General features: G+C 51.2%; 7 protein-coding genes and 2 non-coding genes across 20 annotated transcripts; 5 read left to right on the forward strand and 4 right to left on the reverse strand.

The window, feature by feature from the left end:
- Window positions 1-7,979: 7,979 nt before the first annotated feature.
- Window positions 7,980-14,269, reverse strand: Rho (rhodopsin). Its single transcript, XM_047534807.1, has 5 exons — window positions 13,909-14,269; window positions 11,666-11,834; window positions 10,454-10,619; window positions 9,917-10,156; window positions 7,980-8,090 (listed from the first exon to the last, which is right to left on the reverse strand). Exons 1-5 carry the CDS (start codon window positions 14,267-14,269, stop codon window positions 7,980-7,982), a joined length of 1,047 nt encoding a protein of 348 aa, XP_047390763.1.
- A 4,594-nt stretch (window positions 14,270-18,863) lies between these two features.
- Ift122 (intraflagellar transport 122) lies at window positions 18,864-80,920 on the reverse strand. 10 transcript variants are annotated; one of them, XM_047534673.1, is made up of 31 exons: window positions 80,786-80,920; window positions 73,216-73,282; window positions 71,823-71,907; window positions 69,945-70,023; window positions 67,978-68,054; window positions 65,134-65,200; window positions 64,581-64,727; window positions 63,269-63,445; window positions 61,915-61,992; window positions 60,985-61,060; window positions 55,296-55,487; window positions 55,010-55,148; window positions 53,778-53,980; window positions 52,848-52,985; window positions 51,420-51,584; window positions 48,792-48,989; window positions 43,372-43,512; window positions 39,793-39,846; window positions 37,035-37,196; window positions 33,353-33,519; window positions 30,846-31,017; window positions 29,530-29,632; window positions 27,438-27,578; window positions 26,279-26,373; window positions 23,991-24,091; window positions 22,736-22,901; window positions 22,024-22,135; window positions 21,444-21,599; window positions 20,097-20,176; window positions 19,648-19,812; window positions 18,864-19,285 (listed from the first exon to the last, which is right to left on the reverse strand). In XM_047534673.1, exons 1-31 carry the CDS (start codon window positions 80,824-80,826, stop codon window positions 19,196-19,198), a joined length of 3,834 nt encoding a protein of 1,277 aa, XP_047390629.1. In that variant the 5' UTR covers window positions 80,827-80,920; the 3' UTR covers window positions 18,864-19,195. The 10 variants fall into 10 exon arrangements, 9 of the variants coding, with proteins under 9 accessions (XP_047390629.1, XP_047390630.1, XP_047390628.1 ...); XM_047534674.1 differs by having other exon boundaries at window positions 21,444-21,569; window positions 26,279-26,376; XM_047534672.1 differs by having other exon boundaries at window positions 26,279-26,376.
- A 253-nt stretch (window positions 80,921-81,173) lies between these two features.
- Mbd4 (methyl-CpG binding domain 4, DNA glycosylase) lies at window positions 81,174-90,938 on the forward strand. The gene is made up of 8 exons (XM_047534475.1): window positions 81,174-81,410; window positions 83,130-83,351; window positions 83,986-84,803; window positions 87,420-87,497; window positions 87,574-87,708; window positions 88,275-88,424; window positions 89,020-89,123; window positions 90,029-90,938. Exons 1-8 carry the CDS (start codon window positions 81,322-81,324, stop codon window positions 90,104-90,106), a joined length of 1,674 nt encoding a protein of 557 aa, XP_047390431.1. The 5' UTR covers window positions 81,174-81,321; the 3' UTR covers window positions 90,107-90,938.
- On the reverse strand, window positions 88,500-88,577 carry Trnav-uac (transfer RNA valine (anticodon UAC)). The gene has a single exon. It is a non-coding gene; the product is annotated as a tRNA-Val (tRNA).
- A 3,153-nt stretch (window positions 90,939-94,091) lies between the features above and the next one.
- On the forward strand, window positions 94,092-116,920 carry Efcab12 (EF-hand calcium binding domain 12). Its single transcript, XM_047534682.1, is given in 10 exon segments — window positions 94,092-94,252; window positions 97,121-97,563; window positions 99,590-99,775; window positions 102,449-102,605; window positions 104,717-104,881; window positions 104,884-104,897; window positions 107,464-107,677; window positions 112,475-112,646; window positions 114,229-114,282; window positions 114,994-116,920. Coding segments are annotated over 10 exon segments (1,752 nt in total). The 5' UTR covers window positions 94,092-94,161; the 3' UTR covers window positions 115,250-116,920.
- A 46-nt stretch (window positions 116,921-116,966) lies between these two features.
- On the forward strand, window positions 116,967-121,398 carry Rpl32 (ribosomal protein L32). Its single transcript, XM_047534683.1, has 4 exons — window positions 116,967-117,027; window positions 118,246-118,346; window positions 119,111-119,292; window positions 121,216-121,398. Exons 2-4 carry the CDS (start codon window positions 118,251-118,253, stop codon window positions 121,343-121,345), a joined length of 408 nt encoding a protein of 135 aa, XP_047390639.1. The 5' UTR covers window positions 116,967-117,027; window positions 118,246-118,250; the 3' UTR covers window positions 121,346-121,398.
- LOC124971255 (small nucleolar RNA SNORA7) lies at window positions 118,031-118,170 on the forward strand. The gene has a single exon (XR_007106310.1). It is a non-coding gene; the product is annotated as a small nucleolar RNA SNORA7 (small nucleolar RNA).
- A 754-nt stretch (window positions 121,399-122,152) lies between the features above and the next one.
- Window positions 122,153-149,852, reverse strand: Cand2 (cullin associated and neddylation dissociated 2 (putative)). The gene is made up of 15 exons (XM_047534681.1): window positions 149,697-149,852; window positions 144,496-144,639; window positions 143,375-143,529; window positions 142,548-142,671; window positions 140,368-140,633; window positions 138,863-138,968; window positions 138,541-138,683; window positions 137,366-137,658; window positions 135,679-135,820; window positions 133,822-135,330; window positions 130,950-131,045; window positions 129,938-130,107; window positions 127,572-127,736; window positions 125,859-125,966; window positions 122,153-123,362 (listed from the first exon to the last, which is right to left on the reverse strand). The coding sequence occupies exons 1-15, from the start codon at window positions 149,762-149,764 to the stop codon at window positions 123,138-123,140; spliced, it is 3,714 nt and encodes a 1,237-aa protein (XP_047390637.1). The 5' UTR covers window positions 149,765-149,852; the 3' UTR covers window positions 122,153-123,137.
- Window positions 149,853-152,747: 2,895 nt separating this feature from the next.
- On the forward strand, window positions 152,748-201,075 carry Tmem40 (transmembrane protein 40). Of its 3 annotated transcripts, none has more exons than XM_047535028.1 (12): window positions 152,748-152,770; window positions 188,377-188,457; window positions 189,094-189,246; window positions 192,127-192,216; window positions 193,588-193,641; window positions 195,004-195,033; window positions 195,355-195,387; window positions 195,759-195,809; window positions 199,329-199,400; window positions 199,499-199,573; window positions 200,051-200,107; window positions 200,921-201,075. In XM_047535028.1, the coding sequence occupies exons 2-12, from the start codon at window positions 188,385-188,387 to the stop codon at window positions 200,938-200,940; spliced, it is 708 nt and encodes a 235-aa protein (XP_047390984.1). In that variant the 5' UTR covers window positions 152,748-152,770; window positions 188,377-188,384; the 3' UTR covers window positions 200,941-201,075. The 3 variants fall into 3 exon arrangements, with proteins under 3 accessions (XP_047390984.1, XP_047390983.1, XP_047390985.1); XM_047535027.1 differs by lacking the exon at window positions 152,748-152,770 and adding an exon at window positions 168,884-169,087; XM_047535029.1 differs by lacking the exons at window positions 152,748-152,770; window positions 189,094-189,246 and adding an exon at window positions 168,886-169,087.
- The last annotated feature ends 8,674 nt before the right edge of the window (window positions 201,076-209,749 follow it).

The following is a 209,749-nucleotide window of genomic DNA, read 5'->3' on the forward strand; positions in this document are numbered from 1 at the left end:
CGGAGGGGTGCTAGAGGGGACGGGGGCGTCACTGGTGACCCATCTGGGAGCCATGGGGCAGGCGGCTGCGGGCTGAGGCTGAGGCCACTGCCGCCGCCTCCTCTTCTACACCTTCAACTCGCCCCGCCCCCCAATTAGCCCTGATGAGGCGCAGACCACCCTGAGCCGCGCCTGGGGCCGAGGTGGTGAACTGGGAGCACCTGAGTTAGCAAGGTGGCCGTTGGGTGATAAGCCTGTCCAGCCTCTGTTGCTGTCCCTGGGCCACCACCAGCCTCAGTTCTTCAAAAAGTCAGGCGAACGACCAGTGGGGTTCGCCCATACCAGACGCCCCCCGGGTCAGGACTCCTGAGGATAATAAAGCACTTGAAGCCAGTGCCCTTCTTTTCTTTTTGGGGAGGGGGTACTGAGGATTGAGCCTAGGGGTGCTTTACGGCTGAGCCACATCCCCAGCCCTTTGTATTTTTTTATTTTGAGACAGGATCTTGCTAAGTGACTGAAGCTGGCCTCCACTTTGCCATCCTCCTGCCTCAGCCTCCTGAGTCACTGAGATTACAGGCCTGACTTGCAGCGAGCGCCCAGCACCAATACCTCCCTTCTGTCTTGTCTTTTAGGAAAGACATCACGAAGGGGTGAAGAAGTTGCCCGGCAGAAATCTTCATCAATAAGGATCCTGTCCATTGAGAAAATGGATAAGCAATCGGAGTAGACCATTCACCAGAAAAGATGCCAGGAGGATATACGCTCTTCCTCCTTGGCATTCGAGGAAATTCAAATCGAGACAACTCTAAGATACTATGTTCCCCGTCAAAATGACAAAAGTTGAAATGTTGGCAAAGATGTGGGGAGACGGGTCCCGGCAGCCCCTGCTGGGGGTGTATGTTGGAGCCCAGCCACTGGGGCAGGCATCCCGGGAGCCCAGCAGCTGACTGCTCTCTCCTGGAAATTCTGCTGCAGTATTTGGGGGAAAAAATTTAGAAGTAACTTCCAAGTAGATCACAGGGGTCCTGGTGAGATTATTTCTTGTCTGTAGACTATGTTTGCAGCCATCCAAAAATGACTAGGTGGGTTAAAATGAGGGCGAGGTTATATTTCACACAGAGCAGATGACAAATATTTAAGTGTCTGTCAATGCTGACTGTCAAAAGATGTGTCAAAATGCACAGCAGCTGGGCGGGTGAATTGGCAGGCAGCTCAGGCAGCCGTTCAAGAACGTCTAATAGAACTCAAGATGGACATGTCCGACCGCCCACCCGTTCTATGTTAGGGAGAAAGTGTACACTGAGGGACACTTACCCTGTTGTGCAAGAATGTTCGCTGCTTTACTGCAATCTCAGCAGAAATTTAAAACCATCTAAATGCCCATTAAGAAGAGGGAGGAGAAATCAACTGTGGGAGAGCCACATGGTGGAATAGTATACAGCTGTGAAAATGGATGAGCAAGGATGTATACTAGGCTCCCACTTCTGAGAAGACAAAATGTGTGGTGTGTGCATGTGTGTGTGTGCATGTGTGTGTGTGCATGTGTGTGTGTGCATGTGAAGACACAGAAGGTCTGAAAAAGCTTCATACCATCATTATAGCAGTGATTACCTCTGAAGAAGCAATAAGATTTGGAAGGTGTGGGTTTAAGACAGACTTACATTTTTTCTTTTCATCTGTGGTCTCCCTATTGCTGAAATGTTCCCAGAGAACTCTCCATTACCAGAGGTTCACATTGAGCAGGCTGAGCCCCTCAAAATGCTCTGAAGTGAAATTGAACCTTGCTCTTCCCCCAGTACCTTCCATGGCTCCCTATTGCCCTTGGGTAAAAGTTGAGCTCTTCAGTCTGGCTTTTGGCACCCTCTTTTCGCTTGAATTCCACAATTCAAGCACACTGTGGGGTGTGGGATGTAGCTCAGTGGCAGTGTGTGCATAGTGTTTACCAGGCCCTGGGTTCAACAAAGGACAAAAGGAAGGGAGGGAGGGAGGGAGGGAGGAAGGGACCACAAGGTGGCTCTTGAAACGGGCATCACCCTTTGTGCTTCCTCTCTGTGTCACATTAATGCAAACATGGCCCCAGTTTTTCACCCCTGCCCACATCCATGCTGATCTGCAGTGGGACTTTCCTTAACTCTGAGCTGGTCTTGCAACTTGCTTTGATTAACAGAATATGGTGGAAGTGATGTCACGCAGGTCTCACTGCCATGTAAATGAGCCTGAGCTAGCCTGCTGGGTGCTGAGAGGCCCATTGCCCAGTCACCCCTGTTGTCTGGCCAATAGTTGGCTAACCAACTGGTCCCCAGCCAACTTTCCTGTTGACTGGATGCTTGAATGATCCCAATAGAGATCATCCAGGCTTGATCCAGATCAGCAGAACCATCCAGGTAATCCACAGAGTTGCGAGCAGTGCTGTGTGGTTCGCTGTTTCAAGTCACAAATTCTGGGACTGTTTGTCTTGCAGCACTAGCTAACTGAGACACCCTGAATCCTGGGACTGTTTGTCTTGCAGCACTAGCTAACTGAGACACCCTGAATCCTGGGACTGTTTGTCTTGCAGCACTAGCTAACTGATACGCTTGACCTAGAAAACCCACCTTCAGCCCTACCTACCTTCTCTGGAATATTTCCCACTCACCCTCTTGGCCTTGGAAAAGGCTTCCCTGACCCCTAGAGGGTCAGGATGCTGCCACTCCTGGAGTTACCTCCCAGGTGCTTCTAGCATTCCAAGTTACAATTCTGCTTTACCTGTCCCTCACCCTTGAGCTCTGGGGGTAAGGCGGGGCCTGTCTGTCCTGCTCCTGGTGGTATCCCCAGTGCCAGGCATGATGCCTGGCATACAGCAGGGGCCTAATACTCATCGCTACCCTGTGGAAGTTCCTGCACCAGAGTCCAGCTTGGCTGAGTGGAAGGAGATCCAACCCCAGCTCCTGGATCCACACCAGAGCCCGAGATGAGGCAGAGGGGCACACGGAAGCGGGCGGCTCGGGGGCAGCTGTGTCAGTCCCATTTGCGGGTCATCTCCAAGAATGCAGAAATACAGAAAAAGTGACATAAACATTCCCACGAGCTTCCGCCGAAACCCCGCTCCCGGGCTATGCCAAGAGAGAGGTTTGCATGCAGAGGGAAGACGTTCTAAAATGTGCTGCGTGATCTAAAAATTCCTCCAGGGGATTGCCATTTTCCAGGGAAATGGTAATCATGAGCCAGGCACCCGCCTGCTGCAAAGAGCTCGGGACTTGATGTCCTTTCCCCTTAATTTTTTTCCCCCTGAGGCCTGTGTGAGGTTGAACTTCTGCTAAAAACTTCGTTGCTGACTTGGAACAGTGAACTCCTACCTGTGGACCGTCCTACTGTTCTGCAGGTTGTACTTCTGAACTTTTTGAAGCAGTTATAAAGCGTTGCTCCAGCCCCTGTACCATCAGGACATTTGTGACATTTATGTCCTGATTTTAGGTCAATAAATGTACCAAAGGTAACAGCTGCCACATTTGGTATCCATGTAAATTTCTTATCTTTTTTCCCCCCCTGTCAGGTCAGACATCTTTACATATCTTTACTATTTTATTTATAGATGAAGAAGCTGACGGTCAGAGGGGACCTGAGTTCAGACCCTGGACTACAGTCAGGAAGTTAAGAAATCAGCTGTAACTCCAAAAGTAACAGCAGCTTAAGCGTGAAACCATTCCCTCATGAAGCTCTTCACGTGTGTCATCCAGAGTTGGTAAGGCAGCGTGGAAGAGCCACGCTCTTTCTCTTTATGCTTTGTCATTCTGTCCTCAGAGTCTATCTCATGGTCCAACATGCCTGCTGCAGCTCCGGTCATCACGACTACATTTCATCCAGCAGGAAGGAAAAAAGAAAAGAAGTGGAGGGTATACTTTCATTCTCTGAAATGTGCAACCCAGAGACTGTGCACGTCACTTCTGAGTAGACTCCAATGACCAGACCATCACAAGAGCGAGGGACTCTGGGACATGCTGTCTTGGGCTGAGTGCCCAGCTATAATGTAGAAGGATATTATTCATGGAAGGGAAGGGATGGGAATGAATATTGGGGGCAGTTAGCTCTTGCTCCCCTCCTTTCTGAGACTCTCCCCCTTTATATTAATCTCTCCTCCTGTCTCTCTCCCACCACTCTGGGGCTGTCTCTCTTAGTGTCACCTCTGGGGAGGAAACTCACATTTAACTGAACACCTACTTTGCACAGAATCCTTTATAGCAACAATCTCATTAGTCCCTTTAGAAAGTCCTACCAAGTGGAATGATTCTCCCCTGTTCGTATAAGGCGCCTTGTGCGTGTAGCGGTTCAGAGCCTTTCCCTGAGGCCACACAGCTGGGAAGGCCACACGCTGTCTTTTTGGGGACAACTTGGGTGGTCAGGGACGTGTGTCTCTATACTGGAGTGAGAGAGCTTGGTGGCACCTGCTTCCTGGAATCCATCTGAGTCCCTAAAACATTCTGGCCTGGGGCGGTTTCCTGGGATTTGGTTGAGTGAATTGTATACATTAGGTGCTCCATAAATGTCTTGGATGCCTGGAGCCTGGGTTCGAGGTGGGGACACCCTTCCTGCAACTTACACCCAGCAGCTCTTGCCTCCCTCTAAGAGGCTGCTGGATCCACTGTCCATTCGGGAGTGAAGGGGCCACTCTCTCCACCAGGAAGAAACAGAACATTCTCGTCTGTCAGGAAAATGTTTCCCCAGACATGATCCAAGACAAACGTACCGCTCCTCAAAATAAGCCGCCTGGGGTCAGGGAGCGCGGGGCTAGGACAAAACGGGGCAGTTAAAACGTGACTGTCCTGCTCACTGCCACCCCGGGCCCAGCACAGCCAGCGACCAGCCATAGGACTCAGCCCTGGTGTCCCAGGGAGGGAGGGAGGGAGGGAGGCCTGGTCTAACCACGTGCCGGGACATCACTGACTAGAGCCCGTCCCTCTGGGCTGATTGATGGTGGCTCTGTTTCCTCGGCCACCTAACCTCCTCCTTTGGGAAACAGCTCCCCTGGGCTTCTTTGGGGCGACCCACCTCTCCCACCCTCACGCTGCTGGGCTTAGGTCAGGTTGACTCCATCCTGGATGCCTAAGAATGATCAGGTGATCCAGGCCTGGCCAATCAGGGGATGAATTCCCACCCCGGCCACAGTGATTGGCTTAGGGGTGATCAGATGACCTGAGCCTGGCCAATCAGGGGATGAATTCCCACCCCGGCCACAGTGATTGGCTTAGAGGTGATCAGGTGACCTGGGTCTGGCCAATAAGCACCTTGCTTGGGACCTTAGTCATCCTAATGAGAATGGAGAAGCTCACTTTCTGCAGCACTTGCTGAGCTTGGAATTGCTGGGGCTCTTTCTGCTCCCTCTTGGGAACAGTTGGCCTCTGAATGAAACAGAGGGAAATGGAGGAAAAACAGAGGAAAAACAGAAGGAGAGACAGAGCTGATCACGTCATGGAGCCCCAGAATCCAGCTGTGCCTGAAGCCCTGGGCTTTTAATTGATGTAAGCCAATAACGTCTCCCTTTGGCTTCAGACCCATGGAGTTGGATTTCCCATCACGTGCAACCAAAGTCATCCTGGCTGACATCTCTAGGGACATAGCAAAGACTGGCCATGATCAACACCCCAGATGTCACTTGCCCCACTCCCATGGCACTGAGATTCTTCCATCTTGGGCTCCTGCACACTTTCCTGCCTTGGAACATGGAATTTCTCTTAGCAGGTGTTTCTCCATCCTGATCCTCCTGGGGTGGGGTCTTTGGGAAGGCCACCTCTGAGCCTGTTAGTGCCAAAGTGAGTGACCATCTGCAGCATAGAAGAGAGTATTTAACCAGATAAGGAAACTTAGAGAGCTGGGCACCATGGCACATGCCTGTCACCCCAGCATCTCAGGAGGCTGAGGCAGGAGGATCTCGAGTTCAAAGCCAGCCTCAGCAACTCAGTGAGGCCCTAAGCCACTTGGTGAGACCCTGGGGATGTGGCTCAGTGGTCAAGTGCCTCTTAGTGCAACCCCCAGTACAAAGAAGGGAGAGAGAGAGAGAGAGAGAGAGACAGAGAGAGAGAGAGAGAGAGAGGAAGAAGAAGAAGAAGAAGAAGAAGAAGAAGAAGAAGAAGAAGAAGAAGAAGAAAAGGAGGAGGAGGAAGAAAGAGAAGAGAAGAGAAAAAAGAAAAGAAAACTTAGATAATAAAATGTGCTCCTGGCTTCACAAGTCACCTGGGCCCCTTGGATTCCCAGGTTAGGTTTCCTCCATTCAGAGGCTGCTCCCTCCCCTCACCCCTGAGGGGCTGTGGGCCACTCGTCTCTGCCCCTTGGCCAATCCAGTCACCCAGGGCCAGGGATCAGGAGGAAGCTGCCATCCTGCTGGGAAATAGCTTTAGAGTAAAAAACCACCACTGCTCATGCCAAGTATAAGAGCTGAGCTTTTAATGCCTCAAGTTGTCTTGGTCCCCAGGCAGAGCTGGAGAGAGCTAGAACGTCCCGCTTTGGTGATGTGGAAATGGGGCCGGGGAGCAGCTTCTGAGGAAGCTCATTTCTGATGTCCCAGAGTCCCAGCTAGCCCACAGACTCTCCAGGACGGAGAATGGACCAGCAGCTGCTGGGACAGGCTCATCCATCCAGGGAGCTGGGAACGGGGACCTAGGAACATCCCCAGGGAAGGGGCGCCTGGCTATTTCCTAATTTTCATTTCTAAGGTCTTCAAGCTTAGAAAATGGTGCTGGGGACTCAGCACTTCCTTAAGTATGGCCAGGTTAATGTGGCTTCTAGAAGGTTCATACTGGTCCTGGGCTGAAGAGCAAAGTTTCCGGAAACCCAAAGCATGTCCATATTCTGCACTGGGAAGAGGAGGCTCTGGGCCAGGGGCTCCGCGCTGGAGGGGAGACCCCAGACCTTGACTCCAGCCCCCAGACTCAGTGTTGTTTTCTCAGGTCTAATGACAGTACTCTGCTTTCCTGTTATTGTCCCTTCCTGGCAGCCACCAGCCCGTCCCCAGTCCTTGTCTGGACTCAATGCCTGGCTAATTTTCAAAAACCTGCAGAGGGTGGGGAAAACCCCGTGGTCTGAATGCTTGGGGCCTTGCCCAGTTCCCAGATGGTCACTTGCAGAAATGACCATCGTCATTAATTAATTGTACTGGCTGATGTCATTGATAACGTTAACGTCCATCTGTATAGCTAGTCTATTTACAAAGTGCTTAAACACACACACACACACACACACACACACTCACACACACAATCACATTCGGTGTTTGCAGCAGCTGAGTGTTGGGAAGGAAGTGAGTCCCAGCTAGGGAGGAACAAGTCAAGGGCCACCATGTCACTTCTGCTGGGGACGGGGAGGTCTGAGAGGACGGATGTGTGTGTTCTCCTATTCTTGCTTTCATTCACTCCTTCATTCACTCCTTCACCCATTCCTTCCTTCATCCATCTAGCATTTATTAAGCACCTACTGTGTGCCTTATTCTGTGCTAGACACTTAACCCTAAGCTGGGACCCTTTTCCAGAGAGCGAGAGTTCTCGTGCTTCTGAGAGATGAGTTACAGGGAAATAGGGGACCCCTGGGAACCAAGGGACCTAAGATTGGGGGTGGTCTTGGTGGATGTCCCTTCTCAGGCTGTCCCTGAAATTAATGGGGATCCTCATTTTTTCCCTTCTCATTATTTTTTTTTTTAGTACTGGGGATTGAACCCAGGGGTGCTTAACCACTGAGCCACATCCCAGCCCTTTTTATTTTTTATTTAGAGACAGGATCTCACTGAGTCTCTTAGGGCCTCACTAAATTGCTGAGGCTGATTTTGAACCTGAGATCCTCCTGCCTCAGCCTCCCAAGCCGCTGGGATGACAGGCGTGCGCCAGGGCGCCTGGCTCTCCTGAATTCTTTAAAAGCAAACGAACCCGGGGAGTCTGTGTGACCTCCTTCCGACAGGCGCCGCTCCTGCCGGGGTGGCTGTGGCTGGGGATGGGTGCGGGGGATGGGAGACTCGGCCGTGGAGTCCTTGGCAGGGCTTAGGCCGGGGCCACCTGACTGGTCTCCGTCTTGGAAACGGTGGCAGAGGCCTCGTCGTCACCCAGTGGGTTCTTGCCGCAGCAGATGGTGGTGAGCATGCAGTTCCGGAACTGGAAGGCCAAGGGGACAGAGTCAGGGCCAGGTTGTCCCCAGAGTGCAGAAACCGGCATGGTCAGTGTGATCTGCCTCTGACCCCTGCATGCCCCTCTCAAATCCCGCTCTCTGAAGGGAACTTGCTGAGTGTACGTCCCCTGCGCCGCAGAGACACCAGGAACGCGACGCAAAGGACCTTGGTCACCAAGGTCATTCCACGGCATCCTCCATGTGCCAAGAGAATGAATTACCTCACTCAACTCAAGAGCATGGAATTTTGTCCTTTCTAGGGGGGAGGAAACTGAAGCCCAGAGAGGTGACTTGACCAGCCTGAGGTCACACAGCTAGGTAACAGCAGAGCCGGCATTTACAGTCAGTCACCTAACTGCAGAGATCAGTTCCCCACCAGGGATTCTGAGGAGAAACCCACGAATTTTGTTACTAGATCACTTGATCCTTTGGCCTTCAGAATACGCTTTGTTCAGCTGTATGGAGACCAGGACCGTCCCCTTCCCAGGCGTGGGATTGTTTGACTTTATTTATTTTGACCCCAGGGATGGAACCCAGGGGCACTTTACCACTGAGCCACATCCCCAGCCCTTTTTATTTTGTATTTTGAGACAGGGCCTCGCTAAGTTGCTGAGGCTGGCCTTGAACTTAAGATCCTCCTGCCTCAGCCTCCTGAGCCACTGGGATGACAGGTGCGTGCCACTGTGCCCAACAACCATCCACTTCTGAAGTGAAATTTAGGATTCTTGGCTCTATAGGATAACCATAATTACACGGGTCCTTCCTTTAACAGGTGTACTGGTTAACAGCACCAACCAAGGAAATCAAAGCATGCCTGTAGATCTCTGGTAAGTCTAGGAAACAGTGCTGGCAAGACTTATTGAATAGACTTATTACCTGATGTACAAGTGCATCTCAGATAAGTAACAAAAGGTTCATGTCTTATAAGGAGAGAGTGTACCAGTAACTTTCCACGTATTCAACTTAAATACCTTTAATGTTCTAAAACTTTACATCATGTTTATTTTTTTATTTTTGGTACTGGGGATTGAACCCAGAGGTACTCTACCACTGAGCTAATCCCAAGCCCTTTTTATTTTTTGAGACAGGATCTCCCTAAGTGGCTGGGACTAGCCTTGAACTTCCGATCCTCTTGCCTCAGTCTCCTGAATTACTGGGCTTATTAGGCAGGCGCCTAATTAGGTTATACTATTTGACTTTTAAATCAGGCTTCCAGAACCACTTGGACTGGAGCTTCTCACACTTGAGTGTCAGGGACACCCCTGGAGGGCTTGTTAGAGACGCAGGTTACGCAGATGGATGAATAAACTGTGGTACGCGTACACAATGGAATATTACTCAGCCTTAAAGAAGAATGAAATGATGGCATTTGCAGGTAAATGGACGGAACTGGAGAAGATCATGCTAAGTGAAAGAAGCCAATCCCCCAAAACCAAAGGCTGAATGTTTTCTCCAATAAGCGGAGGCTGATCCATAGTGGGGGGTGGGTAGGGAAGAATGAAGGGACTTTGGATTGTACGGAGGGGAGGGACAGTAGGTTGAGACAGGCATTATTACCCTATATACGTGTGAAAATTGTTTCAAATGTCTATCACTGTTCAAAAAAAAGATAATGAAATAAATAAATAGATGGAAGTTAAGAAATAAAAATAAATGAAAATAAAGAGATGCAGGTGGCGCGGCCACGGGGAGGGTGAGATCTGCACCCAGCCCGAGCTCCCAGGTGAGACCCCAGGGAGGTCCCTCCCCACTGTCCCCTGCCACCAGGCGCCTCTGGCCTGGGCGACCGGCCCCTCCCGCCCCCGGGACCTGCCTGCTTGTTCATCATGATGTAGATGACGGGGTTGTAGATGGCGGAGCTCTTGGCAAAGAAGGCCGGGATGGTCATGAAGATGGGGCCGAAGTCGGAGCCCTGGTGCGTGAAGATGTACACGGCCACGCTGGCGTAGGGCACCCAGCAGATGAGGAAGGCGATCACCATGATGATGACCATGCGGGTCACCTCCTTCTCTGCCTTCTGGGTGGTGGCCGACTCCTGCTGCTGGGCGGCAGCCTGCGGGGACACAGGGCCGGGTGTCCAGCGAGGGTCCCGGGCTGCCCAGGTGGAGGCCGGGCAAGTGGGCGGGGCCTCTACCTCCTTCCACAGGCCTCTACCTCCTTCCATGGGCCTCTACCTCCTTCCCCAGCCTCTACCTCCTTCCATGGGCCTCTACCTCCTTCCCCCGAGGCTCTACCTCCTTCCACGGGCCTCTACCTCCTTCCCCAGCCTCTACCGCCTTCCCTGAGCCTCTACCTCCTTCCCCGCCCTCTACCTCCTTTCCCGGCCTCTACCTCCTTTCCCGGCCTCTACCTCCTTGACCGTGAAGACCAGCTGCCCGTAGCAGAAGAAGATGATGATCAGCGGGATGGTGAAGTGCACCACGAACATGTAGATCACGAAGGACTCGTTGTTGAGCTCGGGCTTGGGCGTGTAGTAGTCGATCCCACACGAACACTGCATGCCCTCGGGGAGGTACCTGGGGACGGCGGGCGGGGGACACAGGGCCAGGGACGCCCCGCCTGTGAGCGGTGCTCGCGCCTGCAGCCTGGGCTGCACCCACACGGAGCCTCCCTGTCCCGTCACCCGACCCGCCGGAGGCCCCAGGTTCTGCAGGGCAGAGGTTTGGGGTGAGGGGGGAACATCTTTCCAATACTCTTGTGTCAGAGGCCGTCTGCAGAACTGAACTCTGCCTGAGGATTTTCTAGACCAAGGATGGACCCAGAAGCATGTAAGGGGTCTTTGTGCAGCAACGGAAATCAAGACGCGTGCTGGGCGAAGTGGGACGCCTGTCATCCCAGCAGCGCTGGAGGCTGAGGCAGGAGGATCCCACGTTGGAGGCCAGCCTCCACAACTTAAGCCCTAAAGCAACTCAGCAAGACCCTGTCTCTAATAAAATATTTTAAAAGGACTGGGGATGTGGCTCGGTGGTTAAGCAACCCTGGGTTCAACCCAGGTACTAAAAAGAAAAAAGAAAAGAAATCGAGAGGCCTTTGGGCATGTGGTTAGGGTGTTTCCGAGGTTTCTGAGGACGGTGACATGGGACTAACCTGAAAAAAATCCAGAGTGCCCATTGGGACACAATGTCCCTATCTGTACCAGGAAGGCTTGGCTTTTCTGGGTGCTGAGGTCCAAGGTCAGGGGGAGCCGCCTACGGGTCACTGGACCAAAGAGGATTGGAATTTGGCCTTGGCTTAGTTGAGGATTACGGGCTCAGCCAAGATGGAGGTTTGGCCTACATATGACCCAGTCATCCCGGTCCTCGGTTTATACCCGAAGGACCTAAAACCAGCACACTACAGTGACGCAGCCACATCCATGTTTATAGCGGCTCAGTTCACAGTAGCTAAGCTGTGGAACCAGCCTAGGCGTCCTTCCACAGATGAACGGAAACTGTGGCATATATACACAGTGGAATATTACTCAGCCTTAAAGAAGAATGAAATCGTGGCATTTGCAGGTACATGGAGGGAGCTGGAGACCATCGTGCCCCGCCGACCCCTCTCTGCTGCCCGGTGTCGTTACCTGGACCAGCCGAAGAGGGGCGGGACCGCGCAGGCCGAGGCCATGATCCAGGTGAAGATGACGCCTATAATGGCGTGGTTCTCCCCGAAGCGGAAGTTGCTCATGGGCTTACACACCACCACATAGCGCTCGATGGCCAGGACCACCAGGGACCACAGGGCCACTTCACCTGCAAGGCAGTCAGCCACGGTCAGCCCCCCGCCTGCCAGCCCCTCTGCCCGTCCAAAGACAGCATGCTCCCCAGACGGGGACACGGTGACGGGCAGGCCACCCGGCAGACCTCACGGGCAAGCGGAGCGGAGAGAAGTTGGATTCGGTTAGAGTTCTGGGTTGGTCAGGGAGTCCCGCGGGAGATTTTATAGGGCCACGGGCCGAGGTCTCCGCGGGAAGATGCACAGAGTCGATGAAAACCAGAGCTGGCTCCCTCCTGCCCCCTTTCCTGTGGGACAATGTCCGCAGGGTCACAGAGCCCTGGGTTATGCCTCATTCCAGAGAAGGAATGTCGGTGGGCCTCAGACATCAGCCCTACACATCACCCCTAACGGATCAATAGAGAGACTGGCCTTATGAATAATCCACCACGCCAGGATGATTTCTACGGGCAGAAGAGGACGCCATTAATAATGATTCCCGATGGGCACGGTGGCGCCGGCCTGTGACTTCAACAATTTGGGAGGCTAGGGAAGGAGGATTGAAAGCTGGAGGCCAGCCTCAGCAACTTAGTGAGGCCCTAAGCAACTTAGCAAGACCCTGTCTCAAAATAAAAATAGAAAAAGGGCTGGGGATGTGGCTCAGGGGTTAAGCACCCCTGGATTCGATCCCCAGTACCAAATAACAGTAGCTATTTTTATTCTAGAACTTGTCAACTGAGATCAACCCTGCAGAGAAGGTTCTGCCTCTGTGTGGCCCCCTCACCTTGTGGCCAGAGCCTGGGGGATCTGTGAACACTGACAGTAACTCACAGCTAGACAGAGAGTCCCTGGGAACCCCACCGAGGCAGCACACAGCCCAAGAAAGGAGGCCAAAGACAGGACTGAGCTCTTCCTGCAACCTGGCTTCGTCCCCTACCTCTCCAGCCTCCCTGTGGCCAGGGGAGACATTCCTGGTCTGAGTCAGGAGACCTCGGTTCTGGTCCCTGCCCTGTCATGTCCCTCAATTAGTCTCTTCCAGCCAGGTGCCGTGACACATCCTGTAATCCCAGCGGCTCGGAGGCTGAGGCAGGAGGATCGAGAGTTCAAAGCCAGCCTCAGCAACTTAGCGAGGCCCCAAGCAACTCAGTGAGACCCTGTCTCTAAATAAAATACAAAACATGGCTGCAGATGTGGCTCAGGGGTTAAGTGCCCCTGGATTCATTCCCTGGTACTTAAAAAAGAAAAAAATGAGTCTCTTCCCCTCTCCCTGCCTCAGTTTTCTCCTCTGCTCAATGGGCTCCACTCTCCCTGTGGCGTCTCCGTCCAGTCTCCAGTCAGACTGAAGGAAACACTTGAAAGCATCTTTAGAAGCTAGAAATCTCCACGCGGGTCTAAACGCCTCCCCACCCCAAGGCTCTCTGCTTCCCAAGGGGTGAGATCCCAGCACCAGAGTGTCCAAGCTCAGTAGAGGCTGGAGGCTGGTGAGCCCATTCCCCAAGACCCAGAGAACGAAGGACAAGACCATGCTCCTCGCCTGGGCCGGGGGACTTCCCTTGGAGGGTGGGGACTGGTCTTGTCCAGTTTTCTCCCTGTGCTCAGGAAGGGTCTGACCCAGCTCAGCGGCTGGGAGGGACACAAAGCTGAATGGCCGTAAAGATGCAGGCTGCAGACTCAGCTGGGCTCTCGTCCCTGTGTGACCCCCTCCCCAGCTGCAGTGAAGCCCTGGACTGCTTCAAACCCCATATTCCTTGCTGTACAATGTGACAAGAGCGCCACTTGAAATAAATGCAGCCTTCAGTGCCCGCCCCCGATAAACAGCAACTGCGCTCAGCTCCACTGTGTTTGGTGATTGAATAAACCCAGGGTTTCGGCTCGTGCCCGTGGGAAAGGAGGCTGAGGCAGGAGGACTGAGCCGCGGAGGCCAGCCTCAGTGCTCTCACAAGACTCCGAGTTAGTAAGACCCCTTTTTTAGAATGAAAGATAAAAAGGGCTGGGGATGCGGCTCAGTGGGGGAGGCCATCCCAGATCCCCCCCCAAAAAGAGAGAAAAAAACAAATGTCATCATCCCCAAGCCTGGCATTTGCCCCCAGGCCGGGGCGCCCCGGCTCCTACCGCCCAGGGTGGCGAAGAAGCCCTCCACGAAGCAGCCGGTGACGCCGAAGACGAAGTAGCCGTTGAGCGAGGTGTAGACGGTGGTGGTGAAGCCGCAGAGCACCATCATGAGGTCGGCCACGGCCAGGTTGAGCAGGATGTAGTTGAGCGGCGAGCGGAGCTTCTTGTGCTGCACGGTGACGTAGAGCGTGAGGAAGTTGATGGGGAAGCCGAGCAGGATGAGCAGGGACATGTAGGCGGCCAGCAGCGAGAACTGCCAGGGCGCGGCCAGGTAGTACTGCGGCGCCTCGAAGGGGCTGCGCACCACGCCCGAGGCGTTGGAGAAGGGGATGTAGAAGTCGGGGCCCTCCGTGCCGTTCATGGCTGCGCCCCGGCTGCGCCTCCGGCTCCGCGCTCCACGCCGGCCCGACCCCCCCCAGGCCCTTATGAAGTGACCTTCGGTCCCTAAGCTGCGCTGAGTCAGCACCGCGGAGATTGGGGTGCCCTAATCACCCTAATCCCCGCCGCCGCCGCCGAGGGGGCCTGGGGACCTGCAGGAGCGGCCAAGGTGACACGGGGCCGGGACGGCTCCTGGCCAGGGCCGCCTCTCCTGGACCTTGGGAGGCTGTGACCGGCCCCCGCTCAGCAGCAGCGACTTCCGTCTGGTTCTTACTTTCCTCCTTCTGGACGGGACTCTGAACCCCCAGATGACCAGGGCGCCCTCTGTCCCTCCCCAGGACACCTCCCGGCTCAGGCCGACGCGCGACCCTGACTCTGGGTCACGGTGGGCGCAGGGGCTGCCACCCGTGTGAGCTGGACGCGGGGCCTGGGGGACCCCGGAGCCAGGTGGGAGGGCGCGTCTCCGCGTCTCCAGGAAACGCGGATGAGCAGCGGCTGGGGACGCAAAGATGGGCAGGGACCGGGCGGCCCAGAGGAGCTTCTGGGCTGGGAAGGACTCAGGGAGGACAGTCTGGGAGGGGCGGCAGGACAGGGGACAGGCCACAGAGCCAGGGTGGGACAACACGGCCCCCGGCTGAGAGGACAGCGGGCACATCTCCAGCCCAGAAAGGTGACGCAGGGGACAGAGAGCCCGGGGCAGCTGTGTGCAGATGTGGTCCTGGCCTCCTGGGGGGTCCAGTCTGAAGGCAGCTGACCCTGACAGCAGGCCCAGCTGGACGTTGTGGCAGACCTGGGGACATAAGGTCAGCGAGTCTGCCAAGTGGACTCCATGCTGGTCCCAGGACAGCAGGGTGTCACCGTGGGGGTGAAAGAGAGCGGGCTTTGGGGGCAGATGACCAGGGGGCCAACAGGGACGCCACGCTGGCAGGTTCCCGGCTCATCCACCGGCTGGCGGAGTTTGATGCCACCCCCGGGCACGGTGTGCGGTGGCTGGAGGGAGCTGCGTGTGGCCCCGGCACCTGCTCTGACCTCATCTGCTGTATCTGTTTTACAGATGGAGAGGTGGAGGCCCAGAGTCTGTAGTGGGCCACCCGGGTCACGTGACAAACCAGTGACAGGTTGCGCTGCGACTGTGGTCGGTGCAGCTTCACGGGGTGTCTGTAGCCCTCACTGCTGGCGGCAGAGGACAGCTCTGGGGGAGACGTCAGCCCTTCACACCATAGTATGAACGACCAGAGGGCAGCGGAGCTGGACTGGGGGAAAGGCCCTGAGAGGAAGAGCTGGATTCTAGCCCGTGTCTCTGAGTCACCATGAGACCCTGGGAAGTCCCACTTCCCCCCTCTGGGCCTCGCTTTGCTGGGACTGGGACATGCCGGGGACCACACCCATCTATTTACAGGACAAACCTGGGCTGCTTTCCCCACCGTCCCGGATTCTGGAACTTCCAACTGTGACCCCTTTAGGTCCCCCCTGACCTCTGACATCCTGGGCAGCCAGCTTCCTTCCTTCCTTCCTGTGTCTCAGTTTCCTACTCTGTAAAATAGGGATGATAATATCTCTGAACCTTCGCGTCCAAGGAGAACTGCTTCTGACCACCCTATACTACAAGACCCCGACCACGCCAAGCTCATTTTGGGGGGAAGGGGTACTGGGGATTGAACCCAGAGGCAGTTAACCACTCAGCCGCACCCCCAGACCTTTCTCTATTTTATTTAGAGACAGGGTCTCACTGAGTTATTTAGGGCCTAAGTTGCTGAGGCTAGCCTCCAACTTGCAATCCTCCTGCCTCAGCCTCCAGAGGCTGGGATTGTAGGCGTGCACCACCGCGCCTGGCTCAGAGTCACTTTTTACACGATACTTAATCACTCACATCAGTGCTCTCATTCATCTTCTTAGTGACCCCCCTGCTCCTGTCACCCTAGAGCGCAGGCGCCGACACCCACGAGCTCAGCCCACGCTAGTAGGTGCTCGATAAATACTGGTGCAGTGAGTGAACAAGTCCCCCTGGTCCCCGTGGGAGGGTCCCACGCCGCTTTGATCACCGAGGCGCCTGGGGCTCAGAGGACTTAGGTGCCTTTGCAGAGCTGGCGTTTGAGCCCAGCCTGGGGAACCTGCAGCCTGAGTTCTTTCCCTGCGGTGTCGGGCAGTCCGAGGGGCCCCCTGAGCGTGCCAAGCCTGGGTGTGAGAGTGACCTTCCGAGCCGCTGCCCCTGGTTCAGGCTGGGGAAGAACCCTGAGGACCTGGGAGCGGCCGGGCCCTGGGTTGACTAAAGACAGTGGCAGCCGTTCAGGGACTTGGAGCCCCGGCCCCTCCGGAGTCCTGGAACGGGGCTCTGACTCTTGGGAAGGATTAGGGACTTCCACGGTCAGCGCACCGATGGCCCTTAAGCCTCTGCTGGAAAGTCTGGGTCAGCAGCCCCTCCTCCCAGCCTCCCCTCCATGGCCTAGCGTCACGGCCACCTGGCTGCGTCACCAATGAGCCCTTAGACTGAGCAGAGAATGTCAAGGGAAGGAGAGAAGGTGACAGGCCGCTCCTCCCTCCCCCTCCTCCCCTAACCTTGCCAAACCCCCTCCAGGGCCGGGTGCCTGCTGCGAGCTGGGGACCCGGGGTGCAGCCCCGCAGGACACCCCTCCCGGTCTCAGGGGCCAGCAGCTAAATGGAGAGATGGCCACTGGCCGCCAGTCCCAGCGTCTCTGAGGCCAGAGGAGCGAGAGGTGGGCCAGGAGGGCGGCCGTGGGCTCCCCAGAGTGGCCGCCTGGGTAAGAGCTCAGGGCAGGCGGCGGGCTGGGGGTGGGCAGGCTGGCCCCGGAGCCCGCAGGGTCCCAGCAGGGGCGGACAAGGCCACGTGCTCAATCGAGGGCGACGTCCTGAAGCCGGGGTGGAGGAATGTCAGGGGGTGAGCCCAGGTGGCTTTCTTGCTGGGCTTCCTGGGCCCAGCTGTCCTCTGTCCTGGCTGCACAGACCCTGTGCCGGGAAGAGACCCACAGCAACGCGGAAGAAGGGGCATCGGTCGCCCTGTGCCCGAGCCCCGGGGGCTGTTGCCGGCTTCAGCCAGGCACCCCCCGGTCCCTGTCCCCCTTCCTTTCTGCCATCAGTGTCAGGTCCTCAGGATCCTCGCTGGGCCCCGTCCGCACATGCGCACAGAGGCCGGCCCTCGTGCTCCGGGGCGGGAGAGGTCCTGGAGTTCTGGGCGGAGACTGGACCCGGCTCCAGGGAGGTGACAGAGCCAGACCTGGTGCTCAGGTGCCGGCGCTGCCCGAGTGCGCACCCAGCCTTGGTTCACCATGAACCACTCTGTTCCTGGAGGAAGAGCCGCCGAGCCTCCGTTTCCTCATCGGCGTCGTGGGCAGCCTTGGCGGTCACTGCGGGTTAGACGAGGCCACGCGTCTGGGAAGGTGCGGGACTGAGCGGCGGCCGTCAGACCCGGCTTCCGGCCCCCGTGGCTGCAGGACCGTCTCTCACCGGGCTGAGAGGATGCGAGCTGGAGTCCCAGGCGGCCCCCTCCCCCTGCCTCCAGCCAGAGACCATCTGATCTGTCACTGTGATTGACGCCTGTTGGGTAGCTTCTTTTTCCCAGCCATATGCAAATGACTGCAGTTCAAGTAACGCGCTAATGGAAATCCTAACACATTAATAAATGTTTAGCGAGAGAGAGGCATGCATGCTCGCGAGTAATTAGACGCTCGACGGAGGAGTTCTGTTGGCACAACTGTCTGGCTCCCATTCTTTGTTCCCCCCCATGGTTTCCAAAGAGAGATGCGGAGGGAGGGAGGAGGGGAGGGGGCTGGCGGGGTGGGGGCAGGGAGCCTGGGGAAGGGGCTTCAACTTGGGCATGGGTGACTTTCGCAATGACAGCTCTTTTCTACCCTGGGTCTCTTCATCCCTCCCGTGGGCACGTCTGCCCCGCCCCCTTCAAGATGACCCCTAAGGTGTCATGGAGATGGAGTCCTGAGGGGTGGGCTTCCACCTTGGGGACAGACAATCCCCTGGCTTCTTTCCCCCTGAGCTGCCCCTGGGCCTTGGCACCTCCCTTCCCCATTGGCTGCCAAATGCAAATCAGAACCCCTTGCAGGGCTGATGACAGCTAGGGTGTGGCCAGCACAGGAGAGGTCCCCAGGAAGCATGCCTGCTTTCCCAGCTTCTCACCTGCTCCCCGGCCATGCTCAGGGCCCTGGCTTGGACCTCAGCACTTGGGAATCTCAAAGGGAACCAACCCACTTGCTTGGGGACCAGGATGGCCCAGTGGTGCTGGAGACCCTCCCTGGGCAGGAAGCTGGCAGGGAGTGGAGGGAAGGTTCTAGAAGCTCTGGGGAGTAGCCTTTATTTCAACCTCTACCATCTTCTTTGGAGTCAGGTATCTCATTTTCTTGTCAAGACAGATCCCCATTAAACCAAAATAAACAAACAAAGAAGTCCCCGCTCCTCTACCCCTTCCCATATTGCCATTTCGATTAGATTAAATTTTAAGAGCACACAAATGCGATGTTCCTTTCGGATCAAATTAGAAACAGGTGCACTTTTGCATAAGGAAATTAAGTTGCAGACAATATGAAGATTTGCTAAAATGCAGACACTGATGAAAATAAGTAGCCCTTTTATTTGTCATTATTGAGGCAATCTGTTGGCGCGGTGCGCGTGTTCCTGGTCTGACAGATCCGTGGACTCGGGCAGGTTGCCTCCGCAGCTCCAGCCGCTCGCAAAGTAACAGATTTTTTTTTTTTTCTTAGAAAATATATGTACATTCTCTCCCATCTCCTGGTGCTATTTACAAGGCACGAAATGCCATAAATAGGAATTCTGTGGCAGCACAGGCCCCTCCCTGAAAGACAGCTTCAGCTGGGGACGCCTTCTGACCGGCACTCTTGCTTCCTTCGCGTCCCGGGCCTGGGGTCTGCAGGTGGTTCCGCGGTCAGGGGCCGGGGTCGTCGATGCGCCTGCGGCAGTAGGGGCAGCTGGTGTGCTGAAGCACCAGCAGCTCGTAGTCCTCGGAGTGGAACATCTGAGGAGGGGGCGACAGCCGGGTCACGGCCCTGAGCCCGTCCCACGGAGTCAAGGCCAGAAACAGCAGGCCTTTGGCCTTTGATCTTTGGCCGCAGGCTGGGGACTGAGGCTCTTTCTGAAGGGAGTTCACAGGTGCACCCACTCCCCGCAAAACACCCCTTCCATTCAGAGAGGTGCAGAGCGACAGGCCAGGTGGCCTCCGTGCAGATGGCAGCCAACCGCCAGTGAGGGAGGGGCTGGGGACACCCCTCTCCCCCCAGCTCAGAAGGTGCCCGCCCCATGCCCCGCCCCCAGGCGCCCCGCCTCCCCAGGGACCCTTTGGGAGATGGAGAAACGGCGCAGGCGCCCCGGAAGCCGCACCTGGAAGCAGGAGGGGCACATGGTGATGGAGGCGTCGGGCAGCAGCGAGCGGAAGTACTGCCACTGCAGGGGCCGCGGCCAGCGCTTGATGAGGACGTCCCGGCGGCTCATGGAGCGCAGCACTGACCGGTTCACCACCACCGGCACGAACTCCGAGCCGCCTTGCTGCAGCGGGGGATGCGGGGAGGTGCAGGTTTACCGCATCACGATCCCGACTCGGGTGGCCGCCAGGACCCGGATGCTTCCCGTCCCCAGGCGCGCGGACAGCCACACGTTCCTCCCCGGCCAGAGGGGCAGCCAGCCCACAGGAAGCAGTCCTGCCCCTCCCTCCGGCGCCATATCCGGACACTGTGACCATGTGCCCCAACTCAGGGTCCCCATGTGCCCAGGAGAAGGGACGCAAGGCGGCCTCCTGACGGGCCTGGGCACCCACGCAGGAGGCGCCTCACCTCGAAGCTGAGCTTGGCGGTGAACGGGTCTTCCTCTCCCATGGGCTCCATGCTCTCGTCCAGCCTAAGAGTCTGGGAGTCTGGAGGGTTCTGGTCAAGGACAGAACTGAGGCCGGTCAGGGGCAGGTGCCACCCTCCTTCCAGCTGGTTCTGATTCACAGGACCTCAGACGGCCTGAGAGTCTCCCATGGCTCCAGGGAGTGTGGGGAGGGAGCAAAGTGGTCCCAGCTGGAGGGATGGAGGGACATGGACCAGGAAGGAGCCAGGCCGGGCTGGCCTCTCAGGTGGCACTGCGTGGGCGGGGGAGGGCTCCCACAGACCCGCTGGGTCAGAGTAGCCTGAAGGTGTCTGGAGCCTCCCTCTGCTGAGGACGGGTGGCAGAGGCCGCAGGGGCTCTCAGGGGACGACCCCTGGGGGTGCTGGCAGGGAACTCGGGCCTGAGGACCTGCTGGCACCTGCACTGAGCCCGTGTGGCAGGCAGATGTCCTCTCCTTCAACAGACCACCCGGGGCCCCTCCCCTCTGCTGTCAACACGCGGCCTGAGGGGGTTTGCTGGAAGCGACACTGCGTGAGACGCCCTGCTCGGGGCCAGCCTAGGGGCAGGGCCAGCCTGGACAGTGAGCATCCCCCTGCCAGAGGACACGGTGGCCCTGGGTGTCCAGGAAGCTGCACACTGGGGTTCTGCGGACGTGGTGGGGAGGAGCACCGGCTCTCGGGGTGCTGGGCTGGCACTGTGGGCGGCTACCTCCGTCACCAAGCGCGGGATGGGCCGAGCTGCCTGGAGACGGCCACCCCAGGGCCAGCAGACGCCCACGGGAGGAGTTGCGCCTCTGCTCAGCCTGAGTGAGGTTCCTGTCACTTGCATGCAAGAGTGACCCGACTGCCTGGCGGGGCGCACGCCTGTCACCCTAGCTACGCAGGAGGGTGCCACTGAGGCCAGCCTGGGCGGCACGCGGAGACCCTGACTCAAAATAAAGCAAAGGGCCGGGGACGTAGCTGGGCTGGTCGAGGTGCCGGGCTCAGTCCCCAGCACCGCAAAAAAAAATAAAAGTAAAAGTGAGCGGGCGTCGCGCCCTCCGGCGCCCTGGCTTCCATCCCCAGAGCTGCCCCACAGAAGTAAGTGGACACGCACCTACGTCCCTGACCCTAAGGCTGGGGGCCGCTGACAGACACGAGTGGCCGGCAGGAGCCGGGGTGGGGAGAGGCCTTCGCAGGAAGACCCAGGTCCCCTCACCATGTCTGCCTGTGGACTGGCGGCTCTGTCCCCTGGTCCTCACTGCGGCGAGACTGCAGCCTTCCCGGGGCTGCGAGGCCGGGTCAGCGGGCCCTGACCGGCACACAGGATACTGCTGCTGGTCACCTCTTGCCACCTGTTCTCGCGCTTGTGTCTGGGTGCCTCCAGGTCGATGAGGGCCACGGCCTCCTCGTCCGTGATGCCCTCCTCCAGGTAGAACTCCACCAGGTGCAGCACCTCTGGGCACAGGGAGGGGTGGGGACAGGCTCCTGGGGACGGGCGGCCCATGCTCGAGGCCACACGCGAGGCGTGGGCAGCAGAGTGGCCCCAGCGGGCTTCCCCAGGGCCAGTGGGCCGCCGGGCCTGATTAGGACAGAGCTGGGCCTGAGCTGCTCCTGCCCCCGTAGTCGAGTGGGCTCCCCTGAGGGAAGGGGCTTCTGAGGGTGGCCCCCAGGAAGGAGCGGGGACTTGGGAGCCGCCTCGGCCTCCCAGGCTGAACGCAGGGCGCCAGCCGCCCCGGGCACCGCTAGGCCAGGCCTGAGCCAGGCGCCGGGCTCTGGTTTGGGCAGCCCTGGTCCTGCCTCGGTGACCCGATGGTGACTGTCAGGCAGGGTGGGGCGCTGTGCCCTGGTCACCAGCGAGGACCTCTGGGCCTTCAGGCCTCGCCCCGTGCCATGGCCAGACGGGACTCACCGTAGGAAGAGGCGGAGAAGACGAACGGCTGGCGGCAGTTGACGCAGACGTTGCCCAGGTTGTTCAGCAGGGGGTTGTTGGTGGAGCAGCGGTAGCACAGGGGCACCAGCTCCTGCCAAAGGACACAGGGTGGCCCAGGCCCCCGGGAGTGGGCACAGGGCCCAGACGCCAAGAGCGTGGGCAGGAGGGCAGCAGCTCCGGGCTGTGTGCTGCGGAGAAGTGGACGACATCCTACGGGGATGGTGGGCCTGCCGCCTGGGGACCAGTGCCCGGGCCACCTTCCCGGGCCACCTTCCCGGGCAGGGCTCAGCAAGACACTCTTGGCAGGAGTGAGAGAAACAGCCACCACTTCCTGCCTCCGCACCAGGCTGCGGGCACCGTGCTGCCACGATACCTGCACCGGCACGTCTATCCTCGCCACCACCCGTGGGGAAGGCGTCACACGCGTCCCCATCTGATAGTAGGAAACCGAGACTCAGGAAGCACACGTCCGATGCCCCACGGCTGCCCTGAGCTTGCAGCAGGGGCTGGGCAAGGGACACTGGCGGCTGCCTGGAGGGGGCAGGGCGGCAGGCCTGGGTGGTTTGGGCTCCAGCTGGGGCGGGGTGGAGCCTCCAGGTCAGGGAGGAGGGAGGGCAGGCCGCGGGGTGGGGAGGGGGCAGGGCTGCGGGGCAGAGGGAGGAGCCTCCCGCCCCAGGGGCAGCGCCCGTACCTCGCTGTCATGAAAGGGCTTGGAGCGGATGGTCAGGCTGCCCAGCTCGATGGACTTCTGGAACCTGGCGGGGCTCTGCAGGCCCTGGAGCTTGTCGTAGGCGTGTCGGGCCAGTTTGTAGGCGCCCAGGGCCCTGCTCTGCCTGGCCAGGGTGAAGAGGGTGTTCCTGGCAGTGGCCAGGTTAAGGCGGCAGAGGTGCTGGGCCGAGCTGCCACCCCCGGGAGGCGCTGGCCCTGGAAGGGGCAGAGGGCCTGGGAGCTTTGCTAGTCCCTAGTCGACACACAGGCCAGGCTCTGGTGGCCCTGAGAGAACTTGCTGGAAGGCCAGGTGCCAGTGCTGAGGCCACCCCACCCCTCGGCAGGGGTCTCGGTCGGAGAAGGCACCCCTGGATTTGGGGAGGGTCCCCTCAAAGGTGAACGGTACCCAGGCCCGTCACCCAGGCCCTCTGCCAGGAGGGTTCCTCAAAAACGCAGCAGGACTGGGTTGAGGCACCCGTGAGACTGAGGAGGGGACAGGGGACAGTTGTGGCTTTTATGACGCTCCAGCCTTAAAAGATGTGGTCGTTCCTGGCCACACAGGCCCATGAGGGCCCTCTCTGCTTACAGGTGCTCAGGGGTGCTCACTGGGCACAGGAGCAGACGCAAACCCATGGCAAGGGTCCCCCAGACCCTCCACCAGGCCAGCCTGTGGCCGTTCCCACGGCCACCTCCCCTGGCGTCCCTGCTTTTCCACGGGGTGTCCTCCTGGGAACGTCCACTCTGCCACCTACCCTGGCCACCTGAGGCTGCAAGGACGGATATAGCCTCCCCCAGGTAACCTCCCCTGGCAGGGCCCAGCCTCGGCTGAGGTCCACTCTTGAACTGGGCTTTGCTGCCTGCCGCCTCCCATACTAGCTGGCAGCTCTGTCCCCTGGTGCCGGGGGCCTTGTACACCCGACTGACAAACACGGAGCGTGGCAGGGCCTGAGCTGGAGGCTCGGTGCCGCCTCTGCTTCCCTCATGCGGGTTCTGGGAGGGCTGGGGACAGCTTGTTGGCCAGAGACCTAGGCTGGGCTCAGCCCAGAGGGCTCTGAAAACGAATCCTCTCTTGGCACCGGCCCTCAGCCTCCCTGGCTGAGCCTCTTCCACAGCAAAACAGCAGCAGGAGGGGGGCTCTTCCCCTGGGCTGGGGGACAGGGAGGCTCCGGCAGTAAAGGCCTGCAGGGAACTTCGGGCCATTGGAGCGGAGGGCGGGCGGAGGGGAAGAGGAAGGATACACTTTAGAGATGCCCAAGGGGGTGTCCTTGGTCAGGCTGTGCAGCAGGAACCGGGAGATGTTGAAGAGGGTTTCCGGAAGGTGGAAACTGAACGGCTCCTCCTGTGGGAGAGGACAAACCTGAACTTGATGCGCGGCGCAGGGCAGGCGGACGCGGCGTTCCGAGACTGCAGCACATGAGCGTCCTACTATGTGCTGCGCGCCACCGAGCCCCAGCCTCATGTGGTCTCTCACAAGGGGGATCTCTGGACTGAGCTGCCCAGAGAGGGGACCTGCCCCAGCTGCCGAGCAGAACGGCAGAGCTGGGGTTCAAGGCCAGGGCCAAGTCCTGACCAGGGTCTCACCAGCAGCGCTGCCCAGGGTGGTCCTGATTCCATTTCTCTGAGCTCAGCTCGCCTCCACTTAGCTCTAAAGAGAAGATCTTTCATGCAACCGAGGATGGGGCCCCTGAGGTGAGCAGGCCCCACAGCCAAGGCGGTCAACCCTCCCACACCTCCTCCTTGCCCTCTGACAGCCGCCTGAGCCACAGGCCACCAATAGGTCACCTGCACCCACATGGTGCCAGAAAAGCTCAGCAGGGACGTGGTGGATTCTCCACCAAGAGGGCCTAAGCAAGGTTAAGAACACGCTGTTTTGGAAGATTCTGGCACATCGCGTACTGACTGAGGCTGCAATTTCTAATCACGCTGTAGACGTGGGGGATTCAGGCTGGCCAGCTCCCCCTCCCTGTCCCGAGCACTTAAATGGTAATAAGCCGACACCTCCCCAAGGATCTGGCCAGGCCCTCCTCACCACCGAGCCACCAGGGCTTCGCCCCAATTGGTCTAAATTTGCAAGGGCTCTCTTTATGCTTCTTTGGTTGAGAGCCCAGCGTCTTCTCTCCAGTTCCGACTTCCATTTCTAGTCTCTGTTAGCTCCAAGAACCCAAGGAATCCTGAGCTGCATCCTGTCCTGGGTGGGAGCCAGGAAGAAGTCTGCCTCTGGTTCTGCCGCACTAGGTGAGGAAGCTTACAAAGTCCCGGGGAGAATGGGGGCGGCGGGAGCCTAAAGATTAGCAGCTCTCCTCTGGGAAAGAAGCCACCTACTCCGGGAAGGATCCGACGCTTCCCTCCCAGCTGCCCTGTCTGTGGCCCTGGTGCCAGACCCTAACCTACCACGGGCCCCAGGCCTGGCCCGGGCTGCACCACCACCCCCAGAGGGCTCCTCTTGGAAGACGAGGACCTGCTGGGGGAAGAGATGAAGGCAGGACTGTCGCAGAACTGGAGGCCCCGAGTCATCTCTCCTGCCTGACGTTCCCAAAGGCAGAGACTGCGAAGGGGTCTGAGCGGATGAGAGGGAGGGCGGGCAGCAGCCATGGAAGGCGGGGTGCGACCTCTGTAGCAGAGGAGCAGTGACCCAGGGCCACTCGGCACCAGGCACTCTTCCAAGTGCTTCCGCGACAGGAACCTCGCTGAGGCCTCACGACCACGCCCTCCAGCAGGTGCTGTCAGCGTCCTATTTCAGAGGCTGAAGCACGAGAGGGTTCGTGACTTGCCCGAGGTCACGTGGCGCAGCCGGGACCGGAGGCTTCCTGAGTTCACTTCAGAACCACACACCACCCTGCCCTCCGTGAGCTGGAGGGGAGCAGGGACAGAGGCTCAGGGCACGGGGACAAGGCGCATCGGGTGGCCGGGGTGAGGGATGAGCAGTCGCGACACACTGCCAACACAGAGCAGCCTCAACGAAGGCCGGCCGCCCGCGGGGCCCCTCATGGCCTCAGGTAAGCTCAGGTTGCAGAGGCTTCGTCAGCCCTGGAGGAGCGACTGAGGAGACGCACAGGACGAGGAGGCCGCTGCCGCCCGTCACCCGTTCCCCTCTGCCACCAGACAGCTTGGAAATGGCGTCATCGAAATAATCAGGGAAAGACGACAGAGGACTCTACTGGTCCCTGCAGGTGCAGCCACCTCTCGTTTTACAGAGAAGGAAACTGCTGGCCACGTGAAGACACAGGAAGTCGGGAGCGGAGCCGGGGTGGGGAGCACGAGCCCTCGTTCACCTAGAGAAGCCCGAGGCGCTGGGCCTCCATCATCTCCGCCTCGCCCGACTCATCGAAGCCCAAGACGATCAAGCAGAAGGGCCGGCTCCGGCCTTCAGAAGCCCTCACAGGCGCTCGGCCCACAGCAGCCCCAGGAAACCCAGCTCTTTCTCCCCAAGGGATCAGGACGTCTGAGGGTCGTCACGCCCCAGCGGGGGTCCCGTCAGAGACCTGTTGCTCCTAGGACACGATCAGTGAGCAGGCGGGCGCCTTACCGTGTACCGATGGATGGCGTGGTAGCCATGGTACAGCTCGGCCAGGTGCTGGAAGTAGTGGAACTTGGCCAGCATGGTGTCCTTCTGGACAGGATCTGCTGTGGGCAGGAGCGGGGAGCAGAGGGAGAGGAGCAGCTGTCAGTCGGCGTCTACGGCTGCCCGGCCACGGGAGGAAGGGCAGGGCCTGTGGCCAGCGTCAGTTCTTCTGAAACACTGGGTCTACACCAGGGAGAGGGACGGGCAGGGGACAGGAGCTCCGCTTGGGGGCCACTCCTAGACGGTGGCGTCTGGGCTGGAAGCAGCTGAGGCTGCTTCTCCGGGGTTCTCTCAGGCTCACACTGAGCCCTCCCAGGCCCTTCCCCTGGGTGATCACCGGCTGCAGCGGGAGGTGGGGACGGCGGGCACCCAGCCATGCCAGGGGAGCCTGGCGGGCGAGCTGGGTACGTGCCAACTCCATCCATTATTCACGTTCACCTCAAGCCTCCTCCCTCTGGACTGCTCTCCTCTGTGGCACTTGCCACTGGCCAGGAGAGAAAAATGCCACCTGCCACCAGGGCTTGCTGGTTCCCACTCCAGCAACCTCCTGAAGGAAGTGGGGCAGGGTCCCCTCCAGGGTACAGACGGGCACAGGGAGCTCAGGAGGGAACAGCGACTCGCTGCAGGTCCCTCCGTGGCCTCCTTTCCAGTGTTTTCCCCTCCTGCACGCAGCCTTGGTCTAGAGAGGCACACCCACCCCTGTCCCCCTGGCCGAACTCTCCCAGTGCATCATGGGAAGCCTTGTGAAAGACCGTCTTCCTGCCTGGGATGAGGGGATCTGGAGAGTGTTATTGTAAAGTGATCTCTTCTTCATCTTTTCATTTAATTAAATGTCTCGAAGCCAGTGCTCAGCTGGGGCCAGCTGCAGGCTCCCAGGCGGCAGGGGACAGAGAAGTGCTGAATTGGGAACGCAGGGCGGGACCTGCCAGCTGTAACCCCTGCGTGGCCCCCAGATCATCCTCCTTATGGGCCAACGCGAGAGATGACACAGGAGATTGTGCCAGTGCGAGACAGGCCCGGGGACAATGCACCCTGTAAACAAGCCCCGGGCTTTAATTAAAATGTCCCCGCTTGTTTGATGGTATCTCGGTACCAGACCGGGGCTGGGGAGCCGGGCACTCACCTTGCGCGATGTCGAGACACTGCATGGACAGCATCCAGTAGTAATAGGCGGCATCGTTGAACCTGCTCTCCACCACGGCGTTGTGCGTGAGCTGCTCCAGAACCTTGACCGCCTCCCGCTGCCTTCCGGCCTTGTGGAACGCTGGGGCCACAAGAGCACAGGTCACTTGGGGGCGGGCGGGAGGCAGGGCGGGGCCGCTCTGAAGTAGGGCGCCTGGCGCAGCATCTGCGGCTGCGTTGCTGGGATGCCGCCTCTCAGGCCGAGGGCTATAAATAACCGAGGCGACATCCTGAAAAAGCACAGTGAGATACGCTCCTTTTTGGCTGGCAAGTGGTGACAACCTACTTCAGAAAGGGATGGCGGGGAGAGAAACCCGGGGAGCCAAATCCCAGGGCAGTCTGGGCGGGAAAGCGGCTCCTCTCTCATTGCTCCACTCCAGCGCGAAGCTCCGTGACCGCGAGGTGACACCCCAGGTCCTGACACTTGAGGGAGCTCCGTGACGTCCACGGCACTTCTCACTGTGCATTAGCTCACTGGACCACCACATCAGACTCGTGAAGAAGGGACGCTGATTCCTTCATTGCAATGGACGACGAAAGGGGCTTTGCCGGGTAGAAGTGAAAGGGTCACCCCCAAGGTCAAAACACCGAGCCCAGTTCAAGTCCCAGCCCATCCTCGACAGGGTGTTTTCTGACATCAACCTTGAATGAGCTGGCTCCATTCTTGAAGCCAGACGTTTGGGATGACAAGCAAAATCTTTCTTAATCACCCTACGTCCACGTACTAGAAACTTCCCGGGCACCGACTGCACGGCCAACTGCTCAGGATGTTGGGCTGGCAGAGCGCTTACAGGTGTGACACCTGCCCACAGGTGGACACTCAGATGACCAGATCCTCTGCCTGCAGAGAGGGAAAGGTCTGGCCTTTGTTCCGTCTCAGCTCGGGCTCTTGTCTGCGTACCAAGTTACTATGGCGATGGATTCTTGGAAGGGCGAACAGACAGATGGATAGGTTGATGTGTTTTGCCCAAACATGCAGCTACTTCAGCAACTGGGTGCTCTGGAAGTGCTGAAGTGCTAGAGAACATGCTGTCCTTCCGGGAGCTCCTCGCGGAGAAGCTCCAACAGGGAGCCACTGATTCTGCACCGTGTCCAGAGGAGGCGACTGTCGCCATACAGAAGTGAGAGCGAGTCGCTGTGGAGCATGGCGCGCGCTTCAGCTAGAGGCGTCCTGACAGGCAGCAAAACAGCCGGAAGACTCAGCTTCCCCAGCTGGACAGGTCCCGGTCCAAGTCTGCCTCTGCCGCTTGCGAGCTCTGTGACTTTGCACGGCACATTTAGCCTCTGCATCTCTGCAGGGCTGTTGGCAAGATTCAAGGTTACGTAGGTTAAGTACCCAGCCAGCGCCTGCCAGAGAAGGCAGTCGGGTTTCTAAGTGACGATCAAGGTTACCAATTACAGCACGGCACTTGCTTTGGCTCTGAGTGCAGACTCCGCCGTGCCTCTGGGCAGCGCACTTCACCAGTGACGGTGTGGGGGGACGGAGGCCACCTGCTTCTCTGAGTCAGAGACGCAGCCTGAGCTTCTATTCGCAGTACAGGAGAGCGGGGTGAGACTGTTTTGGGGTGTCCTCCCTGCACCCCGCTCCCAGGGCCTCCTTGCCACTTGCCAGCTATGAGCCTTCCTTTGCCTCCTTCGACCTCAGTCTTCTGTGCAGAATAGGAATCAGCATCATGGCATCTACGCCACGGGGCTTTGTGAGGGACAACAGGGACGGAGCTTCGCTCAGGAACCACAGGTGTGTGTGGAGGGGACACAGGACCTGCCTAAGGCTCTGAGGCAGGCGAGTGACAGGCCCATGGCTCCAAAGCCACGTCCCGTCGACTGCTCCAGAGTGGTGCACCAGAGCTGGAGGTGGCTCAGTGGGACAGCACTTGCCCAGCATCCAAAAAAAAGCATTTCACCAGCAAATGCGTCCCATCCCAGATGACGCCGCCTGCCTGGGGACCACAGACAGGCCTGCCAGCCTCCCTGGAGCGTGTGTCTTGGCAGTGCCGTCCCTGCCCCTGCCCCAGGCCAGGTTGCGTGCCTACCTTTCTGGGCTTCCTCAAAGCGATCGTTCTCTGCCAGCCACTGAGCGTAGGGCACGTAGATGTCATCCTTAAACTCAGGGTGCTTCTCGCCCAAAGCGAAGGCCTGGAAGGAGGAGCAAACGCAGTCCTAATGAAGCAGTCCCTGCAGCCCCCAGGAAACGTGGCACTTGGCTGAATCAGGGATGTCATATTTTGCCAGCCTGACGACTCAGAGGGGGAGAGCGCCTCCCTCCCAACCACCCCCAGCAACACAAAAACATATCAGCTCTTTGAAAACAAAAGGCAATTAAGAGCAACACGCGAGCGACTGGATTCAGTGACAACACAGTCTGTCCCTGCACCACAGAGGCGGCACGGAATCGGAAACATTTTATTTTGAGGCTTTGCGTGGGCTCCTACAGCACTGCAAACAGATTTCTTTTAATTGCAGGCGACACCTAAGGAAACAGGATTGACATTATCCTCATCACCGCTCACTGGCTGTCTCAGATGACAGTGGCGGTGGTACTGCCTGGGTCCCAGCAGCTCCCGCGCCCCAGCCCCAGGCCACCTGTCAGGCCAGGGGACCCGGAAACAGGGAGCAGCGAGGACCAAGTGGCCCTGAGATGCTCTGACTCATGCTGCTAGTAACTCCATCTCAAGACGCCATCGCTGCCGGTCCCTGCCACCACCTTTTCTCACCAGGGTCCTCCGTCCCCTCCCAAAATGGAGTCACTCAAAGGGCAGACAAGGGGCAGACTGTCTCACTCAGAAGAGGCCCTGCTGGCACTGAGACGGCCCACGGCTGGGGCTCCCCTCCCCGCAGGGTGGAGTGTCTTGGGGCACGACAGCCGGTAAGTGGAGGCACAGAACCAGGCCTCGGCGGCAGCCTCCCTGCTCAGCCAGCCTCAGCCGGCGGTCTTGCCCTGGCCAGCGTGCCCCTCCCCACGTGTCCCGCATATGGGGGGAGAGGCTGGGGAGCGGGGAGCAGGAAGGAGAAGAGCTGGCCTGAGCCTGCAAAATACAGGTGGCATTTTCTGCCAAGAGGCCACCCAGAGGTTTTAAATGTCACACAGGTGCACCTCCAGTCAGCCTGGGTGCCGGTCAGTAGGCGCAGGGGCTGTCCTGCCAACAGTCCCAGCCCCAGACCTGCCTGCCACAGGGCGAGCCCAGAACCGGCCATCGAGAACGAGCTTTCCAACAAACGAACGAGCGGAAAACCACATGGAAAGGCCCTCGGAGCCACTCTGGCTCAGGGACCCCAAGGCTAAGCCTCCTGACTGCCAGGCAGGCACTGCTGCCCGAGGCCCAGGCCCTGGGGCACGTCTTCCCCTCACCTCCTCCCAGCGCTGGGTCTCCACGTGCAGCTGCACCAGGGCCTTGAGGTCGCCGATCTTCAGGTAGGTCTCGGCCGCGTAGCCGGGGTTGTTCAGCTTCTTGAAGTAGCGCGCGCACAGCAGCAGGGGCTCGCGCTCGGCCTTGTCGAGTTTGCGGGCGATGTCGATCAACCTGGGGAGGCGCACGGGAAGGCAGGGAGCCTGTGGGGGCTGTGGAGACGCAGCTCCGTGTCCCCCCATTCTGCTGTGCCCGGGCTGACACGGTGCCATGGGGTGATTAAACGAGCGAGTGCGTACTCCAGCCACACTGCCAGGACCGCGGGAGGCGCCCCGGGGGCTGTCGGCACCTCATGTGCCTGTCACAGGAATTACTCATCTACCCAGCAGGATCTGGTGACAGAACAAACGTCCACTGAGCCGCTACAGGCACCAAGATGGCGCCAAGCGCTTTCCTGAGTGTGGCCTCAATGAAGCGCCCTGAGAGGAAGGTGCTCCCGTTCCCACTTGATGGGTGAGAAGACCAAGCGTAGCATGGCAGGTGAGGCGCGGCCCAGGCTGGGCAGCAGGGAGCAGGAAGCGCTCTTCCTCCTGGCGTTTCTGGAAGCCGCTGCAGAGCGCAGGCCGCCCGAGAGCTCTCCAGGCCAAGGTGCTGGCCACAGGGAGGGGCTGCGGGAAGTGCCGCTCGCCGCATCTTCCCGTGACCGCCCTCCCGCTGCCTCCCGCGCGTGGGACCTGGGCTGGGGGGAACGTGGTTCTGGTCAGGCCGGGGTTTGGAGTCCGCCCAGCTCTCCCAGGGCAAGGGTTCTCCCCAGCCAGCTCTTTGTGGGAAGGAACAGGGGAAGCGGCTGTAACCAGCCCTGTGCTCAAAGACAGGCGAGCTGGAGGCCTGTCAGTCTGCACTTAGAATAATAATGGCGTCTAAAAATAACACTGCTCGAGGAGAAAGGACACGTTTTTTAGGGAAGGTGCCACAGGCAGCGGGAGAGCCTGAGGGCTCCCCACCCAGCACACCGATGTCCCTGGAGGAAAGGCACCTTTTACAGCCAGACCTGGAAAAGGGTCACAACAAGCTTAATGTCTCTTTCTTGAACTCATTAAGTGTCCCTAGGGTAAGGGATGCGCAGCACTTGCCAATGAAAGTAACATACGAAAAACAGAGGGGAGAGGCGGGTCCCAAAATCTGCCTGGCTTTTGTCTGTTCCACCCCCTTTGTGGAAAGAATAACTTGGGGAGCGAAGTCTGCGCCTCTATCTTCAAGACACTTTATTCTTAGGCAACGGAAGGATGGGGTGGTACGTCACCCGCCAAGGTCCCTTTGGGAGGGGCCCACACAGCAACCTCTTGGTGGGACTCAGGGGGCCACTTAACCGGCCTTCCCCCTCCCCAGGTCCTGCTGGCCACTGCCACCCTGTGGACCGCAGTGCAGCCTCCAGAACAACCGACAGTCTTCAGGGCCCAGACTCCATCGGCCTGAAGTGCCCCCGCCCGTCCTCTGCCAGCTCGGGTAGTGTACGCACGCACACCCACGCAGGAGCGTGAAGCCTGCGGACACCTGGACCTATGGTGTGCCGCGTCCCAAGACTGAACCCGTGGCCTCTGCAGCCCCACTGGGCCCACTTCCTGTCCTGGCTCTACCGTGGCGACTGGCGCTGGCACCCACGAGGGCCAGAGCTCAGAATGGGCCTGGCTCCCTCGCCCACGCTGGCGCCCCTCACCTCTCCTGGGCCCTTGGTCCCCACAGTCCCTCCTGGTCCACTAGTAACCTGGTCTCTCTTCTTCTACCCCCACGGCCCAGGGGCCTCGGGTAGTCTGGCCCTGACCGGGAGCCTCCCTACCTGCCAACACACACCTCGACTTGGTCCCAGGTCCCCGCTGACCCCTCCCTGCTGGCAGCCAACCCTCCCGCACACCATGGCCTCTCGTGGTCCTCGGCTGTTCCTTCCGCCTGCGCCCCTTCTGCCTCCTGCAGCTCTGCCTCTTGACCTCCTCAGGGCCCTTCCCGGGAAGAGCCTCCCAGGAGAACACCTCAGGGCTCCCTCCCGGGCTCTCCTCCCTGATGGCCTCAGAACGTGTCTTGGCTTCTCCCATGCTCTGTGTTCTGGCCACTGAAACCACCCGCTCGGAGCTCAGCCCCACGACGGCCCAGCGGTTTGGCCTGGGGCATCCCAGGTGTCCCGTGGCCTGCTCCCCCTTTGCTAGAAGGCTACAGAAACACCAGCTCGGGGGCCTGGGCGAGAACCAGATGCTTGGGAGGTGACTGTAGCCCCAGGTGACAGCGAGAACACAGGGAACAGTCGCTCTGATGCTGGGCATCTCACCCGCCTCAGTCCCTGTCACCGGTCACCTGTACCCTGTCCAAGGCTGCCTCAGTCCATCTCTGTGTCTCCCTAAGAACCGAGTCACTTTGGAGTTTAGTTTAGATATTTCGAAAAACACCGTCCGTGGAAACCCAGACCCACGCGGCACAGATGCTGCCGAATGCTTCCGGGGCCGGGGCTGGAACCTACGTGTCCGTCCAGCCGCGGTCGCCGCTGATCTCTATGGCCTTCACGTGCTCCCCTGCAGAGACGTACATCTCCACGGCGGCCTTGGGCTCGTTGATATTCCTGGCCCAGTCTGCCTGTTTGGTGATCAGCATCTTTGTTTCTTTGGGGTCTCCAGATCCAAGGAAATCCTGAGGAAGCACAACAAACACAAACACCCGGATTAGGACTTCCTGTGCCAGCATGACGTCAGGCTGCGGAAAGCCCGAGGGCTCTGCCTGGCGACACGGCTGTCAGGATGCAGGCAGCAGCCCAGCCCCGCATGGCCAGTGCTGGCCTCCCAGGTGGGTGGGAGAGGCGCTCCTGGGCTGCCCGGGTGTCCGGACGCTGACCCCCCGTGTTTCCTTCCCTTCGGGCGCATGGACTCTTATTCAGGCTCTTGGGGTACCGGAAACAAAGTGCAGGGAGGGGCGGGGCGCCCGGGTTGTCCCTCTCTGCTGTGCCCGTGCCTGCTCCCACAGAGGCCGGTCACCTGGCGGCACGATTTCAACTCCGCACTTCACTGACACACAGGGGTGACGCCCGCGCCTCGGGCTGGGGCTGAGCCGACCCGCCTGAAGGTAACCCAAACCAGGCACAGCGCAGGTCAGGCCTCGGTTCCTGACGTTTAGCTGAGATCAGGGAACTCTCTCCTCCTGGCTTTGCCCCCAGAGCTCTGCCCAGGACAGATAACAAGCCAAACAGCCCCGGGGGAATTCTTCCCAGCTCAAGGGCGGTGGCCCCGCTGAGATCAGGTCTGCAGCAGTGGGAACTTGATCCAAAGTGGACAGCTGGAGGCCACAGGTGATCTGAAGTAGGGGGCAGGGACCCTGGAGAGGACCAGCAAGGAAGAGGACCTGTGGTCCTAGTGACCCGGAGGTCAGGCTGCAGGGCCTGGGTTCCTGACACCCCATCAGGGGCCTCTGCAGGGCTGTGCCCGGTTCCCTGGGTGAGCTCCAGACTGAGAGAGAAATGGTGGCAGAAAGCCGCCTCTCTTCAGGATGCAGCTGCTGCCATCCAGGCGCCTGGGTGCTGTCATTTTTAAAGGTGCGGCTTTTCAAAAAGGGAGATGGAGAGGCTTCGGGCCAGATCTGCATCACCAGTAAGACTCGGTTTGGGATCCTGTACCCTGCACAGTGCCGTGTCGACCCCACCCGAGTACGGAAGCAGCACTCCTTCCCATGATCAACGCGTGTGCCAGGGAAGTGCAGTCAAGGTGTGCTAAGAACCACTCCAACATTAGCTTTCTTTTTTTTTCCATTTGCTTTCAGAGTAATTATGTAGCGCCTAAAATGATATATTAGGTCGGCCTAAGACAAGCGTGTTTCGGGGAGTGGGGGAAGGGCCTGCTTCACCCTGGTGCTGGGGTCCCAGTCTAAGACAGGGCCACTCGGCTGGCCTCTGGTTCCCTCTGCAGTACCCAGGGAGGGCTGGGGACCTGCCACTGGCTACAACTCGTCTGGGCCACAGAGGACACCCCGGGTTCTTGGTGTCTCCAACGTCTACTCCTCTGCCACAAACAGCTGGTAAATGTGCCCACCTGTGGGTAAATGCAGGAGGTGGGTAGGGGTGGTGACAGGCATCATGAGAGAACGGAAGTGTCCTTCAAGGGGGCTGCGGAGAGTGCGCAGTGATCTCAGGGTGACCGAGGGAAGAAGGTCAGAGGCTAAGAGGGAGCCATAAATTTGGGTTGTCTCCCTGAGACCACGCGGCCCGCAGCTCCCCGGCCTCTGCCAGGCCCAGCAGCCCAGCTCCGAGGGCTGTGGCTTAATTGAAGCTGAGTCTAAATGGCTCCTTCAAGGCCTGGCAAACTGGGTTTTCAAAGGCTCTTTGGTTCCATGAAGTTAATTTACACGTTATCTAGGGGCTTCGTCCATGGCTTTGTCCTGAAGTGGACAGAAAGGGGCCGTGCTGAGTGACGAATGGACTGCGCAGTGTTCTCATGCTTGGTGACTCTGATAAGGACATACTACATAAGAGTTAAGAGCATTATAATTCCCCTTATCACCACATAAACATGTCACTTATCCGGAAAGCATACAATTTATTTGTACGTGGGAATGTAATTTAAAAATTTTCCGAAAACCAGATTGAATCTTGGGAAGCAATTTTCAAGTAAACAAAAACATGCCAGGTTAATAAGCACCGTAGCCCCCACATAATGTCTATGTGCACATTTTCTCAAATTCAGACTCCCGGGCAGTGGGGGGCGGCGGCGGCGACTTGAAACAGAACCAACCTACTTGGAATTGTGACCAAAAACAACCCCAGAGTATTTACCTCCATAGAGACGGACCAGATGGAGTGCGGACATGGCTCCACCTCTGGGTGGGAGTCTATGGACGGACAGGAAGCCCACCAGGAGCCTGGGGAGGGCCCAGCGCAGGGGCAGCGGTGCAGCCCGCCAGCGAGAGGCCCAAAGGGGACCTCCTCTGGTCACGCGAGGCCCCTCTCGCTTTCCTCAGGCCTGGTGCTTGTCCAGGGCACCGTGCGTGACTCGGTACAGGTCTGGGGACGAAGTGGGCCTGCCCCTCTGCTGCCCCCTGAGGAGGAAGTGCAGGCCTCGCTCCAGGAGGGCCCCGCCCAGGCCCCACCACACACTGCTCTCTGGACACCCGATGACAAGCACCGCCTCTTTACGACACCAAGCTGCCAACTTGGGGAGGTGCTAACCTGGGGGCCCCCCTGCCTTGGCGGGTGCTGGCCCCGAGAACCACCAGGTCTGGCAGTTCCTGATGCCTAAATTCTACCTCAAGGGATTTGATCCATTAGTGGAAGTTTATGTCCCTAGCTAGAATTTTGTTAGCTCCAGGAGAGACGCGCTGATTTTGGCGTCCTCAGGGTGAGTGTTCTGGGGAATCCTGTGTCGCGCGTCTGGTGGGAGTGGACGCAGCAAGAAGATGAGGGAAGAGAGGGTCCCGAGGCCCCGGTGTCAGGTCTGAGTGAAGGGGTCACCAAGGTGCGGCCCAGGGGCTCGTCCAGGTCCAGAAGACACCTGGGCCATATCACAGGCAGCCAACAGAACCCTCAGCAATAAGGTCTGAGAGATCAACAGGTGGGCGGGAAGAGAACACAGCCGTCTTTGGGAAGAGACAAGCTCGTCCATCTTGCACTTGTGGGCTGCACAATCACCATCCCCAGCCGCGCGCTGGCGGTAGCTGAGGACTCACTGCCTAATGCCCCGGGAGCCTCTTCTGACCCTCGCTGGGAAGGCAGGTGAGCAAAAGCGCCTGGGGGGAGGAGAAGCCCAGCCCCTCCCATCCCCCAGGCTCCCGGCCTGCGCAGTGGGGGCCACTCTGGTCCTGGGGGACATTCTCATGCCGGCCATCAGGAGCCTGGGCCAGGAAGCTCTTCTCACACACGGGCCTTTTAAACCTAGACCTGCTGGGGACTCACCTTGATAGGGACCCCGCAAATGCCAAAGGGGCTCTCCACCCGCACCTGAGGTGATGGAGCGCCTGCAGCTGCCATGCACCATGAGGCACTATAAGGACGTGGGCCTTCAAGGTCGGCTCCCGTCCACTTCAGCCAGGGGCTGAAGGTGCATCCTCTGTCCCCCTTGAGGCCTTTACTCTTTCTGTCTGCGTCACCTCTTGGGGCACACAACTCGGACCTGCAGGTCCAGCCCTGGGGCTGGGGTGGCGCCCGTGCCCAGGCGGGTGGTTACCTTGGCATAGTCGAACATGCAGAGGTCGGTGTACATGTCGAGCGCGAGGTTCTCGTGCCCGCACCTCTTGTACAGTTTGGCGGCCTCGTGGAACTTCCCCTGGTAGGAAAAGACATCTGCCAGAAACAGGTCATTGTTGGTCTCTCCGCGCTTCTTCCTCTCCTGGAAAAATTAGAAGCACAGGAAATGGCCTCTGCAGCCCTGGGCAGGAAGCGCCTCACACACAGGCTCCGAGGTTGCTATTTCAAGGTGAGCCCCGGGCCTCCCGCTGGGACCCAGGCCTGGCGCTCAGGGCTGTTGTGTCTCTCACCTACGTTTCTGGTGGGAACACTTGACAACAAAAGCAGACTTTTTCCAGACCAGTGAAGATCAAAAAGGAGGCGAACCTTTGTTTGTTTAATGGGAAATTCCTCGGGGCTGCCTTCCTGAACATTCTTCCAAGGCAACAACTGGACAGTTGGGACAATGGGCACTGCTCCCTCATCGATGGCACCTAAGCTCCCGAGATCTCCCAAGGTCCAGAGCCTGGCTAGCAGAGTTGCCACCCAGGACGAGGACAGATCAGGGGAAATTTAGGGTTCCTATCCAAGATGGAAGCCATAACATAGGACAACGAGAGTCTTCCTCTGTTCTTGTTTCTGAAGGGAAACAAGCTGCCAGGTACAGGCTAGTCACACACGCTCTTTGTCGCTCTCAGTGGCCCTGAAGACGGGACAGGTCAAGGTCAAATGGAGCTGGCACATGGGCACAGTTCTGTTGAACTCCAGATGCTCTTTGTAGCCCATAATACTGCTTCTGAAGCAAGCGATGGTCCCCCAAACCACACCTGTGTGTGTGTGTGTGTCTGCAGACACACTCAGCAGTGCTGAGGACCAAGGGAAGCCCCATCAAGGGACAGTCCCCCTGCGTTAGGGAGCACTTATTGGCCCTCTGCTCAGGTATCTGGAAACACTCGAAAGCACCCGCCCCTCATCCCCACGTCTCCTTTTGCTTGCTTTCCAGTAAGTGCCTCCCGCTGGAGGAAGACGAGATGCGGAACCAAACTCCCAGACAAGCTGGTGGAAGTCTGAACAGCTGGAAGCAAAATGCTTCCCCAATGACAGAATCATTTTGGGGGGAAACCATCACGCAATTCAAGCTCCTCACCAAATAAGCCAACTCCTGATCTCTGGAAATGAATTGACACTGTGCAGCGAGGCTGAAAAGGAGGTTTTGGTAGACGTGCTGAATTTAGGCCACATCTATTCTAAGCCACAACCAACCGACTCACCCACCCACCCAGGGCCTCTGCACTGCCCCTTACTGCTAGGAACAGCTCATCTTTCCAAAAGCAACCTACTGAGGGAGCTCGGGGCTGTGGAATACTGGGGACACCCAGAAGCAGCAGTTCAGGCCTTGGAACAGTCAAAAAGGGTCCCTCTTTTTTACAGGAGACAATCTTCCAAGTCTCACCAGCTGCCCAGACCACCACACGCTAGAAGCAGCAGCCATTTTGAATTGAGTACAAGACCACCAGGGCTGGTTCTCCCGGAGGTCATGACTTTTGTGTAGAAAAAAGTAAGGTTCTGTGACTTCAGATTGAGACCCAGGCCAGTTGATTCCCAAGCGCCAGCCCTGAGAGTTGGCAGCCCTGCGCGGCACAGGGGGATGGCTTCCGGCCACCCCTCTGCCCCACAGGGACACATCCAGAGAATACACTGAGGCCCTCGTGCCACGCTGGGGTGGGGCGGGGACCTAGGGTGGAGATGGAACAAGCTTGGAAAAAAGGCAAAACGGGTTTGTCATCCAACCACGCTGTCGGCTAGTGCTCCTCAGGGAGGTGACACAGCCTCTCTGAGCTGTCCTTGTCCACCTCATAGGGATACCAGCGCCTGCCCTGTGAAGCTGTGTGGACTCCCTGGATTGTGCATGGGGATGGACAGCCTGGACACATGGCAGCTGACACTGGCTCCCCGGGCTGAGAGCTCCTGCGGGCCTCTCCGCTCCTCAGCTCTCTGCCCACTGGGCTCGCCGGTGACAAGAGTTTATTATGCTGAACTGAATTAGAGGGACAAGACATTTGCTGGTTTCCTCGCTGCTTCCATCTGGGAATTCAAATGTATCTCACATTCTCTTAGCCTCACAATAAATCTGTTCAGGAGAAAAAATATGTATGCCTTTTTACAGACAGTCAGACAGCACTGTGATACACAGAAATTAAGAATAGTGTCTACCGTCACCCAGCAAATGGTGCACTTAGAACCAGCTTTTCCAGTCCAGGCCAGGCGAGCCGAGTTTGATGGAGGAGCCAGTGTCCTCAGCAGGAGCGGCGGGGCTGGGACTCGGAGCCCAGGGGCACCAGTCCTGTGTGCAGGACTCTCCTTGGGTCTGTTTCTGGGGTGAGGCATAGATGGGGTGCCTTTGGGAACCGCCTCCTGTGCTAGCAGGTTACAGGAGGGTGGTAACCAGTCAACCACCACCATAGGGAAGCTAACCAGGCATGGGGAAACCATTTCATCTTGACGGCAGTCCTGTGAGGTCAGGCAGAGCCCATGTCACAGAGAGCTTAGGGACCTGTCCACCGCGTGCAGCTACCAAGCAACAGTCTGTATCCCCTTTCTGGGGTGCCTTGTCCCCTGCATGGCCGCTCTGCCCAGAGCAAGGTTGGGGCCCAGAACACCTGTGGTAGGCTCAGTCCCCATGTCCTCGGGGCTCCGCCTGCCAGGAGGGCTGGCAGAAGTCCCTGCTCTCTGGAGACGGAAGACGCCCCCTCCTTTACCTCAATGCTGCTGATGAGCTCTAGGTAGCGCAGGTCTTGTACCCTGGCGAAGGCCTGCAGGGAGGAAACAAAGATGGAAGTCAGCCTTCCCGGTTTCAAAAGTGGGGGTTGGCTGGGGGTGGGCAGTGGAGCGCTGGAAAGGGGGAAGAGGGGGAGTGAGCACGGATTCGTCCTGTCCTCTCGTGCGCTCAGGAGGCTTGCCACCCAGTGAGGCACGGCCTGATCCCGAGGATTAGTCCAAAGAACAGCAAAGAAGTCCTGGGGGCATCCATCATTTGGGGATTAGGTCAAGCAAAACTCTGAGCCTGCAGACAGTTGATGGAGCCCCTTGTCAGAAGGGAAGAGCGGGCAGGTCTGAAGCAGAGCCAGTCGCCCTGAACAGGGCGTGAGACGCAGCCCCCAGAGACTGCAGGCACCTCTTGGTGGCTGGGATGGGAAGCAGGAGGCAGCTCTGCTTACCCCAGGGTGCCATAAGCACAGGGCACCCAGAGCCCACAGCACGGCACAGAGGGAGAAGAGGAGGGAAAAGCTGAGAAGGAGGAAGATGGTTTCGGCAGGGAATGAATCACTCCGAGTGTCTTACGTAAATCCCGAAAGCACAGCCCTTGTTGTGGACTCACAATAAAGCTAGAGACTTTAACCCATGGGCTGCTAGAAGTTTCTGAGGAATAGGAGGACCGGCGGGGTCGGCGAGGCTGCTTCTGCTGCTTTCGGAATCTGCCAGGGGTTTTGAGGAAGGCGACCCTGCGTATCAGGCTGATCTGCACGTGGCTCTGTGGTCAGCATCTCCACCCAGCTTGCTTTTCTGCACTGTCCCACCTGAAGTGGGCTGATGCATGCCCAGAGGAGGCGGCAGCTCCAAGAGCCCTTTCAGCTGAGAATGCACAACAGCCCTGGCCACTGGTGAGGCCAGCCTCTACTTAGCCACAGGGCCTCCTGCTCCTAGAAAGACTCGGGGCAAGGAGCAAGTCATCGGCCTCTGGCTGCCAGTCACGATGTGACTTCATCTTTTCATTCCACGGGGCCTGGCATGCTCTCACAGACTGGGGACCCAGAGGTGACTATGCCTAGGCCTCTGTCCCCCTCCCAGGTTCAGGGGCCCACACTCAGGAGAGGCATGCAGGTTAAACAGATCACTCAGTCCCCGGAGCCCAAGGCTGTGTGAGTGAGAGCCACACACCCTGGAGAAAACAGTGCCTGGGCGTGGGCGGCGGCTGGATTCGGTGGGGCGTCGCGCGAGGAACTGGCGAGGGGGCTTTCTCTTGTTTGTTTTGTTTTGAGACAGGGCCTCACTCCGGACTCCCAGAACGGTCTTGAGCTCCCAGCCGCCAGAGATCCTCCCACATCAGCTTCCCGAGCAGCTGGGGCTACACGCGCACTGCCACGCCCAGCAAGAGGGTTTTCTAGCAGAGGGACTTGTAGGAAGGGTAAAGCAGGCATCGCACCAGCAAAGGGACCCAGGACCACACTGAAGGTCTTACAAGTTACCTTCTGGACTTGGGTCTCCTCAAAGCAAGGGAAGGGCCAGTGACTGGCAGAGAGGCAGAGGAAAAGCAGCAGCCGCAGGGGAGGTCTCTGTCAAGCTCTGAGGCTGTCCCTCCAGGGCCCTGAACCTATTTCTTCCCCGCCCCTGGGCTCCGCACAGCTTCTTTGTGGACCCGGCAAAACAGCAGCACCCTGTCCAAGGGTCTTTCTGGGTTCTGCTGTGTTCAATTCTCAGCTTTGAAAAATCCCTGTGAGAAATCTGTTTCCGAGTTCCTTCAGCCACGACACATGCTGCCGAGTCAGGGTGCCTGGTCGGCGCGGTCAGAGTCACAAGGCTGGTGAATAACCTCAGCAGAGGGAAGTGGGGACGGCAGCAGCTGCAGCTCCCGGCGGGCACTGAGCGGCTCTCCTCTGCCATCTAGCGGCCACGCTGGCCGACGGCAGGAACCACCCTCCAGAAGCCTGAGCCACTCCACAGCGGAGAGGAGGACCGCGGAGTCAGGCTTTGGATGAACCACCAAGTCCAAGTCGACCGCCCAAATCTTGCAGCTTTTCTAAACATCACTTTGCCCGCAGTAACTATATATATAATTTTTATTTGTCAATGAAAGTACCTAAACAAACAGTGTTCTAAAAACAATGGTGTGCTTTAAGACCATAACGTCTACTCCCAGGGAGTGTTTTTAGGAGAGGATGGGGGTGCAATAGATGAGGGTCACATTCCAGTTCTGCTGGTCATTCCAACATCTGCTGTGTGAGGACCTATCCCAGCTGGGGCACGGGCTGGGGTGGGGGACACTAAAATGAGGCAGTTCAGTTCCTAGGTGTGAGGAGGTGACAATCTAGAGGGCAGACTGGGGATGTCATCGCACTGAGGAAGCCACTGGTATTCCTCATCCTTCCTGGCATTTATGGGTGGGGCAGAAGGTAGCGCCCGCCCTCTAGGAGATGCCTTCGTCCCTCAGAATTCCTAAAGTCCCCCTCTATTCCCACTTTCCTGATACCAGGTCTAAAAATACAGTACAGAAAGTATTGTGTAATGATCACTTCCCTTTTTTTTGGTGGCACTGGGGATGGAACCCAGGGACTGGCCCGTGCTAGAAGGTGCCCGCTCTACCACTGAGCTGCAGCCCGGCCTCCCTTTTAGCATGGCTAGCACTGGCGGGGCGGGGCAGGGAGCCCTCTCGCCATGCCCATTTTAGAAACGAAGGAAGGACTGGCCTGGGGTCCAGTCAGGTTTCCGAATCCTGCTCTGGTCCAGGCTATCCTCTTTCCATGCCCAGAAGTCTTGGCTTCACAAGAAGTGGGCACCATGCCTTCTCCGTAGCTCCTTTAACACTGGCCCAGTAGCATGGTTAAGAGGAGTGTCTCCCACTGGACTGTGGGAGAGGAAGAGGGGAAGGAGCAGGAGGGCAGAGGTTGGAAGCCATCCCTTTCCCACCTCTTGTGGTAGATGGAAATCCAACTGGGAAACATACTTGTGCTTAGTGTCCACAAAGGGGTAAAATGGCTTCAGCCATTTCTCTAGTTGTAACTGACTAAAGCAGGAAATACACAATGAATCAAGTCCCTGAATCATGCCACGAAGGTGTGTGGGCAGTGGCCATATTGCTGTCAGAGTCAGAGTGTGACCACCCCCTCCACTGTACTTGGCAGAGAACTAAGAAAAACAGCGTTGGGTAAGAAATGGCCTAATGCCGATACTAATAATAAAAGCTACCATTTATTGAGTACCTAATATGTGCCAGGCTGTTAGTCAGATGCTTACATGAATAACAGTTAATAAGAGTGAAGCCAGAATCTGCCACTTGCTCCTGCGTGTGGCCTTACAGGCCTACCTATCCGTTTAGATCTTTACGACTTTTTGGGGCTGGGGCCTAGCACCACCAGAATCTTCCAGAGAAGCAAGCTTAGAAAGGCGCTTTCCTGCCCAGGCTCACTGTGAGGAAAAGGATGAGCTGAGACGCAACCCAAGTCAGCCTAACTTCAGAGTTCGCTATTGTCTGCTTTTGTCCCTCCATGTCACCTGGACCCCCGCCTCCTTAGGGGACCCTCCAGGGACCACATTCCGGCTCATACTGACTAGATGCTTACCTTCTTTGCAGTTTCAAACTCTAATCCCTCTAGGGCCTCCATAGCCAGCTCCCGCCAATCAGTGTCCGTCACGCCCAAGCAAGCAATCTGGTAGGCTTCTTTGAACAATTTTCTATCCAGGTACTGGTACATGGGAGCGGACTGCAGGATTTCATCAAAAGGAGAAAAGAAGATGATTTCAGAGCAATGGGAAGAGTCAGATTCCAATAAAGCCTCTTCCAGATGTGCACAGCTTTTACAAATTCCTACAGAGCAGCACTTCAGTGATCCATCAGGGCCCTCCCAGCCCCACCCCAGCCCACCTTACACGCTCTGCTTTCCATTCTGCACCCCCACAGCCCAGCCACAGGGCTCTGAGCACAAACTTCCTGCCCATCCTCCCCAGACCCCCAGCCCAGGCCTGCTTTCCCATACAATGTCACCATGCCTAGAAAGACTGCCCCTTCCCCGCCTACGGAAAATACTGACTTGGCTGTCAAGACCCTGTCTAAATGTCACCTCTTTGGGACTCTTACCTGACCCCTCCATCTCCCACCCCAAGGGAAGGAGTCTGAGCTTCCTGCGCCCTACGTCTGGATCTCGGGTCAGACCCTAATTACACACTTGTCTCCCTGACAGTCCTGCGCAATCTGTGGGCAGCAGAGGGGTTTGTATTGGCCCCTCTCTGAAGGCCTCCGTCTTGCTGAAGGATTGGCTGACATACTAAGAGGAAGGGGTCTTGATGGCCTCTTCTTAGAGGGACTGAGTCTGAGAAAGGCTGGTGATGTGCTCCAGGTTTCCCGAGGAAGATCTAAAGACCAGTCCCCTGGCCGTTGCCCTCCCTCCCTCCTTCGAGGTGGGCTGCCTCGTAGTGAACACCTGGGAACCAGTCCTGAGGACTTATGTTTTAGGTTGACAAAGAGCTTCTGCCTCTGTCTAGCAGCCCTGTGTCGGCGGGTGTCGTCACTTCCTGATGCAGCCCAGGAGACCAAGACATGTCCGAGGACAAGGACCTGGGAAGTGGAAAACCTGACGCTGGAGCAAGAGGCGACCTGCCTCCAGACCCTGTGACCCCTGGCCTCGGACACGCACACGCGCATGTGCACGTACACATCAGCACACGTCTGAGCCGGTCCTTCTTCAATGAAGGACCGTGTCCTTGTCTCAGGCCAGTCGATGTGCTTCAGGGAACTGCATCTCCCCTCTGGATTCCCGGTGGGCCGCGGAGATCAATCAGCCAGTACCTCTGTGCTAATGGTTCCCAAATGTGGGGCTGGGAGTGCTGTTTTCTCCATTTGGGGCCTTTATCTTTGAAATTTCCGGTCCTGATTTTTTGGCTTTAGAGTTGAAGGAAAATTTTTTCCTTTCAAGCCAGTCTGCCCTCTGACAGTAAGACAGGTTGTCCCCACGGGCTGACCCTTCCCACCGTGCCAGGCCACCCACCTCCCCTCCCTTGTGGGAGTCAGCTGGGCACAGGTTGGGGGCAGCTGAGCTGGAACCCAGGCCCGGCTCAGCCCCATCCGAGCTGGCTGCCTTCTGGGTAGATCTGTCACCTTTTGCTTGGATGCCTGGCCCACCGCAGGCTTCCATGGGGACACGAGAGGCTTTGAGAGTGACCAAGCCCTGGGTAAAGAGGGAGCATGTGCCTCACCTCTGTCTTTGCTAGCCTAGCTCCTCACCCTTTCTGGAACTCTCTGGACTTGCCCGCCCCTGCCTGCCTCTCCAGACCTCGCTGTGCTCAGGTTTCACGGCCTCCTGGAAGCTCCTCCAGCTCCCCACGCACAGTGAGCTCTCCTCTCTAACTCTCAGTGAGCACCCTCCGTTCTGCTCTGAGTTCTGTTCTGTGGTTTTTGCTGTTTTATGACTGTCTGTAATAAGAAGAAATAATCATAGGAATTGAGCCAGACAAAACCTGAAGATGGGTATAATTAAGCCCACACCAGGCCGGTCACGGCGGCGAGGCTGCAGTCCCCGCCACTCACGAGCCGAAGGCAGGGGACTCGCCCGAGTCCACAAATTTCAAGACCAGTCTGAGCGACGCGGCGAGAATCCATTTCAAAAAATGACAACAACAAAAACAAACCTCACTGCAGAGAAAAGAAAAATGAGGCCCCAGACCGTGAAATGACACAGTCAGTGGAGGTGACAGAGCCAGGATGCAAGGTCGGGGTGTTTCTTCCTCTAGACAGCAGGACGTTTTGATTTTTTTTTTGTACCAGGAATTGAACCCAGGGGTGCTTCACCACTGAGCCACCTCCCCAGTCCTTTTTATATTTTATTTAGAGATAGGGTCTCGCTGAGGTGCTTAAGGCCTCACTAAGTTGCAGAGGCTAGCTTTGAACTCACGATCCTCCTGCCTCAGCCTCCCAAGTCACTGGGATGACAGGGGTGCCAAGCAAGACAGCAGGACTTCTTGCCATGCTGAGTGCCCAGTGACACTGGGACAGGCGTAAGGACAGGAACATCAAAAGGGAGCTTACAAGGGACAGTGAACGTGTGCAGGCACAGTCTGAGTGGGAGTTTTAAAACCAGGCTAACTGAACGAGCACCCTCCAAGCCATACTTCATCTCGCTACTGTAGTCCAAGCATGAGGTCACGCCGCCCCGAGGAGCCCGGCTGGGGCTTGCTGCCCCACTTGGCAGCCCTGACCAGCCAGTTCTTGCACAAGATGATGTAAATTTCTAAAGGAAACCAAAAATCCCAAGAGCGGGCCTGGGGCTTTCTCCCCCATCTGGAGACCTAAGCCACAGGAGGGTGGGAGGCAGAGGCGACAGAGAGCCAGCCTTTGTGTTGAGAACCTCTGACGGTTCTGACCTGCAGCCAAGCAGGACGTTGGTCCAGGACGCTTAAGGTCCCAGCAGAGGAAGCCCCGGGTGGCCCCTTTGGCTCCTCTTGGCCGGCCAAAGTGCAAGAGCAGCAGACTGCATTTATTTTTGAGGTCAGAGTGGCAATCTGGGAAGAAAACCTTTCACTAAGCAGAGCCTGTTTGGCGCAGCTGAAGAAGAGTGGGTTCCTGGCGGATGTGGTACGCGGACTGGGGCCGCTGATGGAGAGCAGATGAGCGGCAATCGCGGGCCAGGGGGCGGGGCTGGTCCCTCCCCCACCGCTTCCAGCAGCCTCGCTTCCCAGTGGCTCCCTTCTCTCTCTTTCTCTTCCCATTTCCCCAGATCAGAATTCACTACCACTTCTCGAATAACTGCTCGGTGGCGGCCACCAAGAATAGACACTGCCCCAGTCATTCCTGCAGCAGCAAGTCACAAGGGCCTCGCTGGCTCAGAGGGAGAAGTGGGTCCTGCCTGAAGGCCAGCTGAGCAGAGGGCAGGCGCACCAACAGAACCCAGCAGAAGGGCCACTGGCACATGTCCCCACAGCCCTCAAATGCAGTCTTTGGTCTAGGAGTTCAGACCAGGGAACCAAGTTGGGAGAGAGCCAGAGACTTAGCTAGAGAGACGCCCACTATTTATAAGTGAAAAGAAGCTGCAAGCAGTGACAGGTGCTGGTCAAGTGAGCTGTGGAGCATCCATGTGACAGGATCACATGGAGCCTTCAGATACAAAGCTGGGAGCCGGGTGTGGTGGCGCACACCTGTGATCCCAGCTTCTCAGCTTCTCGGGAGGCTGAGGCAGGAGGATCCAAGTTTGATGGAGGTCAGCCTTGGCAATTTAGCAGGACTCGGTCTCAAAACAGAAAAATAAAAGGACTGAGGTAGCAGCTCAGTGGAAGAGCATCCCTGGGTCCGTGGGTTCAATCCCTACTATGGTCAAAAAAAAAAAAAAAAAAAAAATCCTAAAAGAAAAAATCAAAAATAACAAAAAATGAAAAATGAAGTTGGCGACAGGCAGGAGCAAGCGGAAGGTCACAGAAGGACAGCACAGCACCATGGATCCTGGGATCCTGACAGTGCTCAGAGCCAGCCCCGTGGTGCTGGATCACACAACTGTATGATAGTTTTGCAAACTGTCACGCTCGGGGGAAACTGGGCAAAATGTATAAGAATCCCTATTATTTCTTGCAAATATATGTGAGTCTATAATCATCTTAATATTGAAAATGCTGGAAAAGTATATTTATTGACATGGGGCCACGTTTCCAGTAGACTGCTGAGTGAAAAGGCCAGATAACCAGTTTAAAGCCAATAACTCACAAAAAAGCATCCCTGTGACATGTGCAATATCTAAACGTTAGGTTAAATGAGAACACTGGCACAGGGGAGGAGTTTTAATCCCCCCCGCTTTTTTTTGGTACAGGGGATTGAACTCAGGGGTGCTTAACCACGGAGCCACATCCCCAGCCCTTTTTTAAATTTTATTTTGACACAGGATCTCACTGAGTTGCTTAGCGCCTCGCTGTTGCCGAGGCTGGCTTTGAACTCATGATCCTCCTGCCTCAGTCTCCTGAGCCACTGGGATTACGGGTGTGCACCACCATGCCCAGCTAAAAGTTTCAATCTCTTTCTTGTTCACAGTCCACATTCAGTACACACATGAACTCTGAGGTTTCATCTTCAGGAAGCAATGCTTCTATGGATAAAAGTCACAAAACAGTCTTTACCACGTGATTCCACTTTTGCTTAAAAGCGTTCACATAAAATCATACCCTCGTAATCATACACTGTGCACATATTATATATACATTCAGAAGAGTCTGCATGTATACATTCCAAAATGTTACAAAGTGACTCTTGAGGACAGATGCTGGGGTTCAAGAGTCTCCTCAGGGTTCGTTTCTTTTCATGGCAGCTTTACAGCGAACACCACTCAATGGAGGCAGGTGCAACAGGCAGGCCACATGGGCAGTCAGTATGGGCTCTCCTGTCTGTCTCTGCCCTCCAGCTTCACCCTGCAGCTCCCACCATTCTTAGCTGGCCGATCCCAAGTTCAGGGTCCCATGCTCTCTCCTTTTTCTTTTCTTTTTTATAGCACAGGAGTGCCCTACTACTGAAGGGACATCCTCAGTCCTTTTTATGTTTTATTTTGAGATGGGGTCTTGCTGAATTGCCCAGGCTGGCTTCCAACTTGCGATCCTCCTGCCTCAGCCTGAACAGCTGGGATTACAGGGTGTACCCCTCCTGTCCCCACCCTGTCTTTCCGCTCAAAGACCGTGGCCCTGCCCCCTGGTCCCATCCTGCACTCTCTGCCTCACGGCCCCGCCTACCAGACTCCGTTTTGCTGACTAAGCAAAACACACTGGGTCTCCTGGCACATGTGTCCACCCCCACTTCCTTACCAGGAAGGGGACAGAAAAGAAATGAGACCAGTGAGGTCGAGCTCTTTGCCAGACACACACAGGTTGCACGAGTGCGGATGACTTTGGAGCTCAAGTTCAGGGTGCCTTCCCTGACATGGCAGCTGCTACTCTTCCCCCCACCCCCAAGCACCCAGCGCTGGGGCCAGGCCTTCCTGCCCTGTCTCGGCCGAGAGCCGACAGGCGCGCCCGTTACCTGCGGCACCTCCACGGCCGTCATGGAGAAGAGGTGGAGGCAGAAGATCTTGGAGCCGTTGTAGCCGACCACGAAGCCCTGCAGCCTCTGCTGGTGCACGGGGAAGGTGCTGGCCTTGATGTTGAGGTAGCCGCCTCCCGAGAAGCACAGCATATCCTCGCACTGGGTGTTCCAGGCCACGCTGTTGGCGTTGGGTTCCTGTGGGACAGGTAGGCAAGGGGCCTGTGTCAATCACCCTGGGCCTTGGCGCCTCGTTTCAATCAGAGCTGTCCTAAAGACCACTCATACAAAAATGCCAGCAGGGGGTGGAAGGAATAGGTGGGAGGGGGAGGCACACTTGCCTAGGCACTGGTATAGTGTTGGAATTTTCTTTTTCTCTTTTTTTTTTTTTGATGCTCGAGATTGAACCCAGGGGTGTTTAACCACTGAGCCACATCCCAGCCCTTTTTGCTTTTTGTATTTTTTTTTTATTTTGAGACAAGGTTTCATTGAGTTGCTTAGGGCCTAAGTTGCTGAGGTTGGCTTTGAACTTGCAATCCTCCGCTTCATCCTCCCAGCCTCGGGAGGGTCCCGCTGGGATTATGCGCATGCGTCAAACTGCATGGTGCTGGTATTATGCGCATGCGTCAACCTGCATGGTGCTAGGATTATGCGCATGCGTTCCCCTGCATGGTGCTGGTGTTGAAATTTTCAAAATAAGTGTTACTTTGGGGAATCTAACGTCATTCTCCCCATGTGGTAATCACTCCATAGTAAGTAGAAAATCAGCAAAGTGGGATTCTACCTCCTTTAAAGAACAAATATGCATCTCTATACCTGAGAGGGAAACACTGCAAAGGATCAGCACCGACTGCTCTGGGTGGGTGCCATCCTGGGTGCTTTTCATTTGCTTTGTTTTTTGTTTGCCTGAATTTTTTTTTTCCTTCCTGACTACCTATTGTTTCTTGCAACAAGAAAAGAACAGTGAGTTATTTTTAAAATTAGAAAATAATATATTGTCCCTGCATTTTTCAATTCACACGCTGTAAAAACAGTGGCCCCTATAGGTGCCACACCACGTTGGAGTTCTACCCCACCTGGAACGCTAAGGACCCGCAGCGGCTCATGCCTCTCTGCCTAGTACCTTTTTGGTGGGAGGTCTGGGGTGATACTGGACACTGTGCTACCACTGAGCTACACCCCAGCCCTTTTTATTTCAGACACGGTCTTGCCAAGTTGCCGAGGCTGGCCTTGACTTCATGATCCTCCTGACTCAGCCTCCGGAGTCACTGGGATTACAGGTGTGCACCTCTATACCTGGCTCTGCCTAGAATATTTTATGGCTACTTATGTACGATGAGCATAGATTACTTTTATAATGAAAAAATATATATAGCTGTTTTTATTTGAAATGGGGAAAAGGCAATGGAGAAAAGAGTGAGCCAATAGGCCAAAGCCACGGGCTGTGCAGGTCTCCTGGCAAGGCACAGGAACCACCTTCCCTAGCCCCCTGGCTTTTGTGGGGGCCTGTTAACCTCCCGAAAGGTGCAGGGGGCTAGCACTGAGGTTGGGGAGGAGGGAGATAACATTTAGGGCCTACTTTGTTCCAGGTGCTGAGCTGGGCACCGTAGTATCTTGTTTATTCCCGTAGTAATTCTGAAGGAGGGAATTTCTAGTTTCATTTTGGAGATAAAAAGAAATTGAGGCTCAGAAAGAGTTACTGCCTTGCTCAAGATCACACAGCAATTGCAGTGGGCAAGAGGCAGGCAAGCCCAGGTCAGTCTGAAGGCAATGGCTGTCCTCTTTGTCTCCTAAACCACTCTGCTCCATCTGTGATGTGAGTTGACATTAACTGGGAGTCACCTTGGGGCTAGTGGCAGCCAGGTAACCCTGTCCAACTGACCTACTCCAGGCAGCCCTCCTGGCTGTGATTCTGCTACCAAGGACAAGCAGGCACTCCAATTAGGGGACCCAACTCTCCCCATGGCGCTGGGAACACGTACAGTGGTGGAGGACACCGGTCAGGGGAAACTCACTTAAGGCAAAGCGTCCCTGACCACTTACAAAGCCCTAAGAGGCAACGAGTGGCCTGGCTCCAGCAGGAAGCCTGCCAGGCGCCGGGCATGCAGCGCCTGGGCTCTCTTCTGCAGTGACACACTTCTTCCAGCCACAGAATCACATGGTGTGTCAACAATGCCTCTGCCCCCAAAGAGCCACCAGCTCTCATTTTCCTTGGCTCCTTTGGCATCCTTGTGAAATACAGAGAAGGGTGGGCTCCCACTGCCCTCCCGTTCTTTCAGATGACAAAACCCATCCTGTTGCTTTACTGTGCCTTAGGTCACCCACAGAAGCAGGCCGGCCTCCAGGGTGAGCCGTAGGCTGCTGCAGGAGACTCACAGCTGCCACCTGGATGTGAACCCGGCCCCTGAGATGTTTTAGCATCGTTTCATTTTTCGCTCCCAGGAAACAGGCATGACTCAGCTGTCTCGCTGGCGAGGAAGCCGAAGGTGGAGAGGCAGTCCAGCCGCTGCATCCCGGGCCTCCCAGCCGTGCTGGGCCCCCAGCCTGGGCCAGAGGGGAGCACCTCCCCCAGGGACTGGGAAGCTGGAAGAGGGTCGCTCGTCAGAGACTGTGCCTTAGGGACTTCACCTGAAAAAGCAGCTCCTTGGTTTGGACGTCGTACACCAGGCACGTGTCGTTCTCGTCCACCACGGCCAGCTTGCTCCGGGACGCACTCATGTCCAAGCAGCGCACGGCGGTGGCCTGCTTCAGCAGGACGATGGCAAAGAGATTGTCCACGAAGATCTTCAGGATCTGGCAAAATTTCAGAAGGAAAGGGAGAGTCGCCATGGCAACCAGACCCTGGCCCTCCGCCAGGCTGCTGGAGTCCCATGTGTTCTCCAAGAACAACTCCCACTAACGCCAGCAGAAGCTCGCGCAGACAAGGACTCGTTAAAAGAAAGACGGGAGTGGGGGCTTATCCTCAGGAGACCAGAAGTGGGGTTCATCAGAGGTCACCCAAGTAATGAGGGGCCCCCGACACACCAAACTCACTTTGGTGTCTGCTTGGACTGGAGATCTCTCAATGGTATCACTCAAAGTGCAGGGTAAGGGGACACCGTGAGCAAAGATGTGAGTCACAAACTAACACAGGAAGAGGCTACTGTAAACACTGACAAGACATCTGGCGTGACATAGTGATGGTGATGCCGACGATGACAGCCACCATCTATCGGCATTCCTGTTTTTAACAGTCCGGTGAAAAATGCAGTGTTATCCTCATTTGTAAAATGCAGCCTCAGAGAGGTAAAGTGACCTGGCCAGGGTCACTAGCGAGCAGCCAAGGAAGAACACGATCCCAGCTGACCTGAACCCACAGTCCAGCCTCCCATGAGGCTCAGAGCAGGCTCGTCCCCCACTGTGGTCTGGCTGCTCAATGGCTCCCACCGATCTGGTGCTCTAACTTCCGTCCCCAGCAAAGACCTGACAAGCCTCAGTCACAAGCCATCTGCTACACAGCTTGGCTCTCAGGCTAATGCAGTTATATTTTCACTTTTAAATTGCTATGTAGCCCACACAGAACTTTTCTTATTTTGAGCACAGAACACACACACATGCACACACACACACAGAGAAATCTGTTTAACTTTGTGTGACCTGTATTTCCTACATCTATCTGCCCAAAGGGCCCAGCACTATCTAGGACACCAGCTAGAATACGCTGCGTAATCCACTCCCCGCCCTAATGGGGATCTGACCTGAGTACCAATCCCTGCCTCCCTCTCTGGCAATCCAGTAAAGCTGCATCTCCAACAAATCTCCCGCCTCCTGGGTGACCTTAAGCCCTCTAATCCATTCTACGTGCAATTCAAGGGCTATGCCAACTCTGCCAGAGAGTGGGCATGCCACATCTGAAGGCCACCGTGCCTTTTGCCTGAAGATATCCTCATCAAGGACTCCCCTCCAATGTGCCAGGCGCTTTCCTGTCCTTGGAGCCCATCTGGTGGTCCCCACCAGGGGAGCTGCCTGTGTCTGCGTGCAGATAAGGAGCCACTGGAGACCAGAAGGAGCGCTCACCTGCCCATTCTTCAGGCCCACTAACAGGCCTTCCCTTCCGGGAGGGCCACCGATCACCTTGATGTAGCGAATGAGAGACTCCATCTGCCACTCCCGCTCCTTGACTCCGGTGAAGGTCAGACACTGCAGCCGCTTCTCCTGCAAAGCAAACCCGGCTCAGAAGGAGAAGAGCGCCCAGCCCTCCCGAGGTCTTCCTGCAGCTGGGGGTGGAAGACAGCTGTGCATTCAGTGCCCGAGCACCCCGCCCAGTCCTCTGATTGGCATGGGTTAATCCTCCATGTGAGTCTCTGCCCCATCGTCAATCCGACCTCCATGGCCAGAGGCGACACCCCACGCACACCTGTTGCCTACCCTATCTTACTCATGCTCCTAAACGGCCTGTTCTAAATGCTTGAGACGGATTTCAAAGGATTTTACACTACAGAGATTCCTAAAGGATTTCTTCCTTTTTTTATGACTTCCAACATGCCTACGTGGAGGCCTAATCCACCTCGACTAGCCTTCTCTCAGAGGCTTTCCAGACTTGTCTTGGTATTGACCTAGACACTTTTTAGACGGGTTCAGAAAACTTTTTTGATGAAAAAAAAAAAAAAATCCCTCCGGAAGTAAAGCTTCCTTGACTGCTGAGTTGATATAAATTTTTATGCATAGGTGATAATAAAAAAAAAGTATCTTCATTTTCTGGGATACCAAGTTATATTTTAAGTCATTGAAATATATCTAATTCCAGTATCACAAAGTGGTCTACAATTGGAAAAAAGTGCTTTCTACTTCATGGTTTGTGTCTTTCTAGGAGAGGCTGATTCGTCTAAAAAAAAAGCCACTGAGTGTGATGGAAAGGGACCAGTTCCAAAACCATGAGGTGGCTACCCTAACTTTGGGGGAAGCACGAAGCAGATCAACCTGACCCCTCCTCAGCCTGCTACCCACCTGACAGAGGATGATGTGGTCCGTGCACACCACCAGGAGGTTACAGTCATACTTCCTGAGAATTTTCTCCTTCACCTGGTAATGCATGTCTGAAGAGTCATCTGAATACAACTCATAGATGAGGATTTTCTCTGGCAGTTGAATTGCTAAGCGACTTTTGTAGATGGCAATTTTCTTGACAAGCTCTTTGCATTTAATACGAACTGTCAGAGACCAAAAAAAAAAAATCAGGCTCTCGCAAAAGGCTGTTAAGTAAGGTAGAAGGCAGAGAAATTAAAAGCTATCATTTACTTAATGCTACTGGCAATTAAAGTGAGATGCTCTCATTAAAAATCTTTATGGAGTATCTGATACATACAATCAGCTCTGCTGAGCACTGGGATCGAAAGTTGTATATGATACAATTTTTGTGACCCAAAGCTTACAACTGAGACTAGAAAATAAAATATTTTGTGCTGCCCCTGCTACTTGCTAAATAATGAATCTCAAACTCCTCTGCACAACATTAATGGCCCCTGATGATCAGGAACCCACAGAAGTGATCAGACTCCCCTCTGGTCACCCCCCATCCACCTCCTTGACAACAGAGAACCGTATGTAGTTTCGGGGACACACTAGGCCCTGCTTCAGTTCAGGCCAAGTAGGAAAATGTCCCAGGAGGGACACCGCCCAAATGCCTGAGTGGCTACACTTCAACCATCACAGAATATTCCAACACAGGGGCTCCTGGACGGGGACTAAAGGAAGTCAACCCTGATCCGCATGAGGACAACCTGGATCGCTGCGTGAAGGAGCCCCGCACATCTGGATGTGAGTGCCGCTGCAGTAAGGGCACTGGCTGTTCACCTGGCATGGCTACCTGCGTGGGCCTGGGCACGTGCCCATCCACTGCCCCTGCTTATCTCTAGCAAGCGGAGGCAAGCAGAGGCTGGACTGAGAAGGAAGCAGAGTGACCTGGACCAGAGAGGGAAGATCCACAAAGCTCCATGCAGGTCAACCGCCCTGGCTCTGCCGGGTCATAAGTCACCCTCTTTTTTTTTTTTTTCCAAAAAATTTGCAAAAATTTTGTGAGTCAGTGCCCCCCCCAGCCCCTGCCTCCAAAAGCAAGAATCAGTGGTTGAAGATGACCTCGAGAGACATTTCCTTGTCACTTCGTGCCCCTGTCACCGGCTCTCTCAACCTGCCCCAGTCCCTGGTGTCTGCAGGCCAAGGAGGCCAGACCTGCCCCTTACCTTTCTGCTCGGTGATCAGGTGCTGTATCACCACGTCGGTCATGCTGTCCCTGTAGGCATACCGGTCCTTGTAGAGCCCGTGGACTGTGCTGAAAATAAGCTGGTAGAAGGCGATGGTGCCATCCTGGCAGCCGACCACCTGCAGAGAAAGACAGCAGTCCGCTCTGCGGGAGAACATCCACCCTCCCGCGGCGGGGACAGACACCCGCCATCTGACCGGCCGACGTGGCCGCCGGTCAGCGCCTCCTCAGGCGACGGCCCAGGAGAACGAACTTCCTCTTCTTACCACGTAGTTGGAATCGGGCTTCACTTTGCAGGTCCACACCCAGGAGTTCTGCTCCCCAACAGTGCCGAGCCGCACTCCGTCCCTGGTGAAAAGGGACACTTGCTTGTCTGACCCGCCCAGCAAAATGTACTCCCCTTTAGTAAAGTAGCTGAGGCAGCAGGGGTCAAAGTTCAGCGGCTGATCCTTCCCAATCTGAGGAAAGAAAACACACGCCACGGGAAGAAACAGTTGAGAACTCAGAATCATCACGCCACCATTCAGGGCTTTTCCACCAGCTCCAGCAGGGGCAGCTGGGAAGGCAGGGGAGGGCTGGCCGGCTCCTCTCCCGAGCGACTCCACCGTGGACACGGCCTCCAGGTCACCCCCCTGAACCCAGCCAAAGCCCTGATTCCTGGCGTCAACAGCATCTCCCTTAGGTGACCTAATCGTCCTGAAGCGTGTCTTAGCTTCTCAGCCAACCTGGAGGCTGGAGGTGGTCTTTCTCCCGTAGGTCCCTCTCCGTACACGGCCCTTGCCACATGTGACGGTTCCCCGCAGCCCCTGGACTTATCTTTTCTATTAGTTTTTTTTTTTTTTTTTTTTTTTTTTCAGGATTTCTCAAAGCTGAGAGCACATTTCTGTGGCTTCCTATAGTCATACAGCTGTGCAGTCATCATTGCCATCGAACCCCAGAACATTCCTGTCACCCCCAAAAGAAATCCCAGATCTGTGAGAAGTCGGTCCCCAGTGCCACCCTCTCTCCATCCCTGGCGACCTGTGACCGGCTCCGCATGTGTAGATTGGCCTGTTCTGGGCATTTGGTTCAAGCGGAATTGTGCACTCTGTGCCCCGGGTAGTGCGGAGCCGTAGTTCGCTCCGCTGTTATGAACTGCTGGGTCGCGCGGTAACTATGTCTAACCTTTTCAGGAAATGCCACGCTTCTCCCAAGTGACTGTGCTTTGAGGCTTCACGTGCAGGTCCTCAGGATTCTCATTTCTCATCCTCAGGGCATCAAGTGGCATCTCACTGTGGTTTTGACTTACGTCTCTGACAGCTAAGGATGCTGAGCATCATTTCCGATGCCTGCTGACCACAGATCCTTTACCCGTTTTTCAGCTGGGTTATTCGTCTTTTGATGATTGAGTTGTCATAGTTTTTTATCTATTCTAGATATGAGCCTCTACTTAAATAGATGATTTGCAAAAAAAAGATTTCTTGCTTTCTGTGGGTTATTTTTTCACTTTCTTTGATGGTGTTTGCCTCGGTTTTTAGTATGAAGGTCAAAGTCCTGAGTGCAGCCTTTGAGATCCTGTGCTCATCCAAATGAGCTTGCGATTGCCCACGGACTGTGCTCTGTCGGGTCCACACAGGTGGTATTCTTTACATCTCCCCCAGACCCAGCCAGGCACGGTCCCTCTGCCAGGTGTCATCTTCCCCAGACTTAGGCCCCTCCCCCACACCCACAGCCCCTGCGGCCCCTCCCCCAGCACTTCTGTCACTGATCTGTGGTCATGGATCTGAGTTCACGTCTCTCCCCTACAGCCCAAGCTCCTTACTGCCACTGGAGTTTCTTTTGCTGCCTCTGTGGGTAGCTTTTGTAGGTGGGAAAAAAGACTCCTTATTAACATTATTAAACTAATATTCAATTTATTAAAGAAAATTCTAGAAACCCAGTTTCCTTCTTAAACAAATACAAATATTTTCCTATCTATAACTCTAGTAAAAGTGAACAATCAGTGGACTTTGTTTAATGAATGCAATTTTGAACAGGTTATGTCCCTTAAGTAGCTATATCTGCAACTTAGTTAATCCCCATAAAAGAATTTAAACTGCAATTATAAGTCTAAAAAGTGCAATTTTCCTTCCTTTTCCAGAATTTCAAATGGCTGTCAATCAAAAGTTTTCTTCACACCTATATAATGTTGGTAAATCTAATAAGAAAACTCAAAAAAAAAAAAAAAACCAAAAAAAAACTCAGTGCTCCTGCAGGACTGACCTTCCCGTAACAGTCACGAACTCTGCACCAGAAATACAACAAACACCTGAAGACACTGGCGGGCAACCAAACGCAGGCGGAAACTGAAGAGGCATGCGCATGCAGAAGACAGGAACTGCATTCAGGGGAGCTTCTCCCCACTCCCCCTGGAGACTGCACCCAGGGGTGCTCTACCACTGAGCTACATCCCCAGCCCTTTTTATTTTGAGGTAGGGTCTCACTAAGTCGCCAAGGCTGGCCTCAAACTTGTGATCCTCCTGCCTCAGCCTCCTGAGTTTCTTGGATTAGGTGTGCACCACTGTGCCTAGCTGAGTTTCTTAAAAAAAAAAAAATTTTTTTTTTTTTCAAAAAGTCTTTTTGCTTAAGCACCAGCCTGTCAGCACCATGCTGGGTTAACACAACATTTGGAAAGACTATGGTGGATGAAAAATACGGTGGGATATCCCACAACAGAGAAGCACAAAAACTCAGCTGAGTATCTGGAAACCCCTGAGCTAGCCATGGTGATGCAGAGGTCAAGCAGCCCAGCTAAGGCTGAAGAATGCACGAGACTTCGGCTGCTTCCCACCTTTGAAGACAGGAAGTCTGAATTTTGAGTCAAGCAAAGTAAACTATTTGCTTAAACACACACACATGTGTGGTCATCATCATCATCATCATCATCAGAGAAAATTATCAAAATGAGAATCTAAGATCACTCACAATGTCCAGAATACCATCCAAAACTTCCAAAAGCAAGAAAATGTGAACCATATTTAAGAGACAAGTCAATCTACAAGGACTGACACAAAAGAACTCAGATGTTAGAATTACCAGTTGAGAATTTTCAAATAGCTATGATAACTACACTTAAGGATATAAAGGAAAATATGCCTGTAATGAATGCACAGACATGAAAAAAGAATCAGATGAAAATTCTAGAACTGAAAAATGCAATAACTGAAACAAAAATGCACTGGATGAGCTTAACAGAAATGTTAGAGATTACCAAAGGATCAATGAAGCTTACTTAATTGTAACTGGAGTCCCAGAAGTAAAGAGAGAAAGGAGAAAAATACATCTGATGAAACAGTGAACAGCATTTTTCCACATTTGATGAAAGACATAGATTCAAAAAGCTCAGTGAATCCCAAGTAGGAAAATGTAAGGAATCTCGTGAACATTCTAATATTGCTTAGAAATGTAATTTAAAAATTTTAAGTCCTTCTGTTTAAAATCAGAAAGTAAAAAAAATTCATTACTCCATCCCAGCTTTTAAAATCTCATCACAAGATTAATCTGATTGATATTCAAATATGGACTTTAATATGGACCAGTATGCTTGGGTTCCAAAACAGGCTTGATCACAAACTAAACTGTGTATCTTTGAACCAATTACAGAACTCCCTGTCTGTGCCTCAGTTTTCCTATATGTAAAATGGTGATAACAGTTAGTACCCATTCTCACAGGTTTGTTCTGAGAATTAGAATTACTCCTTATGAACAGCTTCCACAATGCCCGGAACGCAATAAGGTTAGCTATAATTATTAGTAAGCCACGTCCTCTTATGCACTTAAAATGCCAAAAATGCATAAATTTTACATAAACCTAACACAAAAGTTGGGTTTGATTTACTTCATCATCCCATATTTAATTGTAAAGCTTTCCAGACTTAAAAAACACTTAGCCCACCACTGTCCTGGACGAGTTGGAGTTACCATCTCAGCAGACTAAAGTTGTGCCCAGTGTCTGGTAGACAATGCCCACACCATTTATTGGTGCTAATAAGTGCAGCTGAGTGAAGATGCTCACACATGAAGTGGGTGGACTTTCAGGACCTGGCAAACCAGGTGCCAGATCATTAAGATGAGTGTTTTGGGAAACCAGCCACTGGACATCGGAAAAACACACACACGCACACACACACATTATCTACTACCTCAATCTCTTCCTTACCCAACTACAAAAGACGGGACCAACGGTAAGACAGGGGTAGAAGAAAGGGCCCAAAGCTGGGCTGGGCACACCTGGAACCTTCCGTCTAGCAGGACACTTGGAGGAGTAAGGGTGTCGTGAAATGGAAGGCCCCACGACTGTATTCCTCACTTACCGGCTGTAGTGTGCAGCCCACAGTGCCCGCCTTCATGCTAGCCCTTGACACTTTTATCCATGTCATCCTGTCAACAGGTTCTCTATATCTTAATCCAGAAGTGAGGAATTCTTCTGAAACCAGACTCTGATCATGCCGCTCCCTGCCATTTGGGGCTCCTGAACACTTACGGTCCTCCACAACCATGTCCCCATCTGCCTCTCCAGCTCCATCTTCGGGCCACTAACTCTGGGACCCAGCTGCCCCTAACACCTCGCTGCTCTCACCCCCTGCCTGGGTACAGGTTAACCTGTTGCCTGAAGCCATTCCCAGCATCCTTGCGACTTCCTGCTCCTCCTGCTCAGAGGTCTACGGGGTCTCCCATCTACTCCAAGCAGACGCTGTTCTCTGTGTCCCTGCGGCTGTCTGCGCAGCTCTCTGTGATGGAATGTCATGTGCCCCATCACCTGGGACTCTTTGCTGTCAGGTGTGTCCCCGCCAGCCCGTGAGCCCTCATAAGGCGCAGGCTAGCACGTACACTCCTCTGTGTTGGGGCCCATCAGAGGGTGCCGCGGACATCGGTAGGACGGATGAAAGCAAACAGGAGGAGGCAAGGTCATGACTAAGAGCTGAACTTGTTTTCTTGTTATAAATAGAAGAACGCAAGGTCATGACTAAGAGCTGAACTTTTTTTCTTGTTGTTACTGCTGGAGATGGAAGCCGGGGCCTCATGCATTTTAGGCGAGCACTCTACCACTGAGTCCCAAGAGATAGACTTTAAATTCAAACCAATCTAAGTTTCAGTGTCAGGCTCCACTACTTTCCAGCTGTGTGGGATCTTGGGCATAATATTTCACTGCTCTGGTCTTGGTCTACTTATTTCTAAAAAGTAGATCTTAATGCAGCCACATCCATGTTTATAGCAGCTCAACTCAAAATAGCCAAGCTATGGAAACAACCTAGGTGTCCCTCAATGGATGAATGGATAAAGAAAATGTGACACATATACACAATGGAATATTACTCAGTCTTAAAGAAGAATGAAATTATGGCATTTGCCAGTAAAAGGATGGAACTAGAGAATGTCATGCTAAGTGAAATAAGCCAATCCCAAAAAACCATGGCTGAATGCTCTCTCTGATTTGTGCATGCTAACCCAAAACAAGGGAGGGTAGGGAGGGGAGAATAGAAATCCATTGGATAAGACAAAGGGAAACAAAGGGAAGGGAGGCGGGAGGGGAATAGGAAAGAAAGTAGAATTAATCGGTCATTACTTCCCTAGCCTGTGTGTGTATATACAATCGGGGTAACTCCACATCATGTACAACCACAAGAGTGGGATCCTAAATAGAATAAGTTATATTCTATGTATGAATAGCAGGCAAAATACATTCTACTGTCATGTGCAACTAAAAAGAACAAATTAAAAAGAAATTGCATGCAACAACAACAGAAAAAAGGAGTTGGATAAGAATTAAGCGAGATAAGGTCAGCAAAGCACTAAGTATAACACCTGGTATCACAGTGGTGCTTAATAAGCAGAAGCTAATGACAGTCATGCATAATTAATGATAATGCAATCACAGAAAGTGCAAATATACTAGAATGGGCGTGCCCATGGCTGGGTTTGCAGAGACCTACATACCTGTTTTCCACTCAGTTGGTAGAAGGAAAGTTTCTGTCCCCAGTCAGCTACAGCCAGGATGTCATTATGTTCCTCTCTAATCAACAGAAGACAAAAGAGGTTATGAGGGGTCATGGACTGCTGACGAGTGCAGCCCTGAGAGCTTAGCAAACAACAGGAAGAAGAAAGCCCCGGCCAGGCTGTCAGGGCGCCAGCGCCATTACGGTTTCACTGAGGCCCACGGTTGTGATCGGGCTCAGTCCATTCATCAGCTGGTTGGCCCTCCTGGGGTCTGCTATCACTGCTGATGGGGCTGGGACACTGCCACAGTGGCAGAAGAGCGTCTCGGGGAGCAACACTAAGAAAGAGCAAGGTTACAGATCCAAGAGCACTTTTCTCATATGTGCTATAAAATAGGGGGAGAGAGCTGGCCATCTTTGGCCATGAGAAGGCACAGACTACCTGATTTTTAATAAACAGAAGCAAAACTGACTTGCACTTCCTGAAGAGAGAAAATTAATACCTAAAACCAGGTTCTCTTGCACCTTACACAGATGCAATGACTTCTTACTGGATTTTATTTCTTCTTTTTTGAGACAGGGTCTCAACTCTGTTGCTCAGGCTGGCCTTCAATTCACGATCCTCCTGCCTTGGCCTCCATAATTGCTAGGATTACAGGTGTGCACCACCATATCTGGCTTAGGATCTAATTATAAAAAGGGTAGTAGACTTTCTGAGACCAAGAACTGTTTTGTGACTGAGCTCTTTGGGGATCAGTGCCAGGGGACTGGGGCTGCAGGACTAGCCTCTGCTGAGCTGGGGAGTGGGCTGCCTGGGAATCCAATTCGAGAGAGAGGAGTTACAGTCTTTAAGGCTGGGTGGGTCTTAATCCAGCGAAAGTTACCACCTGTACTAATTCCAGTTTTTCTGAGCCCAGGGCCTGACAGTCACCTGGCAGTGTTATGAGATCTGCAGGCCTTGTTTGAAAAAATCCAGCCCAAAGTGACAGAGTGGAAAACGTCATGGGTACTAATTCAGAACAAAAGGGAAAAAAAGAGAAGTGGAGAGGGGTGTTAGCAGGAAGGGATTTGCAGGTGAACTCTGTGTGGCCAGCACTGAAATTCAAACACAACCCAGGAGCCCAACCCACGGGGAAGGTCCCATATGGCTGCGGGCTGGGCTCTGTCCCTGTGAGTGGGTACATTTCAAACCTTCCCTGACCGAAACACACCCTCAACTTCAACTATAAAAGGGGCTGCTCGGGCTGAGGCACGGATGGCGACCTGAAGCCCACCCTCGCTCCTTTCTTTGTTCCATGACCCTGGGATTCTTTCGAAGAACCTCAAGCACCTCAGATGCGGTGTGGCAAGTCTCGATCTAGACCAGCACTGCCCAAGCAGAACATCTGGCTGCCCGCTACTCTGCTGCCCCTGCTTTCCCCACAGGGAATTCCCATGGACCAGAAGAAAAAATGCCAGACTGCCAGGATTGGTGGGTGAGGACTTCGGGAAGTTAAGGGTGAGGACTTCGGGAAGTTAAGGGCTTCCTCTCTGATGGGTGTCTTAGCCAATGCAAGGTGAGGTACAGTGTGGGAACAGGCCAAGAAATGTGTCCAGTAATGGAAGAAGTATTAAACAAATTATGAGACATCCACACAGGGATACTACGCAGATATTAAAAATGATATTTTTCAAAGGATTCTTTTTTCCAGTACTGAAGCCTGAACCCAGAGGTGCTTAGCCACTGAGCCACGTCCCTAGCCCTTTTTATTTTTTACTTGGAGATGGGGTCTCACTAAGTTGCTTAGGTCCTAACTAAGTTGCTGAAGCTGGCCTCAAACTCGCAATCGTCCTGCCTCAGCCTCCTGAGCCACTGAGAATACAGGCAAGCGCCAACCTACCAGGCTCAAAGGATTTTTAATGTCATTAGAAAGTGTTCCTTCTATGATGTTAAGAAAAATGAGAAGCAGGATATGACTTTGCTAATTATATGAACACATAACGACTAAAGGGAAATTCACTAAAATGCTAATGGAGGTTTCTTCAAGGCATGGGGTTTTACCGAAAGGTTGAAATCTCTGCTCTGCATTTTTCTATATTTCCTAGTTTCTTAAAGGATCACGTTATAACTCACATACGAGTTCTCTGTGTGTGTTCCCCTTGCTGGTGAAGCTTGCCCAAAAGACTCCCCCTGGCCTCTGCTCTGCTCCCTCGGCCGAGGAGCGCAACCGCAGCATCGCCCCGGCTGGACTGCCCGAGGCCTGGGCCCTTCCAAGGAGGGTTGTTGCTTCTTGGGACACACTCACGGCTTGGCGTCCCTGTGACTGTTGTCCTCTTCCTCTGGCTCCTCCTCCTCTGCCTCACTACCCTGACTACTGTACACTGTTGACTTCAGAGTGGAAGGAATTTCCTGAAAATATCTGCTGACAATGACATCCTCAGGGTCCTCGTCCTCTTTGTTCATCCAGAAATTCTCCCACCGGCTGCAGACAGTAAGTGGTTGCTCACAGTCACATGGCCCAGGACTGCACTAAAGCCATCATTCCCAAACCTGTCAAGGAGCCCCTGGACCCTACCCGGAAAAGGACGGCCACCAGGTACCCTGGGCATCCTGCTGCTCATGAATTAAAAATGCGAGGTGGAAGCCACAAAGTCATCTGTGGCCACAAAATCAAACAGCAGGAACTCTGGGGTAGGCTAATGGCCTCTGACGGCATTCAACACACCTCGTACAGCCCGGGCTGGACAAGACCATTCAGGAAGAGGCAGAGTAAGCTGTGTACACAGGCAACAGAATTCAAGAGCCTCCTGAATCAAGCAGGTACCCACCTGTAAAATGACACTCAGCTGCTAAACAATCAAGTTCTTTAATTTACCTTCGAGGACTCTGGGGGGGTCTTGATGGTTTAACAACATTCTGGGTTTATACCAAGAGCCTCTAAAGCTATTAGTCCACCCTCCATGTCACATCGGCATGGAAAGGAAGTGTGTGTAAGGCTTGATAAGGTAGATGCCAATGGTCTGCAGATCTCTAGGTTTTAGGGACACATTTAGACTTAATCTAGGTTTTAGGGACACATCAGCTTGGAAAGGAAGTGTATGTAAGGTTTGATAAGGTAGATACCAATGGTCTACAGATGTCTAGGTTTTAGGGACACATTTAGGTCGAAAAAAAAACCTAGGCTCATGAAAAGGCTATTAATCAACAGGTGGGCACATACTCTGCCCAAAGTTGGAGAGAAGAATGGCAAAAGGGAAAAGAGAAAAACAGCCACAGCAACGATCTCAGCAATCAGCTCATAAGGAAGTGGCCTTCCTGGGTTGCTCACACACCAGGCACACACTCGGGCATGCGTGTGTACACACACACAAACACGCACACACACTCTGGGCTGGCCTGCGTCGCTCATCTGCTTAGCTTCATCTCTGGGATCCTTTCCCAAACTCAAGCCAGGTGCTTTGAAAATTCTAGGTAAATGGAATTGGTTCCAAACCACTCAGCCTACTGGGCTAAGACCTTCGCTCTATGGAGAGGTCAGAAGACAAGGCACTCAGCCTGCTGGGAAAGCATCCTTCCCAGTGCCGTCTGTCCTGGAAGGGGGGCAGCCGTGAGGGTACCTTGAAGGGTTCCAGCAAATAGACCAAACTGGGGAGAGGGAGCCCCCTGGCCGCTGGATCTTCACTTTCTCCTCGCCGTTTTTGTTCCGGATGCTGATGACGCCGTTGAACATCCCCAGAGCCAGGTACTGACCATCATTTGTCCAGCTGTGGACACAATCGACAAAGGACTCAGGGAGAGGGACAGGAACACACAGAAGGTAAGCCCAGGGAGGAGGGGGCCTTGGTTTGAAATCAGGCATGAGGAGGTGCCGCAGCTGGGCCCTTGTCCTGCCATTCCTGCTTATTCCCAATAGAAAATCTGAGGACCAGGCTGCAGCTCCCACTTGTTTCTGGGATCGGCGGTGACACGTGAAGGCAATGGCATCTCTTCCTGAGTCCCCACAGCTCTTTGAACAGACCTCAGCTCGTGCCTGTATTCCTGCGCAGACCCCCACGTTCTGCTCCCCATTTCCATCCCCTCCCACACCAAGAGCACCCTACAAACCAACCCCGTGTCTTGATTTGAGAGATGAAGGGACATAGTCTTATCTTTCAGTCGCCCTTGACGTACCTGCAGCAGGTGACCCTGTTGCTTGATTTGTGCTTGGAGACAGACTTCTGTTCAGGAGACCACAGCCCTGTGATGTGCGGTAGGAGAAAAGACCCATTGGTCAGAACACTACCCAGCAATGAAAAGGAATAAACTGTTGACCCACAAGACAATTGAGAGGCTCTCCAGCGTTTTATGCCAAGTGAAAAAAGCCAACCTCAACAGGTCAGAGACCACATGATTCCATTTATTTCTTTAAAGTTTTTTTTTTTTTACTTGTAGATGGACACAATAACTTTATTTTGGTTATTTTTATGTGGTGCTGAGGATCGAATCCAGGGCCTCACGTGTGCTAGGCAAGTGCTCTACCACTGAGCTACAACCCCAGCCCCACATGATTCCACTTATGTAACATTCATGAATGCAAAATTATAGAACTGGGAATAGATGCGTGGCTACAAAAGCTTGGGAGCAACAGGAGGTAAGAAGGGGGAGTCGGTGATATGGGGTATCTGTGTGGTGATGGAATCGTTCTGTGTCACAGTGATGGGTATCAAAATGTGATAAAAATGACAGAGCTAGCTGGGCAAGGTGGTCTGTAATCCCAGCAACTCGGGGGGCTGAGGCAAGAGGATCACAAGTTCAAGTCCAGCCTGGGCAACTTAGCGAGACTCCCAGCAGCTTGGCGAGACCTTGTCTCCAAATAAAAAATAGGAAGGACGAGGGGTGAAGCTGGGTGGTAAAGGGACCCTGGGTTCAGTTCACAGTAGCCCACCCCACAAAGACAGCTATATATACACATTATGCCTGTCCCAGTTTCCTGGTTTTGGTACAAAAGTTACATAAGATGTGTCCACTGGAGAAATGGGATGAAGCATGCGTGAGACCACCTGATACTATCTTTGCAACTTACTGAGAATCTATAATTATTTCAAAAGAAAAAAAGAAGATGCATTAGTGAAGTTCTAGCCAATTTGTCTGTGACTAAAGTCTCAAAGGAACGAACTAGGACACTGCCACCAGAGCACAGCTTAGCATTTCAAGTGATGAATGCTGGTGAGGGGCACACGCCTGTCATTCTAGCTGCTGGAGGCCCAAGGCAGGAGGATCACAAGTCAGGTCAGCCTGGGCAACTTATCAAGACCCTGTCTTGATATAAAAAATAAAGAGGGATGGGGAGATAGCTCAGTTGGTAGAGTGCTTGCCTCCGCAAGCACAAGGCGCTGGGTTCAAACCCCAGCACTGCAAAATAAATAAAGAAAGAAAGAAAGAAAGAAAGAAAGAAAGAAAGAAAGAGCTGGAGATGTAGCTCTGTGGCAGAGCAATCCCTGGGTTCAATCCCCAGTGCTGCAAAAATTAGGTAAATAAAGTGGTGATTGACGCTGAGAATCCGTTTTCTCTCCCAGGCCTCCGCCATAGCACGAGGCCTCATTCTTGGGACCCTCAACACCTTGGGCTTGCTCGCCTCTGGCCTCAAATGCCCTGGCTCAGTGCCCCACAACAGGGCCATCTTCAGACAACATAAGCAAATTCTACTCCCAGCCTGAGCCGTGAAGCGTGATCAAAAGGGAAATTGAGTGCCCAGATGTGTGTACGCTACGCAGCCAGGTGCAAAGCTCAACATGTTATTTTTACCCGCTTCCCCCTAGTCCAGGATGCCCCCCGCCACACTCCCACCTGTGCAGGTTCTAGCTGCTCCACTGAGCCTGTGTGGGGCCTCCAGCTGGAGGGAACCTGCCCTCAAGCGCTCACCAGAGCAGGTTCTAGATGCGTCCATTATCCTGGTCCACGCCCTGGCTCCTCCACTTACCCCTGAGTGACCTCCAGCGACCACAGAACCACCCTAAGCCCCAGTTCCTTTTCATCAGCAGAATGGGAATGAGAATAAAACCTGGCCTTGGGGATCGTCACACAGCCCAACCTGGAATTCGCCCTTAACCTGCAGGCAGTGCCTGGCACGTAGCAAGCGTTCAGCAAATATTATTTTTACTAATAAGATTTTTTTTTTTTTCACAAATTCTACCTTCCTCCAAGACCACAAGCTTGAGGAGAGGGATTCTAGTTTACCTTTTTAATCTGCTCAAAGTAAGCCCAGAGACCAGTGCCTCACAGGAAGAACAGGCTTCACCATTCAAATGTCCCTCCCCTGCTTATTTATACAAGTGCTCAGCCACACTCTCTCTTTTGAACCTCAGAACTCTATCAGTGAGACAGACAGGGTGGGTCACATGTTCCTTTAAGATAAAGGCCCTGAAATGCTGAGAGGGATTGGGCCTCTGGCTCCCTGTCCCCTGGCTGTTCCACTGTCCCACTATCTCTCGGCACAGAGACGCTGAGGAGCGGAAACCCAGAATCGACCTTTAATGGAGATAGCTCATGGGCCCCCTCCCTCCTTGCACGTAACACTGACACCTCCTCTGTGCCACTGCCACCCCAGTCCCCGCGTGATGTCCCCAGGGCCTTCAGCCCTCAGGAAGCACAGTCACGCGGACAGTCACGATGGCACCACCCTTGACACAGTGAAGAGCTTTCTACCTACAAGGTGAGCACAAAGGAGGGTGGGCAGGACTGTCCCTGCCAGGGCGGCCACAGCAAGTCGTGCTGTGCCTTCAGCAGGCCCTTGCCTGGGGCCTTTCTCGCCATCTCTGAAGTCTCACCAGGCTCAAGGTCGTCCTCATCCTCGGCCTTGGTTTTGACACAGCTTAAACAATAACTGCCAGCCTCCCCCCCGCTGCCCAAGTTGGAGAAGTGGTACTGACGCTCAGTCACAGTCACGGATGACCGTGAGAGTGATGGACGGATTTCAGCACGTGGGGCTCAGAGTCCCAGTTATTCCAGGACAAGACACTGGAAATCAGAACCTACCAAAGTCGTTGGAGGAGCAAGACGCCAGCTGGTGTGTGATGGGGTTGTAGGAGACGCACTGCACAGAATCATTGTGCCTGGAAAGGAAACAGCTGGAGGTTGATATACAGCAAGCCACGGACGCCTTGGGTGACCACGAAGGATGGGAACCACGAGCCCGAAGCCTCAGACCGCATGTCACAAGCTCCGCTGCAAATGATCCACCAACAGCACAGGGACTGGTGCCCCTTCTCGGAACGCCCCTCACCGCCTCCCCCAGGACTACTGGGTTGATGAGATGAGGACATAAAGCACCAGCCTGGGGGCAGGAAAACGAAGGAAGGGCTTCACCTGTGACTGTCCCTCTTAGCATTCTGTGGTGGCCTGCAAGCACAGGACAGAGATGCAATGAAGACCTTGCCGACCAAGGTCTGGCAACATGGCAAGGCCTGAGAGGACCAGGAAAATGGAGGGCGCCCCGTACCACACAAGGCATCTCGGCCCCAGACTTGTTCCGTCCGCGTGACATTGGACTTCCACCCTCGGCTCAGGTTCTCATCTGAAAATTGTCCATTTGTGCACCCATGTCGAGAGCAGCAGCGCTCACAAGAGCCAAGAGCTGGGTGCGATCCGAGTGTCCGCCAACAGATGGACAAAACAAAATAGCAAAATGGCGCACGCGCACATGCGCACACACAGAACAGCATGTTACTCACCCTTAAAAAGGAAGGAAATTCTGACACGTGCTACCACATAGATGAAGCTTGAGGACATTACGCTAAGTGAAATAACTCAATTATAATAGGCCAAATCCTGTGTGACCCCACTCACACAGGGTACCCGCCTAGCCAAATTCACAGACACAAAAAGTAGAAAGGTGCCTTCTGAGGCCGAGGGAAGGGCAAAGGTATAGAGTTCAGGTTTTCCAACAAGAAAAGACTTTTGGAGATTGGTTGCGTAACAAGGTGAATGTGCTGCACACGCCGCCCAGCTGTACACTGCACCCAGGGTGAAGAGGGTACACTTTCCTGGGCACAGTGATGCACACCTGTCATCCCAGCAGCTCAGGAGGCTGAGGCAGGAGGATCGCGAGTTCAAAGCCAGCCTCAGCAACTTAGAGAGGCCCTAAGCAACTCGGCGAGACCCTGTCTCTAAATAACATACAAAAAAGGGGAGCTGGCGCTGTGGCTCAGTGGTAGAGCACTTGCCTAGCATATGTGAGGCACTGGATTTGATTCTCAGCACTGCATATAAATAAAGAAAATAAAGGTCCATCAACAACTAAAAAATATATTAAAAAAAAAAAGCAGCTCAGTGTATGGGGATGTGGTTCAGTGTAAGCGCCCCTGGGTTCAATTCCCAATAGCAGAAAAAAAAAAGATGGTACCATGATTAAAAAAAGAAAATTGCTTGAGTACTTATTGTGGACCAGGTACTGTACTAGGCACCAGAAAGATAAGAGTGAGCAAAACCAGAGTCTGTGCCCTCCTGGAGCTCATAGGCTGACGGGTGACATCATAAAACTACATTGGCATGAAATGCCACTGGGGAGACCTGCCTGAGTCTAGACAAGCAGGAAAGAGTTTGCCGGGGCAGTGCCACCTGAGCCTTAGACCTGCGGGCTAAGAAGGGGCTACCGAGCGAGGCAATGGGGCAGGAGGCCTGGAGCACACTGGCCCCAAGTCTCTGGCTTGTGGCGCTGGGGGGATGAGAAGCCATTCCCTGAGGTGGGGCACTGGAAGAGGACAGGCTGGGGCTGAGGTGGCATCTGTGATGATGGATTAAGTGAACATGTCATATGTAAACACCCGGCCCAGACGGCCACGCTCGTGAGTATGACTTCACTGCCCATTCACACCAAGGTCGTTTCAAGTTCATTGCAGATTAAAAAAAAAAAAAAAGGTCACCTTTACATCTTTTCTAAGGGTTTTTGCTACAATAATGAGTCAAACTAATAATACTGCATACTTAAATGGTGGGTCACTTACGTGTACTTCAGAATGCCTTCCAGTTTTGATGTCCAGATAATAACGCTTTTATCAGCTGATCCAGAGGCAAACCGCTTGCCTAAAAAAGTGTTTTTTAAAAATAAAATTGTCACATTCATATTAAATCAGCATTTCCCAGAGAGCATTTCTTAGAAAACTAGTTTTTTAAGATAACTGTTACCCTCTTCTCTCTCTCTTTTTTTTTTTTTTTGTTTTTTTTTTGGTGCAAGGGATCAAATACCAGGGCCCTGTGCACGCCAAGCACACACGCCACCACTGGGCAACCTGCCCTCTCCTGCATCTCACAGTACTGGGAGACCGCACTCTGGAGTCAGCATGCTTGGCTCCAAACCTGCCCTCGCCAGCACACCCCACACAGGTGACTGAGGGCCAACAACATGCACATACCCTGGAGTCGCCAGGGGCAGCGGCTTGTGCCTGTAATCCCAGAGGCTCTGGAGGCTGAGGCAGGAGGATCATAAGTCCAAGGCCAGACTCAGCAACCTAGCAAGGCCCTAAGCAACTTAGTGAGACCCTGTCTCCAAATAAAATGTAAAAAGAACTGGGGATGTGGCTCGGTGATCAAGTACCCCTGGGTTCAATCCCCAGTATCCCCCCAACAAAAAAAAAACTAGTTGTAGCCTGTCATCCCAGTGGCTCGGGAGGCTGAGGCAGGAGGATTGCAAGTTGGAGGTTGTCTCAGCAGCTTAATGAGACCCCTAAGCAACTCAGCAAGACCCTGTCTCTAAATAAAATATAAAAAGGGCTGGGGATGTGGCTTGGTAATTAAGTACCCCTGGGTTCAATCCCCGGTACCAAAAACAAAACAATAACTAAACTGAAAAATCGTGGAGTCAGCCTGCCTCCCCCTTCTTTACATCCCACATCCAATTTGTCACGCAATTCTATTGGCTTCACCCTCAAAATATATTCAGAATCTGGTTACTTCTCACATTGGGCTGGGGATGTGGCTCAGGGCAGAGCACTTGCCTGGCATTCAAGTCTGAGGTTTGAGCCCCAGCACAAGGAGAAAAACTACCTGATTACTCCCCACTACTTCCTTGGCCTCCCAAAGGGCCTGAGCCACTGCCGCCCCTGGCCTGGGAGACGTCTTCTCACGGTCTCCCTGTCCCGGGCCTCTTCTCTGCAGGTTATTTCCAATACAGCAGCTGGAGGGAGGCTTTTAGAATGCAGGTTGGATCAGGACCCCGTCTGCTCAGAACCTCTCAGTGCGTCTCCATTTTCACCAAGATCCAAGCCGAAGCCCTTGAGCTGCCCACGTGATCCAGGTGCCCCACCACAGCTACCTCGCTCCCGGCATCCCCCACTCTTGCCGCTGGCTGTCCCCGTTCAGGGTACACACTTGCAGGGGCTCTTGCCTCACAAGGCCTCTCTCCTCCAGATGCCTAGAGTCTTGGGCCCCGTCTTTGCTCACCTGTCCCCATCCAAATGAGCTCTCCCTCACCACCCGACTCACTCAGGCACCCTGCCCCTCTGCCTCTGGGGGTCCCCCTCATCCCACCTCTTCTTCTTCCATACGCTTAGTGCCTACATAATGGCACTGCTTAATTTACCCTTAATTCACTATGTTCATTGTGTCTTCCCTCATGTCCTGTCCCCGCCCCCCAGGACAGAGGTCCCACAGGCCATTCTGTCTGGCTTGTTCTGAGGTGGCTCGAGCCCTCGAGCACCTTGGACAGTGCCTCCAGCCTGGATGGCCTGCAAGACACACTTGTGCATCACATGGGGAATGCAACTCCACACAGCTGTACTGCCTTCCGATCTGCAAGCCACATTTTAAAAATAAACAGTCACCACAGAGAAAAATGGGCAGCTCTGAGGCCATTCCAGAGAGCGGGACCTGCAGCAGCCGCTTACCATCCTTTGCGTAGGCCACGCAGTACACGGTGTCTTTGTGTCCCTTGAGGGGCTGAACCAAGGTGCCATCGGAGGTGTCATAGACCTTGTGGAGAAAAAGACACAGACGTGCCCGTCACCTCGGTGGTACCTATTATTCAGAACTCCTGCAGGGTTGCTGCTGTGACATTTGTGTTTGTAGTAAAACGTTGTCAACATGCTAAAGCATATGAAATAAAAACCACACTGCGAAACCAGGAAGAATACGACATAGCCACGGGTGACCAGGAAGTGGGGGTCCTGAGGCTAAGCTGTGTGCGACCAGGGACACGGTGATCCACTCCATGGAACTTCTCCACAAACTTCCCTCATTCTGAGGCGAACCTGGATAATGACATGAGGGCAGGCCCTTCTACATAAAGCCAACGCGGATAAACAGCCGGCTTCCAACAAGGTTAAATTTTAGTGCTAACTCGGCCCTGTAATACCAGCACCATAGAGAGAGGTTTCCTATTTGTTACTAAGAGTTTAAAAGTCAGAGCCCTGAACCCTGGCTTTGCAAGCAGGAGGGAGTGTCACCAAGCCCAGCGGTGATATGGATTTCGGATATGTTATAGCATACATGCGATGGAGAGATATAAAAACACACCATGAAGATCAGGGCAACACTGTCCAAAATGGTCGGCGTACTGGAGAAGCTAATCCGTAAGGGAGAGCTCCAAGGCTCTGGATTGTTTACCCTGGCGAGAAGCAGCCTGCAGAACAATGTGCCCACGGTTTAAAGATCATGCCGTTACCACACAGAGAACGGACATCAGCCAGCCCGCCTATCTGGAGACCACAGAGCAGGGGAAGTGGGCTGACGTAGCAGGAAGGGAGATCACCGAGGTTTTTAGGTCAAACAGAGTGAATTCTCTGAAGATTACTTTTCTACACTGGGATAGGCTCCAGAGGGAGCCTATGTCCTTTGAAAATATGAAAAATAGGACGGCCGCCATATGGAACTGCTTAGGTGGGCCGCTGCCGAAAAGTTGGGGTCAGGCTATCTGGTCCCTCGTGGAGGGAGCACCTTCAGTCCTGCTGCTTGAATTTTTCCAGGGGACAAAATAGGAACTGACACCCGCCCTGTTTCAAAAGCATTTTGATGAATGGCCTTCGCCTCTTTCGTGGGCATCTCAAAGCAAAAAGGGACAGAGGAATAACTCCTGAGGAAGCACGGTTCACAAGTTCCTATCTGATCCCAGTTTACTTACCTGTTTTGAATAGCACATTTCCTTCTCTATTAACAAGCCACGACTGATTTTTCCATCCTTGCCTTTTTTTATCTCCAAAAATAGGAGGGAGGGTCCAATTTCAGAGGACTTCTAAGAGGGTGGGGAAAACACTTAAAAAGGAAGCCCAGACAAAATCCTACCAGTAATCTGTTTCCTGCAGCCAGGATCAGTTGCGTTCCATCGGGCTTAAATGCAAGGTCATAGACACTAAATCAGAGACAAGACAAAAAGACAATTAGCAACCAAAACGAGGAGGTCTGCTAATGGCCAGGAAAGCCAACTGTGTTTCCATTAGGAAAACACTGCGTGCGCATCGGGGAGAAAAATAATGGCTAAGAATTGCATTTGGCTGCAAATTCCATTCAACCACCACACCCTGGCAGCCCACGCCGTCAACAGCCCTCTGCTGTCGGCTCTGTGTCCCAGTTTCCTCTGGTCCAGGAACCACACGCCAGAAATGATTCAGAGTCAACTGTAAAGGGCGCTAACTCTTCCAATGCCACCGTAAAGGCCACACACCCTGGGAGAAGGTATGAAGGCTAGGAAGTCCACTCTGATATTTACTGAGTGCCTCTGTTGCTAGGCAACAGTGGATAGAAGATGAGCAGCTCAGAGCCGCACCCCCTCCCCCGCCCTCAAGGAAACTACCATAAGGGGAAAGGTGTGAATCAGACACCTTCACCAAGAACGATTCATCCAGGCGAAGACCTTCTTTTCTTTTGGTACCAGGGACTGAACACAGGGCTGCTTAACCACTGAGCCCTTTCTATTTTTTCAGACAGGGTCTTGCTAATTTGCTGAGCTGAAGGGCTGGCCTTAAACTTGCAATCCTCCTGCCTCAGCCACCCACATTGTTGGGATGACAGACATGTGCCACCGTGTGTACGGTTTAAGGCATACATTTTTTCACATTTTAGCATCTCTGAGTTTGGAATATGTATATGATAATTGATGATACATCAATTTAACTGATAGCATTTGCTTGCTTTCTTATTGACAGGCAAGATAATGGTATTTTAAAATCAAGGACTTTAGCCGGATAGTGGCACATGCCTGTAATCCCAGCAGCTTGAGAGGCTGAAGCAGAAGGATCACAAGTTCAAAGCCAGCCTCAGCAACTTAGTAAGGTCCTCAGCAACTTAGTGAGACCCTGTCTCTAAATTAAAAATAAAAAGGGCTGAGGATGTGGCTCAATGGTTCAGTGCCCTTGGATTCAATCCCTCGTACCAACAAAAAAGATTCAAAGGAAGGGGCTTCATGCAGAAAAGTCTTTGAACAAGGTAGGACTTTGTGACATGCAAGAGGAGACTGAGAAGGCACAGCAGACAGAAAAAACAGAGACATGAATGTGGGGACAGCAAGTAATATAAATAATTAAATTTGAGTGAAATGTTGCCTATCTACAAGGCCGGGGGAGAGAGAAGGCTAGAAAACCAGGCCAGAGTCAAGTTCAAAGACTCTTGAATGGGCCAGGCAGAGGTTTCGTTGCTTGGGTGACACACGTGCATGGAGACAGCACAGGCAGAGCCTGGTGCTGGTCAGCATCTAAAGTGGCAGCATGTGGAGCCCCTACTGCAGACAGCGCCAGCCTGAGCTTTGCAAACCCATAATTTCACTCCATCCTCCCAAGAATTCTGTGATGTAAGGATTATGACCACCGGGTCTCTGGACAGTGGGTTCTGCCTCCATGGACTCTACCAACCGTGGGGTGAAAATATTTAGGAAATAAAAACTGTAGTGAACACGTACAGACTTCTTCTCACCATTATTCCCTCAACAAGAGACTACAACAACATTTATGTTATATTAGGTATTAGTTATTTAGAGATGATCTAAAGTACAACATAGGTTCTATGCCAACACAATACCATTTTATATAAGGGACTGAGCAGCCATCAATTTGGGTATCTGACGGGGTCCTGGAACACACTGCCCACAGATAGGGAGAGACGATTGTATTCTGTTTTGTAGATGAGAACACCACAGTTCAGAGAGGTCAAGTACCTCACCCAATGTCACACAGACAGCAAGTGAAAGGCTCAGAACTCAGCATGGCTCTGCCTCTAGAACCTGTGCTCTTAACCACCATACAATAATGCCTTCAAATCTCTTCAACTATCACCCAGTGTGTCAAATCTGTCACCCTATTGCTTTAATAAGAGCAGTGGCTAACATTTATTGAGTACACATATTTCTGTGTGCACCAGGTACAGTTCGCTTAACTTCACCACCCTCTACCCATTTTGCAGATGAGACAATTAAGGCACAATGAATGAACTTAAATAACCAGGCTGAAAATAAAATGCTACCAAGTGGAGGTGGAGCCAGGATTCAAACCCAGGCAGTCTGGCTTTAAAACCCATGCTCTAACCATTATGCTGGGCAGTCTTCATTATCCTCATTGTTAGCACGTGCCATGGACAAAATAATTAGCAATGGTCTTCATGCCTTACCAAAAACAAACAAACAAAAAAACTTTATCACCTACTCAAGGCATTAGTTGTAAAACTGGAAAAGTTCAAGTTTTATCTGTCTGTTTACTGGGGATTGAACCCAGTGACCACCGAGCTACATCGCCAGCCCTTTCTATTTCTTCTGACACAGCCTTGCTAAGTTGCTGAGGCTGGCCTTGAACTTGAGATCCTCCTGCCTAAGCCTCCTGAGTCGCTGGAATTACAAGTGTGCGTGCGCCACAGCACCTGTGTGATGTTTTGATCTAGGTATACATTGTAGAAAGCTCATTAGCATATCCATCCCCTCAAGAAACAACTTACCATTTTTTGTAATGAGAATATAAAATATCTCTTCTCTTAGCAATTTTGAAATATGCCATACATTAGCCTTGGTATGCAGTGGAATAGACAAGGAAACTTACTCTTCCGGTCTAAATAAAACCTGGTGATCTTTGAGCAACATCTTCCCTTTCACTATCCCTCGCTGTCCCCCAACTAGTCACCTTTCTGCTCCCTTTCTCTGAGTCCACCCTTTCAGATTCTACCATAAAAGAGATCATAAAGCATAGGCTGTCCTGACTCAGAAGCTTCCTTAAGTAAAAACTCTTTGCACTTACTTGAGAGATGATAAGGAAGGTAAGCTCACGTTATCTTGCGTGATTCTTAGGACATGATGGAGTAGACGGGCAGGCATTGGCCTGTTTTTATAGGTGAGGAAATGAAAGTGTCGAGAGACAATTTGCTGACTGATAGGTAACCGTCAGCTGGGCGTGGTGGTTCACGCCTGTCATCCCAGCGGCTTGGGAGGTTGAGGCAGGAGGATCGCAAGTTCAAAGTCAGTCTCAGCAACTTAGCAAGGCCCTGGCAACTTAGCAAGACCCTGTCTCTAAATAAAATCCAAGATAGGGCTGGGGAGGTGGCTCAGTGGTTAAAAGCTCCTGGGTTCAATCCTCAATATCCAAAAAAAAAAAAGTAAGTGTCACATTCTTTCCAGCTGAGAATCCTCTGAACAGGAGCAAACTCAGGCCCTGGGTCCTTCAGCTTCCTCCTCCTCTGTTATGTGGCCGACAGACCTGGGCCTTCCTTTTTTTTTTTCCCTCTGAGTCCAGGGGAAATGTCCTTGGCACATTTCACATTCTGAGAAGATGGGTAATTAAGTGAAAGTAGAAAAGTGGGGGCCAGAAAAGGGGACGTCCTATCTGGGCTGTCGTCCTCCACACTGATGGGGCGGTGATGGGGTCTCTCTCCCTCACCCACAGTCCTCGGTTATCCGCTCCCTTTGTGCCTCAGGCACTGTTCATCTGAGCTCATCAAAACGATTCCTGTGTGGCCTCTTCTTCATAAGGTTTTTGGGGCTCAATTATCAAATCATTTTCTAGGGTCTCGCTTGGGCTAAACTTGAACTATCTTCCTCACAAATGTGAAAAATCCACTTGTTGCGAAATTTCTTGAAACTTGCCTTCCTAAAATATAAGATAGAGGACTGACTTGTCCCAGCCTAAACTTTTACTGTCCGCATAGTCTGCACACTTCAGTTTAGCTCTGAGTTATACAGTCTTCTATATTTTCACTGTTTCAGATATTATCCTGTCTCTTTAATTATATGCAATTTGAGGGCAACGATCATGTTTTATATTATACACTCATGGCCCCGTGGTATGTGGCACTGTCCTAGAAACATAATGAACATTTCTGACAAACTGACAAAATTTTATCTTGAAATCCCTCAGACCTTAATTACATCATGAGATCACAGAAACCCAGAACTGGAAGGGATTTTTGTCGTGGAGTCTAACGCCCCCACCAGGGCAAGAATTCCCTGCAGACGGCCATTCCCGTTCCTGAGCTAGGAGCTCACTCATCCACTGGCAGTTTGCTCTATTATGGGATGGCTCTCTCCCCGAGTTCCCTTTTATGAAGAGGGAAGATCTCATCAGATTCCGCTGAGGACCTAGGAACTGTCCTCTGCCGACCCTGCACCAGCTCACTGCAAAATAAAGTCCCCAGAGGCCTCTCCAAACCCTATGCCATCTGACCCAGCCCCTGTTGCTTGAAATCAGAGGCAAAGTATGTCACTTTATTAAATCTCAGTTGCTTCATCTATACGTGGGATAACCATTCCACCTCCCAGGTTGTTGGGCAGATTAAATAAAATGATGCAGGTAAACACATCTGGCCTAAGAGCCACAGTTACAGCAGAATGGGGTGGGCTGATCTAATAAAGGTTGAGATGAACCCAAAGCAAGCAGCACATTGAAGGGAGAAAACAAGCAAGTTCAGAGGCCTTTGGGGAAGGATCTTTGAGTAGGAAAATGGAGTCTCTGGCTGAACTCCAAAGCTGAAATTTAAGTGTTAGCAAGCTTGGAGGGAAGAGGGCCAGGAGGACCACCTAGCAAAAGACTCGACTGAACCTTGGAAAGTAATGAAGAGTCACACTGGGTTTATGAGATGCAGAATAACACAGAGTTCGAGTGCTATGTGCAAGATGGACCGGAAGCAAAAGAGGAAACCAGGAGACAGTGGCTGGTTCAGCTGTAGAGGGCTGATCTTTGACATCTGAGATTTTTTAATTCCACCATCTACTTTTTTATAGTTGTTTGTTTTCTTCTGATTTTTTTTTTTAATCTTTTTGTTTGTTTGTTTTTAATTTTCGTTTTTTTCCCCTGGGCTATCACCTGGCATATTTAGCTGCCATTAGGACTGCTGGTCAACTGAGTCACAGGACCTGTTGTTTATCTACTTATTCATTTATTTATTTGGTATTGGGAATTTAACCCAGGGGCACTTTACCACTGAGCTACATCCCCCCACCTCCAGCCCTTTTTAATTTTTTTTTATTTTGAGACAGGGTCTTGCTAAGTTGCTGAGGCTGGCCTCCAGCTTGTGATCCTCCTGCCTCAGCCTCCTGTGTTACACATGTGCTATTCTAATAAGTTATTTCAAACCTGTAATGAGCTAAAAAGCAGACAGCCAAACTTCATTCACTCACTTATTCCTTCAATCATGAAACATCTATCCACCAAATAGTAACAACCCAAGACTTGACAAAGCTCTGAAATCATTTGGAAATGAATAAGATATAGCCATTGCTTTTAAAGGGTTTATGGACTTCTGGCATAAACAGATTTAAAAATGACTCTTATGCTTGACAGACTCTAAATACCACAAGAGATGAAGGAAGAGAATTCTGTGCCAGGGGTTGAAAACAGAGCAGATCAGGCTGCATTTGGCCAGCAAATGTTTTGTTTGGTCCACATGGTGTTTTACTTTGTTTCTTCCTTTTAGGTGCCAACGTTTAAAAATTAGGACGTTTCACATTAAAAACCCAGATTCCTAGCTTCTGGCAAAAATAGGAAGATCTGAGCACACGAGGCCAAGTTCCTGCATGGTGGTGACTGGCAGGAGCGGAGCAGCAGCTGCCCCTTTCAAGCAGAGCCTGAGCTCTCCAGGTTGCCACAGTCCTTGCCACCCCCAATTATTCTCTGACATCAAAGCCAAATGTTCAGTTGCCAGTTATCACTGGCTTGTGCAATGGGTAGTTCTATAATAGAAAAATTAAAAGAATTTTATTTTTTACTCCATTTCCATTAAAAGTAAAAAATTAATGCTGGGATGTAGCTCAGTATGCATGCTTATCAGGTATGCTCAAAGCCCTGAGTTCAGTTCCCAGCACTGCAAAAAATATATAAAAATTAAGCCAGGCATGGAGGCACATGCCTTTAATCCCAAGCTATTTGGGAGGCTTAGGCAGGAGGATGGTAAGTTCAAGACCAGCCCAGGCAACTTATTGAGACCATCTCTCAAAAAATGTTTAATTAAATTAAATTAAAAAGGGCTTGGGAGCTGGGCATGTGGGTTCATGTCTATAATCCCAGTGACTAGGGAAGCTGAAGCTGGAGGCGAAGGTTCACAAGTTCAAGGCCAGGCAACTTAGCAAGAGCCTGTCTCAAAACAAAAAGGACTAAGGGGTGCAACTCAGAGGCAAAGTGCCTCTACGTTTGATCCCCAGGACTGCAAAAAATTTTAAAAAATAAAAACAGATAAATAAAGGGGGCCTTAAGAGATACTTAGGATTTTAGTGTAGATATTTTGGATTTTAGTATGGAAATTGGGAAAGAAGGGACACGTGAGAGAAAGGTCTCAGAAAAGACAGAGAGCTAATGGCAAATATCCTGTCCCAGTGGCCAAAACAGCCTCCACAATGAAAAGATCATACAGGAAGATTTTAAGCCTCTGAGAACTATTCAGTAACTCAGCACTTCCCAAAATGTACCCCTGGAAAATGGATTTGGGTGGTTAAAAAAAAAAAAAAAAAAAGAAACAGGGCCTTAAAATAACACTGAATCACAAGATGAGAAAGTCATTCTCTTTCAATTTTTTTTTTTCCGAACTTTTCTAATTAGGAGAAAAATCTTGGTTTCCTGCCCATCGTAAGTCTCTCTCTCACCATACGTGTGAATCCCCTTTTAGAGACAGCAGAGCTCAGGTGTGAAGGTTCCCTGGCAACAAAATCTAGTTGCAACTTATTAACGCTGCTTTTGTTTCTCCCTGCCTGAAGTTTTACAGTTGTCTTAAAGCAAACCAAATTGATTTTTCATACATGGAGTAACTAAGTTTCTGTGTAAAATATAAAACCATATTTAAGCCAAGGGAGGTAGGGGAGCGCGCACGGTGGGTGTTGCACGCCTGTAATCCCAAGTGACTTAAGAGGCTGAGGCAGGAGGATCAGAAGTTCGAGATCAGCCTCAGCAACTTGGAGAGGCACTAAGCCACTTAGAGAGACTCAGTCTCAAAAAAAGAAAAAAAAAGAAAGGGGAAAAAAAAAGGTGTATCCTCAGGACCAAAAAAGGGAAAAAAAAAAAAAAAAAAACAGAGAATTTAGACAAGTGCCAAGTAAGCAAGAGTATGGGTAATATGTGGCTATGGGGGGGCGGGGGGGAGTGAATGTGAGGAACAGTGTAGTAGGTGCCAGCTGCGCCCAGGACGGATTCTGAGCAAAGGAGAGACAAGACCGGATCCTGATTCCGTAGAAACCCGCCTCGACAGGCCACAACCCCTTTGCAACCTCTCCAAGCCTCAGTTTCTCCAACCACTAAGTGGGTGAAAACCTTGCAAGCTCCCAAGGACCTGGGTTCAGCGCCCTCAGCCCAGGCCGCAGGCCCGTTGCCCCTGGCAACCACGATGGTTCACGCAGTGGCTCCCGCCATCCCCTCCCGGGCTCGGCCTCCCGCTCCTCCCCGATTGCCCCGCTTCTCACCACTGATCGACTTTATCTCTCCACGTCAGCACGGACCTCATTGCGGCTTTCCCCACGCCTCGGGGCCCCTCCTCCCCCACCTCAGCAACAGGCGCCAGTCTGCAGGCCACTTTAGCTACCTACGCTACCCCTGGCAACGCACATGCGCACTAAGCTACGCGCCTGTGTTCGCAGAGCTCCGAGTACGCATGTCTAAAAGGTAGGGCGCGCAAAAGGGCGAAAGCGCAGATGGAACCGGAAGCCGGAAGGCGTAAGCGCAGCTACGGCGTGCGCGATTGGTCGAGGCGGACGGTGGGCGGTGCGTTTTCCTCAACAAAGGATTTGATTGGCGGAGCCTTGGAAATGGCGGCTGTGGTCAAGGGGGCGGTCGGAAAGCGACTGTGGAGTCTAACAGGCTCTCTCTATCTTCAGGCTTTGGTTGCACCCCCGTGCCTCGAACTGAAGAAAGTTGCACATCTTACTCTTCTTCACACGCAGGGCTTTGCAAGTTGCGGCCTGTCGCTGCAGCTGGACTCCGCTTGACGGGCTCCGCTGGGATGGACATTCGGAGCCTGGGGGACTGCGGACCTGCCCCCTCGGTCGCCTCCCGTGAGCGCCCAGGCCCAGACCAGCTCTGTGACCTCCGGCAAGTTATTTCCCCTTTCGAACCTCAGTTCCACCACCTGTAAAATGGGAACGGGGTTGGACGGTCTGTGGGCCCTTCTAATCTTCCACAGAGGATTGACCAAGACCTCGAGGCCCACATGCTTGGTTACTAGCTCCGGGAGAAGGTCGCTCCTTTTGTAGGATCAGCCCTGGGATGCCCCAGACTGCCTTACGCCGGTGACTAGAAAGCTGGAAGGAGCAGGGAGGTTTTGTGGTGCAGGTAGAGGCCGAGTGCGGGGGTGCATGTCTCTAATCCGAGCGACTTGGGAGGCTGAGGCAGGAGGATCTCAAGTTGGAGGCCAGCCTCAGCAATTTAGAAACCCTGTCTCAAAATATAATCAGGCTGAGGATGTTGCCCCAGGGTTCAGTCCCTTAAAACAAACAAAAAAGAGGTCTACTTTGGTTGGAATATACTACGAATATCGTAGAGGAGATGGCGTATTGGGCAAGCAGGGGCGCCCAGAAATGGGCTCTATGAGAAGTAACAGAGGAACTACAGTTCTTTGCTGCATACTTGGATGTGTGAGATATCAGCCTGGAATGACTTGCCCACATTTAAAAAATAATAATAATCTTCTAAACTACCTTAAAATAGATATTGCCTCTTTTTTTTTTTTTTTTTTTTTTTTTTTTTTTTAACAAATGAAGAAACGAGTCTTTGAGAGCTTAAGTGACTTGCTGTTGGACACACAGATTTGAGCCCAGACTTTTCGACCAGATTTCTGTGTCTTTAACTCTAAGTTAGTTTCCCTATTTGTAGAAAATATGTTGGATTAGATGATCTGTCTAGATTTGTCCACCTTTTAAAATGTTTGATTTAGTGATTAAGATACACTTTTCTGAACTATTTCAATAATAGTACAGGAGAGAAGTGTTAGACCAAATAGTTCTGGTATCAGTTCTGCCAGTAATTTAACCTTTCATCACTCAGTTTTATCAATACAGTGAGAGTAAATCTGATCCTACTTCACAAGGTTATTGTGAAGATTAAGAATGAAGGAGATTTGAAAATTCTTGTCAGAAACTATTTCCCTTTTGAAGGATTGCAATCTCTGATAGAAGTGATAGAAACTCTGACTCAGAAAAATGCACATATATGTAAAATTTTTACCTTATTCGTTTGCAGAAGAGAGGGTTGACTCACTGGCTCCTTTAAGCGGTCCTTTTGATCACTGGTTAAGAGGTCAGTTATTTGTTGGTGTTCTCAAACTTAGGCGAAGTGTCTTCAGAAATTTTATAATAGCTGTGCTCAGTGGTGTATATCTGTAATTCCAGCATCTCAAGAGACTGAGGCTGGAAGATTGAAAGTTCAAAGCCAGCCTCAGCAATTTAGTGAGGCCCTAAGCAACTTAGCAAGGCCCTGTCTCCAAATGACCCTGGGTTTAATCCCTGGTACTAAAAAAGAAAAGAAATCTTTATGATAGCCCTATTCAATGATTAACCCAAAAAATGTCTAGCCAGGAGCTTGAGCTTTTCATTGTGCAGAGATCTCCAAACTTTTTAACCCAGGTTGGAAGACAAGAAGCTGCTGGAAGACAGGAAGATACTCTCACAGCAAAAAACTGGTCCTTACTGACTTTAATCCCCTCCATTTGAATCTGAATTACCCATGTGGTTCCTACACTGTCATGAATCGATATCAAATCGACAGAGGAAGAGAAATTTTAAAGAGCTAATCACTTGCGCTTTGTCTTTCCAGTGAGGAAGATGTTGCTGTGGGATTGGAAAGAGTGGGAGAAGATGACAAACAAAGAAGAAGCAGGGAGTGTAAGCCCCTGCTACAAGAGGCCCTGGCCTCTTCTCAGTTTGGTGGTAGCACAGTGACAGAATGCCCCAAACCTGTCCCAGCTGGATGGCAGAGAGTTGTGAAACAAAGGTTATCTGGGAAAACAGCAGGAAGATTCGACGTCTATTTTATCAGGTAAGCATGCAAGGTGGCAGATAAAGATCGTATAGTCAAATAAGTTTGTCTCGACGGGTAGTGGGAAAACTTTGCAGGAATCTTGACTTCTTTCTAATTTTGCCAGGCCATTGGATTCTGTTTGTTCAGTGTAACTGGTTCATGATAGCAAGTCATTTGAGCTCAATTGCATACATTTTGTTCCTCCAACTATGAATGGTATGAATGATGCAGTTGCATTTAAATTAGATTTATGAATTTACTTATGTAGTCACAGGGGAAACCATTTGAAAAGTTCTCTTTATAACACTTTTTTTTCTTTTCAAATGACAAATGCTCACAACAACATTTCTGACATATTAGTTAGAAATCTGAAATGTGGTCCAGTTCTTTTTAAAAGTCACTTCTGCTGAGTATGGTGGTACACAGCTATAATTTCAGCTGCTCGAGAGGCTGAGGCAGTTTGAGGTCAACTGGGCAGCTAGGCAAGACCCTGTCCCAAAGTTAAATTTTTAAAAAGGACTGGGGATGATGTTCAGTGGTACAGAGCTTTTGCTTGAGGCCCTGAATTCAATCCTCAGTATCAAAATAAAGAAAAAGAAAAAAAGGCACTTTTATTTACCAGCAGTAAGTTTCCTTTAATATCATTTTCTAGCCCACAAGGACTGAAGTTCAGATCCAGAAGTTCACTTGCTAATTATCTTCTCAAAAACGGAGAGACTTCTGTTAAACCAGAAGATTTTGATTTTACTGTACTTTCTAAAAGGGGCATCAGGCCGAGACATAAAGACAGCAGCTTGGCAGCTCCGACATCCCAACTGCAAAACAAAAGTAATATTTCAAACCGGAACCTCAGGACACGAAGCAGGTGGAAGAAAGATGTGCTTCCTCTGCCAAGTAGTGGTTCAGAGTTGCAAGAGAGCAAAGGACTGTCAAGCCCTACTTCCATTCCATTGACTTTGAAAGAAGATGAGCGTGATAATGATGTTAACTCCAGGAAGGTTAGAAAGTCCAAAGGAAAGGTGACGATTTTGAAAGGAATTCCAGTTAAGAAAACCAAAAGACGGTGCAGAAAGAGTCTTTCAGAGTCCATTGAAAGTAATGGAAAAGGAGAATCTCTGTATGATAAAGCAAATGCTGAATGTGAGCCTGTTGCACAAGACAGTGAGCTTGGCATCTCTGTCGCCGGAGTGAGCCCCGGGACCCTCCCCGTGACTGATGAGGTAAAGAGTACTGTAAAGGAAAACTCCCTGAATTCAGGGTCAGATTTTCATTTTGAACAAATAACTTCTGGCGCCAAAACCAAATTGTGTTCGACCAAAGAAGCAGAAGCAGAGCGCAACGAGAAGTCTGAGGAGACCTTTTTAGAACCAGAGGAAATCAGATCAAAAGTAGACGACGGGGGAAAGAAGGAACATTTGCATATTGACATTTTAAAATGCGGCTCTGAAATAGGCGACAAATGCTCACAAGGCAAGAAAGATTTTACTTCTGAGAAAATATTTCATGGTATTCGGTGCATTACAGAGCTGTTAACCGTGGACTGAGGAGTTTATACGTTTAGATCTTGTATTTCATGTCTGTCCTGTGGTTAAGATACAGGCTGGACGAAAACATACGGCCATATAGTAGATCTATTCTCCAGTTTATCCTAATGCCCTGTTAACTGACCTTCCCATCTTCTTTCTAGCCAGTGATCTTAAGACTATAAGGAAAACTGAAAGTCTTCACTTGTGAAAAGTTCACAGAAGACTCCTCTTACGCACAAACTAGCTGAGAATAGCCACTGTCTCCACACGCCTGCTGTTACTTACTACTGATGTGTGACTTCCATTTTAATTTTGTATATATCATAGTCATTTTTGTCTTCTATTATAATGTAGTGCTTCTCTAAAAGGCCTAAGGGTTCTAAATAATTCAGAAGTGTAATCACATAGTTCATCTATTATTTGTAATATGCTCTTAATACAGAGTTCAGAGCTGAGCCGTTTGGCTTTTATAATACCTCAGTGAATAATAGATAAAAAGGAGATCTTTTCAGCAGCCCTGTATTAGTTATTCATTATGCCATTATATTGGTATAATGGCATAATGAATAACTCCCTTAAAGAAGAATAGTAATAGAACTTAATAATCCTTTGGGGGACAAATGGGTGGAGGGGGGATTAGACTTGATTCCTGATCTCAATCCCACCATAATTTTATGTCTCCTCTGACATGGAATTTCTCTACCTTAAACAGAAGGTGACCATATATACTTAGGACTCTTAGAGTTCAAGTCTGTCCTTAAAGACTGAGCATCTTAAAGAAAGCATTGGGGTTTATGTAGATTTATTGCTAATATAATGGGCAAATTAAATATTAAAAACATCCTTTTATGACTAAGACAAAAGTGTTCTATTCAGCTTATACTTAATGTTTGGATCTCAATATAAGATGAAATACCCTTAGATTACTAAGTGTCCAGTGGAATAGTAAAGACTTTCCTTTTTTTTTTTTAATTTTTATTGTAAACAAATGAGAAGACTTTCCTCTTGACTGAGCTAGGAACTGCTAAGTGAACTAGTAATAAAGGCGGCTAATTAGTCATTATTTATAGAAACCCACAGAAAACGTTAGCAAGTAACTAGTAAGAGCAGTTTCTTTTGTTCTGGTTTTTTTTTTTTTTTTTTTTTTTTTTTTTTTCCCTTTCTACTGGGTTTTATCTACTCAAAATAGAACAGCAGAAAACACTAGACCAATCTGGAGACCTTGACACTTGTCCCAATTAGTCAGTCTCAGTATCATTTGGGGATAGTTACTTCATGTCTAAGCCTCAGTTTCTTCATCTGAAAAATAGAAATAATAGCCCATTTTTCACATCAAGAATATCGTGAGATAAAATGAGAATTGAAAAGATGATGTCATGCTGTACAAGTGCAAGGTAAAATTAACCGCAATTCAAATTTAGAGGATATGAGAAGAAGTAAGTACAACTAGTATAGAATTTTGAGAAGTCTGATAACATTCCCAGGAGATAGGAGTGTTGCAGGGTAGAAAGCTTAGATTTTTCTGCAGGTTCTGTTTTGCTTATATTTTTCCCACCTTTTTTTCTTTTTCTTTCTTTTCAATTACAAGTGTTCATTCCAGAAATTTTAGAAAGTATAGAAAATAAGAAATACAATAATCATTATACCATTTTGGTTTATGTCTTTTTTTTTTTTTTTTTTTTTTTTGTGTGTGTGTGTGTGTAGTCTTGGGGATTAAAAGCAGGTGTCTACCACTAAGCTACTTCCCCAACTCTTTTTATTTTATTTTGAGACAGTTTCAAGGTTGGCCTGAACTTGTGTTCCTCCTGCCTCAGCCTCCCGAATAGCCAGGATTGAAGGCATGCCCTGTCACGCCCTGGTTTATGTCATTCTTTTTTTTTTTTTTTTTTGGGTGCTGGGGATCGAACCCAGGGCCTTGTGCTTACAAGGCAAGCACTCTACCGACTGAGCTGTCTCCCCAGCCCCTTTGTCATTCTTAACCCATTGCATCCTGGAGTCCCATACGTAGGGACCTTATGGGCTAATGTCTTTCTGTGTGTGTGGTACATATGTATGTGTTTTCAGGAAATTGGGATCATATGTAGAATCTTGCTCTTTTCATTTATAAGTTAATGGGAAAATATTCATATAGATTCAAAAATGTTTTGATGACCACATTGTATAAATATGTCATACTTTAAAATATTCCATAGTGTTTCCAATTTTTCAATACTGTGAGCTCTAAACAGAAATCCTAGGAAATGAATGTGACAGACTGGGTCAAGGGTCTGGACTCAGGAGCCAGACTGCCTGGGTTTGAATTTGAGTTCTGATACTAGCTCTGTGACACTGGGCTTTTACTTAGCTTCTCTATGTCTCAATTTCCTTGTCTGTAAAGTGGAACTAAAATAATGCCTGGTTCATAGGTCCCTAGTAGGATTAAATTAGTTAAAATTGATATAACTACTTAGAATGATGCCCGGCATGCTTTATAAAAGTGGTTGAGTTATCATTTGATCCCTGACGATCTCTTTAAGCTAAACCATAGATTCTATATTCTCTGTTCACTGTTCCTTTTCAGAAGACACCATCATCCCACGGACACAAGTAGAAAAAAGAAAGACAAGCCTGTATTTTTCCAGCAAGTATAACAAAGAAGGTATCCCTTTCCCAGTGACAATATCAGATTATAAGCCAGTTTCAGGTGCTTAACTCTGATGCAGTGTGTCTTTTAGCCCTTAGCCCCCCACGACGCAAAGCCTTTAAGAAATGGACACCTCCTCGGTCACCGTTTAATCTTGTCCAAGAAACACTTTTTCACGACCCATGGAAGCTTCTCATTGCGACGATATTTCTCAATCGGACATCAGGTTTGTGGATTCTTCTCACTTGTGTCTTAGAGGAGGTGTGACCATGAGAAAGAGCAAATTGATTCGGAGGTCCATTTTGAGACTGTGACCTCAGCTAAGGTCTTCCCTTTCTGCCCTCAAGCTCTTCCCCCATGAGAAACTTAGACGACATCCAGTGGCCCTTTTAGCATTAAGAGCCAGATCATGTTTTGTACTTCCACATTAGCTTTGGTCATCAGTGCAAATTGGTCAATTATCATTTTTCCACCCTGTATCTTATATAAAAGCATTTCCTTTTCATTGAATGCACTTTGCATTCTGTGTGCCTCTGCACTAGTTATCTAGTGATCTGATTATTTAAAGACTTAATATTCACAAAGGCCAATTTCAGCAGAATTTTGGACTATTGACCAAATAGACAAGCAGTGTTGGTATTTGTCTCTAAAAGTGGCTGCTGGTTTGGGTAATGGCCTCTTGTCAGTAGTGAAAGAAAACCATTATGTGAGATTTCTAGATGAGAAACTACTTGAACCTAAAAGCAGCCCTTCCAGAGGCTGGCTTGTAGTCATTTATTTCTGTTATCTCAGGAAAAATGGCAATACCTGTGCTTTGGAAATTTCTGGAGAAATACCCTTCAGCTGAGGTAGCAAGAACTGCAGATTGGAGAGATGTGTCGGAACTTCTTAAACCTCTTGGTCTCTATGATCTTCGAGCTAAAACCATTATCAAATTCTCAGGTATGTTCCTTAGGCCCAAAGGAAAAAACAAATTTTGCCTTTTTTGTTTTTTGTTTTTTGTTTTTGTTTGTTTGTTGTCGAGGTACTGGGGATTGAACCCAGGGCCTTGTGCTTGTAAGGCAAGCGCTCTGCCAACTGAGCTATCTCCCCAGCCCCAAATTTTGCCTTTTTAATAGAACCACACTTAAACTTTGATGTCTTCAGATGCTACAGTAATAGAAGGTATTGGGCTCAAGCACTGAAGGTATTTACAAACAGCCTGCCTGCCCCAAACTGTAGTCTTCCACCAACCCAGGTGCTAAGTCTTTGTCCAGCAGAGGCCAGGCCCTGTGCGCAGAATTAGGGAAGAAGTCAGTGGAACAGAAGGCCCTGTCCTTCAGGATGTTACCTCTGTCTAGTTAGCACAGCATAAGATAGTAGCCAGGAAGTCATAAGCGTGCTGCAGGAATTCCAAGAAGAGCAGTCACAACCCAGCTTATCAGGAGTTCTTCCCGTCCCTTTCCACCACACTCTCCATCCCGCCCTCGTCGCCACACATTTATGGACGGTGTCTTCCTAGAAGCTGAGCTCACATGTGCGATGTTGTATTCTCCAGACGAGTATCTGACAAAGCAGTGGAAGTATCCAATTGAGCTTCATGGGATTGGCAAATATGGCAATGACTCTTACAGGATTTTTTGTGTCAATGAGTGGAAGCAGGTAAGGCCCATTCCCAGCCTTAGTATAAGCAGCACATTTGTCTCTGAAGCAAAATAAAATCAGTCCACAGTTACGGCTATAACTATTTATTGCACTAAAGTGCTGTTGCAGTCCTGATCAGTTTTGTTCCCATCTCAAGGGGAGCTGGTGGCATGGAGTTGTCCACAAGCAGGCAGAGGGTCAGTAGACACTCCCCAAGTCCACAGAGACTCTTTAGCATGGCGTCTGACTGGCCTCCAGCAGTTAGTCATTTTTTACCCTGTTTCTGCCTTTCCCTATTTATGTTCTGTCTCTACATCTGGTGTGGTTTTCTTCCTGTCAAAAGGAGGCAGGTTTGGGCTCAGAATGTTGGCTTGTTGGGTTTCTCCTGGTGGTCTCAGACGTTTTGGGCAGTAACTGGGTCCTCCTTCAGCTACCCATTCTGTTGAGTGTCCCCAGCCCTAAAGCACCCTGATGGCAGCTGGTGGGTGGCCTGGTACACTGTCCTGTCAACTGGTGACTTGCCCTCAAACATTCACCCTTCAGGGACAGGTCAAGCCTGGGCTGAAAGGACACAGTCTTGTCCCTGCTTCAGCAGAGCTGTCCAATGTGACCTGAGCAATCCCTTCAACCTCTCAGGGTCTATAACCTCCTTCTAGAAAATATATTAATACTCATCTCATGTCCTCACCACCTGGACACTCCAGGTCTGATTCAGTACTAAACTAGAAAGCACTTTGCAAACTGAACAGGATTACCTTAATGTAAGGTATAATTTTACACATGAGTCCTACTAGGTTAAGAGGTATATTTCAAGTGTATTATGTACCAATCCTCACCAAACCTTTATAAGCCAATCTTAAAAAGTGTATTTACGACTAACTTACATGAGCCCTGTGTCTCCTAATGTGTCGTATTTCTTCCAGGTGCATCCCGAGGACCACAAGTTAAATAAATACCATGACTGGCTTTGGGAAAATCATGAAAAATTGAGTCTGTCTTAAAGCCCTTTGAAGTTTTCAAACTTGTCTTTTGTGCATTGTTTTGCACTGGGGTGTGGTTTTTTGGGGGACAGGGGCAGGGGTTGCTTTTGTCTTTTGCAGTGCTGGGGATGGAACCCAGGGACTTGCACGTGCCAGGCAAGTGCTCCACCACTGAGCTCCACCCCCAGCCCTGCACTTCAGTTTTTAAGCATTAAATGCAACCTAGCTACCTTTCCAGGCATATAGATTTTAATTAGTCCAACTAAGAGCCCACCGTGTATTTTCTTAACGTGTGTGGTACTAGTGGCCCTTTATTACTGAATGTCCTAAAACATATTTTGAGATTTTTTTTAAATAAATTATTTGATAACAGTCCTAAAAATGTATATTACTTTTCCAGTAATGGAATGGAATGTGAAAGTGGTAAAAGCAAAAAATGCTTTTCTGAGTCATCAATAATACAAAGCAGATTTCCATCAGCCCAGCTAGAGGGAAGAATAGATTTTCTGTTCTTTCTGTAGACATTACTGAACACGATTGTGATGTGAAGAACCAAAGAGTTTGCCAATAATAATTTTTTTTGGGGGGGTGCGGGCAGTGGAGGCTGAACCCAGAGGTGCTTTACCACTGACCACCATCCCCAACCCTTTTTATTTTTTATTTTGAGACAGGGTCTTCCTAAGTTGCTTAGTCTGGCCTTGAACTTTCAATTTTCCCAAGTCAGTGGGATTATGGGAATGTGCCACAATATTACAGATATTGTAATGTTATAGTTCAGATACTGAAACATTTATCTTGTAAAGAAATTATCAAACAAAAAAATCCTAAAGTAATGTCTTTTTTTTTTTTTTTGGTACCAGGGGGATTGAACTCGGGGAAGTCAATCACTGAACCACATCCCCAGCCTTTTTTGGGTGTGTGGGTATTTTATTTAGAGACAGGATCTCACTGAGTTGCTTAGGGCCTTGCTAGTTGCTGAGGCTAGCTTTGAACTCATAATCCTCCTGCCTCAGCCTCCTAAGCTGCTGAGATTAAAGGTTATTAAGTCTTAATTACCAATTACCATTTTAAGGTATAATTTGAAAGTTAAATTATAATTAATTTATAATTATAAATTATAAACATCCACTTTATGATGTCCTATCACATTTTCATTTAACAAAAATTCTTGTGGCACACTCACTAACCAAGATCCACTAGTGGCTCACATGTTAAGAACTGGGGCTGGGGAAGTAGTTGAGTGGTAGGGAGCTTGCCTCACATGTGTGAGGCCTGGGGTTTGATCCCCAGCACCACAGAAAGAAAAGAAAAGATGAGCTGGGTTATAACTCAGTGGTAGAGCACTTTCGTAGCATGTGAGGCACTGGGTTTGATTCTCAGCACCACATAAATAAATAAACGACCATCGACAACTAAAAAAAATTATTTAAAAAAAGAAATAAGAAGAAAATACACAAATACACACTGGGCTCCATTTGGACTAATTAAAATCTTTATGCCTGGAAAGGTGATAGGTTGTGTTTAATGGAGTGCTTAAGGATTGAAGTACAAAACAGTAAAACATTTTAGAGTATATTAGGAGATTCCTAAAAATATTTTTATTAAAAAAAAAAGTTAACCTCCAAAGAAGGCATCATATGTTCCTTTTGGTACCGGGGATTGAACCCAGGGGCGCTTGAGCACTGAACCACATCCCCAGTCCTTTTTTGTAGTTTACTTAGAGACAGGGTCTTGCTGAGTTGCTGAGGCTGCTCTTGAACTTGTGAACCTCCTGCCTTCTGAGCCACTGGGATTCCAGGTGCACTAGCCTTCATGTGTCTTGACAGCTCCGCACTGGCTCTTAGGAATGGTAGATCTGCCCCCCACATCCATCTTATAATGTGAAAATCAGCTCATGTCCTTTACCTTGATCCCTTTGTGAAAACCCACCTCTCATCTTCCAGTTTGGAGGATGAGGCCTCCAGTGATTTATACCATTTTTATTACAGGTTTTGTAATAATCTAGTTCAAATACGAAACATTTTCCTTAGAACTCACCAAGCCACCCCCCCCAAAAAAAATCCTCAATTATTGTCTTAGTTACCAATTGTCATTTTAAGGTTTAATTTGAAAATTAAATTGAATAAAGGAAAAATGAATCAATTGTTCAGAAAACTGCCTTGTTGTAGGGTGGTGTGGGAGCAGATCAGATGTAGCACTTTCACACTAACAACTGTCAGTTCTAAACAACTGTGGGTTTTTAGAGAAGGCTGGATTTTGACCAGAGAACAGGGAAACTGACCACACCTCCCCCAAGACATCATGATTCCACTTCATAATTACCCCTCACATTTTCATTTAACAAACATCAGAGCATCTTATTCACAAGATGCAAACACTCTGTCCAGGAAAGATACAAAGAAAAGACTGGAGATCCTCATAGCAGGAGAGAGTGGTATACACAGCAATGGAAGGAACAAAAGGGTACAGTGTAAGGACTATACCCCACGTGGCAGCTGAAGGTGTAGAAGGGTCTCTTAACCTTGGGCCACAGTCAGGGTTGGAGCGGATGACAGACTCGCCAAACTTCAGTATCAGGCATGGCTGCACGCAGGCTCGCTGACAGCCCGGCCTCCCACATGCCCACTGATGCTGAGCACCCATGAGCTGAGCTCTGGCAGGACAGCTCAGCCACAGCCAGGCTGCCCTGGCTCCAAGCTGGCTCTAACCCTTTCTTGCTGGTGAGGTTGCCTGACCTCGTACCTGTTTCCTCATCTCTGAAATGGAACAGTGTCACCTCCCTCACGTGGTTATTGTGATTATTAAGTTCATACACATAAGTGCTTAAATGGTGCCTGCTTTCAAGAATGCTGTTGAGGGCTGGGGATATAGCTCAGTAGGTAGAGTGCTTGCCTTGCAAGCACAAGGCCCTGGGTTCACTCCCCAGCACCACAAAAAAAAAAAAAAAATGCTGTTGATGTGGCCCAGTAGGAGCCCCAGTGACTGCCTCTGGTCACTGAGGGTCACAAAGATAATGCAACTCACTGAAGGTGTGCGCAACACAGAAAAAGCACTCAAATGTTCTTTTTACCTTTTTTGAGATAAAATTTAAAGCATAAAATTCATCACTTAACCACTTTAAGGCTGGGGATGTAGCTCAGTAGCAGAGTGCTTGCCCAGGATGTGCAAGGCCCTGTGTTTTATCCCCAGCACAGAAAAAAAAAAAAAAAATCTTTTTTTTTTTTTTTATTTAAGTACAAATCAGTGGGTTTTGGTACATTTACAATTTTGTGCAGCCATTATCACTGATTCCAAAACGTTTCCATCCCCTGGAAAAGAAACCCTACACCTATTGCCAGTTATTTCTACCCTGCCCAGTACGCTGGCAGTCATTAATCGGATTCATGTTAGATTTTCCTATTCTGGACGTTTTGCCTAAGTGGAATCACATAGCAGTGGCTTTCTTGTCTGGCTTCTTTCCTTCAGCGTCCTGTTTGAAGGTTCATCCATCTCGTAAGGGTCAGCACTTCGATTCCTGTTTGTGGTTATTAAATGGGTATACCATATTTTGTCTATCAGCTGATGGACGTTTCGGAGTTTTATGATTAATTCTCTGGTTCTTGGGCCCTGTAATTCCAAGCCACGGCACTCTGTCATAAGGTGGCAGAATAGACCAAACACCCTGCCTTTTATTTCACCGTCGCTTGGATTCTTAAAACACTCTGGAGGAGGCAGGGTCCGTTCTTTGAATGAGAAAACTTGAGCACTGAAGATGTGGAGATCTGCCAAGACCCTACAGTTTGCAGGAAAGCCAGGGATTTGTTTACTCCAGATTCCACAGGATCAGACCCGAAACTGGGCGCCTGGGTGACTTCCCGGTGGCCAGTACCTGGTGGAGCAAAAGGAACTGAGATGCGCAGGCTCGGGGTCTCCCCGGGCGATTCACTCCCGGCACGTGGTGGCGTTCAGCCAATCAGCGTGGGGAGTCAGTTGTCAAGGCAACAGGTTGTTGCCACTCTTTGCAAATGGCGCGCCTTTCGCAAAAGTTACGAGCTGTTTTTCTTGAGCCCCGGCACCCGCAAGGAGCAGACGCAGAGATGAATGCACGCTCTTTGGCACCCACTCCCACCTCCAAGACCTTGGCCTATTACTTTAAAATATACCAGAGTCTGTTTTCGCAGCCGCCGCGTAAGTCCCAGGGCTTAGGAAACCTCAGTGCCCTCCCGACGCGTAAAAGTGGGGGTTGAGGGTGAGGACATACCCGAGATCTCTTTGTGCCGTGTCCCCACTGGGTGAGGGGTTTCCAGGGAGTTGAAGCAGGTCATGTACATTTCTGAGATTTCCAGGCTGCAGCCTCGTGGGAGGACGGGTCCCCAAGTTGCCAGACTTGGAACCAGAGACCGGATGCCTGTACCTGGGTCCCTCCAGCTCTCCCGGTTTCTCTGCCACACAATATGTATTTGGTACTGAAAAAGAGGCCTGGAGGAGACCTCAAATCTTCAAGGTCCTGAGGACATTCTGCCGCAGGCTACATTTTGGCAAACCACTGCAGCTTCAGAGGTGAAGGACAGCGACAAATGGATAATTACAGAATGAGAAGGGGTGAATGCTGGGTTCAGGAGTGACACTCAGGAGTTAGAGATCTGCCGAATGTATGGGACGCTGGGGGAACAGTTCCAAGCTGCTGGGAAATATCTTTACATAGGGCCTGGAAGGGTAAAAATGAGTTCCCCAAGTCGGCAGGAGAATAAAAGCTTGCATAGAGGTCTTGGCAGATTCCAGAAACTACCAGTGGTTTGAGTGTCCCTAGAAATAAGGCAAGAGAAGTAGAAGGGGCCAGATCATGAAAAATCTCATGAACCAGGAGATGGAGAAGCCAGCGGCAGTTGACAGGACGCCCTGGGAGCTGTCCATTCAGGCTGAGACCGCACTGGCTACCTCGGAAGGCTGGGTGTGAGGATGAGGTGGAGGGCTGTGGAACATGAATACCCAAGCCTTCTCCATGCTCTGCTCCAGCCCCACGCACATTCATGTCCAGCGGAGAAGTCGGGTGGTCAGAAGCCCTGGCCACCTTTCCCAGGCACACAGTCAGGACCCACTGTTCAGATGCAAGGCCAAATATTTTGGAAGGTGAGGGCCAGGCTAGAGGGAACTACCCAGGCCTGGGGGCTGATTGGACAGGAAACACGGAAGGAACAAACATGATGCTCAGGCTGGTAGCCAGGGGGATCTGGTAGATGGATGTGCCTTTCACAGAACTAGGGGAGGACTTGGTTAGTTGTTTGGAGACAAATTCATCTTAGTTGGATGACACCTAACTCCTTAGCTTGAGATCCTTATAATCCAAATGAAATGTTTTAGAAGCAACTGGATATGTAAAACAGGAGCTAAATTTCATGTCATAAATATCGGTATGGGTGTCCTTGTCTTGTAGAGGGTCTTCAAAACATGAGAGACGAGAGCACTGGCATAAGGCACTGATATTTAAGGACTGGCCAGGAAAACAGGAACTCAAGAACAGTGGCCAGAGAGGTGGCAGAGACTCAGCCAGAGATGTGAATCAGAAGCCAAGAGGGGAGAATTTCAAGAAAGAACACAAGTCATCTCCAGACAGAGTGTCCCAGAAAAGTGGGAACAAGTGTGTTTTCTGGGGCATCCATGAGGAGGCAGAGGATCAAGGGGTAGAAATTTCTGGGAAACAAATTCTGGATCAGTCTAAGGAAGTCCTTTCTAGAAGCCACAATTAGGCATTTGCAATGTTATGTAGAGAGCTCCACATTCCCAGGGGAGTACAAGCAGAAGCAATGTCCGCCTGTGACATTTTAGAAAGAGTCTCAGGCCTAGACAGGGAACGGGACCGAGGGCTTTCCTCCCCAATCCCGAGGCAGCGTGTTCACAGCCTGCACCCATAACTACCTGACAGCAGCCTCTGTCACAGACGAGCCCACCTTCCTTTCCTGTGGATGGACACAGGACCCCAAGGAGCATTAGGATGAGGAAGGTGTGGTGGGTAGGCAACCTTCGAGAAGGTGGCCTTGGGGCGAGATTCGGACTATAACCATATATTAAGAAGTACTCAGCCAGGAGGAGCCTTTAGGGACTCCTGCACCCTTCAGAGGACGTAGCAAATCTGAAAGCTGGAAACCCACATTACATACCAAGCAACTCGCATCAATTGACTGATTCTAAAAGTCACCACCACCCAGTAGGGTAGTATTTTAATTATTCAGATTTTTTTATTCAGATTATCCATTTTACAGATGTAGAAATTGAGGCACAGAGAGGTTAAGTGAGTTGCCCAAGATCATGCAGCCAGTAAGTGGCAGGGCCGAGACTCAGACTGGGGCACTTTAGCTGCAAAACCTCTGCGCTCACAGGTGCATTGCTGCCTGAGATGATTGGATCAGATCAGACAAGTATTCTTCGGAGTTCCTTCTGATTGCCAATGGTAGCATTGGGGACTGGAGGTGAAAAGGATTTGGTTAGAGAAAGTGTGTCAAGTCCTTAGCTTAGTGCCTGCCATCATGAGTGCCAATCACATCAGATGACTTAATCTTCCTCATCATAGAGAGGAAGCGATGAAGCTAGGTTGAGAACCCAAGAGGACCTGTGACCCCGCCCAGTGCTAAAACATTTTTCCTTTCTGGCTCCTTTTTTTAAATTTATTTTTTTAGTTGTAGGCAAATACAATACCTTTATTTTATATTTACATGGGGCTGAGGATCGAACCCCGGGCCTCACACATGCTAGGCGAGCGCTCTGCCACTGAGCCACCACCCCAGCCCCTTCCTGGCTCCTTTTGGTTCTTTTGCAGAAAAGAAACCCGAAATCCGGCAGTGCGAGCCTGTAATCCCAGTGACTCTGGAGGCAGGAGGCTCACACGTTTCAGGCCAGCCTTAGCAATTTAGCAAAACCCCAAGCAACTTAGTGAGACCCTGTCTCAAAAAAATAAAAAGGACTGGGGGTGTGGCTCGGTGGTAGAGCACCCCTGGGTTCAGTCCCCAGTATGAATAAATAAATAAATAAAAAGGAACTTACCTTTTACTTTCTCCCAAGGGATCTGCCAGTCTAAGATGTTAGACTTTAAGAAAAAAGTCACCCCGGTGTTCGATCCTGATCTCATCATTGACCACTGCTTCAAGCAGTTCAAGCAGAAGGACTTCCGCCTGCCAGAGAGCCGCCGGAGGATCATCATCCTGCCTCAGAGGCAGGAGCAGGTGCCCGTGGACCCCACACGCAAGCCCGAGGCAGCCCCGCAACCCATCCCCAGCTTCAAAGCCCTAGAAAATGGTGACCTGCAAGAGCAGCCGGAGGACATCAGGACCTGGCTGAACCGCAGGCTGAAGCTGCGGGCGGAGCTGGAGTCATTCGGTGACTTGAAGAGATGGCTGGACAACAAGCCCTGCATTTCGCCTTCGGAGGCCAAAGTCCTGCACCCCACCCGGGAGGAGCCCAAGTCCCAGACGGACCTCAGCGTGCACACTCTCAGGGCCACCAGGGTAAGCAGCCCCGTGTGTCAGGTGACCACAGTGGAGGTTTCTGAGATGCGTTGTCGTTTTTCCCCTTGGGTCAGTCGGGATGGGGATGCTTTGCCCCATTTCACAGGGAAACAGAGGTCCAGAGAGGGAGGGGTATTCGTTAACTCTCACCGCATGACAAGTCACCCCAAAGTGACCCAAAGCAAGGAATATTTATCACTGCCCACAGCTGTGTCCGAGACTCAGGAAGCAGGGGCAGCTTAGCTGGGAGGCTGGGGCTCAGCTTCTTACAAGGCTGAGTGGAGATGTCGGTGTGGGTTCACTGTCACCAGAAGGCTTGACTGGAACTTTCAGGCTGGCTCGCCCATGTGGCTCTTGGCAGGTGGCCCCAGTTCCTGCCCTATGGACCTTCCCATAGGCTGCAAGAGTCCTCACCACGTGGTCACTAACTGCTCCACAGTGAATCAGCCTGGAAAGCAAGCAAGGAGAGGCCACAGTGCCTTTTATGACCTAGCACTACAGGTCCCAGTTTCAGAAGTCACACTATCACCTCCACCGTGTTCCGTTTGTCAGAAGTCAATCACTGAGTGTTGCCCACACTCAAGGGGAAAGAGGCTCCATCTTTCCAAGGGGAAAGTTGAAGAATTTGTGGACACATCCTAACACCAACTCAGCAGGCAGTGTAGTACACGCGGACGTTCCTTCCTTTGCTCATTGGCACCCATCTGCTGGGGGTTAGGCGTGCCAAGCCGTGTTCATGGGGCTGTTGTGAGGACCACAATTGTGAGGTGGGAGAAGAAGGAGGGCCTCTCTGTTAGAGAGGTGGATATGGAAGGTCGGAGAGGCTGACAGTCCGTCTAAAACCACAGAGATAGTAAATGACAGTCTGCACCAGTTCCTCTCTAACATTTATCTCTCCCATTTCAATAAAACTAGAATAAGAGGGCAGATCCGTTGGATTTAAACAGAGCTCTGCTACTACTGCCTTGCTGTACTGTCTGGGTCTCAATTTCCTCATCTGTGAAATGAGAATAACCATTGACCCCCACCTCCTGGTTTCCTGTGATGTCTAAGTAGATTAATTTACACAAAGTGCTTTGGGTAGTGCTGGACATAGAGAGAGCACTCCATCAAAGGTGGACATCTTTATTATTATTTTAATCTCACTGGTGTCATTTGGGTTGGTTGGCCTAGAAACTTCTGGGTCGATCCTTGCTGCTACCATAGCCAAAGCCCAAATTTCATGGATCTGGCACATACTTTTCTCCCAGAAACACAGTATCTGTGAATAAACACTGGACTTGGGTTAGTAACACAGCTCTGTAGCTTACCTTGGCCCTGTGTGACCTTGGGCACATCATTTTACCTCTCTGTGTCTGATTCCTCATCTGTAAGTAGAGAAATATCTAATTCACATCATTTTTATTTCTTCACCAAAAAAGTACTACCTCCCTCCCTTCCTAGGGCCTGGGGCTGTGTTCAGCACAGGGGCCAGGGCTGGGGGGAGGCAGCTAACAAGACACGGCCCTGCCCTCAAAAGAAGAGCAATAAGCCCCTTTGTGAACTGTCACGGGTCATTCCGAGATAAGGGAGCATTGTCGTTACAGAATATTTCCTTCAGCTGGAATTGGAGGAGGAGTGGGATTTAGATAGGTAGAGAAAGGGAGAAAGAATCCAGACAAGAGGCCCAGCAGGAGCCAAGACTGGGAGGCGGAATCTCCCCGTGGTGCTGGGAAGGAGGGTGCATTTGGTCCACTGGGAGACCAGGGGCTGCAGAGCCCAACTGGCCTGAGGGGACAGATGTGCGTCTGAGTGAAGTTTTAGTGCTCACTGTCCAAGCCTCTTGTTTCAGATGAGGAAACCGAGGCTCCCAGAAGCAGTCTCAATGTGTTCTGCAGCAAAGCACAGGTGCCCTGAAGCCTGCCCTTGGCTCTGCGCCTTGTCTGTCCGTTCAGAGCTGCTCAGCCTCTCTCTCCTGTCTCTTCCCAGAGATTGCATCCTGTTGACCCACAACGCTCCCTCTGCCCCTCTCTCTTGCCTTTTCCAGAGAAGAATCTTTGCAGCCTCTTACAGATCGATACCCCGACTCCGGCTGCCCAAGCCCTCTGCACTGTCCAACATGTACGCCTACCTGCATGGCCACAAGGTCAAGATCCTGGAGCTCTTTCAGAAGACAGACCAAAATGAGAACCAGAGCATCTCCAGGGAAGAGTTCATCATGACTCTAAAGACAGTAAGCAGCACCCACTCCTGGCTGGGCCTGTCCCTCCTCTCTGCCCCTCTCCCCAGGTTTGGATCAGCTCAAAAGTAGACAGAGGGAATACGAGCCTAGCACTTGTAAAGCCAGATTGGAAACGCAGTGCACAGGTAGCCCAATCGGACCTTCAAACCACCCCTGCACTAGTCTGACCTTGAAAGACCCTGCCGGCTCTGGGGTGTGGTCAGGCGCTCAACACGCATGTGACCCCATGTTCTAATCCCAGTACTGCAAAAAACAAGCCCTCTGTGAATGGAAAGTTTGCAGAGCCAACCCCCCACACAGCCAGCCCATCAGACCCCAGAACCGAGGCCAGAGAGAACTGGGCCTCCAGTCCTGCTTCCTGAACCTTCGAGAGCTCCTCCACCTGCCACGGGGTGTGTGAATCACATCCGGATCTTGCTTCCACTCAGACCGAGATGTTGCCTTTCTCCACCAAGTTCCCAGTGCTGCTCCGGTCTGCAGACCGCCTTCTCCACTGTTTTCAGTTTCACTGGCCATAATGTAAATTGATTATAAATAAATAGAATTTTAAAATCCATTTACTCAATCATGCCAGCCACATTTCACATGATCAATAGCCACATGTGGGGCTGGGATGTCGCTTAGTGAGAGTACAGGACCCTTGGTTCAATCAATTAATCAACGAAAATAAAGTCACATGTAGCAAGTGGTTCCTCTGTGGCACCACACGGAAGTAGAACTTTCTACTGGTACACAGGGGTTTGCAAACTATTTGCTAGGTGACATCCAGCCTGCTTCCTACTTTTTTTTTTCTTTATTACGTATTTTTTAATTTTTATTTTCTTGGTTTTTGTTTCTTTTTGATTCTTTTTTTTTTTTTTTTAAACTGAGGGGCACTTAACTACTGAGTCACATCCCCAGTCCTTTTTTTTTTTTTGCGGTGCTGGGGATTGAACCCAGGTCCTTGTGCATGCAAGGCAAGCACTCTACCAACTGAGCTATATCCCCAGCCCGCTGAGCTATATCCCCAGCCCACCCCAGTCCTTTTTAATATTTATTTAGAGACAGGGTCTTACTGAGTCGCTTAGCGCCTCACTAATTGCTGAGACTGGCCTTGAACTCACGATCCTCCTGCCTCAGCCTCCCGATCTTTTTAAATAACTTTATTTTAAAATAAAGTTTTATTGCAGCACAACCATGCTGTTCATCTGTGTATCATCTGTGGCTCTTTTCATGCTGTAATGACAAAGATCATAAGGCTCACAAAACCTAATGTATTTACCATCTGGCTTTTAATAGGAAAAAAAAAACTTGCTGACCCATGGCCTGCGTAATTAAACTTTTATGTATTTTCAATACAAGATACCTCAGAAAAGAAACTTTTGAAGGTTGATGCTTGCTTGCATTTCTTGCAGTTTAAATTATCCCTTTGGGACTGGGGATGTAGGTTAGTGTAGAGCACTTGCTTAGCACCATGAAACCTAGGGTTCCATCCCCAGCCCTGAAAACAAACAAACAAAAAAACTAAATACATCGTCAGGACTTTGTTTTAAATCATCAGTTTTCACACGTTTTATGACATGTAATTATCTGAAAAATATTCCAAAGCATTTAAAATAACTAAAAAATACTCAGGCATGGCAGCCCACGCCTGCAATCCCAGCAACTTGGGAGGCTGAAGCAGGAGGATTGCAAGGTGGAGGCCAGCCTCAGTAACTTAGCAAGTCCCTAAGCAACTCAGGGAGACCCTGTCTCAAAATTAAAAAATTAAAATAAAGGGCTGAGGATGTGACTCAGTGGTAGAATGCTCGTCTAACATGCATAAGGCCCTGGTTCAATTCTCAGCACTGCAGAAAAGTAAATAAATAACTTTTTAAAAGGGTCTTTAATCACCATAAACAAAAAGGTAAAATATTAAACCCTTTAGCACCAGGAGACTTCTGATCTCATTTAAGGGAACATCAGTGGACAATGGCTACTATCTAAAGAAACTGAAGAGCACAATTATATTTCCTTTAAAACTTACCTTCTTGGTCTGGGGTTGTGGCTCACTGGTAGAGCACTTGCCTGGCTTGTGTGAGGCACTAGGTTTGATCCTAAGCACCACATAAATATAAATAAATAAAGGTACTGTGTTGATCTACAATTAAAAAAAAAAAAAAAAACTTTTCTTCTTGAACATTCTGTATTGCTGGCGAGCACTATAAACCTCCAAAGTTGTTCATTGTTCTTAAATAAGGTGTGTACTACTTCTGATCCTGTTTTACTTCAGTTAAGGGGGGCTTAGGTGTTCCTTGTCAAAGGATGACAGACATGTGACATCATGCTCCCTACCCAGCATGGCAAATGCTGTCATTGAGATCGGTGCAAAGAAGGGTGGGGACCCAGGGCCTGGCTCTGTAGAGATGGCGACCTGCCTGGACTGGGCTTTGAAGGAGGGATGGGAGTTTTTCAGGCAGAGAGCAGGGAACTGCTTGTTTAGAGACAGAGGATGAGGACGTGCAGGGTGTGTCCAGAGACCTGGAAAGGGCTCTGAGCTCCTGTGGCTGGGACACGGGGAGCGGCAGCAGATGGGACTGAAGAGTGGGGGGCTGGAGGGCGGGGCCAGACTGGCAAGGCCCCGGCGCCAGGGCAGGATGTTGGGAGGGGAGGCTGCCAGCGTTGGTGGCTTCTCTTCTCTCCCAGATCGGAGTCCCTCTGAGTAACCAGGAGGTGGAGGACGTCCTGATCTACCTCAGCTCTCTTGGGAAGCATGATGCCATCACCCCGGAGATCCTGGCCCACACCTACAAGCAGTGGTCTCTGGCTCAGCAGAAGAGCACCCCGCAGCCGGGAAGAGAGTGTGCGTACCCCGCGGCATCCCGGGAACCAGCGGGCCACAGAGGCCTGGACTGTCCTCCAGCACTCACTCCTGAGCGTGTCCCCCTTTGGCTTCCTGTGCATTGGACAGGCCTCTGCTGTGCCCGGAGATCAACCAGGAGTAGACATTTTCCCAAAGGCCCCGCTACCACTGGGTCCATTCAGGAATGCATGAGGCCCAGCCCCTGTCCCCAGAGCCCACCTGATAGGTTGAGAACTGACCTAGTGTCCTCAGGGAGCTCCCTGGAAGCATCCATGCCCCAGTTTCCCGGTCCCAAGTCACCCTGTCACGCCTCCACCCCGTCAGAGCCCAGGGAACCTGAGCATCCTCATGACCTGTCTTTGATCCCCGTGATTCGGGAGGCCCAGGCAGGAGGATGGCAGGTTCGAGGTCAGGTTTAGCAATTTAGTGAGACACTGTCTCAAAAATAAGTAAACGACGAGGGCCAGGGATGTGGCGCAGTGGCGGAACACCCACGGGCGCAGTTTCCAGCACCGCCGCCCCGCCCCGCAAAAAAGTAGGGGCCTGGCGTCTGCGCGGGACACACCCTTCACGTCCAGTGCACCCTCAGGGTCACCTCCAGTGGGCATGCCTTTCTCGCCTGCCCGTGTGCTTTTCCCCATGAATCCCCACAGCCCGCGGTTCTCCCTGTGGCTGACCGCGGTTCTCTGGAGTCACTCGTGGGTCGCAAAGCGAGTCCTAGAACGTGCATTCTGAGCCTGCTATTTCCCAGCAAAGGCACCCGAAGCGAAGCAGCAGGTCCTTGCAGGTCCTTATTGAACGGTGCTCTTCTGGCATCGCCGAGAGGCCTCGTACCCCTGGAGAGAGGCAGCGGGCGGCCGGGAGGTGGAGTTGAGTGTCTCTTGCTTCCTGCAAAGAGGCAGGAACTTGGGTGCTGGGCTGGGAAGGAGGAAGGCGGAAGCGTTTCTAGAGGCCCTGGTGTGGATCAAGCAGCTCTTCTTGCTGAGTGACCTGGGTTAACAATCTGTCCCCGCCAGAGCTCGGGGTTACTGTCCCACTTTCCAAGGAGGAAGGGCAAGTCCAGGGAGGTGGAGACCCTCGTCCACAGCCTCAACAGAAGGCGGGAGGGCCCAGATTTCATTTCAGCATGAGGCAGTGAGGCCAGAACCAGAGTAGGGGCGAAGGGATTTTCCCATTCATTCTCATACTGTTGAGCCTACTATGTGCCAGTCACAGTTCTGGGAACTGGGAACGCAGCAGTGAACAAGCCAAAGTCACTGCCTCATCAGCTTACATGTAAAAGATTAAATAAGGTGACAATGGCCTTGAAGACAGTAGGACAGAGGCAGAGGGTGGTGACCAGGGAAGGCCTGTCCCAGAAGCAGGCACTGGAGCCGTCGGGAGTGACCGATGAGCCAGTCTCAGGTCAGTCTGAGGGAAAGGTATCCTAGGCAGATGGACCTACCAAGACCAAGGTCCTGGGGCAGGAAAGGCTTGAAGGAGCAGAAGGCATCAGGGCAGCCAGAAGAAGCGGGCGAGGGGTGAGGTGGCAGGGATGGGTCAGGTGGAAAGGCAGCCAAAGCCAAAGCCAAAGCCATGTTCTTACAGGACTGTGAAGCCCAGTGAAAAGGGCTCTGGACTGTGAGAAGCCAGGGGATTGAGATGATATGGTTTGATTTTGTTTTTTTCTTTTTTGGTGCCAGGCACTGAACCCAGGGCACTTAACCACTGAGCCACACCCTCCATTCCAGCCCTTTTTATTTTTTATTTAGAGACAGGGCCTCACTAAGTTGTTGAGGCTGACCTTGAACTCGCGATCCTCCTGCCTCAGCCTCCAAATGGCTGGGATTACAGATGGGTGCCACCACACCTGGCATGGTTTCTCTCTTTTTAAGGTCCCCTTAGCCACCTGGTGGAATCAGGGTGATAGAGGAGGAATGGCAGCAGGAAGGCTGGGGGCCACCGTGGGGGTTGAAGGAGGGACACATTCGAGGTGTGTCTGAGATGGACACTGGCCAGATACGTGGCAAGGGAGCAGAGGGCTGACTGGGCATCTGCTCAGTGACCTTGGATGCCTGCTTCCACGATTAGGCACCCTCTCAATCCCTCCTTTGTCTCTTCCCTCCAACTAGGTTACGACTTGGATAAGCAGAAAAGTTCACTCGATAAGCAGAAGGATTCAACCTCGCACGCTCCTGGGATGGACCTTCTGATGGTGCCCCAGGTAGCCGTGGAGACAGAGGCACGGCCCATGACCTGGGAGGAGATGGAGGAGGTGGGCAAGCGGTACCGCGAGAGGAGCGGCAGCACAAGGTACGCCTGGCTCGGGGAGGGCCTGGGGCCTGGGGATGGGGCAGGCTGGGTTCAAGCCCCCTGCACCAGCACCTTGCTGGATGGAAATCCCTCATCTCTATAATAAGAACCATACTTGCCTTGCATACTGTGAAGAGGGAGCCAGGCAGTGGCGCATGCCTGTAATCCCAGGGGCTTGGGAGGCTGAGGCAGGAGGATCTCAAGTTGGAGGCCAGCCTCAGTAATTTAGAGAGGACTTAAGCAACTTAGTGATACCCTGTCTCTAAATAGAATATGAATAAAGGGCTGGGGATGTGGCTTAGTTTAAGCACCCCTGGGTTCAATCCCTGGTACAAAAAAAAAAAAAAAAAAAAGGAAAAAGATCAGAAAGTATGGAAAGTATGGAGCTCCCCTCTGCCCATTCTTATGATTTTGCATTGTAAAACTGAGCTGCATCTTTGTCACAGTCAGAATCCAAGTACCTGGCTCCAGAATTTGTACCAAGTAAAGCAAGGATAGAGGATTGATTGCATAAATTAGTTCATCCGGTAGATATTTATTGAGAGCCTAGTATGTGCCAGACGCTTTTCTAGGTGCTACAGGGGACAAACAGACCCTACCCTGAGAATAGGGAGGCAGACAACATTAACACTCTACCATTGTGAATATGTAACGAAATGGCAAGTATTGCTAAGTATTCTATCAATCAGACTTGATTCAGTTACATGAGAAGAAAACCCAAAATGTTGGAGCAGGAATTGGCAGGGTCTCTCTGTAAAGGGCTAGAGAGAGCACCGTCTCTGTTACAGCTACTAGCTCTCCTGTTGTGGCATGAAAGTCGTCATAGAGGCTGCCATCAAGAATACACACAATATGCCGGGTGCAGTAACACACACCTGTAATCCCAGTGACTCGGGAGGCTGAGAGAGGAGGATCACGAGTTCAAGGCCAGCCTCAGCAACTTAGGCCTTAACAACTTGGCAAGACTCTGTCTCAAATTAAAAAATAAAAAGGGCCGGGAATGTGGTTCAGTGGTAAACAGCCCCTGAGTTCAATCCCCAGTTCCAGAAAAAAAAAAATACACACAATAATAAATGCTGGAGAGGACGTGGGGAACAGGAACACTTTTGCACTGTTGGTGGGACTGTAAATTAGCACACCTATTAAGGAAATCAGGATGGAGCTTCCTCAAAAGGCTGGGCATGGAAGCACCATAGGACCCAGGTCTACCGCCGCTCAGTATCTATCCCCAAGAATTAAAGTCAGCATACTACAGTGACACACGCATGTTTGTGGCAGTATAATTCACTGGAGCCAAATTGTAGAAGCGGCCTAGGTGTCCCCCTATGGATGAATGGACAAAGAAAATGTGGTAAACATACACAGTAGAGCTTTTCATTCAGCCATAAAGAAGAATGAAATTATGTCATTTGCAGGAAAATGGATGGAACTTGAGAACATTACACTAAGGGAAATTAGCCAAACTCAGAAAGCCAAGGCCGCTAAGTTTCCTTTCTCATGTGGAAGCCAGAGAGGAAAAGGGAAAAAGAGGGTGAGGGAATTTCACGAAAACGAGAGGGACATCAGTAGAGTAGAGGAAAGGGACTGGGGGAGGGAGGAAGGGAGGGAAAAGGGAGATACTGGGGCCAAAGTGTGTTGTCATATTGTGTGCATGCACAAGTAACGACAAATGCCACCTTTATGTACAACTACAGTGCACCAATAAAAAAATGAAAAAAAGAAAAGAAATCAGACACTGGAAAAGATAAATGAAAGAACACAGTCAGATTACACCTGAACAAGGGAGCATGATTGTGTTCCAATAAAACTTTATTTATAAAAACAAGTGCTAGGCCAGATTTGGCTTACAGGCTGCGCTTCACTGATCCTGGTGTGAGAAGGTTTAAAAGGATAGATTTTTTTTTTTTTCTTCTTAAAATTAAAAAACAAGAAGAGAAAACCAAAAGCAGAAGACAGGCAGCACAAATGTCTACACACTACCTGGGACCCCTCTACGTTAGCAGGAGTCTCCCACCCAAGGTCACGGATAGCTGCACCTAATTTAAATTCCTCTGCAGCCAAATATTTCATTTTGATGTCATTTTTCTTTTCTCTTTTTCTTTTCTTTTTTTATTTTGGTAGTGCAGATTTAACCTAGAGGTGCTTTACCACCAAGCCACACCCCCAACCCTTTATATTTTTTATTGGAGACAGGGTCTCACTGAGTTGCTTAGGGTCTTGGTAAGTTGCTGAGGCTGGCCTCAACTTGCAATCCTCCTGCCTCAGCCTCCCGAGCCCCTGGGCTTAGAGGCGTGCACCATCTTGCAGAACGCCTCCAGGGCGTCTGCCCTGTGCCCTCCCGCATGTGTTACACAGCTGCATGTCCGCCCCACCGCGTGCACTGGCCCGGGTGTTCAGGGGTAACCTTGCGCACGTATGATCCTCCTTCCAAGTCAGTGTCTTTGGAACCTGACAGTCGGCTGCGCTGCGCATTCTTTTCCATTCCCCTTCCTGGGGGCCGTTCTGGGAGCGGGGCCAGGAGTGAGGTCGCGGCAGAGGTGGGCAAGCCTCCCTCTGCTCCCCACAGCTCACCATACCCTCCATCCACTACACGGAGTGCTGCCGCCTGGTGCGCAGCGGGAAGGAGCAGCTGGATGAGCACTGCCTGCCGTCCACCATCCCGGGGGACACTCAGGAGCTCCTCAACGCGACCCGCAAGCACGCCTTTCTGGTCTACCTGCAGTGCTGGAAGCTCTGTGAGTCCCACGGCCTCCCGCTGACGGAGGACATCCTCATGCGAGGTAAGGGCCAGGTGGCAGAGCCACTGGGCCTGCGGGGAGCAGTACCGCCCTCTCCACAGCGGGTCTGTGGAAGGCGTCCTGGAGGCCTATCGCCCCGCTGTGCCTGTGGAGCACTGGGCTCTGGAGCCTGGTGAGCGGGAAGGGAGCCCCGAGATTCTGGGCACAAAGGAACAATCCCAGTTTTGAAAATGAGAACTGCTGTCAAACCACTTCTCCAGGCCAGGCCTGTTTCTCGGTTCTTCTGCAGCAGTTGCCAGCAGTTGGGTCTCCCGAGACCCCTGGCCCTCTGCCCGCGATGTCCTTTCCTGCTGCTTGCCCCTCTGCCTGGGGAGGAGTGGTGTTTATACATCCGCGCTGACCTGAGTCCTCAGCACCTCCGGTAGTAGCACTTGACAGGCGGTGCACGTAGGAGAGTCCAGTCCCTTGACGACCACGGAGCGATGCTAGGATCCAAACCTGAGGACTTGTGGACTCATCCCATGAACAGGCAGGACCTTCTCTGTGTCCTTTAAAAACCAGAAGGCGCGGGATACAGTGGGCCACATCTGTAATCCTAGCAACTCAGGAGGTTGATGCAGGAGGATTATAAGTTCAAGGCCAGCCTCAGCAACTTAGAGAGGCCCTAAGCAACTCAGTGAAACCCTGTCTCTAAATAAAATGCAAAATAGGGCTGGGGATGTGGCTCAGTGGTCGAGTGCCCCTGAGTTTAATCCCTGGCACCAACAATATAAAATAATAACAAGGACTGGGGATGTGTCTCAGTGATAAAGTACCTCTGGGTTCAATCCCCAGGACCAACCAGAGAGAAACAGACAGAGAGACAGAGAGGGAGACAGAAGGAGAGAGGAAAATCATGGGTGCCTTTTGAAAATGTTAGTGTCTTCCCTTCTTACTGTTCAGCCTCCTCTTCTTTCCTAAGTAACCAATATTAACAACTTGGAGTGGATCTTCCATTGCTTTTTCTAAAATGTTCGCCTGTTGCCATCTTAGGACAAGCGCTGCCCAACAGTGGCAGGACGGTGGAGATCTGGCCCTGTATTTTTGTATGTTCTGCCTTATTAGAGAAGCTCTCGCAGGGAGATCTGTGAGGCAAAAATCAAGACAAGGGGAAACCTGCCACAGGAGGAGCTCTGATTAGCTTCGGTCGCGTCCTCTGCTTCTCCTGGGACAGCTACCCAGCTCTGTCCCAATTGCATCCAGGGCCAGGCCTTTGCTGACCTGTATATCAGGTCACCTGCTCCTCCCCGTCCGTTTAGCAGTACTGCCCGAGCAGGGTCCTCTCCTGGTAACTTACTGCCATTAGGTGCCACGTCAGCACGGGGGACGTTGGAAAAGGCTCAGGGGAACCCTCGCTGCACTGTTTGTAAAGTTTTTGTAAGTCCAAGGCCAACCTTGGACTACAATCATTTAAAAATAGAAAGTTAAATAATGTGTGTAGGAAAAAATCTGATGTTGTATTACACAGTGGGGATCTATGGCTAACAGTGTGTTGTATCAGGGTCCACGGGTGGAGTACATGCCTAGCAAATGTGAGGTCCTCGGTTCAATGCCTAGCAACACACACCACACACACACACACACACACACAGTTGGCCAGGCACAGTGGCACATACCTATAATCCCAGTGACTTGGGAAGCTGAGGCCGTAGGATCCCAAGTTAGAGGCCAGCCTGGCAACTTAGTGAGACCCTGTATCAAACTAAAAACTAAAAAGGGCTGGGGATGTGACTCAGTGGTAAACAACCCTGGCTTCAATCCCCAGTACCACAAAAAAAATAAATAAATAAATAAATAGAATTGTATAATTCAAAGTAGCTCTAAGAGGATTTTGAATGTTCTTACCACAAAGAAATGATAAACGTAGGAGGCGATGGAAATGCTCATTACCTTGGTTTGACTATCGTGCAGTGTATACCTCTATCAGAACATTGCCTCATAAACGTGTAGAGTTATCAGATGCCAATTTAAAACAAAGTTTTAGCACTGCGGGGTAGCTGGTGGGAGAGTACTTGTCCAGCGGAGCAGACATAAGACCCTGAGTTCCATCCCCAGCGCCAAAAAAAAAAAAGAGTTTGCATTAGTAAAAATAAAAAACAGCTTGCATCTAAAAAAGAAAGCATTCCACCCACCACAACAGCACGGGAAAATGCAAACAAAATCATAACAAGCAAAGCAAAGCGCACAGCTAGACTTGGATTTCACAGTGCTCCTCGGCATCAGTTCTCCAAGTTATTGACACCTGGCCCACCCACAGGCTCTCCTACCATCAATATTTCTGGATATGTATTCAACTGTCAGAGGAAATCAGAATATTTTAGCTCAAAATATCCTGTACCTTCTAATTTGAAAGAAAACAAATGAACAAACAGAAAAAGCCCAGCTACTCCCGCTTCTTACTGAGAAGCTTCCCCCGCTGGTTAACGGGAGGGCGCTTGACTAACCTGCCTCCTGGGTGACGTCCCCTCTGCTGTCCTCTGGGAGGCCCCCCAAGGCCTGATGGTTGTCAACATGCTCCAAAGCAAATGTTCAGGTCCAATGTGCAACTAACCCTAAAAGAACGGTTATTTATTTCTTCTCCTTTTCCTCCATGCTTTCTGTGTGTTACAGTTGAGATTTTTAATATTTCCCCAAAGAGTTTAAAACCTTTCAAAATTATCTAACAAAAGGTCTCCAAGCAAAATGGTACTTTTAAATCATGAATGATTTGGTATGTAAGAACCAAATCATGCTAAATCTCCCGGGAAAGGACACCTTGCTCTAGGATTTAGCCAGTGTGCTGCATACAACCAATAATGTAGTCAAAAGTCTCACTCTCAGCCAGGCATGGTGGCTCATGCCTGTAATCCCAGGGAGGCTGAGGCAGAAGGATCACAAGTTGGAGGCCAGCCTCAGCAATTTAGAAGTACTAAGCAACTTAGAAGACCCTGTCTCTAAATAAAATATAAATAAGGACTGGGGATGAGGATCAGTGGTCAAGTGCCTAATCCCCAGTACTCCTCCCCCAAAAAGTCTCACTCTCAAGGACAGAGGGAACAGTAGAGAGGGAGACAGAAAGGGAGAGAGAGTAAGCAAACAGGAAGTATCATACTGACCATCAAACATACTTAAATTGCTCCTTGGGATGTCAAAGCTTTGTTACAATAACCAATTAGGTATCAAAAGCAAATTTTGGGCTAGGGATATAGCTCAGGTGGTAGGGTGCTTGCCTTGCATGCACAAGGCCCTGGGTTCAATTCCCAGCACCACCAAAAAAAAAAAAAAAGAATAAGGAAAATTTTGTAAACTGGAGGTGCTGACTCATGCCTGTAATTCAGGAGGCTGAGACAGGAGGATGGCAAGTTGAAGGCCAGTCTCAGCAACTTGGGAAGACCCTAAGCAACTTTGTGAGACCCCATCTCAAAATAAAAAATAAATTAAAAGGGCTAGGGACGTGACTCAGTGGTAAAGCGCCCCTGGGTTCAATTCCCAGTAACCCCCCCAAAAAAAAAGCAAATTCTATCATACTTTCTATCTTGAGGCGTTATAGTTTCTAGGTCATACATTTTAAATTGTTGTTGTACTTCACTGTCAATTGTCCCCTTAGGACTGAGCTATCATTAACAATTCATTTAGAAGTGGCAGATAATGGAATAAAATGTAAATGATCATTGGAAATAAAAAATACTCAACCTGAAATGTTAGTCTTAATATTGTGGAAATAACTTCATCTCTGAGTATGTGAAGCCAGTTTCATCAAAGTGTGACATTAATAAGCAACTCTGATTAAAGTTCCCTAGCCGGGCACTGTGGCATGCACCCCAAAATCCAGCAACTCAGGACAGTGTACCAGAAGGATCACAACTCTGAGGTCAGCCTGGGCAACTTAGTGAGACCCTGTCTCAAAATAAACAAAATGAAATAAAGGATGGGGATCTAGCTCAGTGGTAGGGAGCCTGGGTTCAGTCCCCAGGATGACAAAAATGAATAAGTAAAATGATTGAAATGATTAAGTTTTTCTAAAAACAATTGTCTCAGAAATCTCAGAGTAGAAACATGATGATTTCTGTTTTCTTTTCCTTCTCTCTCTCTTTCTCTTTCTTTCTTTCTACTAGAGATTGAACCCAGGGGCTCTCAACCACTGATCCACATCCCAGCCCTTTTTTTAATTTTATTTAGAGACAGGGTCCGCTGGGTTGCTTAGGGCCTCTCTAAGTTGCTAAGGCTGGCTTTGAACTTGAAATCCTCCTGCCTCAGCCTCCTGAGCCATTGGGATTACAGACATATGCTACCATGTCCAGCTCTTTTTTTGGTTTTGTTTTGTTTTTGTTTTTGTTTTTTAAACACTTTCTTGAGGTATAACTGATATATCAAAAACCAAAAGCAGGGCTGGGGATATAGCTCAGTTGGTAGAGTGCTTGCAGCTCGGGAGGCTAAGGCAGGAGGATCTCAAGTTCAAAACCAGCCTCAGCAACGGCGACAGGGCTGGGGATGTGGCTCAGGGGTCGTGGGCCTCTGTGTTCAATCCCTGGTACCAAAAAACAAAACAACAACGAAAAAAAGTTTCACATACTTAACGTATACAATTCAGTGAGCTTGGACACATGCATATACCCTTATCACCACTAACTCCATCAAGGTAATAAACATCTGGTGCCTGTAAAAAAAAAAAAAAAAAAATACAATAAATAACAAAAAGAAAGAAAGCATCTTTTTAAGTAAAATGCGAGTCTATTTTTTTAAAAGCCTCATCTGACCCAGAGGCCTGGTTAGGGGGCCGATCCTGGCCTAAGGCTGGCATGTTTCTCTTGCTGCTCACAGCGCTGCTGTACCCTGGAGACAAGATCATTTTCCAGAAGAACCAAGTGCGCCCCATCCGGCAGCCCGGAGGCTTCTACTCTGACTGGAAGATCACCCCGAAACCGGCTCAAATCGGGGGCCAGGGCCTCAAGAAGTCTGGAGCCAGGAGGTCTGATAGGTCTGAAGCCAAGAGGTCTGACAAGCTGAGCTCCAGACCTGCTCTCTTCCTGCCCTTACCACGGGCCCTCTTGCTGGCCCTTCAGCTGTGGGGGCTGGACGCTGGGTGACATATGGTGCCAGTGCTTATACCCACCTAACTGCCAACTCAGCCAGTCCCGAGTATCACCCGTGTCTTAGCATCCGGGGCTCCTCACCTCGGTTCCCATAGTCACCCTGCTGACCGCAGCCCCGCCCAATCACAGCACTGCTGAAAAAGGCCCACAGGGGAACCCCCTTCTCTCCAGTCAGGTGTTGGGGTTCCGCAGAGGACTCTAGGGGCTCTGTGGGTGGCATTGTCATTTTTCTAGCGAGAGGCCCCTGATAGGAGAAGAGAACATTGCCTGAGGCCTGTCCCGTGACCCTTAGAGCAACCCGAGTCCTTTCTAGGAAAGCGGCTCCCTTTGGTGATCCAAAGCCTGGGCCACCCAGATGGAACCAGGCAGCAGTTGACAGCCCGTGGGCAGTGTCAGCAGTGACTGCAGATGCGAGAACAAGGTGGCTTCTCTGCAGAGGGATGGGCCCAGTGCCTGAGACCACTGCCAGCTGCCCACGGAGGAGGGGCGGTGTGCCAGAATGCCCGGGGCAGCCTGCAGCCGAGCCAATGGGACTAGACTCTTGGAGCCTCAGCACCTGCATCTGTAAAGTGGGCACAAGAGCTCCTACCACACGCTGGGGGTCGGAGGAGACCCAGGCCAGCTCCTTAGCCCAGGTCGCACTCAGTCAGGAAGCAGGTGGTGGTTCCAGTAAAGTCAAGCAGGAGCCAGGCAGGCGGTGGCCTACAGGGCCTCCTGACTGCCTCCCAGTCCCCTGGGTGCTGGCCCCAGTTCCCAACCTTGGGCGCAGGAAGCAGATGGGACCCCAGGAAAGGGATTTTCGTCCATGCTTGCTAGGTCCCAGCTGTAAGGGACCGGGCGCAGTCCCCTAGGTTAGAGAGGGACCCTGGCTCTCTTTCAGTACTTAGACTAGTTTGTAAAAGATTCTGAGGGCCAGGGCTGGGGTGCAGCTTGGTGGTAGAGTGTGAGCTTAGCATGCTCCAGGCCCTGGGCTCAATCCCCAGCATGGGAAAAACAGCAGCAGGAAGCCATCCTGCGCCCGGATGCAGGCTTGCTGGGAAAGAGTGCAGCGATGGATTAGTGATGTCTGCCTGGCCCGAGCTGGGAAGGGTTAGTCTTTACCACACTCCCCAAAGTTGGGCTGGGCTCTGGCAGGGGACGTGGGAGTCCGGTGGCCACAGGGATTCAGATTCAGCAGCTACGAAGTACTAACCGTCTCTCACAACTCTCCTCCATCAAGGATGTGACTTCTGTGTCACCCAGCCAGCCGACCAGGGTGTAAGGCCAGGTCTGGCTGAGCCAGGTCCCCAGTGTGTTCCCCTGTAGGATGGAAGCACAGAGTCAGGGCCTCACCCCAAGAAGAAATGCGCCTCACAGCTCTGGTTTGAGACCCAGAATGCACCTCTGATGGCCCCCAGCCCGCAGCCCACTCCCCAAAGCCCCACTAGCGTGGATTTACTCTCCCCTAACGAGAAGCTTCTCTCTCTCTCTCTCCTCCATTAGGAAAACATTCAGAATCAAGAAAATGTGCTTTAAGGACTTTGAGAGATTCGCCAGGTCTGTAGCAGCCATCTTTCTCTGTTAGGAGGAAAGGCGGAAGGGAAGGGAACCCCTCCTGGGGTCCTGCAGCCCTGCGTGAGGCACAGGGCTCCTGGCACCGCATCTCATGGTCTGTGCCCCGGACCAGAGAGGCAGCGAGAAAGCACTGAGAGAGGCCAGGCAGGCACTGTGCTTCCAACGCTCCACCTGTTCACTCAGTTGAAACCTCTCAAAGTCAAAGTCAGTTACTCTCAGCACGTGCACCGCACAGAAGGGACAATGGGTGTACAAAAAGGTGAACTCTCTTGCTCAGAGTCACGCACCGATTAAATGGTAGAGTGGGATTTGAGCTCAGCGGGGCCAGCCCCAGAGGCTGTACCCAAGCACCATACTAAGATGATTCTGGATGGGGCTGGGGGTGGCAGCTTAGCGGTAGAGTCCTCGCCTAGGAAGTACGAGGCCCTGGGTTCCATGCCGAGCAACAGAGAAATAAATAACAAGAAACCCACTAGGGTTTCAGTTGACTGGGGTCAAGCTGCTCGCTTACTGTGTGACCTTCAGGAGGTGACAGCCTCTGTCGACCTCTGGGTCCTCACTGCTGACCAGACCTGAGGTACTGAAGTGCTTCGCGGGGTCCTCAGTGTCCACTTGGGGCCCAGCTGGTTGGAAGAAGCCCCAGCTCTGGCTCGTCCTCCCTGACAAACTTCCCTATGTCTCCTTGTTTTCCAGGAGGCTGAAGAAGAGCCACGGTAGTTCCCAGAGAACTCACCCGAATTCCTTCTGGCCAGGTCACCTTCTGGATAAGCTGAGGCTCTACCTGCCCACTGTGGCCAAGGACAACAGCCTGGCACTCTTCAGTTGTGTCCAACACGAGCGCCAAGTCTACCCCGCCATCTACCACCCTAACCGCTGGTGGCCCCTGAGGGACACCAGTTACATGACCCGTGCCCATTATGATTCCACCAAGGTGTACCACATCAGCTAGGGCCAGAGCCGGCCATCCTGAGCCAGGGGCCAGGCCAGCCAGGGGCCCTGCGCCAGAGACACAGGAGTGTCAAGAGCCAGAAAAAATAAATCATTTCAGGGGGATGGCCTGGACCAGCTCCCTCTGGGTCACAAGGTGCCCCGTGTTTCTGAGGGTAGATGTCTCCGGGGAGAGTCACGCAGTGGGCCCGAGGAGTGTTGAGGCAGACGGAGCCTGGGAAGACACAGCAGGCACGTTCCCGGGGACACCAACAGCAACCACCAGTGGCACCTCCTGCCCCGCATCCTGGGATGTCAGTGCCCACAGGAAGCCACAGGCAGGATGAGATCCATGTGGTCTCCTCTGTAAAACGAGACGGCAGCATGTTCCTCCCCCCCACAAAGACGCAGCCATTGGGTTCCTGCTTCCAAGTCTCATGGGTCTTTGGAAACTGGAGACATGCTCTCTGGGTCATGAGCCCTCCCCATGATGAGCCCTGTCAAGACCTCTCCCTCCATGACAGGCATCCGGTGGGCTGCCATTTGCAATGATCCCGAAGGTCCCCATCCCACTGGATTTCCCACAGCCTGCAGGATAAGATCACTCAGGATGTGGGGTAGCCACAGACATAAGAGTCCTGACCCTGCAGCCTGCCAGCTGTGTGACCTCAGGCATTTCCAGTCTCTGGGTCTCCTCAAACCCCCCTTCACAGCCAAAGTCTCATGCTGACATTGCCAATATGCGCCACTTTCTTTCACCTCTCAGTCACCAACACAACCCAGTTTAGCTTCTGTCCCCGTCTCTCTCCTGGAACAACCACTGGCATGATCGCCAAGTTGCAGAATCAAGGTTTTTTGTTTTTGTTTTGTTTCCTCCTGGAATTTGATTCTCACAATCGTCTGAAAAACAAAAGCTATGTAAAACAAATCAAGAACAATTTTAAAGGTAGGTAGGTTAAACAAATGGTTAGAAGTGTGGACTTGGGAGTCAACTCTCCAAACTTTGCTTTCCACATATGTCCAATGAAAATAATAGAACCACCTTATAGGACTGTGATAAGGATATGAAATCCCATGAATGTGAGGTGTTACAGCCTCGTTACTATTTATATACAGGTGGCTCTCCATATCCTCCAGTTCCACGTCTACATCCACAAATTAAGACTATTCAGGGGAAGAAAAAATCTGTCTATTCTGAACACGTATGGATTTTCCCCTGGGTCGTCATTCCCTAAATAATACAATAATTTACATAGCACATTGCATTAGTATAAGTCATCTAGAGATGATTTCAAGTATACAGCAGGAGGTTCTGGGCAAGTACTATGCCATTTTATGGGGTGGGGTGAGGTCCAGGGAGGACCATGCTCTTGAGGTAATAATTTAGGAAGTGACTGCTTTGTTCCCTCCTGGCCACTAGGAGGCGCACTTCCAGGAGAAGAAACCTGGGCAGAAATAGTCTAAAAGCAGGATTCGGCTTCCACTTCTGGCGGAAGTAGATCCCCCTCCTAGGTCTTGGTTCAGAAAGAATTCCAATTTTTTTTATGTAGTCCGAAGGGAAGGGAGGACGCATTTTCATTTCTACTTCTATATATTGGTGTCTAATAAAACAAAGGTGCACTGGACATTTTTGTAGCGTTACTTCTCGGACACATCCTTAGTTTCTTTGAAGGACTCGGAGCCGGAAGTGCTCATCTTTTCCCTTCCAGGACCCACAGGTTACGTCCCATCAGCCCTTGCGCGCCGCCTTCCTCTCTCTTCCTCGGCGCTGCCTGCGGAGGTGGCTGCCATCTGTATTTGGTGAGTCTTAATCGTTGGCCATCCGCACTAGTGCGGTGGCCTTCGGGCCCCATCGCCCTTTGGAGAAGAGGCCGCCTCCTTTGTATGGTCGGTTTTGTGGGTATTGTGTCTGTCGGCTTGCTGCGACGTGAATTGGAACAGCCAAGCGACCGAATGCGGTCGTTGATGGCGCTTTGCTTTCCACGGCCGCTTGCTCTCTTACGGAGGCCGCCTTGGGCGCGTCAGAGCTGCAGGCGGCTCATGGTGCTTTTTAAAGCCAGACTGTAGGTACTCCGGTGACCGTGGAGCGACCTGAGTCCCGGATGACAGCTCGCGGCTCAGATCTGCGGGTCACCGCGCGCACTGGCCATTCTGCCCTGGTGTCGCGCCCTATGCTCCTTCGCTCCCATTCCCTGGCCCTGCGGCTACTCCTAAGGGACTGTCAGAAAAGACGACCTGCCAGTCGACTCGATCAGTTATTAACAAACTCTCGTAGTGGGTCAGGATTCCCGAAAATTGGAAAGTGAAATTGATCCCTTACTTTCGAGGATAGCATGGTTCTCGGGGAAAGAGCGGGTTGGTTGAGTACCTATTACGTGCCGGACAGATTAATTGATGACTGTGAAGAGGACAGAAGAGGTTGCAGTAGAGAGAAATGGGGTAACCGGGAAGATCACCTTGGGGAAGGTAACTTTTAGGTGGAAAGTCCGACAAATCCCAGGGAAGATTCATGTTCCCGGGTTTGATGCGTTTTGAAGATGCATGGTGGGTTTGTGCATGTTTTTTGAGGGTATTCTAGAGCTGCAGCACCCCACAGGAATTTCTTTACTGAACCTATTTTGCACTGGGCAAGCGTCAGTGTGCAGTGTCTTGTCCATTTTGCAGATGAGAAAAGACTCAGCTTAAAGGTCCACCCAGGATTTGGGACACTTCAGGGGGAGAGATTTGCTGTCCCTTCCAAGTTAGGTCTTGGGTTCAGTAGATCAGCTGGTCATTGGGGCTCTGCATGGATGAGGTGACCCCTAACCTCCTGAGATCGCATCTGGAGAGTGACTAGTATTCTGCCAGCTTCGGAAACAGGAGGGAGAGCAAGCCTAGCAGAGGTACCCATTCCATTCCCAGCTTGCTCAGTAACTGGTGATTGGAAGACACTCTGCGACACCAGTCAAGCGCCTGCTAAGCCCCGGGCAGGAAACCCTCTTCAGGATTCTTCATCTGCGATCTCCCTTTTTCTTAAAGGCATCATGGCTGCCCTCAGACCTCTCGTGAAACCCAAAATCGTCAAAAAGAGGACCAAGAAGTTCATCCGGCACCAGTCAGACCGATATGTCAAAATTAAGGTATGTGGTTGTGGGTGGAAATGGGTGTGGTGAAGACAGAATTTACTAAACATCTGTCCTGTTTGTAGCATCACCCAGTCTAAGCTTTGGGAGGAGGTTCTGGAGATTGCACACAGGGGCACTTGACCCCCACCCCCAGCCCTGTTTTGTATTTTATTTAGAGACAGGGTCTCACTGAGTTGCTTAGCCCCTTGCCATTGCTGAGACTGACTTTGAACTTGTGATCTCCTGCCTCAGCCTCTGGAGCCACTGGGATTATGGGCATGGGCCACTGTGCCTGGCAGTCTGAGCATTTTTTGACAGATGAATTGATACATGGCTGGCCTGAGAGCTCTTTGTAGGAATTGGGGTCTGAGTGTAGCAACTGGGACTCCTGGTTAGTAAATTGAAATTTAAGGAACAGGCTGTCTTGGGGTGTCTATATTCATGCCATGCATATGAGGTGGCTTAGGGCTGTGGGAGGTAGAGGTCGTTACCATTTTTTGATTGTGAAAACTCAAGTCCTCAGAACAGCATGGATACCCGTACCCTTCATCTTCTGTAGACACAGTCCCCTCACATCCCACCCATTGCTTACGAGAAGGAATGTGGGGCTACGTTTCCAGTGGTTGAAGCCAAGAACTTTTTTTTTTTTTTTCTCTCTCTATACCAATAAGTTACCTAAGGGCAACTACTTTGGGCATTTTCTCCTTTTCATTTCTTCATAAAAAGAGAGGTTGACAGTTTGCACAGAGACTGACCCGCCTGTGTATTCTTTCTTTCAGCGCAACTGGCGGAAACCCAGAGGTATTGACAACAGGGTGCGGAGAAGATTCAAGGGCCAGATCTTGATGCCCAACATTGGTTATGGGAGCAACAAGAAGACAAAGCACATGCTGCCCAGTGGCTTCCGCAAGTTCCTGGTCCACAACGTCAAGGAGCTGGAAGTGCTGCTCATGTGCAACAAGTGGGTTGGGTCCCTCCTCCCGCCTCAAGGGTCACAAGTCTGCATGTTGTGAGCATTTGGGGGCAGCGTAGACGACTTGGGGTGCACATGGAGGAGTTGGACATTCTCTGAGGAAATGCGAGGTGGCTTCTTGCAGGTGTGACTGCAGTATTCCTTTGGAGTCCTTTCTTGGGTGTGGTAGGTGGCAGAGAGCAAACACAACCTCAGACCTAAGGGACGCTTCATTCTGTGCTGTGGCAAAAGGAATCTGCAGACTGCCACTGAGACGGAAGAGCTGCGGCCTGGCTTTAGAGCCAGGTGTGGTCTGGAGTTGAGGAAAGAGGGCGTCTGGGCAGACAGAACGGCCTACGCCAGGTGCAGGGCTGGAAGAGCGCGGGCAGGGTCCCGGGCATTGGTTGGAGGTGTTGTAAGCAAGTTGGACCTTTTGGTAGCTCTGTAGAGACTCTGTGGTCTGCTCCAGTCAGGACTGAGGCCGAGAAATGAGAGCAGGTTCTCATGGGAAGGGATTTTGATCCTTGAAAGAAGTCGGGTCGGAGGGGACTCGGAGAGCGTGACTCTGGTGTTGGTGTTCACGTGTACAGAGCTCTCTTTCTATGCAGCGGCTGTAGAGGGAAGTGATGAAAATGAAGGAATCCACCATTCCGCCTTGAGTACGTTTCAAGGTTGGATGTTTAATAAAGTGCTGGAGAGCTGGAGATTTCTTCAGCAAACATGGAACATAGGAATTAATGGTGCATCTCCATCTAGGCAGGTTAACAACTGAGTTATGAAGGACAGATGCAACTCAGTACTGCAAAATAGATTTATTTTATTTTATTTATTTATTTATTTATTTATTTATTTTGGTGGTGGTGGTGGGTACTGAGGCCAGGAGTACTTTATCACTGACCTACATCCCAGACCTTTTAGTTTTAATTTGAAACCATCTTGTTTCCAAGAGCAGCTTGCAGTATTTAATAAGACCTGTTGAAATGCCGTATGGTTTTTTGATCTCTTAAGTTCCATTTGGGGCATTTGTCCTTAAAACAACTGAAAAGCAGGAGAACTTACAAAGCTAGTTGTTGTGACAGTAACCAGATAGAAAATGACTGGAAATGTGATCAGTGGTAGAGTCCTGGGAGGGGACGTTAGCCATGGGAAATGTCCTCCACGTTAATAACTGTGGTACGTGGTTGTGATTATTATGTATGCAGGTGACAAGGACCTGAGGCATTTTAGGAAAATGAGAACAGATGAGAAGTGCAATACACCATGTCCTAAAGTGAAGCATTGAGCATGATGACTAGACGCTTCTGTGTGAGAGAAATTCTGTCTGCAGTCCCTGTCTTGCTGCTTAGGTTATTTTTCTGGAGTTCTTGAGCCATTGATGCCCAGGGCCTCCTTCAGAGTGTGGCACAGCCTCTTTGTGAGCGTCCTGAGGAATGGTGGGTTAGAACAGCACCTCGTGCACCCAGTTCAGCTGGTTGGCTTTGTCCTCAGTAGTCAAACCAGGAACCCTTGGCTCCGTGCAGACTGTTGGATTTTGCTCTTGGTCAGTTTACAAGTCCCAGAACTTTCTGTAGGCAAAGCCAAGCACCCTGAGGCATATTGGGTGTTGGGTCCCTCAGCCAGAGGTATGCAGGACAACCTTTGAACCTAGAGTCTGGCTGTGGCTTCTTCCTGGACCTGTCCCTTTCTTGCTGTGTGACTTGGGAATTCACATCCACCATTGTGGACTCTGGTTTCCTCATCTAAAATGGAGGCAGCTCATGAGGCTACAGTGAGGATTAGACAAGAGTGCTTCTCCACCAGAACGGGGGAGGCAGGATTTGGGGGTCTGTACACAGTTCATACTGCAGACATTTACCCAGCATCCACAGGTGCATTTCCCAAGTGCCTGTTCGGTGGGCCTGCTCTTCACCCCTGTTCTGGATTCTTTTCCAGATCTTACTGTGCTGAGATTGCTCACAACGTTTCCTCCAAGAATCGCAAAGCCATCGTGGAAAGAGCCGCCCAACTGGCCATCAGAGTCACCAATCCCAACGCCAGGCTGCGCAGTGAAGAAAATGAATAGACAGTTCATGGGCACATTTTTTGTGTGCTTAAATAAAACCATAAAAACCGTCATCTGACATCTTCCCTTGGTTTTAGTTTTCGCTTTCTCAACTGACTTGAATAGCTTGTCCTAGATTGTTCTTTTGCCTGTCACCCTGTGGCATCTTCCATACCAGGAGGGGTTTGTAAGGGGCACTGGGCCCTTGCACAAGGTGGCCAGAGTTGCCTTGGTCAGCTGTAGTGGGGGCTGGGAAGGAGAAGGAAGATGTGGCTTCCGACCAAGGGAGCTTCTGAGACAGCAGACCCGCCCTCGTGAGAACTAGGAATGTGCGATTCTTATAAGTTGCCCCGGTACCCACAGGATGTCACAGATTGCTCTTGTGTGATCAGCCTTGGGTACTGAAGGTAGCGTTCACTCCCCCTCCCCCAGCAGCTTCCTAGGTGTGGGATTAACTGGTGACAGGCCTCTTGTGTGGTACTGAGACTCCAGTGTGACCAAGCTTCCTTTTTGATGTAGCTGTAAGTCTTGGATGACAGCTAGAATTCAGTGTTGTTAGGAGGTTTCATTCCACTTTTGCAAGAAATGGTATTTTCATGTGGTAGTGCACTTCTAGGCCGTTCCCCTCTGTCCTAGTTGATCCAGCAGAAATGGCATGCTGGCTGCAAGAGCCATTGCCAGGTTACTAGTCACCATCGGACTTAAGTCCAGTGGATGCATTAAGGGTAGTGTTGATACACAAATTGGTCATTTTCAAGATTTCTTTCAATCGACTTGGAAAGTGTTAAAAAGTTCAGCTTGGGAACAGGAATTATGTGGAGAAAACAGTAACAATTTAGGATCTATTTTATTAGCCTTGCATATCAGAAAAAAGCTTTGGCCTGTCATTTGTGTCTAAAATACTAAAATCTAGAAACATGTTGGAAATCTTGAGGACACAAAATGGTTATGCCTGGGTGGTGACAGGAAAAGTGGTTTGTGTTAGAAATGAAACATTAGGGTCAACCCCATCCAGTCCCCACGTATCTTCCCTGCCAAAAAAAAAAAAAAAGCCTTTAATATCTTCTGAGTTTGGGGATTCAATGCTGCCAATTCAAAGAACATTCTGAATTTTAGAATGAGTAACTCAAGTATCTGATGTGGTTTCTCTGGGGCAAGGGGCTAGGGATAGAACCCAGAGGCTCATGCTGGGCAGATGTTCTACCACCGAGCTACATCCCCACCCTGTTCTTTTTGTACTGGGGATTGAGCCCAGTGCTTTACCACTGAGCTACTTCCCTAGCCAAATTTTGAGACAGGGCCTCCTAAGTTTTCAGAACTAGCCTCAAACTTTCAGTCCTCCAGCCTCAGCCTCCCCAGATAACTGGGATTAGCCATGCGCTACTGCGCCACCTCCCACCCCATTCTTAGGATTCCTGGCCAGAGCGCTTCTGGTGAAGGAGGACTGTGGGAGTGAGGAACCTGGGACGGTAGGGGAGGCAGGGCAGCCTGCTGGCTCTGAGCCCAGCAGCTGTACTGTTTTCTAGGTGCTGGTCAGTGAGGCAGGGACTCCCCAGGTTGAAGGAACCAGAGTAACTGGAGGGGCGAAGTGTCGAGATCACTGGAAAACATTCTCGCCCTAACAACAGTCCTGAGGTAAAGGGCCCAACTGCTGGCACCCTGGCCGCTTGGGCTGTGGAGGCCTGTGAGCTTGGGTCCCTGGAGAAGGCACTGTACACCCCAGCCAGGGGCACGAGGGCCCCGTGAGATGAAAGGCCAGAGGGCGCACCCCGGTCCTGGAGTGGTAGGCGGGGAGCCCGGGGCGGACTCCTGACTAGCTGAGCTCCATCGAGTCCGTGCTGGGGGCCGAAGCAGAATCCTGGATGCTCTCGAAGAGGGTGGCGAGTTCAGGGTTGGTTCGGATTTGGGCGGAGAAGTCGGCCATGATGGGGCTCTTCCCCACCTCGGGGATGGTCAGCAGGGCGGCCACTGCCCTCATGGCAGAGCGCTTCAGTTCATCTTGCTTCTCAAACTCCTGCTTCACTGAGCCGGCCTTGACCTACAGCGGGAAAAGAAGTGGGAAGGAGCTGTCTGTCCTCTCATCCGGCCTCCCACCTGTCGAGGCTGGGATCTGCACTGGCTCCTTTCCCTGAGGTTGGTTTTTACTACTGACCTACATCCCCCGCCCTTCTTCCTTTTTTTTTAATCTTAAAATAGTCCCGTGAAGTTGCTGAGGCTGACCTTGACCTTGCGATCCTCCTGCCTCAGCCTCTCCAGTCACTGAGATTACAGGTGTGCAGCCACCTTTACCTTTACTAATTAATAATCTGATCGTACTCTCTTGATTACTTCCTGTCAGCAGCAAGATGCAGTCTGTACTTAAGGGCTTAAAACCAATTCTTGGTCCCCTGCCACTACACAGATCTGACTGAAGTTCTGCTGCTTCTTCCCTGCTCAAGTCCAGACTCAGTCCCAAACCCTTCATTCCATGGTTTCCCCCTCCTGCTCCATCTCCTGCTTCCCCAGAGACTCTCAGTAATTTTCCCACTGCTTAAGCAATAAAGTTCAAGTTCCTGGTGCTGGGCTCTTCCCTAAGCAGTCCTGTAGTGCGCAGGAGCCTGGCATTGGGATCCGACAGTCCTGGGTTCAAAGGGCTCTGCCCTCATAGAGCTGTGACTTGAGGTCACCCATTCTTTGGGCCTCGTTCCCCCATCTGTGAATTAGTCTTCTCACAGAGCTTCTGCGAGGATTAATGGACTTCACCCTTGGGGCCAGCTATGCTTTAGAATCGGGATTATTGGGGTTTTAAAAAAGGTAAGACTGTGCAGATAACATTGCCATGGGGTCTCGCACATACCCAATCGTCGAATATATTAATATTCCTCCCATTGAATATATGAATATGAAAGGGAATTAAAGATTGTAAACAACCTCACGACCGTTCAAGTCAAGTTTTGTCTCTCTTTTTGGCGTTCCTTGGGATTGAACCCAGGGCCACACACGGGAAGCAACTGCAACACCCCCAATGTTTTTTTTTTTTTAATTATTTTCTTTTGCAACAGGGTCTCCTTAAATTGCTCAGGTTCGCCTTGAACTTGGGATCCTCCTGCCTCAGCCTCCCCAGAAGCTAGGATTACGGCATGCACCGCCACGTCCGGCTCAAGTCAGAATTTTGTTGCCAAGGAAGTTTTTTAAAAAGCCTTTGGTTTTCTAGCTTTGTAGGTTTCAGAACTGTGGACTGGCCTAGTGCTAGAATGTTCTGACACTATGATGCTCTTTACAGCTCCTGGCTTGGGACACGAGAGTTCTCTTCATGCCACACAAGCTCAAAGAGAACTAGAGTAGATGTAGCCACTGAGACTGTCAAGGCTGCTCTGTCCCTGCAGAATCACTGTTATTACCAACTGACCTGATACTGAACATGTGTTAAAAATATAAACTTATGTGGTAGGTTATCGATCAATAAATTACAATTTCAAAATGTTTGATACACAAAAGATTTTTTTTTTTTTGTACAGAGGATTGAACCCAGGGATACTTAACTACTGAGCCACATCCCCAGCCCTTTTTATATATATATAAGTATATATATATATATATATATATTTTTTTTTTTTTTTTTTTTTTTTTGGGTGCTGGGGATTGAACCCAGGGCCTTGTGCTTACAAGGCAAGCACTCTACCGACTGAGCTATATCCCCAGCCCCCTTTTTTATATTTTTATAGAGTGACAGGGTCTCGCTGAGTTGCTGAGGCTGGCTTTGAACCCTCAATCCTCCTGCCTCAGCTTCCTGAGCCCCTGGGATTACAGGCGTGCACCACCACGCCCAGCCATTCAAGAGTTTTTCTGTTTCATTTGGTTTTGTTTTGTTTCGGTACTGAGGATTGAACCCAGAGGTGCTTAACCACTAAGTCACTTCCCCAGTCATTTCTTATATTTTATTTTGAGACAGACTCTGGCTGAGTTACTGAGGCTGGCTTTGAACCCTCGATCCTCCTGCCTCAGCCTCCCGAGCCGCTGGGATTATAGGCGTGCGACACCGCACCCGGCTCAACAGTTCTTTACTGGGTTCCCCGGGATGTGCCAGGCTCTCTGCTCAACACTGCAGCTTTCCATGAGGGCTTCCACCCCAGATTCCTCCTGGGGACCCCTGAGACACTCCAGTCCAGCAGCAGCTTTGCCCTGGATCAAAATATCAATTCTAAGTATCGAACCCACTTTCTCAACTAAAAACGTGATGCGTGAGTAGGGAAGCCATCATCTTCAACCTTACTCCTTTCTACCTCTCACAAAGCCCAGCCCCCAGGGGATATTTAATGAATGAAAGAAAACCCAGAGGAGTTTGAATCTGGCTCTGCAGTTTCTTCGTTGTGTCATCTTGACCAACGACTAACCCTCTGAGCCTCTGCCCTGCCGTGTGTACGATGGCTCGAACAGGAAGCTCTTGGCCGGGCAGCGGTGAGGTTTGACCCATGCCCCCTTCCATAACTGGCAACTGAGTGATTTGCAGGTAACCCAGCAGCTGATCCAGGTTGCCGATGGGCACGGGGCTTACCTTGGCGGTGCAGGTGGCCCTAAGTGGCTCAATGAGCCGGTCCACCCGCTGCAGGACAGGCACAGGACACAGGGCGGCCAGCCGTGCCAGCATGATGAATGTCAGCATCTGCCCAGAAGGAAGGAGACAGGAGTTCTTAATGAAACGGCCCGAGGACAAAAGCATGGACCCAAGGAAGAGCAGACACTGTACCCAACACCCGGAGCCCAGGGCGAAATCGAGTCCTGACGGGGCCCTGCCTGAGTCTCTTCCTCTCTGGGCCTCCCTGTCCCCATCTACAGCGTGTGAACGGTGACACTAAACTTTATCCAGTACGCTTGGCTGGCCTTGAGGAGGACTGGATAACAAGAGGTGCCAGGAACAGGTGGTTCTCAGGTTCAGATGCCCCGGGTCAAGCAGAGCCCTTCGGTAAGTAAAGAAGCCAGAGGGAGCTGGAAAAGGAGCAAGAGCAACCTCAGCAGCTACCTGGCTCCAGCTGAGGGTAGGGAGGTGGCTGCTAGGATTGGATACAGTTGGACTGTGTCCCCCAAACAATCATGTGCTGAAACCTCCATCCCCAATGTGGCAGTGTTGTGAGGTGGTGGAACCTTTAAGAGATGGGGCCTAATGAGAGGTGTTTAGGTCCTTGGGATCAGTTTCCTTGGAAGGGCTTCATGTAGTTACCAGAGGACCCTGGTTAGTTCCACAAGGAGTCAGTTATAAAAAGCAAGCCTGGCCAGGCGTGGTGACATACTCCTGCAATCCCAGCAGCTCAGGAGGCTGAGGCAGGAGGATTCCAAGTTCAAGGCCAGCCTCAGCAACTTAAAGGAAGCCTCTCTCAAAATTAAAAAAAAAAAAAGAAAGAAAGGACTGGGGAATGTAGCTCAGAGGTAGTGCACCGTAGGGTTCAAACCGTAAAACAAAACAAATCAGGGCCTCCTGCATGCCAGGCAAGCACTCTACTGCTGAGTTACATGCCTCCTGAGTAGCTGGGATCACCATACACTACCATGGGCCCCACCTTTTTTTTTTTAAGTGCAGGTATTTTGTACGCAGGCTCAGCCTCTGGTATTTTGTTATAGCACTAGAAAACAGCCTGATACAGTGGCAATGTGGGGATGTAGTCTAACATCACTGCATTTCTTTTCTTTTTTCTTCTCCTTTTTTTTTCAGTACTGGGGATTGAACGCAGGGGTGCTCGACCACTGAGCCACATCCCCAGGCCTTTATTTTTCATTTTTGATTTTGAGATAGGGTCCTCGAAGTTGCTTAGGGCCTTGCTAAATTACTGAGGCTGGCCTTGAACTTGCGATCCTCCTGCCTCAGCCTCCCAATTAGCGGGGATTATAGGTGTGTGCCACTACGCCTGGCTTTCTTTCTTTCTTTCTTTCTTTCTTTCTTTTATTTATTTATTTTTTTGGTGGGGGTGGGTACTGGGAATTGAACCCAGGACTGTTTTACCACTGAGCTACATCTCCCCTTTTGTTCTGAGACAGGGCCTCACTAAGTTGCTGAGACTGGCCTTGAACTTGTGATCCTCCTGCCTCAGCCTCCTGAGTGGCTGGGATTGATTACATGTCACCATGTCTGGCTCCATTGGCTCCTTTTTTAAATAAGAAAATAACAGCGCCCTTGCTCTCGTGGGAGTGCCCGCCGTGGGGAGTGAGGAAAGCCACCATGGTGCCTGGCTGTCTCTCCCTTTGGGGAGGGCGGGGCGGGCGGGCTCCCACGTACCCGGATGTCGTAGTGGTCCTTCAGCCCGTCCTCCACGTGGTTCAGGAACTCACAGATGTCCAGCTGGCCCAGGCAGCTCTCCAGCAGCGAGTACATGCACTCGAAGGCTGCCTTCCGCACGTCCAGCCCGTCGTCCACCGTATGCTTAAAGGGCCCCATCTCCACCTGCAGGAGGGAAGGACATCAGGAGTTGGGGGGATGTGGCCCCGGGGTGGAAGAACACCGAACTCGCCACGGATTCCTGCCACACCCCACAGCTCCGTTCATCCCAGTGCCCAGCCCCCCGGTGGTGCCGCCCAACCTCAAGTCTCAGCCTGCAACGCCCTTTCCCCCAGATAAAGATCAGAGTCAAAACAGCAATTGATTTAATCTACCAAGCAGACACCGAGAGCCCTAAATGACATTTGTGTGTGTGTGTTGGGGACGCGGGTGCTGGGGACTGAACTCGGGGCCTCACATATTAAACACACTCTCCAACTGAGCTGCATCCCCACATGACATCTTCCTCAAGCATTGCAAATGTTTGAGGAAGATGCTCTCGTGAACCCCATTTAAGGATCAGAGAGGTTAATTAATTTGCCCCATGAGACAGAGCAAACCTAAAATTTAAAAATCCAGGTCTCTGAAACGTTTAACCACAAGACTCTGCTTTTCTTTTTTTCTTTTTAATTTTTAACCTAGGATTCAACCCAGGGCACTTTACCACTGAAATTCATCCCTAGAACTTTTTTTTTTTTTTTTAGTCTCAAACAAGATGTCACTAAGTTGCTGAGGCTGACCTTGAACTTGTGATCCTCTTGCCTTGGCCTCCCCAGTTGTTGGAATTACAGGCATGCACCACCTCTCCTGGCAAGACTCTGATTTTAAGGGTAAGTTCATTCTTACCAATCAAAATCCAGAAAAGGGCTGGGGTCTTAGAATTAGTGGTAGAGCACTTGCCTTGCTTGTGTGAGGCACTGAGTTCAATTCTCAGCACCACATGTTAATAAAGAAATAAAATAAAGGTCCATTAACAATTTAAAAGTGTTTTTTAAAAAATTCCAGCTAAAACACCCTCTCTTTTGGGAAACTTTTCCAATTCCTGCAGAGAGTTGCTTCCTACTCAGTGACATCCGGTGGTTCAGACCTCTTTAGTCCATTGTGTGATCGATGGCTTGGATGTGACATCGCCTTTCATCTCGGTCCCTTCAATCTTTACTTTGCCAAGTGGGCTGCCCATAGGTTAAGTGACCAGCAGTGTGGGCATCTCTCTCCTTCGGGAGGCCACGATGAACTCTTTGGAGGTGGAAACCACATCTGGTTTACCTGAATCCAGGCACTCAGACTCAGCCACTGAATGATGAGTGACAGCCCAGCGTCACCAGCATTTACAAGCTGAGCATCTTTTATCCCAAATTCTGAGGACTATCAGTGTTTGGGATTTTGGAATATTTGCACATCCATGATGAGATATCTCGGGGGAGGAGCCCAAGTCTAATCACTAAACTCATTTCTGTGTCATAGAAATGAATTTTGGGGCTGGGGAGATAGCTCAGCTGGTAGAGTGCTTGCCTTGCAAGCACAAGGCCCTGAGTTCGATCCCCAGTATCGCAAAAAAAAAAAAAAAAGAAAAAAGAAATGAATTTCGCACACAGCCTAAAGGTGGTTTTATACACTATTTTTGGTGTGCTTGTGTTTCAACATAAGGTCACAGGTGGAACTTTCTGTTGGCGGCATCACGTGAGCCCGCAAAGAGTTTTAGAGTTTGAAGCATTTCAGAATTTGGATTTTTGGCCAGGCGGCGTTGGCACACGCTTGTCATCCCAGCAGCTCGGGAGGCTGAGGCAGGAGGATCTCAAGTTCAAAGCCAGCCTCAGCAACTTAGTGAGGCCCTAAGCAACTCAGCAAGACCTTGTCTCTTAATAAAAATTAAAACGGACTGGAGATGTGGTTCAGTGGCTAAGCACCCCTGGGTTCAATCCCTGGTGCTAAAAAAAAAAAAAAAAAAAAAAAAAAAAAAATTGGATTTTTGGATGGGGGATGCTTAACCTGTATGAGCGCTGATGATGTACTAGGACTGGATCTGAGCACTTAGGGAAGTTAAGTCATTAAAACTTTGCAACGATGACCCTATGTGATGTAGACCCTACGTGATTATTTTTCTCATCTTTCTAGAGAGGAAGTTGAGGCTCAGAGAGGGTTAGGTTGCTCTGGCTGGGGCCACACGGCTAAGAAGCAGAGGGCAGGACTTCACCCAGACCTTGCGCCCGGGCACCTGCTCCTCACCCAGCCCCAGCAGAGGCGGGAGAGGCGGCCTAGGTCCCGGGCTCCCCAGGAGAGACCTAACAGGGAGCAGGACTCCCCGGGGCGCCAGCTCTGCTCTGCACCTCTCGGATCAGGTCCCGGCGGATCTTGGTCTCCTGGTAGAGCAGGGGAAGGATGTCGTCCAGCAGGTCCCGGACCAGCGAGGGCTTGTTGTGTACGGCCGAGTTGAAGAAGGCCAGAGTGGCCCGGCGTACATTCAGATCCGGGTCCTGCAGGCTCTCCATGAACTCTCCTGCGAAAGGACAGTGAGGGCGCTGAGGGACACAGAGTGAGACACAAAACCACCAGCACGCTGCCCCTGGGTCGTCTGGTAAGTGGGAGCTACGTAGACCAGGCTGAATATGATGGACGTGCTGAGCAACTACTTTGTGCCAGAGATACGGATCCCCAAGGTGCAGAATGCTGGGCTTCCGTTCTAGAATGTGCCACTTAGTGAGGGGGGGAGAACAACAGTACCACTGTGGTAGGGCGGTCTCCAGGATTCAAAACGTGTTCATGTCTGTAAAGCACCTAACAGTGCCTGACACGGAAGGACCCTGAATGTGAACTTGACCTCATTACAGATGAGACTTCTTTTTTTGGTACCGGAGATTGAACTCAGGAGCACTCAACCCCTGAGCCACATCCCCAGTCCTATTTTGTATTTTCTTTAGCGACAGGGTCTCACTGAGTTGCTTAGTGCCTCGCTGTTGCTGAGGCTGGCTTTGAACTCTCGATCCTCCTGCCTCAGCCTCCTGAGCCGCTGAGATGACAGATGTGTGCCACTGTACCTGGCTCCCGGTGAGGCTTTGAAAACAGGAACTTACCCAAAGCCACACAGCACTTCTTAAGAGTACTCGCCTTTTTGTACAGTTGAGCGTTTATTTTTTTTTTTTTAATTTATTTTTGTACAGTTGAGTTTTTAAGACTCGGCCAATGTTTTGTTTTTTGTGGGCGGGGTGCTGGGGATGGACCCAGGGATGAGGCGGGCTTTGGGCCTCTGGCTCCCCTTTGGCTGATGTGTAAGGAGCATCAGTCCAAGGTCAAGGGCTGTGTGGGGCACTGGGTGGCGTCAAGGGTGGGGGAAGCACTCACCAATGAAGCTCTTCAGGAGGGGGTCGATGGGATGGGGCTGGTCGGAGATGAGGAACTTGACCGCTGTGATGACCGTACTGCGGGTGTGTGGCTGACCTGGGGGACACAGGGGTGCAGCTCAGTGAGGGGCAGGGCTCACCCTGGAGGCCTGCAGAAAGAAGGCACCCCCGGCCTCTGTGGGAGACAGAGCCATCCCCGCTCCCCGCCTGGCCTCCCTGGGGACACCAATCCGATGTTCCTGTTCCCCATGCCAGTCTTGAATCTGCCCTAAATTCTCAGCTGCAGCTGAGAGAGTAACATTTCCAGTCCTCAGGTGACAAGGCCCCAGGATGCAAACAAGGCACCCAAGACCATGGTCACCCCAAAGAAAGAGCTTCCCTTGTGGCCTTGAGATTGTATTATATTTTTCAGACACACTATCTCAATTCATCCTCGGGATGGTCTGATGATCAAATAAGAGGATCATTAATTTGCATTTTACACAACAAGACAGACTCAGAGAAGTTCAGCTCCTATCTAAGGCTGCACAGCAGATGCAGAATTCCTGGCTAGGCCCTCCTCCCCAGTCTGCGTTCTCCAGGTCGGGGCTGGGGTGCTTGGCAGGCTGGAGGCCGAAGGGATTCCACCCGAGTCCCAACCATCCCCGAGCCTGGGAATGAAGCTCTCCCCTCATTTCACTTTGCGCCTTGCTTTCTGAGTGGCGAGGCTGAAGAAGGAGCAGGAAGTACAGTTTACTTAACGATGTCAGGAGAGACGTTGGCACGCCTCTGAATTGGTAGCTGGGATTCCGAGAATTGAAAATAAGAAAAACCAGGCCAAAGACAAATAGGGGCCTGGAGGTGGGGTGGACCCTGGGATGGGCAGATGGAACCAGCAGGAAGTCCCAGGAACTTGATTCTACTGAAGGAAGCCATGCAATGGGGCCAGTGAGCTGGCTCCACAGTGTGCATGAGACAGGAGCCAATCAGTGCCAAGAAAAAGCAGGGCTCTTCCTTGTCTTGATTCATCTCTCCAGGTAATGTGACAGACGACATCCTCAACAATGTGCTTTCTGTCCCCACTGTGATGAGGGCCAGACAACTGCTTCTTATACACCCAGTCACCCAAGCAGGCATGAACTGGAATCACTGACATATCTAGCAGCAACAGAGGGCTTTCACTGACTCAGTATGAATTGGGTCCCCTACACTCTACCAAGTGCTGAACCAGCCTTATGTCAACCAACACATTCACTAGTCTCACCAGGGACCACCAGACCTGATGGAAGCCTTCTGTTCCTGGGGGCTTTCATTTGCTCAAGAGCCCACAATCCACTGGGCATGGTGGCACACACCTATAATCTCAGTGGCTTGGAAGGCTGAGGCAGGAGGATTGCAAGTTGGAGGCCAGCCTCAGCAAATTAGTGAGGCCCTAAGCAACTTAGTGAGACCCTGTCTCTAAATAAAATATAGAAATGGCTGGTGATGTGGCTCAGTGGTTAAGTGCCCCTGGGTTCAATCCCTGGTACAAAAAAAAAAAAAAAAAAAAAAACAAAAAAAAACAAAAAACCCACAACCCAATACCTGCTTTCTCCTCTCAGAGGTCTGAGACATCCTGGTGTGCCTTCCATGACATAACACAGTGACCCTCCTAGTTCTCACCTGGCTCTGTCCAAATCCCAGGGCATGTCATGCAGGTCCATTCTATGCTGACATTTCTTTTCTTGCAAGTTAGGCCCAAAGCACGAAACCTCTGCAGACTGCTGCCTCTGGCCCCTCATTAACCTCTGCCTGGAACATTACCCTGATGTCCACACCAAGGGTTACAGAAGCAGCATCAGGGAATTATTAACTGTACAGTTACCCTTTAGCATCCTTGCAGGATTGGCTCCAGGACCCCCAGAGATACCCAAACCCAAGGATGTTGCAGCCCCTTCTATAAAATGGGGTGACATTTGTGTATAACCTGTATACATCCTCCCTAGGCACATATTCCATTATTATTGTGTGTGTGTGTGTGTGTGTGTGTGTGTACGCACGTGCGCGCACATACACACACTGCAGTAGTGGGGACTGAACCCAAGGCTCTCTACCACTAAGCAACACCCCAAGTTCCCTTTAATTTTTATTCTGAGACAGCGTCTCCCTAAATTGCTGAGGCTGGCCTCGAACTTGTGATCCTCCTGCCTCTGTCTCCCAAATCACTTGACTTACAGGTGGGTCGTTGGAATCAAAGGCATGGCCACCACGCCTGGCTCTCCCCTGAACTTTCAATCATCTCTAGATTACTTAGGATACCTGGCACCTAATGTGTCAATAATTGTTGGACTGTATTGTTTAGGAAATAAAGATAAGAAGTCTGTGCCTTTCAGTACAGATACAATTTTCTTTTCCAAATATTTTCTCTTTTGATACCTGGGATTGAACCCAGGGGGCACTTAACCACTGAGCTACATCACCAGCCCCTTTTTATATTTTATTTTGAGACAGGGTCTTGCTGAGTTGCTTAGGGCCTTGCTGAGTTGCCGAGGCGGGCTTGGAACTCGCGATCCTCCTGCCTCAGCCTCCCAAGCCGCTGGGATTACAAGCATGAGCCACCCGCCCGGCTTTTCCCAAATGTTTTCAATCCGAGGTTGGTTGACTCTAGGTGTGGAACCTGTGGATTTGGAGGGCTGGCGACATGTGTTGGCAGGGACCTATCGAGGTCTGTGTTCCCTGTCTCTTCTATCTCAGGGGTCCTGCAGGAGGAAGCCTCTAAGTCCCAGGAAGCACTGTGTTCCTCTGACTTGATCCGATCGGCACTGTGACTTGAAAAGGGCCCCCTCTCCATGAGCCGCTTGGACACTCAGGGGCAAGGCGCCCCTCGGAGCTGGGCGGCTCACGCCTGTCCCTACCTGCAGCGAGCTGCTTCCGGAAGCGCGGCAGGAGAAACGGGGGGTTCACAAGAACCAGCTTCCCGATGCACTCGGCCACCACGCCGCGGGTGCCCTCCTCGGCCCCCTCGCAGCGCTGGAAGAGCAGCGCCCAGATGTCCTCGGCGTAGGGCTTCAGGCTGTCGGGCTGCGCGGCCCCCAGGGCCTCCCGGAGCGAGTGCAGCAGCAAGTACTGCCGGCGGGGCTCGGCCTCGATCTGCGCCAGCAGGAAGGGCAGGAAGTCCGGCAGGTTGCCCGCGCCCACGCGGCCCAGCGCGTAGGAGGCGGCGGCCCTCACGTCCTCGCTGGGCGACCCCAGAGCATCCAGGAGCACGGCCTTCAGCTCCCGCTGGGGGCCTGGCCCGGCCACCTGACCCACCTCTGCCAGCGACAGGAACGCCAGGACCTTGACCCCCGTGCTCGAGTGGGGTGACCTGGCATCGCAGACCAGGCGGTTGGCAGTGCCCGCCGCCTCTTGGGGACAGGCGGCCGAGAGGGCTGCCACGCACCGAGCTAGGGAATGGAAGGCCTGCTTGGCCAGGCCTGGCCCGCCACCTCCGTCTGCAGCCTGGTCGTAAACGGGCGCAGTCAGCAGGGTGATGAGCTCTGCGTACTCCACGCACGGCGGCCGGGTCCCCACCAGGGCCTGCAGGAAGCCTTCGGCGGCCGCCAGCACTCCGGCTGGCAGCAGAGGCGACCGCAGCAACCGCAGCAGCTCGGAAAGTACCGGGCCGCTGACCTCCGCCAGAGAGGCCGGTTGGGCCTGGGTCACGGTGGCCAGGAAGTCCACAGCCAGCTGGGCCACATGCATGTCACTCTCGCTGACCAGCGCAGGCACCTCGGCCAGCACAGCCCGCACTGCCGGTGGCGGGAGATTGAGTCCTTGACTCTGTGCCAGGGCATCCAGGGCCGCCAGTGTGGCCAGCCGAAGTGCCCGCTGGTTCTTGCGCAGAAAGGAAGCCAGAATAGGCAGCGCCTCGGCCAGGATGGGCTGCATGTCAAGTCGCAATGGGGACACGGCCACCAGGGTCAGAGCCTTGACAGCGGGCAGCCGGGTGATCTCATTCCGCAGGCGGTCCAGGAGGAGCAATAAGGTGGGCTCCAGGTCATCCCCAAGCCGGTCACCTAGGTGGCCCACGAGGTGGCCCATGCAGGAGATGGCCCGCTCTTTCACCTCCTGGTCCAGGTCGGTGGCACGGAGTCGTGCCAGGGTGGCTGCAGACATCTCTCCGACGTATGGCTCGGGGTCCAGCATCCGAGGCTTGTCCAGTGGCCACAGGGTCCGCACCAGCTCCTGGAGCACCAGCAGGGCCTCAGCCGCAATCTTGTAGAAAGGGTCGGCCACACAGGCCATCACGGGTGGCAGGAGGGTGGGCAGGTGCGGGTGGAAGGCCTCAGCCGGCTCTGTGCCCAGCAGCCCCTGCAGGAAGGCCAGGGCATCCATTCGGATGGTGGAGGCGCTGGAACGGTCAGCTATGGAGAAGATGGTGCCTGCGGGGTGCAAAGATTACAGGGACATGAGCCTCGATCCTCCGTGGCCCTCCATGGAAGCGGGGAAGGAGCAGCCACAGGTACATCTTAGGCAGAAGTTTCCCAGTGGTCACTGCTTGGCCAGTGGCCAGGGCTGAGGGACACAAGTCCAGGGAACTCACTAGAAAGCAGGAAGTCGGGCCTGGAACCCAGCCTGGTTCTCCCTCCTGCCAGTGAGGAACTAAAACGAGGGGCTCCTCCTGAGACTGGGGCCCAGGCTCTCTCAGGGATTAAGGGATCCACTCAGGGCAGGATCTGGATTCTGGAAGAGGCCCCGCGGAACAGACACCCAAGGCCGGTCCAGCCTACCTGATACCAGGACTGGCATGTGCTCCGCCAGGCTGCCAGGGAGGACAGCCGCCAGCTCCGTGAGAAGGCTGAAGCAGCCCTGCCGGGCCTTGACGCTCCGGTCCTTAAGCTGCCGCTGCAGGGCCTTGATCACAAGGGGCACCTGTGGGCAGGTTGGGGCGGTCAGGGACCACCCGGGAAACCTCCCCAGCCCGCCCACTACCAAGGGGCGATGCCCAGTGTGGACAGGATGCCTCCTAAGAGCTTACACTTGATTGATTGCTAGGCATTTGATTGACACACAGACCGGCAGAGGTAGGGACAATTCTGGTGTCCATTCTCTAGGTCCAAAGGAACTAGCTCAAGGTCACCCAGGAAGTCTGGCTGTTACTATTATACTTCATGAGGGGGAAGCAGAAGCCTGGCCCCTTCCCTTTTCTCAGCTAGATTCTCTTCCCCCGTGTCCTTCTGAATCCAGCCCAGATCTGTATCTCAACCCCTGATCCCTGTGCCTTCTGTCTGCCTGACCCACTTGGGCATCTGCGATGGTTTGGCTATGGCTTGTGTCTCCCAAAGGTTCATGCGTTGGGGGTTGGTGGGACCTTAAAGAGGTGTCATTAGTGGGAGGTCTTTGGGGGCATGGCTTTCCCGTGGGAACTGGATTTTCAAGGGAGGCTTGTTATAGAAGAGTGAGCCCGGCCCTTCTCTTCCTTCTGACTTCCGGTTTCACCTTGTGATCTCTTCCTCATGCACGTGTCTCAGCTATGATGCCATCTACGATGATGTGAGCCGCTAGGGGTGCCCTTACAAGAGCTGGCGCTGTGCTGCCTGGTTTTTCTGAGTCCAAGTGCTAAGCTAAATAAACCTTTTAAAACGCAAGTACTGGGGATTGCTCTACCACTGAGCTACATCTCCAGCCCTTTTTCTTTTGACACAGGGTCTTGCTATGATCCCTTTGAACTTGGGATCCTCCTGCCTCAGCCTCAGGAGTAGCTGGGATTAGAGATGTGTACCACCATGCCTGAACCTCTTTTCTTTATTAAGTACCCAACCTTCAGTGTTTTATTATAGTAATGGAAACCAGACTACTTAGAGCCATCCAATGAAGACCTCCAACATAAACAGAAGTCTAAATGTCCCCTCCTCTCCCAACTCTCCCCCATCCTGGGGAAAAGCACTTCATGTTTTAGCCAGAAATCTAAAAGTCACATGACACCTGTCTGTCCAGCCAAGCAGTGAGACCTAATGATTCAACCCCAAACCTACTTTTCTAGCCTCTCTGTCCCACGGCAGACACTAAGTCCATCAGTCTCTCTCTTGTCGCCTGTACAGTTGCAATGTTCTCCGGTTGGTCTCCAGCCTTGACTTTGGTCTCCTTATGCTCCATTCCCCACCCAGCAGCCAGAATGAGCTTTTTCAAATGCAAACTGGACCTTATCACTCCCCTTTCCGGGGCTTCTGCCTGCTGTTGGAACATTACACGTGGCCAAGACACCCGGCTCCTGTGACTGCCTATCTGTCCTCCAAGACTGTGTGGTCCAGGGGACAGGGCCTTGATCTGCATTGTTTCTGCTGTGTTCCAGCGCCCAGTACACAGGGCCATGCGCAGAATAGCTGCGCGAGGGCTTGACAGTGGGGTGGGTGGAAGGACAGGAAGACGGTCAGATGGAGGGGCGGTGAGCAGGCCAGCGGCAGAGGCGTGACCCACCTGTCCTCGCAGCATGTGGAGGTTGCTCCCGGTCTGGGTGGGCTCTTCGACAGCCTCCAACCATCCCTTGGGGGGCCGCGTTTGTCGCAATAGCACGATGTAGGCCCCGAAGACGTCGGCCTTGACGTTCTCCTCCCGTTCCTTGAAGCGGCGGATGAGGGCGGGCGCCAGGGTGCAGAGGAAATCGGGCAGCAGGTCGGGCCTGGAGCCGATCAAGGCCGCTATGCACTTGGCGGCTGCCCGGCGCACCTTCCAGCTCATGTCATCGTCGTCGCTGTATTCGTCCTCACTCTCTGGGGCAGGGGCAAGACACACGTGGGGTCTTTGTCTCCCAGGATGTCTGTGGCTCAAGGGAGAAGTGGTGGCGGAGAGACGGCTTCACATTTTTTTTTGGGGGGGGGCCGGCGGGTGGTGAGCCAGGGATTGAACTCAGGGGCACTCGACCACTGAGCCACATCCCCAGACCCATTTTGTACTTTATTTAGAGACAGGTTCTCACTGAGTTGCTTAGCACCTCGCTAAATTGCTGAGGCTGGCTTTGAACTCGAGATCCTCCTGCCTCAGCCTCCCAAGCCGCTGGGATTACAGGTGTGCGCCACCGCGCCCACCACGGCCCTGTTTATTTTTTATTTTGAGACAGGGTCTTGCTGAGTTGCTCAGGGCTTCACTAAGTTGCTGAGGCTGGCTTTGAACTTGTGATCCTCCTGCCTCAGTATTCTGAAGACACTGGTTCTAGGACCCTCTTGGATACCAAAATCCCAAGGATGCTCAAATCCCATCTATAAAATGGCTTAATATTTGCAAAGAACCTAAGCATATCTCCCCTGTATTTTAAATCATCCCTAAATTACTTATAATACCTAACACAATGTAAATGCTATGGGAATCACTGCTATACTGTATTGTTTAGGGGACAGTGACAAGTTTGGGACAGATACAATTTATTTTTCAGGTTCTTTCGACCCACAGTTGGTTGAATGCACAGATGCAGATGCGTGTGTCAACCCACTGGTACAAAGCGGGAGCTGTACTACTGTCCTTACTGTGATCTGGGCAGGTACAGAGGACGTGGCTGGAGCCCGAGAAGAGCTGAGCTGATGTGGCCCCCTGTCTGTGGCAGGAGGATCCTGGGGGGTCATCCTACCTCCAATCCCCGTGACAGGGCATCTGCCCACCTTGCTCACTGAATTCGCTGTCCTCAGTCTCCATCTGCTCCTCGTCCTCGTCACTGTTGTAGTTATAGTTGGGATCATGCTTCAGGTACTGGAGGCAGAGGCTGGTCACGTTGGCCACATGAGGGCCCATCTCCTTGGGACACCTGTGGGACAGGACAGGGGAGGAACGCTGGATCCAGGCAGGTCGTGGTGGAGCGTGGAGGGGAGCCCCAAGGGTGAGTCTTGAAATTTTACCGTTTGGAAGCTGATGTCTTCTCCCCCTTGCCCCCCCACCTTCCGCCTCAGACCGCTGCCCGTCCGCCAGCAGCCCCGTGGCACCTACTTCCTCAAGAAGGCCTCGAAGGCCTGCAGGCAGGACTCCCGGAGCTCGTCGTCATCCAGGTTGCAGAACTCCTCCACCAGGGGCACCAGGCGGTCCAGGTGGGCCCCTACAGGGCCAGGCGGGTCAGCTAGGCCAGACCCTTCTCTGGGTCTCCCCAGCCCACAGCACGCAGCTCATCCCCGCGCCTGCAGCCCTGAGCACTGCAAATTCAGCCTCGAGGGTTCCCGGGCGAGCAGGTGTGTGCCGGAGCCCTGACCCGGCCACCTGTGTGCCAAGGGGCCTTGGGCAGGTCACAAGACTTCTCCGAGGCAGCCTGTACTGATCTTTACAGTCAGTGTAACAAGGCACACTGGGCAGAGATAAGAGCTTAGCCCAGGTCCCAGCAGAGGAGCCTCTGTTATCCAACCATTATTTGCGGGCTCCCCTTATTTCCCGCAGAGATTGCAAGTCCCCAGATGGGAGAAGAGGAGAGGCAGGTCCTGCCTTCACAGATCAGGCAGCTGGAGACTCTGGCTGGTCCCCAAGCTTTTGAGGATTCTGCTCAGTTCTTCTCCATTTCCACCCTTCCTCACAAAACAAGAAGGCACCACGCTAACCCAACATCCTTTCTAGATTCTACTTTGGGAACCTGGGACCCCCAAGTTTCCTGCTCAACCAACCCTGAGCCTTTTCCAAGTCTGTGCAGGATTCTCTCCAGTCCAGGCTCCTGAGGGTCACTAATGAGTGGCTGCCATGTGGAATGATAAGATAGAGCATGGACATGTGGGTTGCGGTGTCCCCCTTGGTACGTGCAAAGCCCCTTGCCCTGACTGAGCCAGGGGCTGGGGGCGGGGTGCTGACCACAGGTCAACTCTCCACTACCCACACTGTCTAGTTCTAGCTTGGAACACCTATTCAATGGGTCTGAGGGCAAATTCAAACCTGCCTGCTGCATTCAAAGGCTGCCTGAGGTGAGGCAGAGAGATGGACTGCAAAGAGGTACAAGGAAATTTGGGGGGGGAGTGATGGAAATGTCCTGCATCCCAACCTTTGCATACACGGTAGTTTTGTGCATGTCTGCAGAGGTCAAACGGCACTGAAATGCACACTTTATATGGTGTGGTTAATGGTATACACATTATCCCCCAATAGCAATTTGAAAAATTTCAAACCTTACTCACAGGTTGCTATTAAGGTACATTTGTCAAGGTAGGAGGCTAGGGAATATTTTACTTAATATTCTCAGGTCTGGTAGCCTGAGAATTACCCGTGAACCTCTGGGCCACAGAAGTGAGTGATCCAAGCCCCTTCCTAGGGAGGCTTGCGCTTTCCTGGGCCCTGAGCTCAAGTTTGCGCTTGTCTTGTCCTCAGGAACCGCCCCCTTCAGTCCCGATCCCTCAAGCCCCGCCCAGGTCCCAAACCACGCCCCTTTGCCTAGGAGACAGTCCTTAGCCCCGCCCACAACATCTGCTCAGGCCCCGCCCCTCTCCCCAGCACCTCGCGGAGCCTCAGCCCCGCCCCCTCACCGAGGCGGTGGCCAGCTTGGCGGCCGACGCTGCCCAAACACTGGATCAGAGTGCGGATGGCGGCTGGGCTGGCGGGTGCGCGCGGGCCGGGCAGCCGGTCCAGCAGGTGATCGGCGAGCTCCACGAAGAGGTCGGTGCTGCAGGCAGCCGCCAGGTGGCCGAGAGCCACGACGGCCCGTTTGCGCACAGCCAGGCGCGGGCTGCTCAGCTGGGGCAGCAGACAGTGCAGCAGGCTGGCGTGGAAGGTGCCCAGCGGCGCGCCCAGCCTGGGACAGCCACAGCGGAGCGTCAGATTGGGGGCCGCAGACAGGCAGTCCCTTTCCCATCCTGTCCTGGCCTCCTGCCCCAGAATTTTAGCAACCAAATAACCCTTGAAAATGGAAAGTGCTCTCCGATGGTAAGGACCAACTACTTCAGTGAGTTATGATTGTTACAGGAGAGAAAGCAGAGAGAGGGGCGCCACAAGGACACTTAGCTAAGAAGGCGAGGCCAGGACTTGAACCCGGGTGCCCAGTCTCTCAGCCCGGGAGAAGGCCAATGGTAAGGGGGGCTGGGGCTCCAGGGGTCTGCCCAGATCTCCTTGGAGTCTGGGGTTCGCCACAATACCTGCCCTGCCTTACAAGGCCATTTCCACACTGAGACCTGAGTGGTCTAAAATCTACTTCTCACCTGGCCCCCCCATCTGCTTAACTCCGCCCATGGCTCCCCAGTACCTACTGGATAAGCTAAGCTCTGGGTTCACAGTAAGAAACAGAGAATGGTTTCCAAGCAGGTAGAAGGCCTCAGCAGCTTCTATCCTCAGCTTCAAACCAGCCTAGGCATTTCCTGTCCCATAAGTGTCCTGAGACCTGTTCCCCCTCACTCCAGAGGCACTCACTGACCTCACCCTTCCCTATCTGCTCAGTCCAGACCTCCCTCCTGGGTTCCATTTATTTGTTCGCCTACTATGTGACAGTCCTATGCCGGAAGCCAGGGAGAGCAGGACAGATTCTGGCCCTGGGACCTGTCCCTGTGGAGTTTCCAATTGACTTAGTGCCTCCAAAGAACCTCAAATTCAATATGTCCCAAATGGAATCCGTCACCCTCCTCTCCACACACCTGCTCCCACTCCTGAGGTACATCCTACCACAGGCCCTCTGTCTGTCCCTGGGTTACTAAAGGCCCACCCCTGGGGGGTCATCTTTGAGCTTCTGCCTCTCTTGCCCACTTGAAGTCCTGTGGAGTCCACCTGTGTGTTTAACCCTAATTCAACCACCTACAGAAGCTGCCTCCTCTTCTCTCCCCACACTGCAGGGGGAAAGAGCTGTGGATAACACGCAAATACTAGCCCCCCATGGCTCCTGCCTGGCCCTCCATACCCATCTCTCCACCTGCCTTCCACTTTACAGCTCAGCCCCAGGACTGCCTGGCCTGGGTCCTGGGACCTTACGTCTTTTCCTGTCTCTGTCCTCTGGACCAAGCGTGTCTCCCACTCAGCGTCCCGCTTATGCCTACCCAACCCAGTTAAGTCCTACCCCTCCTTGAAGGCTCAGCTCTAGCAGAAATCTCTCCAGAACAGTCTCCCAGCCCACCCTGACTGGATTGGGGGTGTGGCTCTTCTGAGCTCTTATATACCCTGCTTTTTTGGAGTGGGGGTACTGGGGATTAAACGCAGGTGCGCTTAACCACTGAGCCACATCCCCAGCCCTTTTGATTTTTAATTTTGAGATGGGGTCTCACCAAGTTGCTGAGGCTGGCCTCCAACTTGTGATCCTCCTGCCTCAGCCTCCCGAATCCCTGGGATTACAGGCGTGCGCCACCACGCCTGGCTCTGTCTGCCTTGCTCTTATTCTAGCTGTTATATTTACTGTGTTCACAGCTTCATACGCGTCTGTGAAGGCCTCCCTAGGAGCAGCCAATTCTATATTCCCAACATCATGGGGCATCTGCCATTGTACTGGCCACAGAATAGGTGCTCAAGTCACAGGAGAATTTACTGGCAGTGTGACCTGGGGTGGGCCACATGGCCTTTCAGAGCCTGTTTGATGGTGACAGCTAAGCTTTCCTTTGCAGGGCTGCTGGATGATTAAGGAGCCTCAGGCATAGGGCCTGGCGTGCAGCACATGCTAGCTCTGTGGACCTGAGTCCCTCCCCAACCCCTATGCCTCCCCCTCCTTATGGCCCAGGGCCACCTCCCTCACCTGCTCAGCATGTCAGAGAGGATGTCCAGGGCTTCCAGTTGCACAGCAACATCCTCCTGCTGGGCGATGGCACTGGTGAGCTGGCCCGTGATCTTCCGGCACACATTGGTGGCCAGCCCAGAGCCTGTGTGGGACGCAGGGCAGGTATGGTGAGGCCCTGGGTTGGGGGCAGAGGCAGCTCCCACCTCTGACCCGCCTCCGTTCGTATTCCTGAGCCCACATCACAGAGAATCCTTCTGATCGGGAAGCTCCGTTGGTCCAAGGTTTGACCCAGAGTTTGACTGAGCTAAGAAGATAGCTGGGGAGGTGGGAACCAACACCCCAGCTGCTGGCCGGCTCCCGCCCATCGAAGCTTCCTCCCTTGTCCACTTCCACGAGGAAGGAGCAAGCATTCAACACCTCCTTTCCCAGCCTCCCACACGGCTAGGAGTGGCTGGGGACCCAGAGCTGGCCAGTGAGACATTAGAAGTATTCTGGGGTCTTTGGGGAAAATATGTGCTTTTCTTATAAAGGAGAGGAGACACGGGCAGAGACCTCAACCCTGTCAATACTGAGCTGCTAAGTGAATTGCCGGGAAAATGCGGTTGCTGGTCCCCCCAGAGACACCCTGTTACTTCTTGCAGCCTCCCTTGGTTAGATTTCATTACTTTCCGTAAAAGCATTCCTAAAAGACACAGTCGTGAATTTCCATCGATCCCGTCTAAATTCCCTGCCATAGTGACCTTAGGTAAGTGTCTTCGTCTCTGGGAGCCTCAGTTACCCATCCTTCCCGCCCCACCTCTTTTTTTCACATAAACTGGGGCAAGTGATCCTGGGGTCCTGGGTACCTGTGGCCGCAGGGGGCAGCTCCGAGAGGACCGTCTTAAGGCCGATGCCGGCGATGTCTCGGAGTTGTTCCTTGTCTGAGCGCAGGTTGGCACACAGGGCGTCCACGATGGTCTCCACCTGGTACTCCTTCACTTTGCCCACCAGGGGACCCAGGCTGAGCGGGAGGGGGATGGTCCAGAAGCCTCAGGCTTAGCCTAAGTCAGGCTGCCCTCTTTTTTAAATTTTTGGTACTGGGGATTGAACTCAGGGGTACTCAACCCCTGAGCCACATCCCCAGCCCTTTTTTGGATTTGATTTAGAAACAGCCTCGCTAAGTTGCTGACGCTGGCTTTGAACTCGAGATCCTCCTGCCTCAGCCTCCGGAGCCGCTGGGATGACAGATGTGCACCACCAAACCCAGTTGCAGGCTGCCCTCTTAAGTCCCCTCATGCTTCTTCTGGGGCCTCAAGTACTGAAAGAAATTACTGGCTCAACAGGGGACCCTCTGTATGGCTAGAAAGAAAAGTACCCTCTGGCTATGCTAATGCCATTCTCGGCTCCTGCCAAACCTACCTGTCTTCCTTTGTTTTACATCCAATTTTATGGCCTAATAGTATGTAAAAACAATACACACATTTGAGTGTGTATCAGAACCCCCTGGATGACTTGTTGACATACAGGTGGTAGCTGGGCATGGTGGCGTATGCCCGCAATCCCAGCTACTTGGGAGGCTGAGGCAGGGAGATCTCAAAATTTGAGGCCAGCCTCAGCAACTTAGCGAGACCCTGTCTCAAAGAACAAAAAGAAGGACTGGGGACATACCTCAGAGCACATCCCTAGAGCACCCCCCGGGTTCAATCCCCAGTACCATAAATAAATAAATTTTAAAACATTAAAATCAATCGAAGTAAAAAAAAAAAAAAATAAGTACCAACGGCCAGGCTACCAACTCCTTGGATCCTTTGCTCTGGGTCTACTCCTCGGGGACCCCAGAGAGAGTCACTGTCCAACACCACTGGGGTCCCAAGAGCTGCTCAGCAATTCTGCTCTCAGGGGTTGTACCTCTCAGGAATGGGGAGCTCAGAATGCACCCACACTGGGTGGGGACCCTTCCCTGGTCCCCACTGAGGCCGCCACTCACCACTTGACAGCCAGGTTCTGCACCTCGCCGTTCTTGTCCTCCAGGAGCCGCAACATCATCTTCACCACCTTGCGCTCGCTGTCCTCGTCCAGCTGGATGGAGTCCTTCTGCAGCTCTGACATCAGGTCGCTGGTGGCCATGAACCTGCGTGCGGGCGGGAGAGGATTGCTGAGCCCCTGCTACTCTGCACAGCACCTCAGAGTTGCCCCAGACATGGACCTTGATACAAGGACCCCAGGGCAAGGAGAGTATGAGGGCCGTGGGCACCAGGGACGCCCGTGGATGTGTGACCAACTGCCACAGAGTGGCAGACTAGGAATGGTGCAGCCTGGCTAAGTGCTTAGTGGAGTGGCTCCTGACTCTTTTTTTTTTGCAGTACCAGGGTTTGAACTCAGGGGCACTCAACCACTGAGCCACATCCCCAGTCCTATTTTGTATTTTCTTTAGCGACAGGGTCTCACTGAGCTGCTTAGCGCCTCGCTGTTGCTGAGGCTCGTTTTGAACTCGCGATTCTCCTGCCTCAACCTCCCAAGCCGCTAGGATGACAGACGTGTGTCACCATGTCTGGCTGGCTCCTGACTCTTCCCATTTATGCGAATATGAACTTGGACAAGTCCCTTTACCTCTCTGAGCCTTCATTTGCCTGTCTGAGAAATGGGGACAAGAACAGTACCTGTGGCCAGGTGCAGTGGCACATACCTGTCATGCCAGTGGCTTGGGAGGCTGAGACGGGAGGATTGCGAGTTCAAAGTCAGCCTCAGTAACTTAGTGAGGCCCTGAGTAATTCAGCGAGACCCTGTCTCTAAATAAAATATAAAAAGCGTTGGGGAGGTGGCTCAGTGGTTAAGCACCCCTGGGTTCAATCCCCAGAAACAAAGAAAGGAAAAGAAAAGAAAAATTAATTGTACCTGCCTTGCGGGGTAGCAGGTCACATGGAGAGCACTCAGTAAATGGCACTGCCACTGTTATAATGGCACATTCCATCACTCCCATCCCTTAGCCACAGCTGGGACAGTGAAATAGGTACCTTATGACCAAGTCAGATGTCAGCAAGGGTCACCTCTACCAGACAGGTGGACGGTGGCTGGCCCTGCCCACCCCACTTTAAGAGAATCCGTGCAGGTCCTGCCCTTAGACCAGAGGACCTCAAACTGCAGCCAGCACCAGAAGCCCTCGCTAGGCCTGTCAATCACGCCAGGCCCCATCTCTACTCTCTGAATCAGTAGGCCCAGGTTGGAGCCTGAGAATCTGCATTTCTAACAAGTTCCTGGACGATGCTCAGGGGTCAGGCCCACACTGTGAAACCACTGCCCTGGGCCATTCTGATGGGCCATGGGCCTATTTTGGAGGCCAGCACCGATCACAATAGGGCCACAGACACAGCCCACTGACCAGACTGGGCCCCAGTCAAGAGCTTCATGCACCCACAGGGGGGTGGATCCTATGGCCTGATGCCCTGTCCCTGGCATTTGAAGTTGCAGTAGGCGTCTCAGCTGGTTGGCCACGGAGACTTGGGACTGGAGTGGAGATTTAAGGAGAAAACGGGACAGAGCAGCCAGGAGAGAGGCTGCAGGGCTAGGACCAGAGCCATGGCCCCAGAGGAAGCCCTGCTTTCCGGCACAGCTGAGCAAATCAGCCAGGAGTCCTGCCTCTGTCCCGCTTAGGATTTGAGTCCTCTTCTTTTGCCAGGCTCAGAACTGCTGCTTGATGTCATGACGCCCTGTGACGCCTTACCAGGAGGGCACTATGACAGGGATGTCATAGCTGCTTATTTTAAACAACTGGATTAGCCTGTGCTACCCACAACAGGTGGGAGGTGGGACCGGGGGAAGGCAGATGGCAGGGTGACAGGGTCTACCTGGGGGCCAAGGTAAGTGGAAGGAGGAGGTTTGACTTTGAGCCAAATTTGAGGTGGCCACATGCATCTGCGGCTCTGCTCAGCCGAGTAGGAGGACAAGGTCTCCAAGCTGCAGGTCATGGAAACCCTGCTCAGCCAACAATGTGCCCCCAGGAGGCTCCTTTCCTCTCTACTGTTGAACTCCTATTCTACTGTCAGGAGCCCAGCTTCCATGTCCCAGCCTCAGGGATGACTCTGACCATTTCCCTGCTTCTCCCCCACATACCTAAGCACAACTGGACAGGAGGATCTTTCCAGAGTACTTTGAATCCCTCTAGTGCAGCACTTGCTGGGCTGCCCAGAAAATTTGGTCACCAGACCAGTTCCTCCTTTTGATTTTGAACTTGGCAAGTTCATCTCTGGGACTCCAGGCTCAGCAAAGAACAGGTGTGCAGAGGGTCTGGAGGCCAGGGTGAGGGCAGGAGAGGAGGGAAGGGAGAAAGCTAGCCCTTTGCAGGACCAAACAGCTGTGTGGAAACCGGAACTCAGAAATCAACTCTTCTAAAACATACCTCGGCATTTCCGATGCTGTTGAGTCCCCACAGATGCCTGGCTCTGAGAGAAAGAGAGCCATATTGTGTATGTGGAGGGAGAGGGCATATAATTCGGTAGAAACGGTTGCAGCAAAGACGTCTGGCCTTAAGTCAATAAACTGGTGTTGCCATTTACCAAAGGAGTCATGTTAGGAAATTGCTTCCTTCTCTCTGGGTCTGTTTTTCCATTAAATTGGGATTCCTCCCCCGCATCTCAAAGCATCCTTGAGGATTCATTAATTAATTAACTTATTTATTTATTGGTACTAGAGATTGAACCCAGGGGTGCTCGACCACTGAGCTATACCCCCAGTCCTTTTTATTTTGAAACAGGATCTACCAGATTGCCCAAACTGACCTTGAACTTGCAATCCTCCTGCCTCAGCCTCCCAAGTCGCTGGGAGACAGGCGTGTGCCACCGCTCCCAGCTCCTTGGAGATTTAAATAGGACAAGGAGGTCTGAATATGAGGCAGATGAGAAAACCAGGCTCAGAGAGGTTGCAGGAAATGCCCACAGTCACACAGCAAACCAGGTAGAGAATGGGCTTACCAGACAGGTCTCCTGGTTCCTCAACTGATTCTATTGTGTTTTCCAGGAATAATGTGGATGTTCCTGCAAGATTTCTCAAGTTTATCCGTTATCTGTTGGAGTCTGAGCCATAATGGAGCAGCCACCTGCCCAGAAAGCAGGGACCCAGAAAAACAAGCCTCCACCCAACCTGGGGCCCTCATTTGTAGTCACTGCCCACCTCCAGGAGCTGCATCCTCCAGGACGCAGTCTCAGTTTCATTGCAGAGAAACTCTAGAGCACTCGGTTGAAACACGTGGCCACATGGACGCCGGGACAGCTGGTCAGTGGGACCCAGCCCCCTGGTATTTGAACTTTAAAAATAGACACCGTTCTCATATGCTCAGGGTGGTTTTAAGTGTTCTTGAGGCCACTGGCAGGGACAGGCTGAAAGCGCTTCTCAGGCTGTTGCTGGCAGGGACAACTCCCTGCAGATTGGACCTGAGGCCCCAGAGCCCGTGGTACAAATCCCCAGGGCTGGCCATGTGACCTTGGGCAAGTCACTGTACCCCTCCAAGCCTCTGGAAAACAGGAGGTGCAATCACTATCAACCAAGTGGCTGGGGGGACTGAAGGATATTGCGGTGGGGAGCACAGCACAGAGCCCGGGACCCAAAAAACATTTTTTAAGCACCTACTGTATCCCCAGCACAGGCTGTGGGTCACCAAAAGGAAGTGCACAGTCCCTGTGGTTCAGGAGCTTAGGGGCGGTGTCCAGCCCTGTCTGGAGTCAAGAGGCATCCCAAAGTGGTGACAATTGAATGGGAGCTGACAGATGAAGGGGGAGCTCAAGCAAGTGCAAAAAGGTTAGAGAAGGGATAGGGCGTGGCCTATTTCTGATGTGCATAGAATCACAATGGTGTCCACTGATTAAACATTTACCTGGAGCTAAATGTTTCACAGCTACTACCTCATTTTATCCTCACTCCAACCCTGAGGTGGGCTCTGTTCCTATCCCTATTTTAAAGAAACAGGAACTAAGACTCAGAGCTGTTAAGTAACTTGTCCATGGTCACACAGCCAGGAAGTGGTGGAAACTAGAATCTCAAGCCATGACTGTGTCTCCAAGACTCTATTACAGCGGAGGGCTCTTGAGCGGTATTGAGAAATGTGTTGGAGGAGAGGGCAGGGATCAGACCCCAAGAGCAGATCTCAGTCCCCTCCTCTGTCAGGAATTGGTTTCAGTAGGCCTCATTAAGATCTTGGCCTTCATATTAGATTCATCTGGATTTGGACCCCAAGTCCTCCACTTCCTAGCTACATGAGGCCCTTCATGCCTCTGAACCTCAGCTTCCCTATCTGTAAAATGGGGATAAAGTGACAGAATGTTTAACAAGTGGGTGTGGCCATGCTAGTCTCTAAATCTCCCATCAGCTTGGAGGGTGCAGAACTGGCCAATGTTACCAGGGGCCAATCCCTTCTCTTTGCGGGGGGGGGGGGGGGGGGGGGCCCAAATTTCCCCAGAGAATAAGGGGTTGGGCTAGATGTTTGACATTGTTTTTAGCTCTGTTCCTGTGGTTCTGGAATGCTGAGAGAGGTTAGAAGAAATAAGGGAGTGGGGGTGACAAGGGATGGCTCACAGAGCCTAAATCCAAACCGCAACCATCTCTGGGTGCCTGCAAAGCCAGGCTTAGCCCAGTCCCTTGCTCTGGGAGGAGAGGGGATGAAGAAAGGTGGAGGAGGGGACCAAGGAGGCTCTAGTGATTTGGAGGGAGAGGTCGGATGATTTGGAGTAGAGGCCAGAAGAGGTTATCAGGAAGAGGGGGAGGGGGTGTGGTCCCGGGAGGGGCCCGGTTTCAATGGTGGGGGGCAGAAGAAGCTGGCGCAGGGATGCCCAGGAGAGGTCGAGGGCACCGGTGGAGGTTGAAGTGGAGGCCTGGGGACATCCAATGCGGGAGGAGACGCGGGTTGGGCAAGAAAGAAGAAAGAGGAGGTTCAGGAGGGCGCCGAGGGGCGGAGCTGGGGCTCCGATGCGGGGTGCACGGCTGAGGCTGAAGTCTGCGCGGCGGGAAACGATTCAGGGACGCGGGGACTGGAGTCCCCGAGGCTCCGGTAGCCACGCGCCGGGAAGAGGGCGAGGAAGCGGGGTGGGGAGTGGGGCTTGGTGCCGGGAGCGGAGGCAGGGGCTGCACGGTCACGGGATGGGAAAGGGGGCCCGGGTTGCAATGGGGCGCGGGCCGGGGGCGCCGGACAGTGGGGCGCACCTGAAGTCCTTGTCGCTGGACGTCATCTTCTCCAGGAGGCTGGAGATGTGGAAGGCGGCGGTGCTCATGGTGGCTGCGCGCCGCGGGGCCGCCGGCGGGAGCGAATATGGCGGCGCGGGCGCCCCCTCCCCCGCCCCGCGGCGCCGGCTGCGCTCACCGGACAGAAATAGCAGCCCCCGCCCCGCCCGCCCGCCCGCCCGCCAGCGCTCGCTCGCGCCCTGCCGGTGGCCGCCGCGGGAGCCGGAGCGGTCCCGGGAAGGGCTCCGCGCTCTGGGCCCCGGCCCCAGCCTCCTGCCCGGTGGACAGCGCGGCAGCGGCTGGCACATCCCCAGAGACCCAGAGCGCACCACCCGCCCCGGGCCAACACCTCCCTGGGATCCCTGTGGTCCCAGCTCTGCCCTGTGGACCCCTTGACCCTGATCGCTGTCATGGACGTGGCATCAGAGAGCCCGTTTGCCCTCGCAGCTTTTTCTCTTCTCCTGCTGTACAGACTTGGCCAAGTTACTTGACCTCTCTGAGCCCCAGCTTTCTGATCCGTAGACAGTCGAGCAAGAGAAACTGTCAGCTAAAGCTGGTTCAGTCCTCACCCGGGCCTTCACTAGCCTATGCTTGCCTGCCCCAGAACCAGACAGGATGTGGAAGGGAACATCCAGTCACACCAAGTCTCTTGCCACCCTCAACCCTCAGGACGTCAGGGTCAGTTTTTTTCATTTTATAGCCATGCAGCTCAGGAAGGAGGATCACAAGTTGGAGACCAGCCTCAGTAGCTTAGAGAGACCCTGTCTCAAAATATCAGCTGGGGTTGCAGCTCAGCAGCAGAATGCTTCTGACTTCCATCCCCAGTACAAACAAAACAGGGGGGATTGAACCCCTGGGGCACTTGACCACTGAGCCGCATCCCCAGCCCTTTTTGATTTTTTATTTTCAGACAGGGTCTTGCTAAGTTGTTTAGGGTCTCACTAAGTTGCTGAGGCTTTGAATTTGTGATCCTCCTACCTCAGCCTCTCAGGCAGCTGGGCGTACAAGTCTTGCAATGAAACTCATTTCACTGCTTGTCCCACAGCTGAAGTCTGCAGGCCTCTGCAACTAGGGTTACCGGTGATATTGTCTTATGACTTTTCTTTCTTTCTTTCTTTTTTTTTTGTACCAGGGATTTAATCAGGGGCACTTAACCATTCAGCCACATCCCCAGCCCTCTTTTACATTTTAGAGACAGAGTATTGCTGAGTTACCTAAAACCTAAGTTGCTAAAGCTAGCTTTTAACTCGAGACCCACCTGCCTCAGCCTCCAGAACCCCTAGGACCGCAGGTATGTGCCACCATGCCGGGGTAGCGTTAGGGATTTTTACTGCAGTTTGGGCCTCTACTATTACAGCGGACCAACTTCCAGGGATCTGTGGATTGGGTGAAATCCACAGACGCCAACGAGATAAATGCAGCAAAATTTATTGAAACAGCAAGCGATATCTGGAAGATAACCAAAAACCCATTAGTATACTAGTGGAGTCGTTTATATAGCACTTGGTTCACTGCGATTGGTCCAAACATGCTAATCAGGGTTTGGAACGCACTAACGCTATTGGTCAATTCTTTTAAGTGCCAACTTCTATCCTTTGCCCCACTTCCATTTTCTCTTGTAGTCAGGAAGGGAGCGGTTGAGATGGTGGGTTGGGATTGCGTGCTGTACTGTGCCCAGGCCTGGCCTCTGGAGGAAGACAGGTCGACCTTGGCTCACCGTAGCGCTGGCTCCCTGTGCCTGCATGGCAGGCTCCATGTGACCATGACTGGTGTTTGCATCCCTTGCGCTTCTACCTCCCTGGGTTACCACTCCACCACTCCAACCCACCCAGGCTGCCGCTCCACTGCTCCAACCGTCTCTCCACACCGTCACACCACTGCCGCTTCTTGGCAGGGACCAGTAGGCTGGCTGTGTGGCTTGGCAGCCTGGGAATCATGTCATTATGGTTTGGATCTGTAGGCTCCCTGTTTTTTAGTATTTGTTAAGATTTATGACCTATGGGATGATCTTTTTACACGTTGAAAAAGAAGGCGCATTTTCTAAGTGATGGTGCAGAGCTTTACCGTGTATCTATTCTATCAAGTTTCTTAGTTTGTTGTTAGTATTCCTAATAAATTTTCACGTTTCAGTAAGGTTGTTTGTAATATGGCAAGATCGTTTTGTCACATTCTGCACTCCATCCGGGAATCCCCTGACCTGCTAAATGATTTTTATGAAATTTGAATTTGTTAAGATTTACCATTTGTGCTGAAAAATTGTGTGGGTTTTTACAAATGCATAGAGTCATGTATTTTACCATCCTGATTTCATCATCCTAAAACATTCCTGGCGCTCCGTCTACTCACCTGACATCTAGTGCCTCTGGCAACCACACCTCTTCTCTCTCTCTTTTTTCCACCAGGAATTGAACTCAGGGGGGCTATAACAATGACCTACATTCCAACCTCTATAGTTTTTATTTTAAGACAGGGTCTCCCTAAGTTGCTTAGGGCCTCACTAAGTTATTGAGTGTGGCCTCCAACTTTTGAACCTCCTGCCTTAGCCTCCTGAGTTGCTTGCATTACAGGTGTGCACCACCGTGCCCGGCATCCATTTATCTTTCTACTATCACCATAGTTTGGCCTTTTCCAGAATGTCATATAATTGAAATTGCACAGTATATGGTCTTTTCAGAAAAATGGTTTTCTTCACTTAGTAATATGCATTTAAATTTGCTCCATGTCTTTTTGTGGGAAACAGTTGGTTTATAACAACTCCTTGCTGGGGTTTGGCAGTGTCCCCTTAAGGCTTACCTGTTAAAGACTTGGTCCTCCACCTGTGGTGCTATTGGAGATGGTGGAACCTTTAAGAGGTGGGGCCTAGGGACAGGAAGTGAGGTCATGGGGCGTGGCTTAGAAAGGGATATTGAGAAGCGCCCCTCCCACTCTTCCTCATTGCTTCCTCCGCACCTTGATGTGAACTGGTGTCTTCTGCTGTTCGCTAGTGTCATGATGGCTTCTGCTGCCACAGGCCGAGCAGCTGAGCCAAGCCGCCGTGGACCGAAGCTTCTGGAACTGTGAGCCAAATGAACTTTTCCTCTTTTTAAGTTGGTTATCTTAGTTATTTTGTGACAGCAATGGAAAGCTGACTAAGTCGCCTCTGCGCTAGAGTTTGACCAAACTCTAGCATGACTTTTAGAAGCATAAAGATGACCCTAGAATGACCCTAGCACCCTGTTTATGTATTTGCGGTGCCAGGGATGGACCCCAGGGTATCACCAGGCAAGCACTCTATCACAGAGCTACATCCTGAGCACCCCAGCACCCCATTTAAAAGCATGCCTGAAAAATCTCAAGCTACCATGAGAATTTATGGTAACCTCGTGTCCTAACCCGCTGGTGAGCGTAAGTTCATGACCTCCCAGCCTTAGCTCGTTTACTAAAAACGCGCTTGCGCTCACGCCTGGAGGTCAAAGCAGAAGGATCACAAGTTCGAGGCCAGCCTCTGCACAGCCTTGTCTCAAAATAATAAAAAGGGCTGAGGATGTAACCCGTGGGAGGGTACCTTTGGGTTCAATCCACAGTACTGCAAAAAGTTTTAAAAATTACATGTATGATTACACGAATGGTATGCATCTACATCGTGCACAACCATAGAAACGAAATAATGTATCCCATTTGTGTACAATGAATCAAAATACAGTCTGTAAAAATAAAAAAAAATCAACATTATATAATCCTGAGAGATTTATTTTTCTTAGAGAATATAGTTGGCATATTATAAGAAATAAAATAAAAATTTAACATTGCTAATATGTATCTTTTACAACACAGAAGTGTCTTTCTGAAGAACTTGTGATCCATTCCTTTGAAATGTAGTAGAAAAGGGCTGAGGGTATAGCTCAGTGGTAAAGTACTTGCCTAACGTGTAAGGTCCTGGGTTCGATCCCAAGTACCAGAGGCAAAAAAGAAAGAAAGAGAGAAAGAAATGCAGTAGGAAGAATAGGGACTCTCTCCTTATTCCTATGGAAGAATAGAATCCTAACTTTGAGGCGGCACAGAGGTGGGGCACTTGTTTAGCATGCATGGGGTTGCAGGTTTCATCCCCAGATCAACACACAAAAAAGGATTTTAACTTCCTTAACTGATAGCTAACAGACAGCTGGCCTGATCATATTTACAGTGACCAAATCTTTGTAATTACACATCTTTGTAATTTTTCATGTCTCTGATCCTGCTGAGGTCCCACACTCTTCTCCCTAATACTCCTGTTAAGACAACCAGCCTCAGCAGTTTGGGGACTGGGGATGTAATTTAGTGGTAGAGTGCACCCTGGTTCAATGCCTAGTCCTGGGGGGGCGGATGTGGGAAAGAAGAAAGAAAAAAGAAAAAGAAATGTTACCAAAGTCTTGATTACTACGGTTTTATAGCAGATCTTAAAGATGGGTAGTGTCAGTCCTCTGACTTGGTTCTTAACCTTGTTGATATCTATAAAGCAGCTTGCTGGGGTTTTTATTGGAATTGCATTGAACTAATAGATCAATTGGGGAAGAATTGACATCTTAACCATATCGAGCCTTCCAGTCCATGAACACAGACTCTCTCTTCATTTATTTACATCTTTGATTTCTTTCTTCAGAGTTTATACTTTTCCACCTACAGATCCTATATATATATATATATATATATATATATATATTTTTTTTTTATATATATATTTAGTTAGATTTATTCCTAGCTATTCCTTTTTTTAGGTAATGCTGCTAGCTATCTCAGTTGTTAAGGCAGAGTAGCCCTTTGCAATGAGGTATGTTTTGCAGTTTTGACTCTGGGAAGTGCTACATCAAGGTACCAGATTTGTTGTCTTGCCAAGAGCCTGCTTCTTGGTTAACAGATGGCAGAAAGGGCAAGGGAGTTCTGTGGGGTCTCCTTTATTTGGTTAAGGCAATTAAGGCACTAACACCTTTCATGTGGAGTCTCCCAAAGGCCCACCTCCAATACTATCATATTGGGGATTAAATTTTAGGCATAGGAATTTGGAGGGTACGCAAACATTCAGAGTCTGTTACCTCTTGGTCAAATGTTACTACTGTGACTCTTGCCATCACATCCACATCCCAGATAGCTGGACTGAGAAGAAGAGGAAAGAAGCCTGGTGCAGTGGTGCATGCCTGTAATCCCAGTGACTTGGGAGTTTTGAGTCAGGTTCACAAATTGAAGGCCAGCCTGAGCACCTTAGCAAGATACTATCTCAAAACAAATAAATAAAAGGAACTGGGGATGTAGCTCAGTGGTAAGGCACCCTTGGGTTCAGTCCCCAGTCCAAAAAAGAGAGGAGGGGAAAAAGACAACAGTCACATTCTTGTGCATATTAAGGAAAGTTCTCAGAAGCTACCACCAGATACTTCTGTTAAAATCCATTGACCACATGTAACTATTAGGGCACCAGAAAATGTAGTCTGTATTGTGGTAGCCACGTGCCCAGCTATTTCTATGGACAAGAAAACATACTCAGTTTCTGGTGCAAAGAGTTAGTACCGCCTAATTCTTTTTTTAGGTACCAGGGATTGAACTCAGGGGCACTCGATCACTGAGTTGCTTAGTACCTCACTAAGTTGCTGAGGCTGGCTTTGAACTTGCCACCCTCCTGCCTCAGCCTCCTGAGCCACTGGGAGTATAGGCATGGCCTCTGTGCCTGGCAATACCTCCTAATTCTTCTCAAGGCACTGGAAGGTCTCTTTTTATTTTCCCAACACTTCACATACATTGCAGAGTATCTTTTGTTCTTTCAGGTGCATATTCCCCAACATATCCTGTTTCTCACCTTTGCTCTAGTTCAGGTTCAGCAAACTATAGTCCCACAGCCCACACTTAGCCCACCACCTGATCCTGGAACGCAGCCATGCGCATGCATTGAGTATTTTCTGTGACTGCTTTCACACTGCAGAGGTGAATTGTTGCAGCAGGGACCACCTGACCTGCAAAGCTTAAAATCTCCCTCTGGCCTTTTACAGAAAGCATTTGTCAACTGCTGAGTCTGCCTGGGCCCCAAAGCCCTTCCAACCCCACCTTTCACATAGACTTACTCTCAGGGGTTGCTTTTCTCCCCCAGGATTATAAATATATATCAAGAGATTGATATATATATATAAATATATATCAAGAGAAAGCTTAGATATTCAAAATAGGGACCAGTCCAGTAAACTACGATGCAGTCACATGAGGCAGACATTTAAAAAATTGTTTTAGAAGAATGTTCACTTAAAAAGTCAACTTTTACCAAGTGTGGTAGTGCTTGCCTTTCATCCCAGTGACAGGGAGGCTGAGGTAGGAGGATCTCAAGTTCTAGGCCAGCCTCAGCAACTTGACAAGACCCTAAACAAGACTATCTCAAAAATAAAAATAAAACCATTTGGGGATGTGGCACAGTGATAAAGTGTCCCTGAGTTAAATCCCTGGTACCAAAACAACAACAAAAAGTTAACTTTGTCTTTTCTCCCTCAACCCTCCCAGTACTGGGGATTGAACCCAGGGTATTCTATCACTAAGCTACATCCCGGCACCCCCTGTTTTTTCCTCTGCTTTTTATTGGTCTTAGCCCTTTTGATCTTTTATGTTCAGACAGGATCTCACTAAATTGCCGAGACTGGCCTTGAAATTGGGATCCTCTTCCTCAGCCTCCCGGCTCACTGGGATTACAGGTGTGCACCACCATGCCCAGCAAATGTCTAAATTTTCACACTATTATATGGTGACTTAGGCGTGGGGATTTAATAAGCAACATCCTCACTCCCTTTCCCAGGCCAGGAGGCAGGCAGGTGGAGATAAAGGTGTTCAAAGACGGAGGTTTTTAATGCCTGTCACAAGGGGCTTACTAATTTCTATAGTTTGAATGTGGAATGTCCCCCAAACTCCTGTGTGTTATAGCTCAGTTGGTAGAGAGCTTGCCTCGCAAGGACAAGGTCCTGGGTTCAGTCCCCAGTACCCAGCACCACACACACACACACACACACACACACACACATACACATACACACAGAGCTTGATCTTCAACTTGGCACTGTTGGAAAGTGGTGGAAACTTTCAAGAGGTAGGGCCTCTGGTGTCACATGCTTGTAATTACAAGTACTCAGGAGATTGAGACCAGAAGATCTAAGTTTGAAGCCAAACTGGAAACGTAGCAAGACCCTGTCTGAAAATAAAAAAGGGTGGAGAATATAGTTCAGTGGTAGAGTGTCACTGGGTTCAATCCCCAGCATAGTGTGCACCCACACACATACAAAGTGGGGCCTAACGGGAGGTATTAAGTTGTCCTTGGGGTTATATGCTTACAGGGAATTGTGGGAGTTCATTTTTTTTCTCTTGTTCTTTTTCACACCTGACCTTGAGGTGAATGGGCTTCCTCCACCACAGACTTCATCACAATGCACTGTGCTGCCAGAGACCCAGAGCAAGGGGGCCGGTCATGGACAAACCTCCATAACTATGAGCTAAAATAAACCTTTCTTCTTTTTAAGACGATTATCTCAGGTGTTTTACTACAGTAACAAAGCTGACCAGCATCCCAGTTTTGCCCTTCTGTGTTAGCAGATTTTTGGGGTCTACTACATGGCTAAGGACAAAGAGTGGCCCCTCTCAAACCTGGTAATCTAAGTGTTTCCTTCTCCTAGGCTGCAGGAAGGATCAGCCCCAAGTTCCAGGGAATCCTATCCCTGAGCCACCTAAAGCAACCTGTATAGCCCACATTTGTAACAAGTGAAATATTTGTGCATAGAAAAAAAGATAAAGGAGATAAACCCCTCGGTCAACAGTGGTTATTTCTGGTGTTTAGAATTCCAAGAAATATTTGTTTTTTCTTGTCTACCTGTACTTATATTTTAGTTTCTGTAAAGAATTGGTGCTGTCAAGGAGTGGGAGAAGTTCTTAAAAAACTGAAATAACCAAATCCCAGCCAACTTACAAACCCACCTCTCACCTCCTCCTTGAGGCTCCCCGCTTTCCCACACTCCTGTCCTGCTCCGTTTCCCTTGCTGCTTCCGTCTCCATGCCAGACTGAGAAGACCTTTTCCTTCATGCGTGTGGTGTGGAGGTTGAACCCAGGGCCTCTCGCCTACGAGTCAGGTGCCCCACCCTGAGCTCTGTCCCCAGCCCAGCCAATCCTCTGTGACCAGAAAAGAGTCAGGAATAGGAAGAAAGTGGGTGTTTAGAGCCAGAGTCCCGCATTCAAGAGCTAATGTCGCCACTTGGCCCTCGCTGTTAAATGCAGTCGCCCTGCTTCCCCTTGCCCGGCCCTATGGGTGGCACTCCGTAGACATCAGAGGAGCCAAAGTGACAGAGGTGGTGAAGAGCCAGAAAAACAAGAAAGATAAGGCTGCGGACGTGTTTTGTAGACTTAGGAAATGGAGGTTTCCATCATCCTCCACCCCTGGAATGAGGCGCAGGACCCACTGATTCCTGGGCCCTCCACCCTGTAGGGACCCCATCGGTGTCTGAAGGTGGGTTTTGTCTGCCCAGTGATCATCGTCATGTGTTCTGGTCCATGGTCACAGCTCAAGCAGGACCACCTTCTGCCCCAAGAGCAGCCCCTGCCCCAGAGTCATGTCACCGGCTCCCGTGGGTGTGCTGGGCTGCGCCCTCTGGACCCCACTCTCTGTCAGAATCAAGCCAGAGCCTCATCTGGTGCCCTGTGTTGTGAGTTTGCACTCTTGTCTGTCACACGTTTTGGGAGTCGTGCAGGTTACTGGGAGGCGGTGGCTGACCCCCAGCCTGTGGGGAGGTCAGAGTCAGCGTGTCCCTTCAGGTACTTACTAAGTGCTAAACACGGGACTCAGACAGGCAGGCTGGTCAGAGATGGGGTGAGGAGACAGAGCGGAGGAGTCACCTCTGGCTGTGTGGTCTTGGCAAGTGTTTCCTCCTCTAGAAAATGGAAACAGTAGCAGCCACCCCAGAAGGCAAAGCTCTTGGCAGAAAGGCTGGCACATGGCGAGCCTGCAGTGAGGGGCAGCTTCGCATCTGAGAGGGGACGTGGATAGTTACCCATGGTGCTAAAGGTACAGAGGCAGGAGGAACCCTGGGGCCTGTGAGGCTCATTTTATGTGTCAACCTGACTAGGCTGAGGGACACCCAGCCATGTAGTGAAACATGCTTTTTTTTTTTTTTAAAGCATTTATTTATTAATTTATTTTTGTAGGACTGGAGATGGAACCCAGGGCTTCATGCACGGGAGGCAGGCGCTCTACCACTGAGCCACACCCAGCCCGCCCATCCTTCCTTCCCTCCTTTTCTTTCTTTCTTTTTTTATTTTTGGTGCTGGGGTGCTAAACTCAGGGGTGCTTTACCACTGAGCCACATGCCCAGCCCTTTTTATAAAAATATATTTTTATAAAATATATTTTATCTAGAGACAAGGTCTCCCCAAGTTGCTTAGGGCCTCACCAAGTTGCTGAGGCTCCTGCACCTGCTCCTGCCTCCAGCATGGCTGGGATTACAGGTGTGCAGGGAATAAACATTCTTTCTGGGCGTGTCTGTGGGGGTGTTTTTGGACAAGATCAGGGTTTGAATCTGTAGACTAAAAAACGAAGGTTCAGCCACCATTGTCATCCAAGGCATCAAACGCCCAACCGTACAGAAAGGCAGGGGAAGGGCACATTCATCTCTCTGCTTGAGCAGGGACACCCACCCTGTGTCCCTGGACATGGGTGCTCCTCCTCCAGCTTTCCTGGCATCCAGTTTGCAGACAGCAGAGGGCGAAACCTCAGCCTCCATGATCAAGTGGCCGATCCCTCATGGTCACTATTCCTGTGTGCTGTTGCTTCTGTGGTGCAGAGGAGGGATGTGGGAGGGGGAAGGCCAGAGCCAGGTGCTGGGGAGCAGGGACGTTCTCCAGGCAGAGAAGTGGGCTCACGGTAGTCCAGGTGCACGCACTCGCGCTTGCATGCTGTCATTGGATGCTGTTTTCACTTCTCACACCCAAGGGACAGGTTTGTCCTGTGATACTGCCTAGTCTTGAGCTCAGCCCAGACACAACCCCCGAGGGAATCACTTCCTAGAGTTCTTGAGAGAACTCCCAGGCTGAAAGCAGTGTGCCACAAAAATGAGCCCATTCCAGACACTTGGGTCTCAGGGTACCGTTAAAGAAGCCACCGTGATGGTGCAGGTCTGTAACCCTAGCGACTTGGAAGACGGAGGCATGAGGTTCACGGGTTCGAGGCCAGCCTGGGCAGTTTATTTTCTTTCTTTCTTTTTGGTGCTGGGGATTGAACCCAGGGGCACTCAACCACTGAGCCACACCCCTACTCTTATTTTGTATTTTATTTACTCACTGAGTTGCTTAGCATCTCACTGTTGCTGACGCTGGCTTTGAACTTGTGATCCTCCTGCCTCAGCCTTCTGAGCTGCTGGGATTACAGGTATGTGCCACCATGCCCAGTATCAGCCTGGGCAATTTTGTGAGATCCTGTCTTAAATAAAAAGGGCTGGGATGTAACTCAGGGGTAGAGCACTTGCCCAGCAAGGATGAGGCCCTGGATTCATCCTTCATATTACCAAAAAAAAAAAAAAAAATTTAAGAGCCTTTTTTTCTTTCTTTTTTTTTTTTTTTGGTAATAGGGATTGAATCCAGGGGTGCATTTACCACTGAGCTATATCCCCAGTCCTTTTTATTTTTTATTTTGAGACAAGCTTGGTAAATTGCCCAGGCTGGCCTTGAACTTGCAATCCTTCTGTCTCAGCCTCTGAGTCACTGGGATTACAGGTGTGCACCTCCCACCCAGCTTAAGAACCTTGTCTTGATCTTCCGCCTTCCCTTCTCCTCCCTTCCATCTTTCCTCCTTCCTCACTTCCTCTGTATTTGTCATAAAGGTCAAAAGCCCACACTCCCCACCCCCATACTGGGGATCCAACCCAGGGCACCCATTTATTCACGGTGACTGTTGAATACCTCCTCAAGAACACAATCAGCTGACGGCGCCAACAGCTGCAGGGTGGAATCGCCAAGCCTGGTACAACTAACTCACAGCTGTGGATGCCATGATAACACTTCCCGCCAGGGCTGTCCTGGTGTCCCGATTGCTAAACGCATCCCTTCTGTTCAGAGATGGAATCCACAGTCTAGATGCTTCTGAAGAACAGTATCCTCTCTGATGCCGCAGCACATGGACCCGGTGACACTCTGCATCCTGAAAAACGTGGGTTATGGAACCTTCTGAACACACACAAAGAGGGAGAGAACAGTATAACGAATGGCCACACGTGACTCTCCCGCCCTCCGCTGCTGCCGCGTTGGCCTGTCCCGCTTCATCCCTTCCACTCTTACACTGTGGAGTGCTTCCGAGGGAATCCCAGACATGGTGTCATGTTACTGGCAGCCACTGTGGCCTGCATCACCCGTAGATGACATCGTTCTCACATACCTGCCAGGCCATTATCATCTGTAATAAAAAATTCCTTAAATAAATTCATGTCTGTATTGAAATGTCCTACCTCGTGTCAGAGGTGTCTGTTTGAAATGGGTTTGTGAGAAGAGCATTCACGAACTCCTCTTTAATCTCCCCCTTCCTGCTGTCCCCGGCCCAGCTCAGCTCCAGGCAGGGCTGATGGCCTCTGCCTCCCCTCCCCCAGCCCAGGGCGCCACACAGCATGGCTCTTGGCTGAGTGTCCCTGCGCAGACCTCTGCGTAGATGCCTCATTCAACAGCAGTTTCCTAAACTTCAGTCATCCACAACATCCTTCTAGAACTCTCTGTATTTTCCCTTTATACATAATTTGAATTATAATATTACATCATACTTATAATTTTAAGTATTATATTATAACTTTTCTTTTTAACTCATTTCTTTACTTAAAATATCTGCTTGGGTGTGTATGTGCACACGCACAGTACAGGCAATTGAATCCAGGGTCGCTCTACCACTGAGCTACGTCCTCAGTCCTTTTCATTTTATTTTATTTCAGGGTCTGAGGTGCCCAGGCCGGCCTTCGACTTGCCATCCTCCTGCCTCAGACTCTGGAGTAGCTGGATGACAGGCAGGCGCCACCACACCTGGCAAAATTTCAAAGAAATTTTCAAAGAAAACTTCATGTTACTACCCAAGATGGGACCCTAGTACTAGCTACTATAAATGAAAACTAGCTATTAAAGAAAAAAGGCAAAATAGCAGGAAAGCAGAGCCAGGTTTTTTGTTTGTTTGTTTTTGTTTTTTTTTGCGGTGCGGGGGATCGAACCCAGGGCTTTGTGATTGACAGGCAAGCACTCTACCAACTGAGCTCCTCAGCCCCAGAGCCAGGTTATTACATTGCACTGAGATGGCTAGCATGTCTGCTGAAGATTGTGCGCCTGGGGCTCATGTTCGCTTGTGAGAAGAGGGGAACAGAAAGGCAGGGTGTGTTAAGGCGCTATAATAATAGTTAACTCAGTTATAAGCACTTTAAGTGTACCAGTTAATACTAACAATAGCCAGGAAGGTGGGTACTTGTTCGCCCCGTTTGTGGGTGAGAAAACCAAGAATCAGAGAGGCTAAGTAACCTCCCTAAGTTCACTCAGCCAGTTAGTCCTAGAGTTAGGATTCACATTCAAACTGTCTCTAGTCATAAACACCATGTTAGTTGGAAGGCCCCAGACAATTTGAAAATGGAACCTCTTTTCAATGAGGTGATTCTGATATCTGATCCTATCCCAGCTATGGGATTTTTGTTCGTTTGTTTTTGTTTTGGTATATGGTAACTAATAGCAGGATTCTTTATGCCATATTTTTACATTCATGAACAAAATGTGATCATTTGGTACGTTCCCTTTGTGTTTGGCTTTGATAACCTCCTGAACCGCCAGAGATCAGCGTGGCTGACTCACCCCTACAGGGTAAACTAAATCCTTTCACAGCCAAGTCCTCCGGCCTCCTCCTATGGCTTCTCTCCTCTTCCCTTCTTCTCCAGGAAGGCGGAGCTCTTTAATTTGTTAACTATGGGCAGCTCAGGGCAGTCTCTGGCTGAGAGATGATGGCTTTTAATCTCTCAACTAAGACACTTGCCAAGCGTCGCTCCTGGATGAGCCCAGGGACACGGAGTCAGGAGCTGCATCTTATCCGCTCTTAAAACCCCAGCTGTGTGCTGGGCTCAAGCAAGCTCGCAGTAGACCCTCAAAATGAGACCAGGAACGTAGCTTTTTCCCTGAGCATGGCCATCCAGGCTGCCCGGCCCTGCACACCCTGTTTTCCCATTTCCCTGGAGCTCGCTTGCTGGAACCCCTGCCCAGAACAGTGGAGAGCAGAGTCTGGCTGTGCTGCTTCCGCCCTGTGAAGGAGGCTGCTTCTGTTGGGCCAGGCCTGTAAGGACTCAGGGCCCAGCTCAACCCAACGTGGTAAGGACCTTTCTTCATTTCTCTCTTCACCCCAGTCCTACTGTCTGCATATAAAACCCCAAGGACCTCAGAGCCCAACATGACCATAGGAAATTGACCCCAAACCCCCTACCCATGTTCTCTCCTCTCTCTAGTGGAGCTGTGGTCCTCAGGAAAGAAGACACCTTCCCATGATTGTCCCCACTTACTTTTCTCCAAGGAAAGTCTTTCCCCTGTTTCCTGAAAGCCAAATATTTATCTTCTGGGACCCATGGAATTCATCTGATGGCTCTACTTTCTTTCCTCTATAGAAAGTGAGTATCAGGGCAGACAGGGAGGAGCTGTAAGGAGTTTGGTAACTGAACCCCCAAACCTTAACACTAGGTCACTGTGTGACCTCAAGCAAGTTACTTAACCTCTCTGTGCCTTGATCTGCGAAGTTCACTGGGTAGCTGCTCCGAGATCAGACCTTTCCCTCACCTACAAGAAGGTTCCTATTTGCTGGACACAGGGTCCTTTTTGGAGATTGGCCCTTCCTCTGAGCAGAAGTCCCTCTCCTTAGTCTGACTTCAGCCAGGGCACAGTGGCAGTGGCTGCTTACTGCAGTGGGCATCCATCTGGGATGAGGGGAGGAGCAGAGATGAGCACTGGAGATTGAGGTTCTTGTCCCACCTCTGCCCCTAAACTCCTGGTGCATCTGCAGCCCTGGGTTAACCCCTGGGCCTGGGAGTCCTCATCTGTAAAATGTGCTTAAGAATGGCTTTTCAGCTGACCTTTGGGACCTGTGAATAGACAAGAGAACGACTGGTCAGCACTTTCATAGGGTGGCCCAGAGACGGGGAGAAAATTTGCACACCACAGAGCTGACAAAGGATTATCATCTGCCATATAGAAAGAATCCCTAACACTCAACAGCAAAGTACGAGCCGTCCCATTAGGAACCGGGCAAACAACACGAGCAGACATTGCACCAAAGAAGATGCACAGAGGTGGCGAATAAGCACACAGGAAGAGGGCCCGCATTGCCAGCCTTGAGGGAAGCGCACAGTGGATCAGTCAGAATGGCTGAAACGGAAGAGGTGACAGCACCACACCTGGTGAGGATGTGGAGAAACAGGACCCTCATCCCTTGCTGGTGGGAACATGGAATGGTCCAGCCGCTCTGGAAATGAATACGGCCATTTTTTAAAATACTGGGCATGCAACTTGCAATTCCAGTCCTGGGCATTTTTCCCAGAGAAATGACCATTTATAGTGGTTTTATTCATAATGGTCCCAAATTGCAAACAACCAGTGGGTAAATGACTGAGCACTATGGCCCTTCCACGCCATGGAATACTACTCTGCATCCAAAAGGAGCAAGCTATAGATATGGGGAACGTGGAAGGGTCTGGATGAATCTGCAAGAATTAGTCTAAGTGAAAGAAGGCGATCCCAAAAGGTTACTTACTGTACAATTCCGTTTACATACAATGGAGCAACATTCACTTTGATCTCATAAGATGTCCTAAATCTTACTTGTTCAAGGGATTTTTCTGCTTTTAAAAAAAAGTAGGAAGTTTGTTGCATCTAAATTCCTCATTTTGCCCTTGTGAGGATGAGTTAGGATTTTTCCCTCCACTTTATTATTTTTTTAAAAGTTAATGTTTTAAATTCTCTCAGGATTACCAGGTTCTACTTTCTGCCTTCAGCCATGGCAGGTTTTCTTCAGGCCCATTTTACAGATGAATCCACTCAGGCCTGCAGGTCCAGAGTGAGTCAGGCTTGATCTAGATGTAGGAATATTTTAAGTTCCATCTCAAATAGCGTTTACTCTGGTTTCTCAAAGAACAGACAGTTGCAAAGATTCTAGCATAGGACAGAAGCCAGATTTAAACTTTGAATACATATTTAAACAGCACATAGAGGGGCTTCTCAGCCTGCCGGTTAACTTGGAGTTTCCCTGTGGAGGAGTAGAAAAAGCCCCAGCCCCTTCCCAGGCATGTGAATTTGATCAAATCGTTTAAACTTTGTAGTCCTCGCTTTTCTCATCTGTGAAATGGGCATAATACTCTCTGGATTAGAGGCTTTATTTCATAGATGCTCTCAGGTGGTTAAGACAGGCTCTGCCCATGCACCTGTCCCTTTAGTGTCCAAGTAAAAACACGTGTGAAGAACCAGGCTCCTGGGTGCTCCTAGTAGGCGAACCTTCTTCCTGCTACAGCCACTGGACATGAGTACCAGCCCCAGGGACCCCCTGGCTGCCTCATGAGAATGCAGAGGCTTGGAGAGACTGCCACTAGGCACTGCCTAGAGCCCTGGACACACGTGTCCTCACCCAGGCTGGGGGCCTGCTGCCTCACCGTTTTATGGATAGGGAAACTGAGGCAGGCTGTCTAGCTGTTGTCTCCAGCGCACACGTGCCTGCTGAGTCAGGCAGCCTGACCTGCGGTTTTGGAATGCAGGGAAGCCAGATGCCACGCTCATCTGCTGAGCTGGCTCCCCGGGGCCATCAGCTGTGCCGCAGGACGGTGAAGAGTGCCCTGTGAATCACGCACGCACACATGTGCACCCAGGGCAGGGAGGTCACTCAGGTTGGAGCCGAGCTGGGACCTCCCTGGCCTCTCTGGCAGGTGCGTCATGGCCTTTGACATCTGTCGCCCTTGCCTGAGGGACAGGAAATGCCCTGAGGTGGTGCATTCATCCTGGGCCAGGTCCACACACAGCGAGGAGCTGCTGGAGGAGCAGAGCGGGGGTGTCGTAAGCTGGAACTAGGAAGCAGACAGAAGGTGACGAATAGTTTTGGGGGGCAGGCATTTAAAGCTTCAAATGGTAGGAAGCGTGTGTAGTCCACTAGGTCTCAAACTGGGGGCAGGCATGAGTCACCTGGTCAGGGCTCGTTAACATACAGATTGTAGAGCCCACTCCCAGAATTCTGATTTAGTAGGATTGGGATGGAGCCTCAGAGTTTGCGTTTCTAGAAGGTTTCCAGGTGATGCTGAGGCTACTGGTGTGAGGCTACCTTGAGAATCATGTAGTTCGCTTCCTCTCCCCTGCTTAAGAATGGTGCTCAAGTTTCTTACATATTTCTGGGGACAGAAGACTCATTGCTTTTATCATCAATTTGTTTCATTTCTACATAGTTCTTATTTTGGAGATAGGAATTTTTTTTATTCTTTTTAGTTATAAATGACAGCAGAATGTGTTTTGACACATACATACATGGAGTGTAGCTTCCCGTTCTTGTGGTTGTACTTGATGTGGAGTTTCACTGGTCGTGTGTTCATATGTGAACTGATTCATTCCACTGTCTCTCCCATGCCCACCCCACCTTCCTTCAGTCCCCTTTTTCTAATCCGATGAACTTCTGTGCCTCCCCCCCCTACTTATTGTGTGTTAGCATCCCCATATCAGAGAGAACATTTGGCCTTTGATTTTTGGGGGTTGACTTATTTCACTTAGCGTGATAGACTCCAGTTCTATCCATTTACCAGCAAATACCATAATTGCATTTGAAGATAGGAATTTTTGTTTGTACTGTGTTGAGCTGAAAACTACTCTCAGGTAAGTCTCTGGACCCTGTTCTTCATAAAAGAACAGTTGGAGGAGAGAGGAGACTTAAAGGATGTCCCTCCTGCAATCCTTCAGTTACTAAGCCCTGTCGATTTGTTTTCTCTCTAAATGAGAGTCATCCAATAGAAATACATTGTGAGCAATATGGAAATTCCATAGCTACTAAAAATTTGCAGTGAAATTCTTAAGAATATATTTCATTTGCCACAGTAACTCAATGTATCCAAAATATTATCCGTCAGATACTAGGGGCACTTTACCACTGAGCTAAATCCCAGCCCTTTTCAAATTTTATTTTGATAGGGTCTTGCTTAGTTGCCCAGCCTGGCCTCAAACTTTGAATCCTCCTGCCTCAGCCTCCTGAGTAGCTGGGAAAACAGGCATGTACCATCCTGCCTAGCTCAAAATATTACCATTTTAACAGGTTGTCAGTACAGAAACGTGATTAGCAAGCATTTTGAATGTCTTTTCAGCCGCATCTTTGAAATCCAGAGTGTGTTGTACACTCAGCACGTCTCACTTCTGCCTCACACACTTGAATGACTGTGCCGCATGTGGCCAGTGGCCACTGTGACCGCACAGCTCTCATGTCCCCATGATCCTGCCTGTAGTCCCCTTGGCCCTGCCCTGGCTGGCACTCACATAGATCCCTGCCCCTCAAAGCCGGTAACAGCCAAGTGTCTGAAATGTAGATCTGGTCTAGACGTGGTCGCATGCCTCCTAGGTACGCACATTGCTCGAAAGATAAAGTCTGGCTTCCTGGTTTGCCCTTCCCTGCTCCTCAGCCTCTAAGACCCCTGTTCAGGGTCTCCCTGTTGTACCTCCAGCACAACAGCGCCCTACCGCCAAGCCTTGTGCAAATGGCCCTTCTCCCTGCAAGGCTCTTACGAGTGACCTTTCAGTTCATATATGCATTCAACAACAACAACAACAAAAAATTATTTTTTGGTGCCAGGGATTGAACCCAGGGGTGCTTTACCACTGAGCCATATCCCCAGCCCTCTTTTTTTGTTTGCTTGTTTGTTTTTTGAGCCTGGGTTTCACTAAGTTGCTGAGGCTGGCCTCCCGAGTCACTGGGATCATAGGTGTGCACCGGACAAAATATATAGCACGGCAGGTGGTGAACAAGGAAGCGGGTGACGGAAGGTGGTGCTTAGACTGGGTGGCCAGCGGAGGCCTCTGGGAGTGGGTGACATGTGAATAGAGACCTAAGACATGAAGGAGGGAGCCAAGACATGAAGGAGGGAGCCAGGCGGCTTTCTAGGGGGAGAGTATTCTAGACAGCTGGAACAGCTGGTGCAAAGACCCTGAGGAGGGGCCTGCCTGGAGGGATTGGGGAACATTCCAGCGGAGCTGGGCAGAGTCAGGGAGGAAGTCACGGACATCAAGGTCAGAGAGAGCCAGAGGTGTGGGCAGATGACCCAGGCAGAGCTGGGTACCGTGGGGTGGTACTGAGCAGGGGAGAGGTGCAAGCTGACTTGGATTTGAACGGGACCCTTTTTCCCTGATGAAAATGGACAGGAGGGGGAGAGAGGAGCAGGACAGAAGTGATAGTATCACCTGCATGGTGACTGGAAGTGGAGCTGGACTGGAGATACAGCAAAGGTGGGGCTGATGGAATTTTCCAGAAGGAACTGATAGGTAGAATATGTGAGAGCAAAGGATCAAGGGGATTCCAAGATCTTTGCCTTGGCCTGAGAGTCTGGATGACCCCTCTTCCAGGAGGCCCTCCTGGGAGCCTGGCCCCCTGGGCCTCGCCTGTCTCCCCTGCAGCCGGGGTGCTCTGGCTTCCTGTCCTGCTGTCAGAGTGGCTGGTGAGTGCGGGAAGGGCAGAGGCCGGCTCAGGGGCGATGAGGTCCGTCGTTCCGCCCCTCTGGGCAGGACCTGGCTTTTCGCTCTTGTGCAAGGCAGAGGGGTTTTCCAGAATTGTCCGGCTTTAGCCCAGTCTCTTCCCTAGGAGAGGGCGCTGGCAGTCCCCACTTACAGGGGTCCTCTGGCCCCACGCCTCCTCCCCTGACCCCTACTCCACTACTGTCTACCAAGAGCAGTGGCACCTGGCGGTGGCTTCCAACCTGCAGAGCGGGTTGGGACACATGACTGGGCCCTGAATCAGCCTCACCAGCTGCACAGAGTGGAAGGGGTACCTGAGACACACCCCCACCTCTTGGCACAGCCTGAGGGTGGCCCAGCTGGCCCAGCCTCCCTGCCTCCTACAGCACAAGGGCACAGCCGTGGCCCGAGGGGTGGCCCAGTGTGCAGCTGCCCCCTTCTCCCCCTCCTGGGTGTTGTGGGAAACAGGCAAGTCAGACAGGAAGACCTGGGGCCGATAGCGCTGGCAGGAAGGAATGCCACTCTGGTGAGCCAGTGGGGCCCAGGGGCAACGTCATGGCCATGGTGGCCCCGCCCTCCTCTCTGTCACGACGCGCCGGCCTCTCCTTCCCCTGCCCAGCCGCATCCACCCAGTCTGCTCACAGCTCGCCCTGCTGCTCAGACAAGCCGAGGGACCCAGGTAATGGGACGCAGGGCTGGGTGGACAGGGGGCAGGGGGGCTGTTGGTTTTTAAGGGCATCAGGGAGCCTGGGGCCTCCCCAGGCGTGGCGTCGTGTGCTTCCCGGGTGGACCCAGTCGGAATCCCAGCTCTGCATCTTCCCCGCTGGCCGAGAACTTCTGCCTCTATCTCGTGGGGAATCAGGAGGGACAAATATTCACCTCCCGGGGTTGTTTTGAGACTTCCACCAGCCTGCTTGTGCCTGCGCCTGGTAGGTGACCATCCCATGATTCTGTCACCAGCTTGGTGCAGGACTTCAGATCACCCCTTGACCTTGCTGCGCCTCCGTTTCCCTGTTTGTGAAGTGAAGGCTCTGACGAGACCTCCCAAGGCCAGGCCCTTCTCACCCTGCCTCACGCTGAACCCAGGAGGGCAGGGTGCTGGCCCCGGGTGCTCAGCCTCTGCTCCCTGGCCAGTGAGTACGGAGGCCACCAGCTCCTCCGGCCTCAGGCTTAAAGGCCCTGGGGACAGTGAGCAGAGAGTTGGGCCCTGGGACGCGGGTGGATGGCTCTGGTGGACACCTGAGGGGACGGACCCCGGATCCCCACTCTGCCCTCCCTGGGCCACCCCTCGCTCCTCGGGGCAGTCATCCCCACGCTGGGCCACCTCTGCTCAGAGCACCTGGCTCGAGGCCTCGAGCAGCCTGTTTTCCTTTAAGGGGCACAAGAAAGGTTACAGTCAGGTGCTCCGTATTTTCTTCTGTCTCATTTATAAACTGCTCCAAAGAGTTAAGCGTCCGCACTAGCGGGTCAGGAGCGTGTGTTGGGCTAGTGGTGCCGAGGGAGCTCGGGCCATTCTGTTCAGGGTCCAAACCAAGCTGACCTGTAAACGAGACTCCCTCCTGGTCCAGAAATTCCTAGAAGTCGCTCTGCTGTAGCCCTGGAAAACACGTGCCCTGAAGTCCTCCCAGGGCCCTGCTCCGGGACTTTTCTCATGCTGGGTACACCCAGGGACCATGCTGGGCAGTGCCCTGCCCGCCTCCGCAGTTGACTTGCACAGTCTCCTGTGTGACGTCTTGGTCATCTTTTTTTTTTTTTCTTCGAATAACAGCTTTACTGAGAGATGATTCACACGCTGTGATGTTTATCCTTGTGTTTTGTTTTGTTTTCTTCTTCTTTTCGGTGCTAGGGATTGAACCCGGGGCCACCTCACCCTTGAGCCACGTCCCCTCCCCTTCTGATTTTTTATTTTCAGACGGGGTCTCGCTGAGTTGCTTAGGGCCTCACTGAGTTGCTGAGGCTGACTTTGAACTTTAGCCTCGTGAGTTGCTGGGGTGACACTCATGTGCCCAGCTTAAATTCACTCTTCAAAAATGTACAATTCAGTGGGTTTTGGTATATTCACTGAGTGGTGTAGCCATTGTCAGTATCTAATTCAGAGCATTTTTATCATCCCCAAGATAAACCCACGTCCGTCAGCAGTCACCTGCCCTTCCCTCTCCCACAGCTCACCTTCTTGTCTCTTCTGGATATTTCATATCAGTGGTCACACAGCCTGTGGTCCTTCTAGACTGGTTTACTTGACTTACTGTCGTCAGAGTTCATTCATATGGTGGCATGGATCTAGTCCTTCCCCTGGATGGCTGCATAACACTGCGTTGCAGTGATTGGCTTATCAATCTACCAGTGAATGGGCATGTTGTCGTTGCCATCTTTTGACTATTTTGAATAATGCTGCTATAAGCTTTCACGTACCAGTCTTCGTGTGGATATGGGTTTTCAGTTCTCTTGGGAATCGACCTGGGGTTGGGATTCCTGGGTCACCCGGTAGATCTGCTTAACATGCTGAGGACCTGCCAGACTCTCTTACAGTCGGTCGCACCAGCGGTGTCCGCGGGCTCCAGCTTCTCCACATTCCTATCAGCACTTGTTACTGTGCCTATCTTACCTCAACCATCCTCGTGGGCGTGAAGTGGCATCTTACTGCGGTTGTGATTTGCATTTCCCTGGTGACTAATGATGGGGAACATCCTTTCAGGTGCTGTTGACCATTTGTAAATACCCTGTAGAGAAATGTCCGTGCAGATCCTTTGTCCATTTCAGACAGGGTTATTCCTCGTTGGACTGCGACTGAGTGGTAGACCAACCCTCTTTCCAGGCCAGGTTGTTGAAGCCGGGGAGTGGAGGATGGGGGTGCCTTGCCTGAGGTCTCAGAGTCAGGGAGGGGTACAGGCAGGAACCGAAGGCAGGTCTGACATGGAGGAGCTGACAGGTGCTTACACTGGATGCGTCTTTGTGGTTTTTGTTGTTGTCCACTGTTTATGGAAGGTGGGGGAGGGGAAGCAAAGAGAAAAGGTAAAAAATATCGAGGCGACAGAGACTGAGATTTCACAGTGAGAGAGGTGTGTGTGGGTACATACGCATGTGCCTGTGTGTGTGTCTGGTTAATGAGTACCTAACTAGGCACTAGATCTACCAAGTGAGATCAGAATCTCAGAAAGGTTTTAAAGAGTTTTTTTTTTTTTTTTCTTCCCATTAATCTTCAAACTTATATTTAGTCCTTTTTATTTTTATTTGGTTATGTTTCCTTCATTTCAAGGATTTCCGTTTGGTTTTTTTTGAGAATCTCTATCTCTTTGTTGAAATGATCTTTTGCTTCCTGCACTTGCTCTTTCAGCTTATTGGTATTATCATTCATTGCCTGCATTTGCTCTCTTATCTCATCCTTTGCTTTGCAAATCATCTTAATCATGTATGATCTGAAGTCCTTTTTTTTCTTTCTTTCTTTTTTTGCGGTACTGGGGATTGAACCCAAGGCTTTGTGCTTACGAGGCAAGCACTCTACCAACTGAGCTATATCCCCAGCCCTGAAGTCCTTTTCTGACATTTCTTCTACCATACTGTCACTGGATTCTATTAATATAGAATCTAGATTTGTTTGGATCATTTTCTTACCTTGTTTTTTCATGTTGTTCATGTATCTTCCCCTCTAGCAGTGCAGATCTTGGATATTGCAGATTTCCCCCTATAGGCTTATAGTGGCCCTATAGGTTTCCAAAACCCTTTCTTTAAGGGGAAATCAATATTAGCAGTGCCCAATTCAGACACTATGCAATCCTAGACCAAATAGCCCCTATGAGGACAATAACAAAATTGTCATAATAAACAGAATGAGTTTAAATATTATCTTCAGTATAACAAATAGGTTTGCAATAAGGTCTGCAGTTTCAAATGGAGGACAAAGAGGATGCAGAGGGATGTAGAATGTGGCTGTTAATGGGATTAGAAAAGAATATACAGAAGTTCTAGATAATAGAAAGGGTGAGAGTGTAATCAAAAGAAATCAGATGTTAGCATGCAAAAAAGGGAGAAAGAGACTCTGAGGGAACAGGTAAACAAATGGAAAAGAGAGCAAGAAAAGTAAAAAAATAAAAAACTTTTTCAATAAGGAGAAAAAAGAAAATCTACAGTATAACAGTCATATAGTAATGAAACCTCCCAGTGTTTAGTAGCCTGATGCATGAGAGGTACCTGACAATGAGCTTCAAGTCTCCAGCAGGCGTCTCAGGATGGGATTTGCCCCACCTAAAGATCGGAGCTACAGCTTCCAGGATTATCCAAGATGGCCGCTCTGGCTTCAAAACGTGTTGACAAATGGGGAGCTGCAGCTCAGGGTGTGGACGTGGTCAACTGGAGGTCCTGGAGGCAGGGTGCGGTTGGTCAGGCAGGGGTCCTGGAGGTCGGGTGTGTTTGGTGTGGTTGCAGGATCCTGGAGGCCGGTTGCAATCAGTTGGTCTGGGGTCCTGGTGATAGGGTGCAGTCAGTCGGTCTGGGGGTCCTGGCAGCAGGGAGCAGTCAGTCGATGTGAGGGCCCCAGAGGCAGGGAGTGATCAGTCGGGCTGAGGGATCCTGGAGACAGGGCTCAGTCAGTCCGGCCAGGGGTCCTACGGGGCCTGGCTGTTGTCTCAAAATGGCGGCAGCCACATGTAATCAAACCTGCAGGTACTGTAACAGTGAACTTCCAGGCAACAGCAGGCAGCTGGTGCTCCACTGGCAGTCAGCGATCAGTTTGCTGACTGTTGTCGGAAGATCGGGAGGTGAACCTCGTGCATTGGGTGATGGATAGGAGTAAGGCAGGCGATGGACAGGTGAGAGGCAGGCAAATGGCTGATGATAGGTGCCCCTGCACCCCCCAGCCGGGCCAAGCGCTCAGCCTAGTCCATTTTATTTTTATTTATTTATGTATCTACCTATGTTTATTTTTTGTACTAGGGATTGAACCCAGGGTGCTTTACCATTGAGTTACATCCTCAGCCCTTTTTTATGTTTGATTTAGAGACAGGGTCTCATTGAGTTACTTAGGGCCTCACTAAGTTGCTGAGGCTGACCTTGAACTCACAATCCTCCTATCTTAGCCTCTCAAGTTGCTGGGATTATAGGCATGCACCTCTGCCCCTGGCTGGAACAAATTCTAAGTAGACCTAAAAAGCAGGGCCAGACACTATAGCGCGTGCCTATAATCCCAGCAACTCAGGTGTCTGAGGCAGGAGGATCACAAGTTTGAGGCCAGCCTCAGCAATTGAGTGAGACCCTGTCTCCAAATAAAGAAGAGCTAGAGATGTAGCTCAGTGATAGAATTTTCCTTGGTTAAATCCCTGGTACCACCTAAACAAAAAACAAACAAAACACCGGGCAGACACAGCTTTCCCTAGTGTCTAGTGAGGTCTGAAGATGTAGCGCGATGCTCGCCCAACTTCGTGATCAGGCTCTTCTCGAGGAATAACCTGCCTGGAGTTGGCGTGCTCAGCAGGAGAGTGGGGCTTGCCTAGTGCGTACGAGGGCTCTGGGCACCCCCAACCTCTACATTAAGTATAGATTTATGACTTCCCCCCTATGATGCTACCAAAGTAATATGCATTTAGTAGACCCCACTCTTTGAATTTGGATCTTTTCCCAAGCTAGCAATATGTAGTTCAGTCCTCTCTGGAAGCTCTGGGTAGGGCAGCCAACCATAGCTCCCGCCCAGCCCTGTGATCACCAGGGAAACAGCCGACGCTCTGCAGGGTGCTGTGTTGCTAAGCTGTGACGACTGGGAGGTGGGGGCATCCAACGCACCTGCAGCCTACGACGCCTTCGACTTACGATGAACTTATCAGGATTTAACCCTATCGTAAATTGAGGATCATCTGTGTTTACATGTCTACTGGCCCTTAGCTCCTGTCTCCAGACCCAGCACACACAGGGAGTGAAGTTCGTCACCAGTGCTGGTGGAGGGAGACCACCGTTCATCTGCTTGTCATTCCAGTGAGCTGTTGTTTGATGTCTGCAATGTCATTTGACCATTGTTTTCAACATGGTAATGGAACTGACAAAGGACTTGAACTAGGAGCAGGGGCTGGTCTGCCCTGCACTTTTCCTGTTACGTGCTTGTTCTTCAATGATTAGAGTTATCTCTATCCGCCATTTCTTTGCAGGGACCCTTTGGAACCACTTGTCCCCACTAAGGGGACTGATTCAGTTAAAGCATTACCATTGGAGCTTCAAGGCCACCCAACCAAGCTCCTGTACATGCAGTATATGGTGCTAGTCTGAATGCAGAGAAAAGGGAGATGTGGCCACCGTACACTTGTCTGCATCGCGTGGCTCTGGGGACCCCATTTAGCAGATACGATGTGCAGTGTGTGGCAGGGGCAGAGGGTACATTTCAGGTTGAACTATATGTTATGAACTGTTTAAAATTAAGCAGAAATAGATGAACTAATCTTTTCCTCCTGTACTTTGGAGAGCATTGCTTGAGATTAATGAATTATGAACCAAGGGACAGGTATACCAACCCCTGCCACTCTTGAGTTTGCCACCCCATGTGATAAGGTGGTTAGGACCAACCACCCCAAAGCAGTTGGTTTTAGAAAAAATTTTAATAGATTTTGAGCTGGCAGCTGTCCTGGTGACACCCGAAGGTCCTGACCCTTCCCTTTGGGCTCACGGCCCTACCTGGTCCTTCTGTCCTAGAGTGGCCCTGCAGAGACTTGACCTGTCTGTGTCGTACTCATTCCTAGGCTGAGACCCTGCTCCTCCAGCTCTTAGATGTGGTCTCTGTACCTCCCACCACCTCTGGATTCTGTTGGTCTGTCCAGATCCTATTCTGTGCAAGACTCAGGAATGAACCCAAGTTGGAGAATGAAACATGGTGGGATGTGGGTCGCCTTCCTCACCCCCAGACTCTATGCTTTTGTTAATATGACCTCAGGCCATGTTAGTTCTGCCCAGTAGCTATATTGCCTTATTGGCCCATCTTGCCACTCAGGGGGGATGTGTGCCTACTATGTGCTAGACCAGATGCTGTGTGTTTACTTACCTTTCAGGTTATTTTTTTTTTTAATCTTTAGATCTTTTGATATGAACAGTACCCAAGCTGGTCCTGCTCGTCCTCTTTCTGCACAGCTCTCATTTCAGAACTTGGGTATCCCTCTCGATTTTGCCCCTTTTTGTTTTGGTCTAGGCGCCGTCCTGGGTTCCTCAGGGGCAGCCCCTGGCTGCATCCTTGGCTGTGCTGTGGCCATGGGGTCCGTCTGGTTTGGGTCAGCTGGCTGGGCAGTGTGTAGTGACCCATCATTAAGTGGCCTGGACTGACGTGGGAGGAGACAGTGGAGGAGGTGAAGCATGGTGTTTTCCTTCTCCCTCTCAGCAGTTCTGTGCTAGTCAGCTTCTGTCACTGTAATGAAATAACCGAGGTAATTCACTTGTAAAGAAAAAAGGATTATTTTGGCTCATTTTTGGAGGTTCCAGTGCATGATTGGTTGGTCCCGTAGCTTGGCCTGTAGTGAGGTAGCACATCGTGGTTTGAGTGTCTGGTGGAACAAAACTGTTTTCTTCGTGGGGAGAAAGAGGAAGAGTCTGGGGTCCCAAAGCCCACTTCAAGGGCACATCCCCAGTCACCTGAAGACCTTCCATTGTGCACCATCTTTTAAAGGCTGTACCACCTCCTAGTAGTGCTGGGGACCAAGTCTCTAACACCTGAGCCTTTGGGGAATCCTCAAATCCCAAGCCAAAGCAGGTTCCTCTCACACTTGGACTTGGTGTTCTAAGATCTGAAATTCATGTCCAGACCCCTCCCTGTGTGGCCTTGGCCAAGTCCCTTTCCCTATCTGGGCCTCGGTTTGAATGTCCTGGCTGTGACACTGTGGACTTCTAACTTGGGGGAGGGAGAGAGCGCCTTCCTGAGGAGCAGGGGATGATGTGGGCTGGGGCAGGAAGCGGGAGGCAGGGGAGGTGGCGGGAGGGGACGATGGCGTGGACCGCCTTAGGGAGGAAGGAGAAGACGCTGCCTGTTTCTTTAAGCTCTGACGTTCAGCCTGCTGTGGTTTCTTCCTGTAAAGCATTTTCTCCGAGCCAGGGGCTAGAGTACAAGAGACAAGAGCTCCATGGGCCCGCTCCCAGGGCGCTCGGTCTGTCTTCCTCCTTTCAGTCCTGGGGCGTGGGCCGGACAGCTGCGTTCCCAGCCCTTCTTCAATCTGATCTTGAAGTGGGCCTTGTTCAGCTGCCCAGACTGCCCTCCTGCCCGAGGCTCCTCGTAGCTGGGATACAGGCTGCCCACCGTGCCTACCTCCGATCCCTGTTAACTCATCCCTCACAGCAGCCCTGCACAGGGTGGCCCTGGCCACCCATGGTACAGAAGGGGAAACAGAGGCTTAGGCAAGTAAAGTGATTTTGCCCCAGATCACTGAGCTGAGAGGTGAAGTGTGAAGTGGGCTGTGCGCCCCCGTTGCCCAAGTGGCTCAAGCCACCCGGTGAAGCAAGACGCTCTCGGCCTTGCTTCCTGGCTCAGGGTGTGGTCGTCACAGGCCCACTAGAGGTCCCGATCCTGTTCTGGGCATGAGGAAAGGTAGGTCGAGGAGGGAAGTGGCGTGCCAGGGCCCAGGGTGGGTGGGTGGCAGCGCCAGGCCCAGGCCCTCGGGGTTTACCCAGCAGCCTCTGCTCTGAGAACTGAGGGCACCTGAGAGGGCACACTACCCACCCCTCAGGGTCCAGAGCTGCTGAGAAGACAGTTGTTGTTGAGCTTGCTGGTCCCCAGAGGCCGTGTGTGGTCCCGTCTCCTCCTCGACAGACAGAGGGAGAGAAGATGCACTGGGGACGCAGGCCTGTCCTAAGTGGGAGGAAGCTGACCGCAGGACATCGGGACGTCCAGACAGCACTTCCCAAAGCAGTGCTCAGAGACGCTGGACGGCGCCCCTGCATGAAGTGACGTGAAAGAGCCCTCTCTCTGCAGGCCTCCGGGAGCCTTAGATAAGCCAGTGCACGCCACCGAGCTCCCAGGGGGACCGAGGAGGGCGGCAGCGCCGGGCCCAGCGCTCCCCTTCTGGAGCGTTTTAAGGGCCTGCTATTCCCCACAGGATAGGTCCGTGCTACCCTAGGCCCTCTTACAGGTCCTGTTAAGTTTATCTCCTCAAGTTCTTTGGTGACTAAATTGATTAACCTGAGGAATTTAATTGCAGGGGACCATGAGTCTCCTAGAGAGTCACAGAGGAGGAACCTTGCAGAGGTAGTCCAGTTTTCTCTGCAGATGGGGAAACCGAGGCCCAGCGTAACCCAGCAGTGTTTGGAGAGAGGAGGCCGGGACCAGCGACCCACTTGGGAGACTACCATGAACTCGGGAGAAAGGCTCTGGGGATCTGAGTGGACCCCACTCTACCTAGCATGTGGTACCCTTGGTCACCACACAGATTTCCTTGCGCTACGCCCTCGACCTAACCTCACACCTAATACCAGATCCACAAATAAAAGCCCCCAAGGAGGGAGAGTCCCAGGAACGTGCACTGGCAACGTGCTCCCAGGGTAATGTGATCATTAGCCAAATTAGGAGACGTTGTGCCTGCAAAGAGGGAGGGGGCTGGATTTATTAAGTGCCAGTATTGCAGACTCGTTAGGGGCACGGTACCATTTGACCCCCACGGCCCTCGGGGCAGGTATTGCCATCCCACTCTCCAGCTGGATACCAGGCTGAGCAGAGCGGGGCAGCTCGGGGGCCTGGGGAAGAGCAGAGCAGACAGCCCACCCCTCCCAGGCTCTCTCCTGAAGGAGCAGAGAAACCAGGTATTCTGGGGGGAAACGGGGCGGGCGTGGCCGACTGGGAGATGCCTGACCCTGAGTTGCCTCAGGACCGCCTTGTCCATTTGTGCTGCTATCATGGCACACCAGAGACGGGGGTTTTCAGAAAGGACATTTATTTCTCATGCTTCTGGAGACTGGCAAGGCCAAGGTTGGCAAGCCAGCTTCTGTCCAGGGCCCTCGTACTTCGTCCCCTGCTCAGAGCTGGGAGGGTGAGGACCACAGCGCAAGGCCAGGCCGAGCTCGCTTCCTCACCAGGCCGCTCCTGCAGCCACTGGCCCGCTCCCACGAAGATGATGTGGATTCGCTCACCAGGGCAGAGCCTGCAGGGCCCAGCCGCCTCCTGCTAGGCCGCCTCCCAGCACAGTGGCAGGGGGATTGAGTGTCCAGCACATGAACTCGGGCAGACACCCCAACCATCGTGCGCCGCGGTTTCCACCTCGAGTGAGTTCCATTCGTCTCCAGACCTGCTTCCCGTCTGTGAAGCAGGGCAGTGATCCCCACTCGCCTCCCTCTGGTTGCTGGGAGGACCGTGAGATGGAGGGAGAGAGGGAGACAGAGGACTAGTGGGCCCTAATGACCTAGGGCTCAGGGAATCTGGGCTGACCAGAGGGGAAATCCAGTCCAGCAAAATGTGTGGGTGTAGAGGCCTTGGCACCACTGCCAACTCAGCAGGACTGGTGTTTTTGGAGAAAAATGGCAGAGTCAGGCATGCCATTTCCTTGAAGGACCAGCCTAAGATGCAGGAGCCTCAGGGTGGCCAGCCAGGGCGTGGCTGGGGAACGCGGCCTCCCTGCTGGGGTCAGAGTCAGTTCAGTCTCTAGGCTGGGAGGCCTTGGATAGGGCACTTGGTCTGCTTGAGCCTCAGTTTTCTCCTGCGTAGATGAGGACCTGTGTAGACTGAGAGCTTAGGAAGGGGCTGGGGCGCGGCTCAGCAGGAGAGCGCTGGCTGGCATGCATGAAGCCCTGGGTTCCATGCCCAGCGCTGCAGAAGAAAACGATTGTTTCCAGAATCCTAGGCCAGAGGCCTGACTCGAGGGGTCCCGCAAGCCCGCTCTAGCCACCTGCCCCTGAAACCAAGTTTAAAGAGTAACAGTGAAAAACAGAAGAGCTTCAATGAATAAGGCCATATCGGGAAGGCAAAATGAGGTCCAACATCTCAGCCCCGTCTTTGGAGCTGACAGCAGCTTTAGGTATAAATAGAGGGAGAATCTGGGCAGGGGGCAAGAGGTGTATGTAGAATGGCCTGGTTGATCATTCTCTCCCCTGGGGTCTGTGAGGTGCTCCAGGGAAGTTCCTTATTTCTGGAGGGGACAGTTTCGTAGCTCAGGATGTTTATCTGTCAGACCTGTGATCTGGAAGGGGGTGATGGTCCAGGGATCTGAAACAAGATGCTGCAAATCTCACGTGCGTCTTCAAGGCGGGGATTGAGATCAGTCCCATTTTCAGAAGAACCCTAAATGATGAGCTTGGCCATGTGCAGAGCCTCCCAGGGACGTGGCCCAGAGTTCCAGGTAACCAAGGACACAGATCCAAGACGAAGGAAGAGACGCGGAGAGCTGCGGCTCCTAGTCACCCACAGGGCATCCGCCAGCCCAGGTAAAGGGACTGCTTTCAGCAAGGCGGCTTTAGTGTTCCTTACAAGGTCGCAGGCAGCTCGCCACGTTCTCCCTCCCCTTTTTGCTTTCTTTGCTTCTCTTTGTCTCAGCTCCCCACGGCCCATCTTAGCTCAAAAGAAGTCCCTTGTTTTGTTCTGTTTGCGGTGCTGGGATGGAACCCAGGGCATGAACGTGCTGGGCACGTGCTCTCCGCCTGAGCTGCACACCCCAACTGAAAGTCACGTTTTCAAAACTTGAGATTTTAGAAGTTCTTCTGCAATCTCTCTCACACTGTCTTCTGTCCTTATCACGAACTCTCTGTCCCTGTGTGTTAAGCTGGCTGTCAAATTTAAAAAGCTGTAAGTATCTTTTCTCTAGCAAAAACATGGATGGGGACAGGATGGGACAAGGACATTAAGAGAGAAGGGGCTCCCTCAGGTCCTGCCTCTGTGATGGTTCTGCCACCCTCTTCCCCATGGGCCAGAGGGTGGAAAATCTGCCCTAGAAGGCCAGGGGCAGCGGCGCACACCTGCAGTCACAGCTGCTTGGGAGGCTAAGGCAGGAGGACCACTGGAGGCCTGGAGTTCGAGGCTAGCCTGGGCTGCCTCAGTTTTTTTAAGTCTGTATTAAAAAACAAACCAAAAACTGCCCAAGTAAGCTCCCTAGACGAGGAGGACACTTAATCCAGCGCCACCAGGAACTAAGGATAAGCCAAGTCAGCATCATTTGCATAGCACCATGGTGACTTTTTGTGGCCTCTTTCCTGATGCTGATGAGTAGGGCCTGGGAAGAAGTGTCAGCTTCCGGACTGAGCAGCTACCCTTGCTCAACCACTTCCTAGCTGTGTGCTCCCGGAGCTTTCTGTTTTGGGGGCTATTGTTTTGGTTCTGGGGATTGAATCCAGGGGATATAGCCACTGAGCTAGATCCCAGCTCTTTCTGTCTTTTGTTTTAAGACTGGGTCTCCCTCAGTTGCCCAGACTGGCCTCTGCCTTGCCATCTTCCTACCTCAGCCTCCTGGAATTACAGGTGTGCACCACCACATCCAGCCATGCCTCAGTAGTCCTACCTATAAAATGGGCACAACCGTGATGAGCCCCCGTAGGGCTGTGGTGAGGAGCATGTAACTATTAGAGCATGGCCTGGCGCTCCTGTTTATCATCGCTGTCATCATCACCTGGTCATCATTTTTGCCTTGCGCCCAGCCCTGTATAGGATAGAGGTGACACAGAGTTGAGTCAGCCTCAGTCCTCATCCTAACTTGGTTCACAATCCAGTGGAGGACACAAACCCGAGGTGTGTCAGACTGCTGAGCCCTGGGCCGTGTCGAGGAACAGTTCCTCCCTGGAGTTGTGCAACAAGGTGCCCTACCTTGAAGAAGAGTCTAGAACAAGCCAGAGGTGACTAAGGTTTGGCACAGCAATGTGCTAGGGAATAGTGTGGGACTGCCCTCTGGCCTCCCCGAGTCCCGTTCCTCACCAGAGCCGCCTCCTGCCAGTTGTTTGCTGGGAGGCCGTGCCCTCTGCCTCTGTGCCTTGGCACGTACTATTCCCTGTGGCCTGTCCAGGCTCACCCCCAGCAGCCCCTCTTTCAGGAACTTTCCTTGTCTAGCCCTGGTCTGATATGGCCCCTGGCTTCTACATCCTCCTACTATATCTTTTTTTTTTTTTTAAGTTGGTAGATTTGGGGCGGGGATTGAGGTTGAGTGGATGTTTAACTTTATTTTTTTATTCATTATACACAAATGGAGTACAACTTTTTACTTTTCTGGTTGTACACAATGTAGAGTCACACCATTCATGTAATCGTACATGTACGTAGTGTAATGATGTCTAGTCATTCCACTATCTTTCCTTCCCCTCGCCCCCTCTCCTTTCCTTTCCCTCTACACAATCCAGCGTTCTTCCATTTTTCCCTTAACACGCCCCCTGTTATGTATCATCATCCACTTATTGGAGAAGACATTGGCCTTTGGTTTTTTGGGATTGGCTCATTTCACTTAGTGTGATATTCTCCAACTCCATCCATTTACCTGCAAGTGTCAAAATTTTATTCTTCTTTATGGCTGAGTAATATTCCATTTTGTATATATAACACAGTTTCTTTACCCATTCATCTCTTAGAGGGCATCGAGGTTGGTTGTGAATTGAGCTGCTTATGAACATTGATGTGACTGCGTCACTGTAGTATGCTCATTTTAAGTCCTTTGGGAATAGGCCAAGGAGTGGGATAGCTGGGTCAAATGGTGGGTCCACTCCAAGTTTTCTGAGGAATCTCCATACTGCTTTCCAGAGTGGCTGCACCAATTTGCAACCCCACCAGCAATGTGTGAGTGTACCCCCCACATCCTACACCTATTGTTGCTTGTATTCTTGATAATAGACATTCTAATTGGCGTGAGATGAAATCTTAGAACTCAAAAAACCTTACACCAAAAAAAAAAACCCAATCAATAAATGGGCTAAGGAACTGAGCAGACACTTCACAGAAGAAGATGTACAATGATCAAAAGATGTATGAAAAAAATGTTCAAAATCTCTAGTAATTAGAGAAATGTAAATCGAAACTTCCTCCTACTATATCTTAAAATTCTTTGGGGACGAGTTTTCAACTTATTCAACACAGTGGCACAACCAGCAGGTGCTCAGTGGATGGACAAATGTGGGAGAGGAGAGGTGTATTAGTCAACTGGTATTTAGCTACAAATGCTGAAAATCCTGAGTATAATGATTTAAATAAAAAGGAAGTTAATTTTTCTCAAATTACAAGAAAACAGGCACTTTCTGATAATGACTTAACAACTCAACAATGTGACTCCATTTGCTCTGGCTTCTCCTCACAGTCACAAGATGTCCCCTGTGGCTCCTGCCACCACATTCATGTTTACGGAATGAAGAAGAGGGGAGAAATGGCACCCCTGCCAATCTTGCCAGGGAAAGCGAAAGTCCTCTCAGAAGGCCACTTCTCACTGGACAAAACCAGGTCTCCTGGCTACCTCCAGCTTCCATGGAGGTTGGAAAAACAAGTATCTCACCTGAAACCCAAAGAAAAACTTTTTAGTTTTGTTAGCGAGAAGGAAGGCCAGGTGTGGAGTGCAGGGAGGGCTCAGGGAGTGGGGACTGGGAACAGTGGGTGCTGGTTAGGCAGCTAGCCGTGAACCTCATGAGGTGGTTTTCTTTTCTTCTCCCCCTCCCCCCTCCCCTCCCCCTCCCTCTCCCCTCCCCCTCCTCCCCCCTCCCCCTCCTCCCCTTCCTCCCCCTCCTCCTTCTCATCCTGCTTCTTCTTTTTTTTTTTTTTCCTCTAGCAGGGATTGAACCCAGGGGCATTTAATCACTAAGCCACATCCCCAGCCCTTTTTATTCTTTATTTTGAGGCAGAGCCTTGCTAAGTTGCTTAGCACCTTGCTGAGTCACTGAGGCTGGATTTGAACTTGGGAGGCTTCCGTCTCAGGCCTGAAAATACTGCGTCTTACCAGTGGAGAACACTGGGACGGAAAGGAGATGGGACCAGAAAGAGAGCTCATTGCGTGGCAAACTTTGGTGTGTTTATCAGCCAGCAGCTCTCTTCCTCCTGCCGGCTGTCTCACAGAACTCACTAGAGATTATATCTCAGTCATTGAAATAATTGTTCACCTGCTGCGTGCAAAGAATTCTTTTCAAGATACAAACGTGTCCTGGACTTGAAGTTATCAGTCATTCATAACTTGGTATCAATTAGAATTTTTTTGCATGTGCGTGTTTGTTTTCTGATACTAGCAATTGAACCCAGGGGTACTTTACCACTGAGCTACATCCCCAGCCCCCACCCCTTTTTAAAATCTAAAAAAGTTTCTGAGATTTTGCTAAATTGCCCAGGTTGATCTTGAATTTAGGATCTTCCTGTCTCAGTCTCCTGAGTTGCTGGGATTATAGGTTTGCACCAGATAGCAATTAGTTTTCATGTCTAGTGAACTTCTTAATACTTAGTTGAACTCTTCCTGAGAAATGGGAATTTTTATTCTAGAAAAGAGTAGTGAAGCCTGAGACCTAGGAGACAAGGGATGAGCAGGGCTAGGACTGAACACTGAGGTCTAAGGGTAACAAGAGTTTTGTTGGAGTTGGGTCATATTAGCTTTCTGTCAGTATAACAAAATGCCTGAGGTAATCAACTTAAAAAGACAAAAAGACTTATTTTGGTTCCCACTTTTGCACATTCCCACTTTTGAGCATAACCAGTTGGCCCTGTTGCTTTGGGCCTGTGGCGAGGCAGCACATCATGGTGGGAGTACATGATGGAACAAAACTGCTCACCTCCTGGCCAGGGAGCAAAAGAGAGGAACAGGAAGAGCCCAGGGTCCCACAGTCCTCATAGAAAAGGGCATGTCTCTAAAGACCTCCCACTAGGCCCCACCTCTTAAAGGTTCCACCGCCTCCCTAAAGTGCCACCCTGGGCACCAAGCCTTTAATCATGGGCCTTTGGGGGGGTGTCCAAGATCTAAACCCTTGAGTTGAGCATGGTGGTGCACACCTGCAATTCCAGTGACTTGGTTGGCTGAGGCAGGAGGGTTGCAAGTTTGAGGCCAGCCTGGGCAACTTACAGCCCGTCTCCAAAAATAAAAAGGACTGGGGGTGTAGCTCAGTGGCAGAGCACCCCTGAGTTCAACCCCCAGTATGGAAAAAAAAAAAAAATCCAACTACAGCACTCTAGAAAAGGACATGCTTTTGGAAGGCCCTTATGGAAGGTTCCATCAAAGCACAAAGCGGGGTCGGGGGATGACTCATATTCACTGTTCAAGCTACAGGCAGTCATTGTCCTGATCATCTCTCTGTTAAGGTGCCACCATCCCAGTTCGCAGATGAGGTGATTAGAGAAGTGAACTGCACTGCCCAAGGTCAAGTCCCTGCACAGCAGTGGGGGCCTGGTCAGTGCAACCCCAAAGCACATGCCCTTGCCACTACTCCAGATGTCGTCCTGTTGCACCCACACCCTTCTCTGAGCTAGCGTTTGGGTAGCACTTGCTCTCTACCAAGTGTTGTCCCAAATGCTTTGTGTGTTTAAACTTTTACCATTTGCATAGCAGTACAATGAGATGAGCCCTGTTACTGTCTCCATTTCCCAGAGGAGCAAACTGAGGCTCAGCAAGAGGTTGAGCAACTGGGCCCAGCTGCCTCAATCCTCATACCTTGATGTCAAGGCTGCGTTCCCAGCTGAGGTGCAGGAAGGAGTTGCCAGGGTCTCGTGGGGGAAGCCATCCCTACCTGGCAGAACCAGACGAGGTTGAGCCATGGGACACGGAGGCCTGGCTTCCAGGAACTAGCAGCCACGGAAGTATGTGGCGCTGCCCGGGAGGGTTTCCCTGTCTAGTGTCCCTGAGAAAATGGCTCCCCTAACTCCAGCCATCCTGTGCATCACAGAAGAAGCTCCTCCCATTCCGGGACCCTTTACCTGTGTGTCTATAAATAAAAGAGTCAGGCTACTCCATGTTGTTAGAGGCCAGAGCTGGTACGGCCAGACCCGTCATGCCCCCTCGCATTTAAAAGGAGTATTGGCTCTTGTGTGTTTATTGATTAATAAGTTTATGAGTAATTGATTGATTTATAGCCAACATCATCCTCTGGCTGTTAACCCTTTTCTCATCCACATGGGATGTGGCTGAGAGACCACCACAGTCTTATGATGGATTCTCTAGACCAGTGGTTCTCAGTTGAGGGTGACTCTGGTACCGGGATGGGGGGACGTTTGGCAACGTCTGGAGACAGTGTGTGTGTGTGTGTGTGTGTGTGTGCGTGGTGCTTGGGATTGAATGCTAGGGCCTTGTCCGTGCTAGGCAAGCACTGTACCACTGAGCTACGACCCCCGCCCCTGCAGACACTTTTGAATGATTCAGATGGTGAAAGGGGTGTTGTTACTGGCCCCAAGGCCGGGAGCTGCTTAACATCCTACAGTACAAGACAGCAGATAATCTGGCTCTAAATGTCAGCGGTGCTGGGTGAGAAGCCTTGGTCTTCATAGGCGCTGGAGCTGGGAGGAGAATAGGGCAGGGATCAGAATGCGGCCTGACGCACAGACCCACAGCGCAGGGCACAAGGAAGAGAAGCTTATTTCTTGTGCTCAAAGCAGTTCAAGGGTGGGCAGGTCCAGGCAGGCAGGACCCAGGTTCCCTTTGCCTTTTGGCTCAGCCATTCCCAGGGTGTTGCCTTGTTTGTCCAACTGGAGTTGATTCAGCTCCCCCCAAATCTTACATTCAGGATATAGCAACCTGGCGTTCATGCGCACAAGATCAGGAAAGCGGAAGCAGAGGGCAAACAGAAGTTAACGTAGATGGAGCTGGAACCAGGCTGTGCCAGTTGTTTAATTTTGGGGAATTTTGAAAGCTAGTTGTTAAACATAACCATTATTTAACAATCAGTTATATATAAACAAAGCATTAAATAGATTGTTAAAAATAAAAGTAGTGGGCTGGGGATATTTCTCAGTTGGTAGAGTGCTTGCCTCGCAAGCACAAGGCCCTGGGTTCAATCCCCAGCACTGCAAAAAAAAAAAAAAAAAGAAGAAGAAGAAGAAGAAGAAAATAAATAATAGTAGTAAGTATGTCGCATATACCACTTCTTAGTTTGTCTTACCGTGTTCTGCTGCCACCAGTGCAGTGCAGGTGGTTGACGTCTTTTTTACCCACGTGGTGGAATACTGCATACCGTGCACTCCTGAGCTTCTCTTCCTCGCTCTGTGCTCAGCCAGGTCACAGCAGAGCTTGAAATCGCACACAGCAGAGTCTGTACACCCAGAAGTCAGTTAACTGCACATCAGAGCTTGTTTGTCTTGTTGATTGTCTCAATTTAAGAAAGCCATTGAGAAAATGCTAACACTCAGATTTAAACCTCAAACTATGTTGTACCTGTAGCATTACATTGTAAATAAGTATTTGACAAAACTAGTGAAAACTAGGCGCTGACAAACTAGTAAAATTCCAACAAAAAAAAAAGCCTGTTATTTTGCTTTTGTCTTCACTCAGTGTTAAATATTAGCCAACATTTATGTTGAAAGTACTGTCATTCCTCAGAGACCAAGCAACATCTTTGCTGTGTCTCTGCTGAATTTGGTGGTAATCAGGCACTTACATGAAATCCAGTTTTGCGACATTGTCATTGGCAGTTTATGGTTTATAGTGGGGTTTTCACGAAATACCAAGTTACACTAAAGCTGTAGACATATGGAATTTATGGTAATTAGCATTGTTTTATGGTTTGTAAACTGCATGCTGTATATCCTTTACATCAGAAAAATTTCCGAGAAGTCTGTGTACACGTGTCAGTGTGTACATTCCCCCACCCCCAGAGCCATTGCACATCTCTCAACAGAGCACTGCAGTATCATATCTGCTCACATTCCATGGACATGGATACGGTCACATGGCTACCCCCAAGTTCAAGGAATTCTGGGAAATGTAGTCTCCAGTTGGGTGGTCATGTCCTCAGCAAAAATCAAGGCTGTTGGGGAACGACCCCAGCATGTTGGCTACTTGTTCCCCAGGGAAGCATCTGCTCACCAAAGTTAGACATTTGGATTTTTCCAGTAATGACCTACCCCATCTGAAAGCCCACCTCTAGTTACCACTCCAGAGTTCAAGAAAACACAGAGTGTCGTGTGCTAAAGGGACACATTTCCAAACCTCCCTCTGGTCTGTTAAGTACTACTTCCCGTCCTCATCTTCGCCATTTCCATCCATAAATAATCCCGACAGGCATTTCCTGCCTGACTCCATGGTGGCCTGTAAGCAGTTTTGTGCCCCGGACCAATGTTTTCAAGTGTATTAAATAGAATATGAACACTATAGTTTCTCCATGCAGGTCACTCCATCTCTGAACCTCAGTTTCCTCCTCTATAGGACTCAGATAATAAAACTTTACATTGCAGGATTATTATAAAATCAAATATGACAAGCTTTGGGGAAGGTGTTCTGTTGTCTGGAAACTACTTTCAAATGTAAGGAGTAATTAATCCCAGTTCCTGCCTGACTGGTTTGTTACTAGGCTCAGATAGGATTATGGGCACAAAAGCCCTTTGTAAAACTGAGCATTATACTGATATAAGGTAGCATGTTGCATTTTTAAATAATGAACAAGTATTGGTTGTTTTGTATAGCAAAGCCTAAATTTAGAAAATATAAAGTAAAAAGTAAGAAAATTAAAATATCTATAATACTACCCAGAGAAAATCACTTTTTATATTCTGATATAGCTCCAAAAATTATCAATTCATAGTCATAAGTAGTTTGGGGAACTTGTCCTGTTCCTCTCAACTCCCCAAAAAGATTATCCTAAAGCAAGTCCTAGAAGTCATATATTTTATCCTAAATATTTCAGCATGTGTCATTAAAATTAAGGATAAACATAACACCAAAATAACATTTCCACCGACATAAATATCACACCTAAGAAAATATTCTAGTGTTATCAAAAGATAATCATTATTCATATATCCCTAATGGTATGTTTCTTTTTTTATAATTTGTTTTTCTTCTATCTCTGAATTTCGGGTGATTGTCTTTGTCTTATCTATTTGCCAAGCTCTCTCTCTATTAAGGGTAGTGGCTAAAGTGAAATTGATTATCCTTGTTTATCCTCCAGGGAAAGCCATGGAGACGTCAGGACCCTCCTCCCAGTCTCAGAACAACAGTCAAAGCCACAGAGAAACAGAAGATGGAGACTGTATGTTGCCTTCCCTGATCCTCTGGGCAAAGCCACCTGGGAAGTGGGCTCCAGGAGTAGGTGGGACAGGAGACCCTGCTCAGCTCACGTGGTGCACTGGCGCAAATCGTAGTTGAAATGGGAAGGAACGATCTTACACTCGGGCACGCATGCACACGGACTTGGTCCAGTCTGTCTCCCAACACTGTAGCTGAGGGGACCCTCATCTATTGCCCAAATCTCACAGCATTGTTAGGGACTTGAGCTGGCACTAGGTGAGTCCTGCGGAGATGGGAAGGATCCTCTGTGGCCCCAAAATTGGGGATGGGAAGACTGAGGGTATGATGGGGATTGCGGCTTCCCAGTACCTCGCAGAGTGATTCATAGAGAATCCTAAAGTGGCAGACCCGACAGAGTCTAGTGGTCTCTGGGCAGGGAAGGGAGCTGAAAACCTCTTTTCTGGGGTCCATATTCAGAGATTCCCATCTTAGGCCTTTGGAACCCGTGGGGTCTTGAACTGCTCCTGCACCTTGCATTGACCTTAGACGTTTAGGAAGGTAATCCAGCCCCTCCTGACCCCCAGAATCCATGCAGAGCCGGTGGTCCCAGGCGGGAAGGGCCGGAAGCACTCATCCCTTGCCTGTGTGTGCCCCCCAGGTGGAGAGACAGATTTCCACAAGCAGCCTGGGAAGTCTGAACTCTTTGCCCGAAAGCAATTTGAAAGAGACAAGTCCTCCTCCTCCTCTTCCTCCTCCTCCTCCTCCTCTTCATCCTCCTCCTCCTCATCGTCATCTTCCTCCTCCTCCTCAGGTATAGCAATGGTTGTTAGGGCTGGTGTTGTAGATCAATGGCAGAGCACTTGCCTAGCATACTTGGGGGCGCTGAGTTCCATCCCCGGTCCTACAAAAAAAAAAAAAAAAAAAATCATGTATCCTTTATGCACAGAAATGTAAAAAAGTGACTCTAAAAATAACATTGTTAAGTTTGCCACCTCTTCCCAGATTTATCCTCATGAGTATTCATGTGCAAAAGACTTTACTATTTGAATTCTTCTAAATCATTCGAAATTTTCACAGGTACTCTAGTGGGTTTAGAGAAATGACATCTAGTAGGGTCTTGATTACAAATTTCTACATTATCCTTAGGAAATAACAATATTCTTTCATTTTTACTCTTTTAATTCAAAATGTGAGGCTGAATTAATAGCAAGGCTCTACCCTTCCTCAACATGAGCTCCTGCGCTATGAACTGTTTTACTTGGTGGGCTTGAGCTTAAGATTTTATTTGCTGAAAGGTTCCTCAAACAAAGAGAAAGAGAGAGAGAAAGAGAGAGAGAGAGGAGAGGAAAGAAAGAAAGGAAAGAAAGAAAGAAAGAAAGAAAGAAAGAAAGAAAGAAAGAAAGAAAGGAGAAAGAAAAGAAAAAGCTTATAAAGCCCTGGACTCATGTTATGATGAGACCAATATTCACAAAGTCAAGGCTTATTTCAGGAGACATGGAGAGTGACTTGTGTGTCCTCGTGGGACTAGAAAGCAAGCCATCTCCCTATTAAAGCCAAGAGACCCACCAGCTACCAGGCTTGGCTCAGGGAGAGCCTCCAGGTGCCGAGCAGTGGTCACCTGGCCCTTAGCTCCTCCTCCCTAGGCATGTTCCATCTTCTGGCTCTGATGGACCCTCAAGGAATGCTGTTCCCTCCAAATGTTCTCCCCCAAGGGTGACCATAAGCCCCTTCCCTGGGGTCTCCACAGTACACATGGGACTGACTAACTTACAAAACTGAACACCAGCAGAAAGCGGGAGAATAAGCACAGAGTGCCCAGCATAGAGGTGGACGGGCTTTCAGGATCCCGGCCATCATCCCACGTGCTGACCGCTGCTGGAACTCACCCTCCTGTCCAGGCACTGAGGAGGGCCCTCATCCCTAAAAGCCCCCCGCCTGGGAGCCTCATGCAGCCCGCGCCTTCCTTACCTGCAGAACCCGGGTTCTACCTCGCCAGCTCTCTCCCTGCAGATCTTTTGTTTATAATGTATCTTGTTATTTTCATCCTTTCCATTTGTTGGTGTTGGGGGTCTTTTTGATGCTAGGGCTCAAACCCAGGGCTTCGTCCATGTTAGGCAAGCCCTCGACCACCTAGGTACATCCCCAGCCCTTGGCATTTCTAAATGAAGTTTTGTTCTCAATTGTGAGATTACTCATAGGCACACTGTAGAAATTACAGGAAGAAGCCAGGTGCAGTGGCGCACACCTATAATCCCAGCAGCCTGGGAGGCTGACACAGGACAGCAAGGCCACCTCAGCAATTTAACACGACCCCGTCTCAAAATAAAAAATAGAAAATAACTGCGGTCAGTGGTAAAGCACCGCTTGGTTCGATCCCCAGTACTGAAAACAGAAAAGGACATGAGAATCAAAATAGAAATATCAATTGTGAAATAGAAGAAAATATCAATTGACTCCATCATCCAGAGATAACCATCAGAAACATGTTAGTATATTCCCTTGTGTTTATTCAGTAATTATTTATCAAGCACTTTTGAGATGAGTACTGGAGATACCAGCAATTTTTTGAATAAATGAATTAGAGAACATACACAAAAAATTGTCCATATTTTAAGCATAATTTTCTTTTAACTTTAATTTTTTCTAAATAAATTGTAGAGAAAGTTAAAATAATACTCATGTACAGGTCGATAGATGCTGTCTCTGGCTATAGAATTTTAAATACTTTTTTTTTTTACTACTTCGGATGTACCCCAGGGGCACTGTACCACTGAACTCCCTCCCCAGCCGTTTTTATTCTTATTTTGAGACAGGGTCTCACTGAGTTGCCCAGGCTGGCCTTGAACTTGGATCCTCCTGCTCAGCCTCCCAGGTAGCTGGGATTGCCGATGTGCACTTCCGTGCCTGGCACTTTTGCGTTCTTTATTTTCTATATTGTTTGATGTTTTGTAACATGCATTACCTTTGTTACAATGAAAGGTTTTGCTTGCTTGTTTGTTTTGGCATCGATGTATATTTGTAAAATACAGAAAAGAAGAAAATGGAATTCACCCAAATTCTTCCTTCCTGAGATAAATACCACTGTTCTTATTCTGATGTGCAGTTGGCTCTCTGAATCCATAGGTTCTGGTTTTGCGTTCACAGATTCAACCAACGACAGGTTGAAAATATTCAGAGAAGCCAGGTGTGCTGGTCCACACCTGTAACCCCACCTACACAGGAAGCTGATGCAGAGGATCGCAAGTTCAAGGCCAACCTAGGCAACTTGGCAAGACCCTGTCTCAAAAAATAAAAAGGGCTGGGGGCGCCAGGCACAGTGGTGCATGCCTGTAATTCCAGTGACTCAGAAAACTGAGGCCAAAGGATCACAAGTTTGAGGACAACCTCAGCAATTTAGTGAGACCCTCAGCGACTTAGCCAGTCCCTGTCTCAAAAAAAAAGAACTGGGGAATGTAATTCAGTGGTAAAGTGCCTCAGGTTCAATCCCTGGTGTAAAAAATAAAAGAAAAAAAAAAAAAAAAGAAGGAAAGTTTAAGTGATACAGGAAGAGGCGGGGTCTCATAACTCCCAATCCCTAAAGCAGAACTCGTCTCCTACAATAACAAAGTTCTAAAAATGACGAGCAGAGTGAACATATTCCTGACTCCTTCCAGGCCAAAGTTCTCCTAAAGCTTGTGTTTGTTCTCTGCAGATAGTGGTGATGAGGACCGGCACCCCAGAATTTCTAGAAAACATGGACGGAGCCCAGGGGCTGGACACGCCCACAGGGACAGCTCACCTGGTAGGCATGGGCCACACCATTGTTGCTCTGCCCACTCGGCTTACTGTTGAGTTTCCCAGTGGTACTGAGCTTGTGTGTGTGAAGATGTTCCTCACAGTATTGTTTATCATGGGATACAAACCGGAAATAGCCTAATGCCCCACCGCAGCCAAATAAAGTGTGACACCCTGTCCTGGATATAGCCCTGTTCTTCATCTACCAGGGGAGTGAAAGAGAAAGATGTCAAATCCTAGAATTACTTTGATATCATGTATATGTTGTAAAAATTCATACATATATGATTATAAATAAGACCAGAAGGAAAAATACAGAAATGTTAATATTGCTCGTTTCTGGGAGGTGGAATTGTGAGTCATTTTATTCTCTCTTTTTATGAACTGTTCTATACTATAAATAATTTACAATGAGCACGTTTTATTTTTACAACCAGAGGGAAATATCTTTTGCAGAACAACAACAATACATTTTGCAGGAAGAAAATCACACAAGGGGAAGAGTTTAGTAAATGCCATATTTAGTTAAGCTGGAATTGAGCCCTGGGTTCTATTTCTAGAGATAAAATGATTTGTGGAGCTGGGGAACGTGTACTGAGCATGCTGAAGCCCTGAATTCCATCCCCAGAACCGAAAGAAGTAAAAGAAGAAGGGAGAAAAAAAGATGAGAAGAGCAGAGTTTTTTGTTTTTTGGTTTTTTTTTATTTGTTTGTTTTTGTGGTGCTGGGGATTTGAACCCAGGGCTTTAAGCTTGCAACTGAGCCATATCCCCAGCCCCAAGAGCAGAGTTTTTGACAGACCTGGTAGTCACAAATTATTGGCTGTGTGATGTGGGGAGAACAACATTTTTTTCTTTTTCTTTTCTTTTCTCTGCCTAACCCCCAGCACTGGGGATCAAATCCAGGACCTCATGCATACTAGGCAAGCACACTACCACTGGGATATACCACTGAACTGTACCCCACGCCCCGATCTACCCGTCAAGCCTCCGTTTCCTCATCTGTATAATGGGTAGAGCCGTAGTAACACCTTCGTACCGTTTCCATAAGGATGAGATGAAGTGTTAACTATCAATTACTTGGTGCACCGGTGGTACATAGTAGGAGCTCTGTAAATAACAGTCACTACAGCCCTTGAGCCAGCTCTCGCAGACCCCCAGTTCTTCCCTGTTAAGTGCACGTGATTACCTCTAGAGGCAGAGAGGAGAGAGGGTGCAAAGGGGAGCGCGCGTAAGGCTCACCTGCCTCCTGCAGACTCCCCTGCCCCACCCCAGCCCTAGGACTGTGTTCCTTTCCCAGGCTTCAGACCCAAGGGAGACGGAAGTGGCCCTGGGACAGTGTCGGGGGAAAGCTGACAGCAGGGGTTTGTCTCCACTCAGGTGCTGAGCACGGGGAGCCTGGCATTTTGAAGGATGAACTTCAACTCTATGGAGGTAAGTGGTTGTCCAGAAACTGGAGAAAAAGCATCAGGGGACCTGAGGGCTTAGGGCTTTGTTGGTATCTGATGAGCTGAAAACTCCCAGGCAGATGTAGATGTGGTGGGCGAGTGATTGAGAGGGCTGATGGGCCAGGCAGGGTGTTTCCCCTATGCCCAGACTGTCTCTCTTCTGAGCTATAGGATGACCTAGATGAGTCACTCAACCTTTTCTGGGCCTTGCCTTCCCAATCAGCAAAATGGGATATGGTCAGTACTCCTCTGTGAATGCTGGGCTGTCTAAAAATGCAAGGCAAACCTGGTCTCTAAATCAAATATTAAAAGGGCTGTGGTGTGGCTCAGCGGTTAAGTGCCCCTGTGGAGCCCTGGAGCTACATGCCCATGATCCCAGCAGCTCAGGAGTCTGAAGCAGAGTGATGGCAAGTTTGAGACCAACCTGGGCAACATAGCAAGGCCCTGTCTCAAAAGTTAGGTGCTGGGGTGTGGCTCACTGGAGAGGACCTCTGGGTTCAATTCCCAGTAACCCCCCACACTCTGTGTGTGTGTGTGTGTGTGTGTGTGTGTGTATTTAAATATGTAATAAAAGTAATTTTTATTCACCATAGAAAATGTAAATATAGTCCCTTATTCCTAAATTCCTTTTTGTTCCTAAGGCATCCAGGGTGCTAGTGAATCATACTGTTGGGGCTCTCATCTCATTTCATGTGTTACTAGTGTGCTCTTCACTCTCAGTGATGGTTTTCCTGTTAGTGTGTCAGCCCTGGGAACAGCTGGGTGTGCTGAGTGTTCAGTGCCATGTGCTGAGTGTCCCCTTCTGGTGTTGGTGTCCTGGGGCTGCCCCCAAGGACTGACAGGAACTGCCTGGGGGTTGGGCTGGTGTGCGTGTTGGTGTGAGGAGTCACATAGGATCCTGCCTGTCCTTGAGGAGAAGGTGACAGGCTAGGACAGAGGTCACCAGGGAACTAGAAGAAGCACAAACGACCAGATGGCGACGGGGTTGGGAAGGCCAGCCAGGACAGCGGCTGCAGCTCAGCCTTGGCAGCTGGGCAGGTAGCTGGGCAGTCGGGATGCAGGGCCACGGCCCTGGGGAGGCGACCCAGCTTGGCTCCCACGTGCTCGGGATCTGGAGGCCGTTGCTGACAGCGGTTTTCCGTGGCTGGTGGCTGGTGGCTGGTGGCTGGTGGCTGGTGGCTGGTGGCTGGTGGCTGCCCCTGTGGATGGAGCAGGAGCCCTTCAGCCCGCTCCTGTCCCCACCTGGCCACACCAGATCAAGCAGAAAGCCTGAGCAGGACCCACCTCCTCCCTTGTTGCTCTCCGCAGAGGATCATGGATAGTGATCACTGGTTTTCCTTCCATGCAGGTGGAGAAGTGATGCTCTCCGGGGAATCAGGTGAGTGTCCATGCAGGGAAGAGGGCTCATCTGTGCTGTGCCCAGCAAGGTCTGGGGATCCCTCTCTTCCACGAGCCACCTGCTGCCACCGTGTGTGGCTGTGAGAGGTGGGGCTCGGCGAGCAGGCAGGGCTGGCTGCGGCCTGAGACCAGGAGCCAGTGGAGATTGGAAAGAGGGTCTAGGCAAAAGCCATTGGCAGATAGAAAGATTCTTTGGTGGCTGGAGAATTTGGTAGGTCACCTCTGGCCTTCCCTGGGGCGGAGGCACCTGTTAAGGACCCCAGGCTGGCCTGGACACTAACGTTGAGTTTCTCTTTTCCAGGACTCCGAAGGAGAGGCTCAGACTCAGCAAGTGGTAAATACACAGCTCTGAGGAAAGCGGGAGGTGGCCTGGGCTTCAGTGGGATAGGAGGGACTGCCGATGGCCTGAGAGAGCGGGTCAGTCCCAGCAGGAATGCCATCATCAACCGGAATGTCACTGTGGTTCAGAAAAGGAGCTTCCAGCACAGGGCAGATGGAACGGAAGTCAAGCTCAGGCCTTGGAGGGAGGAGGGCAGGGCCAGCAGGACCCAAGGACAGCCAGCCCCACCTCCACCGCTCCTGCCCCTGGCTGCAGTGAGTGACCTGACCCAGAAGGAAGCATCCAGGAGATGAATTCTCAGCCAGGCAGGGAAGAGAAAGCCTCCTGCCATCCTTACCAAAGCCAAACACTCTCTTATTCCCAAGGAGAAGAGGAGGAGGCCTCTCGGTTACGAAGACTGAACATAAAGAAAGACGGTAAGGAAACGGGGTCCTGAGCTAGTGGCTGTCCACTCCAGGCTGCTGTGGGGACACAGATCGTGGCCACCTCTGTCGGGTGTCCTGCAGTTTGCAAACCCCTCAGCCCTGAATCACCCCAGGAAGGGGGACAGTGATTCTGATTTTATTCAGATGTGGAAACGGAGGCTCTAGATTGGAGGGTGACTTATATCTAGCCACTTGAGCGCTGGCCCTGTGTTCTGTGTGTACATGAAGTCACCAGGATGCTAAGTGTCTCCCAGGTCCTGTGGCCAGTTGCAGAGCTGCAGGTGGGTCTGGCCCACTTAGGGACCCTGGAGATTAGGTTAGAACAGCTTCAGAAAGGAGCAGTGGGGGTCAGGGGGACTTCCTGTGCTCCAGGCCTGGAATCCCGGAGGACTTCTGGGAAGAAGCTCTGGGTGGGAGGGAGACTTTGCTTTGTGTTTGTTTGTTTGTTTGGCTTTGGGACTGGGGATTGAACCCAGGGGCGCTTAATCACTGAGCTCTATCCTCAGCCCTTTTTATATTTTATTTAGAGACAGGGTCTCACCGAGTTGCTAAGGCTGGCCTTGAACTTGCAATCCTCCTGCCTCAGCCTCTCAAGTCACTGAGACTATGGTTTTTGATGAAATAAATGACAGTTCTAGAAACATCGTGTTGCTAAAGCCCTACCTTTCTCAGGGATTGGAAGACCCAGGGGCCCCTCCTCTGGGTCCAGCACATGATCCAGGGCACGCTGGACACTGTTCCTGGACCAAACCAAGGCTCACGGACTGAAACCAAGATTCTCAAAAGTGCAGGCCGCGTCCACGTTGCTTTAGAACCTGCTGCACCCCAGAGGGAGAAAGGGAACGCCTTGCCACTCTCTAGGAGAGCACAGGCTGGTTGGAGCCCTGGGGCCTTTGACATGACCCTGACCTTGCTCACTGCCATTCTGACCCAGAGCACACAGGCCTCTAAGACAACGGGGCTTGTTTGGTTTGTCTTGTGTTGACTTTTAAAATGCGATCCCAGTTTGCCATTTTCTGTTGTGACATAAAGCTTCCTTTTGAAATAACTTGGTTTAAAGAAAAAAGCTATCTACTTAAAGAAAACGTCAAGTAGATATTAGTTCAGATGGTCGTTGGCTTAGCGTGAAATGGCGAAAATGGTAAGAGGTGATCTATAGAAACAGCAGAAATCACAAAGGTGGCCTGCGGGTGACTGAAAGTCAGAAAAACCCAAGGAAGGAATGGAACTCCCGGAGTCACTCCTGGCTTGAACATGACCTCCAGGTCCTGATTCTGGCCTCTCCGCCTGCAGAGCTTCCCTAGGTGCCAGCAGCACCCACCCCTGTGCCAACAGCCAAGCCCTCACCACGCTGGCCTGCGCCTTTGTCCTTCAGCTTCATTCTTCCGCCAGGTCCTCTGGTTGCCCTGGTCATGGTGACATCTGATTTTTTTTTGGTGCTGAGGATGGAATCCAGGGCTTCACTGCTGAGCTACATCCCCAGCCTGGCATCCGAATTTTATGGCACCTTAAAAAAGTGCCTAAAGCCCCACATCCTGGGTGCTGTGTGCGTGACTCTTTCCAACTGACAGGCTTGATTTTTTTATTCTTTCAAACTAAGTGGTTCTACACGTGCTACAGCCATGCTTTACCCTGCGCTCTCACTCCAGCCCCGGGACTTGTATTTTCTAAATACTGACTCCTGAGAAAATAGAGTCAGGGAGAAATTCCTCTGTTGGGAATTAATTCTGCATTGCTGAGAAATCAAGTGAAGAAAAAAAAAGGGAAAAAATGTTTGCTCATCCCCTCCCTGCCAGGTTCTCTGTCTCAGGAGAGAACTAAGTCTGACGCTTTTTTCCTACACAGTCTCTAGTTCTGCATAATGTACTTTTTTTTTTTTGCTAAAGGGTAACTGACTTCAGAGCCAAGAAAGTTCTAGAAATATTCATTTCAGTTTTTCCCCAGAAGCAAACAATTTTGCCCTCCTCACTTTCTTTCACTTGCTTTCAAAATGCCCTTGATAGCAGTGATTTGCAACATCAGGCTGTCTTGTATCACCTACAGAGCGCTTTCCCGTCCAAGACCCTCAGTGACCTTCACAGTGGTTTTATCAGTAAGAACACGGAGGCTCAGAGAGGTCGGTACAGTTGTCCAAAGCATCAGAGCACATCAGAGTCTGAGCTGGACCTTCCTGCAGCTTTGGGACCCCACTTAGGGAGCTGGTCTTGTATTAGGGAACTGTCTCTGGATTGTCCTCTTTTTTCTTTTTGTTTGTCTTTTTTGCCGTGCTGGGGACAGAATCCCAGGCCTCATGCATGCTTAGTATACTTCAGCCCTTCCTTTAAAGAGTTGTTTTTGCATCTCCCTTGTTGAGGCTCCTGAGGAAGCAGGACAATTGTGTTCTCTCTTCTGGTGACCCCCATGGTGCCTGGCAAAGTGCAGGGGCCTCTTATAGACAACCCCAGAGTTCCAGGCCCTGCCTCTCAGCTATTCTTCACTTCCTGTTACCTTTGTGACTTTAAACATGGTGCACTTATTCTGTTTTTGTTTTTGTTGTTCGTTTTTGGGTACTGGGTATGGAATCCAGGGACTTTTACAACTAAGCTACATCCTGAGCCCTTTTTATTTTTTATTTTGAGACAGGGTCTTACTAAGTTGCCAGGTTGCTGAGTCTGGCCTCGAACTTGTGATCTCCTGCTTCAGCCTCTTGAGTTGCTGGGGTTAACAGGTGTGCACCACCACATCTGGCTCACTTTGCACTTTTTACAATTGTTTTTAATATCCATCGAACAAATGAGGCACTCAACACCGCTGTGCGGTGCTGCTCCAGTTGATGGAGGTTGGTGAGGGAAGAACACCAAAATCCCACCCACACGGAGCCAACCCGGAGCCGGTGGGGAGGAGGGGAGCAGAAGAAATAGAGAAATAAAAAGACAGTTGAAGGGTGATGTGTGTTTTTAAAGTCACAAAGTCAGGCAGGTCTGGACAGAGGCGTCTGGGTGCTCTTTTAGTCTGGGCGGTGAGCAGCAGGGACAGTGTCTGAATACTTCCATTTGAACAGTATTGTGATTTCAAAAGGAGACTCGGGCTCAGTGGAGCAGGTGTGTGATCACAACTACTCCAGGAGACCGAGGCAGAAGCGTCCCAAGTTCATGGTCAGCCTCAGCAGCTTAGCAGGATTCTGTATCTAAATAAATAGAGAGGGCCGGGGATGTGGCTCAGTGGTTAAACACTCCTGGGTCCAATCCCCAGTTCCAGAAAGAAACAAAGAGAGCTGGCTGCTGAGTCCCCTGCAGTCCCAGCAACTCAGGAGGCTGAGGCAGGAGGATTGCCTGAGCACAGGAGTTCGAGGCCAGCCTGGGCAGCATAACGAGACCCCCATCTCACACAAAAGCAAAAACCCCAAAATTGCGAGAGGACTGGGGTGCAGCCCAGCAGCAGAGCAGAGAGGCCTGGGTCCAGTCGCCACACCACACAAAGAGGGAGGGAGGAGGAAGCAGGAGGGAGCAAGCCTGTGCTTTTCCTTTGCAGACGAGTTCTTCCATTTTGTCCTCCTCTGCTTCGCCATCGGGGCCTCGCTGGTGTGCTATCACTACTATGCAGGTAGAGGCCCTTGGGAGACTGCGCGGGGCTGCAGGGGTCGTGGGAGGACGGGGGTCCAGACCTGCAGGCTGACCATGCTCTCCTCGGCTGCCCTCCAGACTGGTTCATGTCCCTCGGCGTTGGTCTGCTCACCTTCGCCTCTCTGGAGACCGTCGGCATCTACTTTGGGCTGGGTAAGCCCCCGCACGCCACAAACCACGCGTGCCCGTGTGTGCTTGCACACGCACACGCAGACCTGGAGGGATGGTGACCGGCGGCCCAGCTGTGCTTACCAAGGGCTGGAGAGTCACAAGCTGAACTTTTTTTTTTTTTTTCCATTTCCTTGTGCTCATGTTTTCTTCCTGACCACTTTGAAGGTCAGTGTGAGGTCACTGGCAAAACCTCCTGGAAAACATGGGCAGTTCCATTAAAAAGGCGACCAAAACAGTTTCACGTGGCCAACAGAACTAGCCAGGAGCCACGGGCGAGGGAGCTCCCGGGGTTGGAGTGGGTGCTGCATTCTCCAGGTTTCCTGCCCCTGTCGTTACTCAGGGTTTTTCATAACAACAACTCGCGCACTGTTACCTGAGCTGGGCCTTTGTCCACGGGTGGACGGGTGGACTCCTGGACAGGGCGCAGACCTGACTCGCCTTTCTCTCTGTCCTGCGCAGTGTACCGCGTGCACAGCGTCCTGCAGGGCTTCATCCCTCTCCTTCAGAAGTTAATAGGTAACTTTTACATTCTCCTCCTGTTCACTCGTTCCCTGTCAGGGTTTTCTGTTTCAAAAGAGATTTAGCATCCAGAAGTGCCCCGGAGGCAGGGGGCTTGGGTTTCACTCCTCCTGGGCCTATTTACCAGCTCTGTGGCCCCAGAAGGGCCCAGGCCCTCTCTCTGCATGTGTGTGTGTGTGTGTGTGTGTGTGTGTCGGGGCCTTGGTGTGCTAGGCACGGGCTCTACCACTGAGCCCTTCTGCAGCCTCCTTAAGCCACGTTTTCTCAAAATCAGTGTAATAATCCTGCTGCACAGAAGTGCAAATCAAGTGAGGGATGGGTACACAGGACTTAGGTGTGGAACACCGTAGAACAGCCGGGGGCCTCCGGCTCGTTCTCTCCCAGGACTCTGCACCATTCAGAGGTTCTCTCCGGGGTGGCTGCACTGGCCTAAGGGCCGGGGAGGTGGGCGACAGTAACCTTACATTTGCTGGAGGAGGAAACCGAGGTGGACTGACTTGCCCAGGGTCACGCAGCTGGGATGGCTGGGCTGGGCAAACGTAGCTCTTCTTTCTTGACCAGTAGCTTTGTACCCACCATTATCCCTCAGATCAGAGAAGCCAGGTGACTCTGTGCTGGGGAAACGTCTGTTTTCCTAATCCATTTAATTAAAAAAAAAAATGGGTGGGGGATGGGTCACAGTGCCTGTGGGCCGTGGAGAGCCACATGGCTGAGGAACGCCTGCATGTGCCAGCACTCAGGGGCGTTTGGGTAACTGGGGTAACGGCTGCCCTCCAAATCCCGTCACGCGCTGCTGGCTTTACCTTCCAGGGTTCAGGAAAACTGACTGAGGCCGCCACCAAGTGCGCAGCAGAGCCAGGCCCCCGTTTGACCACCGCTGCATCCCCTGAGCCCACGAGGACAGAGCCGCGTTCTGGGAGACACGAGGCCAAGCCAGAGCAATAAAGAGAGCCCTTTTCCTTCCATGTGGTCTGAACATTGGCACCAGCCCAGTCTGGGCGTCTGCGGGCAGCACTGGAATGCAGCCCCGCTGCCAGGATGGAGGGCAGGGGAGGGCACGGGCCCGGCCTTCACGGCACCGGATCAGCAGGCGGCCTCTGGGATGCGGCTGTTCTCAGCAGACACGAGACCCCAGCACCCTGCGGGCTGTGCTCTGTCTGCGGTCCTGGTTTCTTCCAAATCCTCAGGCCATGCTGATGAGCTCTCAGGTCCAAAGGGCCATCTGGGACAGACAGAGTCCACTACCCAGAGGCATGGAGCCAGCAGGCTGGGTCCCCCCGGTGAACCTGATGCAGGTAAGACAGGGACTAACACCACAGCCCCTGGGCATCTTCCCTCTGCCCCATTGCCCAGTGACAGCCCCGCTGCCCTGGAGGCCATCAAGTCAAATAAACACTCTCTCCCTGCACCAGAAGAGTCAGCTAAATATTATGCCATGGTTTCTTGAGCACAAGAGCACATTTGGTGTCTCCTTTGAACCGTCTGTTTAGGGCAGGCATTCACCATACTGGATGAAGCGAACACGGGGCTAAATACATAAGAGTGGGACTTCAGTTGCACAGGTTTGGGGTGGGAGAAAGGGCTTTGCAGACATTCTTGTGAAAAAGATCTGGGACTCTCAGTATTCTCAGCTCAACAAATACCGAAGGACTTAAGTGCTCCACACCAGATCTCGTGCACACTTGGGTGACATTAATGGAGTTATAGAGTAGATCGAAGGAGGTGATGGACTGGACAGGCCATGCTCAGAGTTATGTGTTGAGTTCTAGGCTTGCACACCTAAGGGCAACAGTGACAACCTAGGGAACACACAAAAAGAGAGACCAGAGTGGGACTCATGGTTTAAGAAATGAGAACTCCTGAACTTGCACAGGAGAACAGTGGGGGTCTCCAATGAGCTTGGGAACACCGTGGAGGACACTCGTAAGTGCTTACGGTGGTGTGTACAGTCACAGGTGTGATTTGGTTTAATTCTCTTGGCCGTCTTGACATGTATGAGTCATCCTCGGGAGCAGGTGGGGAGAGGCCCAGATGGTTTAGTAAGTCCCTAGCTTCACACAGCAAATCAGTGCCAGAGCAAATAAGAACCTGAGCCTGATTGTTTGTTTGTTTTGTTTTGTTTTGTTTTTGGTACTGGGGATTGAACCCAGGGGCACTTACCCACTGAGCCACATCCCCAGTCCTTTTTATGTTTTATTTAGAGACAGGATCTGGCTGAGTTGCTTAGGGCCTCGCTAAGTTGCTGAGGCTGGCTTTGAACTTGCAACACTCCTGCCTCAGCCTCCCGAGCCACCGGGATTACAGACCGTGCCTGGCGAGGCTGTGTTCTTGTGTCCGGTCCATAGGGTGAGTGTGACCTCCCCCAGCACAGCATCCTCAAGGAGCTGGACTTGTTCCTGCTGTTTCCCAGACTTTGGGACTACAGAATACATTTTTTCAAGTGAGGGAACGGGGCAGCCAACTCTAGTCTGCCCGTCAAAGCCCCTCGGCTAGCAGCATCATTGTTTCTCCTAACAGGTCAGGTTCTGTGTCACCATCACCAGGGCAGGGAATTAGGTGAGAAACAAAGGGAGTTGAAAATGAAGCCAGGGAGGGTTCCCAGAGGCCGCTGCATGGCCTCTTGCCTCAGGTCAGTGTTATTCACTCTGCTCCCCAGGCCCCAGATAGATCTGCTGAACTGGGAAGGAGTTGGGCTTTGCTCTGTTGTCTTGCAGTCCTGGGGATGGAACCCCGGGGTGCTCTATGACTGGGTTCCATCCCCTGCCCTCCCACACTGGGGAGCAACCCAAGAGCGCTCCACCTCTGAGCTCCATCCCCAGTTCCTGCAAAGAATCATGCTTTTTTTTTTTTTTGGGGTGCTGGGGATCAAATCCAGGGCCTTGTGCTTGCAAGGCAAGCACTCTACCAACTGAGCCATCTCCCCAAACCCAGAATCATGCTTTTTGAAGCGCTGAGAACGGAAGCCAGGGCCCTGCAGATGCTAGCCAGCGCCCCACCCCTGCCTTCTGCCCCCGCCTGGGAAGGAATCCCTGGTGCTCATGGCTTTGCCGACCTCTGCACTCCTATCCCGGCTCAGCCCTGGACATCTAAGGAGGGGCACTGCCTGCCAAGGGCCCGAGGAGCCTGCTTCTCAGACTGCAGGACCACTGATGTCAGATCACCTGTTTCTCAACAGAAACCCCAAATCCAGAATTTTTTAAAAAATTGTTAAGGGCTGGGGAGATAGCTCAGTCGGTAGAGTGCATATGATTCAGCGATTCCACTTGGGGGCATATTTATACTCAAAACAATTTAAAAAAATTTTTTTTAGTTGTTGATGGACCTTTATTTTATTCATTTATTTATATGCAGTGCTGAGAATTGAACCCAGTGCCTCACACACGCTAGGCAGTACTCTACCACTGAGTCACAACCCCAGTCCCCTCAAAATGATTTTAAGACATATTTATACACCCATGTTCATAGCAGAATTATTTACAGTAGCCCAAATGTAGAAACAACCCAAATATTCACCAACACCTGAATAGATGAAATATGGTATAATAAACACAAACAATGGAATATTATTAACTCTTCAAAAGGAAATTCTGTCAGGGACAACATTGTGAATGTGTTTAATGCCACTGAACAGTGTATTAAAAATGGCTAAGATGGGCTGGCACAGAGGTGCACACCTGTAATCCCAGCTACTTGGGTTACTGAGGCAGGAGGGTCCCAAGTTCAAGGATAGCCTAGGAACCTAGCAAGACTGTCTCAAAATTAGAAAGTGCTGGGATGTAACTCAGAGGTAGAGCACTTACCTAGCATGCACGAGACCCTGGAGCTGCATTCCCAGCCCTTTATTTATTTATCTTCTTATTTTTGAGACAGAATCTCACTAAATTGTCCAGACAGGCCTTGAACTTGGAATCCTCCTGCACCAGATTCCAGAGTGGCTGGAATTATAGATGTATACCTCTGCTGGATTTTTTTCTCTTCTTTTTTTCCTTTTCTTTTTTTCTTTTTTTTTTTTTTTTTTTTTTGGTATTGGGAATTGAGCCCAGGGACACTGCCCCACTGAGCTACATCACCTGCCCTTTTTATTTTTTGACACAGGCTTTTGCTTAAATTGCCAAGTCTGGCCTCAAACTTCCAATCCTCCTTTCTCAACCTCCCAAGTCACTGGGATTAGAGGCGTGCACCGCCATGCCTGGCCCATGGTTGTTTTTTAATTCTCAAGTTACGAGTGGCCAAATCAAAGGATACGGCCTGCAGACCATGAGCTGAGTGTGGACGGGGAGCTTCCACAGTGGAGATGGAGGCAGACGCAGCAAGGGGCACGCAGACGGCGAGAGAGAGCCAGAGGTGGGACAACGCTGTCCTTTGTCTTGCACTGCTTAGTTTTTGCACCGTGGGGACATAAGTCCCATTCCAGTCCTTACTGGTCAACTTCTCCAGGAAGTTGTCAAAGGAGGGGCTCCTGCACTCTCTCCAGATCACAGCTGAGGACCCGTCTGCCCTGGTGTGTGCCTCCCAGGGACCCGGCCGCAGCACCGACCTTGACTCCTCACAGCTCCTGTCTGGCTGGAGTTGGAGGCCAGTGCCAGCCTGGGGTCTGGTTACCTCTCAGGCACCAAGTGGATTCCTGGAGGTCCATTCCAATGTGCAGTCTAAAAATAAAGCATTGCATCCTGAACCCGGGAAGCGGGGACAGAGTGGAGGGGCGAGGAGGAAGCCTGCGTCCGTCTCCGAGGGGACGGGCTTTCTGCTGTGATCACAGTGGCAGGAGGATGGGGCAGTGAGAATTTCAAGGCCATGCAAGACATCTTCCTTGGGAGGACAGGAGACAAGCCCCAAAGGGCGGTAGTGTTTGTTTGTCCCTATGTCCTGACACAGACCCAGAGAGCCTTTGTCCACTCCAGAGGATCTGGGCCAGGACCAGACCTGGAGCAAGGAAATGCTGTGGGCTGAGCCTAGGAAACTGGACCATGCACCTGACAATGGACCTGAATTTTAACGGGAGACAGGGAAGGGCTGTCCACACAGAAGATAGAGACGTGGAGGAGCAAAGGCAGATCTGGTGTCCACATTCCATCTAGAAGTCCAGTGTGGTCAAGCCACTCGAGGTGGGAATCGGGTGAGGATGGGTGTGTTACAGTTTGGGAGACGGGGGACCCTTTAAGAGGCAGGGCCTAGTGAGGTCCTTGGATCACTGGGGGCCCCTTTTCTCTTGATGCTGGCAACGAGGTGTTTCTTCTGGGCCACACGCTCCTCCCATGACGTGCTTTCCTTAGTATCTGCCCAAAGACATGGTGCCGACCCATTCACAGACTGGAAGCTCCAAAACTTATGAACCGAATAAACCGTGAGACCTCTGTCTGGAGGGCGCGGTGGCACATGCCTCTATTTCCAGCCACTCAGGCTGAGTCAGGAGGATCCCAAGTTCTAGGCCAGCCGCAGCTACTTAGCAAGAGTGACCTCAAAACCAAACATAAAAAAGGGCTGAGGAAGTGGCTCCGTGGTAAAGCGCCCCTGGGTCCAATCCCCAGTGTCCTGCCCCCAACAAAACCTGTGAGTTACAAGTTGATGATCCCAGGCATTTGCTATAGTACTGGGGAGCTGGCTAACCCAGGGGCTAAATCGCCCTTCTCCTCCATCAGGCCCCTGAGCCCTGGGATGAGGACAGTGGGCAGGGAGACTTGGAAGGAGTTTGAGCATGGGGAGCCTGCATTTTAGAAAGATCTCCCTGGTGGTCCTGCAGGGTTGATGGGGACTGTAAGAAGGAACCTCACGGACTGCCAACTAATGGGACCATAACTGACCCAAGGCTACTGTGAATTGAGCTGCTCTGAACATTGATGTGGCTGCATCACTGTAGTTTGCTGATTTTAAGTCCTTTGGGTATAAACCGAGGAGTGGGATAACTGGGTCAAATGGTGGGTCCATTCCAAGCTTTCTGAGGAATCTGCATTCTGCTCTCCAGAGTGGCTGCACCAATTTGCAACTCCACCAGCCACGTACGAGTGTGCCTTTTTCCCCACATCCACGCCAACACTTATTGCTTGTGTTCTTGATAATCACCATTCTAACTGGAGTTAGATGAAATCTTAGGGTGGTTTTAATTTGCATTTCTCTAATTACTAGGGATGATGAGCACTTTTTCATATATTTGTTGATCACCTGAATATCTTCTTCTGTGAAGTGTCTGCCCAGTTCCTTAGTCCATTAATTGATTGGCAGTTTTTTAAGTTCTTTATTAATTTTGGAGATGAGTGCTCTGTCTGAAGTGCATGTGGAAATGATTTTCTCCCACTCTGTAGGCTCTCTTTTCTCATTGATTGTTTCCTTTGCTAAGAAAAAGCTTTTTGGTTTGAATCTATCCCATTTATTGATTCTCGCTTTTATTTCTTGAGCTATGGGGGTCTTGTTAAGGAAGTCTGGTCTTAAGCCAACATGACGAAGATTCGGGTCTACTTTTTCTTCTGTTTGGTGCAGGGTCTCAGGTTTAATTCCTAGATCCTCAATCCATTTTGAGTTGAGTTTTGTTTAGAGTGAGAGATAGTGTTTTAGTTTCATTCTGCTGCATATGGATTTCCAGTTTTGCCAGCACCATTTGTTGAAGAGGCTATCTTTTCTCCAATGTATGTTTTTGGCACCTTTGTCTAGTAGGAGATAACTGTACTTATGTGGGTTTGTCTCCGTGTCTTCTATCCTGTACCATTGGTCTACCTGGACAGAACACTTTTAATAGCCATTTCAAATAAGAGGAAATCCAACTGGTCCACAGACACATGGGGACGTGCTTGATCTCATTCATTCTAGGGAAATGCAGAGTAAAATGACAGCAGTGGGCAAGGTGGCATTCACCAATATTCCCAGCAACTCAGGAGGCTGAGGTGGGAGGATCACAAGTTAGAGGCTGGTCTCAGCAACTTAATGAGACCCTGTCTCAAAAATAAAAAATAAAAAGAACTGGGGATATGGTTAGCGCTAGAGCACCCTGAGTTCAATCCTTAGTTCCACAAAAACAAAATGACAGTGAGTTGCCCCGTGTAGTCACCAGGTTGGTGAAAATCAGTGTCTGATAATTCCAAATATAACCCCGAGGAGCAGTTAGAACAAACGTGTCCTGTTGCATGGGTATGTATGATTATTTGCTCATCTACCTTGGAAAATTGTTTAGCATTATCTAATCAAGTCAAAGATACACAAATATTCTGGTTCACCAGTTTTACTCTTAGGTACATAGTAGCCTGGAGAAAGGCGTGTGTTTATGCAGCACAACCTAGTTGTAGAACAAGAACATCAACAGCAGCACTGTCCACAATAACCCCAATGGTGATGTAATCATAAACTGAAACATCATACAGCAATGCAAAGGAATAAACCGCATCTGTATTGAGTACAGACATATGACTTTATGTACGTAAAGTTCCCAAACGGACAAAACCAAAGTTATCTTGTTTAAGGTACATATACAGGTGATAAAACTATAAAATAAAGTAATAAAGGTATACACCTGTAGATATAAGAGTGAGACTGGGAAAACTGGTATCTCAAGTACTGGCAAAGATCTGCTTCTTTCCATGTGTGGTGGTTTTGAAAGGATTCGCTTTATAGCTATTTTTCAAAGTGTGCGTACATCCTCGATAGTTTTCTGCATAGTGTATGCCACAATAAAATTATTCAAGTTACACATTAAATAAAAGCATAATATCTTGCTACTGAGCGAGTTAAAAGCCAAGAAAATAGGAAGATGGAGATATTTGCTTTTTGGCTCAACTGTAGGTGCTATTACCGTAAAAGAACACAAGAGGGCGCTAACCAGTGAGCAGCAGCAAAAGGAAGTCTCCTAGCAACCAAGAGAAACACTGCAGAGAGTCAACTGATGGACTCTGGCTCCTGCACCTGGCCAGGTGGGCTGGGGTGGCCTCTGTTGTCCCGGTTGGGTCTGGAGCGTCCCTGACCTTTCATATGGAAAGTGTGGGTTCAGCTTTATAGAGCTAGGGGCCGCACCCTTGTACTTGGGAGCTTTCTTACAATCAGTGTTAGGTCTGATACCCACAGGCCGCAGTGGAAGGTTCTTTTTGTAATACTCCAAACATCCTGGTGTTTCCTTCAGAAATGGAGGAATGGAGAAGAGGGATTTTGCCTCCAGCATTCTGAGACATTAGGTTACCCACCCCCCAAAAAAAACTTTTCAAGATTTAGGGTGCAAATCAGACATGGTGGTGCAAGGCTGTAGTCCATGGGAGGCTGAGGCAGGAAGATTCTAAGTTCAAGGCTAGTCCAGGCAGCTAATGGAGACTCTGTCTCAAAATAAAAAATAAAAAGGACTAAGTAATGTAGTAAGTGGTGATGTGCCCCTGGGTTCTATCCCCAGTACGAATGAATGGATGAGGCTCGCCAGCTGCAGCGTAGCTCAGGGGTACAGCGCTTGCCTGATATGCATGGAGCCCTGGGTTCAATCCCCAGCACTGTGTTCCAAAAATAAAAGATGTAGGATGCACTGGAAGTTTTCAGGATTATTGACAAAACAGAGTGTTCTAAATAAATGAGTAAGTAATAATACATAAAGAAAAGAGTGGGAAGGGGCCGAGGGTATAGCTCAGTGGTCGAGTGCTTGCCTAGCATGCATAAGGTCCTGGATTTAAGCTCCAGCACCACCAAACACAAAACAACCAAAAGATGTTGTTAAAGTGGAGTCTTCCATGCTGTGTATCACTTGATTTCTCACATTCTTTGTGGCATTACCCCACTTTGCATATTTCTCTAGTTCAGATCTGAAATAGCCCTTGAATGCCCATGTGTTGAAAGGTTTGATTCCCTAAATGGTGGCACTATTGGGAGGCGATGGGACCTTTAAAAGGTGGGGCCTGGCGGAAGGAAGTTAGGTGTTGGGGGTGTGTACTCAAAGGGGACAGCGTGCCCCCGCCCCAGTTGCTTCCCCTTATGCTTTCACCATGATTTGCCACCTGGCCACAGGCCCCACAGCAACAGGACCAAGTGACCATGGACAGAAACTAGGAGCCAAAACAAAGCTGTCCTCCTTATAAGTCGATTGGCTGAGGCAGTTCATGAAGGTAACCGAAAGCTGACTAGCTCACAGATAACGACACAGAGGTTCAGGGAGAACCTCAGGGAGAGAACCTCAGTAGGGAGAAATCCAGAGCTTTCCTTCCCAACCCAACTTACAAAAGAAGAAGTACTAACTAGTTCATTTTTTAAAAGGGGGAAGTTGCTAATTATCTTAACAATCAAAGAAATGAAAAAGCAACAGGGAAGTAATATTTTCTCCAGTAAATTAATAAAATGGTTAAGGCATCGTCTCTGACAGCAGGGAGACCATTTGGAAACTTACACAGTGCCACTCTTTGGGAAAACAGTCTGGCAGCACCCTGCAGGAGCCATAAAAAACGATCCCACCCTTAGATCCAGAACCTTGATTCTGGGAATCTGTCTTTGGGACATCCTTTGAAATTCTGGGAATAGGAACAAATATCGGTGGCGACATTACTTATTATGATGGTGAAAATTGGAAAGAACAAAGCAAAATAGGTGATGTAGGAAACACTCCTATTAAGTAGCTGTACAGCCCTCATTCGAAAATTATTCTGAGGTGGTGGTGCACTCCTGTGGTTGCAGTGAGTTCCAGGCCCG

This window comes from Sciurus carolinensis, chromosome 19 (genome assembly GCF_902686445.1).
Source record: "Sciurus carolinensis chromosome 19, mSciCar1.2, whole genome shotgun sequence".
NCBI classification, from domain to species: domain Eukaryota; kingdom Metazoa; phylum Chordata; class Mammalia; order Rodentia; family Sciuridae; genus Sciurus; species Sciurus carolinensis.

Bases quoted from the DNA above. Each gene is read 5' to 3' on its own strand.
- Rho (XM_047534807.1), bottom strand. From the start codon at position 14,269: ATGAACGGCACGGAGGGCCCCGACTTCTACATCCCCTTCTCCAACGCC. The intron at 10,620-11,665 runs GTAACGACACCG...CGCCGTCCCCAG, and splicing joins CCCCTCTTCGGCTGGTCCAG to GTACCTCCCCGAGGGCATGC. The intron at 8,091-9,916 runs GCAGGTCCCGGG...TTGGCCTTCCAG, and splicing joins ACATCATGATGAACAAGCAG to TTCCGGAACTGCATGCTCAC.
- Ift122 (XM_047534672.1), bottom strand. From the start codon at position 80,826: ATGAGGTCCGTGCTGACGTGGAGAGATAAAGTCGATCAGTG. The intron at 64,728-65,133 runs GTACGTCAAGGG...TTGTGTCCACAG, and splicing joins AACAGGGTCACCTGCTGCAG to CTGGACAAATGATGGTCAGT. The intron at 24,092-26,278 runs GTAAGGCGCCCG...CCTCTCCCACAG, and splicing joins ACGCCATCCATCGGTACACG to GAGGAGCCGTTCAGTTTCCA.
- Mbd4 (XM_047534475.1), top strand. From the start codon at position 81,322: ATGGACATTCGGAGCCTGGGGGACTGCGGACCTGCCCCCTCGGTCGCC. The intron at 83,352-83,985 runs GTAAGCATGCAA...ATCATTTTCTAG, and splicing joins TTCGACGTCTATTTTATCAG to CCCACAAGGACTGAAGTTCA. The intron at 84,804-87,419 runs GCAAGAAAGATT...GTTCCTTTTCAG, and splicing joins AGGCGACAAATGCTCACAAG to AAGACACCATCATCCCACGG.
- Rpl32 (XM_047534683.1), top strand. From the start codon at position 118,251: ATGGCTGCCCTCAGACCTCTCGTGAAACCCAAAATCGTCAAAAAGAGG. The intron at 118,347-119,110 runs GTATGTGGTTGT...TCTTTCTTTCAG, and splicing joins ACCGATATGTCAAAATTAAG to CGCAACTGGCGGAAACCCAG. The intron at 119,293-121,215 runs GTGGGTTGGGTC...ATTCTTTTCCAG, and splicing joins GTGCTGCTCATGTGCAACAA to ATCTTACTGTGCTGAGATTG.
- Cand2 (XM_047534681.1), bottom strand. From the start codon at position 149,764: ATGAGCACCGCCGCCTTCCACATCTCCAGCCTCCTGGAGAAGATGACG. The intron at 143,530-144,495 runs GTGAGTGGCGGC...CCTCCCGCTCAG, and splicing joins CAGAACCTGGCTGTCAAGTG to CCTGGGTCCCCTGGTGGGCA. The intron at 135,331-135,678 runs GTAGGCTGGACC...TGCACCCCGCAG, and splicing joins CATGCCAGTCCTGGTATCAG to GCACCATCTTCTCCATAGCT.
- Tmem40 (XM_047535027.1), top strand. From the start codon at position 168,964: ATGGCCATGGTGGCCCCGCCCTCCTCTCTGTCACGACGCGCCGGCCTC. The intron at 192,217-193,587 runs GTAGGCATGGGC...GTCTCCACTCAG, and splicing joins CCACAGGGACAGCTCACCTG to GTGCTGAGCACGGGGAGCCT. The intron at 199,574-200,050 runs GTAAGCCCCCGC...TGTCCTGCGCAG, and splicing joins CGGCATCTACTTTGGGCTGG to TGTACCGCGTGCACAGCGTC.